The sequence below is a fragment of the Melospiza georgiana genome, chromosome 26 (genome assembly GCF_028018845.1).
Source record: "Melospiza georgiana isolate bMelGeo1 chromosome 26, bMelGeo1.pri, whole genome shotgun sequence".
In the NCBI taxonomy this organism is placed as follows: domain Eukaryota; kingdom Metazoa; phylum Chordata; class Aves; order Passeriformes; family Passerellidae; genus Melospiza; species Melospiza georgiana.
The window spans coordinates 6491453-6766543 of record NC_080455.1 but is presented as its reverse complement, the minus strand read 5'-3'; the positions used below and the strand labels follow the sequence as shown (position 1 = coordinate 6766543).

The 275091-nt window shown below is 55.6% G+C and overlaps 16 protein-coding genes and 1 non-coding gene across 21 annotated transcripts in view; 8 read left to right on the top strand and 9 right to left on the bottom strand.

Moving 5' to 3' along the window:
• The window catches only part of ATCAY (ATCAY kinesin light chain interacting caytaxin), a 16048-nt gene extending 12094 nt beyond the window's left edge, over window positions 1-3954 (top strand). For both annotated transcript variants that reach the window (XM_058040768.1, XM_058040769.1), the window contains 5 exons: window positions 392-490; window positions 714-749; window positions 875-910; window positions 1692-1727; window positions 1958-3954. In XM_058040768.1, coding sequence (XP_057896751.1) covers window positions 392-490; window positions 714-749; window positions 875-910; window positions 1692-1727; window positions 1958-1967 — 217 coding nt within the window. In that variant the 3' untranslated portion in view covers window positions 1968-3954. The remainder of the gene's footprint in view (window positions 1-391; window positions 491-713; window positions 750-874; window positions 911-1691; window positions 1728-1957) is intronic.
• A 7635-nt stretch (window positions 3955-11589) lies between these two features.
• On the top strand, window positions 11590-17816 carry NMRK2 (nicotinamide riboside kinase 2). The gene is made up of 8 exons (XM_058040881.1): window positions 11590-11740; window positions 13333-13423; window positions 14525-14573; window positions 14789-14960; window positions 15755-15826; window positions 16712-16818; window positions 17219-17304; window positions 17393-17816. The coding sequence occupies exons 1-7, from the start codon at window positions 11715-11717 to the stop codon at window positions 17302-17304; spliced, it is 603 nt and encodes a 200-aa protein (XP_057896864.1). The 5' UTR covers window positions 11590-11714; the 3' UTR covers window positions 17393-17816.
• Window positions 17817-20286: 2470 nt separating this feature from the next.
• Window positions 20287-25838, bottom strand: DAPK3 (death associated protein kinase 3). Of its 2 annotated transcripts, none has more exons than XM_058040818.1 (9): window positions 25755-25838; window positions 24762-24905; window positions 23242-23602; window positions 22513-22642; window positions 22312-22360; window positions 22183-22209; window positions 21930-22082; window positions 21476-21521; window positions 20287-21339 (listed from the first exon to the last, which is right to left on the bottom strand). In XM_058040818.1, exons 2-9 carry the CDS (start codon window positions 24821-24823, stop codon window positions 20797-20799), a joined length of 1371 nt encoding a protein of 456 aa, XP_057896801.1. In that variant the 5' UTR covers window positions 24824-24905; window positions 25755-25838; the 3' UTR covers window positions 20287-20796. The 2 variants fall into 2 exon arrangements, with proteins under 2 accessions (XP_057896801.1, XP_057896802.1); XM_058040819.1 differs by having other exon boundaries at window positions 25725-25809.
• A 172-nt stretch (window positions 25839-26010) lies between these two features.
• On the bottom strand, window positions 26011-34953 carry EEF2 (eukaryotic translation elongation factor 2). The gene is made up of 15 exons (XM_058040908.1): window positions 34851-34953; window positions 34023-34237; window positions 33174-33355; window positions 32867-33078; window positions 32019-32197; window positions 31640-31745; window positions 31278-31391; window positions 30993-31131; window positions 30188-30383; window positions 29788-30046; window positions 29466-29573; window positions 29033-29386; window positions 28220-28402; window positions 27366-27498; window positions 26011-26655 (listed from the first exon to the last, which is right to left on the bottom strand). Exons 1-15 carry the CDS (start codon window positions 34851-34853, stop codon window positions 26462-26464), a joined length of 2577 nt encoding a protein of 858 aa, XP_057896891.1. The 5' UTR covers window positions 34854-34953; the 3' UTR covers window positions 26011-26461.
• On the bottom strand, window positions 31515-31583 carry LOC131093793 (small nucleolar RNA SNORD37). The gene has a single exon (XR_009115617.1). It is a non-coding gene; the product is annotated as a small nucleolar RNA SNORD37 (small nucleolar RNA).
• Window positions 34954-37165: 2212 nt separating the features above from the next.
• PIAS4 (protein inhibitor of activated STAT 4) lies at window positions 37166-52056 on the top strand. The gene is made up of 11 exons (XM_058040937.1): window positions 37166-37230; window positions 39946-40375; window positions 43971-44055; window positions 45161-45202; window positions 45482-45572; window positions 45872-46000; window positions 46082-46187; window positions 48562-48635; window positions 49098-49258; window positions 50820-50950; window positions 51397-52056. Exons 1-11 carry the CDS (start codon window positions 37204-37206, stop codon window positions 51600-51602), a joined length of 1482 nt encoding a protein of 493 aa, XP_057896920.1. The 5' UTR covers window positions 37166-37203; the 3' UTR covers window positions 51603-52056.
• Window positions 52057-52821: 765 nt separating this feature from the next.
• LOC131093480 (nascent polypeptide-associated complex subunit alpha, muscle-specific form-like) lies at window positions 52822-54996 on the top strand. Its single transcript, XM_058040638.1, has 3 exons — window positions 52822-52828; window positions 53215-53299; window positions 53341-54996. Exons 1-3 carry the CDS (start codon window positions 52822-52824, stop codon window positions 54320-54322), a joined length of 1074 nt encoding a protein of 357 aa, XP_057896621.1. The 3' UTR covers window positions 54323-54996.
• A 9821-nt stretch (window positions 54997-64817) lies between these two features.
• On the bottom strand, window positions 64818-82064 carry ZBTB7A (zinc finger and BTB domain containing 7A). Its single transcript, XM_058041057.1, has 3 exons — window positions 82003-82064; window positions 68841-70048; window positions 64818-65297 (listed from the first exon to the last, which is right to left on the bottom strand). The coding sequence occupies exons 2-3, from the start codon at window positions 70031-70033 to the stop codon at window positions 64853-64855; spliced, it is 1638 nt and encodes a 545-aa protein (XP_057897040.1). The 5' UTR covers window positions 70034-70048; window positions 82003-82064; the 3' UTR covers window positions 64818-64852.
• Window positions 82065-85295: 3231 nt separating this feature from the next.
• On the bottom strand, window positions 85296-95931 carry MAP2K2 (mitogen-activated protein kinase kinase 2). The gene is made up of 11 exons (XM_058041069.1): window positions 95813-95931; window positions 94528-94738; window positions 92992-93138; window positions 92376-92453; window positions 91972-92023; window positions 91758-91882; window positions 89497-89710; window positions 88766-88830; window positions 88085-88146; window positions 87485-87530; window positions 85296-87158 (listed from the first exon to the last, which is right to left on the bottom strand). Exons 1-11 carry the CDS (start codon window positions 95896-95898, stop codon window positions 87048-87050), a joined length of 1197 nt encoding a protein of 398 aa, XP_057897052.1. The 5' UTR covers window positions 95899-95931; the 3' UTR covers window positions 85296-87047.
• A 92-nt stretch (window positions 95932-96023) lies between these two features.
• CREB3L3 (cAMP responsive element binding protein 3 like 3) lies at window positions 96024-101715 on the top strand. The gene is made up of 10 exons (XM_058040637.1): window positions 96024-96246; window positions 98274-98398; window positions 98498-98753; window positions 99112-99221; window positions 99453-99584; window positions 99665-99771; window positions 99884-99952; window positions 100035-100119; window positions 101170-101266; window positions 101381-101715. The coding sequence occupies exons 1-10, from the start codon at window positions 96024-96026 to the stop codon at window positions 101713-101715; spliced, it is 1539 nt and encodes a 512-aa protein (XP_057896620.1).
• An 833-nt stretch (window positions 101716-102548) lies between these two features.
• Window positions 102549-107440, bottom strand: SIRT6 (sirtuin 6). The gene is made up of 8 exons (XM_058041079.1): window positions 107363-107440; window positions 106139-106266; window positions 105701-105883; window positions 104493-104552; window positions 104270-104365; window positions 103914-103994; window positions 103708-103831; window positions 102549-102968 (listed from the first exon to the last, which is right to left on the bottom strand). Exons 1-8 carry the CDS (start codon window positions 107426-107428, stop codon window positions 102681-102683), a joined length of 1026 nt encoding a protein of 341 aa, XP_057897062.1. The 5' UTR covers window positions 107429-107440; the 3' UTR covers window positions 102549-102680.
• A 2032-nt stretch (window positions 107441-109472) lies between these two features.
• ANKRD24 (ankyrin repeat domain 24) lies at window positions 109473-115854 on the top strand. Its single transcript, XM_058041036.1, has 17 exons — window positions 109473-109605; window positions 110551-110681; window positions 110762-110850; window positions 111118-111182; window positions 111508-111565; window positions 111754-111824; window positions 112035-112141; window positions 112218-112405; window positions 112606-112634; window positions 112732-112824; window positions 112997-113101; window positions 113195-113239; window positions 113359-113457; window positions 113532-113604; window positions 113699-113820; window positions 113900-115030; window positions 115269-115854. Exons 1-17 carry the CDS (start codon window positions 109534-109536, stop codon window positions 115740-115742), a joined length of 2952 nt encoding a protein of 983 aa, XP_057897019.1. The 5' UTR covers window positions 109473-109533; the 3' UTR covers window positions 115743-115854.
• Window positions 115855-116121: 267 nt separating this feature from the next.
• Window positions 116122-118872, top strand: EBI3 (Epstein-Barr virus induced 3). The gene is made up of 7 exons (XM_058040636.1): window positions 116122-116192; window positions 116751-116881; window positions 117219-117434; window positions 117525-117642; window positions 117711-117871; window positions 118357-118520; window positions 118597-118872. Exons 1-7 carry the CDS (start codon window positions 116122-116124, stop codon window positions 118747-118749), a joined length of 1014 nt encoding a protein of 337 aa, XP_057896619.1. The 3' UTR covers window positions 118750-118872.
• Window positions 118873-143529: 24657 nt separating this feature from the next.
• FBN3 (fibrillin 3) lies at window positions 143530-212269 on the top strand. The gene is given in 65 exon segments (XM_058041021.1): window positions 143530-143684; window positions 150954-151036; window positions 151932-152030; window positions 154100-154195; window positions 157428-157523; window positions 165162-165359; window positions 166764-166889; window positions 172360-172485; window positions 175351-175503; window positions 176043-176243; window positions 176493-176636; window positions 176741-176860; window positions 177467-177592; window positions 177910-178032; window positions 178692-178967; window positions 179959-180012; window positions 181270-181395; window positions 182252-182377; window positions 183424-183543; window positions 183936-184073; window positions 184325-184375; window positions 184672-184797; window positions 185209-185436; window positions 186162-186287; window positions 186532-186660; window positions 188502-188627; window positions 189024-189149; window positions 189461-189583; window positions 189804-189929; window positions 190034-190159; window positions 190499-190621; window positions 191233-191355; window positions 192075-192200; window positions 192561-192683; window positions 192933-193055; window positions 193624-193785; window positions 194574-194642; window positions 194840-194965; window positions 195360-195485; window positions 195752-195901; window positions 196186-196257; window positions 196955-197080; window positions 197364-197455; window positions 197457-197490; window positions 198432-198557; window positions 199196-199312; window positions 199404-199532; window positions 199934-200053; window positions 200312-200437; window positions 200515-200667; window positions 200944-201009; window positions 201269-201394; window positions 201627-201746; window positions 201872-201994; window positions 202339-202470; window positions 203588-203713; window positions 204171-204377; window positions 205265-205390; window positions 206436-206558; window positions 208037-208153; window positions 209777-209905; window positions 210306-210425; window positions 210975-211206; window positions 211319-211487; window positions 211895-212269. Coding segments are annotated over 65 exon segments (8610 nt in total).
• Window positions 212270-215396: 3127 nt separating this feature from the next.
• CTXN1 (cortexin 1) lies at window positions 215397-234905 on the bottom strand. Of its 2 annotated transcripts, none has more exons than XM_058041095.1 (3): window positions 234864-234905; window positions 217305-217389; window positions 215397-216716 (listed from the first exon to the last, which is right to left on the bottom strand). In XM_058041095.1, the coding sequence occupies exon 3, from the start codon at window positions 216570-216572 to the stop codon at window positions 216318-216320; it is 255 nt and encodes an 84-aa protein (XP_057897078.1). In that variant the 5' UTR covers window positions 216573-216716; window positions 217305-217389; window positions 234864-234905; the 3' UTR covers window positions 215397-216317. The 2 variants fall into 2 exon arrangements, with proteins under 2 accessions (XP_057897078.1, XP_057897077.1); XM_058041094.1 differs by lacking the exon at window positions 234864-234905 and adding an exon at window positions 222185-222289.
• A 3538-nt stretch (window positions 234906-238443) lies between these two features.
• TIMM44 (translocase of inner mitochondrial membrane 44) lies at window positions 238444-254958 on the bottom strand. Its single transcript, XM_058041065.1, has 13 exons — window positions 254902-254958; window positions 254007-254114; window positions 253192-253362; window positions 252670-252750; window positions 252136-252285; window positions 250985-251124; window positions 250273-250358; window positions 249554-249646; window positions 248555-248679; window positions 246817-246867; window positions 245596-245685; window positions 243308-243418; window positions 238444-241061 (listed from the first exon to the last, which is right to left on the bottom strand). The coding sequence occupies exons 1-13, from the start codon at window positions 254923-254925 to the stop codon at window positions 240942-240944; spliced, it is 1350 nt and encodes a 449-aa protein (XP_057897048.1). The 5' UTR covers window positions 254926-254958; the 3' UTR covers window positions 238444-240941.
• A 728-nt stretch (window positions 254959-255686) lies between these two features.
• Window positions 255687-271565, bottom strand: HNRNPM (heterogeneous nuclear ribonucleoprotein M). 2 transcript variants are annotated; one of them, XM_058041049.1, is made up of 14 exons: window positions 271520-271565; window positions 265716-266536; window positions 265540-265633; window positions 264198-264392; window positions 263751-263904; window positions 262796-262845; window positions 262446-262506; window positions 260448-260549; window positions 259828-259872; window positions 259342-259416; window positions 258863-258961; window positions 257242-258023; window positions 256878-256929; window positions 255687-256309 (listed from the first exon to the last, which is right to left on the bottom strand). In XM_058041049.1, the coding sequence occupies exons 3-14, from the start codon at window positions 265615-265617 to the stop codon at window positions 256146-256148; spliced, it is 1857 nt and encodes a 618-aa protein (XP_057897032.1). In that variant the 5' UTR covers window positions 265618-265633; window positions 265716-266536; window positions 271520-271565; the 3' UTR covers window positions 255687-256145. The 2 variants fall into 2 exon arrangements, with proteins under 2 accessions (XP_057897032.1, XP_057897031.1); XM_058041048.1 differs by lacking the exons at window positions 260448-260549; window positions 265716-266536; window positions 271520-271565.
• Window positions 271566-275091: the final 3526 nt, after the last annotated feature.

The following is a 275091-nucleotide window of genomic DNA, read 5'->3' as shown; positions in this document are numbered from 1 at the left end:
TTCCTGATCCCCTGAACCTCTCCCTGATCTCCATCCCAAACCCTTGAACCTTTCCTGATCTCCATCCCAAACCCCTGAACCTTTCCTGATCCCCTGAACCTCTCCCTGATCTCCATCCCAAACCCTTGAACCTTTCCTGATCCCCTGAACCTCTCCCTGATCTCCATCCCAAACCCCTGAACCTTCCCCTGATCTCCATCCCACCTCAGCCCCAGCCCTTCCCTGGGTTTTAATCCCATAAATCACATTTCAAGCTCACCCTCAGCCAGCGGTGACCAGGGTGGAGCTCCCCCTTGTCCTGCACCCCTCAGACCCCCCAGTGCCACCTCCAGAGGTGTTTTTGGAGCCCCTGGGGTGGCAGTGCCTCTCTCTCCGTGTCTCTCCCTGCTAGTGTGAAGTTCATCAACAAGATCCAGTACGTGCACAGCCTGGAGGAGCTGGAGCAGCTCATCCCCATGGAGCACGTGCAGATCCCAGAGTGTGTCCTGCAGTGAGTGCCAGGGGGGCCCTGGGGCTCTGGGGGGGACAGCTGGGGGTCCTGAGCCCAAATCCATGGGTGGGGAGGGCAAACCTGCCCAGAGCCTGGGCAAAGCTGGCCCCAGCCAAGGAATGGCTCCTGACTGTGGCTCACAGCTTCTGCCCCTCAGCAAACACCAAACAATGGGGCTAAAAGGGAACAGCAGCAGCTAAAGGAGGTTTTGTCTCTGTTGCAGGTATGAAGAGGAGAGGATCAAGGCCAGGAAAGAAAGGTAAGATGGATTTGGGGAGGGATGGAGAGCGGCTCCTCTCCAGGGCTCATCCATCACCCCAGGAAGGCCCTGGGGGCTCCTCCTTCCCACTGGGGATGGATTCCCAACGGGATTTGTGTTTACAGGGCAGAGGAGAAACAAGACATGGCTGAGAGGGAAAGGTAAGGACTCTGATTTACCCTTCCCTTCCCTCTGATTTCCCCTCCTCTGATTTCCCCTTTTCTCTGATTTCTCCCCTCCTCTGATTTCCCCTTTTCTCTGATTTCCCCTTCCTCTGATTTCCCCTTTTCTCTGATTTCCCCTTTTCTCTGATTTCTCCCCTCCTCTGATTTCCCCTTTTCTCTGATTTCCCCTTTTCTCTGATTTCTTCCCTCCTCTGATTTCCCCTTCCCTTGGAGAGTCTCTGGGCATGAGAACAGCCCCCCAGCTTGGGAGCCCCCCTGGGATCCACCAGGGCATTCCCAGCGTGTCCAGGAGCTGATAAAGGCTGGAACTGTAGGGAAGGGAAATTCTGGAGGGGTTTGGAAGATAAAATCCTTCACCAGGGTAATGTGGCTCTGGTCCTGAGCAGACACAGCCTCTCTTCTTATTCCAGTTCCTGAGGGGAGCAGGGAAAGATGCCCTGGATGAGGCTGAAATATTCCTGGAGCTCAGGGCAGAGAGGGGGATTGGTTTATTTTGAGATTTATTTGAGATTTGAGATTTATTAATTTTTTATTATTATTTATTTATTAGTTATTAGTTATTATTTATTAGTTATTATTTTTATTTTCATTTTCATTTTTATTTTTAATTTTTATTTTAATTTTTGATTTTATTATTTATTATTCATTATTCATTATTTAATAATTATTATTTATTTTAGTATTTATTATTTCTTTATTTTTTATTTTTTATGGACCATGTGCTGGAGGTTTATTTATTTTTATTTTCTCTTTGCAGCATGCCTGTGCCCCCAGCAGAGGATCAGGAGACCAGGTTTGAGCTCTTGGTGTGGCTGGGTCCCATCCTGTGCCATTTGTGATCCAGGTTCCCCCAGCCTGGTGTCACTTTGTCCCCTCTGCCCACGAAATCCATGGCTGGCACCATCAGTGTCCCCAGCAACACTTTCACCCAAATTCCCTCGTTGTTTTTTGTCGGTGTGGTGGCAATAACCACATTTTTGACCTCAGTTTGAGCCTGAAAATGCCTCCTGTCCCTTTTCCCAGCATGTCCTGAGTGGCAGCAGCACCGAGCATGGAGCAGAAGGAGCAGCCTGGAGCCACCACCTCAACAAGGACCTCTGGGGACAAGAGCTTGCCACCACCTTCCCCCAAGCCCTGTAAATCCTGGAGCCTGCCTCCTCTGCCTCCAAAGTCCTTTCACCTCTTGGGAATCACTTTCCTTTTTTTTTAAAAATAGAAAAGAAAAAGAAGAACAAAAAACCAAACAAACCCCCCCAGAACACGAAGCAGGAGCAGCACTTTACAGCACAGGTTCTGGTGTGTTTAGGGAATGGTCCGTGGAGAGCATTGCACAGCGCAGATACTCACTGTGTATCCTTGGAGTAAGTCAAGAGCATCCTCCAGCCCATGAATCTCCAGCCCAGAGAGAGAATTTATTTTGGTTTCGATGATAAAACCTTCCCTTCGCTCGCTGCTGGCCAGCACGGAGCACCCCAGGCTCCTCCAGGACACCCCAAAAGCTGAGAACAACCACACAGGCAATGGCAAGAGCTTTCCCCTCCTTTCTCCAGCCAGTGTGAGTTTCTTCCAGAAGATTCCGAGTGCAGCACTGCCAGCTCCCACCGTTCCTCTGGAACTCATTGCCAGCAGGAAATCTCATGGTTTTTCCTGGTTTTTCCTGTTTTTTTCCTGATTTATCCCATCCAGGAGCATGAGGCACTCTGAAGGGATCCCACAGAACCTTCTCCTGAGGGCACACACCCCAAAGGGGTTTGGAAGGAGTTTTCCATGATAAGGAAGTTCCCCAGGCCCTGTTTTGGTCTCCACTGGACAATCACTCTCTGCTGATGCTGCTGAAGTGTTGGGAGGCTCCCTGAGGAGGGAAATGCTCCTCCAGCACATTAAATTCCTCCTAAAATTCCACATTCCAGCCTGGGATGGCCCCATGGAGGGTGCAGGACACGGGGGTGGCTGCTGGAACCCAGAGGTGCAGGTGGGACTTGGACTCTTGGGATTCGGGACTGGGACTCGTGAGGGTTCTGTGAGCAAAGGAAGGGGGAAAGAAATGAAGGAACATTTAAAATTCTTTGGAAATTCCTGATTTCAGAGGCACAGCCAGCTTGCATGGCCTCAGGCTGGGTCCCTGGAATGGCCAAGGCCAGGCTGGGACAGTGGGAGATGTCCCTGCCCGTGGCACGGTGGCACTGATGGGATTTGAGTTCCCTCCAAACCATTTTTTAGGTTTTCCTGATCCCATGATCAGCTAAAACCCCTCTCAAACTCCTGCAGATGAGGAATCCCCTTCTCATTTCTTCACTTCACCACCCCTTTCATTCTCCAGATGAAGAATTCCCTTCTCATGGTTTCAAGGAGAATCCTGGGTTTCTCCTGGAAGTGGGGATGGCTCCTCTGGACACACAAAGCTGCTTTTCTCCTCCTTTCAGTGAACAAAACCACGCTGGGTGAGCCCCTTCCTCCCCTTGGGTGCTCCAAGGAAGCACCAAAATGACTTTTCAAACCTTAATTCTCATTTGAGACGTTCTCCTCACACGCTCCAGCCAGGGATGGAAAGCAGAGCTCTGCGCCCACAGCACCAGCCCAGAGGCTGAAGATGGAAAAGAAAAATAAAATTCCACATTCCATCTGAACGAGATAATTATAAACCAATTATTGACAAAATATTCCAAGTTGGAAGGGGCTGGGATCATGGCAGGGTGGCACTGGATGGGATTTAATTTCAGCTGGGAAAAGGACAGATCCCCAATTTCCCTTCATGAGATGGAGGTGGGCACTCGTTTCCATACAAAAAAAAAAATCAATTTTTAACTTCTTGGAAGAGATTTTTGGTTTTGTTCTGTTTCAAAAAGAGCACTTTGTCATGGAGCACTCCAAGTGCTGTGCATTAGATTTTAATTTTGCACAGCTTTATAAGCATGTAAAGTTTATGTTCATGGATGGATGGATGGATGGATGGACACATGGATAAAGTTTTTATGTCTTTTAACACAGAGAAGAACCTGCCGCCCCATCAATTAGAAAAAAAAAAAAAAATACAAATTTTTGGACAAAAACAGCAAAAAAAGAAAATGTCCCTGTCCCAAAGGTGGAGTGACAAATCTCAGCTGGATGGGGAGAAATCTGCACTGCTGCTGGTGGAAATGCATTTCCAGTGGGACTTTGACCAGTCTATAAATATATAAATATGTTTAAAGGAGAAAATGAAATGAACTCATCCCTTGAGCAATACTGCTGGACTGCTCAGTGCCCCCTGTTCCTGCCTCAGAAATCAGCCCTGCAGGACCAAGATCTTCATTTCTCAGTTCCCTGGATTGCATCGAGCACTTTCTGGTCTGATTTGACTTTTCCTGAGGTTTTTCCTCCCATGGGAAGTCGCGTTTTAGCTGCAGGAAATGTTCTTTTATGCCCAAATTCACCAAGTCCCGGTGGTTTTACTCGATGTGTGTTTCATGGCCGGACCTCAATTCGCTCCACGTCAGCCTGAAAAATCCAATTTCTTCCTGTGCAGGGCAGGAATTCCCTTCCCCTCTCCTGGAGGATTTATCCTCAGCCCCAGAAACTCCAAATTTTCTGCTTTTTACACCCAGAACTGGGGCTGGCCATGAGTTTTTGTCGTGGTTCACCAGGAAGGCACAGGAACCAAAGCTGGATTCCAGGGCAGGAATTCACCCCAATCCTTCCTCTCCAGTGCTGTGCAAATGTAAATGGATATTTAGAGATTCCCTCATGGTTATTTTTCCATCTTTACTCCCCACAGAGGTGCAGAAAAAGGTTTTAAAGGTGAAAAATCCTCTTTTTTAGAGGGTTTCAAAAACCAGGAGTCAAGGAAGGGCTGTGGCAGGAAAAAGGGACAAAAAACCCCACAAAAAGCACATTTTCCTCTTTTCTATTTCCTTCTTTCCTTCCTTCCTGGCAGCCAGAAACTCAGCAGGTTTTGGTAAAGGACAATAAACCACAATCCCAGGGGTTTAATTTAATTTTTTTGTTCCTTTCCAGCCCAACCCCACCTGTACAAACGTGTGAAATGTCATTTTCTGCAGTGGTTGTAATTTAGGTGGTTTGTGCTAGCAGACTCTTCATCTGTACCCTGAGTTTTGCTTTGTATTATTCCATAAATTCTGTGGATATTCTATTAAAATGAGACTAATCCTTCAGCCACAAGATTCTGTCAAGTAGATTTTATTTAGGATTTGGCTTCATGTGGAAAATATGAGGGAAATTCGTTGTTTGGATGTTGTTCCCTTGAAGAAAGGCATTCAAAGGAAATTCTGACACTGCAAAATTCCAATTATTTTACTAAAATAACTCCTGGAGGATTCTTTCCCAAAAAGAGCCATGGAAAAAATTCCTTTCCTTGGGTTTCTCTCAACCTGCACAGGACCCTGCTCGTCTCAAGTTGTTTAATCTCACATTATTTTTATATTTATTTTTATAATCCAATTAATACCATGACTGGAAATTGAGAATTATAAACCCAAACACACAAAAATCAACCCAGAGCCACTTAAATGGAAAAATACCCAAACCCCAAGAACCCCTTTTTTATTTGTAATATTAATATTATTATATTTAATATTATTTAATATTCAACACCCAACTATTTACAGTGAGATGCCTAATTTGAGTGGGTTTAGACAAATCATTAACATAATTAATGAACTGGAAATAGGAATATACACAAATCTAATCCTCTAACAAGCATTGCTCTAGTCATGCTGTGAATTCTTTCAGGAAATGCATATTAATTGAAATTAATTTTAAATTAGGGCTACACTTGTGCTGGAAATTTGTATGAAGCAGATTTTTTGCTCTGATTTCATTTTTTCCATAAAAACCAAAATCCCATCAGGACCAATTCAATTTTTTTTTTTTTCTGTTCATCCTCTGCTTTTTTTTGTTTCATTTCTATAGAAAAGCCTTTTGGGGGTTGCGATTTTGTAGCTCAAATATTCAATTTATGGCATCAACCAGCACGTGGGGGTTTGGGGTGACCGATTTGGGGCTTTCCAGGGGCCTGAAGGGGGCTCCAGGAGAGGGATTTGGGATTTGGGATTTGGGATTTGGAATTTGGAATTTGGGATGGAGGGACAGGACACAGGGAGGGCAGGGAGAGGTGGGATTTGGGGAAGGATTTTGTCCCTGGGTGGAATTAAAAAAAAAAAAATCATAAACTTGGAATTTAAATTGGGCTCTGTGTGGAATTAAAAATAAAATAAAATAAAATAAAATAAAATAAAATAAAATAAAATAAAATAAAATAAAATAAAATAAAATAAAACATTAAAAAAAAAACAAAAACAAAAACAAACCACAGCAACGACAAAAAACACCAAAAACTTGGAATTTTAATTCGGCTGATCCCATTCCCCAAACCAGCGACACCCCAGTTATTTTCTCCCCCCAGCCCTGCCTTGTCCAAACCCCCATGTGACATCTGCCACAGGACCCGCTGGCACCAGGAATGTCACCCTGCTGCTGGCAGCTCTGCCAGGAGGAGATGCCAGCCCTCAAACCTCACTCCAACTCACTCTGCTATTCCACTGCCCTCCTTGTCCCCGTTCTGAGCTGCTTCGGGGGAAATTCTCCTCTCTTGCTGGTTCTGTTCCCCTGCTCTCCTTCCCACACCTTCAGGGAGCTCCCCAGCCTTGGAGAAGCACCCTGAGCCACCCAGAGTTCTGGAAGGAACACACAACCCCAAATTTCAACAATCCCAAGTGAAAATAATTCCCATCTCCTGCCCCTTCACCAATCCCAAGTGAAAATAATTCCCATCTCCTGCCCCTTCACCAATCCCAAGTGAAAATAATTCCCATCTCTTGCCTCTTCACCAATCCCAAGTGAAAATCATTCCCATCTCCTGCCCCTTCACCAATCCCAAGTGAAAATAATTCCCATCTCTTGCCTCCTCACCAATCCCGAGTGAAAATAATTCCCATCTCTTGCCTCCTCACCAATCCCAAGTGAAAATCATTCCCATCTCTTGCCTCTTCACCAATCCCAAGTGAAAATAATTCCCATCTCTTGCCCCTTCACCAATCCCAAGTGAAAATAATTCCCATCTCTTGCCTCTTCACCAATCCCAAGTGAAAATCATTCCCATTTCTTGCCTCCGGGCAGGAGGAACCTTGGTGTAACCTTGCTCATCCCATCAACAACGTCTCATGATTAGAGGAGGGTTAGAATTGTGAATTAAAGCTGCAGAAGGAATGAGTCACATCCTGCAGCAGAAAGGGCGCCCGGGAACTCAGCGATCCCAGGGGAACCATTCCCCCCGTGGCTCCAGGATTATTAAACTCCTTCCTGCTAAATTTAGCCGGGTTTGAACAAAGAATATTAATGTGAGCTTTCAGTAAACATTAGTATTCTAAAAATAACGCCGGGACAGGGAACATTGCCTGTCTTTGATTCAGACCCGCTGCTGAATGGCATTTGTATGAGTAAAGTGCCGGGCAGATAACGTCTCTGTGCCACAAACAAACCCCAAAAAAAGGAACTTTCAGATGACCCACGAGCAGCTCGCCAGCAAGGGGGGCTAAAAAAAGCCTTTCTGAGCATTGCCATTTGCATAACTCATATTTTTATTTTATTTTTTTTTTATGGTTTGGGTGAAGTTTGCTGCAGCTGGGCAGCGCTGAGGTGGGTTTTGCTGGGGAGGAAGGAAGGAAGGAGACAGCTGGAATGGCATCTCCAAATACAGCAGCAGCTCCCAGGCCAGGCAGGAATTTGGGAATTCCAGCTATGAGGGTGAATTCCAGCTCCCAGCGTGGCTGGGGTGTGAGCAGGAACAGGGCAGAGAGAAAAATCACCCCTGAAAACAAACTGGGGAAAGGGGAGCACCGAGGGGGATGGGAAAAAAAACTTAAAAAATGAGATTTTGTACTGAGGAAAAAGGAATTTTACACTGAGGAGTGAGTTTTATCAGTGAGGAGAAATGAGCTTTTAATTTAGGAGAAATGAGCCTTACACTGAGAAGAAGGGAGCTTTTAAATGAGGAGAAATGAGCCTTTATACTGAGGAAAAGGAGCTTTTACACCGAGGAGAAAAGAGCTTTTACAGTGAGGAAAGGGAGGTTTTAAACGAGCTTTTAAATGAGAAGAAATGAGTTTTACACTGACAGGAATGGGGTTTGAGCTCCAAACACCCCCAAGAGCCGCCACAGCCGTGTCCTTCAATCCTCCCATTCCCAGGAGAACCAGAAATGTTGAAATTCCTTGTGGAGATAGTGGGACACTGCTCTGATTCCCTGATCCCAAACAATCCACTCCTGCTGCTCCCACCCCGATTGTTTTCTGCTTCCAGAACTAAAAATCCATGTTTTCTTTAGATATACTAAAAATTCACAGTTTCTTTTCATACGCTAAAAATACATTGTTTCCTCTGATACAACTTTGGCCAAAATCTCTTTATTTTTTTCCCAAGGATGAAATCCTCACCTGTATTCCCCAGCCACAGCCCTGCAGGCAAACCCAGCTGGGACCAAATTTCAAAAACGCAAATTTCAAAAGCACAAATTTCAAAAACACAAATTTCACCCACTGGGATGGAATCTCCCAAATCTATTTGGATCAGCAGGTCTGCAGAGGGAAGGGAACTGGAGCAGAGGTGGCCGGGTCCGGTGTCCCCTCGGAACTTTGACACAATTTTGGAGCCTCTTGGTTTCCTTTTCCCTTCTCATGAGGTCAAATGCAGTAAAATCATCCCTGGAGTTGGATTTCCTGACCCAGACAACTTCCTGCTTCAGGGATGGGTGAGAAAAGCAATAAAAAATTTGAGTAGGAGCTGATTTGAGGATAATTTATCATTTTTGTACCTTTGGCAGCTGAGGGGATGATGTGGGGACACCCTGCAATGGCCAAGCAAGGCTGGAAATTCAACTTCCCTGGGTTTGTTCAAACTCAGGAATCCAAGCTCCAGATTTCTCTGGAATTATAATTTTACCATGGAATTGATGTTGAAAGTGCAAGGAACAACAAAATTATCGATTAATTTTTATTATTAAATAATACTATTGTAATATTTATATATTATATTATAATATATTAAATATATTAAATATATAATATATAATATATTATATATTGTATATTGTATATTATATATTATATATTATATGTTATATATTATATATTATATGTTATATGTTATATGTTATATGTTATATGTTATATACTATATACCATATACTATATAGTATAATGTAATATATAATATATAATACATAATATATCATATAATATTATATATAATATATATTGTATATTATAATATACAATATATAACGTAATACATTATGTGATATTATATATAATGTTATGTAATATATTTATATAATAGTATTGTTATGTAATTTTTATTTATTAATATTGTTTATTATTTATTAATATTTCCCTTCACAATAAGAACAATGGGAACACTGGAATTAAGACTGGAAAAGCTCATTTGCTGTTTTCCCATCCATAAATTCACCCTAAATTCACTATATTAAACCTGATTTCATTTCTTGCCTTCAATATCTTCCCTGTAAAACCTCCAGAATCGTGACCTCTGACAGTTAAAATTTCCCTAATTTGCAGTTCATGTTTATTCACGAGCAGCTGATTTTAGCACTTGGCCTTGGCCTGGTGGCTGAGGAGCAGAAACAGCTTTGAAGAGAAAAATAACATTTTTTATTTTTATTTCAGCTCAACGGACACAGCTGGGCTGAGATAAAGGAGGTTTGAGGCCACAAACCTTCTTCATGCCTGAAAGAGAAAATTTAAACTTAAACACAGCTCAGGAGCAGGTCTGACTAAAAGTTCATGGTGTCAAAATAATTTGAGGAAATTTATATATTTATAATTTTTTTTTCCTTCAGGAACTTCCCTTGGAATCCTGGATATTTGGATTTTACACTGTAAAAGCTGAAGACCCCAAGATAAAATGTCAAACAGGACCCCAAATACCCAAATTTGGTGTCACTGATTTTTTTACCATCCCTTTACAGCTCACTGTAGGAACCTTTAATATTTTTAACAGTGACCTTTTAATCCTGCCACACTGTGGTTTTATAACAAGGAAGAACAAGGCAAGATATTATTTTAAAATGCACATTATAAACTTCAAAAATACTGTTGGAAAGCCTGACATTGCTCCAAGAACCCCAAATAAGAAATATCTGGAATAATTCAAGTTAAAATACAGGTTCCACAAGGTGCAGAGTTAACTTACCTTAAAAAGCTTTATTTTATGTGAGTTAACTGGGGAGGAGGAGGAGGCTCTCTGGAGAGATAATAGTTTAGGAATTTGTGTCTATTTACAAAAAATAAACTGCTCCAAAAACTCCTTGTAAAGAGACATTCCAGGAAGATTCACTCCACATTCCTTTCTCTGAACAGCTGGACTGAAAAGGAAAAAAAATGTAAAAAAAATTTAAATGTATTTCCTCCTTTTATTCCAGGAGTTTAGAGAAAAATTCCTTCCCTGGGTGAGTTTGAGATAATCAGATTTTTGGGGAATTGGGGAATAAAGGAGGGGAACTGGGGAACAAAGGAGGGGAGAGAGCAAGGGAAAAATCCCAATTTAATGATTTCCTCTGTGGCTCCCCGGGACGGCGGCAGGGTGACATTTCCACCTGCCCCATGACTAATTTAGGAAAAGGAAGAGCTGGCCAAAAAGTTATTTTTGGCCACCACGGCGACGGGGCCAGCGAGGGAGAGGGACAGGTGCAGGGCCAGAGTGTGACATGGGGGTGGCACGAGCCCCCCAAAAAGGGGGACATTGCAGGGTGGGCTGAAATTCCCCCAAAATGGGACTTTGTGGGGTGTCATTCCAACAAAAATGTGATTTTTGAAGGGGTTGAAGATGCTCTTTATCCCCCCCCCCCCAAAAAAAAAAGTGGAATTAGAGGGTTGGAACAGCACAAAGTGTGGCTTGAAATGTTGGCTGGAATCCTCCTAAATTGGGGCAGTGTGGGCTTGAACACCCCAAAAAATGGGACACTGAAGGGTGGGTGGAAAAGCCCCTAAAATGTGGCACCGGGGGTGGGCTGGACCCCCCCCCAAAATGTGACATTTGGGAGTTAAAACCCTTTAAAATATGACATTGTCAGGTTGAACCCCCCCAAAATGTGACATTTGGTGGTTAAATCCCCCTAGAATGTGACACTGAGGGGTTGAAACCCTCCAAAATGTGACATTGAGGGGTTAAACCCCCCAAAATGTAATATTGAAGGGTTAAACCCCCTAAAATGTGTCATTGAGGGGTTCGACCCCACAATATGTGACATTGAGGGGTTAAATCCCCCTAAATGTGACATTGAGGGGTTGAACCCCCACAAAAAAAGCGACCTTGAGGGGTTGAACCCCCCGCAAACGTGACACTGAGGGGTTGAATGCTTCCAAAATGTGACACTGGGGGATTCAACCCCCTCAAAAAGTGACACCGAGGGGTTAAATCCCCATAAATGTGACACTGAGGGGTTAAATCCCCAAAAAATGTGACATTGAGTGTTGAACCCCCGCCAGAAAGTGACATTGAGGCTTGGCCGGCCCTGCCCCGGGCGTGACATCGCGGCTCATGACGGTCACAGGGCTCCTCCGGGGCGGGGACACGGCCCTATAAATCCGCCCCAAAAGCGCCTTTTCCTCAATGAAAGGCTCGGGCAGGCAGAGCAGAGCCAGGGGAATCAGAAGGAGCAGGGACAGCGCGGGTTTTGTTCCGCTTTAAGTTCTTTTAGCCTTCCCGATTTTATTTTTTTCCCTCCCCCTCCCTCGCCACATTCCGGCTCAAGAGGCGACTCGGCGAAATGAAATATATTATAGGTATCGGAGGGTAAGTCTCTGCTAAAATCTGGCTTATTTTATGGTTTTCCTGGTTTAATTTTTGGGGGTTATTCATCTGGGATATAGGATTTGAGATATTTGAGGATATTCGGGATATAGGATTTGAGAGATAATACAACTTTGATTAGTGTTAATTCGTGGTGCTTAAATACAGCAGGGTCTATTTAAGACTACTTTAAAGACATCCACTTTTATATATTCTTTAATTTATATCTTAATATGTACTTTTAGACGTCCTTTTATTTGATATATCCTTTTATATATTTTATAGAATTTAAAGGATGGATGCTGCTTCAACGGAGAGCAGCACATCCTTTCATACAGACTTATCTGTATACATTTTATATACTTATTTGTGTTTTATACATATTTTTATATACAATTTTTATACGTTTATATATTTTTGGAGATACTTTCATCCGCAGTTTTATATATCCTTTTATAGTTTTAACAAGAGGGATGCTGAGATGGCAAAAACACTCAAGTAAATTTAGAGGCCAGATAGACCAAGAAAATTATTTTTAAATTTTCTCTGAAAGACGAAGAGGGGGAAAATCCCGTTTCTAATAAAATGAGGTGGTGGTGTATAAAGGGCATTGATTTTAATTTTAAAAAGTAGGATTTAAGGTGTGCTCGTCCTGGGACGGGGTGAGAGTGCGGCGGGAGAGTTCCGGAAATGGAACAGTGAAGGGTAATATGGGTTATTAGAATAATATATTAATAACATGCGACCGAGGGATTTATACCGCTTCAGGTTTAAAAAAAAGGGAGGAATAGTTAAGTTATTTAGGGCTTTTATATTAAACGGTTTATGGGGCGTGTGAGGGCAGCGAGGCCGCTCTATCTTGAGCAGCGGGGCTGCGGCTTTAAGGGACCGGCCATGGGGGCCCCGTTGCCTCTGGAGCCCGGGCTGTGAGGGACTGGCCATGGCGGCACCGCACCCTCGGGAGCCTGGATTGTGAAGGACCGGCTTTGGCGGCCCCTCAGGTGTGCGGACTGTGAGGGACCAGCCATGGCGGCCCCTCACGAACCCGGGCTGTGAGGGACCGGCCATGGCGGCCCCGTGGCTGTGAGGGACCGGCCATGGCGGGCCGCGCGCGCGCGCTCCCCTCCGCGCCTCCGTTGCGCGCGCGCGGGAACCGGCGGGGCCGTTACACGCGGCCGAGCGCGCGCGCGCGCGGGGCGCTGGAAAGGGGCGGGACCGGCAGGGGCGGCCACAGCCAATCGGCAGCCGGGGAAAAGGCGGGGCTGGGATCGCAGCCAATCGGCGAGCGGCGAGGGAGGGGCGGGAAATTCAAACGGGGGGCGCGAGAGGGGATGGGGACCCTGAGGGTCAATGCCGGGGTCCCCTCAGGGGCTCCCTCAGGGTCCGTGCCCGGGTCCCCTCAGGGGCTGCCGGGCCGGGTTCGGATCCCTCAGGGTCAATTCCCGGGTCCCCTCGGGGGCTCCCGCCGCCGGGCCGGGTTCGGATCCCTCAGGGCTCGGCTCCTTCAGCGGTGTCTGCCCCGCCGCGGGTCCCCGGGGCTCCCAGACCGGTTCTAATGCCATTCTTCCGCCTCTGTCTCGCCCCGCTCCCTGCAGGGTCACCAATGGTGGCAAAACCACCTTGACCAACAGGCTCGTCAAGGCGCTGCCCAACTGCTGCGTGGTCCATCAAGATGATTTCTTCAAGGTGAGTCTCCTCTTCCTTGCAGCGTTGGTTGTACATGCAGGGCAAGTAAATTTTGACAGCTTAGGAGTCACAAGCTTTCTGGTTTTGTGGGGGGTTTTATATATATATATTTGATTTTTAAATGACTGGGCAGGTGGGGAGTTCCTGACCTTTATAAATGCCACAGGAGCCTTTAAATGTTAACAACAGATTTAAATTTAGTACTGAATTCAGGCAGAGGTTATTTACTGTGCTCTGCATGAATGATTTTCTCCATATTGGGATTTCCCACGTTATTTTATTAAATTAAGAATGAGAGTGCTAAATTATGCTTCAAGATTTAAGCACCTCTATACTGGTTTAAATATGGAACGGGGGTTTATGGGGGAGCTTTTATAGTTCTGTACCAGAACCCAATTAAAATATTGCAGAGATTAATGCAGAAGACTTTCACTGCCTTCTGCCTGGGAGTGCAGAGCGTTCCTAAACCCTGCACATTTCATGGGAATGAGGATATCCCTGGACCCCAGCACCCGTGGAAGTCCAAGGGATGCAGGGATGGACTTGGAGCACTTGTAGGTCATCCCCAAAACATGAATTGCTCCAGCCCCAGCATGGTTTGCTCAGTGTGTGCTGCACAGATTTGATCACTTAGGAGCCCTTGGGGGAGGCATTCTGTTTGATTTTCCAGAAAAATCTGTAACTTCTCTTTTGAGTGAATGCCAACACGAGGAAAGCAGCAACTGAGCAACCAAAGTACTGCCATACCCACCTGCATTTTTATTAGAGTTCAAATACCTACTCTTTAAAAAACCATACATTCTAACACTTATTTAACTGCATCAGCACTTTAAAACTCCGGTATTATTTACAAACAACACCCTGTAGTATTGCACCGATTAACATAAAAATCTTTATCCAGAGTGGTTTGAGTGAGCCAAGGGAGCTTCCCAGTTGGGGTTGGGGCAGGCTGGGGCTGTGGCTGTCCCTGCAGGCCCAGCTGGGGCTGTGGCTGGCAGTGCCAGGGGTGGTTGTGTGCCAGTGGTGCCAGGTGCCGATGGCATCGGAGGGAACGGGTCCCGCTGAGGTTGCAGCAATGTTTTATTGCTCACTATATTTCAGCCACAAGATCAAATAGAAGTCGGGGAAGACGGCTTTAAGCAGTGGGATGGTAAGAGCAGTGTTCCCTATAGGATGCAGTAATGTATATTCTTTTCCTAAGTATTCATTTTCTTTTTTTTTTTTTTTGTTATTAAAAGCTTTAACAGTAAATTTCTGTAATTGTAACTTTACCGAGCTCTATCTGCTTTATTCTTTGGGAGCCCGTGGTGTGTGATGGTGTTTGATGGTGTCCCTTTTTCCCACCCACCCCTTTCTCCTGAGCAGTGTTGGATTCCCTGGACATGGAGGCCCTGGTGAGCACAGTGCGGGCCTGGATTGAGAACCCAGTGAAGTTTGCCCGCTCGCACGGGGTGAACGTCACACCTGGCTCTAGAGAGCCAGCCTCCCAAGATATCCATATATTGGTCATTGAAGGCTTCCTGCTCTATAATTACAAGTAAGGTTTGGAGAACTCTTCGTGGTTTGCCAGGGGAGATCCTTAAATCCCTCGTGCCAGAGCTAAAACTCCTTTTCACTAATTTCCCCTTCCTGCCTTGTTCTGAATTCTCATCCCGGAGAGTTTCCTGCTGAAAAATGTAAAATTAACTCCTAAGTGTAGAAGTGAGGTGAATTTAAGTTCTGATTTAGGGCAGAGCCTTGAACTCCAGGGGAGTTTCAGAGCAGGAATTTTGCAGGTTTCCCCTCATCCCCCCAAGAGCAAGGCAATAATCCATTCCCTGCCTGGAATCTGCTGGAATTCAGGAAGAGCTCTCTGCTGTGCTGGTTTAACACTGACTGCACTGAGCTCAGCGAGAGGAGCAAGTGGGGCAGAGACAGCTCCTGGGTGTTTGTGGAGAACCATGGAATCCCAGAAGGGTTTGGAAGGGACCTTAAAGCCCATCCAGCCTGGCCTTGGGCACTTCCATGAACGTGAGCTGAGGAGTTGCCCTGTCCCAGATTTTGCTGCAAACTGATTTTGGAATGGTGTAGGAAGAGCCAGGGTTCCCAGCCTGATCCTCCACAGGATCCCCCTCAGGACCAGTGGGGGTGTTTGGGTGGGAAAAGTCCCTGCTTGGGCCATTCTGCCCTTCAGAAAGGAGCTTTCCATGGTTTTGAGTTAACAAACCCTTGGGCTGTCTTCAACAGACACAAACCCCATAGAGGCAGAGAGATTTCTGTGGTGTCTGGGCTGATCTCATGCTTTTTGCTGTCGTTAAAAGTGACATATCCACGTTCTGTCCCTGTCCCCAGACCTCTGATCGAGCTGTTTGACCTTCGCTACTACCTGGCAGTGCCCTACGACGAGTGCAAGAGGAGGAGGAGGTGAGAATATCCCAGGGGGGGCATCCAGCCCTGCCCTCCTGTCCTTCACACTGCTCTGGGTCGTGGAGGCGTGCAGGGCTGGGCTTGGAAGGACCTTGAAGGTCCTTAGAGGTCATCTCATGGAGGGGTTGGGGTTGGAAGGACCTTGAAGTCCTTAGAGGTCATCTCATGGAATCATGGAGTGTTGGGGTTGGAAGGTCCTTAAAGGTCATCTCATGGAATCATGGAGGGGTTGGAAGGTCCTTAAAGGTCATCTCATGGAATCATGGAGGGGTTGGGGTTGGAAGGACCTTAAAGGTCATCTCATGGAGGCCCTGCTATGGCAGGGACACCTCCCACCACCCCAGGCTGGCCTTGGGCACTGCCAGGGATGGACATTCACAGTTCTGGGATGTGTTGGTGCCATGAGCTGGGTTTGAGTGGAAATTGGACCAGAAGGGGAGGAAGGGAGTTTGATGTGGTCAGCCTGGGATGATGGGCTGGGCTTGGAGAGGACCTGAGATGGAGCCCAGCCATGAACCCCTCACCACTGACCACGTCCCCAGGTGCCCAAACACAGGCATGGGCACTGCAGCACTGCCTGGGCAGCCTGTGCTGATCCCTCACAGCCCTTCCCATGAGAATTTATTTTCCCAGCTGCACCCAGGCCCCTCCCTGAATGAATGAATTCCTTCTCCATGTCATTGATTGCAGTACACGGAATTACACCGTGCCCTCCCTGAATGAATGAATTCCTTCTCCATGTCATTGATTGCAGTACACGGAATTACACCGTGCCCTCCCCGAATGAATTAATTCCTTCTCCATGTCATTGATTGCAGTACACGGAATTACACCGTCCCCTCCCCAAATGAATTAATTCCTTCTCCATGTCATTGATTGCAGTACACGGAACTACACCGTGCCCGACCCCCCAGGGCTCTTCGATGGCCACGTGTGGCCCATGTACCTCAAACACAGGAAGGAGATGGAGGACTCGGGGGTGGATGTGGGTGAGTGTTCCCCAAACACAAACCCTTCACTCCTGGCACTGGGATTTAAGGATAAGTGGGTGATTTCATTGCAGGAGACTTCCACTGGGATGATGCAGGGGGATATTTTTACTGCCAAGTTGTAATCCTGGCCTACTTTGGATAAATGCTGGCAGTTTTAGAGCTAAGAACTTCTCTCCTTTGTTTTGTACCCTTAAAGACTCAGAGGGGACAGAAAACTCCAAAAGCAAAACAAGGGATTTATAATGGGTAAGGATTTCATAGGCCATTGTATTTTCAGGATGGGTCTGTTTTTCCAAGTTGTCCTTTGGGTCAATAAAATACGAAATATTTAAAAACTAATCTCCCAAAATCTTATCCTGCTGGAAAGCCCAGCCTGACTCCCCCTTTTGTCTCCCAGTTTATTTAGATGGCCTGAAGTCCAGGGATGAACTCTACAACCAAGTGTTTGAAGACATTCACAACAAGCTCCTAAATTGCTCATAGGTAACTAAACTGCAGAGGGTGGAGGATGAGGGATTGCTCAGGGAATTTCACAGTTTGGGGCTCACCCTTCTTCCCTTCACCTTTGCAGGGTTGGGAGGACCCCGAAGATCCGTGTACAGCGCTGTAAATAATACTGGGAAGTGGGAGTGGGAATTGGTGTGAACTCCTCTCCCACTGCCCTTTGGCAAGTCCCTTCTGTATATAATTGAAAACTGAGGATAACTTATTCCCACCACACGGACAGGATGGCCTGGGTGGGGTTTATTTTTTAATTATTTTATATTCTGCTGGCTTACAGAGAAGCTGGAAACGGCATTTTTATAGCAGAGCAAGTAGAGCTGTGCTGGGAAAACAAAGAGAGCTGCTGCAGACAGAAAGGCTTCGTGCAAGGCTTTGTTTGTAACATCACCAACTCAGTAAAAATCCACTTCAGTCTCCTTCTGAGGTCCTGATTTAACTCATCACTCAGCTTTGTTGCAATAAAACGGGTGTGAAGCTCACCCAGAACACAACAGCAGCCCCTTTTTCCTGGGTGTGTGGAAATCCTCAAAGCTCCTTGCACGTGTCCCTGCTTGGGTTTGGGTGCTCACATGGCCCAGCCAGGTGGGAATGGCTCAGTTTGTGAATTTAAACCATGAGGTGAACGGGGGGATTTCTGAGGGAATGAGAAATGAGAACTGTGCTTCCCTTGGAGCCATTTCAGGCATTAAAGGTAAAACAGCATCCAGATTTCAGCCTGAGAGAGGGCAGTGCCATCCCTGAAGAGAAAATGAGAACTGTGCTTCCCTTGGAGCCATTTCAGGCATTAAAGATAAAACAGCATCCAGATTTCAGCCTGAGAGAGGGCAGTGCCATCCCTGAAGAGAAATGAGAACTGTGCTTCCCTTGGAGCCATTTCAGGCATTAAAGATAAAACAGCACCCAGATTTCAGCCTCAGAGAGGGCAGTGCCACAGTGCCATCCCTGAAGAGAAAATGAGAACTGTGCTTCCCTTGGAGCCATTTCAGGCATTAAAGGTAAAACAATATCCAGATTTCAGCCTGAGAGAGGGCAGTGCCATCCCTGAACCTGTGTGGGCCCTGCCATACAAGATTTTGGGGCCTGAATTAAAAACTGCTCTGGAAAAGCAGCTGCTTTTAATTAATTAATTAATTTAATTTTAGTTAATAACCCAAAAACCCACCAAGGGGGGCTTCCAGCAGCCCGAGGGGAGCCAGATCCATCTCCTTGTGCTCGTCCCACCCCGATGGTTTCCCCGTTGTCCCAGGCAGGGATGGCATGGCATGGCCGAAAGGGATGTGGGGACACCACGCCACAGTGGTGGCACTGTCCCCAGGCAGGGACACTGCTGTGAGCTGTCACCCTGGGGATGCAGCCGGGGGGTTTCCCTCTGCCTGCTCCGCTTGGTTTAAGAGCACAGAAGCGTTTGGGGTTTGTGAGGACGTATAAGGGAAAAGCCCTCGCTCCCATCTCCTGCCAAACTCTGGGAAGCAGAAATGGGAGCCTAAAAAAGGAATTTTGGTGTCTGTGCACAGAGGGGAAACGTCACGGGGGGGGTGGCAGCTCCAGCTGCTGAGAGGGGCTGGAGCAGAACGTCCTGGGAATGTCACAGTGCTGGAACCCCCAGGGGCAGCACAGCCCGTTCCTGCAGGCCTCGGGATGGGGAGATTTGTGCCATCATGAATCACACCCCAAATTCTCCTTTTTTAGAGCTATTCTGGTGTTATTCTGTGCACCCACGTGAGTGAGATCCCCCTGCTGCTCCGGGGCTGGGGTGAACGACCGGTGACTTCCAGGAGCCTTTTGGGAGTGTGAAACCCAAAGCCTGGGCAGGAGGAGAATGCAGGAAATGTTTCTCACTATGTGCCCTTTGCCCAGCCCAGGAACAGCCGGGGCTATGGGATTTCCACACATCCTTTCACCCACTGCCCCTGCAGAGCTGGGGCTGCACCAGCCCCACAGACAGGGCCTGGGTGGGCACCCTGAGCCCCCAGGTGTCCCCTCACTCACGTGGCCAGGGCTGGTGGCCCTGCTGGACACTGGGACAGCCCGGTCACCTCCCCTGGCAGCCAAGAGCCTTGGCAGGGAACACCAGGCAGATTAAATGGTCACAGGTCCACGTGTGCCGTGCACGGGGGTGAAACCTGCACCTGCTGGGACGTCAGCAGGGACAGGGACAGGGGGCACAGCCCCCCTGGTCCCCAGGGAGCCACAAGGGACACAAAACACTGACAAACCCTAAATGGAGCAAATCCCCTGGGCCCGGAGCTGAGCTGGAGGTGAAGCCACCCTGGCCAGCCATGCACTGGCATTTGGCATTTGGCTGGTGATTCCCCAGATCAAATTCTGCTGCAGCTGGGCTCCAGGGGCCGCAGGCAGTCGGGAAGCCCGCGGTGCTCCCAGGGAAAACGTGCTCCCTGCTGTGGTAAACGGGGGAAACGTGCTCCCTGCTGTGGTAAATGGGGAACCGTGCTCCCTGCTGTGGTAAATGGGAACCGTGCTCCCTGCTCTGGTAAATGGGAACCGTGCTCCCTGCCCTGGTAAATGGGAACCGTGCTCCCTGCTGTGGTAAACGGGGAACCGTGCTCCCTGCTCTGGTAAACAGGGAAATGTGGTAAATGGGGAAATGTGCTCCCTGCTCTGGTAAACGGGGAACCGTGCTCCCTGCTGTGGTAAATGGGAACCGTGCTCCCTGCCCTGGTGTTCTCTGGAACGTCAGAACGGTTTGGGACCTTGCTCCCCCTGTCCCCAGGAGTGAGGGATCTCAGGAACACCCCACAAAGCACCCCCAGACCTCCCTCCATGCCTACAGTGAGCTCACCCACCAGCACTGGGTTTCACAAGGAATAAAAAGCATTCTTCTCCCCAAATTAAGGAATTCCCTCTGGGATAGGAGCACAGTGGGGGAGTTGTCACCACAGGGCACATCCTTATCTCCCTCCCAAGCCCTGTCCCACCACGGCAGGAGCTGAGGCAGCCACCCCACTACACAGAAACCTTTATTGTGGGAAAAGGGGGAGCCAGGGCTGGGACAGGGGCACAAGGGGTGCAGCAGCCTGGGGGGAATGTGGGGTGCAGGGGGGGCTGCGGAGCGTGAGGCCACACAGGGATCAGTCCTTGGTCCCAGCCCGTGCGTGGCTGCTGCTGCAGTGCAGAGGGGAGCTCTGCACACCAAGCCCCCACGGGACCCGGGTGACAGGGGGGGACAAACGTCCTGGGGAGTGCAGGAACAGGAGCCAGAGAGGAGCTGCACGTGGCACAGCCCCAGCACCCCGAGGAGGGGCTCCAGGGAGGCACAAACCCCCCCTTAACACCGAGCTGGGGCACTGCCCGGGGGTGAGCAGGGGCACCAGGGGTGAGCAGGGGCACCAGGAGCAGCCCCAGCCCCCAGGAGGTGAGCAGGGGCACCGGGGATGAGCAGGGGCACCAGGAGCAGCCCCAGCCCCAAGGGAGGAGCAGGGGGAGCAGCGCAGCCCCCGGGGGTGAGCAGGGTTAGCGGATGCTGCCGTCGCCCTCGCTGCTCTGCAGCTTCTCCCTCTCGATGGACCACACCAGCTCCTGCACAAACTTCATCTCCGAGGCCACCTGCTTGGCCAGGGCCTCGTAGTGGTTCTCCAGCTTGCGGTAGCGCCGCTTGAGCCCGTTGGCCGCCTGCACCACGCTCTTGGTCTCCTCCTGCGCCTGCTTCTTCAGCGCCTCCGTCTTGTGCAGCTCCTGCCGGATCTGCCGCAGGTCCTGGCTGATGCTCTCGTTCTCCTCTTTGTACCACGACTCCTTCTCCTCGTAGATGGACAGCAGCGCCTCGATGTCCTCCTGGAAGGACTTCTTGTTCCTCCCCAGCTCTCGGAGGCTCTCCTCGGCCGCAGCCACCTCCTCCATGACCTTGGAGAAGCGCTCGAAGTTGATGTAGGTGTTGTTGGGGGGCATGCTGGAGTGGGATTTGATGGTGTACTCCTTGAGGCGCGTGGTCTTCAGCCGGCGCCGCTCGGGCTTCTTGCCGCTGTCCTCGTTGCGCACGTTCCTCCTCTTGATCACCTGTGGCAGGGACAGCGGTGGCTGCAGCAGTGTCACAGGCAGTGCCACCAAACTGGTCCCCACAGGGCTGGGGGAGCAGCAGAGCCCTGGCCCCGGGGGGTCAGCACCCGAAAATGCCGATTCTTTGACTTCTCACCTTAATCCAAGGGTGCTCCAGGCTCTGGGCGATGGTCATTCGCTTCCTGCAAGCACAGCACGCTGGGATCAGGGCAGAGGCTCTGCTCCTCTCTCCCTGTTACAGCCCTGCAAAAGCAGCTTGGATCCTGTGATTGAGCCTTGCCGCACTCAGGGCCCTCCAGGCAGGGGCTGCATCCAGCCCCCAACCCCTCAAACTGCCTCCCAAGAGAAACAGGCAGAGGATGATGTGGGAACCTCCTGTTCCCACTGCTCCTTCCCAAACCCGGAGCCCTGGGGGCCCAGCTCAAACCCCCCCAAACCCCAGTGGAGCTCCTGCACCCTCGGGGTGATCCCAGAGTTCACCCCACCCTGGTGCAGGCAGGGGAGAGGGAGCTGCCTGTGCACAGCAGGGTGGGCAGGGGGGACTGTCCCCTCTCCCAGAGACACCCCCAGCTCTGCTCCCTGTCCCTCACTTGGGGTCCTTGACCAGCAGGCGGCGGATGAAGTCCTTGGCCAGCTCGCTGGTGTTGCTGAAATATTCCTCATCGAAGTCGTAGTTGACAGCAGAGATGTTGGTCAGCGTCTCCTGCTTTGTCTCCCCCAGGAATGGGGAGGCTCCGCTCAGCCTGAGGAGAGAGTGGGTTGGGAACACCCCAAAAAGGCTCCAGCCCGAGGTGGGGGGCTCATCCTGCAGCCCTGTCCCCTCCAGAGCTGCCTCATACTCACAGGATGTAGGTGATGACCCCGATGCTCCTGGAAGAGAGAGGGAGAGGAGGATGAAGTCCCACAGAGCTCTTGGCACCAGGGGTTTGGCTGCTGGAGCCATGGAAGGGGCTCAGGAGGGGAATCACTCACCACATATCAGCCTCCAGCCCCAGGGGCTCGTAGTTCACAATTTCTGGGGCTTTAGGAGGAAAGGGCAGAAAATGGATTTATTGTGGGGGAAGGAAGCCTGGCCCCATGGACACATCCTGGCAGCAGCACCAGAGTGCTGGGTGTCTCTCCAGGGTTAATCCAAAGCTTTCAGTACCCCGAGGAGCCCCCAGGAATGCTCACCTACAAACTCTGGGGTCCCAAAGATATTCTTGAACTCGTTGCCAGCCTCAATCTTGTGGGCGATCCCAAAGTCGATGAGTTTGATGCGAGGGTTTGGCACGTTCTTGTCCAGCAGCATGATGTTCTCTGGCTGTGGGGGGAGAGGAGCTGGGGCTGTCCCTACACAGCAGCCTGGGGGAGCTGCCCTGGGCTCCTCATTCCAGAGGAGAGGATGAGTGCCTCCAATTAGGAGAGATCCCAAACACTAGAGCGGAAGGATGACTGCCCCAAGCTGGGAGAGATCCCAAGCACCAGAGAGGATGTGCCTCAAATGGGGAGAGATCCCAAGCACCAAAGGAGAGGATGAGATCCCAAGCACCAGCCCCACTGCTCTGCAGGAGTGCACTGACCCTCACTGATTTCCAGACCCCACCTGGGGGCCCATCCCTGCTCCCAGTGCTGAACACAGGGTGTCTGCAGCTCCCAGAGCTCACCTGGGGCTCATGTCTGCTCCCAGTGTGGTGTCTGCAGCTCCCAGAGCCCATCTGGGGCTCATGTCTGCTCCCAGTGTGGTGTCTGCAGCTCCCAGAGCCCACCTGGGGGCCCATCCCTGCTCCCAGTGTGGTGTCTGCAGCTCCCAGAGCTCACCTGGGGCCCATCCCTGCTCCCAGTGTGGTGTCTGCAGCTCCCAGAGCCCATCTGGGGCTCATGTCTGCTCCCAGTGTGGTGTCTGCAGCTCCCAGAGCTCACCTTGAGGTCGAAGTGGGCGATGCGCTTGGAGTGCAGGTAGTGCACCCCGTCCAGGATCTGCTTGAGGAACTGCGTGGCCTCCTCCTCCGTCAGCGACTCCTTCTCGGCCAGGAAGTCGAAGAGCTCCCCGCCGGACACCAGCTCCAGGATGAGCACCACGTCGGTCTTGTTCTCGAAGATGTCGTGCAGGGTGATGATGTTGGGGTGCTGGATCTCGCGCAGGATGTCCACCTCGCGCTCGATCTCCTCGCGGCTCACGCCCCTGCGGCTGGACGACAGCCGCCGCTTCTTGATGAACTTGGCCGCGTACTCCAGCCCCGTCTTCCTCTCGCGGCACTTCCTGACGATGGCGAACTGCCCGCTGCGGGGAGAGGGAGCTCAGCACGCCCTGCCTGGGCACGGCAGGATGAGGGTTTCATCCCAGGAGTGCCATGAGGAGAGGGAGCCCAGCACGTCCTGCCTGGGCACTGCAGGATGGGCACTGCAGGATGGGCACTGCACGATGAGGGTTTCATCCCCGGAGTGCCATGAGGAGAGGGAGCTCAGCACGCCCTGCCTGGGCACTGCAGGATGAGGGTCTCATGCCAGGAGTGCCATGAGCTGGGATCTGGGGATGCCCACCCACTCCCGGAGCAAACCCCAGGCTCTGGGGTCTTGGGAGACCCCAAAGCCCTGATGGAGAAGGCAGGTGGAGGGGAAATACCTGAAATCAGAGAGACTGCACATGGACCTGAGACTCTTTTACACCTTTATACATCCCTGAATCATGGCCAGGGAGACACCTTTATACATCCCTGAATCATGGCCAGCAAGACTCCTTTACACCTTTATCCATCCCTGAATCATGGCCAGGGAAACTCCTTTATACCTTTATACATCTCTGGATTATGGCCAGGGAGACTCCTTTATCCATCCCTGAATCATGGCCAGGAAGATTCCTTTATACAGCCCAGGATCGTGGCCAGGCACCTGCACAGCCCTGGGGGACAGAGTGGGTCCAGCCATGGCCACCACATCCCTCCCCATGGCTCACAAACAACCCCAGCCACAGAGAGGCAAAAGATCCTGCAGCAACTCCTGCAAGTTCCTCTGCTTTGATAAAAACCCACTTAAGTGACCCGGAACGCTTTTGCTGCCCCGGTGCCCGCGGGGCTGGCGCGGCCGAGGCAGCGCTGGAGGATCCCGAGGCAGGCAGCTCCCCCGGCGCCGCCTCTGCATCCCGGCTGATTAAATCCCATCTGCGGGCTCTGAGTCACCCTGGATCCCTCCCACAGGCGCGGGGCCAGGCGAGGAGAGCCGGAAGCCGCCAGCCCCGGACCGGAGCTCCACCGGGAACAACGTTAATTAACGCTTTTAAAAAAACCTCCATCTGCCAGAGATGGCTGAGTGTGCACAGCCCGGCCCTGCTGCCTGCAGAGGGGCACAGGGACAGCGCGGGAAGCCAGCAGGCGGATCCAGCGGAGCCCCCGGCGGGGCTGCAGCCGTGGAGACCCCCGAGAAGGCAGCGGGACGAGCCTCACCTGCCCAGCTCCTCTCCCATCTCATAGAAATCCTCCACGCTCTCCTGGCGGAAGGTGGACATGGCTGCGGGGCCCTCGGAGCGGGAGCCGCCCCGCCGCTGCCAGCGCTGGGTGTCAGGAGCGGGAGCAGCCGGGGATCAGCACCTGTGGCGCCGGGAACAGGGGGGCTGAGTCCCGGAGATCACACTGATACCCAAGGACCAGCGCCGGGAACAGGGGGGCTGAGTCCCGGAGCTCACACCGACACCCAGCACAGGGATCCCGGGGGATGCACAGCCCCGGGCCGGGCGGCAGAACCACGGGCTCATTCCCGGGTCTCACCACACCCCAAAAAGCCCGGGGATAGAGAAGGGAAGGGGGCCACAGCCTCTCCCTGCTCCACAGGCCCCACACCCGCTGTCCACCCAATCCTCATCCCTTTCCTGGCCCATTTCCCCTCCGCTGACCCTCCCTGCCCCACAGCCCCCAGACCCACTCAGCTCCCGATCCCTGCACATCCCTTTGCAGCCCCACAGCCCCTCCCCACCCAATTCCCCAGAGCCCCTCTCGCACCCACAGCCCCCCAGTCCCTCCCCGTCCCTTCCCTTCTCCACATCCCCCCCATCCCAATCCCCGCCCCTCCTTTTCCAGTCCCACAGCCCTTCCCCACCCCAATTCCCCAGAGCCCCTCTCACACCCACATCCCCCCATCCCTCCCCATCCCAATCCCTGCCCCTCCTTTTCCATCCCCTCCCTATCCCACAGGCCCCCCAATCCCTCTCCACCCCTTTCCGACCCGCAGCCCCTCCCAGCCCCACGGCCCCCCCATTCCTCCCTTTCCTTCCCCACCCCACCCCACAGGCCTCACCACCCCCACGCACCGCTCCCCGCGCCATCCCTCGCTCCCCACGCCACGCAGCCTCCGTCCATCACCCCTCTCCCCCCCGCACGGCCCCTGCCGGTCCCACACGGCCCCTCCCGGACCCCTCATCAGCACCGGCCCCCGCTCCCAACCTGGGCCGCCGCCGCCCGCGCCGCCGCCGCCACATTCCAGCACAGCAGGCCCCGCCCCCTCCTACACCAGCCCCGCCCACCTCCGCATGAAGCCCCGCCCACATCGCAGCACCCCCATTCATCCAAGCCCCGCCCACTCCCCGCCAGAGGCCCCGCCCCGCCGCTCGCGGCCGGGTGGGCGGGGCCAAGGTGGCACCACCGCTTCACTCCCACCAGAGGGCGCCACCCTCACCCTTAAAACCCCCAAAAAATTCACTTTTCGTCACCATTTATCCAATTTTATTAATTCCAGTGGCACTAATACAGGCGGCGATGGGCACGACGGACAGTCACGCTGCAGATAAGGCATCCTCACCCCCTCTCTCTTTCCCCCCATTTTCCTTGTCCTCTTTAAGCACGCCCCCACTCCCTTCTAGGCCATTCTGCAGCAGTATTTTTTTTTTTTTTGAGTCAAATAAATACAGAATTGGGCAGATCTAGTGGAAATGTTTTAGTTACAATGGCAAAGATGAGTCATGTGCAACACAGAAACCTATAAGGCTTTTTTTTTTCTTTTTGTTTGTTTTCCTCATTTGAAGTTCTCAAAATCGCTATGAAACCCATTTAATTAACAAGATGGTGGTCACAGGCGTCTAGCCCCTGGCGGCATGGGTGATAACGCTAATTAATTAAATTTTTCCTGCTCTCCCAGAGTTCCATGAGTGTCATTAGAGTTTGTCCAGGAAGTTGTCGAGGGCAGGGATTCCTTCCTTGAGCCCTTTGCGCTTGCGGGTCTCGGCCACCACCTGGGCTGGCCGGGTGGCACTGTCGAAGGGGTCCCCGGGCAGGATCTGCCAGTGGTCAAAGACGCACTGGGGGAAGGCCTGGCCACCCGTGTTGGACCTCAGATCTGCTGTGAAACCTGTGAGGGACAAGACAAAACGTGAGGTGGGACTGGAGTGGTTGTAGTTCAATGTTGCACCCATGGATAGACCTTTCCTCCTTTCCATGGAGGAACCCTGAGCAGCTCTCAAAAGCCTCCTGAGATCCCAAACAATGGGAGGTGGGAATGGAAAAAATGCTCCAGGAAGAACTTAAGAGACCATTCCAATGCCTAAAACTGGAGAGGGACTTTGGACAAGCATATGGAAGGACAGGACACAGGGAATGGATTCCCACTGCCAGTGGGCAGGGATAGATGGGATATTGGGAAGGGATTGCTGGCTGGGAAGGGCTGGGATGAATTCCCAGAGCAGGTGTGGCTGCCCCTGGATCCCTGGAAATGTCCAAGGCCAGGGACAGTGGAAGGTGTCCCTGCCCATGGCAGGGGTGGCACTGAGGACACTCAAATGTCCCTTCCAACCTAAAATGTTCTGCACCCTTGGTCTCTTCTCCCAGGCAACAAGTGACAGGATGAGAGGGAACACCCCCAAGCTGTACCAAGGGAGGGTTGGAGATTTCCAGGTTAAGTTTTTTCCCCAGAAGGATGGTCAAGCCTGGCACGGCTGCCCAGGGCAGTGCTGGAGTCACTGTCTGTGGATGTGGCACCTGGGGACACGGCTCAGTGCTGGGTGAAGGATCTCCTGAGGCCCTGCCCAGGGCTGTCCCTCCCAGGATGGCCCCAGCACTCACCAAAGGACTCATTGACAGGCAGGTAGGCCTTGACCACGAACATGGGGGTCCCGGCCACCTGGGTCTCCTCAAACACGTGGCCACGTTTCCTGTTCAGCACTCCATAGATGCCTCCCACCACCTGCTCCGGGCACTGCAGGAGAGACCAGGGTCAGGACTGCACCCAGCTGCTGTTCCCCCTTCCCTGAGGGCTGGCAGGGGCTGGGCTGTGTTGTGATTTCAGGGTTTACCTCAGAACCTGGGTCCCTCCCCTGAAGATTCCCTCCCAGGTGTGTCAGTCCCCTCTCCTTTCCCCTCCCTGACCCCTGCCCAGCACTGTCTGTCAGTCCTGGAATTCCAGAAGGGATTGGGCAGATTTAAAGGATGCCCTCTACCCCTGGGGGGCACTGGGCCATCCAGGTGTCCTTTGTCCCTCCCCTCCTGTCCCTGGCTGGTGGCTCCCTGCCCCTCTCCCTGGGGTTCAAAGGAACAGCAACCACGGGCTCAGGGAGTTCTGCTGGAGCTGGTGCTGCATTCAGAGGCCAGAACAAAGCTCTGGATCCAAACCCTCCATCAGAACCAACTCCTTTCCTTCACCATTGCCTTAAAGCTTCTCCACAGAGGGAAACCTGAGGAGCAGACTCCATCCCACCACCACCAGAGCTCCTGCAGACCTGGACTTGTCCCCATGGGCCCAGTGCAGCACCCAGCTAGCCAAAGGTGTCTGTGGGGTGAAACACCACACACCCAGCCAGCCAAAGGTGTCTCTGGGGTCAAACACCACAGTGCCACTATTTGGTTCAGCACCAAGGGCCAGCCAAGCTGAGGCAGGTCCCACCTGTGACATTGGTGACTACCCCACCAGGGCTGCTCACCTGGATCTCCACCAGGTAGATGGGCTCCATGAGGCGGGGCTGGGCGGTCAGCACGCAGGCGTAGAGGCAGCGCCGCGCCGTGGGGATGATCTGGCCGCCGCCGCGGTGGATGGCGTCGGCGTGCAGGGTCACGTCGTGCACGTCGAAACGCACGGCGCGCATGTTCTCCTCACACAGCACCCCCTGCCAGGGCACAACGGGGGCACACGTCACCAGCCTGGGCACTGCCACGTGGGTGCTGCTGCCCTGGCTCACAGGAGCGCTGTGGAAGCAGCTCCTCGAGCAGCAAGCCCACCCAGGTGCCGCTCCATCTCCCTGCTGAGGGATGAACCTTCAAACCTACAAAGGTTGGGCTCTGGGAGGTCTTTCCCAACTTAAGGGGCACCAGCTCCCAGCCCTGTGCCATCACTGCAGCATCCTTGTGATCAGCTGAGGTTCAAGCCACAAGAGCTGTCACACATTTATGGTGCTGAAACCCAAGTATTTGGCCAAGGGAAATGGGGTGTTTTTTGGTCTCAGTAATGTCACAGAAGTTGCTGGCTCGGAATCTCCCTCAGACTGAAACTGAATGGTAAACAGGAAAATGAATTCTCCTGTTGCTGCTCCCAGTTTGTCAATTTACCCTGCAGTCCTGTCTAATCCTGAAAATAATTGCTAGATAAAGCCAAGACCCTCAGAGCATCTTTCCTCCTGAAGCCAACTGTGTAATTCACTGGTCTGTTCAGATATTACATTTTGCTCCATGAGAAGCATTACAAAAATAAGGATGTGTTGAACCCTGGATGCCACCCAGAACTAGACACCATGCCTCACCTCTTTTGTGGCCCACTGGAAGCCGGCCACCACGCTGTCCTTGATCTCGTTGAGGTACTGCACTCCCTTGGTGATGTCGGTGAGGATGTTGGGGCCGGTGCCGTCGGGCCCGAAGCACCAGATCTTCCTGGCCTCGGTGACGTCCCACTCGTACTTCTCGGCCAGGTACCGCGCCCGCTGCTTCAGCTCCTGGCGCGCCGACACCTCGCCCTTGTCGATGTCCTCGGCCAGCCCGTCGGGGAAGGGCCGCGCCTTCATGTACAGCCGGTTGTGTTTGTTGGGGGACTTGGAAAGGCACATCACGTTGGACTCCTCGCTGACCGTCTCGCGGTACGACACCACGGGATCCGATTTCTGCGGGACAGGGGGGTGTGAGGAACCACAGCTGGACAAACCCCCAACCCTGAGCCCAGCCAGCACTCAGCCTCTCTACCTTAATGGGGATGCAGGCGTGGTCCTCCTCCAGGTCCTTCAGGCAGATCTCCAGGTGCAGCTCCCCAGCGCCAGCGATGATGTGCTCCCCAGACTCCTCAATGATGCACTGGGAACAGCGGGTGAAGTTCAGAATGAGCCACAGCCACAAACACCAGCAACACCCTCTGCCTGTCTGTGTCTGACCCACAGAGCTACTTCTAGATGTTCTCCCCACCGATCTGCTGGTATCACAGCACCAAGCCGGGGACCATCACCCAACTCAACACTTCCCCAGGAGTGGAGGCAGCATCCTTAGATCCATCCCTGCACCATGCACTCACCTGCACCATGGGGTCAGACTTGGCCAGGCGCTTCAGCCCCTCCACCAGCTTGGGCAGGTCGGCCGGGTTCTTGGCCTCCACGGCCACGCGCACCACGGGGCTGACGCTGAACTTCATCACCCTCATGTTGTGGGCGTGCTCGAAGGTGGTGATGGTTCCAGTCTTCACCAGGAACTGGTCCACACCAACCAGCCCCACGATGTTTCCACAAGGCACGTCCTCGATGGGCTCCACGTAGCGGCCCATCATGAGAATGGTCCTGAAGGGAAAGGTGGGTTAGTGAGGTTGGGATGGGGAGGAGATCCCAGTGAGCCCATAACCAAGCACCTTGACAGGCCTCAGACACGAGAAGAGACCTGAGACAGCACCAGGACCCCTCAACACCCCAGCCAGGACACACCTTTGAATTGGCTTCAGGTACAGATCCTCCTTCTTGCCAGGGGTGTAGTTTGGTCCCATGATTCTGACTTTCAAGCCAGTAGAGACGAGACCAGAGAAGACACGGCCAAAAGCGTAGAAACGTCCCTTGTCAGAGGTTGGCACCATTTTGGAGATGTACATCATCAGGGGGCCTTTGGGGTCACAGTTCTTAATGCCTGGCAGGGGAGAGAGACCAGGTTAGCGCAGAGGTATTGATGGATCTGGTACCCAGCCCAAACCCCAACTCAAGACTTGCACCCACTGTCACAGCCCAAGGGCTTTTGTCTGGACAAGAGGAAATGGAGAATGGCTTCCCACTACCAGAGGGCAGGAATAGATGGGACATTGGGAAGGGATTGTTCCCTGGGAGGCACAGGGTGCCCAGGGCAGATGTAGCTGCTCCTGGATCCCTGGAAGTGCCCAAGGCCAAGCTGGATGGGGCTTGGAGCAGCCTGGGACAGTGAAAGGTGTCCCTGCCATGGCAGGAGATGGGGCTGACCTCCAAGATCTCTTCCAAACCAATCTATTCTGAGATTCCATGGAAGATCACATCACCAAGGAATGTCTTCAACAAATCCAGGCTCAGATGGACCCTCTGGCTACTCTGAGATTGCTCAGTCAGCTCAGTGCTCCAGAACTGAGCTGTGAGCCACTAAACTGTTTGATCCATGCTAGAAAAGATACAGACTCAATCCCAGACATTCCTGAGCTGTGCACATAGAGAACAAGCTGGTCACAGGCGTGCTGGAGCTGAGGCCTGGCAGCAAAGCAGCAGCTCCTCCTACCTATGGCAGCCTCATCGTCAGGGGGGCCCTCGTAGAGCAGCTCGCAGCGATACTTCTGGGCTGTGACGGGGGAAGGCAGGTGGATGGTGATCATCTGCAGCAGGGCATCTCCAGCTGGCAGCCACCGCCTCATCACGGCCTGGGCAGAGCAGCAGGACCCAGTCAGAGGGTTCCCAACAGGGTTCACCTCCTCCTCCTTCCCCACTTCCCAAGCAGGTTGATGTTGACACAGCTGGAGCAGCACAACTGCTCAGCTGCTCCCCAGAGAACTCAAACCAGCCTCACCTTCAGCAGGGGTTTGCCCTCCTTGTCCTTGTCCTCACTGTCCAGCTTGATGTCCAGTTTCTCAATCAGTTTAGCAGCCTCTTCCTTCTTGAAGTTCATGATTGCATCGAAAACCTGTGACAAGAGCAGCCATTGGAGCACTGACCCAGTCTGGAGCAGCTGCACCTGCAGAGAACTCCTGCTCCTCCTCAGCACCCAGCCTCCCCCCAGGGGACACAGCCCATGTGCCCCCAGGTGTGTCAGACAGCTGAATTTCTTCAATCAAACACGTCAGGTCAAAGTGAAGAAATTTTCCATCATCACGCACGGAATAGAAGCGCAGAGCGGGAGGTGCCGGCCAAGGAGGAACCTGAGGAACTCACCTTGAAGATGGGGTCAAGGATGAGCTGGCAGAAGGTCCTGGGCAGTTTCTTTCCATCAGGGCTGGTGGCAGATTTGCTGAATTTGCCAGTAGCAGGGTCAAAGTATCTGTGGAGAGAAGGAAATCAGACGAATGTCCATGCTCAGGTCAGCTCCAGACACACAGCTTGTCCTGCCTGCTCAGGGCAGAGCCCAGGGCTGCTGAGGAAGAGCCATTTCCTGCCTTCCCCCTCCTTCAGCCTTCCAGCACTCACCCAAATGTAATGAACTCCTGTTAAACCAGGCACAACCACACCCTGCCCCTTTACCCACCCTCTGCAGGGCCAGGCTGCAGCCATGCAGAGCTGATCTGGAATTCAATCACCACCATCCCCTCCTCACCTGTCTCCCCACAGCTTCTTCATCATGTCCTCGACTTTCTTGGCACGCTCGGCCGGGCTGAGCTGGGCATCTCCCTTGGCAGCAAACTTTGCCACGTACATCTCAGCAAACTGCTTCAGGGTGAAGGCCCAGCCGTGCAGGCCTGAGCCAAAGCCCACGGTCCCGAGCACCGGGTCAATCTGAGGGGGAACAGCAGAGCTGGGTCAGGGGGGCAGCCTCAGCCCATCCCAAAACACCCCAGTACCAAATGGGCCTCCAGGACACTGAGATTCTGGATAGTTCTGTGCCAGTGACCACTCTGAGGGCTGGGACAGGCACCATTTTAGCTTTGCACCATAGAATTGGGTTGGTTTCCCTCCACTCCCAGCAGGTGTGTGCTCAGGTTCATGTGCAGATAGAACTCCCATTCTTTCCAGGAGGAGCAGGAAGGCTTGGACACCTCCAGCTTGTCCTCAGAACCTGACACCCACAGCCCTGCTCCCTTCCCAGGAACATTAAGGTGGGAAGGCACCATTAGGACCATCCCATTCCACCCCTGCCATGAGCAGGGACACCTTCCACAACTCCAGGGTGCTCCAAGCCCCATCCAGCCTGGCCTTGGACTCTTTAGGGACTGGGCAGCCACAGCTGCTCTGGGCACCAATCCCAACCTTTATTTGCTCAGGCCTTGAACAGGAAATTTGGGAGGGGAGCCAGCAGGAGCCCCAAGCCATCCCAAGCCTGGGAGCTCAGGCACCCTCACAATCTCACAATCCCCTCCTCCACCCGGGACAGGGAACTCTCCCTGAGGGAGCTGCTCCCTCTCCCCACAGCGGCTCCATCCCATGCCCAGAGCCTCCCTCACTCACCATGATGTTGCCCATGGGGCCGCTCTCTCCCTCCCCGTAGGTGGAGATGATGACGTTGACGTTCTCCACGATGCGCTGGAAGGTCTGGTACAGCTCCTCTGGCTCCAGCTGCAGCTCCAGCAGCGCTCTGTCCATCTTGTTCATCATCAGCACGGGCTTGATCCTCTCGGCGATGGCCTGACGCAGCACGGTCTCTGTCTGCACGCACACGCCTGCCAAACACACCCGCAGTTAGCAGAGAGCTACCCCCAGCTCCAAATCCCAGCTCCAAACCCCCCAAATCCTCTCCAGCTGCACGAAACCTCACCAGAGACACAGTCCACGACCACCAGGGCACCGTCAGTGACTCGCAGAGCTGCGGTGACCTCTGAGGAGAAGTCCACGTGCCCGGGGGAGTCAATGAGGTTGATCAAGAAACCAGAACCATCCTTGCTCTGCTTGATGAAGGCCAAGTCGTTCTCAGAGAGCTCGTAGAACAGAGAAATGGCTCTGAAAGAAAGAGAAACCATTAAAATGATGATCTGTGTTGTTCTCTGAAGTTTAGAAGTGTTTTCCCCCACACAAACTGCTGCCACCACTGGAGGTGGCACCCAGTGCTCTGCTCTGGTTGACAAGGATGGAGTTGGTGACCTTGGAGATCTTTTCCAACCCCAATGCTGGACTCCAGGATTTCCTGAAGTGTATTCCAGGGAGGTCAGGGTGTGAGATAACAGGAGCACAGACTACAACCTGTCCTTCCTCAACCACAACCTCCTCCAGAATCCCCACCTCCTCCAACTCCCTGCAGTCCTCCAGCACCCATAAAGGGTTCCATTCCCAATTCATTTATTTAAGGTTTTCTTACTAATCCAAACTCCTTTCCAGCCCCAGAGTCCTCACACTCCCTGTGGCAGCACAGCCACCAGGGACATCCCCAGACATGCTCCCAAGGTCTGCACACCACATCCACGGTTCATCCAACAATCCTGGTGCTCAAGTGGGAGGATGAAGCTCCTGCTTCCCCAGCAAAGAACTGCTCAGTGACTGAGCACAAGTTTGCTCCACCATTCAAGACCCTCATGAGCAGAGATGAGCTTCGGGACTAGACCAAATTTTCTTCCACTTCCTGGAAGAGCCCAGCCCAGGGAGCAGCAGGAGCCCGAGGGAGGGCACTCACGTGGATTTGATGGTGATGCACCGCTCCTGCTCGTCCTTGCGGGTGTCGGTGAATCGGGTCTCGCCGGCCCGAGCCGAGGCGATGATCCCGGCCTTGCACACCAGGGAATCCGTCAGCGTGGACTTGCCGTGGTCCACGTGGGCGATCACGGACATGTTCCTGATGTTGGCCTTTTTGTCCATGATGGCCCGTATCTGGTCTACTGTGAAGTTCACCTTGAGGGAGGGGAGAAGGGGGACTCAGCGCGTACAAAACCAGCTTTGGCGATTCCAAGGAAGCCGAATCGCCCATAAATACCTGCCATAATCACGGTGACACCACCTCTGCCTGGCTGACAACACAACCCGCAGCAAGGGCACCGCAGCGGGGCTGCGGCACCAACCCCTCCCTGCCCCGTGTCCCTCAAGCCGCGGTGTCAGCGGGTACGGGGCACAAATCGCCCCCAAAGCCGAGCCCGGGCCGGTGCGGGTGCCGGTGACAGCCCAGACCGCAGCGTTACATAAGGCACGACCGGCACCGCAGCGCCCCGTCCCCGGCGCCGCCACCGCGCTGCCACATCAGTGCGGCCGCTCCCGAGCCCCGCGGGCCAACGGCAGCCCCGGCACCGACACCGGCGGCTCCTGTCGGCTCCGGGGGTGTCACGGCCTTCCAGACCGGCCCCCTCTCGCCGCCCCACCCTCGCCCCACAGCCGCGGCCCAGCCCGGCAGCACAGGCCGCAGCCACCACCGTGTGACCCGCGGCGGCCGCGGAACCGCCATCCCCGGCGATACGGGAAGCGCGGCAGCCGCTGATCCCGCCGGGAGCGGCGGGGGGCGGCGGGGGCTCACCATGGTGGCGGATGGCGGCGGATGCTGCGGGGCGGGGGGGTCACGGCAATGGCGGCGGCTCGGCCCTGTCTCGCTGGCGAGCGCAGAGCGGGCGGAAGAGAGCGCTGACGTCAGCCGGAGCCCTCTTATAGGGCGGCGCCGCCGAGGGGCGGGGCCTGCGCAGAGCGCGTGCGCGGCCGCGCCGCTCTATCCCGCGGACTCTATGGTCGGGAGGCTGTTCCGCCTCGCCGGCACCACGTGGGTGTCCCCGCGGCTGCACCGGGACCGCAGCGAGGCGACACCGGGGGAACAGCGACCGGCAGCGACAGCCCCGCCTCGCCCCGGCTGCAGCGGGTTGAAAGTCACGCCGGCAGCGGGAGGGGCGAAGAACCGGCCCGGGGCACCGGGGTCGGTGAGGCCGCCCTCAGAGCCGGGCACGGGGGCTCGGCACTAGCAGAAGGCGGTACGGCCGAGCCCGGTGGCAGGCAGCGGCTCTGGGCACCGGAGGGTCCGGCCCGCCCCGCCCCGGTCCCGCAGGGTGCCCGCAGTGCGCATGCTCCGGGCGGGCCGGTGCTGCAGCGCCCCCTGCGGGCGGGGAGGAGCGCGGGGGCAGCACCGGCCGGAGCTCCCGCCGGGCCCGGGGACACCGGGCTGGCACCGAGCTCAGCGCCCGGGCTCCAAACCGTCCCTGTGCGCCTTCATCCGCCTTAGAGCCGGCAGGAATGACGGGGTGAATGGTTTGGGTCGGAAGGGACACGGAGGAACAGCCAGTGCCATGGCAGGGATGTTCCACCATCCCAGGGGCCTCCAGCCTGGCCTTGGGCACTGCCAGGGATCCAGGGGCAGCCACGGCTGCTCTGGAAATTCCATCCCAGCCCTTTCCCACCCTCCCAGCCAGGAATTCCATCCCAAAATCCCATCCAGCCCTGCCCCCTGGCAGTGGGAGCCATTCCCTCTGAGCTGTCCCTCTGTCCCTCGTCTCTCTGTGTTTCTTGTTGGGTCTCTCCAGGTCCTGGAGGCCACAATGAGCTCACCCCAAAGCTGCTCCTCTCCAGGCTGGCCAATCCCAATTCTGTCTCTGGCAGCTCCCAAAGCCCCAGCACAGCCCCAGGCTGCCCGTGTGAGGCAGGGACAGGCAGGACGGCCATGGAGGGACACCCAGGATGGCTCTGGGCCCGGCTCTGCCACAGTGACAGCATGAATTCTCGGCCTTTGGGGTTTCCATAGCAATCTGGTGGGGGTTTAGCACCGACCCTGGCTTTTGCCAGCCTAGAAGGGAAAACTGGGAAACCTGATTAACATCCTGCTCTTCCTGAGAAAGTGCTAATTGCCTTTTTCTTTAATTAGTATGTGGGATCGATGGCACGGAGAGGAAAGTGCTGGAAAACCTCACCCAGTGCAGCAATTCACCCCAAACACTGGAGTTACCTTGAAATCATCCAGTCCAACTCCTGGCCCTGCACAGACACCCCAACAACCCCACCCTGTCCCAGAGCGTGTCCCAAAGGCTCCTGGAGCTCTGGCAGGGTGGGAATGTGCCCATTCCCTGGGGAGCCTGGGCAGTGCCACCACCCTCAGAGGCAGAACCTCTCCCTGAGCTCCATCCCAGACCCCTGACACAGCTCCAGCCCTTCCTGAGGTCCTGTCCCTGTCCCAGAGCAGAGACTGGAGCTGCCTATCTGGAGAAAGATGCCAAGTACAATATACATATATATAATTATTATTGTTGTTGTTGCTACTAATAATATTATTATTATTGAAAATATTTACTATTATTATAACATGGAAGGTATTGTTAATTAGCGATGGGTTAAGTTGCAGAAAGGGGCACAAACACTGACTGGGGAAGGGAGAAGGAAGGCTCAGGGGTCTCTGGGACATCGCTGCCATGGAGCAAATTTTGGCCAGGAGATCCCCCTGCTCTGCCCTCCCTTACCCGGGAACCGGGGTACCGGGACCTTTCCCCATTCCCTTCCCTGCTCACCGGGGACGGCCGCGGAGCCTCGGGCCCAGCCCACCGGGCTCTGCCCTGCCCTGGAGCACCCACCTGCCGCCATCTAGGGGGCAGCCCCCACTGCCTGCCCGCCCACCCCCTCCCGCAGTGCCCGCGGAGCCGCCTCCATCCCATCCCCGGGATGGGGCCCCCCACCTCTCCCGCCGTCGCTCCCCCGGTTTAGCGGAGCGTGGCCCCTTTAAGACTCCCGGGGGAGGCGTGGCCTGGCAGGGCGTGGTCAGATGGGCGTGGCCGGAGAGCGAGGAGCGCGCGCGCCGATTGGGCGGCGCTGGCGGCGCGGCCCCGCCCTCCCGCCGGCGCGAGGGCGTCACGTGACCCGGCGGCGGCGGCGGCCGGCGCGGTGGACGCTGGAGGCCCAAGATGGCGGCGGAGCTGGTGGAGGCGAAGGTGAGGGAAGCGGCGCCGCCGCCCCGCCCGCGGGGCCCGGCCGGCACCGGGCGGCTCCCGGCGCGGAGGGAAGGCGGGGGGCGGCGCTGCGAACCGCGGGGGCGGCGCTCCGGGGCCTCCCCCTCGCCTTTTTACCTCAGAGACTGCCCCGCCCCGGCCTCAGGGCCGCAGCCCCCGCCGGACCTCCCGGGGCCGAACCGGGCCGTGGTGCTGCCCGCCCTCCTCGGGGTTGCCCCCGCCGCGGGCCTGCCCCGCTCACCGCGGGATTGAGGAGCGCTGGTGCTGCCCCCGCGCCCCCCGGGCCGGTCCCGCTGCCCGCCCGGGGCTGAGCGCTCGGTGCGGAGCTGTCCGGGGCTCGGGGCACCGCTGGGACCGGCACTGCCGGCAGTGGAGGCGGCCGCAGGGCTCCTCTGGGATGGGTGAAGCGAATCCACGCTGGGAGTTGTGTTTCCAAGGCCGTTCGTGCCCCGGGAAGCACCGGGAGCTTTCCCGGTCCCCTCGGGATCCCGGTTCTGAGGGAGCCGGGGCAGCGGCCGGGGGCAGCCGGCGCTGAGGGCGGTTACGGAGCAACGGCAGCGGCCGGGGAGCGCTCCCGGGAAGGGTTCCCTGGAGTGTTCCCGGGCAGCGCTCCCGAGCAGCCCCTCGGCGGGGATGGGGCTGCGCGGCCGCAGCCGTCCCGGCGGGAGCGGAGTCTGGGGGGCTCTGCCCTCACCGTGCGGTCCTGGAGCGCTCCCCGGGCACCGCGGTGGCCGCAGAGGCTTTGGGGGCCCGGGGCCGTGTCCGGTGTGGGGCCCGGGAGCCGTCCCCGGTGAGCTCGGGGCCGTCCCCGGAGGGTTCTGAGAGGAGAACCAGCAGCGGTGTCGGGAATCTCCGCTCTCCATGTGCTCTCCCTGCTCGCACGGGGAACCTCGAGCCCTCGCTTTGCTTTGTCCGGGGTTTGTTGTTGTTTTGCTGCTTCAATCTCATCGTCTTTAATTCCTTCAAAATGGAAATTCTGGGCTCCAGCTCCGCTTTCCAGGCCGAGAGTCCTGGGTGAGGCTCCAGGAGCAATTCCCACAGGGAGCTCCTGTCTCCCGAGCTCCTGGGATGCCCTGGCACCTCCTGCTGCTGTGTCTTGATGAATTTATCTTTCCAAATGCACCTTTTATCCCCGAATCCCTTGGGGACAGCAAGGTTCTCTCGATTTCCTAGCACACTTTAATGATCCTGGTGGGATTTCATCAGAGTTGATGATCTTGGAGGTCTTTTCCAACCCTAATGATCCTGATTCTATTTTTGAGTTGAACAAAAGTGAGGCACAAAGTAGATTTCTCCAGGATTTCACAGGTGGTGTGTGCTGGAGCAGCACCATGAATCCAGGGCTCTGAAATTCTGACTTTCTGGCAATTAAACATCTTTTCTCTCCTCTTTAGTCATCAGTCTTTTTTTCCCCTCATCAGGGATATTTTGGGACTCATCACGACTCCCAAAGTTCTAAGTGCAGACAGTGACATAACAGCTTTTGGGGTTTCAGATTAAATGACATATGTAAGGGAAAAGGAGAAAATCAAATGGCATTTTTCTCTCTCGTCTAATTCCCACACATCCAAAAGTGGCTGTGAAATGTTTCTGGAAACAGTTGTAGATTTCTTAATTAAAAAATAATAATAAAAAAAATCTGTAGCTGGTTTATTCCAGGAAATAAGACTGTTAGATTATCTTTTCTGCTTTCTTTTAAATTACTAATTCAAGAGTTGGGTAGAGGTTGGGGAAGATCTGCTGGATCTTTGCTGCTGGATTGTTTTTGTGGGGTTTCTTCTTGAATTCCCCCACAAACAGCAAGGATGTGGAGTGAATATGTGTGGTGTTTATTTCCAGGGCAGCTTGAATTTTCCAGCCCCAGGACTTTATTTGCTGCTTCTTTGCAATGTTAAGGCTGTTTGGAGATCTGAAATGCCAGCCTGGAGCTGTGGGCTCAGGAGGAATTCCTGGGTTCTGATGGGAACTTGCCTTGTGGCCTTTGCTGACGCTCACAGGCCTGAGCTGCCTCAGAGAGGGGATTTTGGAAGCCTGAGCTGGGTTTTGCTGCTTATCAGACACTGAATTTGATAATTGCAGGGCAGCTCCTGGCTGGGATCTCAGGGAAGTGCTTGGCATTGTTCTCCTGGGAACACACTGCTCCCTTCAGCAATCTCACTGTCCTTCCCCACTCTTCAATGTGGGGTTTGTAAAGATCCTGTGGATGTAGGGAGGATCCTGGGGGGGTTTTCCCATCCACAAATCCAGGATTGGTGGCCCCAGTTCATGTCATTCTGATTTCCTCCCCGTGCCTTGCCCTGGCACCGTTTGGGATGAAGTTTTCTGTGTTTCTCTGGGAATTCTGGAGGCTCAGGCTGCTGCAGGAGTCCGTGAGCTCTTCCACAAGTGAGGCCTCTTGCTTTAGACCTTTGGGGTCGCTCCTGCTTCCAGCTGAGCTGTCCTGAGGATGCTCAGCACCTATCCAAGTGACTTTGGAGTCATTTGGTGCCTGTGCTGGTGGTTCTGCCCTTCAGTGGGTGATCTCTGTGTTCAGCCAAGAAACGGGAACCAAAACCAGGTGACAGCAGCGGGTTTGGACAGGTTTGGGGTCTTTCTTTGAGGGGAAATTTTAAATATCTTGCCTTGTAGTTATAAAGTGACAACTAAACCTTTGCCTTTTATAACTATGAGAACATCTTTTAATTTTTTATCCCCCAGAACATGGTGATGAGTTTCCGAGTCTCAGATCTTCAGATGTTGCTGGGTTTTGTTGGCAGGAGTAAAAGCGGACTAAAACACGAACTAGTGACCCGAGCTTTGCAGCTGGTCCAGTTTGACTGCAGCCCCGAGGTGTTCAAGAAGATCAAGGAGCTCTACGAGACCCGCTACAACAAGAAGGGCTCGGAGGTGGCTCCGCCGCCGCCGGCGCCGCCCCGTGCCGAGGCGCTGCCGCTGCACTCCTCGTACGAGCGCGGCGGCGCCGTGGCCCGCAGCCTGCCGGCCGCCGGCATCGACTACCCTGCCCTCTACGGCAAATACCTGAACGGACTGGGCAGGTTGCCCCCCAAAGTGGCCAAGCCCGAGGTCCGCTTGGTCAAGCTGCCCTTTTATACCACGCTGGACGAGCTGTTGAAGCCCACAGAGTTAGGTGAGTCTGGGAGGGGGTGTTGGTAAATAAGGTGTAAGTTGAATAAAGGTGATAAGTGAGGTAGAAGTTGAATAAAGTTGATAAATAACGTGTAAGTTGAATAAAGTTGATAAACGTGAGTTGATAACTAAGTTGTGTTTTTAAGGAGTTTCTGAAGTTTTGTGGCAGGAGAGGCTGATGGATGGGGTGGTGGGACCCCTCTCTCCTTCCTTCTCTCTCTCTTTGCCCCCTTTCTCTCTCTCTTTTGCCCTGCTTTCTCTCTTTTCCCCCCTTTTCTGTCTTCCCTTTTCCCCCCTTTTCTGTCTTCCCTTTTCCCCCCCTTTTCTGTCTTCCCTTTTCCCCCCCTTTCTCTCTTCTCTTTCCCCCTTCTCTCTCTCTCTTCCTCCCTCCTCTCTTCCCCCCCACTTTCCCTCCTTTCTTTTTCCCTCTTTCTCTCTCTTCTCTTTCCCCCTCTCTCTCTCCCCTCATACTCAGAATTTACAGAGAAATGTTGATCCCTGGGCTTGCCAGTGCTTAAAGGTTGATAAAGGAGGGGAGAGCAGCTTTTACAGAGAGGGAGAATGCTGGGAAAGGGGGAATGGTTTCAAACTAAAAGAGGAAAGATTCAGATGGGATATTGGGGAGCAATTCCTCCCTGTGAGGGTGGGCAGGAGAAGCTGTGGCTGCCCTGGCCGTGTCCAAGGCCAGGCTGGGACAGTGGAAGGTGTTCCTGCCTGTGGGGTGGGATGGGGATGATCCTTCAGGTCCTTCAAATCCAAATCCTGGGATTTTCCCCAGACCTGGAATGTGTTCACTTTGGAATCCCACCTTGTTTGGTTCCTGTGGACTGTGGAGCCAAATTCCACCCTAATGCTGATTTTCAGCACTAGAAATCCCTGACCTGAAGCATCCTGTGGATAAAAGAGGGTGGCAACACCTCCAACTGTATTTTTGGCCTTTATTTTGTGTGCTTGTCACAGTTATTTGTGTGTGGTGCTGTGTGTTTTGAGGGGTAACCAGTAAAACTGGAAGAGCTTTTCCCCTGGGGTGTGGAGACTGATTTTTCATTATTTAGTTTGGAGAAACAAAGAATGTTGTTAACTGATGTTAAATAGAATGTTCTGGTGGCAAATTCAGCGTGTCCAGAGAAGTTGAGTTCTGCTGAGTGTCTCATAAATTCATGTGCTAATGTCAGAATTCTCATAAATTCATGTGCTAATGTCAGAATTCTCTACCAATGATACTTGAGCTGCTCTGGCTTTGCTGAAAATATATCTGTTGTGGCTTGGGGGAAAAATAGATAAAGATTTGATTGTGCAGAAACAAAAAGATAAAGGTCTAATTAGTCAGATTTTATATAATTTCTTCTTCATTTGAAGGCGTTAATGCTGTGACAAAACAGCTGAGTGGTGACAGAGTCAAGCTCAAAGACGATAATTGTGTGGGGAATGGTTTGCTCAGTGTTAAATGTGTGTTAGTCAGCAATTCCAATATGGGATTCTGAAGGAAAACAAATTTCCAGGAGGTGGAAGCACCCAGAGGCAGAAGATGCACTCTCTGGGATTCCCAGGTTTGTTCCAGGGTGCCACTGAATGTCCCCTGATCACCAGGTTTGTTCCAGGGTGCCACTGAATGTCCCCAGATCGCCAGGTTTGGTTCCAGGGTGCCACTGAATGTCCCCAGATCGCCAGGTTTGTTCCAGGGTGCCACTGAATGTCCCCTGATCACCAGGTTTGGTTCCAGGGTGCCACTGAATGTCCCCTGATCACCAGGTTTGGTTCCAGGGAGCCACTGAATGTCCCCAGATTGCCAGGTTTGGTTCTAAAGTGCCACTGAATGTCCCCAGATCACCAGGTTTGGTTCCAGGGTGCCACTGAATGTCCCCTGGTCACCAGGTTTGTTCCAGGAAGTCACTGAATGTCCCCAGATTGCCAGGTTTGTTCCAGGGTGCCACTGAATGTCCCCAGATCGCCAGGTTTGGTTCCAGGGTGCCCCTGAATGTCCCCAGGTTTGGTTCCAGGGTGCCCCTGAATGTCCCCAGATCACCAGGTTTGTTCCAAGGTGCCACTGAATGTCCCCAGGTTTGGTTCCAGGGAGTCACTGAATGTCCCCAGATCACCAGGTTTGGTTCCAGGGTGCCACTGAGTGTCCCCTGCCCTGCTCAGAGCCCCGGGCTCATTAAAGGCAGCCTTGGCCCTGCATTGGCAGCTCCCCTGGGCCAGGCAGGCCCTGCAGGGCTCTCCCTGATTTCCCTGCTGCTGCCTGAGGTTCTGTGCAGCCAGGGAGCTTCAGCTCTCCCACCTGAGCAGGCTGCACCTCCCGTTCTGGGTTTCCATTCCAGCAGCAGTTTGGTTTTTGTATAAAGAGTGAGCTGACAAAAATGCAAAACAAACCGTGAGCGGCTTCTGAGTTTTCCTAATCAGGTTTGCTTTGTCTTTGTGTGGCTGAACAATCAGCAGGGTTCAGTTTATTGGCAGTTTCTTAATCAGAAACATTAAAATTCCTTTTTGTTGTTGTCCTTGTCAGTCATCGCTTTGCTAAAAATACCTCATGAAATGTTTTACTTTCTGCTGGTTGTTTTTGTCAGGAGATACTTGGGCGGAAACTGGAATTAAACAAAGTTCCACAAAGATATCTTAATTCTTACTTCTGAAATATATTTTTGTAGGTTCCATTTGCATTTTTAAAGCAGAAAAGGGACCAGAGGGGAAGCACCTGCAGTGACTCAAGTTGTCACCAGGTCTTCCAAGAGCTGCTGAGGTTTTATCCTTCCTTCATCTCCTCTTTTTCATACAAAAGTGCATTTTCCTCCTTCTGAACTCCTGGTGGCTTTGAGTAACCATGCAATGGAAGTGAGACAAAACAAAACACCCAATTCCTGCTAAATGATTTTTAAAAAGCTGTTTTAGCACTTCCTCTTTGTTTTCCTCTCGTGACTTTCAGCAGCTCAGCGTCTGAACTTTGCTTAGAGACACAAAACTGAAAATAAAACGTGTTTTGGTTGAAGCACAGGTTGCAACAAAAGTTTCCCAGGTCTCAAACTTCATCTTCCCCACATTAAATGCACTTGATGTTCAAATTCTCAGTGTGCAAAAGGCCCCAGTTAATGCTGGGTGAGCTGCTGTCCCACCCTCAAGGTCAGGGGGTTTGAAGTCGTGTTTTGTCACTTCCAGCTGCTTTTTGTGTTGCTTTTTTATTATCTGAGCTAATCGTTTTTGTTGCTGGAGTTGTTTTCTTTCTTTTCCAGAACCCTCCTGCTCTGGCTGGTTGGTTTTGGGCTTTTGTGTCAGGCTCAGGTCTCCTCTTGGGCTTCTTGAGGATGTGGTCACACTGTGACACCACTGATGTGCTGAGCTGATGGCTCTTGAATTATTTGAGGGGAGGAAAAATAATTTTAAAAACAGAAGAATCAGATCCAAAGCCTGTGCTGGTTGCACTGAACAGTGAGCAATAAATGGGCAAAGTCTAATCAAAGCAGAATTACCAAAAGAGGTGAAAACTGCAGTTCTGGGTTGTGGGAGAAAACAAGACTTGGAGATAAACAGAGCATAGCAATCACCTCGTGCTCAGAGCTGCTGGTCTCAGTTTGATGGACGCTCTTTTCTTCCCTCCTCAGTCCCACAGAATAATGAGAAGCTTCAGGAAAGCCCATGCATTTTTGCATTAACACCAAGACAAGTGGAGCTGATCAGAAATTCCAGGTACTCCTCACTGGCTATTAGCAGTTCCAGAAAATGCAGCTGCAGCATTCCATCATTCCTCAGTGCTCCCTGCCTGTGGAATTTTTGTTCTCTGCAAGGGAACAGGATTTGGGTGAGGACACCAGGCTGCTCCTCATGTACAGCAAAAGCTTTGGGGGCAGTGGGAGCTGCAAATTCCCCCATCCAGGTCCTTAAATTGCATTTGTGCTGCTCTAATCTCCCTTTGGAATGGTGCATTTGGGCAGGAAAATGGGGCTGAAATCATGGATGACCTAAATTCTCTGCTGAGCTGCTGGTGTGAGTGTGTGCAGCCTTTCCTGGGGCCAGGTTCAAAAGGCAGAGTGTGCAGCTCTTTGCATCTGAAAGGAACTTCCTTGGTGGGGAGGAAACATCTGGGATCAGGATTTACCCTGACCTCTGTCAGATGCAACTTTTGAGTCAGACAAAGGCTCCCCTCAGATGTGGCAGTGCAGGCACGGAGGTTTCCTCTTGGCTGACCTGCTCCCTTCATGCAGAATTCCTCCAAAAATTCAACATAAAACCTTTGACAATTGATCTTTGTCATAAAATTAAAGAGCTGGAGGAACAATATCTTGGTTATTTTGCCTCCTGGTAAAACATCCTTGTTGTGCCTTCCATTTCTTTCCTGATTGCAGTTAAAATCCTGTCAGGAACAGCCCTGATGGAGGCTGCAATATTCACAGTGGGGCCTTAATATTCAGTCCCTTGGTTTGCATGAGCAGCTTCAGCTGAATAATTAAACACAGGGAGTCTTGAACACTGTCAGGTAAACCTGACCTTAAAACCCAGTTTTTATAAATTCTCACAAATCACCAGAAGGCACCTGAACAGTTTTAAAAACCCAGAGAAAAGCTGTGAGTTGGTGCATCAGGAAAAAAAAATAATAATTACAGAACCACTGATATTTGCAAGGGGAATTGTACAATTTAAATAAAGTTCTGGGAGGTAATTTTTTGAAGTTCTATTTTAAAAAATTAGGAACAACTGAAGTTCTTGAGTCTGGCAGCTGGTTTGGGTGATTCTTTTGAGGGTAGGGATTTTTTTACACAATTAATTTGAAGTTTTCTGTTCTTTCATTTATCAGGGAGTTGCAGCCCGGCGTGAAATCGGTTCAGGTGGTGCTCAGGTAGGTCTGGGCTGGGCTCATTGAACATCAGGGGCAGAGCAAGGGAGGAGGGAGTGTTCTAAAAAGTTCCAACAAGGATTTCATGGCTCCAGAGAGAATTTCCAGTGAACTTTTTGTTCTTGGGCCTCTTAAATTCCTCTTTGGAACCTCGAGCAGAAACAGCGAAGTCCCACCTGGATGGGCTCTGCTGAGGGAGCAAGGATTGGGATGGGATTGGGACGGGGCTGTGGGAGCTGTGCAGAGTGGTGGGATATTATGGGATGTGTTGTTTCTGCCCAGAATCTGCTACACAGACACCAGTTCCCCCCAGGAGGACCAGTACCCTCCCAACATCGCCGTCAAGGTGAACCACAGCTACTGCTCCGTGCCGGTGAGGACTGGGGCACTGGGGAGGGAAATCTGGGGGAAAGCTGGGGAACGTGGAAGGAAATGGCTTTGCCATGTTATAGAAGTGCACTGCTTAGTTTAAAGCTAATTTTTTATGGATTAGCCATGTTGTTAATGAGCTGTTCTGTATAAAGGCTCAATCCTGTTTAATTGTGCTCCAGCTGTACTCAGTTCCTTCCCCCCATCCCTGAGAGCTGGGGCTGAGCGCACCTTAATGGAGCTGATGAACAGATGTACCTTGAGTAAAATAATAAATATCTGTATTTAATCTTCCTGCTCTAGGGCTACTACCCCTCAAACAAACCCGGGGTGGAACCCAAGAGGCCCTGCAGGCCCATCAACCTCACCCACCTCATGTACCTGTCAGCGGCCACCAACCGCATCACGGTCACCTGGGGCAACTACGGCAAGGTGAGAGGCCAGGGAGCGCCCAGAGCCGCCCAGGCAGCCCTGCAGAGCAGCCTCCTCATCCTCTCCTCCCTCTCTCCCCAGAGCTACTCGGTGGGGCTGTACCTGGTGCGGCAGATGACCTCAGCAGAGCTGCTGCAGAGGTTGAAAACCATCGGCATCAAGCACCCGGAGCTCTGCAAAGCGCTGGGTGAGTGGCTCAGGAGGGGCCTGTCTGCAGCCTGCTGGGGAGCAACCACCACCTTGCACACCCGTGTTCCCCTCCAGCTGTGTAAACCCCACTTTTTATCTGAACAGACTTGCTGAGCTGTGTGTGAGCCGTGGGAGGTCACCCCAAAGCCGTGGTTCTGGTGGCTCTCCCTGTAGGTGGCTGTAGGATTTGTGCCGCTGTCGGTGTCACTGGAAGGGCTTCATGCCTTCAGCTGAGTCAGTCTGGGCAGCACTGACCTCGGGATTCCCAAAGGACATTGCTGGAGCGAGGGATCCTGGTGACAATGTCCTGCTGCCCCAGGCCCTGGCACTCCTTGGGGTGGCACTGGGATGTCACCAGCAGCACTTTGATATGCCTTGAGAGCTTCAGAGAAGAGATGGTCCCCAGAGATGCTTATCCCAAACCACTCAGGTAAATCCTCCTGGTATGAGGCTCATGTAAAAATTACTGGAAATGAGGGGAAGGTACTTTTCCAAGGTGGACTCTGACTTGGAGCTCATGAGTGTGGAAGATTCCCAGTTTCTCATGTTGCTGGACAAAACCTTCTCACTGTTTCATTCTGCGTGGGAGAGCTGACCCTGTGATCCTGATGGTCTTTAAAACTGCCCAGATCCTGGAAAACTCCTCCCAAGGATAGGAAATGTCAGGGAATCCCAGCATAGTTTGGGTTGGAAAGACCTTAAAGCTCATCCAGTGCCACCCCTGCCATGGCAGGGACACTCCCACTGTGCCCAGTGCCCAGCCTGGCCTTGGGCACTGCCAGGGATCCAGGGGCTGCTCTGGGCATCTGTGCCAGGGCCTGCCCACAGGGAGGAATTTCTCCTGCACATCTTAACCCCAGTTTCCCCTCTTCAAGCCATTCCCCCTTGTGCTGTCACTACAGTTCCTAATGCAGAGCCCCTTTCCAGCATCCCTGGAGCCCCTCCAGGGACTGGAATGTTCTGGGAGGTCTCCACTCAACCTTCTCTTCTCCAGGCTGAGCTTCCTCAGCCTGCCAGCCTTGGAGGTGGATGGCAGTTCACAGGGAAGGTGATGGCTCCAGGTGTGTCCAGCCTGCAGACACCTGGATTTTGGGCAGGGATCAGCTGTATTTGGTGAATTTAAATAGAACCAAATAAGAGCAATCTCTTACTTCAGCTCCTTCGTGTTTTCGTGCTTGGAAGTTGTTTGGATATCCAGAACTGACCAATCTGAGGAGATCCTAAACTTTGCTTTTCTAGCTCTGGTCTGCTTTGCAAATAATTCCCTGTCACCGAAGCCGCCCTTTGGCTTCAGCCTCATCTCACTGCTGACTCATCTTGCTTTGCATAAAATTCTGCAGAACTTAATACAGGAACAGTGTCTGAGAACAGATTATGGCTTTGGATCCAAAATCCTGATCTGGAGATCCTAGAAAATTCTCCTTCCCAGGTCTCCCAGTAATTGATGCACAGAGAGAGCTCTTACAAAGAACTTCATAAAAAATTAAGCTTGGATGAAAAGGCTCCTAATGTGAGGAAAACAAGCCCAAATCTTGTAATCTCCTGGGAATTTCACATCTGAGAAGTCACTCTCTAATTAAAGCTGGGTGTTGCAGAGCTGCATGTAGCCTCATTGTCTGGAGACATCTTGTTATGATCTGAAAAGGTCAAAAGAAATGGTTGACTTGCTCCAAAGAAAAACGGTGATGGAAGTGTCAGAGGCAGTTGCAGACAGCAGTGGGAGCAGCAGCTCCTCCTCAGGACTTGGGGAGCAGTTCAAAGCTGGTTTTGTTGATTTTTGCACCTTGGTGTGGGACCTGCCCACGTGGGACCTGCCCATCTGCTGCTTGCTTTGATTTCCCTGCTGCTCCTCTGGGTTTTGCTTTCAGGCTGCAGCAGCAGGGGCAGGATTCCTCCTTTGCTGACATCTGATTCTTGCCAGATCTGTGCTGGGTGGCTGCTGTGCCTGGTCTTGCATGGCTGCCTCGCTCTGAGCTGTCTGCCTGGCTACCTCTGGGCCTGGTTGTGGTTCCTGTGGAACGTTCTGGAATAAGGGAGGTGCCAGTGGAGAGGGCAAGGAGTGGCAGCCCAGCAGTGCTGGGAGGAGGCTTGATAACCTGATGGCAGAAGGATGGGATGTGTTTTCCCTCTCTGTTTGCTCACTTGTGGGGGGACTTGCTCTGAGCTGGAAGTGCCAGGGAAGTGCCACATTTCCCCAAATCCTGCTGCTCAGGAGGGAATTAACCCCAGGTCCGTGTGTTCATTCCCTGCCTGACAGGGAAAGTGCTCCCCACACACACAGCCCAGGGCTGGGTGAGCTGCCCCCACCTGTGCTGCACAGTCCTGCTGAGGCTGAGTTTGGTTAAATGCTGTGTGCTCTGCTCTCCCTGCAGTGAAAGAGAAGCTACGCCTGGACCCTGACAGCGAAATCGCCACCACCGGGGTCCGAGTGTCCCTCATCTGTCCGGTGAGACCCTGCAGGCTCCTCCTGCACTTGGGGTTTGCCTTGGAAGGGAGCTTAAAACCATCCAGTGACACAGAGAGGGACACCTCCCACTGTCCCAGGCTGCTCCAGCCTGGCCTTGGGCACTGCCAGGGATCCAGGGGCAACCCCAGCTGCTCTGGGCACCCTGTGCCAGGGCTTGCCCACCCTCACAGCCAGGAATTCCTTCCCAATATTCCCTCTAGGGTGTGGGAAACCACTCCCTGTGTCCTGTCCCTCCATCCTGTGTCCCCAGTCCCTCTCCAGCTCTCCCAGTTTAATCCAGAACCAAGGAGCTCCAGCTCTGTTTTAGCCTGGTTTTGTCAAGAACCCAAACCATACTCTCAGACCAGCTTTGCAAACTCCCAGGTTAAATGTTGTTCCTCCTGAGGGGATCTGGGGTTCCTCCCAGGCGTCCTGGCTGATGCTCTGCTCTCTGCCCCACAGCTGGTGAAGATGCGCCTGTCGGTGCCGTGCCGGGCCGAGACCTGTGCACACCTGCAGTGCTTTGATGCCGTCTTCTACCTACAGATGAATGAGAAAAAGCCCACATGGATGTGCCCTGTGTGTGACAAACCTGCCCCCTACGACCAGCTCATCATTGATGGGTGAGCTTTGCCCCTCTCTGCCCTTTCCCCTTCCCCACTGGGTGCAGCGTTCAGCTCTTGGTTGAAGTTCACTTTGAAAGTGTTCAAAGTTTATTCTGCTGGTGCATCATATTCTGGTTTCAGTGTTCTGGTGTGTTAGAGCAAGTGGGAATGTGCTGGGGGGTGACAGGCTTGTGGTACAGCATTTTTGGGGTGAGTTTGGGAGCAGCTTTGTGCCCCCAAATGCTGGGAGCCTTCTGTGGACTGGGACCACTGACCAGGGCTGGTGGAACAACACACGTGGTTCTTGCATGCTGGGAAATGGTCTCCACCCTCATGGCTGTGGGATTGGCCTCCAGTGCAGGTTCCCTCAAGAGCAGGGGAGTTTAAGGTGATGTTTGGGGTGGCTGAGCTGCCCTGGCACAGGGAAGTGAGCAGACCAGTCTGTCCCAGCCTCACTGAGGGCTCCTGCAGCGTCGCTGCCTTGTGGGCCCTGGGCAGATCCAGGAGCTGTGGCTTTGCAGGCAGCCTGGAGCAGCCTCAGCACTGATAACCTGTTTGCTTTGTCCCCTGGCCTGCCCTGACAGGAAAATCCAGTTCTTGGAGATCTCTGGCAGGGGGAGATGAAGGGGAAACTGTGAGGGGTGGGACTGTGGGACCCACACGGGTCAGCCATGCCCTGCACGAGGAGCAGCAGGATGTACCTGGGGAGGGCTCAGCAGACTTTTGTTCCTGCTCAGGGCTGGTTTGATGCCAGTTCTGTTGGGTGAAATCCTTCCCAGATTCCCTGGAAGTGAGGGAGGGAAGCTGGCACTCAGTGGGTGCCGGGAGGCAGAAAAGAGCCCGAGGCTCCTGAGCAGGGTGGTTGGTCAGGTCTGGCATCCTCAGGGCCTTGTCAGCCTTTTGGGAGCTGCAGCTTGGTGGTTGCTGTGCTGGTGATGGGATTGGCTGTGGGAGCAATTCCTGCAGGAGCTGGGGAAAGCTGAAACTCTCCCACTGGGGTGCCACAAAGTTCTCCTGACCTTGGAAGTCTTTCCACTAAGAGTTCTCCTTCCTCCTGAAGGAAAGTGCTCAAGTCCAGGAGGGATTTCCAAACACAGGGAATGAAGCAAGTGCCCAGTTTCTCTGCAACCAGGGCCTCATTCCAGGTGGATTTTCATGGTGTTCCTGGTGCAGCAATGTTGTGGAGATTTGGGAAATAAAACTGGGAAGGAAGGGAAGTGCTGCTGCTTGGATTGCTGAGTTCCCAATGCCAAAGGATCTCTCACCTTTTGCTAAAGCCTTGCTGGGAATGTCCCATGGGCTGGGGCAGCAGGGCCTGCCTGGAAGCAGTGCCTGGGAAACTGGGTGAAGAGGCAAAGCTGTGTTTAATTGCAGCTAATTAAGCTGGTAGTTGATGATTTGGGTGCATGGACAGGAAGGGCTGGGATGGATTTGCACAGTCAGAACCTGCACTGGTTTTATGGGGAATAAAGTCCGTGGCTCCAAGGGCTCTCAGCAGCAGGTTCCTTTGGCTCCAGGGTCACTGCACACACCCTGCTGATTGCCAGGGCTGTGACAGCTCCTGCTGTCCCCTCTGCAGGCTCCTGTCCAAGATCCTGACAGAATGTGAAGATGCAGACGAGATTGAGTACCTGGTGGATGGCTCCTGGTGCCCCATCCGAGCCGAGAAGGAGCGGAGCTGCAGCCCCCAGTGTCCCATCCTGGTTCTAGGTGAGCAAGGCTGGAAACCCAGGGGGAAATCACACAATTCCAGCATGGCCTGGGTTGGAAGGGACCTGCAGGATCATCCAGTGCCACCCCTGCCATGGCAGGGACACCTTCCATGGTCCCAGGTTGCTCCAAGCCCTGTCCAGCCTGGCCTTGGACATTTCCAGGGATCCAGAGGCAGCCACAGCTGCTCTGTGCACTCTGTGCCAGGGCCTCAGCACCCTCACAAGGAGGAATTTCTCCCCAATATTCCCTCTGGCTGTGGAAGCCATTCCCTGTGTCCTGTCCCTCCATGCCTTGTCCCCAGTCCCTCTCCAGCTCTCCTGCAGCCCCTTTAGGCTCTGAGCTCTCCCTGGAGCCTTCCCTTGTCCAGGCTGACCAGCCAGGGGTGCTGGACCCCTCCCTGAGCTGGGCAGGGGTGGTTTCAGCTCCTCCTCCTCCTCCTCCAGGTTCCTCGGAGGTGAACGGGCTCCTGGCCACTGCCAACGGCACCGGCGAGAACGGCAAAGCCCCAGCAGATGTTGTGGATTTAACACTGGACAGCTCATCCTCGGAGGAGGACGAGGAGGAGGACGAGGAGGAGGAGGATGATGATGAGGGACCCCAGCCCAAACGACGCTGCTCTTACGAGAAAGGTTTAGTCTCTGCCTGCTGACTGCAGCCACGGCTCGGAATTCCCAACGGACAGACTTGAATACTCTGGTGCTTATTAAACTGGAGGAGGGGGAGAACGTCCTTTCCCACCTCATCTCCCTCCCTCCCTCATCTCCTGTGACTTTCCTATTCCAAATTACTCATTAAAACGAGAGAAAAAAGAAAAAAGAAAAAAAAAAAAAAACGACACAAAACAAAACAAAAAAACAAAAACCATTGAGCTGCTTCTTGGTTGGAAAACGACCCCACTCAGAGCCTGACCCTGAACTGGAGCCTGAAGTAAAGAAAGTGTCTTAAGCCAGGCAGGATCCTCCCTCACCTGGATCCCGGGATCGGGGGAGCTCCCTGCACACCTCCAGGACACCCACCCTGCATCTGCAAAGCCGTGTGCAGTTTGATCCTCTTGTTAATTAACCATTCCTTAATTAATCTAAAGGTTTTGCTGGACGTGTGAGTCCGGGGCGGGGCGGGAGGGGGGAGCGGGGAGGGCTCTGGGGGGGTTGGATGACCCAGAGAGGATAGAGGGGGGTTTGTAGGGGTGGGACTGGGGGCATGGGGTGCCAGGGGGGAGATGCCCGCTTGGCAGTGGCACTGGTCTAGCTCGGAGCTCCAGCAGCTCTGCACCTCATGTAAAGAGACACGTTTGGAATTTTAACCTAATCCCAAGGGAAGTGTAGAGGTTTGTGCAGTAGTGACTCGTTTTAGTTGAGCAGAAGCCATGGGGGGGTGGGGGGTGGGAGGGGGGGGGTCTTGAACCACAGATCTGTTGTATTTTTGAAGTGCAATAACTTTGGTGTTTTTGAAGACTGACAAGGGCTGCGCATTCCCTTTTCGTTGAGGTTGGTTCTGGAGGCGGCGGCCGTGACCTGCAGGGACAGCACCAGGCCTGGGGATGGGGACAGTGACCTGCAGGCCACCCCCAGCCCCAGACCTGGGGACAGTGACCTGCAGGGACACCCCCACTGACCTGCAGGGACAGCACCAGGCCTGGGGATGGGGACAGTGACCTGCAGGCCACCCCCAGCCCCAGACCTGGGGACAGTGACCTGCAGGGACACCCCCACTGACCTGCAGGGACAGCCCCAGGCCTGGGGATGGGGACAGTGACCTGCAGGCCACCCCCAGGCCTGGGGACGGTGGCTGTGACCTGCAGGCCACCCCCGCACCTGGGCACACCTGGCACCACGAGCAGGAGCAGGGCAGGGGGGTCCTTCCAGAAGATGCCGGGTGGGGGAATCTCAGTTTTTAGCCAACTACCTCGGTAACTCCAATTCAGGTTTCTTTGAGTCCCGAGCCCGTCGCGGGCGGTGCGAGGGCGGGGCCCGGGCGCTGCCGCCGCTCCGGCCCCTCCACTTCTCTGTCCCAGCCTTTGGCCCCGGAGCCAAAGCTCCTCCTGTGCTCTTTGGTGGCAAAACGTTGTTGCTTTTGAGTTTGCGAAGCGTCACCTTTTTGACTTTGTCTTGGAGAGTTTCTGTCCCGGCCTCTGCGCCAGCTCTGCTGTTCCCACGGGCTCCTCCCGGCTCTGGTTTGCTCTGGACCTCGCTGGCTTTTCCCCCTGGAGCTCGGGAGGGCCCTCAGGGAGCTGGGGCTGCCCTGGGCTGGGTGAGGAGCAGGGGCCGTGTCCCTGTGCTGGCCTGAGACCCCCGCGGGGCTTGGTGCTGCTGGGCACTGCCAGACCCCAAACCCTTTATCCTCCCTCCATCCTCCCCTCGGGGTACCCCAAACCCTTTATCCTCCCTTTATCTCCCCTCGGGGTACCCCAAACCCTTTATCCTCCCTTTATCTCCCCTCGGGGTACCCCAAACCCTTTATCCTCCCTCCATCCTCCCCTCGGGGTACCCCAAACCCTTTATCCTCCCTTTATCTCCCCTCGGGGTACCCCAAACCCTTTATCCTCCCTTTATCCCCCCTCAGGGTACCCCAAACCCTCCATCCTTCCTTTATCCTCCCCTCGGGGTACCCCAAACCCTTTATCCTTCCTTTATCCTCCCCTCGGGGTACCCCAAACCCTTTATCCTTCCTTTATCTCCCCTCGGGGTACCCCAAACCCTTTATCCTTCCTTTATCCCCTCTCGGGGTACCCCAAACCCTTTATCCTCCCTTTATCTCCCCTCGGGGTACCCCAAACCCTTTATCCTCCCTTTATCTCCCCTCGGGGTACCCCAAACCCTTTATCCTCCCTTTATCACCCCTCGGGGTACCCCAAACCCTTTATCCTCCCTTTATCTCCCCTCGGGGTACCCCAAACTCTTTATCCTTCCTTTATCTCCCCTCGGGGTACCCCAAACCCTTTATCCTCCCTCCATCCTCCCCTCGGGGTACCCCAAACCCTTTATCCTCCCTTTATCCTCCCCTCAGGGTACCCCAAACCCTTTATCCTTCCTTTATCTCCCCTCAGGGTACCCCAAACCCTTTATCCTTCCTTTATCCTCCCCTCGGGGTACCCCAAACCCTCCATCCTTCCTTTATCTCCCCTCGGGGTACCCCAAACCCTTTATCCTCCCTCCATCCTCCCCTCGGGGTACCCCAAACCCTCCCTTTATCCTCCCCCAGCTCTGGGTACCCCAAAGCCTCCATCCCTCACCCCAGCAGCCAGGGGGGCACAGAGAGGGGGGGTCTTGGTGCCTTTCCCAGCACTTCCCCCTCACTCCAGAGAATTCCACACGTGCCCGATCCCACCTGGAGGGAAAAGCCCCCGAGGTCCAGCCAGAGCTGCCCTAAATCCTCATTGCCCAAAAGCAAAGACCCCTCTCCACAGTGAGGAGGGGGCTCCTCTCCCAAGCCCCCATCTCCCAGAGGGGTGGGGGTCCCTGAGCCCCTGTGGGAGGGGGATTCTGCCCTCCTGCCTGGCTGGGGTTTGGCTGCAGGATGGGGAAGGGCTGGGGATCAAACCCCCCTTTCCTTTGCCCAGGCCTGGCAGGGGGACCCGGGGCAGCCCCTGCACCCTCGGCCCCAGGCTTTGCTTTCCTTCTCTTCCCTGGCTGTAAGCAATATGTTTTCAGGTTGAAACGGGGGTGGGGGTGGGAAAAGGGGGATGAAAACAACTGACAAAAACCCGGGTAGAGCTCCCAGATTAATTTTACTGTACAAAGTTCTGTGCTCGCGGCCCTGGCTGCACAGTAGCTTTAGAGTCCAGTTGTTTTCCTAATATTTTTTATTCTAATTTAATTGCTTTTAAATTTTCCAGGCCAAGCAACTGTTTGGAAACACCATGCTTGTTTTAGTGCTTTCTGTTGGAGTTGGCCAGCTCTTCCTGTACATATGTTGGTTTTTTTTTTCTTATATCCTGTTTTTTTTTTCTTCTTTGTTTTGTAAAGAGAAAAGAAAAAAAAAAAACAAAACAAACAAAAAAAAAAGAAAATTATTTTTCTTTCCCTCAGTACACATTCTTCAAATTATAGTGTTTGTTAAATAAAATGAAAGATTTACATTTAATTCTGTGTCGACTTGTTGGGATTTCTCACCCCAGGGTCTCCGGGATCTCCCTTCAGGATTCTCCAGGATCTTCTGCCAGGGCATCCCAAGGATCTCACCCAACATCCACAGGATCTTTACAGGGAAAATCTTCCCACAGGGCCTCCCCAACCTTCCTGGGGTCACTAGGAGCTCCCCAGGATCTCCTGAGCTCTCCGAGGGTCCCCAGCATCACTCCCAGCTCACCCCAAAATGAGACCTGGGGCTTTTCATGCATGGCAGGAGGGTGCTGGGGCAATCCCAGGATTTCCCTGGACATCCCAGGATCTCCCCAAATGGAGCCTGAAGGGTTCTGGTTCAACCCCCACCCTCTCCACCTTCTCCCCCGGGTTTTGGGGGGCAGCCGGACCCCCGAGCACCCCCCGGCCCCGTCCCCACGGGCACCTCCTCGGTGCCACTTTGAATTCCTCCACCTCCAGCGGATTAATCATTTTATTTATGAGGCTTAAGGGCCCAAATCCCGTTAAAGCCGGGGCTTTGCCAGATAAACAGCCCGCTTTGGGGGCAGCGCGTTTGTGAAAACACAATTAGCAAACCCTGTAATCTGCACTAATTACCGGGCCATGAGCGCCGGCACTCGCCGGCAGCACCTGCACCATGGGGGACACGGGGGACACGGCCGGGGACGCGGCAGCTGCGCCCCGGCGCCCGCCCGGAGCCTCCTTCACCATCGAGTACCTCCTGTCGGGCCGGGGCACCGGGGCCGCCCCCAGCCCGGAGCCCCCCGGGCCGAGCCCCCCGGGCGCCCCCCGCGCCCCGCCGGAGCCCGCGGACAAACCGGCCCAGTCCTACATCGCCCTCATCTCCACCGCCATCCTCTCGTCCCCCGAGAAGAAGCTGCTGCTGTCCGACATCTACCAGTGGATCATGGACAACTACCCCTACTTCAAGAACAAGGTGAGCGTTGTGGGGCCGGGAGCGTTTTCTGGGATTTTGCCCGATTTCCAGGGTTTGGGGTGAGCGGTGGGGACTGGGCTGGGGAGCTGAGCCGGCTCCGCTGGGCCCGATCCTCGGGAGATCCATCGGGGGTGCCCAGAGCTCGGCCCTGCCCAGGCCGGTGCCTCCATCGGGGCTGGCCGTGTCGGTGTCTCCATCGGCGGCGCCCAGAGCTCGGCCCTGCCCCGGCCGCTGCCTCCGGGCTCGTTCCGGAGCCTGCCGGTGTCGGCTGCCCCCGATCCTCCGGGAGAGCACCGGGGCCGCTGGCCGAGCGCGGGCCGGCTTCTACCGGGCTGAGGAGAGGCCGGGGACTCGGCCTGAGTGACCCCTGTGGGTCTGACTGAGCCCTCAGGGCCTGAGTGACCCCTCTGTGCTGCCCGACTGACCCCTGTGGGCCTGGCTGACCCTTCCAACCCTGACTGACCCCTCTGCACCCAGGAGAAGAGCTGGCGCAACAGCGTCCGCCACAACCTGTCCCTTAACGAGTGCTTCGTCAAGGCCGGCCGCAGCGACAACGGCAAAGGCCATTTCTGGGCCATCCACCCGGCCAACCTGGAGGACTTCGCCAAGGGCGACTACCACCGGCGGCGGGCCCGGCGCCGCGTCCGCAGGTCAGGGGGACCGGGGGGCTCTGGGGGCCTGAGGGGGCTCTGAGGGGCCCAGGGGGCTCCGGGGCCTGGGGGGCTCTGGGGGCTCCGGTAGGTTCTGAGGGGCCCAGGGGGCTCTGGGGGTCTGGGGGGCTCCAGGGGGTTCTGAGGGCTCTGAGGGGCCTGGGGCGCTCTGGGGGGCTCTGGGGGCTCTGAGGGGCCCAGGGCATTCAGAAGGCCCAGGGGCTCTGAGGGGCTCTGGGGGTTCTGAGGGGCCCGGGGAGCTCTGGAGACCCCAAGGAAGGGTTTGTGTCCCAGCACTGACCCCACTGTCTCCCCTGGCAGGGTGAACGTCGGCTACTTCCACCCCTACGCCCTGTACGGCCTCGGCTGCTGCTGCCCCTGCTGCCCCCCGGTGCCCCCCGGTGCCCCCCGGTGCCCCCTGCCCGAGCGGCCGCGCTGGGGCTGGGGGCGGCTGCCAGCGCTGCCCCGGGGCTCCGTGCCCGTCCTGCCCCGGGGCCCCTTCCTGTGACACCTCCGGGGACAGCTCTGCGTGTGGCACCTGCTCCAGGTGTCCCCTCCTTCCCTGGCGCCCTATGTGTGTCCCCTGTGTCACCAGGATGGCACCACATCCCCATCCCGTGTCCCCCTCATGCTGTCACCCCACAGGACACCCCAGGATGGCACCGCTGTCTCCCCACTGGGGACCCTTTGCCTTCTCTCCCTACCAGACCTTTCTCATTGAGGTAAACTGAGGCACGGCCCAAATTTGGGCTGATCCTCCCTCAAACCCCCCTGGACACCCCCAAACCGGGGGTCCCCCAATCCCCCCCCTGCACACTCAGGCACATATGGGGCTTAAACCCTGCAGCGGCTGCTCCTGCCCTAATTATTCCCGTACTAATTGTCCCTGACGCCCCTAATGAAAATCGCGGCTCCCAGGTGTTAAGTGGCATTAGGGCGTCTCGCTAAGAAAGACGACTCGGCCATAAATCCCGGGATAAAGCCCCAAAGCCCCGAACAAGGCAGATTATGACACAAATTAATCCCCTCCCCTCGGCCGTGCCCTCTGGGGGGGCCGGGCTGCTCCTGGCCCCCCCGGCCACATCAGAATTTGGGGCGTTTTGGGGCATTTTTGGGGGCATTTTTGGTGTATGGGGTCACCTGTGCACTGCCCTGTCACGGTTTGGGGCGGCCCCATGGGGTTGGGGGGCTTTGGGGAGGGTGGGGGGACACCCCAAACGTGTCCCCTGAGGCTCCTTAAACCGCGGCCATCTGTCCCCAAACGCGATTAGGGTCCCCAGACCCCCCCTCGGCCCCCCCCGAGCGGCTTAATGGGGCCGGGGGTGCTGGGGGGGCACTGGGGGGGCACCGGGCAGACTGTGAGGGTGAGACCCCCCTCCCCATTTGGTGTTATTCTGTAAGGGAGGGGGGGCTTTGTTCCATTTGGGGAAACTGAGGCACGGCCACACGTTGAGACAGAGCCCCCCCCACCCCAAACTCCTCCTCAGAGCAGCCCAAAATGGGGGGGACATCCCCCAAAAATCCACTATGCACTCCTGGAGCCCTCAAAATATGGGAAGCCCCTACCCCCAAAAAACCCTACAGTTCTGGAGCCCCCCAAAATAGGGGAAATCCTCCAAAATAACCCCCACAACCCTGGAAACCCCCAAAACAGGGGGAACTCCCCTAAAAATCCCCTATGCAGGCCTGGACATCTCCAAAATGGAGGAAATCCCCCCAAAATAGAGGAAATCTCCCAAAATCCCCCCCCATCCACAGCCCTGAACACCCCAAAACCCCAGGGAACCCCCAGCTCCTGCTCTGCTCCCCCTGCTCGGGGCTCCCCAGCCCCAAAAACAGCAAAAAAAAACCCTCAAAATCATTAAAATCCCACCCAAAAAAACCCCTCAAAATCATTAAAATCCCACCCAAAAAAACCCTCAAAATCATTAAAATCCCACCCCCAAAAAAACCCCTCAAAATCATTAAAATCCCACTCAAAAAAAACCCCTCAAAATCATTAAAATGTCACCCAAAAAAACCCTCAAAATCATTAAAATCCCACCCCCAAAAAAACCCTCAAAATCATTAAAATCCCACCCCCAAAAAACCCCCTCAAAATCATTAAAATCCCACCCCCAAAAAAACCCCTCAAAATCATTAAAATCCCACTCAAAAAAACCCCCTCAAAATCATTAAAATCCCACCCAAAAAACCCCCTCAAAATCATTAAAATCCCACCCCCAAAAAACCCCTCAAATTCATTAAAATTCCACCCAAAAAAACCCTCAAAATCATTAAAATCCCACCCCCAAAAAACCCCTCAAAATCATTAAAATTCCCCCCCAAAAATAAGGGGGACACCCCAAAAAGAGCCAGTGCCCTCCATCCTCTCCTCCCCCAAGAAATCCAGTGGGCTCCGGGTGTATTTTTAATATATAGTTTATTTCTCTCTTTTTTTTTTTTTTTATTTTATTTTAAAGCCCCCCCCCAAAGTGCAATTTTTATTATTTTAATTTTTTTTGTCGTTTTTTGTCATAGTTTTTATTTTTTTTTCCTCATCTCCCCCCACTTTATAAAGAACTATCAAAGTTACAATCTATGGAATGTCTTTTCTGTGCTTTATTTATTTTTTTTTCATATATTTCTTTATATTTATTTTTTCTCTCTCTCTTTCTCTCTTCCTTTCCTCGCTCCTTTTCCTCCCCCCCACCCACCCCCGAGAAAATCCTCACCAAAAAAAACCAAAAAAATTGGAAAAAACACATAAAAACCGCTGCAACCTTTGCGAGTGCTTGAAGATAAAGAATCTCTTTAATAGATTATATAGAAAGACGCAGAAAAAAAACAAAAAAAAAACCAAAAAAGGGAAAAAAAATGAAAATAAAATTAATATTTATAATAAAGTGGCCCCACCTCGAGCATCCTTTGGGGTCCCCGGGCCGAGCTCGGTGTCCCCCCCGTCCCTGGGGACATTTCAGCTCTTGCTGTGTATATATATATATATATAGAGATAGATATAGATAATTTTATTATATAAAACACAATTTAATGCAGCATTTTGCCCCCTCCCCGCCCCAAAATTTCCATCCTGTTTTGCTCTTTGTTTTTTGTTTCTCTTGATTGAAATTAAATTTTTGTTTTTTTTTTTTTCTTGTCGTGAATCAAAAAAAAAAACCAAACAAACAAACAAACAAAACAAATTAGAAAATTTTTAGAGAGAGAAATTCAGGGGGTTTTGTCTTGATTTATTATTAAATAGTTAAATTTGGGGGGGGGGGATTGGGGCTGGGGAGGCTCTAAAGGGTTGGGGAGCCCTAAAGGGGGGGGGATGAAGGAGAATTTTGGGGTGGGGAGGGGGAATCAGCCCTTTCCTGTGGGAAATGAGAATGGAACCCCTCCTGCCTGCTCAGTTTGGGGGGCAGGACCCCCCCAGAGCCCATTTTGGGGAAAAAACCCCAAATTTGTCCCTTCCCAGCCCAGCAGGGGGTGCAGCCCCTCCCTTGGCACCCCCAGACCCCAAAGCCAGGATTGAACCTGGGTTGAGACCCCAAAACCCAAATTACCCCCCCAAAATGGGGCTGAGGCCCCTCAAAACCCCGATTAACCCCCCAAAATGGGGCTGAGGTCCCCCAAAACCAGATTAACCCCCCAAAATGGGGCTGAATCCCCCCAAAACCAGATTAACCCCCCAAAATTGGGCTGAATCCCCCCAAAACCAGATTAACCCCCCAAAATGGGGCTGAGGCCCCCCAAAATCCAGATTAACCCCCCAAAATGGGGCTGAGGTCCCTCAAACCTGGGCTCTGCACCCCAAACATGGATTAACCCCCCAAAATTGGGTTGAGCCTGCCCAGACCTGGATTCATTTCCCAAAATGGGGCTGAATCCCCCCAAACCTGGATCAATCCCCCAAAATGGGGCTGAGTCCCATCCCAAACCTGGATGAACCCCCAAAATTGGGCTGAATCCCCCCAAACCTGGATCAATCCCCCAAAATTGGGCTGAATCCCCCCAAACCTGGATGAACCCCCAAAATTGGGCTGAATATCCCCCCAAACCTGGATTAACCCCCCTAAACCCGGGCTGACCCCCGTGGGGGAGGTGGGATGGGGGAAGGAAAGGGGGGGACACACAAATTTCTTCCTCTTTAAAATCAAAAAATCCTTTTTTTTTCCCTCCCTATTTCCCCTTGCCCCTGCTTGGCTTCGATCCGAATTTTATTATTTCCTCATTTATTATTATTATTGATAATAACTTTTATTATTATTCCTCTCTCTCCCTCTCTCTCTTTTCCCACCGTAACTCAGCACTTTCTTTGGCAACACTTTCATCCCAACCTGGATTCAAAAAGCGAAAAAAAAAAATAATAAACAACTCAAATGAAATTAAAATGAATCCGAATAAAGACAAAAATCTGGATGCTGAGCTACGGGGGGGATTTTGGGGTGGGGGTTTAAGGCAATGGGACAGGGACAATCCTGGGGGATTTGGAGCTTTTTTTTTTTTTGCTTTTTTGCTTTTTTTTATATTTATTTTTAGTGCAAAGTTCACCTTGTGCTAAAGTGTTGCCAGTGGGGGGGACAGGGGGGACACGGGGACATGGCTGGGGGAATCCTGAGTCTGCTCCTCTCTCCTCTTCCTCCTTTGTGCTCTTTTTCCTTTGCATTTTTCCTTTTTTTCCTTCTTTCTTTCCCTATTTTTCTCCCCTTGCCCTCCCTCCCCAATTTATTCCTTCTTTTCTCATTTTCCACCCCCTTTTTTCCCTTCTTTCATTCCTCATTTTTCCTTCTCCCCCCCTTTCTTTCCCTTATTTTCCCTCTTTTATTTCTCCCCTCCAATTTCCTTTTCCCCCCTTTTTTTCCTTCCTTTTTTTTATCAATCCCCCCTTTTTCTCCCCAGATTTTTTTTTTTCCTTTCCCCCACTTTTTTCCCCCCTTTTTCCCCTTTTTCTGCACACCTGGGAGCTCCCACCCCCTTCACCCCCTCCTGGTGCTGCTTCCCCCAAAATTCCTTCGGGATTGGGACGGAAAAGCAGCAGCGAGGATGGAAAAATCCCAGGGAAAAATAAAAACCCCAAAACCCAGCACAAGAGGAGCCACCACAACCCCAACGGGAACCCCCAAAGTCTCTATTTACAAATCCACACGGAATTTTCTTTGCATATTCCCAAAAATCCTCAGCCAGTGCTGCCAGAGGGTGGGGCCCACCTGGATCCCCCAATTTGGGATCCGACCCTTTCCCAATGGGATTCCCTGCCCAGATCCCAAATTCCCTGCCCAGATCCCAAATTCCCTGCCTGGATCCCAATCCCCCTATCCAAATCCCGATTTCTCTGCTCAAATCCCAATTCCCCTATCCAAATCCCAATTTCCCTGCCCAGATCCCAATTCCCCTATCCAAATCCCAATTTCCCTATGCAGATCCCAATTTCCCTGCCCAAATTCCAATTTCCCAGCTCATATCCCAGTTTCTCAATCACGATCCAAATTTCCCAGCTCAAATCCCAATTTCCCCGTCCAGATCCCAATTTCTCAATCTAGATCTCAATTTCCCAGCTCAAATCCCAATTTCCCAGCTCAAATCCCAATTTCCCTGTCCAGATCCCAATTTCTCAATCCAGATCCCAATTTCCCAGCTCAAATCCCAATTTCCCTGTCTGGATCCCAGTTTCTCAATCCAGATCCCAATTTCCCTATGCAGATCCCAGTTGCCCAGCTCAAATCCCAATTTCCCTGTCCGGATCCCAGTTTCTCAATCCAGATCCCAATTTCCCAGCTCAAATCCTAATTTCCCCATCCAGATCCCAATTTCCCAGTTTATATCCCAAATTCCCAGCCCAAATCCCAATTTCCCATCTCAAATCCCAATTTCCCTGCCTGGATCCCAATTTCCCATCTCAAATCCCAATTTCCCTGCCTGGATCCCAATTTCTCATCCCAGACCCCAATTTCCCTGCCAAATCCCAATTTCCCATCTCATTTCTCCCAATCTCCCTGCTCCAGGTGGGATTTTTCCAAACCCACAGCGATCCCAACACCTCTGCGCTGGCACTGGCTAAAAAAACATCGTAAAAATAAAATTATTTCTACAAAAAAAAAAAATTAAAAAAAAAAAACCCAAACAAACAAAAACCTCCTCAAGGCTGTGGGGAGCAGTGAGCACCACAACCCCCAGGATTCCTGCCTAAAATTCAAGCTTCCATGGATTTTTTTTAATTTAAAATTCCCAAGGGTCAGGGCATGTCACAGAACCTAATTAGCATCTTCCTCCCATCCTCCAATCTCACTTGGATTCTGCCTATATTTGTATTTTTTTCTAGGTTTTTTTTTTGTTAAATATATATATATATATACACATTTTTTTTCTTACAAAAATAAATTTAGGCTTTTTTTTAATAATATTTTTTTTCTCCGTAGAAGTCTTTTTTTTTTAAAGTTTTTTTTTGACTTGTAAACATCTTGAATCTTGCTTTTTTTTAAATTAAGATAAAGTGAGCTCAAAGTACCCGTTCCATCGCAAAGTGCTAAGACTTCTTTGTTTTCTTTTTTTTTTTTTTTTTATTATTTTTAAGCTTTTTTTTTTTGGAATTTTTTATTGCTTTTTTTTTTGCTTTTCTGCATTAAATAAACATCCATCTCTTCCCCCAGCCCCACCACTCACCCCACCCCCCAGCACACACTCCCCTCTCACTCCCTCTCCAAAATACATTCGGCCAAAACCTGCTCTTTGCTTTTTTCTTTTGAAAGTAAAAACACCAAAAAAAAAAAAAAAAAAAAAAAAAAAAAAAAAAAAAGGAAAAAAAACCCCAAAATAACCAACAAAAAAATTAAAATAAAAGGAAGAGAATCTAAAAAGTGCTTTGAAAATAAAAGGGCTTAAAATCTCTCTGGTTTTTACTCTTTTTTTTTTCTTTTTTTTTCTTTTTTAGCATTTAAAAATGTGCATTTAGAAAACAGGTGACCAACTCAAAGGTGCCTTTTCCCCCCGAGGGTCGGGACCCGCCTCTCCAGCCATAGAGCATCTCTAGATATATATTTATATATATTTTCTTTCTTTTCTTTTTGGGAATGGGGCTGGGGGGGCTGCAAGCTGCTCCCCCTCCCCAAAGGCCTCCTGCTCCTTTAGGGTCGCCCCAAAGAACCTTTTTGCCAAAGGGATTTGGAGGCGTTTTTGGGGCTGCGCTGGGGAGGGAAAAATTCCCTGGGGGAGGAGGGAGAGGGGTGGGGGAAAATAAAAATTCCCTGGGGGGGATTTGGGACCCCCCAGCCCCAAATTCTGCCGGCAGCGGGGGCTGGGCTGACTCAGGCACTTCCTGGGCACCGCGGGGTGGGGACGGCGTGGGGACATGGGGAGGGACAGGGATGGACACGGGGATGGACACGGGGAGGGACACGGGGATGGACACGGGATCCACAGCACGGCTGAGCCATCCCTGTGTCCCCACCCTGCTGTCCCATCCCGGTGTCCCCAGCCCTGCCCTGTCCCCATCTCCAGCGTCCCCAGCCCCGGGTGCCCGACACAAACCCTGCCGAACCTGCTGCCCTCTCTCTCTCTCTCTCACATGATTTTTGATTTTTTTTTTTAGGCAATTTTCCCAGCAATTTCCAGAAATTTCTCCCCACCCGGAGCCCTCGCTGCCCGACTGAGCCTCGCACTCAGGGGGGGCTGGGGACAGACCCCAAATCCTGACCCAGATCTCCTGGGAAGGAGCCCCCGGCCCCCAAATCCCAAACCCTGCCCTGCCACAGCCCTTCCAACTCCTACCACTCCTTTTTTTTTTTCTATTTTTTCCTTTTTTTTTCTTAAATAGATCTCTCTCTGAAATAAGTTTTTTTTTCTTTTCTTTTTTTTTTTTTTAAACATGTGTTTGGACACAAAATAAAGCTTTGGATTTACATGGAAGCTCTTTTCCATGCGACAGAGCCACTTTCCATCCCCACCTCGTGCTTCCCTAGCGTCCTTGCCTTTCCAAGAAAAGGTCCTTGGCTATGAGGGATCCTCGGGGGAGAGCCCCGCTTACGATGGGAAGATTGGAAAACATTAATATAATATCTCTCTTTTTTTTTTTTCTTTTTTTTGTAGCTTTTTTTTTCTTTTTTCCTTAAAAAAAAGGGAGAGAAACATCTTTTAAAGAGAAAAATCGGAGGAAAAGTACTAACTAGATTTTGTGACTTTGTTTCATCGTTTCATCGCTTGGGGTTGGTTTTATGGTTTTCTTTTCTTTTTTTTTTTTTTTTTTTTTTTTGGTTTAGGAGAGTCCTTGCTCATTACCCTCATCCGACCCTCCTGCTACATTCAATCCCGGCGCTTCGTTATTGGAATTCTCCTCAAAGTGCTGCTGCTGCTGCTGCTGCTCCTCGCTGCCCGCGGCCGCGTCCTCGGCCTCGGGGGCCGGGGCGCTCCCGTCCTCCGTGGGCGTGGGGGGCAAGGCCCCGCCGGCCTCCCTGACCCGCGGCTTGCGGCCCCTCCGCGACGGGATCCCGTTGCATCCATCTTTTTTAAGGTGCCTGTGCAGGTGGTCGGAGCGGACGAAAGTCTTGCAGCAGCTGTCGCACTGGTACGGCCGCAGCCCCGTGTGCACCCGCATGTGGTTCTTCAAGTCGTAGTTGTGGGCGAAGGCGGCGCCGCACTGCTGGCACAGGTAGGGCTTCTCCCCCGTGTGCTTCCGCATGTGCACCTTCAGCTTGTCCTGCCTGCGGGGACACGCGGCCACGTCAGGGTGGGTGGGCAGGAGGTGATGGGGGACGGGGTGGCAGTGGGAGGGGGCTGGAGTGGGGATGGGCATTGGAATGGGCAGCTCCTGGAGCGGGGATGGGCATTGGAATGGGCAGCTCCTGGTGTGGGGATGGGCATTGGAATGGGCAGCTCCTGGTGTGGGGATGGGCATTGGAATGGGCAACTCCTGGTGTGGGGACGGACATTGGAATGGGCAGCTCCTGGTGTGGGGATGGGCATTGGAATGGGCAGCTCCTGGTGTGGGGATGGGCATCAGTGCTGGGCAGCTCCTGGTGTGGGGATGGGCATTGGAATGGGCAGCTCCTGGTGTGGGGATGGACACTGGAATGGGCAGCTCCTGGTGTGGGGATGGGCATCAGTGCTGGGCAGCTCCTGGTGTGGGGATGGGCAGCAACACAGGGCTGGAACGGGGCTGGAATGGGGCTGAGCAGCTCTTGGTGTGAGGATGGACATTGGCACAGGGCTGAGCAGCTCCTGGTGTGGGGATGGGCACTGGAATGGGGCTGAGCAGCTCCTGGTATGGGGATGGGCATTGGAGATGAGCAGCTCCTGGTGTGGGGCTGAGCATCACCCAGCGCAGGGTGTGACGGTAGGGTCACACACTGTCACATATGGGGGTCACATATTGCCCAATACGGGGTCTGAGCAGGGTTATGGGTCACACAGTGCCCCATATGGGGTCTGAGCAGGGTTATGGGGTCCCAGTTTGCCCCATACGGGGTCTGAGCAGGGTTATGGGGTCCCAGTTTGCCCCATACAGGGCGTGAGCAGGGTTACGGGGTCCCAGATTGCCCCATATGGGGTGTGAGCAGGGTTAAGGGGTCACAAAGTGCCCCATATGGGGTGTGAGCAGCGTTATGGGGTCACACCCTGCCCAGCTATCCTGATCACAGCTATGGGGTCACACATGGCCCATTTGGGGCCAGGCAGGGCAGCCCCTCCTGCTCTCCCCAGCACCTCCCGACCCTTCCCAAGGGATCCACCCCATTCCTGCACGGATCACTCAGATCCCAGCCCTGAACCTTCTCCCTTTACCCACAGGATCCCAAAAACCCTAAAGCTCCAGGGAAGCATCAAAGCCCCAGGGTCGTGTTCAGCTCTGAGTGACACACAAAGTGGCTTGTGAAATTAAAATTTATCATTTTATAACCTCCCCAACTCTTTTTTTTATGGGAGCTGCTCCTCCCCCTGTGACCGCAGAGGAACCAGGAAACGCCAGGGAGCAAAAATCCCTGAGCAGGGCCGGGCTGGGTGGGGAACACCGGCAGGAGCAGCCCCGATCCTCCTGCCACACCCCAAACCCCCTCCCAGACCCCTCCCATGGAACGGGGAAGGGATTTGATTCCAGCCGTGGATGGGGAAGGAGAGCAAAGGAATAACAGGGAATAAATAATATGGAATAAATAATAGGGAATAATTAATAGGGAATAAATGGAGTTCAGGGCACAGGAACAGCGATGCCAAGGACAGCTCCCTGTCCCTGTCCAGGCTTCCCAAAGCTGCTGTGGGAAGCAGCAGGAGGATGATGTGTTTTGGCTGGAGTCTGGTGGTTTGGAAAAGCAGCTTTTTTACAGGTGCCAGGCCCTCCTGGGAGCCAGCAGGGAGCAGATCAGAGTCCCACAGAATGGGAGCAGGGTCCTGATCCTACAGAATGGGAGCAGGTTCTCATCCCACAGAATGGGAGCAGGGTCCCACAGAATGGGAGCAGATCCTAATCCCAAGGAATGGGATCAGGATGGAAAAAGGATGAGGTGGCACTGTTCTACCAACTCGCCCTCCCCACAAGTCCCTGTGCCTCTCCTCATGTCGCAGTGCCAGCCGCTGCCAGGGACCCTGTGGCACTTGCAGGTCCCGCAGTGCCCTGGATGGTGCACGGGGGGAGATGGCTGTGGGGTGGCTGTGGGGTGGCCGTGGATGGCTCTGGGGTGGCTCTGGGGTGGCTGTGGATGGCTCTGGGGTCACTGTGGGGTGGCTGTGGATGGCTATGGGGTGGCTGTGGGGTCGCTCTGGGGTCGCTGTGGGATCAGTCCCGGCCCCGGAGCAGGGAGGTGCCGCGTGGCAGGGCCGGGGGAGCGGGGAGGCAGGGCTGGCACCCTGCCCCTGCCATTATCTGCATTCCTCAGCTCTCCGACGTGGGCTGGGCGCGGCCGGGACCAGGGGAAGGGGCAGGACACGGCCTCGGCCCCTCGGGCTGCACCCCGGGGAGCTCACACGGATCCTGCTCGGGATGGAGCCCCCAAAGCACCAGGGACATGGAAGGGCCGGGGGAAGTGGCACAGTGGGAACATCTGGGCAGGCAAGGAGAGGGAAAAGGAGCAGAGAAAGGGAAAGGAAAGGGGAAAGGAGCAGAGAAAGGGAAAGGAAAGGGGAAAGGAGCAGGGAAAGGGAAAAAGAGCAGAAAAAGGGAAGGGAAAGGGAGCAGGGAAGGGAATGGAAAGGAGAGGGAGCAGGGAAAGGAAACGGAAAGGGAAGAGAGCAGGAAAAGGGAAGCGAAAGGGAAAGGGAGCAGGGAAAGGGAAAGGGAAGGCAGCAGGGAAAGGGAAAGGGAGCAGGGAAAGCAGCAGGGAAAGGGAAAGGGAAGGCAGCAGGGAAAGGGAAGGGAAGGCAGCAGGGAAAGGGAAAGGGAAGGCAGCAGGGAAAGGGAAAGGGAAGGCAGCAGGGAAAGGGAAGGGAAGGCAGCAGGGAAAGGGAAGGGAAGGCAGCAGGGAAAGGGAAAGGGACGGGAAGGCAGCAGGGAAAGGGAGCAGGGAAAGGGAAGGCAGCAGCCCCAGGCCGTCAGCCCACGCTGCCCCTCGCAGGCCCAGGCCTCTCCAGGCTGGGACCCCCGGGCCGGCCCAGCCCCGCAGAGCCGGGGAGAGGAGGCGGTGCCCGGGCACGGACTGGAGTGAACCGGAGCTGCCCAAACAATGTCCCCTTTCTTTGGTGCTCCCGTGGCCCAGGCAGGGAGCAGAGCAGCCCTGATTAGGAACGGGGCCGTGGCAAACGCCCCCGGGAGCTGCACCGGGGCTGCAGAGCTTGCTCTGCCAAGGACACGAGTGGGCTCTGACCTCCCTCCAACCCAGCCACGGACACCTCAGCCATGCCACGAGCCATGCCCAAACCGTGCCCCTGCTCCGGCCACGATGGACAGACCAAGAGCCGCAGCTCTGTGTCCCCATCATGTCGGGTTCCCATCAGAGCTCAGCAAGTCAGGACAGCAGGATGGTGGCACTGGCCATCGAGCCAGGCCCTTTGAGATAGCTCAGGTGTCACACCCCCAAAGTGCTCCCTGGAAAACTTTGGCCTCCAGCCCCAACTCGCCAGTTAGGATGGAAATGAGTTGAGCAGAGAGATAAAATCACCCTGGGCTGGCTCCTGGAGTGAGGGGAGGGCCGGGTTTGGGTGCAGACCCCAGGTCTGTGTGCAGCCCCTGGATTTGGGTGCAGCCCCCAAGTCTGGGTGCAGCCCCCAGGTTTGTGTACAACCCCAGGTTTGGGTGCAGCCCCCGTGCCCAGCCGTACCTGGTGAATCTGACGTTGCAGATGTTGCACTCGTAGGGCTTCTCCCCGGTGTGGGTGCGGATGTGGCGCGGCAGCTTCCCGGCGCCCTGGATCACCTTCTCGCAGATGGGGCACTTCTGGAATGCTTTCGCCCTGATCTTCTTCTCCACCTTCTGCGACCAGGACGGGTACACGTCGCCCTCGCTGGAACTGCCGAAATATTTCAAGTAATAATCCATGACCCCGTCCTCGTCCTTGCGGTCGTCGTCGCCGAGCTGCTGCCGCCCCACCGAGTTGATCATCTGCTGGAGCAGGGCGCTGGCGGCCAGGTCATCCACCTCCCTGGCATCGTCCTCCGTCTCCGTGCCCGTGGGGATGAAGCTGGGCGAGTCCCCGGCCTCCTGCGGGTCCAGGGGGCCCCTGGGGGTGCCCCCCTCCTCCTCGGCCGGGGTGGCCAGGCCGCGGCTGCTGTAATGTCCGTTCTGGGAAGGGGAGAACATCCCGCCGCCCACCTGCTCCTCGTCCTCGCGCTCCAGCCACATGGCCGGGTTGCTGTCGGGGTCACAGTCACTTGCCTTTGGTCTTTCGGTTGGGGTGGCTTGCGAGTAGAAGTCCAGGCCGTTGCAGTTCGCCTCCTCCTCCTCCTCTTGGCCTCGGAAGTTCAGTCTCTGAAGGTCTCTCAACTCTGGGTTGGTCCACGGAAAGCTGCCTTGGTGGCCGTTCACGGGGTTGCTCTGGAAGAACTCCAGGTACTCTTTTGCTCTGAGATGGTTCCTCTGATCAATTTGATCTACTGTATCCATCTGGTCATTTTTGGCCAGAATCTTCCTCTCCAGGAGATCCGTGCAGACATCCCTGACGGCCGGGATCTCCAGCAGCGTGGCGGCGTTGAGGATGTCGTTGACGTTGGAAGTGCTGACGGTGAGGGTCGCGGTGTAGGCGAACTCCAGCAGCGCCGACAGCGCGTCTGCACTCACAAAGTCTATCTCATACACGTTCTGCTGGTCCACCACTAACCCTGAGGTGAAGAGCTTCTTGAAGTACTGGCTGCACGCCGCCAGGACGGAGCGGTGGGTGGGGAACTCCTGGCCTTCCACCAGGATGACCACGTCGCACAGCAGCCCGTTGTTCCTCTGCTCATTCAGGCTGCTGAGGATGTCGCTGCTGTGATCCGGGAACGGGATCCCTATGGGGCCGTCCACGCCACCCGCCATCTTCCAGGCTAAAGGCTGCGGGGAGGGAGGGCAAGGCCGTGAGTCAGAGCGTGGAGACATCGGGAGAATCCCCAAATTCCTCAGGGACGCACCTGGCAGGGTGTCCCCCTGCCTCTCCCATCGTCCTGCCCGGCCTGTGCTTACCTGGCGAGGAGGAGGAGGAGGAGGAGGAGGAACAGGGGCCAGGTGCTCTCGAGTGAGAACAGCTGAATTAGCACGGATCCGGGCCAGAGCAGCAAGCCTTGGCAGGGAGCAGGCATCACCCAGCCAGGCAGCACCTGGAGCGGGCACAGCTGTGCCCAGCGAGGGGCTGTGGCACCCTGAGCCTCCCCAGTGCATCCCAGTCCTGCCCTGGGAGCATCTCCCAGCCCCATTCCTGCTGGAAGGTCCCCAGCTCCGTGATGCCAGCACTGGAACACCATTGCCATCACTGATCCCTGGAGCCCCGGCCTCCCCACGCTGCTGCTGCAGGTGTTTGACAGAGCAGAGCTGATCCCGGGAGGCTGAGGCAGCTCCTGCTCCTTCCTGGGAGCAGGAGACGGGACAGGACACTGGGATCACCAAGTGCCAGCACCAGACCCAGATCCTGGACAGGTTCCAGCAGAAGCAGCAGCTCTTCCCAATGCCAAGGGTTTGTTTGGGACAAGATAAATAAATAAAGTCACTCCTGAGACATCCACTTGACTCCAAAGGCTGGAAAAACCCAGCCTTTGCTGGGAAATGGGCACTGGGGCCTGACTGTGAGCCTGAGCAGTCCCTAATTCTCCCACAATCCCAGAAATTAAGAATAGCATTTCCCTCCTGTCCATCTCAAGCACAAATCCACACGCTCCTTGAAGCAGCGATTTGCTGGAAAATCAGTGAAACTCCCCCATCCCAAGCACTGGGATCAGCAGGAGCCAAGAAATCCACACACAAACCAGTCCAAGATTCACCCCAGCACAAGGCTGGAGTATCCAAGATCCTCATTTCCAGCTGGGGAAACTGAGGCACGGCGGGACGTGGCTGTCCCAGGCCATGGGGGGACGGATGAGTCAGGATGGACCCAGAACAGCAATAATTATTCAGGAAGCAGCTCCCAGCCCCGGGTCCCAGCACGGAGCAGGAGCCCAGGTTGCACAACTCCGGCTTCCCCCACCCACCCCCAGCCTTCTCAGTAGTTTTCCATATTTACTTATTTTTGAAACGTTTTGTTAAGCCCAGAAAATAAGTTTAACTTTGGCACCTTCCTGTTTCATACAGAGAAAAGGCAGGAGAAGGCAGGTCTGGGGCTGTGGAGAAGGGATCTGGAGCAATCCCTGCACAACCAACAGCAGGAGGACACCAGGATTGAGCTGCCAGCAGGAACGGGATGGGGTGAGGAGGAGGAGAGAGGATGAGGGGGGCTGGATGGGCAGGGCAGGCACCAGCCCTGCCACCAACACCAAGCACCAAAGCCAGGTGGCCTCCTGAGACTCCTGGGATCGACTCCAGAGCCACCTCCTGAGCTCCAGGCTTTGACCTTTAAACCCTCATTTCATGGAGTTTTGCATCAGGGAGGAAAGGGCTGTTTGGTGGCACCATTCCACATCAGACCTGGCTTCAGGGGTGACCTTGGGCAAGGTCACCCCATCCCAGCACCCCCAGGGATCCCAGGGGATCTGGAACTGGGGTTCCAGAGGATCCAGAACTGGGGGTCCAGGACAAGCTCACCCCACCCCAGAGGATCCAGAACTGGGGGTTCCAGGGAGGCTTTGCTGCCTCAGCTCCCACCAGGGCAGCTCCAGAGCCCCCCAAAACCTGACTGGAGCAGATCCCACACCCCTGCCAGCCCCAGAACCAGCACTGGAGCTTCCCCCTATCCCTCCTCTCTACAAGAGATGCTTTACAAGTTTTTTCCTCCCAAACCCAGTGAGCTGGAGCTGTGTGCAGCGTTCGGAGGGTCCTGAGGGAGCTGTGTCTGCCCCCACACACAGCCCAGCTCTGGGGAGCAGCCAGACAAGGTCCCCCCCAGCCTGGGGCCGGGATAATCATCCCCACAGTGTGGGAATGGCTGCAGGGTCATGGGACTGCCCCCGGAGCCTGCTCCAACTCGGCCGCCCCGCACACAACACGGCCTTTGTGTGCCACGGCCGCCGTGCCCGGGGCTGCTGGGGGCAAAGGGGGCGTCCTGAGCCCCCCAGGAACGGGCTCAGGGCCTGGATGCTCCAGCCACAGCCAGAGACCGAGTCCCTAAAACATCCCCCAGTTCCCTTTCCAACAGCTCCAGTGGGAAATGGAGCGTTCCAGAGGATGGGTTTGGGGTTTTGGGAAAGGTGGGTGACTCAAAAGCTGCTCCAAGCACCCCAAATCCACTGCCTGCTCACGGCACCAGGGCTCAAGGCCACGATGGAATGGGCAAAATCTACTTGGGAATGTGCTGAAGCCAGGTGACAGTGACAAAAGCTGCTGGCACAACCACAGCTCGTCCCTGCCTGGCAAGGCAAGGCCTGAATGGGCCACCAAGGGGGAGCCTCAACTCCTGACCTGCATTTCCCAGCAGCTCCATTCCCTCCCTGCCTGCCTGGGGTGCTCCAGGGCCCTGCGTGGCTCTGCACGGCTCAGAGGTGCCACGCTGCACCCCAAAAGTGGCACTGGGGGACAGGTTTGGGAATGGCCCCACTGAGAGGGAACCACTGAGGTGAAACACAGCCCGTGAGGAGGAGGAGGGGTTGGAGCAGCAGCAGAGCCCTGCAGGTGATTCAGGAACATCACTGACAGCCTGGTGGGATGCCCTGTGCAGCCCCAACCCTGCTCTGAGCCCCCTCAGAGCTTCCAAAATCCCAACACAACAGAGCTGTGGCTGTTCCAGCTCCACAGGTCAGCCTGACACACACAGGCAGGACAAATGTCATTTTTTGGGTGCTGAAAGGTAGTAAGGGACGTTCTGCACCTCCCTGAGCTGATGTTCCACACCCAGCTGATTCCCCATTGCCTTTGGACGCTGCTCCTCAACACTGAAATGGAATTCCTGAGGTTGGAAAAGCCCTGCAGGATCCCTGAGCCCCAGCTATGTGTAATCCCCACCTTGTCCCCAGCCCAGAGCCACCTCCAGGGATGGGAACTCCCAGGGCAGCCCCTGCCAATGTCCAATCACCCTTTCCATACAGAAATTGTCCCAATACCCACCCTGAACCTGCCCTGGTGTCACTCAAGGCTGTCCCCTGGGAGCAGAACCTGACCCCTCCTGGCTGTCCCCCCAGCCAGGAGCTGTGCAGAGCCACAAGGTCACTCCTGAGCCTCCCCAGCTCCCTCAGATGTTTTCCAGACTCTTCCCAGCTCCATTCCCTTCCCTGGGCTCTCTCCAGCCCCTGTGTGTCCTTCTGGCACAGCACCCCAGCTGTGACCTCAGCGCTGCCATTTCATTTCCTTTTTTTGAGCTCAATTTCTCACCTCTCTCCTCCCAGACCCCCCCGGCCCACGAGCAGCACCCAGGGCTCACTGAAACCCCTGAGCTTGTGCTTCCCTCAGCAGGATGTCACCCAATCCCTCTCCTCCAGGAGCTCTGGAATTTGACATTTACATTCAAATGAGGCGACCACATCAAGATGGGATCCCAACCAAAAGTGCTGACAAAACACCTCTTTAATTACCAGCTTTCCACAGAACCTCAGTGGTTGTTTTTCCTTTTCCCTTCACTTCTTTGCCTTAAAATTCAGAGGAAGCTGAGCAGTTTGGGAGGGCTGAGGAATAGCCAGGTGGAAGAGCTGGGTCACACCTGGGGAACAGGAACAGCCAATGCTCTCGACGTGCTCTGATCCGGAAAAGATCCCAAATCCCTCCCAAAGGCAGAGGTGCAGCACAGGTGAGAACCTGAGCAACACCTGGCACCTGCTGGGGGCAGGAAGGGAGAATCAGCATCACCCTTCCCATGCAGCACGAGGCAAAATGGCTTTGGGGAGCTCTGCAATGCACAGAGCAGCATTTCCTGGGGAGAGCTGAGCTCCGGGAGATCCCTGTGGGATGGAGAGGGACTCTGGACATGAGGATGGATCAGACTGACAGGGCAGGGTGAGATGGGATATTGGGGAGAATTGGCTGCCCCTGGATCCCTGGGAGTGCCCAAGGCCAGGCTGGAGCACCCTGGCTCACTCCAGGGTGTCCCTGCCCATGGCAGGAATATTTCAGGTCCATCCAACCCAAACCATTCTGCAACTTGGGATACTCAAGGTGCCCAAGGATCCCAAGCTGCTCTGGCACTTCTTGGAGCAAACACACACGACTGAGGCAGGGCAGCCTCAGCAGCAGCACCAGGGGAGAATTATTAAAATAATGGTGATTTACACCAAAAAGACACCCCAGGGGCTACTGATAATGGTTCTTTACATAAAAAAACCCACTCCAGGGGCTGCTGAAAATGGGCCTTTACACAAAAAACCACTCCAGGGGCTGCTGCCCGAGCCCAAACACGACCCCAGCACTCCCTCGCCACCCTGCACAAACAGGCATTTCCCCTAGAACAGCTCCCACCCCAATGTTCACATTTAGGGACAGCCCACCCCAGTGCCCCGTGCCAGCTGTGCCAGCCCGGCTGTGCCAGCCCTGTGGCCAGGGCAGCAGAGGCAGAGCTGGGCTGGGAGCAGCCCAGGACAGGCCCCAGCAGGTCCCACCCTGCCCAGGATCCACCCGAAACTGCAGCGAGCCCCGGGACACACACACAGCTGGCACGGGGAGCTGGGAACGGGCATGGGGAAGGATAAAGGGAAGAGAAGGTTCTGTCTGCTTGGGAAAAGTCACAATCCCAACCACTCCACCGAGCCACGGAAACTCTGCTGCTCCCAACAAGGAAATATGCTGTCGGTGCCTTAGGGCCAAACTACCCCAATTATTTGGACCTGGAGAACCAGCTGGGTGTTCCTGAGAGGAAGACCCTGAGCATCAACAGAACTGCACTGTGGGAAAAATCGAGATTAAAAAATCCCTCAGCCTGCTTTTCTTTTAAATAAAACTACATTTTCAATGGTGCAGTGGGAAGAAATCCTTGGTCCTGAGAAGGCAATGGAGTCATCAATGGCCAAGGGTGAATTCCAGCTTTCTTCTGTCCTGCTGGACACCCATCTGGGGTACCATGACCAAGATCATGCAGCTGTTGAAGTGAGGAGACTGGGGCAGAACCAGTGCCCTGCAAATGTCTGTGGCTGCTTTGCACAATCTGGCTCTGCTCCCCAAGCACGGGCATCCATCCCCTGCAGCCCCTCAACAGGGAAAAGCGACCACAGGTCTGGATTTGGGGTGAGCAATGAGACTGAACCACACCAGGAGGGCTCAGCTGGTTCCCAAAGAGGCTCCAGATCCCAGCCCTGACCAAACTCTGCTCCAGGGGCTCCTCAGAGGGGTTCATGGCTCTGGTCCTTCCAAAGATCAGAGCACCCCACTGCTTGTAGGTGCTCTGGATGCTGCAAGGCTGCTGCAAGAGCTCTGGAGACCTTCCAGGGGCTGAAGGGGCTCCAAGGGAGAAGGGAGGGACGTGGAAGGACAGGACAAGGGGGAATGGATTCAAACAGAGCAGGTTTAGATGGGATGTTCCCCCTTCCCCTGGCACTCCAGGCCCAGGGACGAAGCAGCCAAAGCACTGCAGGAGCAGCCAGGAGAGGAGAATCCCACATCCTGCAGCTTCTGGCAGGAGGAGCAGCTGCTCCCACTCAAGTCTGGATGGGGCCCTGGGTCTGAACATCCCAGGAACTTCAATGGAATAAAGAGCCATGAAAGCAGGAACCATGAAGGGACCACCAAGGTGGGGCTGGAGGTCTGGGATCCCTCATCAGCGACAGGGAATTGTTGGCAGTGCTGCTGTGGAGCCACCAGGAAGAAAGGGAATTGTTCCTCTTGGTTTTCCCAATCTGCCTGAACTCCAGTGGCTGTCACGTGCTGGCCCAGATGAGGCTGGACAAGCCAGGTGTGGAATTGCTCCAGAGGAAGGACAAGTGTCACCAAGAACAGGCTCATCCCAAAGGCCTGGGCAAGACTCTGCATCTCCCAGCACACCTGATGGTGCTCCCAAAGACACAGCTCCCTCCCCAGGGATTCACCTCCACAGCCCAGGGCCACATCCCACAGCTCCCAGGGATGGAACCGGGCTGGCATTTCCTTGCACAGCTCCTGGGAAGCCTCAATTCCAGCTGCTGGCCCAAGGCAGGACGTGGATCCCGATGGACGACGGGGTGGCCAAACACCCAAACACCGGTGCTGTTCCAGAGCCTCCCCAGCTGCCACCCCCGGCCCTGACAGCACCAAACTCCTCTCATGTTGCAAGGTGAGCCTGAACTGGTTCCTCCACCCAGCCCTCCTTGCCAATTTTCTCCTTTGTCATCAGAGGCCGGATTTAATCCGGCAGGAATGTGCCTTTTAGCCCAGGGAGTCTCCCACCCCAGCTCTGGGTGTGAGGGGTGTTTTGGGGTGAGCAGCTCCCCCATTCCCAGCACTGAAGTCCGTGGCACCACCTCTGTGTGCTGCGATTGTCCCCAGCAGCACCAACAGGTCCCAGAATGCCCCTGCAGGAGACAAAACAAACCCCAAACTGCTGAGAGCTACCCAAAGACCCCCAATTCCTGCTCCAAACCCACCTCTGCTCCAGCACCTCCCAGGCCTCATCAACCCTCAGGCTAAGCTGAGTCCTCCTGAGCTCAGCCCAGAGCCCAGGAAGGCTGGATACCCCGGAACTCAAGGAAAATCAGTTTTGCTGCCCAAACAAACCCTTTTCACTGAGCCCCAGTGTGCCCACACTGCTGCAGCCCTGGCCCTCCAACAGGCTCAGTCCCACCTGGCTGCTGTGGGAAAACTCCCTGGTTTGGGAGATTCTGGACAACACCAGGCCATGGCTGAGCCTGCCACAGTTCTCCAAAATACTTCACAAAGTCTCAGGAGCGTCAGGGAAAAAGGGGAAGAAGTGCACAAAGCTGAGGCTGTGTGTGCCCTGGTGCTGGCTGCAGGAGCTGCTCTGTCCCAGGAGTTCTTGTCCAACCTGGGAGCCTGCAGGCACCAGGATCCAGGCAGGAATCGGCACAACTGCTCTCCACAAGGCAGCGTGGGGCCCCTTTGCAAGGGAGCAATTGAGGACTCCAAGCTTTAACCCCCAGCACGGCCCAGCTGCTCCAGGCTGGAGCACAACCAGAGCAGGTCATGCTCGGACACCCCCTCCCCTCCACAGGCCACAGCCTGGCCCCACCCCAGCCAAAACCCTCCCAAAGTCACTCCAGCGTTTCCTTGACAAAAACCAATCCCATCCACCCCTTCAGCCCACATTTCCCCTCTCCTGCCACAGCTCTCGTGGCCTCCTGAACGGAGAGAACCATAAACACTGCTCAAACCCCAAATCCCCCGCTCCCACAGGTGCCAGACAGCATTTACCCCCTCACACGCTCCCCAGAGCTGTCCCCTGCAGGAGCCCCCAGAGCTGTCCCCTGTCCCAGGATTGTCTCCCCCACCACTCCTGACATTCCCTGCCCGCGGCTCTGGCATCAATCTAATTACCTCAAATGACACCTCACAGACCTGCTGCTCTTTTCCACACCGGGAAGGTTGAGGGGGCAAAAGAAAAGGCAAAACAAATAAAAGAATAAGGCTGGAGTTTGGTGAGAGAGCAGGGCAGGGCAGCCCCTTATGTAATTCCCAGTTTGTGGATTAACAGCCAGCTCGTCCCGCCATTCCCGGCTCGGGGCATGACGAGCAAAAGGCAATCCCTGGAGCAAGCAGGGCTCCATCAAGCACGGATCTCCCTCCTTCCTTCCTTCCTGCCCTGCCGGGGTGCACCAGGGAATGCTGATCCTGATCCCTCTCTGCCCTGCCTGTCGGGGCAGAGGCTCCGGGAGCTGCAACCTGTAGCTACAAGCCCACCTCCGGCAAACAACGGGGAAAAATCTCATTCACTCACTGGCTCCCAGCGTGCCGGTGGGAAACGAGGAGGTGCACGAAGCAGGAAGGAAATGGGAGCAGGAGTGGAGGGAAGGGCGGGGAGGAGGGAGTTAAAACCCAGCGCTGGGAGCGGGGAGCATCCTCTGCTGTGCAGAAACCAGGGACGGGGACAGGTCGGGAGAGGGGCATGGGCTCCAGGTGGGCACACGGTGGGGAACAGGAGGAAACAACCCCGAGTTCGTGCCCAGTAGGATGCCAGCGTTCCAGCAGGTGGGCACAGGGGTGAGGAACAGGAGAACGACCCCGAGTTCGTGCCCAGGAGGATGCCAGCGTTCCAGGCAGTGGGCACAGGGTGGGGAACGGGAGGACAACAACCCCGAGGGTGTCAGGATTTCATGCCCAGGAGGATGCCAGCGTTCCAGCCAGCCAGGCCAGCGCTGGCAGGCCACATTCCCGGCTCTCTGGCCGCACATTTTTCCAGGGATGGGCGATGCCAGGCTGCTGGGAAGCCGCTGCTTGCCAGGGGATCTGCAGCTCATCCCACCGCCGTGCCCTTGGCTCCCACCTGCAGCCCCGGGGCAGCTCGCAGCAGTCTCCAGTTTCTCGCACCTCGTGGCACTAAGCCGAGCCCTATAGTTCCCTTCAGCTCCCCTCAGTTCCCCGGCAGCCCGGGACACCCCTGAGCCCCACCGGGAGCCGGCCCGGCCGCGCCACCGGAGCCGGTGGGAAACTGAAACTGAGCGCAGGGAAGGCGATACGGGCACCAACAATCGGCCCCGGCCGCTCGGAGAGGATCCCAGCCCGGCCTGACCTCGTTTACTCCCGCTGACGTCCCGCACGGCTCCTCTGGGACGCTGCAGGCACAGGTACAGCGACGGACACGGCACCGGCTGGCATCAAAGGGCCTGGGGATGAACGCTTCCCCCAGCCCAGACACTGCCTGGCTTCCTCCCTTTCCCCGAGTTCTGCTCCTCAAAAGGCTTTTAATTACAGACTGGGACCGGTCTGCTCGAATTTGAGGTTAAAGCTGGTTGAGAGTGTAGTTAAAGCAACTGTTTGTTGCCTGGACTAGGAGAGATAAGGAGCAGGGTTCTAATTGTTGGCCGCGCAAGCTCGTCTTCCAAAAAACTCAGCATCCCGAGACGGGGAGAGAACCCTCGAGTGTCAGTTTAAATCAAGATTGAACCACAGTTCTCAAGCATTTATACTCTGTCTCAAACACACACCTGGGATTTTCGGGTGGGACACCTGCCTGGGACTCGACCCTGCAGCTCAAGCCCAGCACTCGATCCCAAATCAAGGTCTTGACGGGAGACAGGAGCACCCAAACCACCACAGAGCCTCGATGGCAGCATAAATTCACCCCTCATTTGCCTCCCGTGCCCACATCCAAATTCCCACGCTGGGAGAACAACTGGAATTTTTAATTCTGCTTCCAAAAGTCACCAAACACGAAGGGAGCCCGGCTGCCCTCACCGTGCCAAATTAATTCCACCCAGCTCCTCCACAGAGCAGAGCTCCTCATGAAGCCACAGCTAAAGATCTTCACCAGACCCACGGCCACGAGATGAAATACGAGTGAAAAACGATTAATAATTAAAAAAAAAAAAAAAAAAAAAAAAGGCAGAGGAAGAGTTGCAGAGCAGCAAAGTGAGGAACTACTTTCATTCACCACCACATTTATTAAGAGCTCCTGCCTTGCAAAACCCTCCCTGGAGTTACTGAAGCAATTAAGGCTTGGTGGAAAAATCCCACCATCTCACCCGTGTTTGGGTTGCGCCTCTTCACTCCCTCTTTCACCAGAACAAGCCTAAACAGGGGCCAGAATGAATATTAAACAAGAAAGGCTCCTCTCTAATAAACTCCTCAGTTTCTCTCGGTCTCTTTTATTTTTTTGTAAAGTAGTTGAAATCCAACAACTCCAGCAAAACCATCAGAATTAAAGCCAGCCCAGCTCTTCCTGCTCAGCCTCCAGAAGAGCCCACACGCTCCAATTTCCAACCAGGACGGGCAGAATCCCTGAGAAATCACACAGTTCCTTGAAAAACACCACCAGCAACCACCCCAAACACTTTTGGAAAGCGCCACGATGACCTTTTAGCTCCGCTGCTACGCCGAGCACAACTTCAACCCTCATTAGGTTGTAAATTCTTCCAGGCAGAACCTTTCTCTCCCCGTGTCCATAAACCAGTTATTATATAAGTTATGGTTTCGATAGCCAGGACAACCAACAGCCCTGGGAACACAGCTGCTCTTGAGCTGGGACGGCAGCAAACTCTCAGCACCAAGAGTCCTTGAGCCCACAGAAACTTTGGCTGCCCAAAGCCGTCCTGAGGGTCTGCAGGAGCTCAGGGAACACCGAGAGCCAGGCAGGGGCTGGGCAGTCACGTCGGCTGGGCTCGTACAACAGGAACTGTCGCTTTCGGCGGAGGAACATTGGGATTTACACGTTCTGGTGCTGCTGCCGGAGTCCCAGGGCTTTCCATGGAATAACCTCAGCTGGAAGGGACCTGCAGGGACCATCCAGCCCTGCACAGACACCCCAATAATCCCACCCTGTGCATGCCTGGGAGTGCTGTCCAAACCCTCCCGGAGCTCTGGCAGCCTCGGGGCCGGGGCCATTCCCTGGGGAATCTGTCCAGCACCCCACCATGCTCTGGGAAAAGCACCTTTTCCTCATCTCCGACCCCAGCCTGTCCTGACACAGCTTCACAAACCAACTTTCCCCACACTCCTGGAACAACACGGCCAAGGAACCCTTTCCCTGCAGTGCCCGGCTGCCAGCCCACGCTCCCGGCGATGTGTCCGTGACTCCGTCCCGTCTCCAGCCCCACCAAGCCCCGCTGCGAGGGGAACAGGGCAGGGACCTTTGCCTGTGTCACGGGGGCCTCGGCACGGCACGGCACGTTTGGGCACCTGACCGGAACCACCGTGCCCAAACCCGAGCTCCGGGTGGGGGATGACGATGAGGAGGCAGCGCCGGCTGCCCGGGCACGCGGGGAATGTTTTGGCAGCTCCCAGGGATGCTGCCCCTCACGCCGAGCCCCGGGCGCTGCGCAGTCCCGCGGGGGGAGAGGCTTATCCCGCCGGGCTCCTGCGGGCAGCAGCGCCCCAGCCCCGCGGGGGGATTATCACCGCGGCCCCCCCTGCCCGCAGCCGGCCGGGGGGAGATAAGGGACGCCCGAGGGGGGTAAAAACAACGCCGGGCGCGCAGGGCCGGAGCGGGGCGGGCAGGGCCGGGCCGGCGCCCCCCGGCCGCCAACGACCTTGGGGTGCGCGGGGACGGCGCGGCCCGACGCCCCCGCACGGGGCGGCCCCGGGGGACCCCACCCATGACCGGCCTCCCCCCCCGCCGGCCCGGGCCGCCCCCCCCCGCGGGGCCCACAGGGAGCCTTGGCCGGGCGCCACGACCCCACCCCTTCCCCCGGGCGGGCGGGCGCCGCAATGGAGGCCGGGGGGAGGCGGGGGCGGGGGGCGCGGGGGGGAGGAGGGGGGGGGCGAGGTGCCGGTGCGGCCCCGCGGGGGCGGCGGGGCGGGCGGGGGTCGCGGCGGGGCCGGGCCCGGGCGGGGGTCGCGGGCCCGGGCGGGGGGGGGCGCGCAGGCCCCGCCGCGCCCGTCCCCGGCCACCCCGCGCGGCGCCCGCCATTGGGCCGGGCGGCGGCGGGCGGGGCGGGCGCGCGGGGCGGAGGGCGCGCCCCGATTGGCCCCGCCCGCTGCCCATCAACACGCCTCCCGCTCGCCGCGAGCGCGGGGGCCGCCGGGAAGCGCAGTCCGCTCGCCCACCAGCACCTGCGGCGCGGCGCCGCCGAGGGACTACAACTCCCGGCAACCCCCGCGCCGCGCTCCCCCCCACTCCTCCCCGCTCCCAACCCTTCCCCCCCCCCCCCTCCGCGACCCCCCCAGCACGGCCCGGCCAAGTACAACGTATACGGAGGGGGGGCAACCCCCACCCCCCCCCGCAACGGACCCAACCGACCCCTCCCCACCCCCCACTGCCCCCCACCACCCCCGGGGAGGGGGGGGAGGGTCAGGCCCGAACCCCCACCCCCCCCCCCATGCGCGACCCCCCCCCAATGCGCGCCCACCCCTCAGTTCCGTACCGGGCGGGGGCCGAGCGGTCCGGGCGAGCGGAGCGGGCCGCGCCGTGCCGAGGCGGGCGGGCCGGGCCGTGCGGGCGGGCGGAGCAGGCTCTGGCCGCCCCGCGGGAGCTGCTCGCCGAGGCCCGTATGCGGCTCCTTCCTGCTCCGGCCGGGGCCGCCCCGCTCTTAAAGGGGCCGCGCGCCGCCCCCCCCGCCCGCCGCCCCCCCCGCGGGGCGCAGCCGCCTCCGGCCGGGGGGGGGCGCAGCGCGGGGGGGGCTCGGGGGGGCCGCGCGCGGGGGAGACCCCAGGGGGGACCCGCGGACCCCCCCCCCAGCGCGGGACAGCGCGAGCGGGGACACGCGTGTCGCCTCCCCCTCTGCGTGAGTGTCACACACACGGACCCCAGACCCACGCGTGTCGCACCGTGCCACCTCTCCCCCGGCAGTGTGACACACAGACCCAGACCCACGCGTGTCGCACCGTGTCACCTCCCCCCCCGGCAGTGTCATACACGTGGCCCCCTGTCCCTGACAGGGTCACACAGTGTCACCTCTTCCCCCCAGGAGTGCCACACTGACCCCAGACCCACTCGTGTCCCCACTGTGCCACCACCAAGTCCTGTCTGGGTCACCCTGGTGTCCCCCAGACCCCCTCGTGTCACCCCCCGGGGGACCTTCACCGGCCCCAACCCCGCTCGTGTCCCCACTCTGAGCCCCTTGGGGTCACCCTGCCCACCTGTCACCCCCTGGGGCCCCTCTGTGTCCCCCAAACCCACGGGCGTCACCCCACAGGTCCCTTCTGGGTCACCCTGCCCACCTGTCACCCTCTGGGGCACCTCTGTGTCCCCAAACCCACGGGTGTCACCCCACGGGTGTCACCCCTCGGGCTCTCTGGGTCACCCTTTATGCTCCACACCCCCAAAGCCACTCGTGTCACCCCTCGTGTCACCTCTCCGTGCTCCTCTGTGTCACCTCACCCACGCGTCACCCCCTCCCCGCGCCCCCAGCCCCACGCGTGTCCCCACACGTCCCCTCCCTGTCCCCCCAAACCCACTCGGGTCCCCCCACGGGCCCCTCCCCGCGTCACCCCACGCTGGTGTCGCCTCCCCACGCCCCCCGCCCCTCCACGTCCCTCCCAGGTCACCTCCCCGAGGCACCACGTGCCGCCCTCGCTGTCCCCAATGTCCCCGCAGCCCCTCCCCGCCACTCGTGTCCCCCCCCGGCCGCTGGGGGACGGGGACACGGAGCCCAAGGTCACGGTGGGCTCGGAGCCAGCCCGGCAAGGACGGGAGCGGCGCGGGGGACACGGGGACACGGGGACACGGGCGGGCCGTCCCCACCCGGGCGGGGCCCGGCCACCCCCGGCTCGGCTCCCGCAATTCCAGCGCCGTCCCGGCCGCGGGGAAGAGGGGAAATTTCGGGTGCATTTGGAATTGTTGGACGTTTGGGGTTTGGGTTCATTAAAGGAAGAGAAAGCGAGAAAAGCAAAGCTGCGATCGACGCCCCCCCTTCCCCTTCCCCCCTCGGGGGTCGCGTTCCTCGCTGGCATTTCCCCTTTTTGCCCCTTTTTCCCCTTAAATAACCCCGGCCCGGCTCCCCGCCCGCCCCTCACCCTTCCCCCGCCCCCCGGGGGGGGATTTGGGGAGGTTTTAGGGGGGTTTTGGGTCATTAACCCCATGGAGCAGCTGGGGAAACTGAGGCAGCACGGGGAAGCACGGCCGCGGGTGGGGATTGAGGGGGCCCTGAGCCCCCAAACGGAGCGGGGGGAGGTTTTGGGGTGGGGTTTGGGGTGCGGGGCTGCACCCCGAGCCCGTCCCTGCCCTGCCCCAGCAGCCCCAGCTCCCGACTGCTTTCGCTTTCCCCTGCACGCCCGGGGCACGCCCGGGAGGGGGCCCCCCAAAATATGAACCCCCAGTGTCCTCCCTGCACTGAGACCCCCCCAAAATCCGCTGGGAACCCCCCCCCCCCCATGAGGGTGTTTGGGGGGAGAGCCCCAATTCCCCCCATTGTACCCCATAAAATGAACGGGGGTTGGCAATCCCCTTTGCCAGCCTCCCAAAATATCAACCCCAGAGTGCCCCCCCTGCATCGAGACACCCCCAAAATCAGCTGTGGAACCCCCCCAAAATCAGCTGTGGAACCCCCCCAAAATCAGCTGTGGACCCCTTCCCCCCTGAGGGTGTTTGGGGGGAGAGCCCCAACTCCCCCCATTGTACCCCATAAACTGAACAGGGGTTGGGGATCCCCCCCTTTGCCACCCCCAATTCCTCCCTGCACCCCCAAAATCCCACTGTGGCACAGGGGCCGTGGTCACCCCCACCCTGGAGACCCCCCCCAAATCCCAGCTGGCACCACCAAAACCTGGCACAGCTCCCAGGGGTGCAGTGAGTCCATCCCAGGGCACCCCAGAGCCCTGGGGGGACCCCAAAACAGCAGGAAAAAACAATCCAGGACGCCCCAAAGCAGCACCACGGGAGCCTGGAGTCAGGGACCATGGCATGGGACCCCAAAAATGTCCCAAAATGAGCATGGAATTAGGGATGGCACCATGGGAACCCCAAAAAATGTCCCAAAATGAGCATGGAATTAGGGATGGCACTACAGGATCCCCAAAAAACGTCCCAGAAGGAGCCCAGAATTAGGGACGGCACCATGGGAACCCCAAAAAATGTCCCAAAATGAGCATGGAGTCTGGGACCATGGCATGGGATGCCCAAAAATGCCCCAGAAGGAGCCCGGAATTTAGGATGGCACTGTGGGATCCCCCAAAAATGTCCTAAAATGAGCATGGAATTGGGGATGGCACCATGGAACCCAAAAAATGCCCCAGAAGGAGCCTGGAATTAGAGATGGCACCGTGGGAACCCCAAAAACGTCCCAGAAGGAGCCTGGAATTAGGGATGGGATCCCAAAAAATGTCCCAGAAGGAGCCTGGAATTAGGGATGTCACCATGCTGGTGTCACCCCCTGATCCCCTGCATCATTCACAGCCCCAAACCAGCAAAATATTTTCCAATTTTGTGCCAAATTTGGGGTGGTTTTTTTCAGCTTCACCCAGCTGCTGCTCACCCCAAATATTTTTCACCCCTAAATATTTTTCACCCCCCAATTATTTCCAGCTGGATTTGGGTCCTTGGATCCCACATCCATCCCGTGCTGGGGATCATTCCGGTGCCTGCGGCTCCCACTGGAGGCAGCAGCGGCCAGCACATCCCAGGGAGAGCCAGCAGAGCTCCCAGACAGCATTCCCAGCTGGAATTCCGGCTCCTAAGGGGTTAAACCCACCCGGGGCACAACCTTGGAGAGAAACCACCTGGAAATGTAAAGTGCCGTTTATTTATTATTTCCCCCCCCCTCCCCGTCCATGATGAAAATATCGAGTTTAAAAAAAAAAAACAAAACAAAATTAATTGCACCACCAAACTGCTCCGTCCATGCTCTCCTCCTCCTCCTCCTCCTCCTCCTCCTTTTCCTCCTTTTCCTCTCCAAAACCCAGCACCAAAACTGATGGAAAATAGCCCGAAACTTGAGGAACCTTCCCATATTAAATAAGAGGCAAAATCCATCACATCGAGCACCCCACGGCTCCAGGGGGGCTTGGTTGGGCATGAGCTGAGCCAGCAAGCACAGACCCCTCAAATCTGGGGTGTTCTCCCCAAAATCGGGGTCTTCCCCCCAAAAAATTGGGGTGTCCCCCCTTTGGGGATGTGGCTGCCCCGTGGGTTGGCACCAGGCAGGGCAGTGCCTCTGTCCTGTGCTGGAAAACAGGAAAGGAAAAGGGATGAGGGGTTTGGGGGTACCCAGGCCTGGGAGTTAATTTTTGGGGGGGCTGCCATGGTGGGACCCAGGGCAGGCAGGGGGATGGCAGCTGCCAGCCTGACTGAGTGAAAAACAGCCAAAAAAAAAATACAAGGAAAACACAAAAAAATTCCCAAATCCTCACGGGGGGGCTCAGGGGTTGCTAAACCCACATGGGGGGAAGGAAAGGAATAATTCACCCCAAAATCCACGTGGTGGGAAGGGGCCTGGGGGGCTGCAGGGTCCTCGATGGGAGGGAGGGACAATCCAGGGACAACAACGTGGGCTCAGAGTGGGTTCATCCCTGGCCAGGGGGCTCTGACAGGGAATCCTGGAGCTCTGCCACGGCCACAATGGCTGAGGTCACCCCTGGGATGGGCTGGAGGCAGCTGGAGGGGGGAAATGCAGCCTGGAGGGGGGAAAATGGAGCCTGGAGGGGGGAAAATGCAGCCTGGAGGGGGGAAAATGCAGCCTGGAGGGGGGAAAATGCAGCCTGGAGGGGGGAAAATGCAGCCTGGAGGGTTCCCTGTGCCCCCAACGTGATCAGGAGAGCGACCCCAACCCTGGGCACAGCTGCTGGGAATAGCCAGGCTCTGCCTCCCCTTCTCCAGGGAAGGAAAATCCAAAATGCACCCTCTCCCCTCGCCTGGACACTGAAAAGTGGGAGCCATCCCCATTCCCATGGATCCAGCCCCTCCCCTGAACATCCAGCTCAGGACAAGCCAGGCTCCATCAGAACCGTTTAAAGCAGATTTAAACCAAGCAGCAATCCCTGTTCTGCCCCCAGCCCAGCTGTGGCCTCAGGCAGGACAGGGACACTGCTCTGGGCCACCCTAGGCAGGGTTTCTCCATTCCTGATCCCACTGATTCTCCATCCCAGAGAGAAACCAGGGATGGGGTGAAGCACCAGCCGCCCCTCATCCCGCGCCACCTCACACGCGCCATCACCTTCCTTCTTAATTCCCAAAACAACAAAACAAAAACCCAAACCAAAACAAGAATAAACCCAAAAATGAAGAAAAACCAACATAAGCAGCACCACAATTCCCAAGTGTCAGGAGCTCCAGAGCTGGAGCAGAGCCTGGAACACCCCCAGGTCCGAGGGGACCGACCCCGGTGGATGGAGCTGCCCCGGGAGGATGGAGCCGCCCCGGGAGGATGGAGCCGCCCCGGGCCGGAGCTTTGGCGCTGGGAGGGAGGAAGGAGGGCCAGCTGTGCCCTGCAGGGAGCAGAGGAAGCGGTGCCCGAGGCAGCAGTGCCAGCCGGGCTCACATGGCAGCTCGGGTGGGAGTGCTGGGCTGGTTCAGCCGCAGCGTCCGGCACAGCCAGCCCGCGAAATCCACCTCCTCCACCTCGGAGCGCTTGATGAACGTGTGGCTCTGCAAGCACAGGGGAAAACACGGTCAGGAACGGCCCAGAGGAGCAGCCCAGAGCCCAAAAAGCCGGCCCTGTGCTGTGGGATATGCACTGGAGAGGAGGAGGGGAGGATCCTGAGGCAGGGAAAGAGGATTTGGAGAAAATATTCCTCCCATCGTCACAGGGAGGAATCCCTGCCCAAGATCCCACCCAGCCCTGCACTTCCCCTGGATAAAGGGGGTCAGTCCCTCATCCTGAGCTCAGCCTGGGAATTCCCAGCCTTTGGAGCAAGAGGGATGGATGGGGCAGCAGCTGGCAGAGCTACCAGAAAAATCCTCTCCCCACTCACCATCAGCATCTTCAGATCTGCTCGTTCTGCTGGGTTCTTAATTAAGCTGAAATGAGAAGAACAAGAGACGGAAGCCAAGGTGAGATTCCACGTGGGGATCAGGCTGGAGAAGACCCAGCTTCCCCCAAAGCCCCTCAAGATGCTGGGAGAGGGATCCCTGCCAGCCCAGCTCCCAGGGAGAGCCGCAGCATCCATCTCCTCCACACTGTGGGGACAAACTGTGCCCTGCAAATGGAGACAAGGCCCTAAAGCTTGGCAGCAATCTGGGGTTTAATATCCAATCTATGCTTCACTGGGAGCTCTGGCAGCACCTTCAGGTGTCCCTGTGCCCACGGGGTGACTCAGCCCCAGGATCTGCTCCGCCACCCCCCTTGCCAGGCTCACATTTACAAGGAGCTGGGATCCTGCTCAGCAGCCCCACAAATAATAAAATGCTTTTATTGCCACCCTTCCCAAGGCAGGAGCTCCCAGCACAACGTGGGATCAGGCAGGGAGAGAGAGAGAGAGAGAGAGATCAGGCAGAACACAGAGGGTGGAGCTGCAGAGCTGTCAAGGAGCACGTCCAAGGCTCCACCTTCAGCCAGGAGATGAAATCCTCACCATTTATTTACAAACTCCTGGAAATCTTGCGTGAAGACTCCACTCGGCAGCTTGGGAGGTGGCTGTGGAGAGAAGGAAAAGGGGTTCCTGCACCACTCCTGTGTTACTGGGCCAAAAATCAGTGTCAGGGAGCTGAGCCCTACAGCCACTCTCATCCTCACTGCTTTTCCAGCCAGGAAAACCCTTCCCTGCCACTCCTGCTCATTCTGCACCCGGGGGACCCCACACTGAACCCCAGCCAAAGCTGGGAAATCACCAAGCATCCCAATCCTAAATCCAGCCTCACAAATCCCAGCTCTGGCCATGCCTAGGGCTGATGAAACAATCCCAAAATGAGAATTTTCCATCGCTGTGTTTGTGAGAGCTGGCCTTGCGAGTTGGGTATGGCCTTAAACTGAGGGAGGGAAGGTTTAGATGGGATTTTGGGAAGAAATTCCCCCCTGTAAGAGTGAGGAGGCCCTGGGATGGAATTCCCAGAGCAGCTGGGGCTGCCCCTGGATCCCTGGCAGTGCCCAAGGCCAGGCTGAAGCAGTGGGACAATGGGAGGTGTCCTTGCCATGGCAGGGGTGGCACTGGATGAGCTTTAAGGTCCTTCCAACCCAAACCATGTTGGATTCCATGAGTGACCAAACACGGAGAGCAGAACATCCCCGAGGAAGCCCTGGGGAAGCAAACACCCACCTCGTTAACGATGTAATCCAGCAGCTCAAAGATGGCCATGGCAGGCCTGGTGTCCATCCCGTGGCCTGGGGGGGTGACACGACACAAACGGTGCTGAGAGGCTGCTCAGGGCTCAGTTTGGGGTGAAAAACACAATTCTGGGGGAGCTCTGCTGGGAGAGGCTAAGGCAACTCCCAGGGAAATTGAGTCGTTAAATAGAATCAAGTTCATTCCCAGAATTTGCATTTCTTTCACCAGACCTCCAGTCCAGATTTATTTATTGGACAGCACCAGACCATCTACTCTGGCTGGCTGGCAGCACTTCCAGAGCCTTCTGCTCCCAAGGAAACGGCTCCAGCAGAGCACGCCTGGAATCCTGGAGCTGCTTGGTGCTTCTGTGAGAGCTCCCAGCAGAGCTCTCCCCAAAGAGCTGCCTGAGAAGAACCCGCCGGCAGCACAGGAGCTGTGATAACGTCCCTCACACCATCCTCTGCACGGGAGCCACATTCCAGCCGTGCCCACAGCCTTTTTGTGGGACACAGGAGGATCTCAGGAGCCCACGGGCAGAGCCCAAACCCATCCTGAGAGTCCCTCCCCGCCTCGATTCCACCAACCTGTGTCGTGCAGGAGCCAAAGTCGCCTTCCCTAGCGGCGCTCCCAGCAGAGCCTCCTGCAGGGCAGCTCCCCCAGCCCCCCCAAGCCCGCAGATCCCCCATGGAAGCGTTGCTGCCGATGCACACCACAGCCCCTACCACTGACGGGGCGTCCTGGGGGCCTGGCCCGCGGCGAGATGCTGGGGGACTCTCCCTCCGCCCCGTCCACCACAGGACGGCCAAAAATTGCTTCCAGTTCCTTGGAGTCTGGCGGGGGGATTGGGTACCTTCCGATCGACAGCTCCACCAGGGACAGCCCCATGCTCCAGATGTCCGACTGCACCGAGTAGTGCGTGCCCTGCAGGCGCTCGGGCTGCGGGAGAGAGATGGGGATGGTGGGAATGGGATAATGGGGATAGTGGGGATAGTGGGGACAATGGGAATGGGGATAATGGGGATAATGGCACTGGGAATGGGGATAATGGGGGGAATGGGAATGGGGATAATGGGGACAATGGGAATGGGATGGGGATAGTTGCACTGGGAATGGGGATAATGGGGATAATGGGAATGGGGATAATGGGGATAATGGCACTGAGAATGGGGATAATGGGGACAATGGGAATGGGATGGGGATAATGCACTGGGAATGGGGATAATGGGGATAGTGGCACTGGGAATGGGGATAATGGGGACAATGGGAATGGGGATAATGGCACTGGGAATGGGGATAATGGGGATAATGGGGATAATGGGAATGGGGATGGGGATAATGGGAATTGGGATGGGGATAATGGGGAGAGCCCTGCAGGCCCTTGGGCTGCAGGAGAGATGGGGATAATGGCACTGGGAATAGGGAAAATGGCATTGGGAATGGCAATAACAGGGATAATGGCACTGGGGATGGAGATAATGGGGACAATGGGAATGGGGATAATGGCACTGGGAATGGGGATAATGGGGACAATGGGAATGGGGATGGGGATAATGGGGAGAGCCCTGCAGGCACTTGGGCTGCAGGAGAGATGGGGATAATGGCACTGGGAATAGGGAAAATGGCATTGGGAATGGGAATAACAGGGATAATGGCACTGGGGATGGGGATAACAGCACTAGGAATGGGGATGGGGATAATGGGAAGAGCACAGGGAGGGGCTCAGGGGGAATGGGAATGGGGATAATGGCACTGGGAATGGGCGATAACCACTGGGAATGGGCGATAATGGCTCTGGGAATGGGGATAATGGCACTGGGAATGGGCGATAATGGCTCTGGGAATGGGCGATAATGGCACCCACGGCACAGGGAATGCAAGGTGACATGGAATGCTGGTCCCCAGAGCATGGGAACACCCACTGACATGGGATATGGACACCCAGGACACAGGAATGGGATAGTGACACCGAGTATAAATATCCTGTATTGGTGAAACTCAGACTCCAGTGCCTAAAGGGGCTCCAAGGGAACTGGAGAAGGACTCTGGGCAAGGGACAGGACACAGGGAATGGCTCCACACGGACAGAGGCAGGGATAGATGGGATAGATTGGGAAGGAATTCCACCCTGAGAGGGTGGGGAGGCCCTGGAAGCTGTGGCTGCCCCTGGATCCCTGGAAATGTCCAGGTTGGAGCAGCCTGGGACAGTGGAAGGTGTCCCTGCCATGACAGGAGTGGGACTGGATGGGCTTTAAGGTCCTTCCAACCCAAACCATCCTGGGATTCTGTAATATCCCAAAGGCCTCTCCATGGCAGCTCTCCAGGGAAGGGACAGTCCCAGAAGGATCATGTGCAAAGGGGATGGAAAAGAAGAACGATGTGCAGACAAAAAGGACTTGGAGCATCTTATCCACACTCCCAACTCAGCAGCATTCCCAGCTGCTTGTCTTTGGGAGTCTGGAACACCCAGCAGGAACCTATTTCTCTGTGTGCTGAAATCTAAGGGACTCTGCTTATCCATAAAAATGTATTTTCCTGCTCTCTGCTGTTCACACCCAAGAGGAACAAAAGGAGCAGAAAATCCCCTTGAGGTTATGGCCATTAAAAGAAAAAATCAGAAATAAATCAATCCATGCAAGTCATCCCCACTGGCAGCTCTGAGGCAGCCTGGAGCCAGGGCCTGGGAGCAGAGGGGACAGGATTTTTAAATAGCCCCTGACTAACTATAACTGCTCTTGAATAACCATTCCCAAAATACAGGAGCAGCTCAGACCTCAGGATCCTTCCCTGGGAGGGTGGGCAGGCCCTGGCACAGGTTCCCACAGAAGCTGGGGCTGCCCCTGGATCCCTGGAAGTGTCCAAGGCCAGGTTGGACGAGGCTTGGAACAACCTGGGACAGTGGAAAGTGTCCCTGTGAACAGGATGGGGATGGAAACAGCTGAGATGAACCCAAATAACCCCAAAAACCCAGGTGGAAGGAACTTACAGACATGTAGGACCGAGTTCCCACAAAGGAGTTGGCCATGGAGTCAATGAGCTGCCCGCTGACCCCAAAGTCACAGAGCTTGATCTCCCCTCGGGAATTCACCAGGATGTTGGAGGGTTTCACATCTGGGAACAGCGAGAGAGAGGGCAGTGTGAGGGTGGCTCTGGGGGACACCGGGCGCTGCAGGCTGCCATTTCCAGGGTCCTGCTCTCACCTCTGTGCATGATTTGGTGCTTCTCCCGCAGGTAGGCCAGGCCCCGCAGAACCTGGGGAGAACCCAAAGGCTGGATCAGAGCAGAGCTCAGGGAACAGCTCTGCCCCCAGTCCAAGGAGAGCTGCCCTGTGGTGTCCATGTCCCTCAGGGTTTGCAATTTATCCCCAATTCCATCACAGATTTTGGGTGAACCACCCCAAAAAAGCTTCTCCCAAAACTCCTCAAAGCGAAGCCAACATTATCCAGGGTAAAAGGGGTTGGGAATATTTCCCCTCTGCTCTGGCCCAGGAAAAGTGCAGTCCCCAGGACTGGGAAACAGAAAACTTCCCAGGGCAGCCCAGGAATTATTCACAATCCCTGCCCAGCAAATCCCCCCTGGAAGCCTGGGCAGCCCCAGCACTCACCGCTATACTGACTTTGCCCAGGATTTCCTCAGGAATTCTTTTGGCTTCTTTCAGCACTTGATCCAAAGAGCCACCATCCTGAAACCAAGAACGTGGGAATGACCAACACAGCAATTCCCAGCAGGAAAACAGAGCAGCTGGATGCACAGGGCAGCAGGTGCATTGAGAACACTCCTTTTTCAGCCAAAAAGAAGACCTGGTGATCTGAGCTCAGGTTTATCACTGAAAACTGATATCACTCAGGTTTATCACTGAAAACTGTTTTTTAACAGCTCTGCTTCTTGCTGTTGGACCTCTGCTTCCTTCCATCAGTGGAAATGCCAAGATGGTGCTGATTTGGAGGAGAAATGACTTAATTTTCCAACAGAAAGAACAGAATGTGTCCACTGAGCCTCTCAGCAGGCTCTGCAGAGCAGTAGGTTGGCAACATTTCCGTTTGGCCAAGCCCCAAACCTCTGCTTCCTCTTCCCAAAAGTCGCTGTCTCCCTCATTCCGAGCCCTGGCAGGAATGTGTGGCTCCCACCAGGAGCAATGGCCAGGACAAGGAGCTGCCAGTGGCACTGAGCTGGCAGGGAGAGGCACTGGGAGGGAGCAGGGAGGGCAGGGCCTCACTCACCATGTGCTCCATGCAGATGGAGATCTCCCCGTCGCTGTAGAAGGCTCCATAGAAGCCCACGATGTAGGGGGAGTTGCACTCGTGCAGCACCTGCAGCTCCCGGATGATCTGGTTCCTGATGGCTGGCTTGATTTCCAAATGGATCAGCTGCCAAGGGAGAGGAGACAGGCAAGGTGTGAGTCCTGGGAAGGAGAGGAACTGATGGGCAGCAGCCCTGAGTGCTGGGAGGAAATCACATCTTCAAGGGAGGCGCAGAATTTTTCCCATTTGCAGAGTAATATCAAGGATAAAGTGCCAGGACACAGGGAATGGCTTCCCAGGGCAGGGATGGATGGGATATTGGGAATAAACCTTGGAATGGAATTCCCAGAGAAGCTGTGGCTGCCCCTGGCAGTGCCCAGGGCCAGGCTGGACGTGGCTTGGAGCAGCCTGGGACAGTGGAAGGTGTCCCTGGCCATGGCAGGGGTGGCACTGGGTGGGACTGAAGGTGTCTCCAGCCCCATCCAGTGTGGGATCCCATGCTGGAGGCACAGGGAGAGCTCTGTGTGGGATCCCATGCTGGAGGCACAGGGAGAGCTCTGTGTGGATCCCATGTTGGAGGCACAGGGAGAGCTCTGTGTGGGATCCCATGCTGCAGGCACAGGGAGAGCTCTGTGCTGCCTCAGCCACGGAAGGCGCCGGGATTGCACCGGACACGGGTGGAAAGACGAGTCAGGAGTTTTGATCTCAGCCCCTCTGAGTCAGCAGCCAAGAGCATTTTCACAAGCTCTGGAGGTGTTGTAAGAAGGTGCTCCCAGATCAAGGAGACCACAGAAAAGAAAAAGCCCCTGTGAAGGTTCTGCACGAGAACGAGCAGCGGCTTTTGGGGCCGCACGCGGGGTCAGAGCAGAGTGGGGAGGGAAACACCCAGGGCTGGAGAAAGGAGGCCCTGCCCTGGAACTGGGTGAGCTGTGAGGCCCCTTCCAACCAAAACCACTCCAGGATTCCACGATCCCAGCAGCAGGAGGGAGGAGAGGCTCTGGAGGAGGCAGAGCAGTGGTTGTGCTGCTCCTGCCAAGCACAGCCTCTCCCAGCAGGCAGGTGAAGCAGCTCCTGATTTTCTACTCTGTGGCACCACAGTGGATGTTCCCAATGGAGCCAAGTCTGAGAGGAACCTCTGTCTGAGGAACCTCTGTCCCTGCTTGGAATGAGATAAAGGGGGCTGAGGAATGAGGGACGTGTGTGCCAAACCCATCCTTCCCACTGCCACTTCCTCAGTCATGACCTACAATCCTCAGGAGAGCCAATTCCACTCACTTTGTCCATCAGAACTGGGGGGAAAAAAAATAAACTGCTGTTTTCCAGAGCCCAGGGATCTGTCACTGGGAGTGCAGCCTCTCCAAAAGGAGACAGCTCCATCTGGGAGCAGCCAGGCCTCTGCTCCTGACCATGGTGAGGTGGTGAAGGTGCAAACGCAGAGAGAATCCAACCAAAGCCAGTCCTCCCCGGGCCATGGAGAGCTCCAGGTGCCCCCCAGCATTCCCAGCCCCTCGTTACCTTCCGTGCCATAACGAGCCCTGAGGGTTTGTGCTGCACTTTGGTGACCACGCCGCCATTGCCAGCGCCCAGCTCGCAGATCCTCTCGAAGTCATCGTCCTTCAGCTCCCCCACTTTGGCTTTCTGTGTCAGGAAAGCTTCCAGGCGCTTCTTCTGCTGCTCATCCAGCTCCAGCTCCTCCAGCTTCTTCTGCAGGTCCACCAGGTTAGCTCTGGAGAGGGGAGGAGGAGATGGGAGATGCTCAGCACCAGGGAAAGGAGGGTGCAGCTCTTAGGAAACGATGGAAAAATCATCCCCTGACATGTCCTGAGCCCCCACAATGGGATCACCTGCTCAGGGACAGCTGGAGAAATCCCTGCCCAGCACACACAGCCCCTCTGGAGAGGAGCTGGGGAGCAGTCAGGTGTTTTGGGAGAGCCAAGGAACAGGAAGAATCCTTGGGCCCTTACAGAGGCAGCAGCAGATGCTGCTCTCTGTCCCGGGGAGCCAAACTTGGCTTTGGTGTGTAACATGAGAGGGGCTTTCCGTGGGGTCCCGCAGCCCTGTTACACCCCCACCCCAAATCCTGAGCACAAAGGGGGGTCTGTGCTGCCCCAGCAGCAGCTGCCGAGCCCCCGCCGCCCGTGCCAGCTCCAGCTGCTCCGTCCCATTTGCTGCCACCCCCTGTCCCCCCTCAGCCACACTGGGACGTGTCGGGAGGGTCTCACCCATCCCTTCCACCCCTCGTACCCCCCTCCACCGCCTCTCACCCCACATCTCCCACCTGCCGAGCCCCCAGTGCTGCCCCACGTCGCCCCCAGCCCCCGGGTGCCCATCCCAGCTCCAGGCCGGATCTCCAGGCCCGTTTCCCTTCTGTACCTTAGCACGGCACCCCCCGGGCCTGAGCTGTCCCTGCGAACCGGGGGGGCCAGAACAGCCTCCCCCTGCCCATGCCATCCGCACCTGCCCTCCCAGCCCTCAGCCTTGTCCCCCGGCTCTGCCTCCCTGACCCTCAGCTGCCCCACCCCGGGCCCATCCAGCCCCCCAGGCCTGGCCCGGTCCCCCCGAGCCTGTCCCAGCTCCCCCCTCAGACCTTCCCAGGCCTCTCCAAACCCGTCCCGGCTCCTCCAGGCCTTCCCCGGCCCCCCCCACGCCCCGTGCCCGCCGTGCCCCGACCCCCCAGGGCCCGGTGCCCGCTCTGTCCCGGCCTCCCCGCTCTGCCCGGGCCCGGTGTCCCCCCCAGGCCCCGCGTCCCCCCCCAGGCCCAGCCCCCCTGCCGGGGCGGTCCCGGCCGGGCCTGACTCACTCTGCGGAGCCGTCGGGGCTGGGCCCCTCGGCGGCGCTGGGGGCGATGTTGAGGGCGGGCAGCACCGGCTTCCTCTTGGCCGGCATGGCCGGGCCGGGCCGCGCCTGCGGGGCCGGGGGGGCGCGGCCGGGCGCGGGGGCGCGCGGGGGCGGGGCCGGGGCGGGGCCAGCGCGGGCCAATCGGGGGCGGGGCCGAGCCTGGAGGCGGGGACATGGCCGGTAGCGGGGCGGGGCCACGATCGGGCCTATGGAGGCGGGACCTCCGAGAGGTGGGGGCAGAAAGCCCGGAGGGGCGGGGCCCCGTACAGGCACAGGGGGCGGGGCCTAAGTGCGCCGGGAAGAACGCGCGGCGGAGCGGAGTCTCGCGAGATCTCGCTGAGGGGGAGAAGGAGTTGGCTGCTGTGGTCGGGGTTCCACACCCGAGGGGCGCCGGCAGTGTGGGCGGAGCGTTAATTAAATAAACACTAATTAGTGACCCAGCGACGGGCAGCAGCCCCTCAGCCCCTGCCTGCTCTGCCCATCCCGTTCCATGCCCGATCCAGACCCCGGGACCCCCGAGGCTCCTGAGGAACGGCCCCGAGCGGCCCCGGGTGGCGGCACCGGGCGGGCGCCCTTTGCCCGGTCCCGGCGGGGCCATAAAGCGGGGAGCAGCCGCCGCCTGCCCGGGCAGAGGCCGTGGGGCGGCCGATAAGGGGCCGTGGCCTTGTCCCTGCGCCACGCCTGAGCCACACGGAGACTTAGTCAGCTCTGTCCCCTCTGTCCCTGTGCCCGGGGTGCCATTCACTGCGGGCACGCAGGTGCAGCTGGGCCGGTGCCCCTCAGTGCAGGGGGGTGAAGGGGACGCAGCGTGTGAACCTGAGACAGCCATGAGGGACTCACGGAATCCCAGGATGGAATTTAAACACATCCAGTGCCACCCATGTCATGGGCAGGGACACCTCCCACTGTCCCAGGCTGCTCCAGCCCAATGTCCACCCTGGCCTTGAGCACTGCCAGGGATCCAGGGGCAGCCCCAGCTGCTCTGGGCACCCTGTGCCAGGGCCTGCCCACCCTCCCATCAATTCCTTCCCAAAATCCCTCCCATCCCTGCCCTCTGTCCCTGGAAAGCCATTCCCTGTGTGCTGTTCCTCCATCCCTTGCCAACGGTCTCTCTCCAGGAGAACCACAGGGCACCAAGGTGGTTTTGAATAATCCACAAGTGGTGGAGCCCAAGCAAAGGTCCCCGGATATTGCGCTCAGCAGTCATCGAATGTGATTAACGCCGAGACGTCTGAAAAAGGGAAACTGTCCCCAAAAGTGGGTGAAGGTTCACGGACAATTATAGCACCTGGACTTCGCCCGGCAGCCCCGGCCCCTCCTGCCCCGCTTGGCAGAGGAGCACAAAAACATTTGGCTAATGAGTTACGGGTCCAGCCCCGGGGTGGCCCTGCCATCTCACTCTGACGGCCCCAATCAGGGCTGGGACATTTTGCAATCTAGGATATTATTTCTGTGCAGTTGGAGTTTAAACTTTGCCATTCGGGTCAGGGAATCATAAAGGAGGAGGAAGAGGAAGAGGGTGAAGGCCCAGCTTGTTGTCCACTGCGCTCCCTGTGCTCAGAGAGGGCTGAGAGGACAATCAATGGCATCTCCCTCAGGTATGTCCTGGCTGCCACCGCTCAATGAGATCCCATGGGGCCATCAGGGTTCTCTGAGAGGATTGAGGGTGAAGGACCACCGTGTCCACCTTGGCCAGACAAATGTCAAGTAATGACAACTGTCCCCAGCTGGCTTGGAGGACATTTGAGCCAGTTGGGTGGGTGGTGGGTTGGTTGGTTGGTTAGTTGGTTGGTTGGTCAATCAGGCAGAGAGTTGACTGGTCAGTCCATTGGTCAGTGGGCTGGTTGTTGGGGCAGTCCATCCATTGGTCATTTGGCCAACAGGTTGACCATTTGTTCTGTCTCTTGATCAGTTCATTGACTGAATGGTCAACCAGCTGATCAGTGGGTCAGCTGCTCGGGTAGTTGGGGTGTCAGTTGGCTGATTGGCCAGTTGGGTGAGTGGTCAGCTCTGAGCCCAGGGTCTCAAGCAGTGCCTGGGGTAGCAGTGAGGGACTGAGTCCCCTCCCTGGGGTGACCGGTGGCCGCAGTTCCCTCCCCTCCCCTGGCCACCCAGAATGATTAACCAGCCCTTCCAGCACAGCCACCTCCAGGAGGAGCCCCCTGGCTGGGCAGCTCTGGGTGGAAAACTGGAGGATTTGGGAACTTCAGCTGCTGGGAGGAGCAGGGGGCACTGCCATGCCTGGAGCCCCCACATCCTGTCCCACACCTGTAGGGCTTTTCCAGGTGAATCCCAACATTCCCCTGCCCCCTCCCAGCTGCCCCACGGCTCGGGGTGTCCCTGGGGCTGTGCAGCTGGTGTGGGGGTGGCTCTGGGGGGGTACCACGGGGCCTGGGCTGGGCAGTGACCCTGCCATCCCACAGCCATGGCCTCCAGCATGGGCAGCCTCGAGAGCCTGGACCTGCTGGATCTCCTCTTCGACGTCCAGGACGGGATCCTGCGCGAGGTGGAGCTGGGGACGCCGCCGGGGGCCTGGCCCCAGGACAGGGTGAGCCCCGGGCCTGGGCCCGCCCCACCTGTCCCTGCTGGGTGCCAGCCCTGGCATGTCACACCCGGTGCTCCCGGTGACGGTGCCCTGTCCCCACAGCGTGCCCCGGACAGCAATGACCTGCTGAGCTCCGTGCTGGGCTCTGGGGACTCGGTGTCAGACTCGCCCAGCTGGTCCCCGGCCACCAGTGACAGCGGGGTGTCCGAGGACCCCCCCTCTGACCAGCACGACAGCCCCCCCCGGAGCTGCGGCGGGGGTCCCCGAGAGGTCCTGTACCCCTACACTGAGCCAAGCCAGGCCCAGCCCCTCCCGGCGGGGTCGGGGGTCCTGCAGCCCGAGGTCTCCATCGACCTGGGTGAGCCACACTGGGAAAGGAGCGGGCTGGGGGCACTGGGGGCACTGGGGACACTGGGGAGGTGAGAGCAGTGGGGACTGTGAGGACATTGAGGGGGCTGGGGGAAACTGGGAAGAACTGGGAGGACTGGTGGGCTAGGGAGGAGGTAGGGACAGTGTGGAGGGATTGGGAACTGGGGTGAACTGGGCACACTGGTGGTGGGGGGCACTAGGGCAGGACCAGAGGGACAGTTTGGGCACTGGACTGGGCAGCAAGTCACCCTGCTTTAGGGGCCATGGCAGGGGAGGGTCCTGCAGTGGGGACACTGGGGACAGTGGGGACACAGCACTGTTGACAGCCCTGCTCTGCCCTCACCCAGACATGTGGCACTTCTTTCTGGAGGAGAGCCAGGACCCGCCCGTGGTCCCCCCGCCCGCATCCTGTGCCCTCACCGTCAAGGACCTGCTGCTCTCGGGCAGCTCTGACAATGTGAGTCCCTGTCCCCGTGTCCCCAGCCCTGTCCCTTCCTGCACCCTGATCATCCCCATTCCCATCCCTATCCCTCCTTGTCCTCACTTGTTCCCTTCCCTTCCTGGTCCTTGTCTGTGATCCCTGTCCCTGCCTGGCCCAAGGCACCTTCACCATGGTCCCAGCCAGGGTCCCTGGGCCAGGTGGAGGGTGACCCCCACCCAAAGGTGTCACCATTGCATGTCCCCACAGCAGCCACAGGCTCCTGGCTCCCTGCTCCGGCCCAGCCAGGGCCACTTCCAGGAGCTGGTGCTGACAGAGGATGAGAAGAAGCTGCTGTTGAAGGAGGGGGTGACCCTTCCCACGCAGCTGCCCCTCACCAAGGTGGGTTCAGGACCCCTGGGGGGGTGTGCAGGGGGGTCCCAGCCCTCCCTGGTGGCCCTGACCCCCCGTGTCTCCCCCAGTACGAGGAGCGGGTGCTGAAGAAGATCCGGAGGAAGATCCGGAACAAGCAGTCGGCCCAGGAGAGCCGCAAGAAGAAGAAGGAGTACATCGATGGGCTGGAGAGCAGGTACAGAGCCCAGCCCCTCACCTGGGCACGGTGACACCCCCAGGGTGGCACCCCGGGCACTCTGCTCCCTGCCAGCCCTGTCCCCTGACCCCTGCTGCTCTCCCTGTCCCAGGATGTTGGCGTGCACGGCTCAGAACCAGGAGCTGCAGAGGAAGGTCCTGCACCTGGAGAAGCAGAACTCGTAGGTGTTCCCAGGGTGGGATGGGGACAAGGCGGGGTGGGAAGTGTTGGCGTGGAGGCTCATGGGCTCTCCCTGTTCCCAGATCCCTCCTGGAGCAGCTGAAGAAACTCCAGGCCATGGTGGTTCAGTCGAGCAACAAGGCAGCACAGACAGGGACCTGCCTGGCGGTGCGTGGGGCCTCCAAAGCCTGGGAGATGGGCTGGGAGGGAGGGAGGGAGGGATGGATGGATGGATGGATGGATGGATGGATGGATGGATGATGGATGGATGGATGGATGGATGGATGGATGGATGGATGGATGGAAGGTGGATGGATGGATGGATGGATGGATGGATGATGGATGGATGGATGGATGGATGGATGGATGGATGATGGATGGATGGATGGATGGATGGATGGATGGATGGATGGATGGATGATGGATGGATGGATGGATGGATGGATGGATGATGGATGATGGATGGCTGGATGGATGGATGGATGGATGGATGGATGGATGGATGATGGATGGATGGATGGATGGATGGATGGATGGATGGATGGATGGATGATGGATGGCTGGATGGATGGATGGATGGATGATGGATGGATGGATGGATGGAAGGTGGATGGATGGATGGATGGATGGATGGATGATGGATGGATGGATGGATGGATGGATGGATGGATGGATGATGGATGGATGGATGGATGGATGGATGGATGGATGGATGATGGATGGATGGATGGATGGATGGATGATGGATGATGGATGGCTGGATGGATGGATGGATGGATGGATGGATGGATGGATGGATGATGGATGGATGGATGGATGGATGGATGGATGGATGGATGGATGGATGGCTGGATGGATGGATGGATGGATGGATGATGGATGGATGGATGGATGGATGGATGGATGGATGGATGGATGGATGATGGATGGATGATGGATGGATGATGGATGGATGGATGGATGGATGGATGGATGGATGGATGGATGGAAGATGGATGGATGGATGGATGGATGGATGATGGATGGATGGATGGATGGATGATGGATGGATGGATGGATGGATGGATGGATGGATGGATGGATGGATGTGCACTGGTAGGACATGAACCAGAAGGGAGGGATGGAGGAATGGATGCACTCCTGGGTCTGCCACCAGCTGTGACCCACCTCCTGGTTCCTCTCCCCTGCTGTGCTCAGTGATGTCCCCTCTGTCCCCAGGTCCTGCTGCTCTCCTTCACCCTCATTGTCTTCCCCTCCATCAGCCCCTTCGCCCCCAGCAAGGCTGAGGCAAACGGCGACTTCAGGCCCGTGCGAGGTGAGGGCTGAGCTGGGCTGTGCCGGGGTTGTCCCAGGGCTGTGCTGAGCTGAGCCAGAGCCGTGCCAGACCCTCATGGCCCTGGCCCAGGCCCTGACCCTCCGTGGGGCTCAGTTTTCTCCAGGTCCCTGCACAACGCCGCCGCCTCCCGCGTGGTTCACACCCAGCCCCAGGCTGGGGATGAGAAGCCCCCGGAGCCGCTGTGGTCGGAGCCCGTGCGCGAGACCCCCGAGACCCTGCACGAGGCGTTCCAGGACACGTCCCCAGCACTGCCGGCCAAAGGCTCCCTCCAGAACCACACGCGGCCATCGGGCACCGAGGGGCTGAGCCACCACGAGCACGGGGAGCAGGCCGAGGCCGTGCCGGGGGATGGCTCCGTGCCACACCCGGGGCTGGCATCCCTGGCGTGGTCTGAGCCCGCGGTGCTGGAGCCGGCGGAGGAGCTTTAGGCAGAGCAGGGGGCACGGGGGTGCCACGGGGTGCCAGCACCTCGTCCCCTACAGGACACACCCTCGGGGGGACCCCTCCGGGATCTGCCTCCGGATGCTGGACCTGCTTGGCTTTGCTTGGATTCTGTGAACTGGGAAGAGGAGACCGGTTCCCACTGGCCTTACTGGGAGGAGAGGGGCTGCTCCTGCCCCCCTGGCACAGTGGGAGTTGTGGAAAGGACTTGAGGTCGCTCAGGATGGGGCTGAGAAGCAGGAGGGGCCCTGCCCTGGTTGGCTGCTGATGGTGCAACTGGTTGGTTTTGTTTTGGTTTTGTTTTGGTTTTTGGTTTTAGAATTTTATTTTCATCTCTAAATATAAGATATTTTGGAAAAAATCCACCTGCTGTAATTTAAAAGAGGGTGCTCCACAAGGTTTCAAGGAGCCCTGGGCCAGGGGACCTCAAGCCCAGCTGCCATGAGGGGCCCAGAAATGTGGGGGGACAGATGGCCATGCCCAACCTGGAGCTGGGGCCAGGGCAGCCTCCCACAGCTCCCAGCCCTGAGTCCAACTGGGATCCAGCCAGCTCCAGTCCCCTTCCATGACCAAGTGACATGGAATTGGAGTCATGGAATGGTTTGGGTTGGAAGGGACCTCAAAGCCCATCCAGTGCCACCCCTGCCCTGGGCAGGGACACCTACCACTGTCCAAGGTGCTCCAAGTCCCATTCACCCTGGCCTTGGGCACTTCCAGGGATCCAGGGGCAGCCACAGCTTCTCTGGGAATCCCATTCCAGGGCCTCACCACCCTCACAGGGAAGAAATTCCCTATGCCAGGCCCTCCTCAGTCAGGCCCGTGGGTGCAGCTGCTCCACGAGCCACAATTCAAGTATGTTTAATACTGACATAAAAAAAGGGACAATATTTAAGGGTATAAAAAAAAGTCGGTAGTAGGAAAAGCAGCCCAGGTGAGACAGGGACAGTCCAGGTCAGGTGAGGAGAGGCTCCACCTTCATCTTCTTCACGGGCGTTGGCCCCGTGTCGGGGCTGGGGCACTCCTGCTTGAGGCGCTCCGGGGCCGCTGCGCTGCCGTTGTGCTGCCCCAGGGGCTCCTCCTTGAGCCGCCCCTGCAGCTGCTCCTGCTCGCCCTCGGCCAGCTCGGCGCTCTCCACCACCACCGGCCCCGTCCACTCGGGCACCTCCAGCCCCAGGTGCTTCATCAGCTTCATCATCACCTCATCCACGTAGCCATGGATGCGCAGGTCGGCCTGGCGGTCCTGGACAGAGGGACGCGGCTCAGGGGACAACAGGTCCCCACAGGGACACGGCTCAGGGGACAGACAGCTCCTTACAGGGACACGGCTCAGGGGACAACAGCTCCTCACAGGGACACAGCCATGTCCCCCGTGTGTCATTCCCAGTGGGACATGAGCTGGCCCTGGGGCTGAGCCACACCTGGGGATGGGGGACACGGGGACAGAGCAGGGACAGAGTGCAACAGGCACAAGGGAGCTCTGGTGACATCCCAGGAACTGCCAGGTCTGGGTGTTAAAGACTTTGGACAAATGGGGCACCAATATCTGAGCAGGAGCTGAGCGTGTCCTCCACAGGCTCTGTGTGTGTGGCCCTTCCATCAGGCTGTAAACCCCAAGAGGACACAGCAGGCTCCAAGCTGAGCTTTTACTCTGCTCCTAAGACTTGCCTGGATAAGGTTGGACAGGGCTTGGAGCAGCCTGGGATTGTGGAAGCTGTCCCTGCCCATGGGAGAGGGAACAGGATGAGCTTTAAGGTTCCTTCCAACCCAGCCCTTTCCATGATTCCATTATTTACCTGCCGTCTCTACGTGTTTAGCAGGAGCTGCAGGTTTAAACCCTCCAACCCAGGACTCCCAGCCTGTTTGCCTGCTAAGAGAGGCCACCTGGGAGGGGACAACGTGCAGGGACAAACTTGGGATGGGCCTGGAACAGGGAACAGGAGGGGGAAGGAGCAGTGCAGTGCTGTAGGAAGCTCACTCACGTGTTTGGTTGCCTGGAGGTTGACAATGACCAACTTCCCTCCTCTCTTCTTGGTGATCAATGGGAGGTTCCCACTGGGTTTGATCTGCAGAGAGGTCCCCAGGGTGACAGAGAGATCGGCTTTCCTGCAGGGAGGAGGAGAAATCCAGAACCAGGGCATGGAGGGGTGGGAAGGGACTGTTCCCCTCCTGAGCAGGGTGTCAGTACCTGCAGGCTTCATCTGCCAGCGTCAGGTCACGGTCAGGCAGGGAATCTTCCCAATCCAGAATAGTGTCTCGTAACTTCCCTCTGCAAAACACACACAGGGACCATGGTTTTCCCTGGAGAAGGCAGGAGAACAGGAACAGAGCTGCCCTAGCAAAGGGAACAATGACCAGAGCCTGTCCCACCCTCCCTGTCCCCACACTGAAGGGACGGAGAGCACCCAGAGAGATCCTCCTGCACCTTGGGCTGCTTCTCCCAAATCTGAGGGGCTGTGGGGTCATGCCCCCCTCCCACATCCCAGGAGGGATCCCAGGAGGGATCCCTACATCCCCCTCCCACCCCCCAGGAGGGATCCCTACCTGCAGGCCCGCAGCCCCCGGGCCTTGGTGACGCTGCAGAGGCGTCCCGTGGGCTTGAGCCCCATGCTGCCCACGACGGCGTCGCGCACGTACTGCCTGTGGGGACAGAGCTGCTCACCAGGGGCTGGAGAGCCCAGCTTGGCCTGGAATGGGATGGGAACCCCAGCCCAGCTTCCCCCTGGGATGGGGATCCCAGCCCAGCTTCCCCCCGGGGCTCACGTACTTCCCACATTTCACACACTCCTCCACAAACATGTTCCCGTGGAGCTCGGCCAACTTGTCCCTGTGGGAGAAAGGCACAGGTGAGTTGGGGAAGGGTGGGGAAGCCTGGAGGGACCCCACCTCCTCCCCAGGAACCTCAAGGGCTTCTCTGCATTCCAGCCCTGCCAGGTGCTGGGTTCATCCCCCAACAGGGACTTAGGAAGGGACAGCAGATCCTGGCCTTTTAATGTTTCCATCTGCAGCACTGATTGCAGCTCCTGATCCACTCAAATCTCTGCTCCTGGGAGCATCCAGATCTTTGCTTTTCCAGCACCCAACATTCCTGTCTGTCCCTGTGCTGTTCCAGCCCTCTGACACCTGTTTTTCCTAAAATTCCCCTGAGGCTCAGAGCAGAAGCCAGAGGAAAACACGGCCATGCTCTCCCTGCTTTCCTCAGAGCCCCACGCTTGCTGGGAACTTCCTCCAGGCTGCCTGAGACAGGACTGACTTGATTTCCCCCAGTTTGGCCCCAGTTCAGCTTGCTCAAGCCCAGGCCTCATTTGGGAGGCAGAGTTGGGCTGAACTGAACAGGAGCCAGTGGCTGCGGGCTGTGGGAGCACCATGGAATTCTGTCATCATTCCCTGCTGCTTTTCCCATGGCTGTTTAGATTAAACACACAAACACTGGGGCTGGGAGCAGGACCCAGCACTTGGGGCTTGTAGTGGCAGGAAAAGCCCTGGAGCTCTGGCTGAAGGTGTTTGTGAGAAGCACCTTCTCCAAGGACACATGGATGCTCCTCGGTCACATCCTGACTCATGGAATCACACAATGGGTTGGGTTGGAAAGGACCTGAAAAGATCAACCTCCCCCCTGCCATGGGCAGGGACGCTTCCCACTGTCCCAGGCTGCTCCAACCCCATCCCTGACTGTTCCCAGGGATCACAGAATGTCCTGACCTGGAAGGGATCCACAAGGATCACTGAATTCAAACCCTGGCCCTGCACAGGGGAATGAGATGGGCTTTAAGGTCCCTCCCAACCCAAGCCATTCTGGGATTCCATGATTCCATAATCTGTTTTTCCTGTGCACAAACAGACCCTCTGCCTCAGAACCAGAACCTCTCCCCTCTAAATTCCAGCTGGTTTATCCCCTTCCAGCCTCCGCTCCTGCTATCAGACAGGGCAGGGACTCCCTGGGAATGAAACCCTGAGTGTGGGGCTGGGAAATACCGTGGGAATCCCGAGCGCACGTGCAGGCCGTCCACGTTCTGGCTGACCAGGAATTTCAGGATGCCCACCCTCTGCAGCCCCAGCAGCGCCATGTGAGTCTTGGAGGGCCTGGCATTCTCGAAGGTGGTGTCGAATTTTGGGGAGAGCCCTTTCTCTTCCATAGTCCACACACCATTGGGGCCCCTGGGAAGAGCAGCGAGGGAGAGCTCAGGCTCCGGTGCCCCATCCTTGGGAAGAGCAGAGCTCATGGATCAGCAGGATTCTGAGGGTTGGTGCAAACAATGTGGGGATTCTGTGGCAACAGCTGGGATGTGCAAGAGGGAAAATGGTGTTTGCAGCTGGATCCAGGATGGACAGCAGGGATGGGGCAGGCCTGGGTTAAATCAGAGCCTTTCAAGAAGGAAGATGGACTCGAGGAGGTGCCACCCTCAAACCTACCTGAAGTCAGGGATGCCCGAGGCCGTGCTGATCCCTGCCCCCGTGTGGAACACCACATGGGAGGAGCTGCGGATCAGCTCTGCCAGCTCCCGCACCTTCCGCTCCAGCTCCTCCGGAGGGTCAAAAATCTGGGAAAACACAAACCAGCATGGGATGGAGAGATGGGGGCGTGGATTATATGGGAAGGAATCCTTCCCTGTGAGGGTGGGGAGGCCCTGGAATGGATTTCCCAGAGCAGCTGGGGCTGCCCCTGGATCCCTGGAATGTCCAAGGCCAGGCTGGACAGGGCCTGGGACAGTGGAAAGTGTCCCTGCCATGGCAGGGGTGGGACTGAATGATCCTTCAGGTCCCTTCAAGCCACACCATTCCAAGATTCCATGATTCTAGAGCCCCAGTAACCCACTGCTCTTCCTTATCCGTGAAGGATTTCGCCTCCCTTAGTGACAGAAACACTTAATAGCAGAGACTCCACGTTGTCTGGAGCATCTCCGTGCAGGGACAGGGCTGGGAACACCCAACACCAACAGGGACTTTGCTGCTCTGACAGCAGCCGGCCCAGGCTGGGCTCCAGGAGCGACCCGGGGCCACCCCTCGTGTGCTGAGCCCCACTGTCACCAGCAGTGCCACCAGCCCTGGAGACAGGGCAGGGCCGAGGGACAGGGGAGCCATGGAGGTGGGGACACCGGACACTGGTTTGGGCACGAGATTTAATTCCTGAGACGCTTCTCCAGCCCCATCTCCCGGGGACAGGAACGAGAACAGGACCCTGTGTGTGTCCCTGTCCCCTCTCCATCCCCTTGGATCACGACAGGCTCCTGAATGTCCCTGTGGCTGCCGCCAAACCCCGTTTTAAGCTTCCCAGGAACCGCTGGGGGACACGGACGGAGCAATGGGGGGATGCGCCGGGTGGGCTCAGGGAGGCCATGGAGGGAGACATGGAAGGGGACATGGAGGGAGCTGGGGGCGGCCTGGGGGGGACATGAGGGGGCCGAGGGAGCCGCGGCGTGTCTGGGGACAGGCAGCCACGGAAGGGGGACGGGGAGGGAGCCGCGGGATGAGCGGGGGACACACCAGGGGCCCGGTGCCTCCCGGCGCCTCCCGGCGCGGGGCCGAGGCCGCGGTTGCCATGGGAACGCGCCGGGCCGCGCAGGGCCCGCGGGAGCCCCGGGCGGGCGGAGGCTGCCCCGGGCGGGCGGGGGGTTCACCCGGCGGGGCCGCGCTCACCTCGGGGAGGCCGCACTTGCCCTTGTCCGAGTACGGCGACAGCCCGGCCGCGTAATTCACCGCCATCGGCGCGGCCGCGGCGCGGCCGGAAGAGCCGGGCGGGGCCGGGGCCGCGGGACACGCCCCGGGGCCGCCGCCGCCATCTTGGAGACGGGCAAGGCGGGGCTGCCCTCAGTGCGTCCCGACAGCGCCCCGGCAGCGCTCCGGCAGTGCCCTGAGCCCGAGAGTATCCCGACAGCTGCGTGACACTGTCCCGGCACTGCCCCGGCACTGCCCTGAGCCCGAGAGTATCCCGACACTGCCCCGACACTGCCCCGACACTGCCCCGGCACTGCCCCGACACTGCCCCGACACTGCCCCGGCGCTGCCCTCACCTTGTCCCGACAGTCCCACAACACTGCCCTCACCCCGAGCCTGGCACTGCCCCGACACTGCCCCACCCGCACTGGGTCCCGGCCCGGGGGGAAATAGCGATGGGCAAGGGGTGCCAGGGATGGACAAGAGGTGCCACCAAGGGCAAGGGGTCCCAGGGAGAGCAGGGGGTGCTGGCAAAACCAAGGAAGGAAGAAAGGAGCGACAGGAGGTGCTGGCAAGGACAGGGGTGCCAGGGCAGAGCGATGGCTAACAGGGAAGGACAGGGCGTGCTGACAAAGGCTGGGGATGTCAGGGAGGGACAGGGGTGCCAGGGACGAGCAGGGGATGCTGACAAGAACAGGAGGTGCTGGCAGAGCCAGGGGGGATGTCAGGTCAGGACAAGAGGTGCCACCAAGGGCAGAGGTGTTTGGGATGGGCGAGGTGTGCCAACCATAAGGGTCCAGCGCTGCCCAGGCACCCCCAGCACCCCGGGCCGTGTCTCTGTCCCCAAACACGGCCCGGGCCGGCCCCCCCGGCTGCCCGGGGCTGTAACCGCAGCCGCGGCCGTAACACAATCCCCGGCTCCGGTTCCGGCTGCGGCCGCCGCGCTGGGAACGCCAGGACGGGCTGGGAGCGGCGGGACCGGGATCGGGACGGGATCGGGGGCGCTGGGCTGTCCCCAGGCAGGGACAGACCCTCCTGGAGCGTGGCCATCCTCCCCCCGAGCAGGTGCCGCAGGGCTGAGGCTGAGCCACCATGAAGAGCCTGAAGGCCAGGTTCAAGAAGGCAGATGTGAGTGCCATCCCTGGGGACACGGGGACACAGCGACCTGCCCCGGCATATACATGGGGACACGGGGACACGGGGACCTGCTCCAGGATGTCCATGGGGACACGGGGACCTGCCCTGGGATGTTCACTGGGACGTGAGGACCTGGGGATTTCCCCCAGGATGCCCCCAGTGTCACAGGGACACGGGGTGGTCACTCACAGCAGGGACAGCAGCCCCATGCAGGTTGGCACTGCCACCCTGGCTGGTGGGATCGAGCCCCCAGTGCTCCCAGAGCCATCATTGGGAGTGGGCAGAGCAAAGGACAGGGAAGCGGGTGCCAGGTCCCTTCCCTGTCCCCTTCCTGGGGACAAGTGCCGCTTTGCCAGCTGCCACAGCCCGTGCAACCAGCCTGTCGATGCTCCTCAATTATTCAGCAGCAGCCTGGCACGGGGCCGCAGAGGGCAGAGGGGGACAGCGCTGTCCCCAGTGCACTGGGAGGGACACAGGTGGGGACATGGGGACACAGCTTGAAGCCCCTCACCTGGAGTCTGGGGGACCATCCTGCTCGGGGTGCTCTGTGCCTCAGTTTCCCTACACTGCCCTGAGAGGCTCCCGATGTCCTGGGACTGCCCGGACGGTGCCTGGGGAGCCGCTGCGTTTTGGGGTTCCTCTCCGGGGGGGGACATGAGGTGCAGGAAGGGGGATTCTACCCCTCCCAGGTCCCAGGTCCCCCTCCTCGGGGGCCTGCTCAGCCCTGGTTTGGGGGTGCTTTTGAGCACGAGGTGAGACAGCTGGCTCCCCGTAACCTCTCCCGCTTTAACTGGGACCGGTTTGGGCGCGGGGCCCTGCGTGGGAGCTGCTCCCCGCTCCGAGGCGGGATGCGGGGATGCAGGGATGCGCCGAGGAGGGAGGGAAGGAGGCAGGGCCGGGGGTGGAGGAGGCGGGTCCGGCTCGCAGTGCCGCAGCCCCGGCCCCCGCCCGGGCGATGCCGGAGCGCTCCGGGCCCGGGGCTGCCCGTGCTGGCCGGGCCGGGGCGCGGGGGGCGCATGGCGTCCTCCCGCCGCCTCCTGCTCAGCACCATGAAGCAGATCTGCCTTTGTGCCGCCGCCTCCTTCGCGGTACGTCCCGCTCCCCTCCCGCTCCCCTCCGGTCGCGTCCCGCGGGCTGAGCCGCGTCCCCCCCGCCCCACCTGCGCCCCCCATCCCCATCCCCATCATCCCGGGGCTCCCCCGTGTCCTGCCCATCCCGCTTTGTCCTTGCCTGACCAGGAGTGGGGGGAGCGGGCACCACCCTCCCAGTTTGCCCAGAGCCCTGGGACACTGGTTTGTTCCCTGTCCGCGGTCCCGCCGGGCCGGAGGGGCTCGGGGGGCACCCGGCGGGCACAGGCGGGTTTGGGACAGGTGCCAGCGGCTCCCGAAAGGTGACATCCATTTCCTGCCGCCGCCAGCGCAGCCAGCGCCGCTTTGTCGTCACGGGCTGCGGGGTGAACCCAGGACTTGCGGTCCCTGTCCCGGTCCTGTCCCGCTGCGGGTCGCTCCTTCGGGACAGGGAGAGCGAATCCCAACCAGCCGCGGTCCTGTTTGGGGGCACAGCGCTGTGCCCCGTTATCCCGGCAGGCTGGAGCATCCCCGGGGATCTGCTCTCACTGCCAGCTGTGCCCGCCCTGGCTTGATCCCTTCCTCCTCCGGGAGCAAAGCAGGGCTGGGAGTGGGATCAGGGGAGAATGGGGCTCCCATGGGTGCTGCCTGGGTTTAGCTGTGGGATTTCAGGGTGGCAGGGGCAAACCCCGGGGCAGCTGGGCTCAGTCCCAAATCCCACCCTGGCACTGCTAAACTGGGCTGTGTCTGTAAATCCCCTGCAGACTGGGGGGGCTGGAGGGGATTTTCATCCCAATCCCTGCTGAACTCTCCGTACCTGGGGGTGGGCTCCCAGGAGAGGGGCACAGCCACCCCTAGGGACAGGGCTGGATGGAGCACAGCAGGGCTGGGGACAAGGCCAGCCAGCCCTGGGGACAGCACTGTCCCAGGTGACACTGTCACAGCCTCCTCTGGGCCCCGTTGCAGAGCCAGGACTGGACCAAGAACGACGAGAAGCTGCTGCAGGCCGTGGACTACAACGATGCCGGGCGGGTCACGTCGCTCCTGCTCCGCAAGGGCCTGGTGCCCACCAAGCTGGACTCGGAGGGCAAATCCGCGTGAGTGCCAGGCCCTGCCCTGGGGACACGGCTGGGGACAGGGCACAGAGTCCCACAGCCCCTGCTCTCGCTCGCTGCAGGTTCCACCTGGCCGCCACACGGGGCAACGTGGACTGCCTGGAAGCGATGCTGGCCCACGGCGTGGATGCCATGACCAAGGACAGCTCGGGTGAGGGCATGGCCACCGTGTGTCCCTGCCACACAGAGCCACTGGTCATCCCCAGGTGTTGAGGCTGAGGGGACGGACGTGGTGGCCACACCTGGGGGGCTGTAAATTGTCCCAGTTTCCTAAAGGAGCTCAAGCAGTGCTTGATGAGCTCCTGGGGTTGTCCCCCTCTTCCAGCAGATCCTGCTCTGTTCCTGTCTCTCTGTCCCCAAGCTGTCCCCTCTGGCACAGCCCTGCTGGCCGTGCTCTGACCTGTTTGTCCCTTCCCAGGTTACACTGCCCTGCACTTGGCCTCCAAGCACGGGCACCCTCAGTGTGTCAGCAAACTGCTGCAGGTACAGGGAGAGGGAGGAGGGACAGAGGGAGGGAGGGAGGTGCTGTGCCAGCAGAGCGTCCTCCCTGTCCTTGAACCCCCTTCCCTCAGCAGTGCCTTGGCATGGCAGTTCCCAGCTCTGTGTGCTGCTGCCTGGCACCAGGGAGCCACAGGGGTCTGTCCCTTGTCCTTCACCACAGCGTGGAGCCACAGGGGGTTTGTCTGTCTGTCCCACGCCTTCACCACACCACAGAGTCTGTCAGTCCCCTGTCCTTCACCGTGCCACAGTCACCTGAGCAGTCTGTCCCTCTGTCCCCCTCCTCCCGTGACCCAGGCTCTCTCCCCAGGCCTCCTGCCCTGTGGATGTGGCCGATGGCAGTGGCCGGACCGCGCTGCACCTGGCGGGTGAGTGGGGACAGTGCCAGCCCTGTCCTGCTCCTGTCCCCGTGGGGGCAGTGCCAGCCCTGTCCTGCTTCTGTCCCCACGGGGGCAGTGCCAGCCCTGTCCTGCTCCTGTCCCCATGGGGGCAGTGCCAGCCCTGTCCTGCTCCTGTCCCCACGGGGGCACTGCTCAGCCTCTGTCCTTGCCCACAGCTGCCAGCGGCTGCATCTCCTGCTCCGAGATCCTCTGTGACTTCAAGGCTCCCTTGAACAGCAAGGACAAGGTGGGGTCCCTCTGCTCCTGGTCCTGCTCTGCCTGGCTGGGGCTGTCCCGAAATGCAGCACAGCTTGGGGTGCGACGTGGAAATTGGGGTGGGACGTGGGAATTGGGGTGGGGGGTAGAAATTGGGGTGAGACATGGAAACTGGGGTGATATCAGGAGCAGGCTGCCCCGTGGGGGGATCTGAAGCCCCTCTGCTCCCCGTCCTGCCCAGGAGGGCTGCACGCCGCTGATCCTGGCTGCCAAGATGAGCCACTCGGAGCTGTGCCGGTACCTGCTGCACCGCGGGGCCGCCGTCAACTGCCGGGACCTGCAGGGCAGGTGGGGCTGCGGCGCCGGGGGCCGCGCGGGCCCCGGGCATGGACTGTCCCCTCACCCGCGCTCTCCCCGCGCCCAGGACAGCGCTGATGCTGGCCTGCGAGAGCGGCAGCGTGGACACCGTGGAGGTGCTGGTCAGCGCCGGTGCCCGCGTGGGCGTGGTGGACGCCACCGGCCACGATGCTGCTCACTACGGGCTGGCCACGGGCAATGCCCTCATCCAGCACCTGCTGCAGGAGGCGGCCCAGCGCCGCTCCTGGGCCAGCGGTGAGGCTGCCGGGGCTCCCTGTCACCATCACCGGGGGTTGTCACTGGATGTGTCCCCTTTTCCTGGGTGTTTGGGGTTGTCACTGGATGTGTCCCCTTTTCCTGGGTGTTTGGGGCTGTCCCCAGCCGAGGTGCCTCAGCTCTGAGCTCTGAGCCCCTAAATCTCCCCAATTTCTCTTCCCTCCCGCTCTGCCCCACAGAAGAGGAGTCAACTGAGCAGGCGTCACAGGTGAGGGGCTGGTGGCCGTCCCTGGAGGGTCCCCTGGCTCAGGAAGGAGGGAGGGCACTGTGGGTGTGACGTCCCCTCTGCTCTGGGGTGTCCGCAGACGTCTTCGCCCAGCCAGTCATCTGTCAGGGAGAAGAGCAGCACCCCGAGGAAGAGGAAGGCCCCTCTGCCTCCCCTGGGCACCCCCAGCCAGGTGAGAAATGGGTCTCCAGGTGCTCACCTGGCCTGGCAGGTGCAGAGCAGCCCAAAACACCTCGGTGAGGGGTCCCCTCACTGGTGAGTTGGTGTCCCCTCAGGCACACAGTGGGATTTTGGGGGTTTCCTGTGCCAGGAGTTGGACTCAATGCTTTCTGTGATCCCTGCAGGAGGACAGGGACGCCTACGAGGAGATCGTGCGGCTGCGGCAGGAGAGGGCCCAGTTCCTGCAGAAGATCCGGGGCTTGGAGCAGCAGGAGAAGCAGAGACGGGAGGTACGGGCTGCAGGGTCCTGGGGACATGCAGAGGGGACAGGGGAGATGGGGACAGCTCTCATCCCTCCCTGTTCTCTCCCTGGGTCCTGCCAGCGGGCAGAGCAGGATGAGGCCTCCCTGCGCTCCATGGAGAAACAGGTGAGGCCAGGGAGGAGCATGGAGGTGGCCTCAGCTCTCCAAGGGGTCCTGGTGCTGGGAATGCCACCAGGACTCTGCCAGGAGCCAAAGGGACCCTATTTCCATGCCCTGCCCTGCAGATCCAGGAGCTGCAGGAGCGGCTGGTGGCACGGGACGGGGAGAAGGAGAAGCTGGGCAAGGAGGTGGAGGCTCTGCGGAGCCGCCTGTCCTCGATGGAGGTGGGTGTGGGCAGGACACAGCTGGCAGTGCCCAGGGCTGGGACAAGGGCGTCACCTCCACCCTGCACCCCCAGAATGAGAAGGAGAACACGAGCTACGACATTGAGACGCTGCAGGATGAGGAGGGAGACGCGCTTGAGTTCCCAGGTAGGTCTTGCCAGCCTTCCAATGACATCCTGGGGAGGTGGCACCGGGTAGGGGGGCACAGGTGGGCACAGCCCCAGGTCCCTGTGCCCTGCAGGAGCGGAGATGTTGCTCTCCAAGAAGACGCTGAGCCCCTCGGCTGAGGAGCTGCTGGCCACGCTCCGGGGGCAGGTGCAGTCCCTGACCGTGCAGAACAAGGAGCTGAGGGAGAAAATCCAGGCACGTCCCCCTCTGTCCGTCCGTCTGTCCCTCTGCTCCTTGTCCCCTGGCCCACGGTGGCCTCACGGTCTCTCGGCAGGTGCTGGAGAACTACGAGCGGGACGAGAGCAGCCCCCCTGCCCCGGGGGACACAGTGCCCGCCAGTCAGTACCAGGCCCTGCAGCGGGAGCTGGAGCGGCTGCGGGCGCAGGCCAGGGAGGGCACGGCGCGGGCCGGAGGGGACGGGCAGCGCGCGGCCTCGGAGCCCAGCCTGGGGGGACCCGCGGGGCCCCGTCCCGCCGAGGAGCCGGCCTGGGCCTGGGGCGAGTGCAAGGCGGCGCTGGGCGAGCTGGGGGTGCAGACGTCCTCCTCCTCCTCACCCTCCGGCCAGCCGGGCGCGGAGCTGGCGGAGGCGCGGGCGGCCCTGAAGCGGGCACAGACCGAGCTGGAGGAGCGGGAGCGGCGGCTGAAGGAGCTGCAGGCCCGGCTGGAGGCCGCGGAGGCCGCGGCCTCGCCGGGAGCCTCTGCGGAGGAGGCGTCGCGGGAGAAGGAAGCGCTGCTGGAGCGCTGCGGGCGCGCCGAGGCCGAGGCGGAGGCGCTGCGGCGGGAGCTGCGGGCGAGGCCGCGGGAAGCGCCCAGAGCCGCGGAGCGGCAGCAGACGGAGGCCGAGGCGCTGCTGGCAGAGCTCCGGGCCGCGCTGGCGCGCAGGGAGGCCGAGCTGGGCGCGCTGCGGGAGCGGCTGCGGGAGCACGAGGAGGAGGCCCCGGCGTGGCCGCAGCGGGCGCGGGCCGAGGGCTGGGTGCCCCGGGAGGAGCACGCCCGCGGCACGGCGGCGCTGCAGGAGCAGGCGCGGGCTCTGCGGGAGCGCCTGGCGCAGCTCGAGGCCGCGGCCAACGCCAAGGCCCGCGAGGCCGCCCGGCTGCAGGCGGAGCTGGCGGCGGCCGTGCCCAGGGCGCAGCACGAGGCGGCCGAGGCCGGGCTGCGGGCCGAGGCGGCGGCGCTGGCGCAGCGGCTGCAGGAGCTGGAGCGGCGGCATGAGAAGACGTGCGAGGAGGTGTTCCGCGTGCAGCGGCAGGCGCTGTTCATGAAGAGCGAGCGGCAGGCGGCCGAGGACAGGCTGGGCGCCGCGCATAAGCAGCTGGAGCAGGCCCAGGACGAGGCGCGGCGGCTGCGGGAGCTCCACGGCCACGCCGAGGACGCGGCACGGCTGGTCAGGGACAGGGACAGGAAGGTAGGGGACGGGAAATAATGAGGGGCCGCTCGGAGGGGAATGGTGGCCTTGCACACGTGGAGTCACTGAATTTGGGTTGGAAGGGACCTCAAAGCTCATCCCATTCCCCCCCTGCATGGGCAAGGACACCTGCACTATCCCAGGCTGTTCCAGCTTCGTCCAGCCTGGCCTCGGACGCTGCCAAGGATGGGGCAGCCACAGCTGCTCTGGGCACCCCGTAACCCCTGTGCCCCTGCAGATCACGGAGCTCTCCAAGGAGGTTTTCAGGCTGAAGGAAGCCCTGAACGCCCTCCCCGAGTCGGGGGGGCCCCCACAATCCCCACCCAACACGGCTGCGCTCCAGGCACGGATTCAGGAGCTGGAGGAGAAGCTGGAGGTGGGTCACCTGCGGGGTTCGGGGCTCCCCCGAGCCCCCAGCCCTGTGGCCAAACCCCCTCCCTGTGCTGCAGGAGACGGAGACGAGGCACAGCAAGGTGGTGACACTCTACCGGAGCCACCTGCTCTATGCTGTGCAGGTGAGCTGGGGACAGGGCTGGGGACAGCTGGGGACACTGGGGTGCCAGCCCAGGGACACGCACGGAGCCTCCCTGGTGTCCCCACTCCAACGTGCCCACCAATGTCCCCTCCACCCCAGGGCCACATGGACGAGGACGTGCAGAGACTCCTGTGCCAGATCCTGAGCATGCAGCGGCTGCAGGAGCAGGGCAGATGAGCCCCTGCCAGCACGGGTGGCACAGGGACTGGGGGACAGGTCTGTCACAGCACCCTGTGTGTCCCTTTGCTTGTCCGGGCACCCAGCCCACCCCCAGCACAGCAGCAATAAAGTTATTTATAGTCACACGAATGGGGTGGCTCCTCTCTGGGGGCACCAGGGTGGGCACGGGGGGCTGTGGGGACCTGGGGACAGCAGGGGATCGGTGCCACCATCTCCAGCCCTGCCGTCCCTTGAGGGGAGAGGTGACCGTGAAGGAAGGGGGAGGTGGGAACCGTCCTGGCCAGGGCTGGATCCCTCTCGCAGGTGCGCGGGGCGGGGGTGGCAGCGCGCTGGGAAGCGGCTCCGGCCCCACGGGAACGGCGCTTCCTGCGAGGAAATGGGCTGGGAAGCGCCGGGATCCGGCGGGGACACTGCGGGGACACTGCGGTCCCAGCTGGCCCTGCTGCGGTGAGCGTTTGGGGGCACTGGGATCCCCACGGGCAGAGCAGGGGGTGTTGGAGGTCGGGGGTGACCCCACAGCGCCGGGTTTGGGGCACCCCTAAAGGCAGGGAAAGCAGAGGATGTCCCCTCTGTGGGTGAGCCAGCCCATGGCTGTGGCGGGAGGTGACAAGGGCAGGACCTGTCCCTGCAGTGCTGGGCTGGGGGAAAGCAGGGAGCTTTCCCTTTCCCTGGGGGGCTCTGTGAGGGACAGTCCTGCCCTGGGTGGAGGTGGGGACCCACCCGAGGGACACAAACCCCTGATTCCATGTGTGGGACTGCAGGGGTGGCTGCACGTCCCCCTGGGGAGCCGTAGGAACAGCGGGAATTTTCAGCCCCTCTCTGTCCTGGCTGTAGGGTCTGAGCCCTTTGGAGCCCGTCCCTCTGCAGGGTGTGTGGCAGGGCCAGGGGGAAACTGAGGCACAGCATGTGGGGTGGCTCCAGGGTGATGTCCCTGTCCCCCTGGGGACACGTGGTGGCTGTGCTGTCCCCAGTGCTGGGGTTTGACCGTCCTGCCTGTCCCCACAGGTGCCTGGGCAGCCCCGCTGAGTCTCCTGGCATGAGGTGGCTTTGGGTCCTGGCTTTGGTGGCACCTGCCTGCACTGTCCCCTACAATGGCACGGCGGGGAGCACTGGGGATGGGGACAACGGGGACAGAGGTAGGGGGGACGGGGATGGAGGCTGGAGGATCTGGGGATACGGGACTGGGCAGACTGGGAGCACTGGGGTTGGAGATGGAGGGGATTTGGGACAGTGAGGGACAGGGGACAATGACAGGGTCTCTAGGGAGAGAAGTGTGGGGACACTGGAGGGACTGGGGACATTGGGGTACAGAAGATGGCCATGGAGGGATTGATGATGCCTGGGGGTCTGGGGACATGGGGGACCAGGGGCAGAGCTGGGGGTCTGGGGACACTGGGCATGGCACTGAGGGGCCCAGGGAGGCCAAGACCCTTCCTGATGCAGTGTCCCTGCCGTGTCCCCATGTGTCCCCAGCCCCCTGCACCCCTCAGCACGGCTCCCTGGGCACTGAGGTGCTGCTGCTGTGCCCGGGGGGTGAGGCTGAGTGGCGCCGGGGTGGCACCGTCCTGGGCACGTCCCCGGCCCCAGGGCTGGCCCTGCCCAACGCCAGCCTGGCCCACGAGGGCCACTACAGCTGCCACCACCCTGTCACCGGCGAGACCTGGGCCACCATCTGCCTGCGGCTGGGCTGTGAGTGCCCCCAGCCCTGCTGTGACCCCGCCACTGGCCGGGGGTCCCTGGGGGTGCTGGCAGTGGGGTGACCCCTGTCCCCTGTCGCAGACCCGCCGCCACCACCGGCCATCGAGTGCTGGGCCAGCAGCTACCCCCAGGCCGTCAACTGCTCCTGGGGGCTGAGCCCTGATCCCCTGCTGGACACCGACTTCGTGGCCGCCTACAGGTGAGTGGGGGTCCCCAAAGGCTCTCCCCGTGTCACCCAGCCCTTGGCAGCTGTCCCTGTGTCCCCAGGCACGGCATAGACACAGGTGAGTGCACCCTGACGGGCCCGCGGAGCTGCTCCTTCGGGGACCTGCAGGTGTTTTCCCTCACTCCCTACGAGCTCAACGTGACCGCCCGGAACCCCCTGGGAGCCGCCTCTGGAGCGCTGTCCTTCCTCCTGGAGAACATCGGTGAGTGCTGTGGGATGGGGACACCGGGGTCCCCTGCACGACCCTCCTGTCTCACCCTTTGGGGCTCTCCCTTGCTCGGGATGTGGGATCACCAGTGCCACGATTTGCTGGGGCTCAGACTGGGCCCTGTCCCCAACAATCCCGTGCTGGATCTCGCAGCCACGACATCCCCCCTTCGTCTAAAAAGGAAGGAAAGAGACTTTTTCCACGCGGTGGTGGGACAAAAGAGTTGGTTTTAATCTAAAGGAGGATTTAAATGGGATATTGGGAAAAAAATCTTGGCTGAGAGGGTGGTGAGGCCCTGGAATGGAATTCCCAGAGAAGCTGTGGCTGCCCCTGGATCCCTGGGACTGTCCAAGGCCAGGCTGGATGGGGGCTTGGAGCAACCTGGGATAGTGGAAGGTGTCCCTGGTGGGATGAGATGATCCTCAATGTCCCTTCCCACCCAAACCATCCTGGAATTCTCTCCTTCCTTGTGTCCCCAGTAAAGCCGGACCCCCCTGAGGCCCTGCGGGTCTCCCCCATCCCAGGGGAGCCCCAGAAGCTGCTGCTGGAGTGGAACCCTCCATCCTCCTGGCCATTCCCGGAGTATTTCCCGCTCCACTACCGCATCCGCTACTCCCGGGACAACGACTCCGTCCCCACCACGGTACTGCCACCCCCCTGGGTAAACTGAGGCACAGCTGTGCCTGTGCCTGGCGTGTCCCTGACCCCGCTGTCCCCAGGTGGGGCCGTACGAGCTGACATCGCACACCCTGATGGACCTGGAGCCCGGCAGCCTCCACCACATCCAGGTGGCCGCCAAGGACATCACGGATTCCGGGGAATTCAGCGCCTGGAGCCCGCCGGCCTCGGGGACACCCTGGGTAGGGCTGTGACAGCCAGGCAGGGCCGCTGTCCCCATGCCAGGCCTGCTCCCGTGTCCTGTCCCACTCCAGCAGCACGGAGCCACCAGTGCTGCCAGGAATGGGCAATAAAAGGGCTTGAGGCTCCGTCCCTAATTGGGGTGTTTGTGATGGCTGAGCTGCCCCTGGGTTAGTCCTTCACCGCCCTCAGAGCAGTCCCTTTGATGTTCCAGAACAATCCCTTTGTTTTCCTGCGTTTGACCCTTTTTTGCCCTTGGGGTCGGTCACTTCTCTGCCCCAGGGCCGTTCCCTTCGCCCTCTGCCGCACCCCGATCCTCAGAGCCCACCGGGGCGGGGCCGTCACGGACGCGGCGGGCTTGAGGGGTGGGCGGCCATGTCGGACATGGGCTGAGGGGGGAGCGCAGTGATTAACGAGGGGCTCCTGCTCCCTGCGCGGCGTCCCCCGGGCTGAGACGGCCGCGGACCGGAGCCCCGGGGCTCACAAGCCTCACACCGGAGCCCCGGAGGGTTCCAGACCTCACACCGGAGCCCCGTGGCCGTTACAGACCCCCCCCGTGCCCCCTGATGGTCCCGCCCGTCACTGCCTTCCCGCGCTCCGCCCGGGGAGGGGACGCGCCCGTGCGCATGCGCAGCGGGCCTCGCGAGTGGTGGCGCCCCCGCCTGGTCCCGGCGCGTCCTGCCTCTCGCAGCCCCTGCGCGCGGGGCCGGGAGACCCCGGGGGTCAGTCCCTGCGGGCTGGGCCGGTGGCGGGAAAGGGGGGCAGAGATGGAGGGGTTTGGGTGGGAGAGGGACCCCAAAGATCGTCCTGGGCCACCCTTGCCATGGCAGGGACACCTTCCACTGTGCACGGACACACTTCCCAAGCCCCAGTGTCCAGCCTGGGCTCGGGCACTGCCAGGGATCCAGGGGCAGCCACAGCTGCTCTGGGCACCCTGTGCCAGGGCCTGCCCACCCTCACAGGGAGGAATTCCTTCCCAGGATCCCATCTCTTGGATTTGATGGGGTATGCCATAAAATCTGAGAGATCTGCCACCTTCGAGAGAGCGCCGAGCCCTTTCCCAAGCTTTGCCAGGCTTTGTGCCCTCCAGATTTTCTTCCCTGAGCTCTCCTGGGCTCTGGAAGCACTTTGTGTCCTCTCAGGTGGTTTTGGAAAAAGGGCTGGTTCATCCCATCCTGTGAAGTTCCACCTCGCTCCAGCTGATGGCACGATTGGGAGCGTGTGGAGCCGAGGTTTTTCCCAGGCAGGCAGACAGCCTGCTGGACAAGATCCCAGTTTTCCATCTTGGGTATCCGAGACAGAGCGGCCTCACACCCGGCCGGTGCTCATTCCCACCAGGAATTAGAGCAGGGAAGAGCCTGGTTCTTATAAAATGAGAAAATAAATATGAGTCACTGGGTCAGGGATGGGACTGGAGTTATCTGCGGGATGAGCAGCTGGCGCTTGGACGCTCCAAAGGATTTCCAGCCCCAGGAATCGGCTCCCACCAGCAGGAGTTAATGGGATGTCAGTCCACGGGAGAGCTTCCTTCCATGGGACATGTGGGATGGAGGCAGCGATCCCTGCAGGCTTCCAGCTCCTCCTGTGCCTGCCTTACAGCTGTGTAACCTTCCAAACACACAGCAAAGGGAAAATCCCTGGGAAAGTGGCGGCTGCCTTCGGCCTCACGCTGGCGGTCGGCTCTGCTGTGTCCATCCCGCGGTCCCAAACCAGCTGGCCGGCACACCTGGGCTGTCCTGGGGTGATCCTGGAACCCAAACAGCCCCGGGGGTGTCTGCAGTGAAATGGGGGGTCTGGGATCGGCCCTTTGGAGCAGCTGCTGGCTCGGGAATGCGGCTTTACAAGGCAAAAATGGATTTACGTGAGGGGACAAATTTCCCCTCTTGGTTGTCTCGGTAGTTTGTGGATTTTGCTGTGTGAGCAAGAAAAAACAATAAATTATACTGCTTATTTCAGGGAGGCAGAATTGCTTAACACTTAAAACCAGGACCAATTATTTTTCCTTCCTGGCTCCATCTCATCACATCTGACCTTAGGAAGGACGTCAGCTCTCCTGCAAAATTCCCATATTTTAGGGTGACAATATTCACTAAACCCTCCCAGGGAGTGGGACTGCTTAATATTAAAAAAGATGTTGAAGCTTTTTGTTGCTTCAGATTTTCCTAAAGCCGCTGCTGCAACACCAGGTTTGCACTGTAAAATCAGTTTAAAGCAGCAGAAATTCCTCATTCTTCCTAAAACATGATGGCAGATTCCTGAGAGCTTTTCCAGGATGATTCCTGTGTCATTTATCTTTGTTTTGTCCTTCTGATTTTGGGTTGTGATTCCAAAATGGGCTTGGCAGGACAGGTTTAGTTGGTGACGGGCAGCTCTCAGATCTCACAGACATTTCTCCATCATTTATGTTCAGATTCTGGGGCTGTCTCTGTAACCAAAAGCCACCACTTTTGATTAATTTATTTCCTTATTAATTTGTATTTCCAGGACAAGACAGGAGCTCTCTGGGAACATGGGAACAGACACAGCTACACCCCAAATCCCCTTGGCCAAGGAAACCCTGGAGCAGAGTCACGAGAGCCTTTTCCAGCTGGTATCCCTGATCCCTGGGCAGCCTGGGAGGGGAGTCTCTGACAGCCCAGGAGCTTTTTTTACTCCTGTAATGTGACTTCCCTGGCTTTCCTGTGCCAGCTGTGTAAGTCAAGCCGTGATTTGGGAAGAAAGGAGCCTGCACACCCCGACTTTGATGGGTGGAGAGCTTGGCAATCCTCACTTAGACCCTTTCCAGCCCAAGGTTTTGGCCTCAGGAGAAGGAGCTGCCCCTAAAACCTTCTCTGCGTCTTCTTGCACCTTCCCAAGGGTTTAATCTGGGGCTTGTTCTACCTCAGCACTGGTAAATTCACAATTCCAGAGCTCCTGAGCGGCCCCTCCGTGCCAGGCTCTGCTGCTTCCTGGCGCTGCCCCTTCCCTCCTTGCCTTTTACAGCCCCTCCAAGTGCAGTAAAAGTGCTGATTCCCATTTAAGGGATAATGCTGGGCACTAACAAGCTCACCTCCCTTTTAAAAGCCAGGGCTGGTCTCAGGAGATCTAATTTAGGAGCACGTGGAAGGCCAGGGTGTCCTCCAGGGCTCTGTGAGGAGCTCCAGCCTGCTTGGCTGCCAGAGCCTGGGGTATTTTTATCCACACCCGAGCTGCCAGAGGCTCCTGGCCCCACCTGAGCGTGGTGCAGGACAGACCCACCCCTGCAGCAGGCCTTTGTGGCCTTTGTTCTATCCTGACAATTCCCATTCGTCCTTTGCCATGGGCTTGTGCTCCCACCTGCTTTCCCAAAGGTTTTTGGAGAGGATGGCAGAGCTCTCCAGAGCTCATCCCATGGTGTTAAACTGGCCCAGCAGAGACAAGGATGGATTCATGACAGCAGAGCAGAAATACAAATTTCTGTTGAAATACAAAGAGAAAAGGCCTCGTTCCCAGTGTGTGAGTTTGTGGATGTGGGAAGATGTTTCTCTGACACAGAGAAATAAATATTGAAGAGGGACTTTGGGCAAGGGCCTGGAGTGCCAGGACACAGAGGATGGTTTCACACTGCTAATGGATGGGATGCTGGGGTGGAATTCCTCTTTTTGAGGGTGGGCAGACCCTGGCACAGGGTGCCCATAGCAGCTGTGGCTGCCCCTGCATCCCTGGAATGTCCAAGGCCAGGCTGGACCAGGCTTGGAGTCACCTGGGGTTGGGGAAGGTGTCCCTGCCATGGCAGAGGTGGCACCAGATGGGATTTAAGGTCCCTTCCAATCCAAACCATCCTGGGATTCTTGATTCTATAAACCTGTGTTCCCAACAAGGGCAGAACCCCCCAAAGTCAGAACCCCCCAGGATGGTGACACGCAGCCCCAGGAATGCCACGGCGGTGGGAGTGACAGGAAATGAATGGGGTCCTGGGTGTCCAGAGACGAGCAGGAGACATGAAAGCAGCCAGCTTCACCCTGGTCAATATGGTCTGCTTTAAACTCTGTTTTTACTTCAGATTCGGGCTGCCAATAACTCCTTCAAACAATGATCTAATGCCTGTGTGAATGTTTGTAAAACCTCACTGCTCTGGCAGGCTGAGCTCTTGCCAAGAAGCAATCACATGTAATTAGGGAGAAGGAGCTGGAATCTCCTGGCCCTGCAGTGCAGCACATTTTCCAGTTGTGTTTGTCCCATTTGGACCATCTCACTCCTGGGGTGTGCTCCGAGCTGGGCTTGGTGGGACAGGCTCCTGTCCCCAAGGGAATCCTGGTGGGAAGCACTGCCAGGAACCTGCTGGAGAACACGAGGCACCTGTGCTGGGCAGGGTGGCAGGGTGACAAGGACAGAACCTGGCATGGGCACGGCCACAAATGGGATTTTGGGTGCTCAGTTCTCTCCACTTTTCCTGCTCTGCAGGAGATTCCTGAGGAGGGTTTTCAGGCACTCTGAGTCTTGAATGGGAGCTGGGAGAGTGGAGAAGCTCTGAGAACATGGGAACAGACATATCTCTTTTGAGGGACACCTGGAAAAACCCTTCCCTGGAGAAAGGGGGACAGCCCCAATCTGCTGTGGGATTGGAGAAGTTCAATGTTCAGAAAGCCCTGGAATAGCTGGGATTGGCAGGGATCTCTAAAGGGCTTTAGTGCAGCCCCCGTGAAATGGTTGCTGCTCACACAATGAGAAGCTCCCAGTGGGAAATCAGAGCCTGTCCAGGACAGTGGATTCCAGGAAAAGGAATGAGGAATCCTTTGCCCAGACAGAGTCTAAACCTCACTCCCCACTCTCTCACCTGGCACCTGAGGCCCCAAAGGACATTTCCAATCAAGTTGGGAGTTTTCACATGGAAAGGTTGATGAGAAAACCCTTCTTGAAATTCCTGGAACATCTTGAAATTCCCTCCACTCCCTTTTCCAATTCTTCTCCCTTTTCCAGGCTTGTTGTGTGGTTCCTGGGGTGTTGTCCTGAAACAACAGGAGGTCAGGGACACACAGGTCAGGTCCTGTGGGACAAGGAGCTGTTATTTATGGAAAGCATTTTTTCCTGAATGTGAGAGAGGAGAAGTGGATTCTGCTCTCTGTTGGAGTTTGAAATCCTTAATTCCAGCCAAGAGTCATCGCATAAACTCGTGCTGAAGAACCTGACCTAGTTGGAATAATTGGAGGTAATTGTCAGCTCTTTCCAGATGACAAAACCCTTAATCACCAGCAGATGCTCAGCCAACCTCACAGAAAAGGCTCGAAACCCGGGGTGAATGGGGAGGAATTGCTGTCCCAGGGGCACCAGCTTTCAGGAATGGGCAGGAATCTTCCTCAGGGGTTTTTCCAATACACGGGGCAGCGGTTTGTGCTCATGGGCTGGGCATCTCTGCAGAAATCTGGAATTGTGCCACGAGCACACAGCTGAGTGGCTCTGGAATATCCGGGAACAATCGGAGATGGAGCAACTCTGAAATGAGGAGCTGCAAGGCCGGGCTGCCCCATGGGTTCCTGTCCCAGATCCTTGAATCCAGACTCTCAGATCCCTGGGGTTTCCTAAAGCTTGGGATGAGCTGGATATGAGGTGCTGCACTCCCACAGAGCCGCAGGGATTGCCTTGGGTTTCACCTGGGAGTTCCCTGAAGTCAGCAAAGCCCTGGAGGGAGGAGATGGGATCTGGTGGGGCTGAGGATGCTGATGGAGAGAGGGATACCTGGCACTGCCCGGGATCTCCCAGTCCCAGCTGTGCCTCTGGGGTGTGGAGACACTGCTCAAGCAGAAATGTTCCTTCTAGAAGGGTCTGTCCCCACCACACCATTAACCTGGATTGCTAATTAGTCACGGAATAGTAGAACCGTGGAATGTCCTGAGCCGGGAGGGATCCACAAGGATCAGAGTCCTGGCCCTGCACAGACGCCCCAACAATCCCACCCTGTGCCTCAGGCATTGCCCAAACGCTCCTGGAGCTCTGGCAGCCCTGGGAATGTGACCATTCCCTGGCCAGAGCACTTGCAAATTCCAGGAACCGGGCTTTGCAGAGGTGTTTTTCCTCGTACAATGAGATGGCGAAAGCACAGGAAAACCGGGAACCCCTGGAGGTGCTCAGAGCAGGGAGCTGCCCTGGTGCCCAGGCAGAGGCTGTGACAGCTGGACTTTAATTACCCGGTGCTGTAATGAGGCTCTGGGAGGCTCTGGAGTGGCTCTCAGCACATTTGGTGTTTTACAGCCACGGCGATTCATCCCTTCCCGAACAGCCTCCTGCAGTGGGACCAATAACCAGGGATCCTGCCTGGAAACCAGCAGCTCCCCTGGGAGTGTCTGGGACAAGGCTCATTGAGGGCTCTTTGAAGTGGGCAGCAATGTGGAAACAGTGACAGCAGCACAGTTCCCATCAACCAGGGCTCTCCCACGGGGGCAGGGGCTCGGCAGCCCAAAAAGGGGGGAAAGAAATGAACCACCACACCTTTGGGAAGAGCTCGGTGTGCCCAGGATGGGTTGGGCTGTGCTCCAGTCCTGGGATGGAGCTGCTGGTCCAGGGGATGGAGCTGCTGGTCCAGGGGAGGCTGGGATGGAGTTTGAGGTTCAGGAGAGGCTGGGATGGAGCTGCTGGTCCAGGGGAGGCTGGGATGGAGTTCATGGTCCAAGGGAAGCTGGGATGGAGCTGCTGGTCCAGGGGAAGCCAGGATGGAGCTGCTGGTCCAAGGGAGGCTGGCTGGGGGCCGTGACCTCCTGTTGGAGCACTCCAGACCGACAGAACTCAGCAGCTGCATGAACTGGTTGTGGCCTCAAGCAAAGGCCATTCCTCCGCCGCTGCCTCCTGCCAGATGGTCCCAGCCCAGGCTCAGGGCCTCACGTCCCCTCTCGGCTCTGCTTTTCATGTGTCTCTCCCCAAAAAAAGGCCTGGGCCCGTGCCAGGCTCCAGCAAACCCTTCGGAGCAGTCCCCCAGCTCTGGCAGGTCACCGGTGCTGGAACCAACCCCACGTCCTGCCTCTGCAGCCCAGACATCCTCCTCGGCTCTCCCTGCCAGCTCTGGAATGAGAAATGGCTCTGCTCTTGTGTCTGCTTCCATTTGAGTCCCTCTAGGAAAGAGCTCGTGTTCTCCAGCTCCGTGCTGCTGAAATTAGCGCTGGCATCCTGCAGGATTCCAGCCTCGCCTCGCGCCTCCAGAGTGGGAAGAGCTGCCGAGACTGCGGAGACAAGCTGGATGTGAGAGCCAAGTGTCCAAAAGAACACGTTCAGGAACAACACAGTGAGCAGGAGGTGCTCCAGCACGGCGGGGAAATCGCCCTGCTGAGGATAAAACTCCCCAAAAAAAGGGGTTCTTGGGCAGCCCTTTAGGCTTAAACCATGGCAACAAGTTTGGGACAGCTGCAGGATGCTGGAGTGGGCACTGGGGTTGGAACCAGGATGATGGTTTTAGGTCACTCACAAAGCTTTCTAATTACACTTTTTTTGGGGGAAAAAAAAAAAAAAAGAAAAAAATGGTGTGTTTGATTCTGTAAGTGCTGAACATTCCACAATTGCTGTGTTTAATAAATACAGCGGGGGCTCCTAGGAGACTGAATGGGGCTGAATGAATGAAGTATGTGAGACATCTGAAACCTATTAGTTGGAGCAAACTGGTGGAGAGGCAGGAATTCTTCTCTTTTTAAAAATATTTATACATTTTCCTTTCATGTCAGGCCAACATCTTATTTGGGGTTATGTTCCAGTGGAAGGAAAGGTGTGTCGGGGGGAAATGCAGGGGGAGGGGAGGTGCACGTTTGGGTCAGGCCCAAAAGGAGCAGAAGGGCTGGGTGGCTTTAGGGCCGTATTTTCCTTTTGGAATGGGAGCCAGCACATTGATCCATCAGGGGGCTTTGCCCCAGCCTCGATGGGGATGGGTGTTTTGGGATTTGGTTCATTCTGAGGTGTTTTGGGGAGTTTGTCCCACCTGGACCCCCTCAGCTCGAGGCACCAGAACTCTCCAGCCCTCTCCAAATTAGGTTTATGGAGCCATGGGTCTGGTTTAACCTGGTTTGGATATTTAGGCTGAATTAGAACACACATCCACTGTCTTCCTCACCACATGGCCAGCTCCAGGAGATCCCACCAGTGTCCAGCAGCAGTGGGAATGAGAAGTTTTAGAAAACTGGGAATTTGCAAATGGCTCCCATTATCCTTCTAATCTCCCCAACCTGATTCAATCAGAGGATATCTCCCCACTCCATAGGAAACAGATGTTCCTCTTGCAGCAGGGACATGCAAGAGGCATCCTGAAATTTGTTTAATTTAGAGATGGGATTTTTTGGTGGTTTACAACCTTCAATGTCCGAGCTTGAATCTGGCTGAATTTGGAGTGGTGCCAGTCAGGAATTTCTGTGGAGTTTCTTTCCATCGTTAATGAAGAGAAACTCAACATCCCTGAGCTGAGAGCTCGGAAAATAACTTTGGAGTGGTTTTTGATGGCATCTCTCAGTCAGTTTAGAGGTGAAAAATCGACTGGGACATGGGATGAGGCTGGGTCTCATTTTGTGACGGAATAGTGGAACCCATTCCAAGAGTCCATGAATGGATTTAACTCCTCCTGGAGCTGCAGGGAATGAGGCACTCGGGAAACATCCTTTTCCACCCCTCTGACTGCACTTTCTCCGTGGCATCTGTTCCCCATCACTGGGAGGATCTCGGTGGATTTCAGTCTCATCAGTTTTGTCCACCTGTAACTCTTGGGTTTTCACACCTCTCCTTTTGTTTCTTTTCTTCTTTTCTGCCAGGTTCGAACAAAAGCCTGGTTTTGCTGAAGACACAGGGGGAAGTTGCTCAGAGAAGCTGTGGCTGCCCCATCCCTGCTGGACAAGGCTTGGAACAACCTGGGACAGTGGAAGGTGTCCCTGCCCATGGTAGGGGCTAGAATGGGATCATCTCCAAGGTCTCTCCAACCCAAACCATTCTGGGATTGTAAATGTCAGTGCTATTTCTAAAATATCTCCATTTTCCTCTGCCTTGGAGGTTCTCAGTGTGTGTCCATCTGTGCATGTGTGGGTGGTGGTTGCATTTCAGAATTTCCAGGACTGTTATAGCTCTTATGTTTTTTTCCAAACAACTTCCTCCAGCGTGAGTTCTCCCTCCTGACGGACCCGGACCCCACTCGGAAGAGTTCTCCACGGGCGAGGGAAGCTGGATAAAGGAGCTGCATCAAAGCCTCTCTCACTGGAGGTGGTTTAAGGATTCCTCCACAGAAGAACCACGTAACAACAGTGCAGGTTTGTTTTAGATGTTGGACGCGTTTTCCACCCTCCATGCGTTGATGGTACCAGTGACAAACTGTGGGGAAAAGCTCCTGAAGCGTGAGCCAGGAACTCCCTCCATCATCCTTTTGCTCAGGTGCACAACTGATCCCGACTTTCCCCTGATTTCTCCCAGGCTCAGCCTTGCTCAGGCACATTCTCAAGGCGTGTCCCCTCCGAGCCTCTTGGGAGCACCATTTCCACGTCTGTTTGGGCTGCCTGGACACGTCACCATCCCTGCCCCTGCCCCGGGGTGCCTCAGGCCAGGAACGGCTCCTGAGGGGAGAAGGGACCCCTGGAATGTGAGGAGGAGGAGCCCAGAGGGTGGATGGGGCAGCCCTGGCAGGGCTGAGCTGTTCCTGAATTAAACACAGGCTCTGGTTAATTAAAGCAGCTTAGGGCAGTGCTCTGGGCTGGGAGAGGAGATGGATTGGGAGCATTCCCAGGGTCCTGTCTGGGGACAGAGGGACAGTGACAGCAGATGAAGGGGGGCTTGGACCTCAGACAAGGTGGCTGCTGGGGGTGTTTAATGATTCCCTTCCTCCTGAGAGAGGCTCTGATCTCTTCCCTGTGGGAGCAGGGGCAGGACCAGGGAGTGGCTGGAGCTGTGTCAGGGGTTGGGGTGCAGGTCAGGGAATGCTTCACCCTCATGGGATGTTTGGGCAGGACTTTCCCAATGCTCCTGGCCTCCAAATTCCCCCATTTCCCCGCTGTCCTCAGTGGGGTCTCGGTGTTTGTGTGCTCAGTACCATCCCCAGAGCCTGATCCCAGCCTCGGTAGCTGGCATGGATAATTTGCATTAGAAAACTCCAAAAACTGGGATCAGCTTTGACCAGAAACACAGCATCCCTGGGCTGTGAAAAACTGCTGCAAAAACAGCAAGTTCAGGCTCCCTGGCTGCTGAGTTCTGTCTGAACACAGAGGCTGAATACCATCAGAATAGTTTGTTTTATTTCCAGCTTGCCTGAAACCAGAGATTCCTGGGAGGTTTCCAAGCCAGTCGCTGAACCCAACTGGATTTTGATTGCTCTATTGCCTGTGAACCTGAAATCTGGAGCTGCTCTGATCCCTGCAGCACTTTGGTTGTCCCAGCTCCCTCTCCCGGCATCCCAGTGACCCTTTCACAATCTCTTTGTGTCAGGCTGTGCTTTGTCTTTGTCCTGTTTCTCACATTCCCGATTTATCGTGGAATGGGTTGGGATGGAAGGATCCTGGAGGATCATCCAGTGCCACGGGCAGGGACACCTTCCACTGTCCCAGGCTGCTCCAACCTGGCCTTGGGCACTGCCAGGGATCCAGGGGCAGCCACAGCTGCTCTGGGAATTCCATCCCAGCCAGGAATTCCTTCCCAAAATCCCAACCCGTGTGAAGCCATTCCCGTGTCCTGTCCCTGAATCCCGGGTCCCCGGTCCCCCTGTGCCCGTCCTGTTGGAGGAGCAGCAGGGTTGCTGTGTTCAGGCACAGAGGGAGCAGAGCTGAGCCCCGCTCCGGCACATCCAGAGGTGGGGAAGGAGCCAAGGCCCTGGAATCCGTGCTGGGCTGGGAGCAGAGCAGAGCCTGAGCTCAGCACCGGGAACGTGACGGCTTTGGAGAGCGGCACCTCCGCGCTCCTCAGTTCCAGGAATGTTCTAGGAAGTGGGCAGGAGCCTCCGGGTGTGCTGAGAGCGGGGGCAGCCCCGTTTCCCTGCTCTTTGGTCCCTCAGGATGCTGCTGTGGCACAGCAGCCCTCGGTGTGCCGGTGGTCTTTGGGGCTTGGAGCCCCCTGCCCCTCATTTCCCCCAAGTGCTTCCTTCCCTTTACCCTCTTCCCTCCTTTTACCCCCTTCCCTCCTTTTATCCCCTTCCCTCCCTTTATCCCCTTCCCTCCCTTTACCCCCTTCCTTCCCTTTATCCCCTTCCTTCCCTTTATCCCCTTCCCTCCCTTTATCCCTTCCTTCCCCTTATCCCCTTCCTTCCCTTTACCCCCTTCCTTCCCTTTATCACCTTCCCTCCCTTTATCCCCTTCCCTCCCTTTACCCCCTTCCTTCCCTTTACCCCCTTCCTTCCCTTTATCCCTTTCCCTCCCTTTATCTCCTTCCTTCCCTTTATCCCCTTCCTTCCCTTTATCCCCTTCCTTCCCTTTATCCCCTTCCCTCTCATCCCACCAAACCTTTTCCCTGCAGCCGGCAGAAAATGGGATTTTCTGGTTAATAACAAAATAAACACAGCAGTGTCCAGCACAGAGGAGAGAGGTCAGGGGGAGAGCCAGGGCTGGGATGGACCAGGAGCACAGGGCTGAACATCCCAGAGAGCTGGGGGTGCTGCAGGACAGGGAAATCCTGAGGGAATCAGCAGAGCTGGGATGGGATCTGAGTCCTTTCCCAGCTCCTGCAGCCTGAGGATTGTTCCTTGTGGGATTTCTCTCCCTTTTCCCAGGCAGTGCTGAGCGTTTGGGGTTTGTTCCAGGGCTCTTTTTGTAGTGATGGGGAAAACATGAGCAGAGTCACTTCCCCACTCCTTGTAACAGGAATAAAACAGGATCAGCAAAAACAGCCTTTGGTGGGGGCCAGAGGTCTTGCAGAAGCTGCCTCTGTGGAATGGCAGCGAGCAGAAATCTCCAAGGATTTTCCAGGTTCCACCCTCCCTCTGGGAAGGATTCAGACCCTGGGTGTGTTGATTTTGAGCCTGATTTGATTCCTTTCCCTGGGGAATGCACACACACAAAGTGAATGGTTGGGAAAGTGGATCCAGCCCTCACTGTGAGGGAGGAACTTGTGATCCCCTCCAAAGCCCTGGCAGTCCCAAAGCCCTGGGATTGAATCTTGCTTGGATTTTCCTCCTTCCTTCCTTCACTCATTCACTTCACCAAGCAGCTGGAATCCAGCACCCGGCTGTGAGCAAGGAATGGGAGGAGGGATGCTCAGGAATCTCTAGGGTGGGACTGGATAATCCTTCAGGTCCTTCCCACCCAAACCATCCTGGCATCCTGTGATTTACGACCCAAATGTGCCTTTGTGCCCCACATCCCCTCCCTCTGCCCCGGCCAGGCAAACTCCTTCCCTGCACCCCAAATCCCTCCGGAAAAACTCAGAGAGGGAATGGAAGAATCCGAAATGAGTTAAGGAGCAAGATTAGATCAAATATTTCCGAGCATCTGGGGCCTTCTTGACCACCCCATCCCTGGCTGTCAGAGCCTGAGCATTCCCAGAAGGAGTTAAGGGAGACCTGGGCGGGAGCCAGGAGCTTTTGCCGGAAGCTTTATCTTCCCCCCAAAAAGAATCTGATGTCTGGAGCTCTGGACGAGGCATTGTCCTCATAAAACACAACAAGAACAACAAAACAAGCCCTGCTATTCCCAGCTCTGTAACAAGCCATACAATAGGGGGGGGGAAGGCAAAAAAAAAAAAAAAAAAAAAAAACCAACCCCCCCAAAAAAAAGGCCCTGGAAATGTAAGAGTTTTATTAAACTGGAACCATGTGTTTCCCATAGTCCCGTCTCCATAAGCTGTGCACATCCCGTCCATGTTTATGTTCTCCTCGGGGGTGTGAGGGGGTTTTTTCCATGCCTGGGAATGATTAGGAGGGAGCCTGGATGAACTCATGTCTCCTGTGAGCAGCACCAGGAAACCTGCACACACCGGGAGGAGAGGAGGCAGCAACCCTGCAGGAGCGGCTGAGGAGATGTGGGACACTGGGAAAGGCACAAGGGAAAGGGAAAAGGGAAATTCCAGAGTGGGAAAAGAGGAGAAAGTTATCCCAGCATGGCTCATTGTAGGAAGTGTGGATTGAGGATATTCCCTGGATATTCCTGAGGGTCTGGAGCGATGCTGCCTCACCTCAGAGAGGCCATGGGTGGTTTAAACGCCCCCCTCCTCTTCTGGGGTCTGCAGCACCCCACCAGGCACTCCTTAAAGGAGGAGATTATCCTGGAAATGAATGTGGAGCTCCCTGGAGGTGTCCCAGGAAAGAAGGGTCAGGTCTCTGGTTGGAGACATTTGGGCACAAGGAGTGGGCACAATGTCCATGGGGAGCCGAGTGGTGACGTTTGGATTCAGATTTGGGCAGGAATGCCCCGGGAAGGAGGCTCAGAGGAGGAGTCTCGGGGGAAATGGGTAATGGGATGTTTTTAGCTGGAACTGGCACTGCTGTGGTTGTTGTTTCCACGGGGGTGAGCAGCCCCAGGGAGGAGTGGGAAGGACTGGGAATCATCCCCCGTGCAGTGAGCAGGTGTGGTGGCACCTGCATGGTGACAGAGCTTCAGAGAGGGGACATTACATCATGGAGAGTGACCTCAGAGATCCCAGGGATTACGGAATTTCACCCATTTTTCCTGGTGCTGAGCCCATTCCCTCGCTCTGAGCGGTGCCTCTCCTCCTGCAGGACGCCCAGGCGTGCCCAGCACACCCAGGACTGGCCAGCCACGATTTCCTGGGCATCTGGGTGCAAATCCCAGGCTGGTTTACCTTGGAAGTGCCCTCAAAGCTGCTCCCATTCCATGGGCAGGGACTCCTTCCACAGACCAGCTGCTGGTAAAACTTCCCTCCTTATTTCTCACTTGGAATCCTTGGAGTTGGCGTCCAGCTGATGATATTTTTTCCCCCAATGATAAAGGGTTTTTTTCCTATCCCCACATTCTTCCTCTCCAGTGATATCCATGCCAGGCAATCAAGTCATGCCTCCAACCACTCCTTTAGTGATAAAGTGGCTCCCTCAGCTTTGCCAGCCCTGGGACCAGGGACTTTCTCCAGGCCTTTGATCCCTTTTGGAGCTGTTTTACTGCTTCTGGGCCTCAGCTCCTTCCCTTTGGTGGCCCTGTCCTTATCCCTGTGGAAAACCTCTCCAGTTTGGGGTCTGTAAATGTTCCCAGCAGCACCTGGACATTTTTTGCTGTGTTGTTCCAAGCCTGGCTGTGGACACTTCCAGGGATGGGGCAGCCACAGCTTCTCTGGAATTCCATCTCCAGGAGCAGGAGAAAAGGGGGTTTGCACCTCCAGGGAAGGCAGAGCTGAACTGTTCCCTCCGACCTGTGAATTTTCACAGGAAAACTGATTTTCTGCTGGCCCTGGGTTTGTTCCCTCATCACCCTGAGGTGGGAGAGGGACCCTGCAGGACAGGCTGGGGACACTGGGGGTGTCCTGGCCACGGGTGACATCGCTGAGGGGCTGACTCCAGCTCTCACACACCACCCCGAGAGGCAGAGCCAGAGGATTCCAAAGGAAAATCTCCTTCCCCAGACCTTGGAATATTAATAATGCCTGCGAGGCAACAAAATAATGATGCAACTCCCCCCGGGGGGACGTGGAGGAGCCTTTGCCAAGCAGCTCAGACACAAAGGCTCTGCTGTGTGTGCTTCCTGAGGGGAGGCTGCACACACCTCCTGGAAGGGCAGGAATTGTGGAATCCCGGACTCCCAGAGTGATTTGGGCTGCAAGGGAACCCTAAGGATCAAACCCAGCCCCTCCATCCTGGTGCAGGAGGTGACCAGTGGATGCCAGGTTTTGCTGAACACAAATTTCTTCCCGTCCCTTTTTGGGGTCTGGCTGTGTTTTCCAGAATTTCCTTTCAAATGTGTCCTGAAGGTTTTGGATTTTTCCTAGTCAGACCAGTATCCGTCCAGACCCTCGGGTTTGGGATAAACTGATAAAAACTGATAAAAACTGATGAAAACCTCTGGAAACAGGAGTCCTCCATGGCCTGCTGAGGAGAAGTGAGGCCCTGGCCCAGCTGGGGCAGGAAGGGAGTTTGGGACCTGGACATCATCCACAGGGTGATGCTTGCAGGGCAGAACAGCCGTCCTTGGGCTCATTTGGATGAAATTTGTTCCCCTTTACCTTTGAGTGGGGGCTCTGCTCCAGCATTTGGGACATCCCAGGGAGGCCACTGAGCCCAACCCCGAGTTAAATGGCCCCTAAAACCTGCAATTCTGGGGTGGTTTGTGTTCCAGGGGACCTCAAAACTCATCCCTGTGTGGGACGCCCTCACCTCTGTGTGACCACCATGGCCAGAGGGATGGAGCCCCTCTCCTGTGAGGAACAGCTGGGGGAATCAGGCTGATCCAGGCCTCAGGAACCCTGACAGGACACAGATTTTCACTGAATCACCCCCTGTCAGCAGCTCCTCTGCCTTGCTCACAGCTGTTCTCCCATCCTGCTGAAATCCCAGCAGATTTTCCGTGCAGGATCCAGCACCTCTTGTCTCTCTGTTCCCATCTTCCTCTTCCTGCCTCAGTTCCTGAGCTGTGAACCCACCTGCTTTCCAAAGGGAGGGCTCTCCACACACCAAACGAGGTGGATATTTTGGTGTTTTTTTCTCCAATATTTTCCCTTTCTTTTCCCATTTTTGCTTCACCACAGAGCCCTGCTCAGCTGAGAGACCCATGAGTAACCCTGTGGTGCCATCCTTGCCCCCTGGACCTCTCCAATCCCTGTGGATTCATCCCTTTGCTCCTCCTTGTGCCAGCTGATGCTCTGGGCATGGATTGGCACCACATTCCTGGGCATGGACGTGGCTTTTCCTCCTCTGCTGGTGCTGGGGGATAGAAAGAAGAAGGATCTTTTCCATGAGGAATGGCTCCAACCTGTGCCTTGGGAGTGCTTGGAAGGCAAATGCAGAGTTCTGCCCCATCCTCACCTTGAGGAAAATCCAGTGTGGATTCGCCATCCTGGGGTTTCTCCAAACTGAGCTGTAGGAAGGGATATCAATATTCCATCTTTCCCTGAAACTGCCCTCTTGTTTTCCCTCGAAATCAGCTCACGTGGAATTCTCACCTTCCACAGGGGGGAGAGTGCTTGTGTGGCCATTTGTCCCGGAGAAAATTCCAGCTCCTTTATCTGAAAGCTGATTATTTTTTTTTTAAGGCTCTGCCTTGGCAGATCCAGGCAGTGGGAGGCTGGAAATGCTGCCCACGGCTCCGAGCAGGAGCTCCTGGGATCTGGGGAGCCGCGCCAGGGCTCTCCATCTGCTCCGGCCCCGCTGCCAAGCCAAACTCCTGCGCTGCAGATCGCAAAAAAGGGGAGGAAAGAGCCGCGAAAAAAACCTCGGGAAAACGGGAAACTCGCAATTCGACCGAGGGCAGAGGGAGTGAGGTGGGGCCGGGGCAGACAGATGTGGTGGGGACGGTCACATCTGCCTGGGGACGTGGTGCAGAGCCCAGGAACCGGGGCTGGATGTGCCTCCGTCAAGAAAGGTGTTTTGTGCCCCTGCTTGGAATTTCACAGGAAATGGAGGGATCACCTTACTGCTGGCAGGAGAAAGAGGCAATTTTCCTTCTAAATCGGGCAGCTCCCGTGTCAAAAGTTCCACGGCGAAATCCCGCCGCGCTCGGAGCAGGGGCTTTTTATGAATAAAATCTTAATAAATGCCCAGGCCTCGATTTTTCGCAGCAGCCTGGCCTGGCTTTGATCTCCCCTTCGCTGGGCTCAGCCCCTGCCAAGGCAAAGAGGGAAAAAGTCCCTTTGCCCGGCTTTAAAGCGAAAGGGGTGTTTTTCTAAAGCTCTTGGCCGCGGAGCCGCGTGTGATACATCATCCCTCGGCCCCATCCCTGCTCTCCCGAACCCCGAGCACACACTGAAACAATTTCCCTGTGGTTTCCCTCCTTGGTGGAGTCGAATTCCTAGAAAACAAAAGGAATGCTGCAAAGGCAGGCTCGGGGGATGGAAATGTGGAAATGTGAACGCGGGGCTGGTGGCACCTCGGCCCCACGTCCCTGGATCCCTCATTCCTCCCTGGGGTGGGGGAAATTCGGAGTTCTGCAGCCCTGGGGATGGCAGGAGGCTGCGAGGATTTAGGGAATCCTGGGGATGGCAGGAGGCTGCGAGGATGTAGGGAATCCTGGGGATGGCAGGAGGCTGTCAGGATTTAGGGAATTCTGATGGATTCCCAGACATGCTGTGGCTGTTGGGATGTTTTTTGCATTTGGGATTTTTTTTTTTTTTTGATAAATTTTAAGGGATCCCTTGGGATGTTTTTTTTGCATTTGGGATTTTCTTTTTTTTGATAAATTTTAAGGGATCCCTTGGGTTATTTTTTGCATTTGGGTTTTTTTTTTTTTTTTTTTTTTTTTTTGGGTTTTTTTTTTTTTTTTGGTACATTTTAAGGGATCCTTTGGGATGGTTTTTGAATTAGGGATTTTTTTTGGGGTACATTGTAAGGGATGCCTTGGGATGTTTTTTGCATTTGGGGTAATTTTTTTTTTGGGTACATTTTAAGGGATCCCTTGGGATGTTTTTTGCATTTGGATATTTTTTTTTATACCTTTTAAGGGTTCCCTTGGGATGTTTTTTGCATTTGGATATTTTTTTTTATACCTTTTAAGGGATCCCTTGGGATGGTTTTTGTGTTTGGGATTTTTTTGGGGTACATTTTAAGGGACCACTTGGGATGGCTTTTTGCATTTGGATTTTTTTTTTTTTTTGGTACCTTTTAAGGGATCTCTTGGGATGGTTTTTGAATTAGGGATTTTTTTTTTTTTTTTGGTACATTTTAAAGGATCCCTTGGGATATTTTTTGCATTTGGGATTTTTTTGGGGTAAAATTTAAGGGATCCCTTGGGATGGTTTTTGAATTAGGGATTTTTTTGGGGGTACATTGTAAGGGATGCCTTGAGATGCTTTTTGCATTTGGGATTTTTTTTTTGGATAAATTTTAAGGGATCCCTTGGGATGTTTTTTGCATTTGGGATTTTTTTTTGGTACATTTTAAGGGACCACTTGGGATGGTTTTTGCATTTGGGATTGATTTTTTTTTTTTTGGTACATTTTAAGGGATCCTTTGGGATGGTTTTTGCATTTGGTTTGTTTTTTTTTTTTTTTTTTTGGTACGTTTTAAGGGATCCCTTGGGATGTTTTTTGCATTTAGGATTTTTGTTTGGATAAATTTTAAGGATTCCCTTGGGATGTTTTTTGCATTTGGGATATTATTTTTTTGGTGGTACATTTTAAGGGATCCTTTGGGATGGTTTTTTGAATTTGGATTTTTTTTTTTTGGTACGTTTTAAGGGATCCCTTGGGATATTTTTTGCATTTGGGATTTTTTTGGGGTAAATTTTAAGGGATCCCTTGGGATGGTTTTTGTGTTTGGGATTTTTTTTTTTGGGTACATTTTAAGGGCGTCTGGACAAGGTGCAGGAGCAGATTTGTGTGGATCATCCCAGGAGGTGCCAGGTATTCCCTGCTGCCAGGAGATGGGATAATTCCCATCCTTGGGATCACCTGGGCTCATCCTCTGAATTCCCTGGCCTGGAAAGTCCTCAGGAGCCCTCGTGCCCACACAGAACCTTTTAAAAGTGATTTTGGCAAGCAGAGGTCACTGGACTGAGCCAGAGGTGAGGCAGGAAGGTGATTATTGATAATAATCAACAATCAATCAGGCTGATTATTGATTTAATGTCAGGGACGAGGAGGAACCAGCCTGATTTGGGGCCAAAGCCCTGCTGGCTGTGTGTGGGGGGCCAGGGAAGGAGTTAATGCTGTGGAACAATTTCCCTGAGGAAAGCTCTGTCTGGGCTGGTTCCTGAGAGCCTCTCGGTGTGTGCTGCTGATCTCCAGCTCCTCCTGAAATTCCATGGGGAGGTTCTGGAAATCCCGAGCAGCGCAGGCCCAGCGTGTCCTCACCCCCTTTTAGCCCCTTCCCATGAACACAAATCCCTCTGAGCAGCGTGGGCAGCGCCCATCCCACATTCCCCGACCCTGCTCTCTGCAAGAACTGCAGCACAAGAGCCTGGATTTGCTTTTTCCTTTTTTTTTTTTTTCCCTCTGATTTTTCCTGAGATGACATCACGGTTCAGAGCTGTCGCTGCCCTGACAGCGTTGTGTCACCCTGGCAGGAGCAACACTGGGCTAATTTTAGCCCGGGCGGTTTTTAGGTGACACTTTCAATAAAGGCAGGAATGGAAAAGTTCAAGGGGCTCTCAGGCAGCTTTGCTGGGGGCTCCTGACAGGCCCTGGTGGGGCTGAACCAGCTCAGCTTTGATGCAGGAGCGAAGGGAAGAGCTGAAGGAATCAGGGCTGGCACCCAAATTCCCAGCTCTCGTCACACTTGGGAGATCAAAGGATGATCCCAGAATGATTTGGGTTGGAAGGGAGCTGAGATCTCATCTCATCCCTCCCCTTCCATGGCAGGGACACCAAATCTCATCCCATCCCTCCCTTTCCATGGCGGGGACACCTGCCCTGTGCCTCGGGCATGCCAGGGATCCAGGGCAGCCACAGCTGCTCTGGGAACTCCATCCCAGCCTCTGCCACCACCAAAGGCAGGAATTCCATCCCAGTATCCCCCCGAACCCCCTCCCTGTCCATGGAAAACCATTCCCCGCGCCCTCCATCCCCTGCACAAAGTCCCTCTCTGTGGTTCTTGTGGCTCCTGCAGCCACTGAAAATCCACAACTGGGGCACCCCAAGTTCCACTTCTGCAGATGGACAATCCCAGCTCCTGAATTCCCAGTTCCTGAATTCCCAGATCCTGAATTCCCAGATCCTGATTTCCCAGTTCCTGATATTTCAGTTCCTGGTGCCCCAGTTCCTGATTCCCCAATTCCTGATATCCCAGTTCCCAATATCTCAATTGCCAATATCCCAATTCCTGATTCCCCAATTCTTGATATCCCAATTCCCAATATCTCAATGGCCAATATCCCAATTCCCAATATCTCAATTCCTGATATCCCAATTCCTGATTCTCCAGTTCCTGATTTCCCAATTCCTGCTATCCCAATTCCCAATATCCCAATTCCTGATTTCCCAATTCCCGATTTCCCAATTCCTGATTTCCCAATTCCCAATATCCCAATTCCTGATTTCCCAATTCCCAATATCCCAATTCCCAATATCCCAATTCCTGCTATCCTTCCCTCCCAGAGAAAGTGCCACGAGTTTGCTGAGCATTAAAATGTTGAATTTAACGACTTTTAAAGCAGCTTTAAGCCCCCTCCCCTGGGCATTTCCATGATTCCAAGGACATTAATGAATGAGGATCTCATCCCATTTTTCCCACCTCCATGTGCCACCTGGAGCTCCCCAAAATGAGGAGATTGGATCTTTTTCTCTGCCCTCACTTGCATTATTTACTGCTCAAAATTCCACCTGCTTGCACAGGAGACAGGGCAAAAATTCCTGAATTCAAACTGGGAAAACTCATAAAAGCATTCTGTGTTTGTTAAATGGTTTGAATAGATAATGAATCATCTGCAAATATTTGATTTCATTAATGGTAAAGTTATAGCATGTGCTTTTTCCTTTTCCAAACAACATTTTAGAAGCTTGAATAAATACAATAATTGAAAATTAATTTAAAAGCCTTTTGAAACCGAATTTGTGTTATCTGAAATAAAATTCTGTGTTCAGGTCAAGCTAAAACATTCATCAAATCACCCCTAAACGACTCCTCCTTTCTCTTCATTTCTCACTCTGCTCAGGGCAGCAGAAAACTCAATTACTCTGCAGGTTCTGAGCATGTAATTAATAACAATAATAATTAATTACAGGCATTCTTCCACTGTGCTTCACTCATTAAGGAGTGAAACCCTTCCTGGGCAGTTTGTGACAGCCCCCTGAGCTGAGCCTGAGCTGGGTTTAATGCCTTCAGGGTCAGGAAAATGTCATTTTTGGGTCTTTTTCCCCATGGGATGTTCCAGTCCTGCCCTTCCCAGGTAAAAGCCAGGAGGATTTAAAAAGCGATGGGGGCAGGACTGGGAATGGGAATGGGAATTGGAGTGGGAATGGGAATGGGAATGGGAATGGGATGGGGATGGGAATGGGATGGGGATGGGAATGGGAATGGGAATGGGATAGGAATGGGAATGGGATGGGGATAGGAATGGGAATGGGAATGGGATGGATGGGAAGGGGAATGGGAATGAGAATGGGAATGGGAATGGGAATAGGAGTGGGGATGGGATGGGAATGGGAATAAGAGTAGGAATTGGAGTGGGAATAGGAACTGGAGTGGGAGTAGAAATGGGAATGAAATGGATGGGAATGGGAATGGGAATGGGAGTGGGATGGGAATGGGAATGGGAATAAGAATGGGAATGGGAATGGGAGTGGGAGTGGGATGGGAATGGGAATAGGAATACAAATTGGAGTGGGAATAGGAATTGGGGTGGGAATGGGAATTGCAGTGGGAATGGGAATTGCACTGGGAATGGGAATTGGAGTAGGAATGGGAATTGCACTGGGAATGGGAATTGCACTGGGAATGGGAATTGCAGTGGGAATTCTCTCCTGGCAGAGCTGCTCTCCCTGCCCAGCTCCATTAGGAATTGGAGTAGGAATGGGAATTGGAGTAGGAATGGGAATTGCACTGGGAATGGGAATTGCACTGGGAATGGGAATTGCAGTGGGAATTCTCTCCTGGCAGAGCTGCTCTCCCTGCCCAGCTCCATTAGGAATTGGAGTAGGAATGGGAATTGGAGTAGGAATGGGAATTGCAGTGGGAATGGGAATTGCACTGGGAATTCTCTCCTGGCAGAGCTGCTCTCCCTGCCCAGCTCCATTCCCAGCTCTGCCTTCCCCAGGCATCCCGCAAGGCTGCTGTTAATTAGGCTGCTGTTAATTAGGCTGCTGTTAATTAGGCCGAGCCTCTGCTGACCCCTCGGCAGCCGGAGCCGGCAGGGGCTGCCTGGGAGCAGGGCTGGGAACAAAGGAGAGCCCGGGGGTTCAGAGGGAGCGGAGGGGAAGGGCTCGGCTCTGCTGGGACGGGGGAACGGAGCCGATGGATGCAGCCGCAGCCCCCGTGCTGCTCAGGGCTGCACCAGTGCGGGGTCACCCCGGGCAATCCTCGGCTCTGCCTTTGGGCCCTGCTCGGTGCGGGAGCTCCTCTGGAGCTGGAAATCAGCCGCATTTGGGCTTTCCCCGGAGGATCCCGGGCTGGCACCCCTGGGAACGGCCGAGGGTGTGTGCAGTGGCACGGAGCAGAGAGAGGATTTGTGTGCATTTCATTCTGCTTGAAGAAAAGCCATCGGTCGTGAAGCCCACAGCAAGAGGCAGAGGGAAATTGGGGGTTTTTTTGGTTTTATTGTTTTGGTTTTTCACAGAGCCAAAGAGTGGAGTTGAACTCCCAACTGACAAAGCTCTTCCTCAGAAGGAAGACTGAACATCTGCATCATGCTTTTCTTTTTAAAATTATTTCTTTTGAGAAAATGCTTCTTAACCTCCAAGGTTTTCCTCCTCTGGAGCCGAGGCAACTTTTGGGTGTGAAAATCCTGGGCTGGCTCGCCTATTCCTTCAAAAATCAATGTTTCGGGCAAGTCACACTTCATTGTTTCACACTCAGACCAGGAAAACCAGAACAGCGCTTTCACTCCAAACTTTTCCACCACTCCCCCCGAAACTACCACTGAACCCCAATTAACCCCTGGTTGTCTTTGAAGCGAAGGCGTTGTCAGGAGCTGAAACCGGGGCTCAGAGCTCTCCTAAAGCAGAGCCCCCGGAGCCGAGCGCTCCCCCAGCCCCTCCTGGGAGGATTTTGGCTGCAGGATGCTGCGCTGAGCTACTCCCACCGCCCGGGCCCTCCCCCTGGCCCGGCTGGGGCTGCACCTTTTCTGCCCTGCCCAGGAGCGAGCCCTGCACTCCTCCTGTCCGTCTGTCCTGCCCGGGAGCGAGCCCTGCGCTCCTCCTGTCCGTCTGTCCTGCCCACACCTCCGCCGAACAAAGGAGCTCTGGGCGCATCCCCAGCACCCACAGGTATTTATTTCACCCCTTTCCGCAGCTCAGCTCGTTTCTCTTTATCTTTTCTTTTCTCTCTCCCTCTGATTATGTCTCGCGTATTTATTTTTAATTGATTTCATTTCACGCTCGCAGCCTCGCCTTGGAAATGTTTTCCTGCTTCTTTCCCCAGCCGGGTTAAAATCTGATTTTTAGGGCTCGGTTCTCTCAGTGCCTTTCTCACAAGTGGGGTTTGCTGGAGTTTCTCAGCGCTGCAGAGAACTTTTGGAGGCTTTTATTCCATTGAAGCTGCGCCTCTCTGGCGGCTGTAAATGACTTTTCCATGCCTGTGTGAGCTCTCCGGGAATGTCCCGTGTATCGATCATTTGTCAGGCTCCTCATCCCCCCGCGGGGAAATGGATGCAGCTGGAATTCCTTCGCTTTAAATCGCTGCACTGCGAAACTTTTCGTGCCTTTTTCTTTCATTATTTTTTTTTTTTTTTTTTTTTTTTTTTTTTTTTTTTTTTTTTTTTTGCCACTTTTCCCCCTCCATGTGCCCCTTTCCTGGGGAGCTGCGGGACGGGGAAGGAACACTCTGCCTTTTGTGTGGCTGGAGATAAGCGCAGAGCCAGGCTCGGGGGGCTGCAGGGAGGGCATTTCTTTGTCTCCTTTCCCCTTCCCACCCTCCCCACTGCCTGCGTTTGAAACCCTAGAGCCTGAAACATTCCTGCCCTCCAGAGCTGAGACATTCCCAGCTGGGACGCTGGGAGGGAAATTGAACTTTGAATTCATTTTAATTATTTTTCCATTATTTTTAAGGTTTGGGATTTTTTTTTTTTTTCTGGTGGGGTTTTTTTTGTTAGTTTTTTTTTTGGGTTTTTTTTGGGTTTTTTTTGTGGTTCAGCCACATTCTGTGTCCTGTCCGCGCTGATTCTCGAGGCTGGGCAGGCTGCAGTGGGAGAGCAGGGGGGACAGTCAGGGGTGGCTCGGGGGCCTCTCCTTCCCCACCCGGGGCCTCTCGCAGCTCAGATTGTTCCAGGAGGATTCCTCATCCCTGCAGCGCCGCAGTTTGGGGGCGCCGAGGTGAGGGCAGCCCCCCAGGAGCAGGAGGGTGGGGAAGGATGGGCTCCCCACGGGCAGAGCTGGGGGGTTTGGGTCGGGGTCCCCTTTGGAGCCTTTCCCTTGGGATTCCTCATCTCATTCCAGCCTTGCCACCCCTGCCTTCTCCTGAGCCCCCCGAAATCACCCACCCCATCCCTGGGGCCACCTTGGGGGGATCAATGCCGTGCCAGGGGCTGTCCCCATGCCAGGGGCTGTCCCCATGCCAGGACATGGACGGGCTGGGATCCCTTTTAGAGCCTTTCCCTTGGGATCCCTCATCTCCTGCCCCCTGATCCCAGCCTTGCCACCTCCACCTTCTCCTCATCCCCTCAAAATCACCCACCCCGTCCCTGGGGACACCCCTGGGGGGGATCAATGCCATGCCGGGGTTGTCCCCATGCCAGGACATGGATGAGCTGGCATCTCCTGGAGGTGGGATGGTGGCCCACGAGCAGCAGCTGCTCTCTCCTGACGTTCTCCTCCTGCCCTGGAGGACTTTGGCTGCTCTTTGTTTCTCCATCAGCAAAACCGGCGTGGGGCAGAGCCACAGCTCTTGGGCATCTCCCGCTTCCCAGCTCTTGGGAAAGGAAGATTTGGGGAAGGGCAGGGGTGGGACTGGCACTGGGGACCTTAAAAACGAGAGAAGCCTCCAAAAATCTCCTTTCCTTCCAGCGAGGGAGCTCCAGGACGGGTCCTTGGCGCGCGGGGGCCGCTGCCACAATCCATCCTCCTCCTCCTCCTCCTGCTGCTCCTGCTGGTGCTGCGAGGGCAGCGGGGCGGCTGCAGCCGGACAGAGCTCCCGGGGCGCTCCTGGACGCGGGGCCGGCATGGGGGACCGGGGGCTGGCCGGGCTCCTGCTGGGCTGCTGGGCCCTGCTGGCCGCGGCGCAGTACGAGGGGGACCTGCAGACGGACAGACTGACGGCCTACGAGGACAGACCCCCGAGCAGGGTGAGGAGAAGGGGCCAGGACTCGCTGCGAGGGTGAGTTGGAGCTCTTGGCTCTCGGGTGAGGCGGGTTTCGGGCGGGTGGCACAGCTGGGCTGGCAGGGTGGCCAGTTCCCTGAGCTCGGGAAGGAGGAGCTGGGTCTGGGGGGGATCCTGTGGGAGCAGTGCTGGGCACTGAGCTGCTTTTGGGGTCTCTGAGCTGCTTTTGGGGTCTCTGAGCTCCCTTTGGGGACACTGAGCTCCCTTTGGGGACACTGAGCTCCCTTTGGGGTCTCTGAGCTCCCTTTGGGGTCTCTGAGCTCCCTTTGGGGACACTGAGCTCCCTTTGGGGACACTGAGCTCCCTTTGGGGACACTGAGCTCCCTTTGGGGACACTGAGCTCCCTTTGGCATCACTGAGCTCCCTTTGGGATCTCTGAGCTCCTTTTGGTATCCCCTTTGGGGATGGAGGCATCAACTCCTGGAATTCCAGTTAATGGGGATAGAGGAATCTCCTCTTGGAATTCCAGCCTGTCCAGATAGAGGGATCTCCTCCTGGAATTCCAACCTTTGGGGGTGGAGGAATCTCCTCCTGGAATTCCAGCCTTTGGGGATGGAAGGATCTCCTGGAATTCCAGCCTTTGGGGGTGGAAGCATCTCCTCCTGGAATTCCAGCCTTTGGGGATGGAAGCATCTCCTCCTGGAATTCCAGCCTTTGGGAATGGAGGAATCTCCTCCTGGAATTCCAGCCTTTGGGGATGGAAGGATCTCCTGGAATTCCAGCCTTTGGGGATGGAGGCATCTCCTCCTGGAATTCCAGCCTTCATGGAAGCGAATCCTTGAAACAATTCTGGGAAGTTTAGTTACGGATCAATGTCTCAATGTCGGGAGGTTGGACCTGATGGTCTCAGCAGTTGTTTCCCAATTTTGTCGTTCTGGGATCTTCCCTGGCCTGGCTTTTGCTGCTTGGAGGCCTCGGGGTCCTGTGCTGCTGTGGGATTTCCCTTTGGGAGAAGCAGATCAGTCCCAATTCCATGTCTGCTTCCCTCACAGTGAATGAACCAAGGGGGAAATGTCAATAAAGGTTGGCTCAGCTGCTTAAATCTTAAATCTGGGTTTGTTCCACCCTGTGGGCACGTGGGTGACCTCGACAACTGCGTTTTGTGGAATTATCTCTCCCGCAAAGCCACCCAGCGAACGTTTAATCCCATTTATCCCTGGTGTCCATTTAGCAGCTCGGGTCACCACTGCAAATATTTGCTGTGGCTTTGCCTTCCCAGCTTTCCCTTTCAGGGAGATAAAAAAACCAGCTCCAGCCTGGGCTCGGGGCTTGCAGGGAGGAATTTGGGATTCCAGAGCTGGGATTAAAGCCCAGCTGAGCTGGAGATTCCCTGGGCACCACCCGAGGGTCCAAAATTGTGGATGTTGGGTCTGGATAGAGGAAAATGGACAAAGGTGGAGGATTTGCTGTTGGATTTGAGGGTGGAGCAGGGCAGGGCTGTTCTCCCATGGGAAAACCTTCCCAGGGCTCCTGGGCTGGTGCAGCTCTGCTTCGTTTGTCCCCTGAAAGAATTTCATTCCCCAACGCGAGTTAATCGGAGTTTTCCCTTCCCACACCTTTCATTCCAGCTCCCAAAGTCTTTTACAACGTTTCCCTGACATTCCTGGAGCATTTTATCCATGTTTTCCTTTCCAAAAACCTGGTGAGGGACGGACACATCCAAGGGCTCCGGGGACGGTCACCAACCCTGACAAAATTTGGATTTTTTCCCTTCCCTTTGGGGATTTTTCCCTTCCCTTTGGGGATTTTTCCCTTCTCTTTGGGAATTTTTCCCTTCTCTTTGGGAATTTTTCCTTCCCTGCTGGGTTGATGGTTGGGATGATCTCTGAGGTGTTCTCCAGCCCTGATTCTCCCGGGATTTATCTTTGTCTGTGCCTCCTTTTCTCCCTCCATCTCCAAATTCTGTTGTTTCCCAGACGGGACGAGAAAACAGAACCCCACCAGAAGTTCAGAGAGGAAAATGGGACTCGGGTGATTTTTTTTTTTAGGGAGTTTTTTTAATCTCTGGGAGATAAAAACACCCAAACATTGGTTCAGTTTCTCTCAAACATCACCCGCAAGTGGCACAAACCACTTCCTGTGGGTTTTGCAGAATCCCAGAGTGGTTTGGCTTGGAAGGGCCTCAGAGATGATCCAGAATCCATCAAATCCATGGGGTGGGAGGGAGGAGCTGCTCCCAGTGGCTCCAGGTGCCCAACAGAGCTGTCCCTGCTGCTGTCCCTGCTCCAGGGCCCTTGAGAGGCTTTGGGAAGAGGCTCGGGCCAAAGAGTGGGGCTGTTCCTGCTGCAATTATATTTATTTAGAGCCCACTCCCATCCCAGCCTCCTTCAGCAAAGGGAAAAGCATGAAACAAATGCAAAGCAGGGATTAAATGCAAAATAAACAAGCCTCCTATCCCAGCCCTGCTTCTCCAAATAACAATTAATAAAGGCATGGGGAGCAATAAATCCCAGCCCAGGCCCGGCTTTAATCCGGCCTTAAACCCATTAGAGGAGAGACAATTTCAAATGAGCCTCTCCTGAAGGGCCCAGCCCTGACAAATCCCGTTCTGAGGCAAGGCCTGGGATGGGATTATTGCTTTATTATTGCTTTATTATTGCTTTATTATTGCTTTATTATTGCTTTAATGAACTCTTGGGCACTTTCCAGGGGTTTGTGTGGGACAGAGGGGAGCAGGGCTGGGCTGGCACTGCCATTGCCATTGTCCAAGAAGGGGTAAAGGCCTGGCTTTAACCACAGCTCGTTAGCTCAAGCCCATTAATTACCGTTAATTACCAGCTGGGCCCTGCAAGTGAGAAGACGGATGGGGAGAGATGATGGGAGAGGAGTTTGTGGCACCAAATTAATTGTGGGGAAAAGGAAGCAGCTTCCAGCTGATTGCTGACACCTCCTCATTTCCCACTGGGGATGGACAGGGAAATGCTGGAGATGCACAACAGGAGCTCAGAGGTTCTCTAAAACCTCCCTGAGCTTGGATTTTCCATTGGTGGATGGACAGGGAAGTTCTGGAGATGAAGAACAGGAGGTCAGAAGTTCTCCAAAACCTCCCTGAACTTGGATTTTCCATTGGTGGATGGACAGGGAAGTTCTGGAGATGCAGAACAGGAGGTCAGAAGTTCTCCAAAACTTCCCTGAGCTTGGATTTTCCATTGGTGGATGGACAGGGAAGTTCTGGAGATGAAGAACAGGAGCTCAGGGGTTCTCCAAAACCTCCTTGAGCTTGGATGCAATGGAGAGGGAAATCCAGGGTTGGTATTTGGGGCCAGGGGACACAAACGGGCCTGGAGCTGACTCTGGGGTAATGCTGAAGGCCAAGGATGGAGCTCCAGCACCTCTGAGTGTCCCCAGAGAGGGGCACAGGGGGTTTCCAGCAGGATTTGCACCCCAGTCCAGCCCTGACCCCTCGGTTCCACCAGGATTTTAGGGATGAAAAGGTTTCAAAGCCACGTGGAGGTGGCGCCTGGGGACATGGTGAGCACCTCAGAGTCTTTTCCAGCCTCAACAATTCCCTGATTCTCTGAGCCAAGGTGCTCCTGAGAGCCACCAGAAGCTGAAATTTCCCAATTTTAAACTCAATCCTGGGTTTCAGGAGGCCAGAACCCCTCACTGCGGAGGTGGAAAAACCCAAATTACCAAGAAGAGCCCCAGATTTCCCCGAGGAAAGGTGCAGCTGCAGTCCTGCCCCCGTGATCCAGGCAGCTCTGGAGCACATTCCTGCTCCCAGCTCCACGTCCCAGCCTCGTCCCTTCCCCGTGCCAGGGCCGGGATACTACGAACAACACCAGCACCAACGTGAAGGCAGCGCTTGGAAACCTCTGACTCAAGGCTTTTGTTCCTCGCCTCTCCTCTGGGCCCTGATTTATGTTGTGAAATGGTTGATCTTGGCCCTCCCGGCCGTGGCTGGGCTCCTCTTGTTTTTGGCAGGGAGGATATTGGAATGGCAGAGGGATATCTGGCGGGGGAGCCAGGGGTTGTGTGGGTTTTGTCTGGAGGTTTTTAAGGGCTGCATTTGAAGTTGTGATTTATTTCGGAGTTTAAGGAGGGAGAGGGGAAAAAAAAATAATGAAATGGAAGGGTTGGTAGTGCCGCGTTCCAAATGAAAGTGTGAAGTAGTTCCTGGAAATCTGTTGGATTTTTAGTCTTTTTTTTCAAAGGGAAAGGTTCCTTGCTGGTCTGTGGGGGTTGAATTAAACGTGCACCAAGAAGGGAGATTTTCCTGCCATCACTCAGAGGAGATGTGGGAAGAACCCAATAAAGGGGGGAAAATGCTCTTATGGACAAAGCAAAGGTGTTTAACAAGATTTTAATAACAGAAAGACATAAAATAGAAAATAATCAGGATTATTGGGCTTGAACCCAGAGCAGCTGCAACCCAACCCCTGCACAGCCTTTGCACGACTTTTCCTTCTGCTTTCCTTCATCCCTTTGATGAAACCGAGTAAGAATAATTAAAAATATTAAAAATATTAATTCCACCTCCCAGAGGCGAGGCCCTGGAGCAGAATTCCCAGGGCAGCTGTGGCTGCTCCATCCCTGGAAGGGCCCAAGGTTGGGTTGGAGCACCCTGGGACAGTGGGAAATGTCCCTGCCCTGGATTTGGATGAGGTTTATTTAAGGCCCTTCCAGCCCAAACCAGTCTGGGATTTTATGATCCCGTGTTTCTACGTGCTGAGTTTGGAATATTTCTGCGCTGGCAGTGTCACACACCCAGATTTCCGCTGGAAGTTCTGAGCTTTGTGGCTTTCCCTTGTGGTGCAGACATTCAGCACCTCTCACCTCTGAACACCAGCTCTTGGAACCAAAAATAATTGGAATTGTCGGGGCTTGAACCCATTCCTGAAGCCCTCAGGAGCTGCTTTGGAGAAGCAGGGATGGGTTCCAGGTGGGAGGAATTTGCAGCACCTTGTCCCATTGAACAGGGACGGGTCTGATTTTCCCAGGAGGGAATTCTGGAATTTTTCCGCTGCAAATTCCTCATCAAACACAACCAGGCCTGGGGGAATGGGCAGAGGACTCCTCAAAGTGAGAATTCACTGAAATAAACCCCATCAGCATTTCCTGGTCAGTGCAGAGCGGGACACAAACCCACCCGGGACCCCAAAGCTTTGTTTGGGATCTGCTCTGACACAATCCCAAATCCCTCGGGGTGGAAAATGAGCTGCGTTCCCAAACCCACCCTGGCATCGCTGGCACCAGAGATCGTCCCCTGCGATGCCAGCGAGGCCAGGGGGACTCCAGAGCTGTCCCCAGCCATTGTCAGGGCCGATCCCAAGGGCGCAGCAAAAATCCGGGCGCGGAGCGAAATCCTGAATTGGGGGGGAAAAACGTCCGGATTGGAGAGAGGGGATCGTTCATTGTCCCTGGAAAACCTCAGGCTGAAGTCACCCACATCCATTCTGCCTGAGTTTCACAATGAGAAAAAGGCTGCCGGGGAGGGGGGTCAGAAATAATCCCCAAAAATAAACTTTCCCATCTCTTCCCTAAAGAAGCTTTTCCATGGAAAACAGACGCCCCTTCTTTTGGCACTGGAAATCCTCGTTAACCTGGGATTAGGTAAATTGTCACTGGTGAAGCAAAAGGTGGCTCTGGAAGGTTGGGAAAACCTGGAGCCAATGGTAATTTTTTTAAAAAAAGGTGAAAAAGTTGGGAATTGGCTGATGGGGTTCCCATCCAGCATTTCCCAGCCCAGGGCTCTGTTCCAGAGGGCTTTTTCTCTTTTTTCTCCTCTTTTTCTTCCTCTCTTTTTCCCTCTTTTTTCCTAATTTTTTTCCCTCTCCTTTTCCTCTTTTCTCCCCTCTTTTTTCTTCTTTTTTCCCTGTCTTTTTCATCTTTTTTTCCTCTTTTTCTTTTTTCCTCCTTTTTATATTTTTCCTCTCTTTTTCCTCTTTTATTAATATATTTTCCTCTTTTCCCCTCTTTTTTCCCTCCCTTTTTTTCCCCCTATTTTCCCCTCTCCTTTTCCTCTTTCTCCCTCTTTTTTCTTCTTTTTTTCCCCTCTCTTTTTCCCTCTCCTTTTCCTCCTTTTACTTTTTTTTTCCACCCCTCTTTTTCCTTTTTCCTCTTTTTCCCTCTTTTATTCATATATTTTCCTCCTTTTTCCCCGTTTTCCCTCTTTTTTGCCTCTTTTCCCCCACACTGAAATTCCCGCTGCTCCCTCCCTGTTAATCGCTAATCCCGGCGTTTGTTTAAGGAGCACAAAGGCGATGCCGAGCGTTTGTTTTCCCTCTGTCCTTCCTTCTTCGGGTCACATTCCCCTCATTTGCATAATTGTCATTAGCTAATGAGCCCTTTTAGAGGCAGGGAAGGTGAGAAGGGACAAGCCAGCCATGGAAAAAACAAAAAACGCTCCAGGGCTTTGCCAGCTCTGGGAAGAGCCCCAAGGAGGCAGAGCTGAGAGGGGAAAAAAACCTTTTGGATTTTTAATTAAATTTAAAATTTTATTTTAAAATTTAATTTAAAATTTTATTTTAAATTTATTTTAATTTTTTTTTTAATTATATCCTCATCCCTGGCAGTGTCCAAGGCCAGGTTGGGTGGGCTTGGAGCAGCCTGGGACAGTGGAAGGGTCCCTCTCCCTGGCAGGGCTGGAATTTCAGGAGTTTTCAGGTCCTTTCATCCCAAACCATTCTGTAATTCCACGATTTTAAGACATCCCTTTTATCCTGACCTTTCTGATGGAACTGAGGGATCCCAGCTCTGAGCAAGCTGCTGAGAACTCTAATTTTATCCCAAATTTGCTGAAGGTGATATTTTTTTCCCCCCTCACAAACCAGTGTTGTCCTTCTGGCGTTTTTGCCTCGGGATCTCATTCCCTTCTCCCCCTGGGTCATGGCTGGGCCATCATCAATCCCAGCCCGTCCAGAGTGGGTTCTCCCCATGGTTTATTTTGAAACTCTGCTAATTTTTAGCAGATGCTCAGCAAGGTTCACTTTGGGAGGAACAATTGGCATTTTTGGGTTTCAACCTCCATCTCCCCGCATGAAATCCTGGGGTGAAATCCCTTTGGGAAAGAGGTTGAGTCTGTCCCCTAATTAAAAATACTCCACTTTATCCATCCCATTGGATGAATCCACTTTATCCATCCCTTCTCCCTCAGTCCATGGGACTGATGCCTCATCCTCCTCCTCCTCCACTGATTTTGACCAAAACATCCCAAAATTACAAACAGGAGGGAACGGAGGGAAACGTCCCACAGGGAGCTCTTCCTGCCGAGCCTGGATTTATCCAAAAGCCACCGAAAAACCCCAAACCGTGTTTGATTTTCAGCCCGAACGTCTGCGGCTCGAGGTTCCACTCCTACTGCTGTCCTGGCTGGAAAACTCTGCCTGGAGGGAACCAGTGCATTGTCCGTGAGTATCCCCCTGTCCCTGCCTCCATTTCAGCCTCCTGATCCACCTGACCCAGGGATTTCCCTGCTCCCAGCCCTGGGCAAGGAACCCCCAACTCCTGGGAATTCCCAGCTCTGCCAGTCCCAGTTAAACCCAGTTGGTCCCAGTTACTGAATTCAGATTTTAATCCTCCCCTTGAGCGTCACTCTGTCCCCTGGCAGTGCTGTGGGGCAGGAGGCTGCTCCTGAGGAAATGATTGATGATTAATGGAATTAATAATTCCATTAATTGATGGGGACACTGCAAACCTGGTGTCACCAGAGGTGCTCCCCAGCAGGAATTTGCATTTTAAGGGGCCACGGGGAGGGTGATTGAGATAAATCTCATTTGGATTGGGAGTTGGGAGGGTGATTGAGGTAAATCTCACCTGGATTGGGAATTGGGAGGATGGTGGAGGAAAATCTCATTTGGATTGGGAGCTGGGAGGATGATGCAGATAAATCTCACCTGGATTGGGAGTTGGGAGAATGATTGAGGTAAATCTCACCTGGATTGGGAATTGGGAGGATGATTCAGATAAATCTCACCTGGATTGGGAGTTGGGAGGGGGATTGAGGTAAATCTCACCTGCATTGGGAGTTTTCCTTCCTGTCTGAGCTGGAGAATCCATGAATTGGTGATGTCCTGCATTTCTGTGGGATAAAGATGGGATGGAGTGGGATTGGATTTCATTTCATTTCATTTCCCACTCCTGCTGTGCCCACAGAGGTGCCCCAGCCCCTCCTTGGGTGATTCCTCACCCGAGGGATGAATCCAGGGCCAAAAACAGCTCTGGGAATGGCCAAGGGATGGCCCCAGGGGCAGAACCAGCTCTGGGCATTGCCAGGGTGTGATCCATGTCCTTGTGTGCCCCCAGCAATCTGCAGGAATTCCTGTGGGGACGGATTCTGCTCCCGGCCCAACATGTGCACCTGCTCCAATGGACAGCTCTCCCCCAACTGTGGCTCAGCTGGAGGTGAGGGGATTCTCCTGCCCATCCTCATTCCCTGCCCTGCCAGAGGGCAAAGGAATCCAATCCCTGCAGCCCCACCCTGACCTGGGCAGAGCCCACCCAATATTCCACCTTTCACGGATGTATTCTGTGCTTTGGGGTGCTTTCCCTGCAGAAATAAATGGGATTTTGGAGTCTTTTAAGGTCTCAGATGGAGAGGGACATCCCAAAGGTTGATTTCCCATCAGTGCCCAGCTGCAGAGATAAAAGAGACCCCTCAAAGGCTCAGTCAGGGGGTGTTTGGGAGAAGGAAATTTCTGGGATTTGCTCCAGATCCCCGGAGCCTGCAGCCCTTGGGGAGGGGAGGCTGGGTCCATGTGGGAGCAATCAGGGAGGAATTCCAGGAATGCCTGGAGCCCTGGGAGCCCTGCATCCATCTGGGCACGGCCCTGGCATTCCCGGGACAGGGGAGGCCTCCTCTGCAATCTGCAGTTTGCTGCTGGGGGGCTGGATTTCTCTGCAAAAACAGACAAATTGTGCATTCCGTGCAAAAACAGACAAATTGTGCATTCCAGAGGCAGGGAAAGCCACCCTGCCTCCTCTGGAATGACAAAGAGTGGAGTTTCCTCCTTGGTGTCCTACTCCAGAGAGTAAGGATGGTTTAGGAGTGCTCTGAAGGGTCTTTAGGTGGAGTAGTGAGTGAGTAGAGACAAAAACCCCACAGCTGATCCCTGGCAGAGCCTCTGATCCCTTCCAATAATTTGTAGGACAAATCCAATTCAATAATGGGAAAAGTTAATGAGGATGAGCTGTCACCCCTCCTTTTCCCTGTAATTCCTCCTTTTCCTGTCATTCCTCCTTTTCCTGTCATCCTCCTTTTTCTGTCATCCTCCTTTTCCTACAACTTTGGCCTCTGCCACCCTGGCAAATCCTGCCAAAGCCTTGCAATTCCTGGTTGGAAGATGTTCTTCTGCATTCCAGATGCCCAGGGGGGTCCAGCAGAGGCCAAAGTTGGCAGGAGCTTGGCCCCAGCTCTTCCCAGCCTGGAATTGGGGTTGGAGGAGCCTCCATGCCATAAATCCACTGGGAGCTGCCAGATTCCATCCCCTCCTCCCCCAGAGCTGTGGGGTTTTTGTGTGAAATCCACTTTTCATGTGATTTGTGGGGTTTTTGTGTGAAATCCACTCTTCACATGATGCGTGGTGTTTTTTGTGTGAAATCCACTTTTCACATTATTTCCTCCAACACACCTAAATCCCTCTTTGGGCTGCTTAAATCCCAAATTCCTTCACCAGGCAGTGAGGAAACAGTTAAAGCCAACACTCGGTGTCCGCAGCAAGGATAAAACTCTTCCCAATTTATTTATTGCTATTGTTTTCCTGCAGTGCCTCAGTCACATCCAGTGGGTCATAATCCTGTGGGAAAGCTGAGCTCTCACATGGAAGAATGGAGGATTCGTGCTTTTCTTTCCAAATTCCTTTAAAAAAAAAACCTCTCCCAGTAACTGGATCTTGTCAAGGAGGCCACGTTCTGTTTGCAAAAGCAGGAGAAATATCTTAAAGTTGATGATTTTCCTCCACCAAGGAAATTCCATCCCCCCAAACTCCTCAGAGGGCTTTGGGAGGGAGGAATTTGGAAGATTAGACAGCCCAAAGTGTGAAAAGGATTGAAAATGGAGCAATAATGGAAAACAGAGATAAAAAAGGGTGGGAAAATATTGGCCAAGTGTAAAATCCTGACAGAAAAGATTATGACAGGGTTGTGTCAAAAACAAGGGAATCATCCACGGCCTCGTTTGCAGGAAGGACAAAGCTGGGAAAGGTTTGGTTGGGGTGGATTCCTTAAGGAAGTAAAAGGATGGATGGCTTTGGTTTGTGGGGAAACCAAAAGGTTGGGATGGAGCTCAGGGAGTGGGCACATCCCCAACCTGCCACAGCTCCAGGAGCCTTTGGAAAACCCTCTGGGATGGGATTGTTGGGGTGTCTGGAGTCGGGAGCTGGATCCCTGACCCGGGGAGCCCCTCCCAGCCCAGGGCAGTGTCCCCTGTCCCTGAAGGGATTCCCAGGGTGACCCTGTCCCCGTCCTGTCCCCAGTGCAGAGCTGCAGCGTGCGCTGCATGAACGGGGGCAGCTGCTCCGAGGAGTCCTGCCTGTGCCAGAAGGGATTCACGGGCACCTACTGCGGGCAGCGTGAGTGTGGGGACAGGATTGGGAATGGGATTGAGATTGGGAATGGGAATGGGTCCTGAGGGATTCACGGGCACCTACTGTGGGCAGCGTGAGTGTGGGGATGGGAATGGGATGGGAATGGGATTGGGAATGGGTCCTGAGGGATTCACGGGCACCTACTGCGGGCAGCGTGAGTGTGGGATTGGGATTGGGGTGGGAATGGGAATGGATCCTGCCTGTGCCAGAAGGGATTCACGGGCACCTACTGCGGGCAGCGTGAGTGTGGGGACAGGATTGGGAATGGGATTGGGAATGGGTCCTGAGGGATTCACGGGCACCTACTGTGGGCAGCGTGAGTGTGGGAGTGTGGGAATGGGGACAGGGATGGGAATGGGATTGGGAATGGGTCTTGAGGGATTCACGGGCACCTACTGCAGGCAGCGTGAGTGTGGGATTGGGATTGGGGTGGGAATGGGATTGGGATTGGGAATGGGTCCTGCCTGTGCCAGAAGGGATTCACGGGCACCTACTGCGGGCAGCGTGAGTGTGGGGATGGGAATGGGATTGGGAATGGGTCCTGAGGGATTCACGGGCACTTACTGCGGGCAGCGTGAGTGTGGGGACAGGATTGGGGTGGGAATGGGATTGGGATTGGGAATGAGATTGGGAACAGGTCCTGCCTGTGCCAGAAGGGATTCATGGGCAGCTACTGCGGGCAGCATGAGTGTGGGAATGGGATTGGGATTGGGATTGGGAATGGGAATGGGATTGGGAACAGGTCCTGCCTGTGCCAGAAGGGATTCACGGGCACCTACTGTGGGCAGCGTGAGTGTGGTAATGGGGACAGGGATTGGGAATGGGATTGGGATTGGGATTGGGAATGGGATTGGGAATGGGTCCCGAGGGATTCATGGGCACCTACTGCGGGCAGCGTGAGTATGGGAATGGGATGGGAATGGGATTGGGATTGGGATTGGAAATGGGAATGGGTCCTGCCTGTGCCAGAAGGGATTCACGGGCACCTACTGTGGGCAGCGTGAGTGTGGGACTGGGATTGGGGTGGGGATGGGATTGGGATTGGGGATGGGATTGGGAATAGGGAAGGGCACCCAGGACACTCCAACATCAGCACCGTGTTCTCCTTCCCTCGGAATCTCAGCCCTCTCTCATGACCAGCACAGCTCTGGATCAAAATACAGATTTTAGACATCATTAATGGATGAATTGATTTCCCAGTATAATGTGTAATATATTAGTACAATGTAGATTTTTCAGTCTATTATAATATATAGATAATAGATATGGATAGTATTGTATATACTATATTATGTGTATGTAATGTATAGATAGTATAGAATATATTATAGAGATAATATATAGATATGTTATATCTTCTACTATATGACATATTCATAATATAGAATTTAATGTATAGTATATTCATAATATATCTCATATAGTATATATAATTAGATAATACTATTATATATTATATAATATATGCATAATATATTATATATAATATACACCTATACATTATATATACAGTTATACATCTCTATAATTATATATTCTCTTACTATATTATTGTTATATAATTATATTTAGTATGTTACAATTATTATTATAAAATTATATAATTTATAAATTATATATATTTATATATTATATAGATATACATTATATAATATTATATATATATTCTACCATGTAATACATTTTAAGAAGCCTTTAGTTAGCAAATAAGCACCGTATCTTAGAAAGAATCTCTCCTCAATTAGATAATTTAGAACTTCCCAAATTCCAAATCCCTGTATCCACGTGGGAGTCACTCCCACTGAGGATTTTTAAAGACAAAATCCCCAATTCTCCCCAAACTCCCCCTCAGCTCCCTCTGATCCCTCGCTGCTGAAACTTCCCCGAGAGTTCAGCCAGAGGCAGAGGCTCCAGATGGGAAATTTCATCCTGAGCAGCAAAAGCTTGGGAAAATTCTCAGGAGCAGCAGCCCAGGCCAGGCTGGGACGTGCAGCCCTCACTACGTGCAGCTCCCAGCTCCATCCTGCTCTGCTCCCCTGGCAGGACATCCCGGCAGGCTGGGGAACGCTGCAGCCCTGGCCCCATCCCAGTCCAGTCCTGCATGCCCTGGGCCCATCCCAATCCAACCCTGCATCCCCTGGCCCAATCCTGCATCCCCTGGCCCCATCCCAGTCCAGTCCTGCATCCCCTGGCCCCATCCCAATCCAGTCCTGCATCCCCTGGCCCCATCCCAATCCAGTCCTGTACCCCTGGCCCCATCCTGTACCCCTGGCCCCATCCCAATCCAGTCCTGCATCCCCCTGGCCCCATCCTGCATCCCCCTGGCCCCATCCCAATCCAGTCCTGTACCCCTGGCCCCATCCTGTACCCCTGGCCCCATCCCAATCCAACCCTGCATCCCCTGGCCCCATCCCAATCCAACCCTGCATCCCCTTGGCCCCATCCAGCCCAATCCTGCATCTCCCTGACCCCATCCCAATCCAACCCTGCACCCCTGGCCCCATCCCAATCCAGTCCTGCACCTCTGGCCCCATCCCAGCCTGGGCTCAGAGCTGGAACTGGGCACTGAGGGGGCTCCAGGCAGAGCAGGGTCCTTGGGGGGCCCTTCCTGCTCTGTAGATCCCATCAATCCATGATTCCAACCAGGAAAATTCCTTTAGCTCCAGCTGTGAGCGCAGGGCTTCAGCTCAGGGTAGCCCGACTAAGTTTAAGTCAGAAATACTTTAAGTCAGGAATATTTTAAGTAAGTCAGGAATATCTTGGGTCAGGAATATTTTAAGCCAGTGACTATTTTAGGTCAGGGAGCACCCAAGTGCTGCTCAGACCCCGGCTCCTTGCTCTGGGCACTCTGGGGTTAAATCCCTGCCCATCCATCCTCCCCTTCTCCCATTCCTCACACCTTTCCCTGTGGGCATTTCCCTGTCTCTATCCTCTCATCCCACTTCAATCCCAACCCTGAGATTCCAGAGGGCAGGAAATCCTCCCCAGTGCAAGAGGAGTGTGTGGCCTCTGCAGAAGGTTGGGGGCTCAGGCAGCAACAGGGACCAATTTTCCCAAGGGAAAAAACCCAAAAATCTCAGATTCCTCTGCGGATGCGGGAACACGGAGCTGAAACTCCAAACTCTGACGCTCCGACCACCACGGAGGTGACATCCCAGCGCCACGGAGGGGCTCTCCAGGGGCAGGAGTGATGGAATTCTCTGTTTTCCCCTCTCAGCTGTGTGTGAGAACGGCTGCCAGAACGGGGGCAGGTGCATCGGCCCCAACCGCTGCGCGTGCGTGTACGGCTTCACCGGGCCCCAGTGCGAGCGAGGTGAGCAGGGACGGGGAAAATGGGCTGGGATGGATGGGGAGGAGAGATCCCTGTAGCCAGGGCGTGGAAATTTGGGTTTATTGCAAATGGCCAAGGGCAGGGCCGTGCTGGGAGGTGCCAGCCACAGCTCGGAGCAGAAAAGAGCGGTAAAAAAGAAGTAAAGAGGATGAGGGAGTGAGGTTCCTGTTACAGTACCTTAAATCTTCTTCTGGTCATGGAACTTGGGGTTCATTGTAAAGGGCCAAGTGCAGGGCCCTGCTGGGAGCTGCCAGCCACAGCTCGGAGCAGAAAAGAGAGGTAAGGACAGAGGTAAAGAGGATGAGAGAGGGATATTCCCATTGCAATACCATAAATAATCTTCTGGTCATGGAATTTGGGGTTCATTGCAAAGGGCCAAGTGCAGGGCCCTGCTGGGAGCTGCCAGGTTCTGTGTCCCCTGCTCCAGGTGACCCTGGGCTGTTCTGGGTGATGTCCAAGCCCAAAATCCTGGGATTCTGTGAGCCCCATCCCTGGCAAAAAGAGCTCACCCACCCCAAACCCATCCAGCTCCAGATTTACTTCAGGGCTTCACTTGAATTTACTTTGCCACCGCCGTAAGGAGAAATAATTTGAATTTTAAATTGGAATAGCTCAGAGCAGGCTTGAGAGAAGAGAAGGGGAAAGATAGTGGGGAAGAGTTTCAGGGTTGGAAGGGAGCTTAAAACCATCCAGGAGCACCTTCCACTACCCCAGGCTGCTCCAGCCTGGCCTTGGACTCTTCCAGGGATGGACATCCCCAATTTTCTGGACAATTCTCCTGTTCTGCAGCAGTTACAGAGTCTTTAAACTCTCTCCTTGCCTTTTCCCAATTGCTTTAGTTATGGAAAATGAGGAGGATTTCTCTCTTCAGTGCTCTAACCTGGGAGATTCCCCCCCAAACCCCTAAACCTGAGCTCCTCCTCATTTTTTCTCCTGACATTCCCAAACCCACCCAGACGCTGGCTGGGTGTGAGCAGAGAGCTGGAAATTCCTGCAAGAAACTTCTGGAGAAGGCTGGAAAACCCAAGTGTAACGTGTGTGGAGAGAGGGGCTGAGCAAGGGGAGGCTTTGGGGCCGTTTTGTATAAAATTCTTTACATAAAGGAGCATTTTCACAAAGCCTGCGGAGATTTGGCCGAGCCAGACTTGTGCGAGAGAGACAAAACAAATCCTGCAGCTGTGTCCACACTGCTCCTCCCTGCCAAGGCAAACAGAGCCGGGCTGGGAATGGTTCCTGGGGGGGTTTGCAGCCAGGTGAGCGCCTGGGCTTGGCCCTGCAGGGGAAATCTGGGATTTGGGGAGAGGCTTCACTCTCCTGGGGGGAAAACTCCATCCCCAGGGCTGCTGAGAGCTGCAGGGTTTGTGTCATGGGGGTCCCCAGAGGAGACTCCAGCCCCTGCTGCGGCTCCGCTCCTCATTCCCAAGGGTTGAGCGATGGATTCAGAGCAGAGCCCGAAGCCCTTTGCTGACGGGGACAAAGGATAAATCTCCTCCCAAGGCCAGGGAGTGTCCTGGGCTCTGCCAGGCGTGGAATTCTCTGTGCTGATGGCTGGAGTGATGAGTGAGGAGCATAAACGCAAACAGGACACGAGAAATTCCACCTCAGCAGGAGGGAAAACTTCGTTCCCTGGAGGTGGCAGAGCCCTGGAGGAGATTCTCCCTGTCTGGGTTCTCCAAACCCTCCAGGTTCTGTGTCCCCTGCTAAAGGTGACCCTGGGCTGTGCTGGGGGATGCCCAAGCCCAGGATCCTGGGATTCTGTGAGCCCCATCCCTGCCAAAAAGAGCTCACCCACCCCAAACCCATCCAGCTCCAGATTTACTTCAGGGCTTCGCTTGAATTTACTTTGCTGTAACGAGAAATAATTTGAATTTTAAATTGGAATAGCTGAGAGCAGGCTTGAGACAAGAGAGGGATAAAGAGAGAGGTGAAGAGGATGAGAGAGTGAGGTCCCTGTTACAATACAATAAATCTTCTTCTGGTCATGGAAATTGGGGTTCATTGCAAAGGGCCAAGTGCAGGGCCCTGCTGGGAGCTGCCAGGCTCTGTGTCCCCTGCTCCAGGTGACCCTGGGCTGTTCTGGGGGATGCCCAAGCCCAGGATCCTGGGATTCTGTGAGCCCCATCCCTGCCAAAAAGAGCTCACCCACCCCAAACCCATCCAGCAGCTCCAGATTTACTTGAATTTACTTCTCCGCCGCCGCAACGAGAAATAATTTGAATTTTAAATTGGAACAAAGTGAATTTCTGAGTGCTGAGAGCGGCCCCAGTCAGAGGCTGCTTTGTGCTGGGAGCAGAACAACCCCCCTCACACCTCATGCAGGAAATTCCCCCCTCCAGAGGGAAATACCCTGGAGCAGGCACTCACAGCATCCCAGCATCATTTCCTCCCTCTCTCTGACATCTTTGGGGGGATATTTTGTGGAACCTGAGCTCCCATTACATCAGTGTGGCAGGAAAAGCTGCAGCCCACAAGGGCTGGGGCTGGTGGGGCCGGGGGCTGCTCGTGGATTTACAGCAGAATGAAGGATTTTGATGTCATGGCTCCGCTTCCACCCTCCCTCAAGCAGGAAAAAGTGACTGAGTTTGACTCATCAGGTGATGTTTGGGGCTCCAGGGATGAAGTTTTTTTCATTTGGGGTTGTTTTTCCAGCCAAAATTAAATCTTCCCTGTGGAGCCTGCCCCTGGGATCCAGGAGCTTTTCCTAGGAACTTTTCCATTGGATCCAGGGAATTTTCCTTGGGATCCAGGAGGTTTTCTCAGGAACTTTTCCCTGGGATCCAGGAGCTCTTTGGGATCCAGGAACTTTTTCCTGGGATCCAGGAGATTTTTCGTGAGATCCAGGAGATTTTTCCAGGAGATTTTCCTTGGGATCCAGGAGCTTTTCCTTGGGATCCAGGAGATTTTCTCAGGAACTTTTCCCTGGGATCCAGGAGATTTTTCCTCGGATCCGGGAGATGTTCCCAATAACTTTTTCCTGGGATCCAGGACCTTTTTCCAGGAGCTTTCCTTGGGATCCAGGAGATTTTCCTTGGGATCCAAGAGCTTCTTCCAGGAACTTTTCCCTGGAATCTGGGAGCTTTTCCCAGGAGATTTTCTGTAGGATACAGAAGCTTTTCCCATGAGCTTTTCCTTGGGATCCAGGAGATTTTCCTGGGCTCCAGGAGCTGTGGTCTCTTCAAAGGGACCCTGAGCAGTGCCAGGTTTCCACCTGAGCGCTTGGGGAGAGCCTGGAGCTCTGGAATTGCCACCCCAGCCCCTCCAGGACAATTCCTGACCCCGAGGGCTCTCCCAGGTGTTCCCAAACCCTGCTCTGATTTTTTTCCACCCATCCCTCCTGCTCTGGACCCACCAGCTCCATGTTTCCCTGTGCCCTTTGTGCCTCCCTGAAACTCTCTCGGGTTTCATCGGGCTGAGACTTCATCAGGAAACAGTAAAAGCAGGACAGGAAAGCTCAGAAAAAGTTCCCCCCTCTACAATTTCCTTTGGATGTGTTTTTCCAGCACTTGGAATGTCTGGCCTTAGAGAGTGCCCCCGCCAGCTTTTTCTTCTCTGCACCAAGTCCAAACAGTTAAAGTGGAGGAATGTGGCTGTGTTTGGGTGCAGGGAGGAAATGACGAGCTGGAGAAAGCATTCCAGGGGAAAGGAGCCCCTCGGGGGGGACCTGGGGCTGCCACGGAGGGGCTGGGGCAGCTCTGGGGCTGGAGAGACACGGCCGGGCTGGGAGACACCTGGGAACAACAGGGAGAACTGGGAAACAACAGGGATAACTGGAAAATACCTGGAGAACAAAAGGGAGAACTGCGAAACAACAGGGACAACTGGAAAATACCTGGAGAACAACAGGGAGAACTGGGAAACACCTGGGGAATGAGAGAGACAATCCATCCAGGCTGGAAAACACCTGAGAACAACAGGGACAATTGGGAAACGCCTGGGGAACAACTGGGACACCTGGAGAACAACAGGAACAATCAGAAAACACCTGGAGAACAGGAACAATTGATCCAGTCTGGAAAATGCCTGGAGGACAACAGGACAACTGGGAAACACCTGGAGAAGAACAGGGAGAACTGGGAAACACCTGGAGAACAACAGCGACAATTGGAGAACAACAGGGACAATTGATCCGGGCTGAAAAACAGCTGGAGAACAACAGGAACAATTGGAAAGCACTGGAGAAGAGCAGGAACAATCCATCCAGGCTGGGAAACACCTGGAGAACAACAGGGACAACTGGAAAACACTGGAGAAGAACAGAAGCAATTGATTCAGGCTGCAAAACACCTGGAGAACAACAGGAACAATCAATCCAGGCTGGGAAATGCCTGGAGAAAAACAGGGACGATTGGAAGACACCTGGAGAACAACAAGGACAATCAATCCAGGCTGGGAAATGCCTGGAGAACAACAGGAACAATTGGAAAACACCTGGAGAACAACAAGGACGATCCATCCAGGCTGGGAAATGCCTGGAGAAGAACAGGGACGATTGGAAGACACCAGGAGAACAACAAGGACAATCAATCCAGGCTGAAAAACACCTGGAGAAGAACAGGGACAATTGGAAAACACCTGGAGAACAACAGAAACAATTGGAAAACACTGAAGAACAACATGGACAATCAATCCAGGCTGGACAACACCTGGAGAAGTGTCTCTCCCTGATCCCAGTCCCAGTCCCTCCCGTTGGTGGCTCTGGCTCAGTCCCGGCCGTGGCCTCCTGCCCAATCCCAGGATTTGTGTCTCCATCCCCTCCCTGGGGATGCTCCACAGGCCCCTTTTGTCCTGCAGCTTTCAAGGCAAAGCCTCCATTGTTTGTTGTGAGAGGGGATTGGAGTTCTGGCAGAGGAAAAAGCTCCTCTTCCTCAGCTCTGTTTGTTTGTTTTGGAGAGGAGGAATTCCAGAGGGTGGGAGCAGAGAAAAGCTCCTCATTCCCTTCCCCTTCCCTCGTGCTGGACCTACTCCCACGATGGATTTGTGTGGCTGGGATTGTCCTTTAGGTAGCACAGAAAATCCTGGAATTCTCCCACTTTTCCCTCTCCGGGGATCCGAATTCCCACTGGAATTGACTCAGGGACACCCTCCTGGCTCCATGGATGTTGCAGGAGTGGAGGAAACTTTTTTTTATTGTGAATATTCTCAGAAGTTCCTGATCAAATCTGGATTCTCCCCGGATCCAGAATTTCTTGCAGTGGGGATTGCCATTGGGATTGCCAGGGATTCAGAGCTCCAGGAGTTCCCCAAATCCCCCCAAATTAAGGATTTCTTGCAGTGGGAATTGCCAGGGATTCAGAGCTCTGGGGGTTCCCCAAATCCCCCCAAATTCAGGATTTCTTGCAGTGGGAATTGCCAGGGATTCAGAGCTCTGAGGGTTCCCCAAATCCCCCCAAATTCAGGATTTCTTGCAGTGGGAATTACCAGGGATTCAGAGCTCTGAGGGTTCCCCAAATCCCCCCAAATTCAGGATTTCTTGCATTGGGAATTGCCATTGGGATTCAGAGCTCATGGGGTTCCCCAAATCCCCCCAAATTCAGGATTTCTTGCAGTGGGAATTGCCATTGGAACTGCCAGGGATTCAGAGCTCATGGGGTTCCCCAAATCCCCCCAAATTCAGGATTTCTTGCAGTGGGAATTGCCATTGGGATTCAGAGCTCATGGGGTTCCCCAAATCCCCCCAAATTCAGGATTTCCTGCAATCCCTTAATGGGATTTACCTGGAGCTGGGTCCCACTCTGGGCTCTGCTTTTGTGAGGCTGAGGGAACAGCAATCCCAGTTTTCCCTCAGCTTTCCCAAGGAAAAAGCCCAGCTCCTGCAGGACAGCTACCTGCAGCAGGATTCCTGGAACACAGATCCCATGCAGGGACTGGGAAAGGCTTCAGACATCTCCTAAGCGTCCCTGTTTCCTTCATAAAATTTCATCGGTGCCTCATTAAAAATTTAATCATTTGCCCATTAAAATTAGCACCAGCTGGGGCTGGGAGGCAGCCAGGGCTCTCCAGACTGAGATTTCCTTGGCTTCATTCCCTCCAGAGGAGTCATCTGCATAGGAAAAGTTATTTTGGGCAATTATGGGTTTAAAAGGGGGTGTTCTCCTCACAATCCCGCATTCATTATCCCTCTCCAGGAATTCCTGCAGTGCCTGGGGGAGATGAGGTAGGAGATGAGGTGGGAGGTGCAGGTTTGGCCACTTTTCTCTCTGTTCAGAGCATCACTTTGGGGTTTTTCATTTATTAATCTGAGGGTTTTTTTGGGGGGTCCACCCTGCACTGCGATGGGAACTTGTAAAGTTTGGGTCAAAAAAAAAAAAAAAAAAGGATCTTTACATGGTTCATGTTTCTGGTCAGATTCCCAAAAAAAGGATTTTCTGGGAGATGCCATCACCTCCACACCGATGTAACTTCCAGACAATTCCTTTTCTTTCCCTCTCAAATCCTTCTCCTCTCAACCTCAGCTTTAATTCCCAGCACAAACTGCTCCAGCACACAAACCAGAGGGAGCATTAAGCTGGAAACGAGGAATTCTTTGCTAATTGATTCTTTCCCAGACAGGAGGATTTCCTGGGTGTTTTCCATGGATTTTGGGACACGATTACCTGGAGCTCCCAGTGCTCTCACCCCCCTTCCAAAAATATTTTTATTGCTTCAAACACACCAAACCCAAACCTCTCCCTGCAGGGACATCTGGGGGTTAACCCAGGAGCAGGGATTTGAGGTCAGGGCAGTTCCTAATTACTGCTTGATTCCAGCCTGGAAATTCCCTGAGCTCTGGCTGCCTGACCAGCACCTGACTGCTCAGACACTCCACGGGGAATTTTCTGCCCTGACCAGGACGTGCTCCAAGGTTTTCTTGTTGTTGTTTTTTTTTTTTCCCCAGCCACAGATCAAACATTTCTGTGCCACCACCTCAAGGGAAAATCCCACAGGAAGGATTTTACTTCCTGCCGGATTCCTGCTGTGCCAATATCCCTCATCAAGGGTCACGGGAGCCCAGGCAGTGGCAAAGCCACATTCCTGAGGGCAGAACCCTGCAAAAAATTGGGTTAAAAATCCTTGGGGTTGAAGGGATGGGAGGATCATAATTGGGAGTGGGAAAGATGCAGTGTCTGGGGTTTAAAGCTGAAATTGCCAGGGGATGTTTGGGAGTTGAAAGTGAAGGAATTCCAGAATCCCGGACTGGTTTGGGATGGAAGGGAACATAAAACCCATGGAATTCCACTGCCAGCTCCTTCCACTATCCCAGGGTGCTCCAAGTTCCATCCCCACATTGCATTCTGCTTTGGCACAACCACAGGCACAGCAAATGCGATAAGAATATTTTTGGGAAGAATTGTGCCTTGCTTTTCTCTGTGAAGAGAAATGTGGGACTACACACTTGGCCCTGACAGGCCAAGGAACCAAAACACCAACAACCCCCACATTGCATTCTGCTTTTGCAAAAACGCAGGCACAGAAAATAAGGAAAAAATTGTTTTGCCTTTCTTTGAGGTTCAGAGGGTGCGAAGCCCAGAAATATTCTCGGGAAAGAAATGTTCTTGGTAGGAACTGTGCCTTGCTTTTCTCTGTGCGGAGCGACGCGGTGACACCAGGTGTAACCCGGGTATTCTCTCCTTCCCCGCCCAGATTACCGCACGGGGCCGTGCTTCAGCCAGGTGAACAACCAGATGTGCCAGGGCCAGCTGAGCGGCATCGTGTGCACCAAGACCATGTGCTGTGCCACCATCGGCCGCGCCTGGGGCCACCCCTGCGAGATGTGCCCGGCCCAGCCGCACCCCTGCCGGCGCGGCTTCATCCCCAACATCCGCACCGGCGCCTGCCAGGGTCAGACACGGGGCACGGGTGGGGTGGGCAGGGCTGGGAGGGGCAGGGAGTGTGAGAGGGGTGGGCACGGGGTGGGCACAGGATGGGCATGGCATGGGCAGGGCTGGGAGGGGCAGGGAGTGTGAGAGGGGTGGGCACGGGGTGGGCACAGGATGGGCATGGGGTGGGCATGGTGTGGGCAGGGCCAGGAGGGGCAGGGAATGTGAGAGGGGTGGGCACAGGATGGGCATGGGTTGGGCATGGCATGGGCAGTGATGGGAGGGGCAGGGAGTGTGAGAGGGGTGGGCACGGGGTGGGCATGGGGTGGGCAGGGCTGGGAGGGGCAGGGAGTGTGAGAGGGGTGGGCACGGGGTGGGCACAGGATGGGTACAGGGTGGGCATGGGGTGGGCAGGGCTGGGAGGGGCAGGGAATGTGAGAGGGGCGGGCACGAGGTGGGCATGGGGTGGGCAGGGCTGGGAGGGGCAGGGAATGTGAGAGGGGCGGGCACGGGGTGGGCATGGGGTGGGCAGGGCTGGGAGGGGCAGGGAGTGTGAGAGGGGTGGGCACGGGGTGGGCACAGGATGGGTACAGGGTGGGCAGGGATGGGCATGGCATGGGCAGGGCTGGGAGGGGCAGGGAGTGTGAGAGGGGTGGGCACAGGGTGGAGAGAGCAGAGTCTGGATCGGGAGATTGGAATGGAGGAAATAGAGGATGGGGAGAGCAGAGTTCAGAAATTGAGATTGGAATGGAGGAAACAGAGGATGGGGAGAGCAGAGTTCAGGGATGGAGATTGAAATGGGGGAAATAGAGGATGGGGAGAGCAGAGTCTGGAATGGGAGACTGAAACAGCCCCAAAGTGCTGAGAGCAGAGCCTGGAACAGGAGCCTAAACCAGCCCCAGAACAGAGAATGCAAAGACCATTTCAGTCCTCTGAAACAGGAGCCTAAACCCGCCCCAAAGCAGAGGGCACAGAGAGCAGAGCCCCAAAGCAGAACCCTAAACCAGAGAATACAGAGAGCAAAACCCCCAAAGCAGAGCCCCAAAGCACAGAACTCTCTGTGGAATTTCCCAAATCCCCCCTGTGTGTCAGGGAGCACCTCCATGGACCTGGAGGGTCCCCTGGGATCTCCCATTTTATCCCACACAGATCCAGGGCACACTGTGGCTCTCAGGTGAGCTCCTCCATGCCACAGGCTGCTCCTCCCAAAGAACCACAGGATGGACAAATCCTTTGGGGAAGCCTTCCCAATCCTTTGATCCTTTGAGTCTCCCTCTTGTTGAGGCAGGAATTGACTCCTGTCCATCCCCTGGTGCAGTTTAGGGGGAAATTCCCTCTGGAATGTGGTCCAGCTCCTCGAGCACAGGGAAACCCATGGATCCATGGCTGCTGTTCCTTCACACTCCTCCTCCTCTTCCTCCTGCAGATGTGGACGAGTGCCAGGCCATCCCTGGGCTCTGCCAAGGTGGGAATTGCATCAACACCGTGGGATCCTACGAGTGCAAGTGCCCTGCAGGGCACAAGCAGAGCGAGACCAGCCACAGGTGTGAAGGTAAGGGGATGCTCCTCTTCCCAAGCCCCAGGAACATTTCACTCCTGGCTTTTTCCAGAGTGGAGCTGCGACAGAGCTCCCATTCCAGGCGGGATCCCATTGCCCAGCCCTGCCAGAGGGGTTTTTGGTCTGCTGCCCACAGGCCAAGGGCAGGAAATGAGGAATGGGCTTTGCCTGATCTCCTGATCTTGCCTCAGACCAGAAGGAAACGGGTTGGTTTGTTCACAGAGGGGTTTTTGAAAGAGTATTTTAATGGGAACACAGACTGACGGCACTGGAGGGATCTGTGGAAGGTTTAGCCAGGCTCAGCTCAGCCTCCAAAACTCTGCCAGGTTCTGGGTCTGATCAAGCCTTGAAAACTCAGCAACTTTTAATTTGGAGGCTCTTCGTTAGGGCTGGGAAGATTCAATCATTGTGAAATGGGACAGCAGGCTGGTGCTGGGAGCTCAGGGAGGGCTCTGGCTGCCTCTGGAATGCCAGGAGTGGAATTGGGATGGTAGGAGGTGGCATGAGCTGATCTCCCAGGTCCTTCCAGCCCTGACCATTCCAGGATTCTGTGCCCTGGGTTCAGCCCCTCAGGAAACGTTTCCAAAGAGAGCCCAGAGGAGCTGCAGAGGTCAGTCCCTGCTGGGGGATGGACATTCCTGCATCCCCAGGAAACATCTGTGTCTGAGCATCTTCCTGGGCAGGGCGCCAGCAGACTTTCTCTAAAATCCTGACAGGATTCCTGCCGAGCTCCACATGCAGGGATTGAAAGCAGGGCAATCCAAACCAGCCCTTTTTGTGTGTCAGATGAAGGAGCAGCTCCCCGAATCCAGTGATATTCCAGGAATTCGCCTGGCCCAGGTGGGAGCAGGGGCAGCAGAAAGCTGCTCCTGCCTCTCCCCCAGCAGCTGGGGAAGCAGAGCACATCTGAAACCGGTTGAGCTGGAATCTCCTCCATCCCCAGATTAAACCAAATCCATTGTCTGGGTCTGTCCTCCAGATGTGAGGGGCCTCCCACTCCCCCCAGAGCCCGGAGGAGCAGCCCCACGTGGGCACAAACTGCCCCCAGAAAGGGACAACTCCAGCACTGCCAGGAGCTGCTGCATCCCTGCATCACCACCACGGACTGGGGGCTTCCCTCTGGGTCTGGGGTCCTGCTGGGAATGACACAAACAGCAGGGATTTGAGGTTTGAGGGCTCCTCTCCCAGCTCTGTAACCTCCACGTCCCCACAGGGCCACCAAAGGGGGAAAGGAGGATCCCAGGAAAGTGGAATCGCCTTTGGGATTCCCTAAAATGATGTGGATAGGGGAATGGAGAGGGCTCCTTTATGGACACTTTGAAGATTTGGGCCCCGAGCTCCCTGAACATCTCCGAGTTTCCTGCAGCCTTTGATCCATCAGGAATTTGGTCCAGCAGATGGAGCATCAAATTCCTGAGCTGCACATTCCTGCTGAAACTGCCAAAATCTCTGCCTTGGTCCTCACTTTGAGCCAGGGCTTGATCAAAGCACAACCAGAGCATGGATTTGTGGTCCAGGTGTGCCCCGATCCCAGCTGGGCAGGAGTTCCCTCGTTGAGTTTTGGGTTCATTTTACACCGGGGAAAGGAGGGAATTCTCTGCTTCCCTCTCATTTTCAGCTTCCCCATCCAAGCCTGGCATCCAGGGAATGTCAAACCCCGATTAAACCTCTCTGGGGGGTTTCTCCCCAGCTGCCCAGAGCTGGAGTTTGGTGCTGGAGGATTCCTGTGGGGAATCAGGGATTAACCACGTCCCCTCATTAACGGTGTCCCCTAATTAACAGTGCCATAATCTGCTGTGAACTGCTGGGGATGGAGATAACGGCGGTGCCTTCCTTATCTCCTAACCCAAACCTTATCTCCCGACACCTGGAATTGGGGAGGATAAGGACGCTTTTCCAAGGCAGATATTCCATGCTGATAACTGGAATAACTGAGCTGCGGCTGGAATATGCTCAGATCCAGCAGCAAAACCAATCCTTTGGCTCTCGGGGAAAGATCCAGGCCGGATTTGGAGCTGAAGCTCCTCCAAGTCGGGGCTTGCTCCGTTCCAGACTCATCCCTGGTGGATGGGGCACTTCCAGAGGGTGGCTCGAGTTTGTCCCATTGTCCATTGTATTCCGAGGAGCTCCGGGGGTGGTGGGAGCTTCTGGCACTGCTCCCTTGCTGGGCAGGCTGGAAAACAGGGAAATGTTGGATTTAGGGAGGGGGAGGCTCAGGCTGCTCCCTAAGAACCGCTGGAGGCGAGGTGGGCTTGGGAAGCACCCAAAATTGTGTTTGTGCCGTGCAAAAAGATGAGCAAGGAGGGCAGGAATTGCCAGGTTAGGGATGAATTAACCCATCTCACGGCTGGATTATGGTGGAAAAAAGGGAAAAAAAGCAGGATCTGTGTTGAGGTTTTCAGGGAATGAGAGGCAGGTTCGCATCCAGCCGAGTTCTCAACGCGGCGGGAGGAAAATTGTTGAGGACACAGGAAAATTCCTGGTGCAAAGTGGAGAGAGGGAACATCAAAGCTGAGCTGGGACACATCCTGCTGCTCCAGAGACCTGGAGCCATAAATCACAGGGGAAAGGGGGGGCTGGGGCACTTTTAAATGATCCTGGAAGCGGCTGGAAAAATGACACCGAACGGAGCAATTCCGTGGCGTGGAGCTAAGGGGGAATCACTGGCTGGACAAAGCTTTTCCTGCCATAATTCCAGGCTTTCTCTGCCAAGAATTTCACTTTTTAACAGCCCTTCCTGCGCTGCAGGACAAAGGCCAAGCTCTGCTATCAGTGAGGTAGTGCCAGTGCCTCCCCAGGATGCTCCCCAAAGGAGCGTGTCCTGCATCCAAAACCCATCCTGGGTGATAAGAGACAAAACAAAAACCCATTGGAGAGACACCAGGAGAGGGAGTGGAAGGCTCCAGGCAACAAGCTCAGCCAGGATTTGCCCATTTTTGGCCTCTCCAGGACATTCTGCCGGAGGGAACAAATCCTGGGATTCCAAATCTCACCTCTGTTCCTCACCCCTTCAGGTGTGAGGTGCTCCATGTGCCCCCACAGGCCAGGAGGGCCCAAAATCCTGAATTTCCTGATGCTCCTGCACCAGAGGAAGCTCCCCAGAGCTTTCCACGGGTGGATGGAACCCCACAACCACTTTCTTTCCATTTCCTCGCGGAGCCCCTCTGAAGAGCTCATTGTTTGGCTCCGTGCAGAGCTCGTTCCCCTGCGTCTGGGTGGTTTGGAGCTCCCACTTTCCCCTCTGTGCTTCCTTTCACGAGTCCCTGATCCCAAGGCTCGAGCCCTGGGGGTGTTTTCTCCGTCAAATCCTGGGGTTTTTTAGCACAAGGAAAGTTTGGGGTTCCCACAGCCCTGGGATGAGGGATGAGCTTTGCAGCTCCAGCTCTGCAGCTTTGGCTTTTCCAAGCTTTCCCAGCCTTTAAGGACGAGGCCAATTCCAACTCCAGTCCCAGCCCGGCTCCAAAATCAACGTTTGCCTTGAATCCTGCCATTGTCTGAGCAGCAGAGCTCAGGGTCCTGCTTTAATTCTGAACAGAAGGTTGGAAAAGCCGGGAAGGAGCCAGGCTGGAGCTGGCAGGATTCCCTCCCGGCTCCGGGCGTTAATGAGAAGGGCGTTAATTGTTAATGAACCCATTCCCACCGGGTCAGCGCGGCTCCAAACCACCACGGGACGCTCACAGAGGGGAAAACCGAGCAGGAAAATGGGCTGAAAGCACAACAAAGCCCAGGGATCGGGTTCCTGGAGCACAGGATGTGGAGTCCTGCAGGAATGGGCTCCGTTCCTGCTCTCAGAGCTGGGATTTTCAAGGGATTTCAGCAAAAAGAAAAAAAGAGCTGCAGATTGATGGAAGCTCTTTGGTTCCCTGGTTTTCATAGGAATGAGATTCTCTGCTGCCTTGGGGTGAGGGAGGGATGGCAGAGGCACAGCCCCAGGTCTGGGAGCCTCCCCAGTGCCACCCCAAGCTTTGGGCTGGGATTTTTTAACTTTGCCTTCCTAAAGCTCTTTATTTTGCCCAGCTCCATGCAGATTCTCCCCAGTGCCACCCCAAGTTTTGGGCTGGGATTTTCCAGCTTTGCCTTCCTAAAGCTCTTTATTTTGCAGAGCTTGGTGGGTTGGAGCCCAGGGCAGGGCTGGGGTTGGATGACAGGGCAGGGCTGGCTGATAAAATCTGATTTTGGCTGCAGGGGCCCAGGTGGGGGAGGCGTTTCTGTGTTCTCTGTTTCTGTGTTCTCTGCTGCCCTGGGAGCTCTCAGGGCTGTTCTGAGCACCAAAGAACCAGAGCAGCACTGGGGGGCTCAGGGGACCCCTAAGAGGGTGACCAGGGGCAGACTTTGAGAGTCCTAAAGAGCCAAGCAGGGATTTGTGCTCCCCTCTTGACTGGGATAGAATCAGAGAATGGAATTGTGGAATATCCTGGGATTTGTGTTCCCCTGGAATAGAATCAGGGAATGGAATTGTGGAATGTCCTGGGATTTGTGCTCTCCTCTTGACTGGGATAGAATCAGAGAATGGAATTGTGGAATGTCCTGGGATTTGTGCTCCCCTGGAATAGAATCAGGGAATGGAATTGTGGAATGTCCTGGGATTTGTGTTCCCCTCTTGACTGGGATAGAATCAGAGAATGGAATTGTGGAATATCCTGGGATTTGTGCTCCCCTCTTGACTGGGATAGAATCAGAGAATGGAATTGTGGAATGTCCTGGGATTTGTGCTCCCCTCTTGACTGGGATAGAATCAGGGAATGGAATTGTGGAATGTCCTGGGATTTGTGTTCCCCTCTTGAATGGGATAGAATCAGAGAATGGAATTGTGGAATGTCCTGGGATTTGTGTTCCCCTGGAATAGAATCAGAGAATGGAATTGTGGAATGTCCTGGGATTTGTGTTCCCCTGGAATAGAATGAGGGAGTGGAATTGTGGAATGTCCTGGGCTGGGAGGGGCTCAAGGGGGGCTGCAAATCCAACCCATCACCAAGGGCTGGGCATGCAGACCATGACCAAGGTGACCCGGGGGACCAGGACTCCATCCCTGCCTGGCAGCCCTTTCCAATGTCCAGTCCCTGTTTCTGGGAATAATTTATTCCCTTCTGTCCATCCTAACCATCCCCTGGGAGAGGCTGTAAAGAGAAGCAGAAACTCCACAAATGGGAGAGTTTTGGAGACCCTTCACGGCCCAACCCAACTCCCAGCCTTTCTGGATTTGGATGGGGTTTGGGGACAAGGACTCCATCACTCCCTGGCAGCCCTTTCCAGTCTCCAGTCCCTGTTTCTCAGAGGAATTTTCCCCTGGTGTCCATCCCAAACTTCCCCTTGGGGAGGCTGCGGAGAGAAGCAGAGACTCCACGAATGGCAGAGTTTTGCAGACCCCCATCACCCCCTGACCGCCCCAAACCCCACCTGCGTGGCTTTGGGTGGGGAAGGGCACATTTTCCACGCTGCCCGTGGTGTTTTCTGTGCCTTGCAGACGTGGATGAGTGCGGGGCCATCGCGGGCGTGTGCGACGGAGGCGAGTGCACCAACACGGCGGGCAGCTACGTGTGCTCCTGCCCCCGAGGCTTCATCACCAGCCCCGACGGCTCCCGCTGCCTCGGTGAGGGGGAAAACGAGGGATTTGGGGCGGCATTTGGGCCGGGAATGCCCGCACAGGGCTTTGGGATGGTGCTGGTGGGGAATGTTCCTTGTTCTCCGTCCCGAGCCTGGCTGGGATCGCTTGGTCCTCGTTCCTCTCCAGGATTTGGGGTGTGGAGGGGTCTCGGTGGTGGAATGGGGTGGGAAGGGTGTGAGGAGGAGGAGGAGGAGGGCCGGGAGGAAGGTGTGGGGCTGGGAATGTGGGTGCAGTGAGGAAGTGATCGGGAGGAATGTCTTCAAAAAATCCAAAATTCAAAAAATTCGCTCCAACCTCCAGATAGCCTGCAGCGAATTGTTTGGATTTTTAACAGATCAAAACTCCCTTTCCTGTAGATATCTGATGGCCCATTGGTACCAAACCCCAGTTCATGGGATAGGGGAGCAGCTCTGTGGTTACTCGCACTCAGCAAATAAATCCCAGTTTTTTGGGTTTTTTTTGCCCTGGTCTGAAATTCCATTTGCCTTCAGGAAGATGAGAATGAGGAGATTTGGGAAGAGGAATTCCTCCAGCACAGGCAGGGATTGGTGGTGCAGGCACAGCTTTCTGTGGAAATGAATTCAGCAAAAAAAAAAAGAAAAAAATCAGCTCCAAATTCTTTTCTAGCCACGGATCCTGGAGCAGAATTAAATGTTTTAGTTCCAGGAGGGAAAAAAAAAATGTTGTGAAGTGTGAGTAAAAAGTAAAGCCCAAGTGCTCTTGTTTGGGAAACTGATAGATTTTAATGGGAATGGAATTTTTCCCTGCTGTTTCCCAGCCCTGCCATGAGCCCAGAGGGGTGTGACAGCTCTGGGATGAGTCATGGGGACATTCCCCACTTTCCTTGAAACCAAGAGCTTCGAGAAACGAAAATAAATAAAATTCGGAAGCCCAGATTTAAAAATAGTGCGGAGCTGATGGAGCTGCAGTGGGCTCTGACTGCACCTGGGCTGGCTCTGGGTGCTGCAGCTCCTTTTTGGGACAGGCTGGGTTTGTTCTGGCACTCCTGCTGGGCTGGGGCTGCCCTGGCACCCAAACCGTGCCAGCTCTGTCCCAGGAGGGTTTTGTGTGGGGAGTTTGGGGTTCCAGGTTCCCATCCCGTGAAATAACGCCAGGGAAGTGGAAATGGATAAATAATGAGCAATGTGGGCACTTAAAGCATCAGGAGAGGGGACATTGCCACACCCTAGAGGTGACAATGTGAAGGTATTGAGGGGCACCAGCAGGATGAGCAGGACCCCCTTCCCCCTGCCCTGCCAGACCCCAGACCCAGCCTGGAATCATTCCTGTCCCCTCAGGATGAGCAGGACCCCCTTCCCTTCCCCTCTGCCCTGCCAGACCCCAGACCCAGCCTGGAATCATTCCTGTCCCCTCAGGATGAGCAGGACTCCCTTCCCCCGGCCCTGCCAGACCCCAGACCCAGCCTGGAATCATTCCTGTCCCCTCAGCATGAGCAGGACCCCCTTCCCTTCCCCTCCTGCCCTTCCATCCTGGCTGGACCCGGTCACCCCCAGGGCTCAATCCCCACCTCTGAGCTCTCCCTAATCCCAGCAGGAATTTCCCCTCCCCTCTCTCCCGCAGCATTTTCTGCTTTTCTGGGGTTTTGTGCAGGCTGGTCCCAAACACCCCCAGGGCTTCTCCTCCCCTTCCTGAGGATTAGGGGCTGATCCAGCTTTGCTTCCAAATCCCCCTCTCCAGGTCTGGCTTTGTGTCTGCTGGTGTTTTTGGTGGGTAAAGTTTCCTGAAAGGAGCAGTTCCCCCTGAACCCAGCTCTGGGGAAGGAGCTGCTGGTTTGAACTGGGGTCACTGTGCCCTGGGGGTCCCCGAGCTGTGCTGGGAGCAGAATGCACCCCCAGCCCCAGATCAAACAGCCCCGGGCCATTAATCCCAATTACACTCCCGGGAAGTGGCAGCCACACCCCGGGAGACTTTCCCCCTCATTAACCCACTTGAGAGGAGGCAAGGTGGGAGAGCAGGAGGGGAAGATTCCAGGTTTTCCTGCAGGGCTCGGTGCCAGGTGGATGGAGCCTGCTGGATGTGAGAGACCCTCAGCGCCTTGGCCAGGAGCCACAAAATCCCCCCAGAAGGGGCAGGGTTGGGGTCAGGGGGGCCAGGCTGAGACAGGGGATGGCAGGGAGAGATTCCATGGGGATGGGCCCTCAGGAGCTGCCTGAGAGCGTGGTGGTGCCACATTGTGACTGTGTGTCTTCTTCCTTTCCTTGTCCTTGTCCTTGTCCTTGTCCTTGTCCTTGTCCTTGTCCTTGTCCTTGTCCCTGTCTCCATCCCCATCCTTGTCCCTCTCCCTTGTCCCTTTCCCTCTCCCTGTCCTTGTCCCTGTTCCTGTCCTTCTCCCTTTCTTTCTCCTTGTCCCTGTCCCCATCCCTGTCCTGTCCCTTTCCCCATCCCTCTCCCTGTCCCTTTCCCTCTCCCTGTCCTTCTCCCTGTCCTTTTCCCTTTCTTTCTCCCTGTCCCCACTCCTGTCCCTGTCCTTGTCCTCATCCCTGTCCCTCTCCCTGTCTCTCTCCCTCTCCTCATTCCTGTCCCCATCCCTGTCCCTCTCCCTGTCTTTGTCCCTGTTCCTGTCCTATTCCCTTTCTTTCTCCCCATCCCTGTCCCCATCCCTGTCCCTATCCTCATCCCTCTCCGTCTCTCTCCTTCTCCCTGTCCCCATCCCTGTTCTCATCCCTGTCCTTGTCCTTGTCCCCATCCCTATCCCTGTTCCTGTCCCTCTCCCCTTTTCCCATCCCTCTCCCTTTCCCCGTCCCTATCCCTGTCCCTCTTCCCATTCCTCTTCCTCTCCCCACGCTGTCCCCACGCTGTCCCCGCTCTGTCCCCGCTCTGTCCCCTCAGACCAGCGCCTGGGCACGTGTTTCTCGGCGCTGCTGGGCGGTCGCTGTGCCGGGGACGTTCCGGGCCAGGCCAGCAGGATGCAGTGCTGCTGCGACTCGGGGCGCTGCTGGGCCATCGGCCAGACCCCCGAGGTGTGCCCCGTGCGGGGCTCGGGTGAGTCACCCCAAAACCCGGCACCCCAAACCCGGCACCCCAAACCCGGCACCCCAAAACTCTGTACCCCAAACCCGGCACCCCAAAACTCTGTACCCCAAACCCGGCATGCCAAAACCACCACCTCAAGCCCTGCACCCCAAAACCAGCGCTCCAAAACCCTGCCTGTTGGAAAATGAGGCTGGAAAAGCTTCCCAGGTGCCACCAAACCCTGTCCCCAAGGTGCACCAGCTATTTGGAGGCACCAGCACCGGGTCCATTCCCCTCCCCTCTCAGCAAAGCAAACTGTGCATCCCCTCCTTCAGCCCCAGCTCTGAGCAGGGCAGAGCTTCTCCATGCCCATCCTTCCCTGCCTGGAGGGACCACTCGGTGCCAGGTGTCCCAAAAATCCTCTGCCAGACCCCCTGGCCCCACCATGGGCTGAGGGGTGTTCACTCCCTCCTCATCCTTCTGCCCCATTCCTACATTTCCTACCCCCATTCCCACCAGGACCCACCCTTTGCTGCCGGCACTGCAGCCAAAGCCCTCTTTTGTTTCAGACGAGTACCGCAGGCTGTGCATCGAGGGGCTCCCGGTCATGCCAGGCTTCCCCGGCATGAACTTCCCAGGAATTCCCTCATTCGTGCCCAACGGGGTCGGGCCGGGACTCAACGGGCCCGGGGGCATCGGCCCCAACGGGGCCAACGGGCAGGGCGGGATCCCGGGGCTGCCCGGGATGAGCCAGGGGAGCTCCAGCATCGGTAATTCCGCCTTTGTCCCGCCTTTGTCCCGGTTTGTCCCAGCCCCAAGGAGCTGCCACCCCATCCTGAGACCTGGGGACATCCCAGGGCTCCATAACCCTTCCCAGTGCTTCCCATAAGGGGTCCCCAACCCTTCCTGTATCCCCCAGGAACTGCCACCCCATCCTGAGTCCTGGGGACATCCCGGGGCTCCCCAACCCTTCCCAGTGCTTCCCCTAAGGGCTCCCCAACCCTCTGTGCACCCCCCAGGAACAGCCACCCTGAACCAGACCATCGACATCTGCAAACACTTCACCAACCTGTGCCTGAACGGGCGCTGCATCCCCACGCCGTCCAGCTACCGCTGCGAGTGCAACATGGGCTACAAGCAGGACGTCCGCGGGGAGTGCATCGGTGAGAGGGGCTGCCCCACAGCTCCCAGGGCTCCTCCAGGCTGCTCTCGCTGCTCCTGGCCTCTGCTGGGCCTCAGGGTCCCTCACACCTGGGGTTTTTTGCAGACGTGGATGAGTGCTCGAGCAGCCCCTGCGTCCACGGTGACTGCGTCAACACGCCGGGCTCCTACCACTGCAAGTGCCACGAGGGCTTCCAGAGTACCCCCACCAAGCAGGCCTGCATTGGTAAGGGCTGTGCCCCCTTTTTTTGGGGGGTGGCAGAGGGGTCAGCAGAGCCCCCGGCACCAAAAAGGGGTGGTAGGGTGAAATGCAGAAAGGGGACCCCAGCAGGGCTGGGTGTGAGATGGGATCTCTCCAGAAGTTTCCTCTGGCTTTCCCTAAAATTTTCTGGTGGCAATCAAGGGAGCTGCAGAGTCCTCCCCAAGAACAGAATTCTGTTGGGAGAGTTTCATTTGACAAAAGTGGGGGTTCTGGGCCACGTTGGTGTGGATGCAGCATTTCCAGCGAGGCTGTTCTGCCAAGAGGCTGCTGCAGGTGAGGGACTGCCAAAAAAGAGGGATGGGAAGGGACTGTTCCACATGGGAACAACGAGAAAAGGCAGATTCCCATGGCAGTGCCCAAGCACTGAAATGTTCATTTTCTCCCTCCATTGCAAAGTGGCTTCCAAAGCCTCCCCCACTGCCCGGAGAGGCGAAAAGATTCCGATTTCCCAAGTGGGATTTTTGAGCATGAATTCCCGTGTCCGAGGGCACTGAGAGTTTCTCACAGGGGACGTTGAGCTGGGGCCGCTCCTGTCTCTCCGTGCTGCCACTTTTGGTGCTTTCCCTGCAGACATTGACGAGTGCATCATGAATGGGGTGATGTGCAGGAACGGGCGCTGCGTCAACACCGACGGCAGCTTCCAGTGCATCTGCAACGCCGGCTTTGAGATCACCCCCGACGGCAAGAACTGCGTGGGTGAGGCTCCCCTGCCTCCAGCAGCCCAGGGCTGGGCTGGGACCACCTCTTCCCTGGGCTGTTAATGTGGCCTGTGCCCAGGAGAGGGCTGGGGAGGTGTTTCTGTGAGGGGGTTTGGGGTGCAGGGATCAGCAGGACAGCTCTGACCAGGAAAGGTGACCCTGGGCTTGCAGCTGATGCTCTTGGAGGTTCCCCAAGCATCTCCCTGTCTGCTTTGAGGCCCAGCACCCACAGTTTGGCCATGGGATGGGGCACAGGGCGGGTTTGGGCCACAGGAGGGTCTTGCTGCAGCTCTGGGGTGCTGTGTGTGCCCCCAGACCACGACGAGTGTGCCACCACCAACATGTGCCTCAACGGGATGTGCATCAACGAGGACGGGAGCTTCAAGTGCATCTGCAAACCCGGCTTTGTCCTGGCTCCCAACGGGCGCTACTGCGTGGGTGAGTGAGCCCCGGGTGGGCTCTTCCCAGCCCCAGCCCCTGCCCACATTCCTCAGGGCACCTGTGAGCTCCTCAGGGCAAGGGGAGATGAGAAATCCAATGGTGTGGCCAGGCAGCTCCTACTGTGCTGCCAGAAATCGGCCCTTTGTGGCAGAATTGACAAAAAGGGGAAAGGTTCTCATGTTCTGAGCCCTTGTCTGTGTGTCCTGATCCCCTCTCTGTGTGTCCCGAGCCTCTCTCTGCATGTTCTAACTGCTGTCCATGTGTCCTGATGCCCTGGCCATGTGTCCTGAGCTTCTCTCTGTGTGACCTGACCACTGTCCTGTGTTCTGAGCCTCTCTCTGCATGTCCTGAGCTTCGGTCCACATGTTCTGCCCCTGTTCATGTGTCCCAGCCCTCTCTCTGTGTGTCCCAGCCCTCTCCTCATATCCCAGCCCTCTCTCCATGTGTCCCAGTCCCCTTTCCTCATGTCCCAGCCTTCTCTCTGTGTGTCCCAATCCTCTCTCCTCATGTTCCAACCCTCTCTCCCTGTCTCCTAGCCCTCTCTCTGTGTCCCAGTCCCCCTTCCTCATGTCCCACCCCTCTCTCCCTGTCCCCCACCCCTCTCCCCGTGTCCCTCCCCCCCCGATCTCACCCCTCTCCCGCCCTGCCCTGCCCAGACATCGACGAGTGCGAGACGCCGGGGATCTGCATGAACGGCTGGTGCATCAACACTGAGGGCTCGTTCCGCTGCGAGTGCCTGGGGGGCCTGGCCATCGGCGTGGACGGCCGCGTCTGCGTGGACACCCACATGCGCAGCACCTGCTACGGGGGCATCAAGAAGGGCACCTGCGCCCGCCCCTTCCCCGGCGCCGTCACCAAGTCCGAGTGCTGCTGCGCCAACCCCGACCACGGCTTCGGGGAGCCCTGCCAGCCCTGCCCGGCCAAGAACTCGGGTGAGGCCACGCCGGGCTGGGCCGTGGCATTGGTTGGGACATCATCCGTAATCTGCAATCCGTAATCCACAATCTATAATCCATAATAATCAATAATCCATATCCACAATCAATATCAATAATCCATAATACATCCATATCCATAATCCATATACATGATCTATAATATATCCATAATCAATATCCATAATTCATATCCATAATCAACAATGATAACCCATGATCAATATCCATAATCCATAATTATATCTATAATCCATAATCAATATCCATATTCCATATCAATAATCAATAATTAATAATCAATAATTGATAATAGATAATCGATAATCAATATCCATAATGCATACTATATCCATATCCATAGTGAATATCCATAATCCGTAATGAATATCCATAATCCATATCAATAATCCACAATATATCCATATCCATAGTGAATATCCATAATCCATAATGAACATCCATAATCTATCTGTAATCCATAATATATCCATATCCATATCCATATCCATATCCGTATCCATAATGAATATCCATAATCCAGATCCATAATCAATATCCATAATCCATAATATATCCATATCCATATCCATAATGAATATCCATAATCCATAATCATATCCATAATCCATAATTTATGGATAAATTATAAACGGGGTGGAAGTTGGAAGTGGGAGCATCGGCATTAAATGCACAAGGTCACAGCAGCGAGGCTGGGAGAGCTCAGGGCAGCTTGGACAGCGCCCCCAGGCACGGGTGGGATTGTTGGGGTGCCTGGGCTGGTCCAGGGGTTGGGCTGGATGATCCTTGGGGTCCCTCCCAATTCACCTCACACCTGTGACTGTGTTGTATGAGCATAAACAGGCCTAGAACTGCCCCTGTGACAAACACAGGATTAAACCTCGGTGTGTTGAAGCCCTCAGCTCCGTTAAGCTCCCTGAGGGGAATATCCTGCCAGGCTGATGGCTCTGTTGTGCTCTGTCCCCAGCGGAATTCCAGGCTCTCTGCAGCAGTGGCATCGGGATCACGGCTGATGGCAGAGGTGGGTGCAGAATTCCAGAGGGATGTGATGTGCAGGATTCCTCAGGAGCATGCAGGATTCCTCAGGAGCATGCAGGATTCCTCAGGAGCATGCAAGATTCCCCAGGGGCATGCAGGATTCCTCAGGAGCATGCAGGATTCCCCAGGGGCATGCAGGATTCCTCAGGGGCATGCAGGATTCCACATGCACATCCCACAGCACCCTCAGCTGCTTTTCCTGTGGGAGCTGTGCCAGGAGGTCTTGGGCTCCCATCCCTGCTGAGACGGGAATGAGCAGTGGGACCCTCCTGGTTGTTTCCCTCCTCTGCTCTCCAGCTGCTCCTTGGGGTGTCCCAGGCAGAGGGAGGTGACAAACTGTGCTGCCAAGGGGCGGCTTTGAGTTCCAAGAGGTGCCAGTGCCAGCCCTGGGCAGTGCTTGGATCAGCAAGGAGAGCACAGAGCAGCCAGGCAGCCCTGCCAAGCCTTCCAGAGGGAAGGAGCCAGAGGCAAAGCCCTGGTGGCTCCTTGGGCTCCCATCCAGGGCTCCTTGTCCTGGCCAGAGGCAGTCCCATGGCCATGGTGAGACTCCTTCTAGCAAGGCCACGCTCTGGTCATTCCACCCCTGCCTGGAGCCAGGGCTGCACTCAGAGCTCTCCAGGCTGGGTTTCCCTCGATGGAACTGAGCTCCAAGAGTGTGGGGATAAAGGCCAGCAGTGCCTGGGCAGCCGTGGCCATCTGGCACTGCGGGGACACTGTGGTGCCAGCACAGACTGCCTGGGCTGGGCCAGGCTGGGGCTTGCCAGGCTGAAATCTCTGCCCTGGCACCAGGGCTTGGCTCCAAAAGAGCAGAGGAAGGGATGCTGCTGCAGGGAAGGGGCAGTGCCCACCTGGCTGCCACCCTTCTGGGTCACTCAGTGCTGAACCCAGGGATAATTCAATTCCTGAGCTTGGAACTGGGATAAAGAACACTCTGGGATGTCACACTGGGACCTGAGAGCCCTTGACATTAAACTGGGCTTATCCCAGCCCCTTACCCAGCTGTCTCCTCCTGAGCTCAGAGCCCCAGGCTGGCTCAGGACAGGGAGAAGCTGTGGCTGCCCCATCCTTGGACTGTTCCAAGCCTGGAATGGTAGAATTGGAACAAGATGGGCTTTGAGGTCCCTCCCAACCCAAACTACTCTGAGACTCCATGGTTCCTGCGGCGAAGAGCCAGGGGATGGAAGGTTTCTGTCTTTGCCTTTGCTGGGCTCCAGCCCACGCGCCTCTTTTTGCCTTTCAGACATCAACGAGTGCGCCCTGAACCCCGACATCTGCCCCAACGGGATGTGTGAGAACCTGCGGGGCAGCTACCGCTGCATCTGCAACCTGGGCTACGAGTCCGACCCCACGGGCAAGAACTGCGTGGGTGAGTCAGGGCTGGGGTTCAGGGGGTGCCAGGCACCTCCAGGAGATGCTGCAGCACCTGGTGCCCTCCAGTACCGTCCAAATTCCCCCCAGCAGCTGGGCTGGGGGGAGAATGGGAAGGGTGGAAGCTGGGGAGCTCATGGGTTGGGATAAGGATTTCAGTGGGGAAAGGAAAACAAGGAATTCGTGCCCTGCTCCCCGTGGGCTGGGGTTCAGCAGCTCTGATTTCTGCTCTGGGAACAGGGACAGGAGCCAGGAAATGGCTGGAGCTGTGCCAGGGAGGTGGAAGATGGACAGCAGAGAAATGTTCTGGAATTTGGGGTGGAGATCAGGGAAAGGTTCAGGGGTTTGGGATGGAGATCAGGGAAAGGTTCAGGGATTTCAGATGGAGATCAGGGAAAGGTTCAGGGGGTTTGGGATGGAGATCAGGAAAGGTTCAGGGGTTTGGGATGGAGATCAGGGAAAGGTTCAGGGATTTCAGGTGGAGATCAGGGAAAGGTTCAGGGGTTTGGGATGGAGATCAGGGAAAGGTTCAGGGGTTTGGGATGGAGATCAGGAAAGGTTCAGGGGGTTTGGGATGGAGATCAGGGAGAGATTCTGGGATTTGGGAGGGAGATCAGGGGAAGGTTCTTCCCCCTGAGGGTGGTGGGCACTGAATTCCCCAGGGAATGGTCCCTTCCCAGCCCTGCCAGAGCTGCAGGAGCCCCTGGACACCTTGGGACAGGCTGGGATTGTTGGGGAGCCTCTGCAGAGGCTGAGGTTGGATCAATGATCCCGTGGGTCCCTCCCGTGACTGCGTGGGGGAAATTAACCCTTCCCAGCCCAAAGCAGCTGACGGGTGCCACATCTGTCCCCAGATGTGGACGAGTGCAGCGTCAACCGGCTGCTGTGTGACAACGGGCTGTGCAGGAACACCCCTGGCAGCTACACCTGCACCTGCCCCAAGGGCTTCGTGTTCCGCACCGAGACCGACACCTGCGAAGGTAACGGGGCCGGGCAGCCCCAGCACCTGCAGAAACACAGCCTGAGCTCCTGCCTGGGGCTGCAAACCCCTGCTTCCCTTCCCTTTGCGCTGCTCTGCACTGCAGCAGCTGCACCTTTGGGGTTCAGGGGGGTTTACCTCATTTTTAGGGGTTTTTTTCCTGTGGTTTTAAGTGATATTTCACACTGGGTTCAAAGCAGAATGGGCACCTGACCCCAAAACATCTGAGCCTGGAAACCAGAGCAATTTCCTCCAGGGCCACAGAGTTTGAGCTTGAGGCCTGACCAAAATTGCAAGGTTAGGGGAATTTGATTGAAAGGCTGTGATTTGGAGGAGGAAAAAATGGTTTCCTGTGCGCAGAGGCCTCAAATATTTGAGAACTGGCACTTTGCACACAAGTGCTCCAACCACCCTCAATCCCAATACTTTTTGTAAATCTTGTATTTTTTTTAATATTGTTATTAGAGCTCTCTATATTACATGTTTCTAGCTATAATTTATATATTTATATGGAATTTTTATATAATTTATAATTCATTATTTATGTAGTATTTCTTACATTCTACGCTATATTATTATACAGTATATTATATATATTATATATATATATTATATATAATATAGGATAGAATATATAATATACAATATATAAATATAATTTCGATTATATAATATATATAACATACCATACATTATAAATATTTATGATATACTATATATATGATATTGGTATATTATATAATATACCAGCATTATATATTATATAATATATTTTTATGTTCTACATCATTATTATATCGCAACATATTTATATATTACACACTTGATACATTTATATTTTTATATGTATTTATATTTTATATATAAATATATATTTTAACATATTTTAAATTATATTATTGTATTTAAAACAATGTAAAAAAACAATTTAAACCCACAATTTTTCACTCCCTGTGCTCTCACCTCCTCCAGTTTTTGTCCCCCCAGGGCCGTGTCCCTGTCACTCCCCTCTGTGACTTTTGTCCCCTTGTCCCTTTGTCCCCTCAGACATCAACGAGTGCACATCCAACCCGTGTGTGAACGGGCTGTGCAGGAACAATGCCGGCTCCTTCGCCTGCGAGTGCTCCCCGGGCAGCAAACTGGACCCCAGTGGCACCATCTGTGTGGGTGAGCAGGGCCAGCTCCTGCCAGCCCGGGTGGCACTGCCAGCGTCACCCTGCGCCATCACCTGGCCTGGCACAGGGACAGGGATGGATGGGATGCTGGGGGGGAATTGCTGTCTGGGAGGGTGTTGGGAGCCTGGGATGGAATTCCCAGAGCAGCTGTGGGTCCTTGGCAGTGTCCAAGGCCAGGCTGGAGCACCTTGGCACCAGGGATGGTGTCCCCATGGCAGGGGTGGCACTGGAAGGGTTTCAGCGCTCTGGGTTGTGGGAACAACCACATCCTCAGGGATCAGTGACTCCCTGGGAGGGACAGCTCCTCCCAGCTGCCTCTCAGGGCTGCCAGCCCCGGGTCTGGGGGCACGGGGCAGCCCCTGAGCCCCCGGTGTGTCCCTGCAGACAGCATGAAGGGCACCTGCTGGCTCAACATCCAGGACGGGCGCTGCGAGGTCAACATCAACGGGGCCACGCTGAAATCCGAGTGCTGTGCCACCCTGGGGGCAGCCTGGGGCAGCCCCTGCGAGCGCTGCGAGATCGGTGAGGCTCTGCCAGGCCCGGGCATTGCCGGGAAATGCGGGAGTGGGGATGGAGAGCAGGGACAGGGAGAAATGCCCACAGGGTGCTCGGGCACCGCCAGCGCTCTCAGGGACACGGTGGGGTTGGTGGGGGGCTGTGGAGGGTCGGGAGCTGGGCTGGGTGGTCCTGTGGGTCCCTCCCAGCTCTGGGTGCTCCGTGGTTCTGTGGGAAAGCTGGAAGGGTTTCCCTGCTGACATCCCTGTCCCTTGCAGACACCGCCTGTCCCCGGGGCTACGCCCGCATGAAGGGCGTCACCTGTGAAGGTAAAGTGCTGCAGGGAGGGAAAACTGCTCTTCGTGGGAATGTGGTCACTGTTCTCCTGCCTCTCTGAGTCCTTGGGGGGATCTCCACTCTCTGCCCTGTGTCTGTCTGTGTGTCTGTCCGTCTGTCTGTGCCCAGATCTTGGCTCTGTTTCTGCCCGGTTTCCATGGCTAAGTTGCCATTTGGATCCCGGCGGGCAGCTCTGGGCTCCTCCCAGCCCCTCCAGGAGCCCCTTGAGCCCCCCCTGGCCGTGTCCCCGTGCCGTGCCCCGCCATCCCTGACCCGTGCCACCCCACAGATGTGAACGAGTGCGAGGTGTTCCCGGGCGTGTGCCCCAACGGGCGCTGCGTGAACTCGGCCGGCTCCTTCCGCTGCGAGTGCCCCGAGGGGCTGACCCTGGATGGCACTGCCAGGACCTGTGTGGGTAAGGACGCCTCCTCTGCCCTCCCACTTGCCACCTCCCCACCAGCACCAGCTCCAGCAGAACTCCCTGAGCCCGTGGTTGCTGCTCCTTTGAACCCCGAGGGGAGAGGGGAGGGAAGGGGTAGGAGCCACCAGGCAGGGACAGGAGGGGAGGGACAAAGGGACAAAGGACACCTGGATGGCCCAATGCCCCCCAGGGGGTAGAGAGCATCCTTTGAATCTGCTAACTGAATTCTGGAATTCCAGGATTCACAGACAGTGCTGGGCAGGGGTCAGAGAGGGGAAGTGAGAGGCGGCTGACACAGCTGGGAGGGAATGATCATGGGAGGGACTGGGTTTCTGCGACATCACAACGCGTCAGACAAGCCCACGGTGGGCAGCAGACCCACGCGTGTGCGCGCTGTGTCCCCAGACGTGCGCGTGGAGCAGTGCTACATGCGCTGGGACGAGGACGAGTGCACGGAGCCGCTGCCCGGCAAGTTCCGCATGGACATGTGCTGCTGCTCCGTGGGCTCGGCCTGGGGCTCCGACTGCGAGGAGTGTCCCCGCGCGGGCTCTGCCGAGTTCAAGGCGCTGTGTCCCCGCGGGCCCGGCTTCGCCAACCGCGGCGACGTGCTCTCAGGGCGGCCCTTCTACAAAGGTGGGTGCTGGAGCCACGGGTGTCACAGTGGGGATGCGCCTCGGACTGCCTGGCCCTTGGTGCTGGACCAAATAGTGGCACTGTGGTGTTTCACCCCACGGACGCTTTTGGCTGGTTGGGTGCTGCAGCTGGGCGTGTGGAGATAAGTCCAGGTTTGCAGGAGCTCTGGTGGTGGTGGGATGGAGTCTGCTCCTCAGGGTTCCCTCTGTGGAGAAGCTTTAAGGCAATGGTGAAGGAAAGGAGTCGGTTCTGATGGAGGGTTTGGATGCAGAGCTTTGTTCTGGCCTCTGAATGCAGCACCAGCTCCAGCAGAACTCCCTGAGCCCGTGGTTGCTGCTCCTTTGAACCCCGGGGAGAGGGGCAGGGAAGGGGCAGGGAATCACCAAGCAGGGACAGGAGGGAAGGGACAAAGGGACAAAGGACACCTGGATGGCCCAGTGCCCCCCAGGGGTAGAGGGCATCCTTTGAATCTGCCCAATCCCTTCTGGAATGCCAGGACTGACAGACAGTGCTGGGCAGGGGTCAGGGAGGGGAAAGGAGAGGGGACTGACACACCTGGGAGGGAATCTTCAGGGGAGGGACCCAGGTTCTGAGGTAAACCCTGAAATCACACTGCAGCAGGTGAGGAAGGGCAGTCAGGGCTGGCGCGTGAGCTGAGGAGGTTCTCAGCTGCAGCGAGGGGGTTCATGGCGAGCCCCCCTGGCTGGATGTCTCTGGTCCCCCAGATGTGAACGAGTGCAAGGTGTTCTCCGGGCTCTGCACCCACGGCACCTGCAGGAACACCATCGGCAGCTTCAGGTGCATCTGCGGCAACGGCTTCGCTCTGGACGCTGAGGAGAGGAACTGCACAGGTGAGGGACCCCCAACCCCTAACACAGTTTCTCACGATTCTTTCAACAATAATTATACCCAATCACATCTAACAATTATATCATTTGTCACATACTGACAACACTGGTGCAGCTTCACACGATCCAGCAAACACAAGGCCTAACACTTCCCAGGGCATACCTTTAACATTTTCCCTACTAAGCCTGGCTTTCTTTCCAACTCCCCGAATTTCCTATGATTTTAAAACCTCCTCCTGTCCCCCAGACATCGACGAGTGCCGCATCTCCCCCGACCTGTGCGGCCACGGCTCGTGCGTCAACACGCCGGGCAGCTTCGAGTGCGAGTGCTTCGAGGGCTACGAGAGCGGCTTCATGATGATGAAGAACTGCATGGGTGAGCAAGGCTGAGCCCCTGAGGGCACCTCCTGGGACAGGGCAGGGCCCTGAGGAAAGGCAGGGCACAGCCAGAGGAGCCCAGCTCCCCAAACACTGCATGGATCAGTTCCCATTTCCATGAGGAGCTCTGGGACACCCTGTGCCCCCTTCCACCTCTGGGACATCCTTTGCCCCCTTCCACCCCTTCATTTATAGGGGCTCTGGGACACCCTGTGCCCCCTTCCACCTCTGGGACACCCTGTGTCCCCTTCCACCCTCTCAGTTATAGGGGCTCCCTTCACCTGCCCTTTTTAATCTCCCTTCATCCTCACACACAGTTCCTTACAGCTCCCCCAGTCTGCCCAAGGCTTGTTTTTATTCTGTCAGAGTCTCATCTGTTTTCAATTGAATAATTTCTCGTTCGGAGCTTAAAAAATCCCATCAGTGACCTCAGTACCTCAGTTTGTCTCCAACAGCTCAGCCAGACTCCTGCTGTCCTCTAATTCCTGGCATTCCACGTTCCTGTCCTCTGTCCAGCCAGACTCACTTGTCTCACTGACCTGCTCTTAATATTCTGCTTTGGCTTGGACTTTCAAACCACTTCAAGCCATGATTCAACACCATTTATTTATTTTTCGTGTTTTCTTCTCTCTGCTCTTTAAAATAAATCACTGTCCCTGGCAGGGGCTTTGTCTTTTCCGTACAATTTGTAGCGTGGGTTTCCACAGCTCCCACTGATCACCCTCCTCCTCCTGCTCCATTTCTGGGACCCTGGGAATGTCACAGTCCTCACCCATGACCTGCTGCCTTCTTGCAGTAGTCTGATTTCTAATCTTTATAGAAGGATATAAATTTCATTGTTCTTTTTTTTTTTTTTTTAATTTAATGCTCGCTCTTACTTGTCCAATTCCACTTTATCCTTTTTTTCTGGGTGACAGGGAGCTGAGTCATCTCACCCCAAAGGGGGTGGTGACATTTTGTCATTGCCTGTGGTCAAGGATTAACTTCTTCCCACCTGTGTTTGGCCAAAGAATTTGGCTTCAGCCTCCTGAGGGAGGAATTCTGTGCAGCCTGGGGCAGGGGACAGCACCAGCAGTGAAAATGCAGCCTGGGATTCACCAGGAAAAGGCGCCCACTGATCTGGGGGTGTTTGGTAGGGACCTGTCACCCCCATTTTCAGGCGTATCCCAGCCCTCTTTACCTGAAAATCTCATCAGTGTTTTTGCCAAGTCAGGGAAAATAACCCATTCTTAACTTCGGTGCTGGAGAAGGAAAATAAACGTGAGAGGAAAATGAGTTTTTAGAAATTTATCCAACCTCAGTTCCTTTCTCTGCTGTCTCTGAGGGGCTCTTGGGTTCTGAGGTTGAGGCACAAGGGTGGGATTTCCCAACATTCAAACTAACCAGGAGACCACTGGAGCCAAGCCCAGCTTTCCCTGCCCTGTTACCTGTGTGATATTCCTTGTTCTGAGATCCAAACCCTGCATTCCCCTCCCTGTTACCTGTGTGCTATTCCCTGTTCTGGGAGTCAAGCCCAGCTTTCCCTGCCCTGTTAACCCTGTGATATTCCCTGTTCTGGGAGTCAAGCCCAGCTTTCCCTGCCCTGTTAACCCCATGCTATTCCCTGTTCTGGGATCAAGCCCAGCTTTTCCAAGCCCAGCTTTCCCTGCCCTGTTAATCCTGTGATATTCCCCGCTCTGAGATCCAAGCTTTCCCTGCCCTGTTAACCCCGTGCTATTCCCTGTTCTGGGATCCAAGCCCAGCTTTCCCTGCCCTGTTAACCCTGTGATATTCCCCGTTCTGGGGTGCTCCCCCAGTGGAGGAGCCTCTGGAAGGGACCAATCCCATTTTCCCACGCAGACATCAACGAGTGCGAGCGGGACCCGCTGCTGTGCCGGGGCGGGATCTGCATGAACACCGACGGCAGCTTCGAGTGCATCTGCCCCCCTGGGCACGAGCTGACAGCCGAGGGCAACACCTGCATTGGTGAGGGCTCAGCAGGGAAACCCCACAGGCAGAGCTCCTGCGGGGCTGTGCGTGTCTCCTTCCCATCCCGTGCATCCCATCCCCGGAGGTGACCAAGAGTTTGGAGCAGCCTGGGCTGGGGGAAGGTGTCCCTGCCCATGTCCCTGCCCATGGACGATCCTTAAGGTCCCTCCCACCCAAATCCTTCTGTGCTTCCATGATAAGTGGGTCCAGCTCATCCCAGAGGGGCTCATTCCAAGGCCAAGAGCTCATCCAGACCAAGCTCATTCCCAGCGTTTTGTTGCATTGGTGTTGTTCATTTTGCTGCTCCCTTTGACCAGTGGGAAAAAATTCAGTTTGGGCACCAGCTGATGGCCTGAGCAGGGCTGGCTGCTCCAAGTGCTCTTGTCCCCTCAGACATCAACGAGTGCTCCCTCAGTGACAACCTCTGTCGCAACGGGCGCTGCGTCAACGTCATCGGCACCTACCAGTGCTCCTGCGACTCTGGATTCCAGGCCACGCCAGACAGGCAGGGCTGTGTGGGTGAGTGCTCCTCCAAAGGGTCCTTCAAGCACCTTGGGGTGAGCCCAGAACCTTCCTGGGCTTGTGGCTGTTGTGTTCAGAGGGTAAAGCAAACAGGGAATGTCGCGGATGGGCAACAGCCAAATCTGTGCTGCTGGCACAGGGCTCTGAGGGCACTGCCAGGGGCTGGGCAGAAGGAATGAGGGGTTCTCTTGTGGCTGGGGGAGATTTGTGTCCTCTTCTGCCACCCAAACTGCTGCCTGGGCCCTTGTCTGTGCAGGGCTGGGTCCCTGTGGGTCCCTGCCAGCTCAGGGTGCTGTGGTTGTCCCCAGACATCGACGAGTGCACCATCACCAATGGGGGCTGTGACACCCACTGCTCCAACTCCGAGGGCAGCTACGAGTGCAGCTGCAGCGAAGGCTACGCCCTGATGCCAGACAAGAGGTCCTGTGCAGGTCAGTGCCCACCTTGGCTCTTGCAGGTGCTGCCCCAGGGACCTCTCTGTCCCCCACAGCTGGCTCCAGGATTAGGGGTCTCATTTTTAAGTCCCTTCCAGAGATGGATGATTTTGCTTTGCACTGCCACACCCAGCCGCTCACAATTTGGGGTTTCCTCCTTCCCCCCCGGTGCTCCAGCTTTCCCTGTGTTCACCTTGGCATGGTCTCCTCTCTGCAGATATTGATGAGTGTGAGGACAACCCCGAGATCTGTGACGGGGGGCAGTGCACCAACATCCCCGGCGAGTACCGCTGCCTCTGCTTCGACGGCTTCATGGCATCCCTGGACATGAAGACCTGCATTGGTGAGGCCCTGGCTGTGCCCTGGGCGTGCCCCACCTCTGCCTCCTGTGCCCAGAGCCACACTGGGGGATCCTCGGGGTGTCCCATGGGTGCCTTTGTCCCGCAGATGTGAACGAGTGCGACCTCAACCCCAACATCTGCCTGCACGGCGAGTGTGAGAACACCAAGGGCTCCTTCATCTGCCACTGCCAGCTGGGCTACTTCGTCAAGAAGGGAACCACGGGGTGCACAGGTGGGAGCTCAGCACGCCTGGAGCTGGGGCTGCCAGTGAGGAAAACTGGGAAACCGCCCTGGAGGCAGCCCCAGCCCGGGGTGCTGTGTGGGGCATGCTGTGGGATGTGCTGGGCAGGCACACAGTGCCAGGACACACCTGTTCCCAGGTGCTGGCCAAGCCAGGAGCCTGCCCTTCCTCCTGTACATTTGCCAGGGCTGAGCTCCTCAGCTCCAGCACCCAAGCCCAGGCAGCCTCTCCCCCAAATCCCCGGGAGCTGTGGGAGTGGGATCAGCCCAGCTCAGCCCTGCTGTTCTGGGGGAGCCGAGCTGGGCCAGCCCTGGTGTCCTTCCTCTGCAGACATCGACGAGTGTGAGATTGGAGCCCACAACTGTGACATGCACGCCTCCTGCATCAACGTCCCCGGCAGCTTCAAGTGCAAGTGTCGCTCGGGCTGGCTCGGCGACGGGCTCAAGTGCAACGGTGAGTGCTCGCCAGGGCAGGGCCAGCCCTCTCCAGGGGCTCTGGGGAGCCTGGGCTGAGATGGAGGGGTTCAACCTGGAGAAAAGGAGGCTCAGAGGGGACCTGCACAGCTCCCTGACAGGAGGGGACAGCTGAGGGGTCAGGCTGTGCTCACAGGGGACAACAGGACAAGAGGGAACGGCCTCAGGCTGGGCCAGAGGGGGTTTAGGTAGGATATTGGGAAAATGTCTTCGTGGAAGTGTGCAGCCCTGGCACAGTCTCCATCCCTGGAGGGATTTAAAGCCATGAAGATGTTGGTGACATGGTCAGGGGGTCAGCAGTGTCCTGGTGATGCCCATAGAGGCTCTCAGGGAATGTGCTGAAGCCTCCAGACAGTCTCCTGGGCCATTTGTGTGCCCCTGTAGCTGCTCAGGCTCAGGGCAAAGCCACGGAAATGCCAGGCTGGACAGGGCTTGGTGGAAGGTGTCCCTGGGGGTGGAACTGGATGATCCTTAAGGTCCTTCCCACTCAAACCACTCCGTGCTTCCATGAGCGAGTCCAGCCCATCCAGGAGCCCAAGCTCATTCCAGATTAGCCAGGCCAGGCACTGACAGGCTGTTATCCATGCCCAGACCTGGATGAGTGTGCAACTGAGGAGCACAAGTGCAACCTGAACGCCAACTGTGTGAACACGCCCGGCTCGTACCGCTGCGCCTGCCGCGACGGCTTCAACGGCGACGGCTTCTCCTGCTCAGGTGAGCCTTGGGCTGGCTCACAACAGGGCTGGGACAGACCCCAGCCCCTGCCCGGCTTTGAACAGACAGATTCTGTCTGCTGAGGAAGGTGGAGCCTCCCCTGAAATGGAAAATGTAAACCCCTTCCCTCTGAATTATTGTAATTTTGAAATTAAGGGGCTCGCTCTCAGGGAAAGATGTGGGAATAGGAATAACAGTTCTGCACTAGGAAAATGCAGTGGGAAAACGCTGCTCTGGCATCCCAAAACCTCAGACTATATCCAGGAAGGAATGCTTGGCTCCTCCCCCTGGGTGGAGCATCTCCCAATGGGATGATGGGATTTTATCAGCCATGCAGTGGCACTCAATGGCTCATTAACAGAAGATGATTAATAATTGATGGCCCATTAACAGAAGATCGCTCCTGGAGGGAGGATTGGTTGTGGAAGAAATAAAGAAAACTGCCCAATGAGCAGAAGATAACTGCCCCGCCTCTGACAAATATGGGAATAGAATACACACATTATCTTCCAATCCAGGACAGCCCCTCTGAAGCACCAGCCTGGCTGGGTGGTGCCCAGAGCACAGCCTGGTCCGAGCCACAGGGCTCCAGCCCTGCCTCACAGGTGTCAGGGGAGGCTCAGGGCCATGAGCTGCAGCCTCCCAGCCGTGGGTGGGCACCCTCCTGGGCTCCCCGGGCTGGCAGAGGGCAGCCCCCAGCCCCGTGTCCCTCCCTGCAGACGTGGATGAGTGTGCAGACAACGTGAACCTGTGTGAGAACGGGCAGTGCCTCAACGCCCCCGGCGGGTACCGCTGCGAGTGCGAGATGGGCTTCAACCCCACCGAGGACAGCAAGGCCTGCCAGGGTGAGTGCCCGGGCCCTGAGCCCCTCCTGGGCCTCTCTGGCCTCTGCTGGCACCTCCTGCTCCATGAGCCAGCCCCCAGCACCTGCTGGTGCCAGGCTCCTGAGGTGCCAGCTGTGCCACTGGTGTGCCCAGCCTTGGACTGAGCCTGGATTCCTGAAAATGGAAAACCAGGAGAAAAGGGGTGAGGGGAGAGAGGGGGAGAGGGTTGGGGGGGCCCAGCTCCCCCAGGAGATTGTCTCACATGTCACCAGGACCATCCTGGGGTGGCTTGGTCACAGCTGGGCAGGAGGTGGGAGCAGGAGCAGCCTGTCCTGGCCCTCAGGCTGCCCCAGCCTGTCCCCAGCTGTCCCTGTTTTGCAGACATTGATGAATGCACCTTCCAGAACATCTGTGTCTTTGGCACCTGCCAGAACCTGCCCGGGATGTTCCGCTGTGCCTGCGACGATGGATATGAGCTGGACAGGAGTGGGGGCAACTGCACAGGTCAGGGCTCTGGGCTCTGCTGGGCCCATCCGTGGCAGCCTGAAAGCAGCCCATGGTCCCTGTGGTGTCCTTGCTGCTGGGGTGGCCAGGGGGCACAGCTGAGTGTGGCTGTGCTCCTCCTCTGGGCAGGGAGCTGAGGGTGGCACAGGGCAAGGTTGGGGATACACCTGGGCACACAGCTGGGGCTGGGCTGGGCTTTCCTGGCAGCGCTCACCTCCATCTTCAGTGTCCATCTGTCCGTCCTTTCAGACATCAACGAGTGTGCAGACCCTGTGAACTGCATCAACGGGCTCTGTGTCAACACCCCGGGCAGCTACCTGTGCAACTGCCCCCAGGACTTCGAGCTGAACCCCACGGGGGTGGGCTGTGTGGGTGAGTGGGACCCCACCCAGACCCACCTGGGGGTCCTTCTTGGTGCTCCTGTGTGGCTGGAGCTGGACACAGCGAGGGTGGCTGTCCCTCTGTGCCTGTTCCTTGCCTGGCTGTCCCCCATGCATTTAACCCTGCAGCAGCAGCAGAACCCGTGACCCGCTGAGTGTGTCCCACCTGGTGTCACTCTCACTGCACTCTTGTTGCTCCAGGGCAGCTCTGGAGCTGTTTTATTCCCTGCCAGTGCCCAAGGCCGGGTTGGACAGGGCTTGGAGCAGCCTGGCACAGTGGAAGGTGTCCCCACCCATGGACAGGATGGTCCTTCAGGTCCCTTCAGCCCAAACCATTTGGGGTTCCATGATCCCACACAGCTCCCAGCACAGGGCCCCAGTAACCCCCAATTTTCCCTTATCCCTGGAAGATTTCCCATTCCTTTGCAGGGCGTGGAGCGGGGTCACCTTTAAGGTCCCCTCCATCCCAAACCATTCCACAATTCCACCATCCCATCCCTCCTGCACCCCCAAGCTCTCCAGGAGAGGTTTCTCTGGCTCAGAGCCCCGTGTCTGTGCAGATACCCGCGTTGGGAATTGCTTCCTGGACACGCAGGACCGAGGGGACGGGGGCATCTCCTGCAGCGCCGAGATCGGCGTGGGGGTCACCAGGGCCTCCTGCTGCTGCTCCCTGGGCCGTGCCTGGGGCAACCCCTGCGAGCTCTGCCCTCCAGCCAACACCAGTGAGTGGGGAACGGCTCGGGATGGGCACGGGGGGGAAGGAGGGAGAGGGGCAGGGTCGCTCCCAGATGGATCCTCAGCCCAATCTGGAGGTGCTGAGTTTGGGGTTTGCTGCTCCACCCGGGGCAGGGTCACTCCCCATGGATCCTCAGCCCAAACTGGAGATGCTGAGTTTGGGATGGACACGGGGAGAAGGAGGGAAGAGGGGCAGGGTCGCTCCCAGATGGATCCTCAGCCCAATCTGGAGGTGCTGAGTTTGGGATGGGCACAGGGGGAAGGAGGGAAGAGGGGCAGGGTCACTCCCCATGGATCCTCAGCCCAATCTGGAGGTGCTGAGTTTGGGATTTGCTGCTCCATCTGGGGCAGGGTCGCTCCCTGGTGGATCCTCAGCCCAATCTGGAGGTGCTGAGTTTGGGGTTTGCTGCTCCACCCGGGGCAGGGTTGCTCCCTGGTGGATCCTCAGCCCAATCTGGAGGTGCTGAGTTTGGGATTTGCTGCTCCACCCGGGGCAGGGCAGAGGTGAAGTGAAGGGGGGGAGGCCAGGCTGTTGTGTTTGGGGGTCCAGGTTGGGATCTTTCATTCCCAGTGGGCTGGGGAGGGAATGTGGGATCCCCCCTGGAAGGGAGGGCAGGCTGTGGGGTGGCTCAGCAGGCGATGGGGACGGAGCTGCTCCATCCCAGCCCTTCCACAGCCCCATGGCTGTTCCTGCTGGGCCTCTCCTGGCTCTCCCCACCCTCCTGCTTCAGGGGAGCCCCTCAGCCCCCTCAGCTCCCCCTGCCTTTCTCCACAGCCGAGTACAAGACCTTGTGCCCTGGGGGAGAAGGGTTCCGGCCCAACCCCATCACTGTCATCCTGGAGGGTGAGTTACCCCCGTTCCCATGGCCCTTCCTGAGGGATGGGGTGCTGGGGGACCCCAGGGCTGTGGGGACACTCTGTGCCATGGCACTGAGGGCCCACTGACCCCCAACTGATGGACACAAAGCGTGGTGGGCTGAGCTCTCTGCAGCTGGGGGGTGGCACAGGCACTGAAAATGTCCCACTGCTGTCCCTTCTCAGACATTGACGAGTGCCAGGAGCTGCCAGGGCTGTGCCAGGGTGGGAATTGTGTCAACACCTTCGGCAGCTTCCAGTGCGAGTGTCCCCTGGGCTACTACCTCAACGAGGACACCCGGATCTGCGAGGGTACCGGGGCTGGGGACAGGGGTGGCACCTGCTCCAGGGGCTGGGGACAGGGGTAGCATCTCCTCCAGGGGCTGGGGACACAGGGGTGGCATCTCCTCCAGGGGCTGGGGACAGGGGTGGCATCTCCTCCAGAGGCTGGGGACAGGGGTGGCATCTCCTCCAGGGGCTGGGGACACAGGGCACACTGTGTGTGTGCCAAGGTGATGACCACGTGTGCCAGCTGCCCCGGGAATGGTTGGGAGCATCCCTTCCCCTTTCCAGATTCCCTCATCACCAACCTGCCCCCAGCCTGCTCCCTGTGCCAAACCCACCCATCCCTCGTGCCAAGCCTACCCCCACCCCACCTGTGCCCTTCTCTGCCCGTGCCCAGTGCTCTGCCTCCTTCCTCCCGCAGATATTGATGAGTGCTCTGCCCACATCGGGATCTGTGGCCCTGGCACCTGCTACAACACCCTGGGCAACTACACCTGCGTGTGCCCACCTGAGTACATGCAGGTCAACGGGGGAAACAACTGCATGGGTACGGCTCTGGGTGCTCTGCATTCCTGGGGAGGGCTCAAATCCCTGGGGAACGCTCCGGATCTCTGGGGAGGGGGCTGGCACTGCCATCCCAGAGGGGATGGAGCAGAAGTGCTGGAAACAGGAGCTGGGATTCAGAGATGGATATGGCGCTCGGTGCTCTGCTCTGAGTGATGGCTTGGGCTCCATTTGGAGGCCTTTCCTGCCATTCCTGGGGCTGGCAGTGCCACTCCCAGGGCTCTCCCAAGCCTGGCACTGCCCTTGCAGACATGAGGAAGAGCGTTTGCTACCGCAACTACAACGACACCTGCGAGAACGAGCTGTCCTTCAACATGACCAAGAAGATGTGCTGCTGCTCCTACAACATTGGCAAGGCCTGGAACAAACCCTGCGAGCCCTGTCCCACCCCTGCCAGCGGTAAGTGTCCCCACAGGGTCCCCGTGCCACCCCTAAGTGCCCTCACAGTGTCCCTGTGCCACCCCTGCCCACCATAAGCCTTCCCATGTGATCCCTGTCCCACCAATTTTCCCATTTTCCCATGAAATTTGGGGCGTGGGCACCAACAAGTGAATGGGGAGGAAGGAGAGCGTTCTGGGGGTGACTCCCAGCACAGTGGGGAGCCCCTGGTGCCTCTCAGAGCCCAATTCCAGCACTCCTGGCCCTCCCCGGGCACTGCCATGAGCTCGGTGTTCCCTTTCCAGCCGAGTACCAGATCCTGTGTGGGAACCAAGCCCCTGGATTCATCATTGACATCCACACTGGGAAGCCCATTGGTGAGTGAATCCTGCATCCCATGGGGCCAGGGCTGCCCCTGTCATCCCATGGGAGCTTCTTTCTTAGGGAATGGAAGGTTGGGGCAAGGAGAAGAGGCTTGGCAGTGCCAGGGACTGAAGAGGTGGAGATGAGTTAATCTTCTTTCCTGGGAAGGAAGTGCAACAGAAGGAGATGGTGGGACCCCAGAGCCATCCCAATATTCCAGTGACCCCCTGGGCTCCCCATTTCCATCCCCAGCGCTGAGCTGTTACTGCAGGGACACACTCAGGGCAAGCAGGGGCCGTGTCCTGGGTGGAGCCTTCCCAAAATGCTGATGCTGTGGAGCATTCCCAGGATGCAGGGTTGGCATGCTGATGCTGTGGAGCATTCCTGGGATGCAGGGATGGGATGATGATGGTGTGGAGCATTCCTGGGATGCCAGGGTGGGGATGCTGATGCTGTGGAGCATTCCTGGGATGCCAGGGTTGGGATGCTGATGCTGTGGAGCATTCCTGGGATTCAGAGGGTGGGATGCTGATGCTGTGGAGCATTCCTGGGATGCAGGGATGGGATGCTGATGCTGTGGAGCATTCCTGGGATTCAGAGGGTGGGATGCTGATGCTGTGGAGCATTCCTGGAATGCCAGGGTTGGGATGCTGATGCTGTGGAGCATTCCTGGGATTCAGAGGGTGGGATGCTGATGTTGCACTGGTGCAGATATCGATGAGTGCAGCGAGATCCCGGCCATCTGCACCAACGGCGTCTGCATCAACCAGATCGGGAGCTTCCGCTGCGAGTGCCCCATCGGCTTCAGCTACAACAACATCCTGCTCATCTGCGAAGGTACCTCGGGAATTCCGGGCAGTCCCAGCTCCTCCTGGCTTGGGACACTGCCGCAGGGCTGTGGCAGCTCCACGGGGGGATTTTTGGGGTATCCTGTTCCACGGAGGGGATTTTTGGGATGGCCCGCCCAGCACTGGGAGTTGCACGCCCCAATCCCCGTGGTCCTTTACCGAGCTGTTCCCACTGGGATCGGTGATCCCAGCCCCGCTCAACCGTTCCCGGGATCCCCCTGCACTGATCCTGGTGCCAGCCCAGAGTGTCCCCGTGCCCTCTGTCCCCGCAGACATCGACGAGTGCAGCAGCGGGGAGACGCTGTGCCAGCGGCACGCCGAGTGCGTCAACATCCCCGGCAGCTTCCGCTGCGAGTGCGCCACGGGGGTACCGGCTGTCCCCGGGGGGAGCCTGCGTGGGTAAGGACACAGCTGGGCAGCACACCTGGGGCACACCTGGGCACACCTGGGAAACACCTGGGACACACCTGGGTACATCTGGGGCACACCTGGGACACACCTGGGTACATCTGGGAAACACCTGGGTGAAACACCTGGGCATAAGCACCTGGGAAACACCTGGGACACACCTGGGTACATCTGGGGCACACCTGGGTGAAACACCTGGGCATACCTGGGAAACACCTGGGACACACCTGAGCTCACCTGGGACACACCTGGGTACATCTGGGGCACACCTGGGAAACACCTGGGATACACCTGGGACACACCTGGGTACATCTGGGGCACACCTGGGCGAAACACCTGGGCATACCTGGGACACACCTGGGACACACCTGGGATGCACACCTGGGACACACCTGGGACACACCTGGGAAATACCTGGGCACATCTGGGAAACACACCTGGGACACACCTGGTCATAAGTGAGCCGCTCACATCTGAGAAACACACCTGAGACACACCTGGTCATACCTGGGACACGCCTGGGAAACACACCTGAGTGTACCTGGACACACCTGGGATGCACCTTGTCATATGTGAGCCACTTACATCTGAAAAACATACCTGGAACACACCTGGTCTACACTTGGTCATACCTGATCACAGCTGGGACACACTTGGGCACACCTGATCATACCTGGGACACTCACACCTGAGAAACACGCTGGAACACACCTGGTCATACCTGGAGACACTTGGGAAACACACCTGGGACACACCTGGACACACATGATCACACCCTGAACACACACCTGATCACACCCTCCTTTTTTGGGATGACAGCACACAAATCTCATTGTCCGTCAAGTCACCTGTCCAGAGCCATGGGCGGGGCTCTGCTCTCCCCACCTGTCCCCTCCCTGCCCCTCACCTGCACCCCCTGGGCCCCGTTCCAGGTCGCAACGAGTGCCAGGAGATCCCCAACGTGTGCAGCCACGGCGACTGCGTGGACACCGAGGGCAGCTACGTCTGCATCTGCCACAACGGCTTCAAGGCCACCGGGGAGCAGACCATGTGCATGGGTCAGTGTCACATCCTTGGGTCAGTGTCACCCACCCTGGGTCAGTGTCACATCCCCCGGGTCAGTGTCACATCCCCCAGTCAGTGTCACCCACCCTGGGTCAGTGTCACATCCCCCGGGTCAGTGTCACATTCCCTGGGTCAGTATCACCCACCCTGGGTCAGTGTCACAAACCCCAGGTCAGTATCGCATCCCCCGGTCAGTGTCACATCCTTGGGTCAGTGTCACCCACCTGGGTCAGTGTCACATCCCCCGGTCAGTGTCACCCACCCTGAGTCAGTGTCACATCCCCCAGTCAGTGTCACCCACCCTGGGTCAGTATCACCCACCCTGGGTCAGTGTCACATCCCCCAGGTCAGTGTCACATCCCCCAGTCAGTGTCACATCCTTGGGTCAGTGTCACATTCCCTGGGCCAGTGTCACTCCACTGGTCAGTGCCACCCCAGGGGGACACAAGTCCCTGACACTCCAGGGTTCTGCCAGGGACAGCTGAGTGTCCTGCCCTGCAGCCTGTCCCCAGGCTGTCCCTGTGCTCTGCAGCTTGTCCCCAGGCTGTCCCCGGGCCCTCCCCAGCCTGTGCCTGTCCCCAGGCTGTCCCTGCAGCCCCCTGGCCTCTCAGGTGTGTCCCTGTCCCCGCAGACATCGACGAGTGTGACCGCCAGCCCTGCGGCAACGGGACCTGCAAGAACACCGTGGGCTCCTACAACTGCCTGTGCTTCCCTGGCTTCGAGCTCACCCACAACAACGACTGCATGGGTGAGTGCCCAGCCCTGGGGACACCCCCGGGGCCGGCCCTGCTGGCTGGCACCCGCGGGTGACGCCTGGCACTGTCGCTGTGGCTCTGCAGACGTGGACGAGTGCTCGTCGCTGGTGGGGCAGGTGTGCAGGAACGGGCAGTGCATCAACAGCGTGGGCTCCTTCCAGTGCCTGTGCCAGGAGGGCTACGACCGCACCCCCGACGGCAAGAACTGTGTGGGTGAGTGTCCACCCCAGTGTCCACTCCATGGCCAGGGTCCTCTGGCCTGCCTGGTGCTGTCCATGTGGTCCCCAAGCTGCTCCCAGCAGTCCCATTCTCCAGAAGCACCCACAAAGTCCCCTGGAAGCAAAGCCTGCTCATTGAGATGCCCATGGGGAGCTGGGCTGGCCCCTCCCTGCCTCCATCTCCCTCCAGGCCTGTCCCTCCCTGTGCTGGGACCTGCAGGCAGTGGGAGGAACATCCTGTCCACGCCCCAGAGTCCTACCAGGAATACCCTGAGAACCATCCTGGAAATATCTCCCCCATTCCACATCACCTTTGGGGCAAGGCGGGGCCTGGTGCACCCTGAGGTGCTCAGAGCAGAGCCCAGACCCCACCCCTGGCTGTTTTCCCCTCTCCAGACATCAACGAGTGCGTGAGCCTGCCCGGGACCTGCTCCCCTGGCACCTGCCAGAACCTGGAGGGCTCCTTCCGCTGCATCTGCCCCCCTGGCTACGAGGTGCAGAACGACAACTGCATTGGTAAGGCCTGCCCTGTGCCCCCATCGCAGCCCCTGCACACCCCATCTGTCCTTCCTGAGGGGGTCAGGGCACCCCAGGCGGGTCAGCACCCCCAAATCCCTGCAGGGAGCCAGGCAAGCCCAGCCCTGGTGGCACAGGAGGCTTTGGGGCGTTGCTGTGCCCATTTCCCCTGCAGGAGGGCTGTGGGGTGGGGCAGGGGTGGTGCTCACCCGCCTCACCTCCTCCAATGGCCCCTGACTGTGTCCCTGCTGCTCCCAGACATCAACGAGTGCGAGGAGGAGCCCAACATCTGCCTCTTTGGGACGTGCACCAACACCCCCGGCAGCTTCCAGTGCGTGTGCCCGCCCGGCTTCGTGCTGTCCGACAACGGCCGCCGCTGCTTCGGTCAGTGCCCGATCCCTGGGGTTCCCGCAGGATCCCCGGAATCTCCCTGACCTTGGCACGTCCCCATCCTCCCCCAGACACCCGCCAGAGCTTCTGCTTCACTCGCTTCGACAACGGGAAGTGCTCGGTGCCCAAGGCCTTCAACACCACCAAGGCTCGGTGCTGCTGCAGCAAAATGCCCGGGGAGGGCTGGGGAGACCCCTGCGAGCTGTGCCCGCAGGAGGGCAACGGTAGGGAGGGGACGGGGACACGGGGGAGCAGGGATGGGTGTGTCCTCATGGGTGTGTCCTCATGGGTGTGTCCTCAGGGGAGAGAAATGGGTGTGTCCCTATGGAGGGATGGGTGTGTCCCCATAGGAACAGTGGCTGTGTCCCCACGGGAGAGTCCTTGGTGTGTCCCCACTTCCAGAAGCCTCCAAAGCCCGTTTCAGCTGCTGGGAGCAGAATCCCATCAGCACATCCCGCGTTTCTTTGTCTTTTCATTCCCCCTTTTCCTTTCTCTCCCAGTTGCCTTCCAGGAGCTGTGTCCCTATGGCCACGGGGCCATCCCAGGCCCAGGTGACACCCGGGAAGGTGAGGCTGTGTGGAGGGACGAGCAGAACTTTGGGCTGGGGGTTGTTGCCTGCAATTGATGAGTCCTGGGCTGCTGGAGAGCAGGGTGGGATCTTGGGGGTACACACCGGACTGGGCACCCCAAATCCCCCAAACTGCTCACCAGGGCTTCATCCTTCAGCTCTGCAGAGGAAATGAGACTCCCTGAGCATCCCCTGGCAGTGCTGAGGGGACAGGGCAGTTTTGTGGCCGTGTGAAGCTGCAAATTTTCCATTTCCAGATGTGAACGAGTGCTCGGAGAACCTGGGGGTGTGCATCAACGGCGCCTGCATCAACACCGACGGCTCCTTCCGCTGCGAGTGCCCCTTCGGCTACAACCTGGACTACACCGGGGTCAACTGCGTGGGTGAGGCTCTGGGGGGTCTGTGGGGGTGCCCCGCTCCCTCCTGCTCCCTCCTGCTCCATCCCCATCACTCCAGAGGGGATGGATCCGTATGTGCGCGTGGAGAGAGGGAATCGCTGCTCCCTCACCCCTTCCCTTCCATCCCTGCTCTGCTGGGACACTTGGAGTGCTCTGCCTGCAAGAGCCCATCCTCCTCCTCCTCCTCCTCCTCCTCCTCACGTTCTGTGCTCCCCAGACACGGATGAGTGCTCCATTGGCAATCCCTGTGGGAATGGCACCTGCACCAACGTGGTGGGAGGCTTCGAGTGCGCCTGCGACGAGGGCTTTGAGCCGGGGCCCATGATGACCTGTGAAGGTAATGACCTTCAGGAGGCTTTGGTGGAGCCAAGCTCTGGTGTGGGATGGATTCCCAGGAAGGTGGATGTGCCCTGGGGAGCTCCTGAGGGCACCCAGGTGAGTTCTGTCCTCTCCTCCGTGCAGACATCAACGAGTGCTCCCTGAACCCCCTGCTCTGCGCCTTCCGCTGCATCAACACCTTCGGCTCCTACGAGTGCACCTGCCCCTCTGGCTACGCCCTGCGGGAGGACAGGAGGATGTGCAGAGGTAAAACCCCTTCTGCAGCCCCCAGGGCACGGCCCAAAGTGCCCCCTGCACCTGGCCAGGTGGGAATTCTGAGCTGGCTTTTCTCACCATCACCCACCTCGATGTCCTGTCCTGGGAGGGTGGGCAGGTTTCCCAGAAAAGCTGCCCCTGGATCCTTGGAAGTGTCCAAGGCTTGGAGCAGTCTGGGACAGTGGAAGGTGTCCCTGCCATGGCACTGGATGAGTGTCAAAGTCCCAACTCATTCCATGACACTTTTTAACCTGAGTGCCAGCCAGGCTGGCTGAGGCTGAAGGGATGGATGGGGCAGTGCAGGCTGGCAGGGGCTCTGATGGGTCTCGTTGCAGATCTGGACGAGTGTGCAGAGGGGCTGCACGACTGTGAGTCCCGGGGGATGCTCTGCAAGAACCTCATTGGCACCTTCATGTGCATCTGCCCTCCTGGCATGCAGCGCAGGCCTGACGGCGAGGGCTGCACAGGTACCAGGGGCATTCCTGGGGCATTCCTGGGGCACTCCTGGGGCACAGACAGCAATGTTCCTCTCTGAGGGATCATCCACAGACTTGTGCTTTACATCCTTCTTTGCTTTACATCCTTCTGTGCTTTACATCCTTTTCTGTTTTACATCCTTGAGCTCCTCCCTGGGCTTTCCCACATGTCACAACTCTCTGAGTGTCCCAATAGGGCACACAAAACCTTTGTCCATCCCTGGAGCCGCCCTGGGCCAGGTGTCCTTGCCTTTGAGTAGTTCTGAGTGTTCCAAGCTGCTTTTGGGATGGGGAGGAATGAACAGCCCAGAGCTGCACGGGACAGAGACAGCTCCAATCCAGTCCAGTCCAGTCCAATCCAGTCCAACCCAATCTAGTCCAACCCAATCCAGTCCAACCCAATCTAGTCCAACCCAACCCAATCCAGTCCAACCCAGCCCAACCCAATCCAGTCCAACCCAATCTAGTCCAACCCAACCCAATCTAGTCCAACCCAACCCAATCCAGTCCAACCCAGCCCAACCCAATCCAGTCCAACCCAATCCAGTCCAACCCAATCCAGTCCAACCCAACCCAATCCAGTCCAACCCAACCCAATCAAGTCCAACCCAGCCCAACCCAATCCAGTCCAACCCAACGCAATCAAGTCCAACCCAATCCAATCCAGTCCAGTCCAACCCAATCCAACCAACCCAACTCAACCCAATCCAGTCCAACCCAATCCAATTCAACCCAACCCAGTCCAACCCAATCTAGTCCAACCCAACCCAATCCAGTCCAGTCCAACCCAATCCAACCCAACCCAACTCAACCCAACCCCAGTCCAACCCAATCCAATCCAACCCAACCCAACCCAATCCAACCCCAGCAGCAGCTGGAGCATGGCCAAGCCAGGGAAGCTGAGTTCTGGCCACCCTGCCCTGGAAGAGCTCTGGGATGGGTGGATGTTTTCCCCATGGAGGAACCCCAGGTTGAGGTTCCTCCCAGCTGCCCAAAGACGCGGAAGGGACCCTCAGGGGCACAGTGAGGTCTCTCCACGGGCAGTGGGGAGCCGGGCAGGTCTGTGCCTGCCCTCAGCAGGGCTCTGAGTGTGTGCTCCTCCCTGCAGATGAGAACGAGTGCCGCAGCAAGCCGGGGATCTGCCCCAACGGGCGCTGCGTGAACACGGCCGGCAGTTACCGCTGCGACTGCAACGAGGGCTTCGAAGTCAGCGCCTCGGGCACCGAGTGCATCGGTAATGCCCTGCTGGGCTGCTGCAGCGCCCCCCGGCAGCACAGGCAGATTTTTGGGGGTTTGGAGGGGCTCAGAGAGCGGGAAGGGACTGGGGACAGGGATACAGGGGATGCATTCCTGCTGGCAGGTGGGATACTGGGCAGGAGTTGTTCCCTGGAGGGTGGGGAGGGCCTGGCACAGCTGTGGCTGCCCCTGGAACTGTTCAAGGCCAGGTTGGATGGGGTTTGGGACACCCTGGGACAGAGGGAGGTGTCCCTGCCCATGGCAAGGGTGGCACCGGGGGGGTTTAAGGTCTCTCCAACCCAAACCTCTCTGGGATTCTTTGCTCCTGAGCAGGAAAGCTGTTGGAGCATCCCCTTTATCCAAACTCCCCCAGGCTCCCCGGCACCACCTGGGTTCCCCCTGGTCCTGGCACTGCCCCAGAGCCTGAATTTGTGTCTCCCCCTTTCTGTGCCCAGACACCCGGCAGGGCTTCTGCTTCACGGAGGTGCTGCAGACCATGTGCCAGATGTCCTCCACCAACCGCAACCTGGTCACCAAGTCCGAGTGCTGCTGCAACAGCGGGCGCAGCTGGGGCCCCCAGTGCGAGCTCTGCCCCCTGCCTGGCACTGCCCACTACAAGAAGATGTGTCCCCACGGCCCTGGCTACTCCACGGATGGCAGAGGTCAGTGGGGCACTGGGGTGTTTGCTGGGTCCCCAGGATGGAGGAGGAAATGATGGATCTGACTCCATGTTCTTAGAAGGATATGATATGATATGATATGATATGATATGATTAATATAATATAATATAATATAATATAATATAATATAATATAATATAATATAATGTAACTTTAATAACAATATGCAATATTAATTATATTAATATTGATATATTATTATATTAATATTATATTAATATATAATATAATAATGTATTATATAGTATTATATATTATAACATATATTAATATATTAATATTTATATTAATGTATTAATATTAATATTATTAATATAATATAGGTTTAGTAATATACAATATATATGTTATATTATATTATATTATATTATATTATATTATATTATATTATATTATATTATATTATATTATATTATATTATATTATATTATATTATATTATATTATATTATATTATATTTATAATATTATAGTATAGTATAGTATAGTATAGTATAGTATAGTATAGTATACCATAGTATATTTATCATAGTATAGTATAGTATAGGATAGTATAGTATAGTATAATATAGTATATTAATTAACAGAGTCCTTCACTCAGCCTCCATCCCTGCTCTGGGGACAAACCCCACGCACCTCCAGGGAATGCGCAGAAGATTTCTGCTTTGTGACAGCTCAGCCACAAATCCAGTTCACCTTCCCAGCTCCCACTCCAGCAGGGGGATGTTTATTGCCACTTGTGAGCTGCCAAAATAACCCCCAGACACTTGAGCTGCGTGAATTATCTGATAACGAACACCAGATAAGCTTTTTGTGGGGAGTGAGCTGCGCTGGCACTGACAGCTCCTCCTGTCCCCCTCTCTTCGCAGACATCGACGAGTGCAAGGTGCTGCCCAACCTGTGCAGGAACGGGCAGTGCATCAACAGCATCGGCTCCTTCCGCTGCCACTGCCGCCTGGGCTACACCCCGGACATCACGGGCACTGCCTGCCAGGGTGAGCCGGGCACCGGGCACAGCCACACCAGCCCCGGGTGATACAACCCAGATATTGGGCTTATCTCAGAGTGATGCAGGCCATTCCGGGTACCTCAGTCCCTCTTGGAGACAGAGTGCCCAAATACCCAGTCAGCTGGCTACCCTTGGCAAGCTCAGTGATTTCAGCTCTTTAGTGATTTCAGCTCTCTTGGGATTTCAGCTCTTTGCTGGCTTGCTAGGGCGCCTTTGGCTGGGGCAGAAGCAGATGGGGAGAGAGGAGAAGGAGAGGTCCTGGTGGTTCCACAGCGATGGTTTATTGAGGGATCTGTGAAGGGTTCCAGTGACAGCTCCTCTTCTGTGAGATGGGCTAAAACAGCCCCTTTTATAGGGTATAGGGGGATCCAAGCTTTCCCAATAGTAAGGGGTTAGGGAAAAGTGGCCTGTGGGGTTACAGAGATAACCTATGGGTCGAGACAGAAGACAGGAGCTTATTTTGCTGTCTCATCATAACTCAGCAGTTCCTGCTGTTAAATCTCAATCCTCCATGGAGTCTGCTACACCTGGGCTGCCCTTCCTGGTCCTTAACCCCACCGGGGACCCACCCTCCCCTCGACTCTCCAGAGCTGAGGGTCTGGATCTCTGTCCTGTTCACTTCCAAGTCTTTCTTTAACTCCTTAAAAATGAGTTCATTCTTCCCCGAGCCCAGGACTGGGATCTGAGCTGAAATCTGGGAGCTGCCAGCCCCTTCCAGGCAGCACAGCTGGTTCCAGGCAGGCTGAGCGCCCTGCTGGGATCCAGATGTTGGCATAAACATCTGGAATCATAGCGCTCTCTCCCTGCAGGATTTGTCACAGATTTGTTGTGCTGGCTCGAACTGAGCTGCTCCCCCAAAGCCCTCAGCTGCTTCCTGGAGAGTGACAATGGGGTGTTTGTCCAGGAATGCCACAATCCATGGGGATATCTCAGCCCTGAGCACAAAACCTTCTGTTCAGGAGCCCCTGAGTGGGCTGGGAGGGGTGGAGGGGACCCTGCCCAAGCTGATGTGTTGTGTCCCTGGAGTGCAGATCTGGACGAGTGTAACCAGTCCCCGAAGCCCTGCAACTTCATCTGCAAGAACACCGAGGGCAGCTACCAGTGCTCCTGCCCCCGGGGCTACGTCCTGCAGGAGGATGGCAAGATCTGCAAAGGTACAGGAGCAGGGAGCTGGGAGACGGGGGACAGGGCAGCCAGATGTGGAAAAAACATCGGCAGGAAGATGTGGGGAGAGGTGCCACGCGTGAGGGTTTGACCCTTCCGCGCTCCAGGTGTGGCTCATCAGGGGGAAAATGCTCTTGGCTCTGCCCTGGAGATTGCACAGCACATCCTGAGCTCCAGGGAGCTCAGAGGGATGTCCCCAGCACGTGGCATTGTCACCAGCCGGGCTGGGGCTGTGCCCACCCCACAGTCTGGGAGAACCTGTGACCTGCAGGAGAGGCAGGGGAACACCCCTGCATCTTGCTGATGGGTCTGTGTGGGGTGGGGAAATAACGGGGAAATTGGGGGAAATTAATCAGGAAAATTCTGGAGAAATGATGGGGGAAAATGGGAAAAATAATTGGGAGCAATGGGGGGAAATAATTGGGGAAAAATGGGGGGAAATAATTGGGAAAAATGGGAGGAAATAAGTGGGGAAAATGGGGGGAAATAATTGGGAAAATGTGAGGAAATAAGTGGGGAAAATGGGGGGAAATAATTGGGGAAATGGGGGGAAATAATTGGGAAAATGTGAGGAAATAAGTGGGGAAAATGGGGGGAAATAATTGGGGAAATGGGGAAAAATAATTGGGAAAAATGGGGGGAAATAATTGGGAAAAATGGGAGGAAATAAGTGGGGAAAATGGGGGGAAATAATTGGGAAAAATGGGGGGAAATAAGTGGGGAAAATGGGGGGAAATAATTGGGAAAAAATGGGGGGAAATAAGTGGGGAAAATGGGGGAAAATAATTGGGAAAAATGGGAGGAAATAAGTGGGAAAATTGGGGGAAAATAATTGGGGAAAATGGGGGGAAATAATTGGAAAAAATGTGAGGAAATAAGTGGGGAAAATGGGGGGAAATAATTGGGGAAATGGGGAAAAATAATTGGGAAAAAATGGGGGGGAAATAATTGGGAAAATAGGGGGAAATAATTGGGAAAAAATGGGGGGAAATAACAGGGAAAAATGGGGGTAAAATAATTAGGAAAAATGTGGGGAAATAATTGGGAAAATTGGGGGAAAATAACTGGAAACAACAGGGGGAAATAATTGGGGAAAATGGGGGGAAATAATTGGGGAAAAATGGGGGGAAATAACTGGGGAAATGATGGAAAATGAATGGGGAAAACTGGGGGAAATAATTGGGAAAAATGGGGGAAAATAATAGGGAAAATTGTGGAAAATAATGGGGGAAAAATCGGGGGGAAATGGGAAAAATAATGGGGAAATTGGGAGAAAATAATAATGGGCAAAACTGGGGGAAATCCTTGGGGAAAAACAAGGAAAATAATGGGTATGAGGTGGGGACAGGTTTGTCCTTCCCCTGGGAGAACTTCAGGGGAGCTGGGGCTGCTGCTGTGCATCCAGAGGGACACTGAGGTGTCACAGCCTCAGCGGGGACAAACTGAGACCCTCTCCTTGTCCCCCCAGACCTGGATGAGTGCTCCACCAAGCAGCACAACTGCCAGTTCCTCTGTGTCAACGTCATCGGCAGCTTCAACTGCAAGTGCCCCCCTGGCTTCACCCAGCACCACTCGTCCTGCATTGGTGAGTGCAAAATTCAATTCCTGAGGGCACAGTTCCTGAGGGAGTGCCCAATTCCTGGGTGCCCAATTCCTGCCCTGCACTGGTGAGTGCCCAATTCAATTCCTGAGTGCCCAGTTCAATTCCTGAGTGTCCAATTCCTGAGTGAATGCACAATTCCTGAGTGCCCAATTCCTGGGTGCACAATTCCTGAGTGCCCAATTCCTGCCCTGCATTGGTGAGTGCCCAGTTCAATTCCTGAGTGCCCAGTTCAATTCCTGAGTGCCCAATTCCTGGGTGCCCAATTCCTGAGTGCCCAGTTCAATTCCTGAGTGTCCAATTCCTGAGTGAATGCACAATTCCTGAGTGCCCAATTCCTGGGTGCACAATTCCTGAGTGCCCAATTCCTGCCCTGCATTGGTGAGTGCCCAGTTCAATTCCTGAGTGCCCAGTTCAGTTCCTGAGTGCCCAATTCCTGCCCTGCATTGGTGAGTGCAAAATTCAAATTCCTGAGTGCCCAGTTCCTGAGTGCCCAATTCCTGGGTGCCCAATTCCTGCCCTGCATTGGTGAGTGCCCAATTCAATTCCTGAGTGCCCAGTTCAATTCCTGAGTGCCCAATTCCTGAGTGCCCAATTCCTGCCCTGCATTGGTGAGTGCCCAATTCAATTCCTGAGTGCCCAGTTCAATTCCTGAGTGCCCAATTCCTGAGTGCCCAATTCCTGCCCTGCATTGGTGAGTGCCCAATTCCTGAGTGAGTGCCCAATTCCTGAGGGCACAGTTCCTGAGTGGCCAATTCCTGCCCTGCATTGGTGAGTGCCCAATTCAATTCCTGAGTGCCCAATTCCTGAGTGCCCAGTTCAATTCCTGAGTGCCCAATTCCTGAGTGCCCAGTTCAATTCCTGAGTGCCCAATTCCTGCCCTGCACTGGTGAGTGCCCAGTTCCTCAGTGCCCAGTTCCTCAGTGCACAATTAATTCCTGCTCTACCCGTTCCCACCGAGCTGCTCTGGCTCAGCAGAGAACGTGAGAGAATTCCCAGCCCCCAAACTCCCCAAACTGAGCCCTGTCCCTCTGTATCACCCTGCCAGTGGCTGCATTGCCCCTCTGCTGCTCTGCCTCTCCATCTGAGGTGGCCACAGGGCCAGGGGTGGACATCCAGGTGGCCAGGGGTGGGTTTCCAGGTGGGTTTCCAGAGGGATTTTCAGGTGGATTTCCAGGTGGCCAGTGATGGATTTTCAGGTCACCAGGGATGAACTTTCAGATGGTGAGGGATGGATTTCCAGGGGTGGATTTCTAGGTGGTCAGGGGTGGATTTCCAGGTGGATTTCCAGGTGGTCAGGGATGGATTTCCAGGTCACCAGGGATGGATTTCCAGGTGGCCAGAGATGGATTTCCAGGTGGATTTCCAGATGGAATTCCGGGTGGATTTCCAGGTCACCAGGGATGGATTTCCAGGTGGCCAGGGATGGATTTCTAGGTGGATTTCCAGGTGGATTTCCAGGTGGCCTGGGATGGATTTCCAGGTGGATTTCCAGGTGGCCTGGGATGGATTTCCAGGTGGATTTCCAGGTGGATTTCCAGGTGGATTTCCAGGTGGATTTCCAGGTGGATTTCGTGGCCACAAAGCCCTGCTGGTGGTGTTTTGCAGACAACAACGAGTGCACAGCCCAGCCCTCGCTGTGTGGAGCCAAGGGGCAGTGCCTGAACACCCCGGGCAGCTACAACTGCGAGTGCCAGAAGGGATTTTCCCTGGACAGCTCCGGGGTCAACTGTGAAGGTGGGGCTGGGCCCCCAGGGAGCTCCCGTGGGGAGGAACTCTGAGGTTCCCTGAGGAGCCTCGGTGCTGATGGGAACTTCAGGAGTGTTTGGACCATGCTCTCAGGGATGGGGTGGGGTTGCTGGGGAGTCTGGGCAGGCCTAGGGGTTGGACTGGGGGATCCCTGGGGAAGGGAATGGTGCCACATTCCAGCAGGAGAGATCTCAGAGCAGAGCTGGGGACAGCTCAGGCCACAGCTGGGATCAGGGACCATCCCAGCAGGGCTGTGTGGGAGCTGGGGGTGTCACTGCAGGGCCAGAATGGGGCACAGGAGCAGCCTGGAGGGTGCCAGGCGGGTCCCTGAGCCCCCCCCAGGCTCAGGGGACAGTGTGTGAGGTCCCTGTGTGTCCCTTGGGTGCAGACGTGGACGAGTGTGACGGGAACCACCGGTGCCAGCACGGCTGCCAGAACGTGCTGGGCGGGTACCGCTGCGGCTGCCCCCAGGGCTACGTGCAGCACTACCAGTGGAACCAGTGCGTGGGTGAGTGGGGGCACTGGGGAGGGCTGCCACGCCTGGGGAGGGGTGCCACACCTGGTGGAGGTGTCCCATACCTGTGGGGTGCATTCTGTACCTGTGGGATGCATCCTAAGGAGTGTATCCTGTACCTGGGGGAAGCGTCCCATACCTGGGGAAGGTGTCCCATACCTGTGGGGTGCGTTCTGTGGGGTGTGTCATGTACCTGTGGGAGGGATCCCATACCTGTGGGGTGTGTCCTGTACCTGTGGGAGGGATCCCATACCCGTGGGGTGTGTCCTGTACCTGTAGGATGCACCCCACACTTGTAGGGTGTATCCTGTACCCATGGGATGTATTCTGTACCCATGGGGTGTATCCTGTACCCATAGGAGTCACCCTTTACCTGTGGGGTGTATCCTGTACCCATGGGAGTTACCTTGTACCCCTGGGATGCACCATGTCCCCGTGGGATGCACCCTGCACCCATGGGCTGCACCCTGCACCCATGGGTGACACCCCACGGCTCTGTGACTCCCCGACTCCCCCATTTTCCCCCTCCGTGTCTCCCTGCAGATGAGAACGAGTGCTCCAGCCCCTCTGCCTGCGGCTCTGCCTCCTGCTACAACACCCTGGGCAGCTTCAAGTGCGTCTGTCCCTCGGGCTTCGACTTCGACCAGGCCTTCGGGGGCTGCCAGGACGTGGACGAGTGCTCGGCCGGGGGCAGCCCCTGCAGCTACGGCTGCTCCAACACGGACGGGGGGTACCTGTGCGGCTGCCCCGGGGGGTACTTCAGAGCAGGACAGGGGTAAGGCACGTCCACGCGTGGCCCTCTGGGCGTTTCCCTCCCACACGGGGAACCCGGGAGTGCTGAACGTTCCCGTTGGGTTCATGGATTCCCTCTGCTCTCCTGCCACCAGCCACTGCATTTCTGGCTTGGGGTTTGGGAAGGGCCCCTACCTGCCTGCGCCCCAGGAGGAGGATGAGGACAACCTGCTGTCCCCCGAGACGTGCTACGAGTGCAAGATCAACGGGTACCCCAAGAGGGGCCGGCAGCGGCGCAGCGTCAACGGCACGGAGAGGCACCAGGTGAGGAAGCCAGGGCATCTGGAGGGGCTGGAGCAAGGCAGGGGCTGGATCCCTTCAGGAACAGGGCCTGGAGTGGATCCCGTTACCCCAGGGACTCCTCTGTCTTGTTTCTGGGCACAAACCCGTGCTGTTGGTGTGTTAATTTTGCTGCTCCCAGCAGGATCACGAGGTGAACCTGGCCAGCACGGTTCTCCCTTTATTCAAAGAGAGTCAGGACTCCTCTGTCTTGTTTTTGGGCACAAACCCGTGCTGTTGGTGTGTTAATTTTGCTATTCCCAGCAGGATCACGCCACTGTGAACCTGGCCAGCACGGTTCTCCCTTTATTCAAAGAGAGTCGGGACTCCTCTGTCTTGTTTTTGGGCACAAACCCGTGCTGTTGGTGTGTTAATTTTGCTGCTCCCAGCAGGATCACGAGGTGAACCTGGCCAGCATGGACGTGGAGGCGCCGCTGTCCATGGCGCTGAACCTGTCGGAGCTGGCGCACAAGGAGCACATCCTGGAGCTTCTTCCGGCCCTGGAGCCGCTGGAGAACCGCGTGCGCTACGCCATCGCCCAGGGCAACGAGGAGGGGCTGTTCCGCATCCACCACAGGGACGGGCTCAGCTTCCTGCACCTGGGCCGCAAGAAAATCCTGCCGGGCACCTACGTGCTGGAGATCGTCAGCGTGGGCCTGCCCCGCCGGCGGGAACTGCACAAACTCGAGGCCGACAACCACCTCGACTACTTGGCGGGGGAGCTGGGCCAGGCACTGAGGATGAAGCTGCAGCTCCAGCTCTACTAAAGCCACCAGAGACCCCCCCACAGTCCCACCCGACAGCGCAGCCCTGCCCCTCGCCACCCACCCCGGCAACAACGACGGGATCCTCTCCTGCCACCGCCGCCGCCACCGCTGGGACAGCATGGGGATGTCCCTGTGGGATCAGCCACCACAGGAACTGTCCTTGTGGGATCAGCCACCACCAGGACCTGTCCTTGTAGGATCAGCCTCCACAGGAACTGTCCTTATAGGATCAGCCACCACCAGGACAGCCATGGGAACTGTCCTTGTAGGATCAGCCACCACCAGGACCTGTCCTTGTAGGATCAGCCACCACCAGGACAGACATGGGAACTGTCCTTGTGGGATCAGCCACCACCAGGACAGACATGGGAACTGTCCTTGTGGGATCAGCCACCACCAGGACCTGTCCTTGTAGGATCAGCCTCCACAGGAACTGTCCTTGTAGGATCAGCCTCCACAGGAACTGTCCCTGTAGGATCAGCCACCACCAGGACAGCCATGGGGATGTCCTACTAGGATCAGCCATGGGAAACGTCCCTGTGGGATCAGCCACCACAGGAACTGTCCTTGTAGGACCAGCCGCCACCAGGACCTGTCCTTGTAGGATCAGCCACCACCAGGACAGCCATGGGAACTGTCCTTGTAGGATCAGCCACCACCAGGACCTGTCCTTGTGGGATCAGCCACCACCAGGACGTGTCCTTGTAGGATCAGCCTCCACAGGAACTGTCCTTGTAGGATCAGCCACCACCAGGACGTGTCCTTGTAGGATCAGCCACCACAGGAACTGTCCCTGTAGGACCAGCCACCACCAGGACATCCATGGAGAATGTCCTGCTAGGGTCAGCCATGGGAAATGTCCCTGTGGGATCAGCACCTGCTGGGACAGCCATGGAGGATGTCCTGCTAGGATCAGCCACCACCAGGACAGCCATGGGAAACGTCCCTGTGGGATCAGCCATGGGAAACGTCCCTGTGGGATCAGCCACCACCAGGACATCCATGGGGAATGTCCCTGTGGGATCAGCCATGGGGAATGTCCCTATGGAATCAGCACCTCTGGGGATGCTCTGCTCTGGGGACCAAGCCCGAGCCACAGCTCACAAAGCTCCCAAAAGCCAAAGAGTCCAAACTCCTGAGCAGGGCCTCCCCTCCCTCTGCTCCCACCTCTCCCCCTTATCCAGGACACTCCCAGCTGAGGATCTGCTCATTCCCGGGATAAAGGTGCTCATTCCTGGGATAAAGGTGCTGATTCCCAAGACAGAAGGTGCTGACTCCTGTAATTAGGGTGCTCATTCCCGTGATAAATGGTGCTGATTCCCAGGATAAAAGAGGCTCCTTCCCGGGATAAAAGAGGCTCATTCCCACGATAAAAGGTGCTCATTCCCGGGATAAAAGGTGCTCATTCCCGGGATAAAGGTGCTCATTCCCAGGAGCTGCCTCATCCCCAGTCCAAGGTGCTCACAGCTCCTGGGTGCTGGTTCCTGGCCAGCGTTCTGCACTGCGTCCATCCATCCATCCACCCTCCCATATTTATGGAAAACCACCAAAGCAATGCTGGCTCGGTGCTGTCAGGAGTGCATTTTCCTGTAGCTTTACGTTTTTTTGGAGGGGTGGGAATTTCTCTGGGGCGGGGGATGTGTGTGTTTACTGTATCGGGGCTCCAGGCAAACTTGAAAACTCTTCAAAGCAGCTCCAGACTCTGGATTTTACAAGAGTCCCAGAGCTTGTGACAGGATGGGTGGCCTGATGTTTGGGATTGTTTTTTTTGGTTTTTTTTTTTTTTTTTTTTAATTATTATTTTTGGTTTGTTTTTTTTCCAACAGGTGCTTTTTTTAAAAAAAAAGAAAGAAAAAAAGAAAAACCAAAATCCAAAAAGTATTAATAATAATAATAATAAATTAGCAGAGCTGGGTTTGTGTGCGTGTGTTGAGCCAAAGTCTCAAAGCTCAAGGTTTCCTCTCCTCCTCTTTGGTGTGGTGTTTTGGTTCGTTTTTTTTGGTTTTTTTTTTTTTTTTTTAATTTGTTTTATATTGACATTTCTTGCTGGTTGGTTTTTTCGGGGGGAAGTGTTGAAACCCCAAACCTGTGCCCCTTGTCCCGCACAGAGAGGTGGCTCTTTGTGGAATTCCTTTTTTGTATCAGAAGCAACGGCAACAATAAAATTATTTTGGGTTAATTGGAGCTGTGTCTTTGTGTGGGCACAGATTGGGATCTCCCAGCCTGGAGCTTTCTTTGGAGATGGAATTGGGGTTGTCCAGCCTGGAGAAAGCTCTGGGGAAGAGCTCAGAGCCTAAAGGGGCTCCAGGAGAGGGGCTGGCGACAAGGACGGAGGGACAGGACACAGGGAACTGCCTCAAACTGGACCAAACTGGGGAATTTGGGTGGGTATTGGGAAGGAATTCCTGGCTGGGAGGGAACGGGATGGAATTCCCGGAGCGGCTGTGGATCCCCGGCAGTGCCAAGGCCAGGCTGGAGCAGTGGGAGGTGTCCCTGCCTTGGCGCGGGTGGCACCGGGTGGCTCGGCCGGGGTCGGGCCGATGTGGTCCAGCCCAGACGCTCCTTCCAGGCCGATATTCCCGGTTTTTGGAAGCTCTTCCCGGTGCCAGCAGAGGGCGGGCGGGACTGCGGCACCCGGGGCCGGCAGGGAGCGGGGACAGCACCGGAGAGAGGGGACACAACCGGGCAGTAGGGACAGAACCGGACAGAGGGAACAGAACCGGACAGAGGGGACAGCACCGGAGAGAGGGGACAGACCCGGGCAGAGGGGACAGACCCGGAGAGAGGGAACAGAACCGGACAGTGGGGACAGCACCGGAGAGAGGGGACAGCACCGGAGAGAGGGGACAGACCCGGGCAGGGGCAAACAGGGGCTCGGACAGCCGCAGAATGTCCTGGAACAGCTCCGTGCGTGAGCGGGGATTCGTGCCGGACCGTGCTGGGACAGGAGGTGGCCGGGCTGGGTCCCCATGCCCTGGGGACAGAGTGACCTGGTGGCCACTCCTGCAGCATCCACGATGACCCCTCGCTCTTCCTCCTCCTTTTCCTCCTCCTCCTCCTGCCCCCAGGGTTTTGGGGGGTCCCGTTCCCCTCCCGGCACGCAGCACAGAGCGGAGCAGGAGCCGGCTGGGGTCGGCACGGTGCTGCTTTATTTCCAAATCCCTTCATTTCCAAATCCCTTCATTTCCATGGAGGGGGGCGAGGTTCTCCCTCCCCCCCGGCCCAAATTCCTTGGCAGGACCCTCCCGCTGCCCACCACGGCCCTTGGCAGCCCCTGGGCCACTTGCAGAGCCCCGGAGAGCCCGGGGAGGGCCGGACACCCCGGCAGGGATGGCCCAGGAGCCTCTCCCGGGTGTTTTGGGGAGCCCTGACCCGTCCTGGTGTCCCCAGGCTCCGTTGTCACCAGCTGGGCACGGACAGGGCTGGAGCCCAAGGGGGGCTGCACAGGGGGGGTCTCCAGCCTCCCCTCGCTTTTGGGGGGCTCGGGAGTGGCACAGAGGAGGAACAAAGCCAGCACTGGGCGCCGGTGCCGAGAAACCCCTGACGGACACGGCTCAGCTACAGGACACACGGACACGCACTGGACCACGGGGGCACTGCCGGGGGGCACTCACGGGGGGCAGCGGGGGTCAAAGCTCGGGCCTGGCACCGGGCAGAGCCCAGCCCAGCCCAGGGGCCCCGCGGGCCGAGGGCAGGTCCCGCCATGCCCCGTCCGCGGTGCCCGGGGGCACGGGGGGCACCGGGGTCCCCGTCCAGCCCCCCTGTCCCACCCGCAGCGTCCCACGGGCTGCCGAGAGAAATGAAAAGTGCTTAGAAAAGAGAGAAACGCCTAGAAAACCTCCCTGGGGCCGGACCCCCTGCTCGCCCCTCCCCAGCCCGGAGCATCCCTGCAGAGGGAGGGAGGGAAGGATGGATGGATGGATGGATGGATGGATGGATGGATGGATGGATGGATGGATGATGGATGGATGGATGGATGGATGGATGGATGGATGGATGGATGGATGGATGGAGGGCCAGCGGGGCTGGAGCTCGGCCCGGGCTCCCCTCACACCAGGGCGTAGTCGAACTGGCCCCGCTCCAAGCCCTCCTTGTGGTCCGTCCAGGAGGAGGCGGGCATGCGGCTGTAGGGGTCCAGCAGGATGCGGAAGCAGCGCACCATCAGCATCACCAGGAACACCAGGAGGAAGATGACGAAGGCAAAGACAGTTTTCTGCTCGGCATCCATGCCCGCGGCGCCGGCGGGGTGCTCCACCAGGGACGGGGAGAGCAGTTCATAATCCATGGTGGATGCATCATTCATGGCAGAGGCCGGGGGCTCCAGGGCACGGCGGGTTCGGGTGCCCCGGGGCGACCAACTTCAGCTTCTCGTGTGCCCAGGCACCTGGAAAAGCGCCTATTCCATGGGGAAACCCTCGGGATCGGCTCCTGGGAGAGCCCAGAGCTCCTGGAGGGAAAAACAGAGCTGGTGAGGGAGCAGGGAATGGGTACGGGCATGGAGAGATGGGGAGGGAGGGAGAATTGGCCACGAGGAAAGCAGAGACGGTGAAGGAGGAGGAATTGGCCACGAGGAAAGCAGAGACGGTGAGGGAGGAGGAATTGGCCACGAGGAAAGCAGAGATGGTGAGGGAGGAGGAATTGAGTGTGGGGGAAGCAGGGATGGTGAGGGAGGAGGGATTGGATGTGGAAAAACAGATGGTGGAGGAGAAGGAATGGGATGTGGGGAAAGCAGGGATGGCTGGGGAGGAGGAACCAGCCACGGGATGCAGCAACAGGATCAGGAGGTGCTCGGGGAGTTCTGGATTTCCTGGCAAGCCACTGGTGAGGGCACAAGGCACGGGTGGGCAGCTCCAGGCACTGGTGCAGGGGCTGCTCCTCTGGCCATGAATGCCCAACAATCCCTGGAGAGGCCCAGGCTGGTGTTGGAAGCCCAAATCCCAGGGGATCCCCACCAGAAAGGACACAGGGGCTGCTCAGGGAGGCCTGGACCCAACAAGGAGAGGGGGAGCTGATTGCCGAGGAACGGGGCACCCACCTGGCTGCAGCTGCGTGGGGACAGGAGCAGGGCCAGGCTGTGCCCACAGGGCCCCGTCACCGCGCTGGGCTCCGGCTCTCCAGGGCTTTGGGACAGAGAGAACAGGGACAGGGTTACAAACAGGGGCTGTGGCCACTGCAGGGAGCGCAGCAGCACATCCCGGGACACCTCTGGAATTCCCAGCACCGGGGGAGCTCACACAGGAGAAATCCACACCAAAGTCCCCGGAATATCCACACCAATATCCATGGAATATCCACACCAAAGTCCCCGGAATATCCACACCGATGTCCCTGCAATATCCACACCAATATCCATGGAATATCCACACCGATGTCCCCGGAATATCCACACCAATATCCATGGAATATCCACACCGATGTCCCCGGAATATCCACACCAATATCCATGGAATATCCACACCGATGTCCCCGGAATATCCACACCAATATCCATGGAATATCCACACCAAAGTCCCCGTAATATCCACACCAATATCCATGGAATATCCACCCCAATGTCCCTGCAATATCCACACCAATATCCATGAAATATCCACAGCAATATCCACACCGATGTCCCTGCAATATCCACGCCAATATCCATGAAATATCCACAGCAATATCCACACCAATGTCCCTGCAATATCCACACCAATATCCATGGAATATCCACAACAAAGTCCCTGGAATATCCACATCAACCTCCCTAGAATATCCACATCAATACCCATGGAATATCCACATCAATGCCACTGCAATATCCACACCAAAGTCCCTGGAACATCCACATCAATATTCCTGGCATATCCACATCAATATTCCTGCAATATCCACACCAGCATTCCTGGGAGAACATCCATGACAACCTCCCCGGGAAAACATCCACGTCATCCTCTCTGGGAGAACATTGACACCACCCCCTCAGGAGAACATCCACACCATCCCCCTGCAACATCCTCACCAAAGTCTCTGGAGCATCCACATCAATATCCCTGGAATATCCACATCAATATCCCTGCAACATCCTCACCATCCCCCCTGCAACATCCACACCATCATCCCTTCAACATCCACACCACCCGCCCTGGGATATTCACACCATCAGCCCTGGAATATCCACACCAAAGTCTCTGGAATATCCACATCAATATCCCTGAAATATCCACACCATCGGCCCTGGAATATCCACCCCAATATCCCCTTGCAGCATCCTGGAGCCTGAATTCAGGCTCCAGGAAAAAAAACCCCAAAATCTCCCTGGGAGAGCTCAGGAACATCCCCTGCCCCCCCTGGCAGCGATATCCAATATCCAAAATCCAATATTCAATATCCCATATCCAATATCCAGCACCCAATATTTAATATCCAGTATCCAATATTTAATACCCAATATTCAATATCCAACATCCAATATCCAATATTTAATACCCAATATCTAATATTTAATGTCCAATATCCATGGGGAAGGGCAAGGCAGAGCAATCCCAAGGCCACCACTGACCCTGTCCCCAGGTGCCACATCCACAAGACTTTAAATCCCCCCAGAAATGGGGATTCTACCCCTTTCCATGGAGGAATTCCCCCAGTATCCTAAACCAAGCCTAAACCTCTCTCCGTGCTTCCCATGGATATATTTGGTTTAAAAATTCCCCTTGGTGGTGCTCAGGACAGCAATAAATCCTGGATCTGGAGATGCCCAATGGCTCAGGTCCCAAATCCAGGGAGGATCAGGCACAGTCAGGACAAAAGAGAAAAATTCCTGCTAATTGCTAACCCTGGTATTATTTATATATTATTAATATATCAATATTAATGTGTTTGTTTATATTTAATATCTTTATTTTATTTTCTATATATATTTATATATTACTAATACAAAATATATTATTTCTGCAATGTATATATTATTTATATTTAATATTATTTATCCTGAAAATAAAGGATTTATTCCCTTTTGGGATTTGTTGCCTTTTCATCAGTGGGGGCTCCCAGAGCAGCTGTGGCTGGAGCACCCTGGGGTGGTGAAATTGGGTGAAATTGGGTGGAAATGGGTGGAATTGGATGAGCTTTGAGCCCTCCAGCTCACCCCACCCCTGACTCTGTGCTCTGGATTTCCTGGGAATTTGGAGCAGAGCCCCATCCCTTGCTCAGGCCCCTCCGAGGAGCTGCTGTTATTTCAGGAACGGTTGATGGAGTTTTATTAAGATTTTATTCCTGTTCCCTTAGTAACTCAAAAGACACAGGCGAGGAAATTGCTTAATAGGGACAGAGCTCACAAAGGAACAGGATCACTGTCAACAATTCCAGGAGGCTGCGCCCAGGTTTTTTTCTGGGAACGAGGCACGAATTAAATGTTAATTTGGGAACGGGGAATATCTAATGAGATGCTTATTGCGAACAAAGGAGGGAGTCAGCGCGGAGCCAGGCAGGATCTGGGTGTGATCCAGGTGGGATGGAGGGCACCATATCCAGGTTTGGCTGGAAGGACCTTGAAGCCCATCCAGGGCCAGCCCTGGCACCTTCCAGTGCCCAAAGCTGCTCCAAACCCCGGCCTGGGGCACCTCCAGGGATGGGAATTCCATCCCACCCCTCCCCGCCCTCATCCGAACCAATTCCTGCCTCATTCCACCCTGAATCTCCCCTCTTTTCTCTTAAAACCATTACCCCAAATCTCCCCTTTTCCAGTAAAACCATTACCCCAAATCTCCCCTCTTTTCCCTTAAAGCCACAACCCCAAATCTCCCCTTTTCCCTTAAAATCATTACCCCGAATCTTCCCTCTTTTGCCTTAAAACCATTACCCCGAATCTGCCCCTATTTTCACTTAAAACCATTACCCCAAATCTCCCCTCTTCCTTTAAACCACTTCCCCATCCTCATCTTGCTCTTTTCCCTTAAAAGCATTCCCATCCCAAATCTCCCCTTTTCCCTTAAAACCACCACCCCAAATCTCCCCTCTTTTCCCTTAAAACCATTACCCCAAATCTCCCCTCTTTTCCAGTAAAACCATTACCCTAAATCTTCCCTCTTTTCACTTAAAACCACCACCCCAAATCTCCCTCTTTCCCTTAAAACCACCACCCCAAATCTCCCCTTTTCCCTTAAACCACTTCCCCACCCTCATCTGCTCATGGGAGAAGCACTGGGAAATCTCCCTGGAATGTTTTTTTCTGCGATTTTTGGTGCCTGAACTCCTCAAAGATGGGGAAAGGCTTCAGTGTCAGGGCCATGGGGGTCCCTCCCTCCTTCCCTTCACCTCCTCAGCAGCGGGTCCTGGTGTCTGTCCCAGCCGTGTCCAGCAGGACAGACGGACAGAGGCGGCTCCGTGCCCCTCTCTGGACACGCTGCTGCCCGCCCTGGAGCAGCTGCAATCCCTGCATTGCCTTTTTCAGTAAATGCAGCTGCTGGGACGGGGCCTGGCAGCCTCTGGAGCTCATCCAGGGGCTGTGCCAGGGAATCCTGAACTCCCAGCAGGATCCGAGCCCTGGGCATGGAGCTGGCCCCGGCCAAAGCGGGGTGTGAGGCTCCTGCAGGGCACAGGGCTGTTCTCCCGTTTTACAGGGCTGGGAGAATCCTGATTTTCCTGCGTCCCCTTGCTGTGAATCCCAAAGCTGTGTTACCCCTGCCATCTGCTCCTGCCCCAGCTCAGGGCTGCTCCTCTGCCCTGTGCCAGGCCCAGCAGGAGTAAAGGTGCTCCCCATGGCAGGAATCCCATCCACTGGGATCCACTGGGGTCCACTGGGACCCACTGGGACCCACTGGGGTCCACTGAGATCCATTGGGATCCACTGAGATCCACTGGGACCCACTGAGACCCACTGGGATCCACTGGGGTCCACTGGGACCCACTGAGATCCACTGGGGTCCACTGAGACCCACTGGGACCCACTGGGGTCCACCTCCCCTTCCCAGCCTCCCCGTTATTCCCTGCTAGGGTCAGACCCTTCTCCCCACCCTGTCCATGCCCAGGGATGCTGAGCCCCCCCTGCACCTCCAGCCTGGCTGTTCCCGACTCTCCAGCAGATCCATCCCAGCCCGGAGGAGGAGGGAAAGCCAGAACCAGGCAGTGCCAGCCCTTCCCGAGCATCCAGAAGCGTTCAGGGACTCCCTCCCATCCCATCCCCTCTCCATGCCATGGACAAAGGGACGCAGGAGGGTCTGGACTGTGCCCAGGGAGGATCCCGAGCCTCGTCAGGATCCCTCGGATGTCTGGTGTGCCCTCACATGCCAAACCTGCTCCCAGGACCTCTCCAGCCCTGCTGGAGCATCCTGTGGATGACGGGAGGGCTCCAGCCCCTCTCCCAGGCTGGAATCCTGCCCGGACCCAGCAGCGTGGGGCAGATGGAGCCTGGATCCAGGGAGATCCCATGGATCAGCCCCACGGAGTGTCTGGGATGTCCCATGGGGGAGGCTCAGCCCAGCCCCAGCCACGCAGGGACGGATTTGCCCAAATCCCAACCTCTGAAACCCCCGACCCAGCCAAGCACCCTCCTCCCAAACCGATCCAACCCCATGAAAGGCTGTTCCCACCCCAAATCCCAACCTCTGAGACCCCCAACCCAGCCAAGCACCCTCCTCCCAAACCGATCCAACCCCATGAAAGGCTGTTCCCACCCCAAATCCCAACCCCTGAGACCCCCAACCCATCCAAGCACCCTTCACCCAAACCAAACCCCATGAAAAGCTGTTCCACCCCAAATCCCAACCCCTGAGGCCCCCAACCCAGCCAAGGACCCTTCACCCAAACCCACCCAACCCCAGGAAAAGCTGTTCCCACCCCAAACCCGGCTCCCTGCCCTCTCCCCCCACCCTCCTGGGGCATTTCCCGGCTCGCCCCGGCCGGGCAGGGCTGGGGGTCCCGGTGCCCCCGGCTCGGTACCTGGCGGCTGCCCCGGGCTCCCGCATCCATCCCCGGCCGTGCCCGGCCCCGGAGCGGCGGCGCTCGCTGCCGCCCGGGCGGGCTCGGGTTCCTATGGCGATGCGGAGCCCATTAGAATAAAAGGTGGAGCGCAGCGATCGGAGCCGGGCAAGTTTCCTCAGGCGCCTGCCCGGGAGAGCCAGACCGTGGGAGTGCTCGGGCTGCGGGGCTGAGCTGCGCCCCCGCCCCGGCTCCGCATCCCCGCCATCCCAAAATCCTCCCTGTGATCCCCAAAAATTCACTGTGATCCCCAAAAAATTCCCTGCGATCCCGAAAACCTCCCTGCGATCCCCAAAAATTCACTGTGATCCCCAAAACCTCCCTGTGATCCCCAAAAATTCCCTGTGATCCCCAAAAAATTCCCTGCGATCCCCAAAAATTCCCTGTGATCTCACGGGGAGCGCCTGCATCCCAAAAGCCTCCCTGTGATCCCCAAAAATTCCCTGTGATCCCGAAAACCTCCCTGCGATCCCCAAAAATTCCCTGTGATCACACGGGGAGCACCTGCATCCCAAAAAATCTGTTCTGATCCCTGGGAAGCTCCTGCACCCAAAAATCCTGCTCTGATCCCCTGGAAAGCACCTGAATCCCAAAAAACCCCCCGTGATCCCACAGGAAGCTCCTGCATCCCTAAAAATCTTCTGGGATACCCGAGAAGCTCCTGCATCCCCCAAAAAACCCCTCTGATCCCACAGGAAGCTCCTGCATCCCAAAATTCCTGCTCTGATCCCATGGGGAGCTCCTGCATCCCAAAATTCCTGCTCTGATCCCCGGGAAGCTCCTGCACCCCTGTGCCCCCGGGATCCAGGACTGTCCCCAGCGTGTCCAGGGATGCTCCAGGATTCCCAGGCTGGCACTGCCCGCTCTGTTCACGGCACTCATGCCAGGATCAGCCTCAGGGACACGCTGGGGTCACACCTGGGCACATTCCCCCTCCCCGGGATCCGCAGGGGTGCAGCTTTTTGGGATGGAAATTGCTGCAGCTCCGCTGTCCCCTTCCCACAGGGAGAATTCCATGGGAATGGCTGGAGTTGAGTTTTCCTGCTCTGCCAGGCTCGGTTCTGATGGAGTTTGGGCTCCTGGGAGGTGCCCACGGGGAGTTTTCCACACTCCAGCAGCGCAGGGAACGCTTGGTGCCCGGGGCACAGGGCAGCTCAGCAGGGGCAAATTAAAATTGCTCTGCTCGTATGGATGGACAGTTCCTGAAGGTCTCCTCCCCACCTGCTCCTGGAAGAGCCACAGGGGCCTGGTGAGGCTGCCCTGGCCGTTCCCAGAGTTCCTCTGGAGAAATCCATCCTCTGTCCCTGTCCCCAAAGTCAAAACGTGGGCAAGGTGCTCAGAGATTCCCTCTCCATCCATCCATGCATGCATCCATGAATCCATCATCCGTCCATCCGTCCATCCATCCATCCATCCATCCATCCATGGATCCATCATCCATCCATCCATCCATCCATCCATCCATCCATGGATCCATCATCCATCCATCCATCCATCCATCCATCCATCCATCCATCCATCCATCCATCATCCATCCATCCATCCATCCATCCATCCATGGATCCATCATCCATCCATCCATCCATCCATCCATCCATCCATCCCTCCATCCATCCATCCATCATCCATCCATCATCCATCCATCCATCCATACATCCATCATCCATCCATCCCTCCATCCATCCATCCATCATCCATCCATCCATCATCCATCATCCATCCATCCATCCATCATCCATCCATCCATCCATCCATCCATCCATCATCCATGGATCCACCATCCATCCATCATCCATCCATCCATCCATCATCCATCCATCCATCCATCATCCATCCATCCATCCATCCATCCATCCATCCATCCATCATCCATCCATCCATCCATCCATCCATCCATCCATCCATCCATCATCCATCCATCCATCCATCCATCATCCATCCATCCATCATCCATCCATCCACCCATCATCCATCCATCCATTATCCATCCATCCATCCATCCATCCATCCATCCATCCATCCATCATCCATCCATCCATCCATTATCCATCCATCCATCCATCCATCCATCCATCCATCCATCCATCCATCCATCCATCATCCATCCATCCATCATCCATCATCCATCCATCCATCATCCATCCATCCATCCATCCATCATCCATCCATCATCCATCCATCCCTCATCCATCCATCATACCATCCATCATCCATCCATCCATCATCCATCCATCCATCATCCATCCATCCATCCATCCATCCATCCATCCATCCATCCATCCATCCATCCATCCATCATCCATCCATCCAAGGTGAGGCTGGACAGGGCTTGGAGCACCCTGGGACAGGGATGGGACTGGAAGACCTTTGAGATCCCTCCCAGCTGAAGCCATTCTGGGATTTGTGGCTTTAATTCCAGTTTAATTTCAAGACTTTCATCCCAAAATTCCTCTGCCTCTCCCAAAGTCCTTGACAAAGAGCCCCTGGCTGTGGGAATTGCTGTGTGGAGCTTCCCCCTCTGCCCTCTCTCCTTGGAAGGCTCTCAGAGCTGGAAGGGATCCTCGTGCTGAGGAATTGTTCATCCTACAGCACAAAAAGCTGGATGGTCTCAGGGGGGAGCTGGGGACAGAGGTGCCCCGAGGCACAGGGAATCAGGAATATTCAGAAATCCTGGCACTCAGGAATATTCAGACATTCTGGCACTCAGGAATATCAACCCCAGCCCTGCCTCAGAGCCAGCTTTGGAGCTGCAGCCTCAGGGGGATCTGGGCTTTGGGGGATGCTGAAGAAACTCCAGGAAGGAACAGGTTCCTGCTGGGCAATGAAATGAGGTTCAGCCTTTGCCTTGTCCCACGCTCAGCCCTGCATTTTGGGGAGAGGAAAATCCCAGTGTTCCTCTAATCTGAGCTCCCCCATGAAATGCCAGAAGCCTCCAGCAGGATCTGAGCCCTTTTTAGTGCTGACAAAGGGATCTGTGGAACCTGCAGTGGCTGCTCTGGGTACAGCCCTGTGGCACCGAGTGACTGTTCCTGCTTGGAGGACAATCCCACACTTGGCTGCTCCAGTTCCAGGTGAAAAAAAAAACCCCAAAAAAAAAAAAACATTGCCCGTGGCTGGGGGAAAACCATTTGTGCTTCCTGCAGCTCCCAGCCATGGCAGGCTGGATTTCACTGCCAATGGAAATGAAAGAAAATCACCATTTGTGCTTCCTGCAGCTCCCAGCCATGGCAGGCTGGATTTCACTGCCAATGGAAATGAAAGAAAATCACCTTGGGCTTATTGGGAGCCTGGGTGGCTGCAGGAGGAGAAATTTCCCCATGGAAAGGGTGGACAGGCTGGATTCCCATTCCTGCAGGGGTTGAAATCAGTGGGGATGTGACACTTGGGGACAGGGGTGGCCTTGGCAGGGCTGGGGATGGTTGGGCTCCACGGCCATGGAGGTTTTATCCAATTCCAGAATTATTCTGGGTGACACCAAAGCCCTCCCAAAACTCCCCTCCTGGGCAGCACTGAGGGGGCCCAAAGCCCCTTCCCGAGGGCTGAGACCTCATTCCCAACACTCCTGGTGACTCTGAGGGATTGTCCTGTCCTGTCCTGTCCTGTCCTGTCCTGTCCTCTCCAGGCTCCCCTGCTCAAGCAGAGAATTCCAGAGAATTCGCTGCCCCTTGCCGAGCCAAGCCCAGCCCTGCAGAGCCCTGCGGGACAGGTGAGGGATGTGTCACACCTGAGCTGCTCCCTGCACAGAGCCCCAGGACAGGTGAGGGATGTGTCACACCCGAGCTGCTCCCTGCACAGAGCCCCAGGACAGGTGAGGGATGTGTCACACCCGAGCTGCTCCCTGCACAGAACCCCAGGACAGGTGAGGGACGTGTCACACCCGAGCTGCTCCCTGCACACAACCCCAGCCCTGCAGCTCCCCTGAACCACTGAGGAGAGGCCACGAGGGTGATCCTGCTCCTTTGGATGCTCCAAAGGGAAAAAGAGAAATTTCTGGAGCAGGAATTTCCAGGCAGGGAACCGCAATTCCTGAGACAGGAACTGGGGGCTGCAGCCAGGGCAATCCACGGCTGTGGACAATCCCAACCAAATTCCTACACTTTTCCATCAAAACCAGATTTTCCTGGTTAACTTAGAGAGGTTTGTGACACCGAAAATGGAACGAGAGGGGACAGGGAGCTCTGGGGACACCAACAGGCTCCAGGTCCCTGCAGCCACCCCAGGAGAGGCTCCAGAGCCCCCAAATTCCCTGATTCCTCTTTCCTGGCCATGCACCAACAACAGGAAACTCCCAATCCCTGTCCCCTCCACCAACAACAGGGAACTCCCATCCCTGTCCCCTCCTGCTCTGCTCCTGCCACCCCAGCCCCAGGGAGGAGCATCCCAGCCTCCCAAAATGGATTTTGATGCCAACCCAGGTGACCCAGAGGCCACAGATTTTGTTGTCACTCCCAGTGGGACGCATCAATAACTCCACAACTCCTCGGAGAATCTCTGGATAACCAGGAGCATCCCCCCATGGGATCCTTTCCTCCTGAAAGAAATTTGTCACCATCCATAAATTGCCCGGAGATTTATTCCTGCCAGCCCTAAAACTGCACACAAAGTAATGGGATTTGTCCAAAGCCTTTAACAGGCTGTTCCCCTTGATTTAAAGGCTGTTGAAGTGTCTTTATTTTCTTAGCACATTATTAATTCACATTCTGGCTCCGAGGTGCCTCCAGAGCTGGTGATTTGGGAATCAGAGCAGGAAAGGGCAGCTGGAAGGGCTTAGGCAGCAAAAACCCAGCCCAGGGTAACTCCAGGCTGGGAATAAGCAAAGGTTATCCGTGCCTGGAGCTGTGCATGGAACACGCTCAGCTCTGCACAAAAATGAAATTATTCCCTGTCCCAAACCTGGGAATCGCAATCCCAGTCTGAGGATGGGGCAGCGCTCCCTGAGGCTCTGGGAAGCGTCAGCTCCAGCCCTGAGAGGGGCTCCCAGCTCCCCCAGGGCCCTGCACAGTGCAGGGGATGTTTCCATCGGGGCTGGGGTCTCTGAGCCCCAGGGGGAGGAAATTCAGGGTTTTGTCAACGCAGCAAATGTGGGGACACTGAAAACTCCGGGATCTGTCCCTGGGGATCGAAACCTGGGCAAGGCTCCTGGAGTGCCCTAAAAGCCACTCCCAGCTCATCCCTGTACAAGCTCCTGATCCATCCCAGTGCCACTCCCAGCCCAGTGCCATTCCCATCCCATCCCATCCCATCCCATCCCATCCCAGTGCCATTCTCAGCCCATCCCATCCCATCCCATCCCACCCATCCCATCCCATCCCATCCCATCCCATCCCATCCCATCCCATCCCATCCCATCCCATCCCATCCCACCCCATCCCATCCCATCCCCCGGCCCTTCACCCTGACAATCCTTTTTCCACGAAGGAATTTTCCCAATATCCAATTTAAACCTCCCCTGGCACAGCTTCCCCCTTGTCCTGCTGCTCCCCGGGAGCAGATCCCGATTTGCTCCTGTCGGGAATTGTGGATTATTTATAAACGCAGCCCCACATTTCCTTATTCCAAAGGCCCAAACCCAGCCCCAAAAGCGCCTGGACATTCCCAGATCCTCCCAAACCCACCCATGCAAGGCCATGGGCAGTGGGAGAGCCTGGAATGGGATCAAACCCAGGAGTTTTCTCATTTTGTGTTAATTCGCATTTTTCCTGCTTTTTATGAGCCATTGAAAGGGGATGGGGCAGCACGAGGCTCCCCCCAGCACCAACCCAGGGATAAATTCACAGGAATTCAGCCTGGAAAGCAGGGAGGGCGTTTCTGCTGTGTGCAAACAACCCCAGAAATGCTGAGTAATTCCTGGAGCACGGGAAGCAATCATTACTTTTAATTACCAATTAAATGACTCGGTAATTTCTTGCATTCAAGCAGCAATGGAACTGCAAACAATGCCAGGCAAATCGGGTCTTTAGCATTTAATTACCGGGCTCTGCCATGAATTATTGAGCAAATGGGCAAAGACTCAGCTCCCAAGAACTCCGGCTCTGCAATTAAAGGATTTTTAATCACTCCTGGGTCGGAGGCGCTGTTTGGAGCCGCCCTCCACGTGCAGCAACACCCGGAGCAGCATCCGAGGCTCTGTGAGAAAACCCCTGAAAACCAGCAAATCCACATCTAAACATCTAATGCCAAGTGCTCCGTGATTTATTTATTTATTTCCTTCCTTCCTTCCTTCCTTCCTTCCTTCCTTCCTTCCTTCCTTCCTTCCTTCCTTCCTTCCTTCCTTCCTTCCTTCCTTCCTTCCTTCCTTCCTTCCTTCCTTCCTTCCTTCCTTCCTTCCTTCCTTCCTTCCTTCCTTCCTCCCTTCCTTCCCTTCCTTCCCTTCCTTCCCTTCCTTCCCTTCCTTCCTTCCTTCCTTCCTTCCTTCCTTCCTTCCTTCCTTCCTTCCTTCCTTCCTTCCTTCCTTCCTTCCTTCCTTCCTTCCTTCCTTCCTTCCTTCCTTCCTTCCTTCCTTCCTTCCTTCCTTCCTTCCTTCCTTCCTTCCTTCCTTCCTTCCTTCCTTCCTTCCTTCCTTCCTTCCTTCCTTCCTTCCTTCCTTCCTTCCTTCCTTCCTTCCTTCCTTCCTTCCTTCCTTCCTTCCTTCCTTCCTTCCTTCCTTCCTTCCTTCCTTCCTTCCTTCCTTCCTTCCTTCCTTCCTTCCTTCCTTCCTTCCTTCCTTCCTTCCTCCTCCTCTCCCTTTTCCTCCTCCCTCCCTCCTCCTCCTCCCCGCAGTGCCAGAGCCTCTCAGTCACCGAGATGAGCTGATAAAAATGCTGATAAAAATGCAGATCGATGGCAGGGCCAGGGCTCAGCTCCGGGAAATCGATGATGCCGTTCCCATGCTGAGAACTCCCCGGGATTTTATCCAGGCTCAGGGGCTGCAGGGGGATCCCATTCCTGCCCCCCCTCAGGGAAGGCCCTGATCAAACCTGGCCACAGTTGCCAGAATTTGGGGCAAACCGGGCAGGGGAAGGAGCTGGGAGCTGCTGGTGGATCCGAGGGGCTGCCCTGAGCTGCTTGAGACCCCACATGCACACTGTGCTCCAGGGGTGTGCTGTGGGATGGAGGGGGTTGGGGAAGGCAGGGATGGCCACAGACCCAAAAAATGCCCACAAAAACCCCGAAATATTCACAAAATCACCAAAAATCTCCATCAAAACCAGGGGGATCCAGCAGGGTCTAGATTCCAGCAGGGTCCAGATCCCAGCAGGGTCCTGGATCTCAGCAGGGTCCAGATCCCAGCAGGGTCCAGATCCCAGCAGGGTCCTGGATCCCAGCAGGGTCCAGATCCCAGCAAGGTCCTGGATCTCAGCAGGGTCCAGGTCCCAGCAGGTCCCCCTGGCCCGTCCCCATCTCTCACCTCCTCCATGGCTTCCCCAGGGGTGTCTGGTCTGGGTTTTGGTGAGTGACACAAACGGGACAGAGGCAGAGCAGGGGGGAAGGAGCATCCCCAGCAGCCCAAATCCTCTCATCCCACTGCTGGCACCCTTCCCCGTCCTGCTCCCTCTGTGCCAGGCAGGGACAGACAGAGGGACAGCTCTGTCCATCCACAGCTGGGACCCCCATCCTGCCCAGGGTGTCCCCCCCTGCTCTGGGCTGCAGCTCCGTGGCTCCATCCCTGTTCCAGCATCCCAGGCTGCTCCCGCCTGTGCCAGGACACTCTGTGCCAGGCCGGTGCCAAGCTCTCTCCATCACCGCCTGCCTGGCGTCCCTGCCATGCCCAGGCATTCCTGGAAGAACCTTGGCAGCCGGGCTGGGCTGGGCTGGGATGCTGCTCCAGGGCTGCGTCTGCCCCGAGCCTGGCGGGACACCAGGTCCCCTGGGGACAAGGCTCCCTCCCTGCTGCTCCCGGGGAATGTTCCTGATGGCCCTGCCCTGCACAGCCCTGCACAATCCCAGGGAATGTTCCTGATGGCCCTGCCCTGCACAGCCCTGCACCATCCCAGGGAATGTTCCTGATGGCCCTGCCCTGCACAGCCCTGCACAATCCCAGGGAATGTTCCTGATGGCCCTGCCCTGCACAATCCCAGGGAATGCTCCTGATGGCCCTGCCCTGCACAGCCCTGCACAATCCCAGGGAATGTTCCTGATGGCCCTGCCCTGCACAGCCCTGCACAATCCCAGGGAATGTTCCTGATGGCCCTGCCCTGCACAGCCCTGCACAATCCCAGGGAATGTTCCTGATGGCCCTGCCCTGCACAGCCCTGCACAATCCGTGGGTTTACTCCATCTCCTGCCCCTGGCAGCAGCTCTGGTTCCAGCCCCTGGAGGAGCTTTGGGTGCATCCCTGACCTGGAGAGGAGAGGATCCCAAGGATGGAGCAGCTGAGGATTCCATGGATGGAGCAGCTGAGGATGCCAAGGATGGAGCAGCTGAGGATCCCAAGGATGGAGCAGCTCCGTGGGATCCAGCAGGGAGCAGGAGACAGAGCATCCCCAGCTCTGCCCTGAGCCCATCCCCATCCCTCTGGAACACTCCCAGCAGCCCAGGAGGGATCCAGGGAGTGCCCAGCTCCATCCAGGGAGTGCCCAGCTCCATCCAGGGAATGCCCAGCTCCATCCAGGGAATTCCCAGCTCCATCCAGGGAGTGCCCAGCTCCATCCAGGGAATGCCCAGGGATCCAGGGAGTGCCCAGCTCCATCCAGGGAATGCCCAGCTCCATCCAGGGAATGCCCAGCTCCATCCAGGGAGTGCCCAGCTCCATCCAGGGAATGCCCAGGGATCCAGGGAGTGCCCAGCTCCATCCAGGGAGTGCCCAGGGATCCAGGGAATGCCCAGCTCCATCCAGGGAGTGCCCAGCTCCATCCAGGGAGTGCCCAGCTCCATCCAGGGAATGCCCAGGGATCCAGGGAATGCCCAGCTCCATCCAGGGAATACCCAGGGATCCAGGGAATGCCCAGCTCCATCCAGGAGTGCCCAGCTCCATCCAGGGAGTGCCCAGCTCCACCCAGGAGCTCCCTCATCCCTCAGTCCTTGGAAGCCTCAGCAGTGCTGGGGACTCGTGGCCCAGCCCCAGCAGCTGCTGAGATCTGGATCCCAGTGCGGGATGCTCCAGGCAGGGATGAAGGAATGAAAGGAGAGCGTTACAAAACAGCCCTTGGAGCAGGGAGGGGATCTGGACGGGAATTTGGCCGGCACCGCTCGCCCTCCCAGGCCTTAATCCCTTCGTTAGCACAGCCCGGCACAATTAAAGACAAACCCGCAGCCCTGCAATGCAGAGGGGCTGCGGGAGATCCCGGGGATTCAGGGATCCAGGGGCTGGAATCTCCGGCCTGAGGAGCCCTGAGGAGCCCAGGCAGCTCCATGGGGCCGATCCAGGGATTCCCCAGCTGAATTCCCAAACCCTGGGCCAGCCCCAGGGCAGTGGGAACACGGGGACAGCCAGGCCGGGACGGCAAAGCCACCTCTGCTCACGTGGGGACACCCCAAAGGAGCTGTGGCATCATGGAATGGGCTCAGGGACACCTCCCACTGCCCCAGGCTGCTCCAAACCCCACCAGCCCGGCCTGTGGAGCCATTCCAGGCTGGAAGAGCAACCAGGAGCTCCTGCTTGGCCTCCGGAGCCATTCCAGGCTGGAAGAGCACCCAGCAGCTCCTGCCCTGCCTCTCAGGACTCTGCTCCTCTCCATGACCCCAAAGCTGTGGCTCTCCTGTGGGCTCAGGGGTCTCCTCTGCTCCAAACCATCCCCATGGACCAGGGAATCCCAGCAGAAGCTTCCAAAGAAAGGTTTGGATTCCAAAAATCCCCCCTGGACGAGGTTCTGCCTGGCTGGTTGGGATGTGGAGACCTGGTGGGCACCAAGCCCTGCCAGGCCAGGGAGGGAAAGCCCCACAAGGGCTTGGGGGGTGTTAAAGATGTTAAAATCCACGGATTCAGCTGTGCTGCCCAATGCTGGGAGCTTCCAGCTCTGCACCTCAGGCACATCCCAGCTGCACAGAGCATCCTGCCCTGCCCACAGCACAGGATCCTGTGGAATGGTCTCGGGATCCCGGGTGGTTTCCAGACAGAGCCAAGCCCAGGCACGGCTGGAATGGGGATGGGGATGGAATGGGGATGGGGATGGGATGGGAATGGGAATGGAATGGGGATGGGGATGGGGATGGGGATGGGGATGGGGATGGGGATGGGGATGGAATGGGGATGGGGATGCAATGGGGATGGGGATGGGATGGGAATGGGGATGCAATGGGGATGGGGATGGGATGGGAATGGGGATGGGGATGGGGATGGGATGGGAATGGGGATGGGGATGGGATGGGGATGGGATGGGGATGGAATGGGGATGGAATGGGAATGGAATGGGGATGGGGATGGGGATGGAATGGGGATGGGGATGGGATGGGAATGGGGATAGGAATGGGAATGGGGATGGGATGGGGATGGGGATGGGATGGGGATGGAATGGGGATGGGAATGGGAATGGGGATGGGAATGGGGATGGGGATGGGATGGGGATGGGGATGGGGATGGGAATGGGGATGGAATGGGAATGGAATGGGGATGGGGATGGAATGGGGATGGGGATGGGGATAGGCTGGTCCTGTCCCACCAGCCAGGCACCACTGGGATCCACAATCCCAGACCCACTCCAGGTCCCTCTTCTGGGTCCCCACAGCTCTCCCCTGCAGGTTCCAGCTGGGAACAGCCCCCAGCTCCCCTTTAATCCCAGTTTTCCATCCCTGCCCCTCGCCCTGGAGCGCTCCCATCCCGCAATCCCCTCTCCATCCCTGGTCACTCCTTTAATCCCGGGTTTATTGCCCCGCCCCGGGCTGCAGCTCGGCCTCACGGCCCCGGGGTCCCTCAGGGAGCTCCGATCCATCAATTTGGTTTTGTGGGGAGCCCTCGGAGGCGGCTCCAGCCGGGCAGCGCTTCCCGCCGGGATCAGCCGCTGCCACAGCTCGGCTCGGGATTTACCAACGCTCGGCACCTCCAGAGAGCTCGGCCCGAGGTGTCACCGCTGCTGTCACCGCTGCTGTCACCGTGGCGGGCGCCGGGGGAGGCGCGGAGCTCACGAACCGCGGCCGCCGCTCCCAGCTCGGCTTTTCCGGCATCCACCCACGGCCCTGCTGCTGCTCCAGCCCCGGCCCGGCCTGCCCGGGCTGCCCGCGGCCCGCGGAGCCCCGCGGAGCCCCGGGAACGCTGCCCCGGCCCCCGAGCACCGAGCAGATGCCGCCGGCAGCGGGAGGAGCCGCGGGGGCAGCGGGAGCGCCCGGCCGGGGCCCGCGGCAACAGGTGCGGGGAGGTTCGGGGACAGCAGGCGCTGCTGATGGCCCTGGAGCCGGCCCAGGGCACGGAGCCAGGGAATTGTTTACCTTGGAAAAGCCCCCGAGATCACCGAGCCCATTCGAGGCCACCACAGACCCCCGTCCCCAAGTGTCACATCCGCAGGGATGGGGATGCCCCCGGTGCCACCGTGCCAGGGCTCGAGCAGCTTTTCTGTGCAGAAATGCCCCCAGTCTCCAGCCTAAACGCTGCCTGGCACAGCCCGAGGCCCTGTCCTCCTCCTTTCCGGGGGGATTCAGCCCGGGGGTTCCACCCGTGCGGTTTTCAGGGCTGATCCCACCTCCCTCCCTTCCCCTGCCGGCACAGGGACCGCGGGGACAGACCCCGAACGGATCCCAGGGCTGCTCAGGGAAAACCAGAGCCTCACCCAAGGACCTGGGCACTGCCGGCAGCGCTGCCACAGCAACCGGGCACATCCTGCTGCCACCCCTCGCTCGGCCAGCAGAGCCATCCCCGCTCCTGTCCCGCGCTCAGCCCAGCCCGGGCACCGCCGGAGCCGCCGGAGCATCGCCCCGTCCCTGCCGGGCTCCGGGACACCGAGCTGGGAGCGGGCAGAGCCCCGGGAGCGGCACAAGGAGGGGCCGGCGGCGGGGTCCGGGCAGCCCCAAAGCGCCTCAATCGGCCCTGCTGGAGCTCCAGCCCGTGTCCGACACGGGGCTCTGCACCAAACGCTGCCCCGGCCAGCCCAGAGCTCCCCAATGCCCGGTGCCGCTCCCGGGGCTCCTCCCGAGGGGCTGAGAGCGGAACGGCCCCGGTTCCTCCGGGGCTCAGCCCTTTGTGCCGGGGCTCTGCGGGATCCCCCTGGTTCCAGCACGGACACAGCGGCTCCGCTTCATCCCAAAGTTTCCCCAAGCCGCCCTCCCCCGTCTCCCAGAGCCCCCAAACCCCCTCAGTCCTCGGGGGCTTCGGCAGCCGCCCCTTGGCTCCCCCACAGCCGAACCCCAAAATCAGCGGCTTTGCAGCAGCTGCGGGAATTCCTTGTTTTCCACTTCTTCTTCCCCAACACGCCCATCCCAGATTTTATCTAACGGCGATATTCATTCCAAAATTCCCATTTTTTTTCCCGCTCCCCCGCCCACCCCAGGCTGTCACAGACCCCCGACCCGGGGACACCGCAGCTCTCGGGACCCCCTCATCCCCGCAAGGAGCCCACCCGGGCACCGGGAGCGGCACCGGGAGCGGCACCGGGAGCGGCACCGGGAGCGGATCCCCGCGCATCCCGCACCGCCCCTGCGGAGCCGCGGCCGGGCGGTGCCCGGTGCAGCCCCGCGGCTCCACCACCAAACTTTGCCGGTTCCCCCCGGTTCCCCCCGGTCCCTCCGCGCTCACCTGCGCTCCGGGCGGCGGGCGGGGGCCGCGCCCGCCCCGCCGCTCCCCGCGCCCATCCGGACCGGCCCCGCCGCCGCCGCACGGCGCAGCCTGCCCGGCCCGGGAGCGGAGCGGAGCCGCCGCCGGCGCTTGCGGGGCCGGCGTTTGAATTGCTCCGAGCCGCCCTGATTGGGCTGCGGAACGCGGGGGGAGCTGCGATCGGGGGGGCGGAGTGAGGACACGGGGTGGGGAGGGATGCGGAGGGCGGGGAGGGATGCGGGGGATGCGAGGAGGATGCGGGAGATGGAGGATGCGGGGGTGTGGTACCGGCGTGGGGGGGAGGCGGCGGCTGCCAGGAGGCGGGAGGGGGTGCGGGGGATGGGATAACACGGGGGGATGCGGAAAGGTGCGCGGGGTGTGGGGCCGGGGGGGTGCGGGGGGAGGTTTGGGGGACGTGGTCAGCCGGGGATGCAGGTGGAGTGGGGGGATGCGGGGATGTGACACCTTGGAGGGATTTCAGGGATGTGACACCTTGGAGGGATTTCAGGGATGTGGTTCCTGGAGTATTTAGAGATGTGGTCCTTGGGGGAATTTTAAGGATGTGGTTCCTGGGGGGATTTTAGGGATGTGGTACCTTGGGGGGATTTAGGGATGTGGTCCTTGGAGGGATTTTAAGGATGTGGTTCCTTGGAGGGATGTCAGGGATGTGGTCTTTGGGGGATTTTAGGGATGTGGTAACCTGGGGGGATTTTAGAGATGTGGTTCCTTGGAGGGATTTCAGGGATGTGGTTCCTGGGGGGATTTAGGGATGTGGTTCCTTGGAGGGATTTCAGGGATGCAGGGATGTTGTTCCTGGGGGGATTTCGGGATGCGATACCCTGGGGGGGTTTCAGGGATGTGGTACCTTGGGGGAATTTTAAGGATGTTGTTCCTGGGGGGATTTCGGGATGCAATACCCTGGGGGGGTTTCAGGGATGTCCCTGGGGGTGCAGGGGCTGTGCTGTGTGGGGGCAATGCCAAGGAGCGTGCTGGGCACGCCCGGGGAGGTGACAGCAGCGGGCCCTGGCAGCAGGGCCAGGGGGCTGCAGTGGGTGTGGTCCTGCAGGAGGACCCTGGGGATGCAGGGAGGAGCAGAGTCACGGGGATGCTGTGAAAATGCGGGATTGGGGGGTCAAGGTGGCTGCAGGGGCATCCATGGGAGTGGGGGACAGGAGGGCCATGGGGGAGGCAGGAAACCCTGGAGCAGCCCCGTGCTGGGACAGGCAGGAGGGATCCAGGCCCCACGGGTTTTTTTTTGGCCAAGATCCCTTCGAAATGCCAGCTTGGAATCCCAGGATTGCTGCCGCCTGTGCCCATCCCGTCCTGCCGAGGATCCCGGCGATGCTCCCATGGCCAGCACGGGCTGGCAGCGGGGACAGGACCGAGGCGATGGAGCTGCTGCCCCTCTCCAGCCTGGAGCTCCCGGCACCCTCAGAGCATCCCTGCAGCCCAGCCCATCCCTGCAGCTGCACCATTCCCGGCTGGATCCGTCCCTCTGGAGCGCTGCCTTCCACACCCGCGGGGCAGGGCAGGGGCTGGCTCTGTTTTCCCTCCATCCCTTGTCCCCAGTCCCTCTCCAGCTCTCCTGGAGCCCCTTCAGGCCCTGCGAGGGGCTCTGAGCTCTCCCTAGACCCCTCCTTTGCCCGGCTCTCCCAGCCCCATCCCACATGGAATCCTTTGGGCTGGAGATGGGGAAGTGCCCGCTGGGGTGGCACAGACCTTGGGAGCAGCTGGCAGCAAGGCTGAGCTCTGCCAGGGCTCCCACCTGGCATTCCACAGAAAATTCCGCCATTCCTTAAAATTACCAGCCCTTGCTGTGGGCACAGCAGAGTCACACGGACCCGAGGAGGATGGCAGAGGAGGAGAAAAAAATTTAAAAAATTATAAAAAAAGGGGAAAAAACGCCTGGAAAAGTGTTTCTGTGCACGGCTTCGGGGTCTCCATGGCTACGGGAGATCGTGGCAGACGTTCCCGGGGAACTCGGACGTGCCGGTGCCAATGGAGACCGCGGGGCTCATCCCCGCCAGGGCAGGTCCCACTCACAGCCCGGGATCCAAACCAGCGCCAGGAGGGGCGAGGGAGCGATGGAGGGAGCCGGGGGGGCAGAGCGCGGCACCTTCCCAAAGAAATCTGAGCCTGTGCTCCCGGGAAAAATGAGACTGTATTCCCGGCAAAACGGAGCCTGTATTCCCGGGAAATCTGAGGCTGTGTTCCTGGGGAAACTGAGGCTGCGATCCCGGGAATGTGGAGCCTGTGTTCCCGGGAATGCCGAGCCTGTATTCCCGGGAAAAATGAGACTGTATTCCCGGGAAATCTGAGCCTGTGATCCCGGGAATGTGGAGCCTGTGTTCCCGGGAAAAATGAGACTGTATTCCCGGGAATGCCGAGCCTGTGTTCCCCGTAAATCTGAGGCTGTGATCCCGGGAAAACTGACCCTCAGTTCAAAGGGAAAGCCGAACCTCTCTCAGTTTCCCAGGGAATGCTGAACCTCAATCCCAGTTAATGCTGAGCATCTCTCAATTCCCAGGGAGTGCTGAACCTCAATCCCAGGGAATTCTGAGCCTCTCTGTTAATGCTGAGCCTCTCTCAATCTCGGGAATGCTGAGCCTCTCTCAGTCCCAGTTAATTCTGAGCCTCTCTCAGTTTCCCAGTTAATGCTGAGACTCTCTCAATTCCCAGGGAATGCTGAACCTCAATCCCAGTTAATTCTGAGCCTCTCCCAGTTAATGCTGAGCCTCTCTCAGCTCTCAGGCAATGCTGATCCTCTCTCAGTTTCCCAGTTAATGCTGAGCCTCTCTCAATCTCAGGAATTCTGAGCCTCTCTCAATCCTAGGGAATGCTGAGCCTCAGTTCCCAGGGAATTCTGAGCCTCTCTGTTAATGCTGAGCCTCTCTCAATCTCGGGAATGCTGAGCCTCCCTCAATCCCAGTTAATGCTGAGCCTCCCTCAATCCTAGGGAATTCTGAGCCTCTCCCAGTTAATGCTGAGCCTCCCTCAATCTCAGGAATGCTGAGCCTCTCCCAGTTAATGCTGAGCCTCTCCCAGTTAGTGCCGAGCCTCCCTCGATCCCAGGGAAGCTCCGGGCAGCACCCACAGGCCCCGCTGCCATCAGACCCTCCCTGGGTGCTTGGATCCCTCCTTTCCCAGAGCAAACCTCGCTGGCAGAGAGGACCCATCCATGGCAATCACGGCGGATTTTCAGGGTATTTTAAGAAAACGGTTTCGTGAAGTTTCTGCTGCCTTTGCCTTTAGAAAGGGAGGTATTTTTGGAAGTTTCTCCCTTCCCGTTTCAAAATCTATGTAAATCCTGTCAGATAGTCCCAGTTCCCAATTAGCAGCACTGCAGCAGCCAAGGGAAAACGAATTAAAGCTGTTTTAAAAAGCACCTCAGCTGAAAACATCCCAGGGAAAGGCGAGATGGAGTCCCACCCCTTCCCACCATCCCCATCCAACACCTGGACACCCCCAGGGATGGGGCAGAACCTTTGCAAGTGGAATTTCCTCCCCGTGCTCCGTGGGGAGAAGCGTTCTCCAAGCCTTTGCCTTAATTGAGCTTTATTTATTTCTTTTCATTGGCAGCAACAGTCAGAGGCAGAAGGATCCCTCAGTAACTCATCCCTGACAAAGCCCCCGCTCCTTCCAGCAGCTCCAGGGAGAGCTCACCGCTCTTGGAGCTGATCTGAGACAGGAGAAAAATCATTTTGGAATCATTCACCACAAAAAAATAAAACAAACCCAAACCATCTCCGAGGCTCTGGCAGAGGAGGCAGCACAGGAGGCTGCTGCTCCATGGATCTGTCCCAGATGAAAAACACCTCATTCAAAAAATCCTCCCCCCTCTAATGAATTGTTCCTAAACGAGCTTGGTGCTCGGGGCTTGGCTCAGAGCTGTCGTTTGGCACGGAGGCTTTGTGTGCTAAAGGCTGGAAAGAGGAGCCCCGGTGCCAGAAAGGCCCAGGGAGGACAATTCCACCTGGCAGCAGGGGCTGCGTCCCTCAAAAAATGCATTGCAGGGAGGAGAAAGGGAGCAAAGAGCACTGAGGGATCACTGGGCACACCCTCATCATCCCACCCCATCAGATCCAGCACAGAACTGGGGAAAAGCCCCAAAAAGCCTCGGGGTGACACTGAGGGATGGCCCAGGGGCAGCTGTGGGATCAGAGAATGTGGAACGGGTTGGGATCATCTCATTCCAGCCCTGTGGAACCCCCAGCAGTGCCCAGGGCCGGGCTGGAGCTCTGGAGCAGCCTGGGGATGTGGGGGCTCAGAGCCCTCCATGGTGGGATGGGAACGGCCCACGGGGTGTCAGAGGCAGCAGGAGCAGCTCTGAGTCACCATGCCAGCATCCCCATCCCCATGGCAACCCTGCAGCATCCCTGGCGTGGAGCCAGGGCAGGGCTGGCAGTGCCCCGGATCCATGGAGCCCCCCAGAGCCCCCCAGGCCTTGGCACCAGGGCTGGAAAAGCCCCCAGGGCCACCAGCACCAAGCCAGCACTGCCCTGTGCCCAAGTGCCAGCACTGCCCTGTGCCCAAGTGCCAGCACTGGCCCTGTGCCCAAGTGCCACCACTGCCCTGTGCCCAAGTGCCACATCCCCAAGGATTTTAAATCCCTGCAGGGCTGGGGGCTCCAGCTGTGCCCAGGGTTTACAACCCTTTCCATGAAGGAATTTTCTCAATGTCCAACCCAAACCCCCCCTGGCACAGCTTGGGGCTGTTCCCCCTTGTCCTGGTGTCCCCTGGGAGCAGAGCCTGCTGTCCCCTGGCTGTCCCCTCTGTGCAGGTCCCCTCTGAGCCTCCCTTTCTCCAGGCTGAGCCCCTTCCCAGCTCCCTCAGCCTTTCCTGGGGGCCAAACCTTCCCCTGGACTTGCTCCATCCCAGCCTGGAGCGTTCCCTGGGCTGGCTGTGACCCAAATGGCACCCCCAGCCTGCCCTGGGGGTGACACCAACGGGGAATGTGGCATCCCCACGGCCTGGGGGTGCTCCAAGGGCTGGGGCAGCCTCTGCTGCCGGGGCTGTCCCATCCCAGGGACGTTCAAAGCTGCAGACATTCACAGAAGAGGAACTGGAATTATTCTCTTTAATCACTCTGGCAGGGCAGAGCTGGCCTGCCTCACCCTCAGCACCACAGCAATTCTTGGATTTCCTCTCCAAACCTTCTCCCAAGCTCCCTTTCCATGGGCAGGGGGTTCCTCAGCTCCCAAACCCCACAAGTTCTGCTCCCTCTCAGCCATTCCCCCTGCAAGAAGCTCAAGGTGAGGGCCCCAAAATGCTGCCACTGGAATCTGAATTTGGGGATTTTTTTTTCCATGATTTGGGATTTTCAATCCCATTTTTTAGATTGGGATTTCACCCCAGCAAACTGGGGAATTTCTGCTCCTGGATCTGGGCTCTGTGCAGGGATGAGGAGCAGACAAGGCCAGGGAGGTGAACCAGGAGCACAGTGAGACAGGACGGGACAGAAAAATCAGGATGGGACATGAAAATTCAGCGTTCCCAAAGCAGTCCCACTCCTCAGACACACCCCCTGCCCTTCCCCTCCTGTCCCACACCCTCCCCACCACCCCAAGGGATGCAGCCGTGGCTCTTTGTGACCAGAACCAACAACATTCCCCCTTCCAAGCTGTGGATGACCAGATCTCCCCCCTGGATATTCAGCTATCAGCCCCACCCCACCACCAACCTGAGGATCCAACACCTCCATGTGCAAAGTCCTTGGTTGTATTTGGTTTGGGAAAGTGCAAGACACGGCAGGGAGGCGAGGCTGGAGCCTGGCCAGGACATTGGCAGCCAGGAGCCCCTCCAAGGCCCTTCCAGGGATCTCCAAGGGTGCCAGCAGGTGGGAATGACAGCTCTGGGGGTCCCCAGCTGCCCGGGAGCCTCTGAGGCACGAGGATGAAGCAGCAGCTGCTCGTCCCAGGTGTCCCCGAGCAGGGATTCCCATTCCTCGGGGACTGGGATGATCAGGAGCTCAAATCCCAAATCCCCCAGCTCCCCGTGGGGGTTCCAGGCTGGAGCAGCTTGCAGAGGGTGGGAAGGGCCCAGCCCTGAGCCCAGCCCTGCTCAGAGCACCTGCTCCGTGCTGGAGGAGGAAATGTCCAGCAGCCTCCAGGCCATGTAGGGGTTCAGCTCGTCCTGGTCCCGGCACAGCGCCCACACGTAGAGCATCCTCAGCACCTTGTCCTGGGGAGACAGAGAGGAGAGGGCTGATCTGAGGGGCAGGGCCAGGCTGCCAGCAGGGCACCTGACAGCTCCTTCCAGCCCCAGAACTCAAAATGAATTCAAATCCTTCCAGCTCCTTCCAGCTGCAAAACTCAAATCCTTCCAGCCCCAAAACTCACATCCTTCCAGCCCCAAAACTCACATCCTTCCAGCCCCAAAACTCCAATCCTTCCAGCCCCAAAACTCCAATCCTTCCAGCCCCAAAACTCACATCCTTCCAGCCCCAAAACTCACATCCTTCCAGCCCCAAAACTCCAATCCTTCCAGCCCCAAAACTCCAATCCTTCCAGCCCCAAAACTCACATCCTTCCAACCCCAAAACTCACATCCTTCCAGCCCCAAAACTCAAATCCTTTCAGCCCCAAAACTCACATCCTTCCAGCCCCAAAACTCACATCCTTCCAACCCCAAAACTCAAATCCTTTCAGCCCCAAAACTCACATCCTTCCAACCCCAAAACTCAAATCCTTTCAGCCCCCAAACTCAAATCCTTCCAGCCCCCAAACTCACATCCTTCCAGCCCCAAAACTCAACTCAAATCCTTCCACCCTTCAAAACTCAAACCCTCCCAGCTCCTTCCAGCCCCAAAACTCCAATCCTTCCATCTCCTTCCAACCCCAAAGCTCAAACTCAAATCCTCCCAGCTCCTTCCAGCCCCAAAACTCACATCGATCCATCTCCTTCCAGCTCCAGAACTCAACTCAACTCAAATATTTCCAGCTCCTTCCAACCCCAAAACTCAATTTAAATCTTTCCAGCTCCTTCCACCCCCAAAATTTAAATTCCAACCCTCCCAGCTCCTTCCACCCCCAAACTCAGGGGATTTGAGGCTCCCCTCTCCCCAAACCTCCCTGTGTTCAATATTCCAGCAGCTCCACCCAAGCCCAGGCTCCTGATTAAAGCTGAGCTTTGGGCTGCACTGGAGAATTTCAATTCCTCTCCCTGATTTATTGCAGCCCTGGAGGGATCTGACAGCAAACAGACTTTGATATCCTGTTCAATAATTATCCCATCAATATTTATCTCCCAGGAATGCAGGAGTTTAATGCAGGGAATCTCTGGATCAGCTGTTTCTGCCCTGCTTGTGAATCAGCCCAGATGGGCCCCAGCATTCAAATGAATCCCATTTTTCCAGCCTAGACCAAAGGCCAGGGCTGCAAAAGCCAATATTTGTTAAATGCCCGTATTAATTACAAGGAAAATGAGCTGCCTGGAGAGAGAAATATAATAACAGTAATAATATATAATATAATATAATATAATATAATATAATATAATATAATATAATATAATATAATATAATATAATATAATATAATATAATATAATATAATATAATATAATATAATATAATATAATATAATATAATATAATATAATATAATATATACATAGTATAAAATATATATTATATTTTTATATATTCATCAATAAAATTAAAATTTCTATTATATACAATATAATAGAATATAACACAATATAATATAAATAATAGATAATAGATAATGATTACATATTATATTCATTATATATTAAGAATAACTATTTTATTTTATTTTATTTTATTTTATTTTATTTTATTTTATTTTATTTTATTTTATTTTATTTTATTTTATTTTATTTTATTTTATTTTATTTTATTTTATTTTTTATTTTTCCTCCTGGAGAGAGAAACATTTATTCAGGGAATTCCACGGGCCAGGCTGAGCCTGGAACCAGGAGGGAAGAGCCCCAGGGGCAGCCCAGGGTCCCCCAGAGGTGCCAGGGATTTGTCTCCCAGCTCATTCCCTGCTCCCCAAAAACCCCACACAGCTCCAGGCAAGGGTGGGAGTTCCCTGGGAGATTTTCATGGAATTAAATCCCTGCATTCTTGGTGGGAGTGTGGGGAGCTAAAAATGTGGATTTGGGGTTTTTTTGATGCAGTGACTCAGCCCTGCTCTCACCCTGCTTGCCAGAGGGCTCTGCCCAGCCAGGGAAAGGAAAAGGGGAGGGAACCCCAGCAGGGCCAGGGGGGAATGGGATGGAGCTGGAATGCACTGGGAGACCCCAAATGTGGCCAGATCCCAAATGTGACCCAGACCCCAAACCTGTCTCAGATCCCTAACGTGTCCCTGACCCCAAACATGTCTCAGATCCCTAACGTGTCTCCAACCCCAAATAAATCCCAAACCCCAAACCTGTCCCAGGCCCCAGACGTGTCCCCACTCACCGGGTCCCCTTCCACCACCTCCCCCAGGTGGTTCTTGATCACCATCACCACCTGGGCCTGGAAGGTGATGATCAGCACGGGCCCCTGCTCCATCATCTTCCCCATGGCCAGCTGTAGGGACAGAACCCGATGGACATCAGCCCATAAACCCTATGGACATCAGCCATGAACCCCATGGACATCAGCCCATAAACCCTATGGACATCAGCCATTAATCCCATGGACATCACTACATGAACCCCATGGACATCAGCCCACAACCCCATGGACATGAACCCCATGGACATCACCCATTAATCCCATGGACATCACGCCATGGACACCACCCCGTAACCCCATGGAGATCACTTCATGAACCCCATGGACATCACCCCATGAACCCCATGGACATCAGCCCATGAACCCAAACCCTATGGACATCAGCCCACAAACCCATGGACATCAGCCCATGGACATCACCCCATAGACCTCATGGACATCACACCATGGACATCAGCCCACAACCCCCATGGACATCACTCCATAAACCCATGGACATCATCCTACAACCCCATGGACATCACCCCATAACCCCCATGGACATCACTCCATAACCCCATGGACATCGCCCCATGGACATCACTCCATAAACCCCATGGACATCACCCCATAATCCCACAGAGATCACCCCATAAACCCATGGACATCACCCCAGGGACATCACCCCAAAACCCCATGGACATCACCCCATAAACTCCATGGACATCACCCCATAAACCCCATGGATATTACCCCATGAACCCCACAGACAACACCCCATAACCCCACAGACATCACCCCATAACCCCCATGGACATAACCCCATAACACCACGGACATCATCCCATAACCCCCATGGACATCACCCCATGGACATCACCCCACAACTTGTTGGACACCACCCCATAACCCGATGGACATCACCCCATGGACACCACCCCACAACCCCATAGAGATCACCCCACAACCCCATGGACACCTCCCCATGGACATCACCCCACTCCTGCAGGCCCATGGAAGATCTCCCACACCCCCATTTCCCCCCTGGCTGCTCAACCACACCAATTCCATCATTCTGATAGGATGGAAAAGCTGTTTCCCCCCCCAAAAAAAATCCCAAGTAAAACCTTGGGAACCCAAAGCTTTCCCCAAACTGTTGTGGGTTTTTTCATTATTTCCCCAAGTCCATAAATCTGGGAAATGGGAACGAGCTTTGCACCGTTAGCTCCAATTAGAAAGCAAATTCAAAGACACCCTGCTCTCCAAAAAAAACGGAATTTTCTGAAGGAAATGTTTGGAACCAGAACATCCTGAGCTGGAAGGGACCCACAAGGATCAAACAGAGCTTTTCTCCTTTTTTAAATCCGTTTTTGCCAGGAAGTTGTTCTGAACCAGACAAAAACTGTACCAGAAACACTTCAAGGTGGGAACTTTTGTTTGCCAGGATTTTTTCCCCTCTATTCCCAGGCTGTTCCATGAAATATTTAAACACTTATATTCACTGGAATGCAAGAGGAGTGAAAATTCAGCTTTTTTCTTTTTAAATTCTCTTTCTGCCCATTGTGGGCAATCTCTTTGCATCCCCTTTTTTTGGGATGCTGCTCTTCAGCACAGGAATTCCTGCCTGTGCTGCCCCAAAAGGAGCCACAGGCACTGAGGATTTTCCTCTTTTGAAATGTTCCCAAACATTCTGTTTTATCCCTAATAAAGGAATCAGCAGCAGGACAGGGCTGGGCTGTGTCACAAAGGAATAAATTTATTTTTAGGGCGATTTTCCTGTTCCCTGAGGGAATCTCAACAGCTCTGCCACGTTCCCATGCCTGATCCCAGGGAATGAGCTCCCTGATCCCAACCCACACCTGGAGCTCAATCCATCCAAAAAAACCCCAATTTTCCACCCAAGCCTAACTCAATTTGCAAGATATTTTAGATATCTTGGATATCTGAGATTTTCCCTTCCAGCACTGGGATTTCTCTTCCAGCAATGGGATTTCCCTTCCAGCAATGGGATTTCTCTTCCAGCAATGGGATTTCCTTTCCAGCACTGGGATTTCCCTTCCAGCAATGGGGTTTCCCTTCCAACACTGGGATTTCCCTTCTGGGAGCAGAAATCCCAAACCCCAGAGCTCAAACCCAGCATTCAGAGCAAAGAAGGTTGGACTGGATGATCCTGGAGGGGTTTTTCCCAATCCCCCTGATCCTAAAAAGCCCCTCCTGATCCCCTGAGTTGGATTTTTGCCCCCAAAAGAAGAGTTTTACAGGGAACTCACGTCGATGTTGTCAATGTCCAGGATCCTGGAGTGGAACTGGAGCCCCAGGGCCTTGGCCTGCTGGATGGGATGGGCCAGCTGGCTGTAGGTCTAAAGGGATGAACAAACTGGGGTTGGGAATTGTTTGGGATTGTTCTGTCACCATCAAAGAATAAAAAAAAAAAAAGGAATTTTTGCTTGGAGAGAAAAAAAAAAAAAAAAACCTCATGAGAAAAATTCACTTTTTTTTTGTAAATGTGGTGAAGGAAGGGATTAAAGAACTGCAGGACATGCTCTGGGATTCACAAAAATCTCATTTTTACTGGGAAGAATGTGAGGACCTGAGAGCAGCTGAGAGCTGAGGGACTCACAACTGGACTGAACAGCAGGAACAGGGAATATAAAGGAAAAACTGGGAAAATAAAGGAAAAGCAGGGGGAAAGCAGGGGGAAACAGTGGAAAAACAGGGGGAAAAGCAGGGGAAAAAGCAGGGAAAAAACTGGGGAAAAAACTGGGGAAAAAACTGGGGAAACCTGGGAAAAAATAGGGGAAACCTGGGGAAAAAAAAGGGAAAAACTGGGAAAAAACAGGGGAAAACTGGGAAAAACAGGGGGAAAACTGGGAAAAAACAGGGGAAAAGCAGGGGAAATGAGGGAGTTCAGTGACCAGAATCACCATCTCAGCACCCGTGGGATCCATTAAGAGGTTTTATCCCCCAGGTTCTCAGGAATAAGATTCCCATTTCCTCCCCTGGCTTATCTGACTGATTACTCTGGACTTTGGAGCTTCATTTGCAATTCCAGCTGCCTTGGGAATGTTTGATTTTGGATTTTGGCTTCACAAAGTGCAGGGAAGCTGCTGCTTCCCTCCAGAGCAATCCAAGGTGTCATTCCCAAGGTTGCTGGAAGCAGGGAAGATTCTTTGCTTTCAGACTGGATTACTGTTATATTAAAAAAAAAAAAAAAAAAAAAAAGCTGATCAGGATTTATTAAATTGAAAAAAAAAAATGGCTCTTTCAGCCCTCTGGTGGTGGGGAACAGCACTTGGAGAAAATCAGTTCTTGGATTAATTTCGGAATTGGAAGAGCAGAATTATTTTGGATTTTACAGCACAATAATTTTGGAGGAATGAAGTTACTCCCTGAATTCCAAGCCCTCAAAAGAATAAAAGAATCTCATTTTCAAGGGAGAATCCCAAGTTTTGGGGAGGTTTTTGGGGAGGTTTTTGGGGAGCTTCACTCACGGCCTCATAGCACCAGTCCTTGAGGATGTCGAGCTCCCCCGAGATCAGAGCCTGAGGAGGAAATCAGAGGGAACATTTTAAAGAAAGAAACATTTTTAAAGCTCCTCCTATATCAAAGGAAATCAAACAGAACATTTTAAAGCTCCTCCTATATCAAAGTGGGACCAATCAGCCCTTCCAGCCTTAAATCCCACGTTTTGTGGGACTCTGGGGGGAAATTGGAGCTGCAAAAGGGGAACAGCAAAAAGGATTTCTATAAAAACACAGGAGCTGAGGCCAAGGGACATAAACCTTGGGATAATTAAACTCTCTTAAAGCTTCCAGCTGAACCTTCCCATTAAATCCTCCTGTTCAAGCTGCCAGGGAGCCAGCAGAGCTCCCAGTGCTCACAAATCCTGGGATCAAACGGGAGCAGAGCTGCAATTTCCCACACTGCAAAACCCTGGGCACAGAAGGAACAGAACAATCCCACGTTTGGCTTCTTAAATCCCAGTTTTTTCCAGGCTCTCTTGAGTCCCTCTGAACAATTCCTGCTCTATTCCAAATCCCAAATTCAGAACAATTCCTGCTCCATTTCAAATCCCAAATTCAGAACAATTCCTGCTCTGTTCCAAATCCCAAATTCCCTCTGTCTTTCCTGATCCACATCCATTTACAGTCACATCTCCCATCACTATGAGTCCCTAAAAACCTCAAATTCCAGACATTTCTATGACCACTGAGCCATTGGTCAGAACCTGCTGCTCTTCCCAAATCCAGATCAAAAAACCCAGGAGCAAATCCCAAATTCCTTCCCTTATCCCTCTGCTATCACCATTTGCTTACCCACTTCCATCTGATCCCACCTCATTTGCTGTTTTCCAGGCCAGAAAATAATTTTTTATATATTTTATATATCTATATAATTTGTATTTATGTTTAAATATAAATATATAAAATATGTGTATGTATAATATATATTTTATAACATATATATTTATTTTATATATTTATAATAGAATGTATATATAGCCCCATATAGATATCTATAAATAATTTATATTTATATTTAAACATATAAATAATATATATTTATAATATATTTAATAGTATATGTTTCTATATTTATAATATAATTTTTACATATATTTGTCATATTCATATACTTATTATCCCATGGTTTCAACCTACCTTTATATATATATTTAGATATTTACAATAGGAATTATCTATATACTTATAATATTTATGTATTTATTTATACATTTATTATCCCATGGTTTCAACCTACCTTTATATATATTTTTATATATTTATAATATAAATTATCTATATACTTATAATATTTATGTATTGATTTACACATTTATTATCCCATGGTTTCAACCTACTTTTATATATATATATATATATATATATATATATATATATATATATATATATATACACATACACTTATATATACTTATTATCCCATGGTTTCAACCTATCTTTATATATATTTTTATATATTTATAATATAAATTATCTATATATTTATAATATTTATGTATTTATTTATACATTTATTATCCCATGGTTTCAACCTAAGTGTGGGATGTGATTCCTTTCCCAAGGTCTGTGCAAAGACCTTTCCTGTGCAAAGCTGGAGAAGCAAATCCTGACCCAACTTTTGATTTTAGCAGTGCAAAGTAAAAACAAAAACCCATTTTCCATGGGGTAATGAGGGGGAAATGAAGGGGCAGCAGCTGCTGAGCACCTCCAGCACGTTGGGGATGATGTCCCGCTCACACTGCTTCAGGAAGCGATCCTTGTCAAACGAGGGATCCACCCTGAGGATCTCTGTCAGCACCTCGGACATCTCGGTCTTGGAGAACAATCCCCCTGCAAAAACAGCCCAGTGGGTGCTGGCACTGCCACCAGCACAGGGACACAGGGACAGAGCTCTGGGACAGACAGACAGAGGGGGGAAAAACCACCAGGACACAGGGACAGAGCTCTGGGACAGACAAAGGGGGGAAAAACAGCTGGACACAGGGACAGAGCTCTGGGACAGACAGACAGAGGGGGGAAAAGCCACCAGGACACAGGGACAGAGCTCTGGGACAGACAGAGGGGGGGAAAAACAGCTGGACACAGGGACAGACAGGGAGGAAAAGCCACCAGGGAACAGGGACAGACAGGGAGGAAAAGCCACCAGGACACAGGGACAGAGCTCTGGGACAGACAGAGGGAGGAAAAAACAGCTGGACACAGGGACAGAGCTCTAGGACAGACAGAGAGAGGGGGAAAAAGCCACCAGGACACAGGGACAGAGCTCTGGGACAGACAGAGGGGGGAAAAACAGCTGGACACAGGGACAGACAGGGAGGAAAAGCCACCAGGACACAGGGACAGACAGGAGGAAAAGCCACCAGGACACAAGGACACAGCTCTGGGGACAGAGGGGGGAAAAGCCACCAGGGAACAGGGACAGACAGGGAGGAAAAAACACCAGGACACAGGGACAGACAGGAGGAAAAGCCACCAGGACACAGGGACAGACAGGAGGAAAAGCCACCCTGGGAACGACTCCAGCCTTGAAGCTGAACGTGAGGTTGATCCCAAGGATTGTCCTCCCATCCCTCACCCACACAGTGACCCTGGAAGTGCTGCAGAGCTCTGGGACGTGCCCAGGGCTGGCAGCCCCAGCTGCAGGAGCAGCTTAGACTGATTCCCTGTCCCCACGAGCCCCTCAAGGCTGTCCCTGTCCCTGTACCTATGAGGTCGGTGACGCGGTCGGTGACGGCGCGCGACGCTCGGATGAAGGCGTTGTCGCTCTCGTCGTACTTCATCTTCATCTCAAAGAACCCTGCAGGGAACAGAGAGCTCAGAGCCCTCCCAGCAGGGCCCAGCCTCTCCTCCACCCCTTTGTCCAGCACCAGACATCACCTGGGAGTTGGTTTTCTCCCTATTTTTCTCTCCATTTTATTCCCCATTTTCCTCCCCATTTTCCTGCAATGTTCTGATCTCTCACAGCAACTCCTTCTCTGCTAACACCCAGATTGAACCCCTCTGGGAATGCTATTTATCCAATGGAATGAGCAGATCCAGGATCAGGCTCACTTTGAGCAGTGCTGTTTCCATCCCTGGAGGTGGCACTGGCGGTGACAAGGTGGGGATCAGGGACAGGTTGGACTCAAAGGTCCTGGAGGGCTTTTCCAACCTAAATTCTGGGATTATTTTCAGGGCATTTGCACCAAAAACAGCCTCAGATGATATCAAAGGTCAGCTTCACATGACAGAAAGATCCCAAGATTTTAAAATTTTTTTTTTACAACCTTTCATTAATTTGGAAGTTGTGTGAACCTCCCTCGATTTTTCAGGATTTTCCTTGTTTCAGGCTCCAAGCCCACAGAGAAAAGTGGGAATTTGGGATTTGCTGGGGCTGGAGGCCCAGATGGGAGCAGGGCTGGGAAGGGAATGGGCTCAACTCACTGTTGAAAACCACATTGTTGTCCTTGAAATCTTTCCACTGCTGGTACCACTTGGAGTCTTTATGCAGCACCATGCCCATGGCTTCCCTAGAGAGGGCAGAAAACAGGGATAAAATGTGGATATTTGGGAAAAATTAGCTTGTAACAAACACAGACAACGCCCTGAGGAATATCCCTGCAGCAGTTGGCATCACTGAGGCTGAGACAGCACAGAAATGATGAGCTCAATTACAAGATAAATGATGGCCCCATCAATTATACAATAAATTGCAGCCCCATAAATGATAGCCCCATAAATGATCCATCAGATAAATGAAACACCAGGCAAATAAAAACCCAGATAAATAAAACATTAGATAAACAAAACTCCAGATAAATAAAGCAGCAGACAAATAAAACTCAGCTCAGAGGAGCAAAGCAGCCCAGAAAAAAGGAGCTCAGCTTTAGTCCTGCCAGCATCACCCAGCTGCAAGTTAAAACTGAACACAGAACAATGCCCAGCTCAGGATTTCACCTCAGAACATCAAATTTCACCTTTAGAATTTGAAATTTCCAGTTTTACCACAGGAAGATCCAGGACCATTCACTGCTAGGAACCTGCTGGAGACCCAGCTGCTCCCCACAGCTCCTGGATTTTAATCCCTGACCCGTTTTTTCACCTTTCCCATCAAATTACACACAGAAACATCCCCCCCAGAGGACCCCTCACGCACTCATTGGCTTCAAACACTCGCTGCTCTTTGATCCTCTCTCCGGAATATTCCGTGCGCTTCCGCAGCCGCTCCGGGCGCCTGTAGGGACCAGTCTGCCCCAAAACACTCTCATCTATTTCCTTCTTCACAGTTTCCACTCCCTGCAAGGGAAACAGCCCCGTTAGGATGGGTTTATTGCTCTCCCAGCTCAAAATCCCCATCCTGTGATGCTTTGGGACCTGGGTGGGGCAGGGGTGGGGCAGCCACAGCCTGGCAATAAAACACTGGGTATTTTCTGTGTTTCCTGCAAAAAGAGGGATTTGAGAAAGCTAAAATTCCTCTGGAGAGGGACATTTTGCAACCCTGCATGCAGGGAGCTCAGCCCTGCCAGAGGAGGTGTGATTTCAGACCTGCAGGATTTCAGATCTGCAGAATTTCAGATTTCAGATCTGCGGGATTTCAGATTTCAGACCTGCAGGATTTCAGACCTGCAGGATTTCACATTTCAGACCTGCAGAATTTCAGATTTGCAGGATTTCAGATTTCAGACCTGCAGGATTCCAGATCTGCAGGATTTCAAATTTCAGACCTGCAGGATTTCAGATTTCACCCCTGCAGGATTCCAGATCTGCAGGATTTCAAATTTCAGACCTGCAGGATTTCAGATTTCACCCCTGCAGGATTTCAGATTTCAGACCTGCAGGATTTCAGATTTCAGACCTGCAGGATTTCAGATTTCACCCCTGCAGGATTTCAGATTCCAGCCCTGCAGAATTTCAGATTTCACCCCTGCAGGATTTCAGATTCCACCCTTGCAGGATTTCAGATTCCAGCCCTGCAGAATTTCAGATTCCAGCCCTGCAGAATTTCAGATTTCACCCCTGCACAATTTCAGATTCCACCCTTGCAGGATTTCAGATTCCACCCCTGCAGGATTTCAGATTTCACCCATGTAGAATTTCAGATTTCAGGCCTGCAGGATTTCCCACCTGCAGGATTTCAGATTCTACACCTGCACAATTTCAGATTCCACCCTTGCAGGATTTCAGATCCCAGCCCTGCAGGATTTCAGATTTCAGGCCTGCAGGATTTCAGATTTCACCCCAAACCTCCCCAGAAAGTCTCTCCTGAGGTTCTGGGTGCCCTGGGAGCCCAGGGAGCAGCAGCAGTACCTGGGAGATGGCTTTGAAGGCTGCAGTCCTGCCCAGCTTCTCCCCTCCCCTGGTCACAGACTCTGCAGATTGCTTGGCTGTTTTGGCAGCTTCCTCCACCCCCTCCTTGATCTTCCTGCCCAGGTCGCTCTTGCTGACCTCGTCCAAACTCTGGAAAGGAAAAGGGAAAAGGGAGAAGGGAAAAGTCATTGCAGCTCCAGACCTTGGCCCCAGCCCCTCTCCAACCCCTGGAAAGGCTCTGAGCTCTCCCTGAGCACTCCCAGCCTGGCTCCAGCCCTGAGGGCTCCTCTGGATTCTCTCCATCCTTATTTTGTGCTCCCAAGGCTGCAGGTGGGGTGTCCCTCTTCTCCATCTCCCCAAATCCCAGAGGAATCCCTGTCTGGGTCTCCTCTGATCACACCCAATCCATTATTTTGTGAATGCCTCTGGTTTTAAAAGCTCCAGGAGCAGCAGCACCTGCCCCAAGCAATGACAATTCCAGCCCCCTCAAAAGCCCAACTTGAGCAGAGCTGCCCTGAGGAAAAATCCTTTTACCTCTTTAACCGTCCCTGTTATTTCTTCAAGTTTCTTTTTAATCACTTCTGAGGTCTTCACTGTTTCAGATTCAATGGTTTTCTGGGGGAAGAGAACATTAATCAAGAGACAGAAACTACTCAAACCCAGCTTGGATGGAGCACAATCCATTAAGGCTGGAATTGAGGGCAGAAAAAGGAACATTTCAGGAGTTCATGGCGTGAGTCAGCAGCAGCTTTGCAAATGATGATGTTCAGAGCTCTCTGAACAATGAAAAGGAAACATTTGATGCTCAATTTAATGCCTCATTATCTGATCTGCTCAGAAATGCAGCCAAGTGTCTGCTGGAAAGGACTTTCCACTAGAATAAAAAACCCCAAAACATTCCAACAAATAAACATTCTGAGGCATCCATCTAGCACTGAGTGCTCCCAGCCAGGCAGAACAGCTCAGCTGTGGATTTAATGCTCACTCAGAGCAGTAAAAGCTCAAAAATCCAGGGAACAACCCAAGGAACAAACCAGGGAAACCCCAAACACTCACATATTTCCTCCTGGCTTCCCGCAGAGCATCCGACTCCTCCAGCTTTTTTGCTTCATCGCGGAATTTTTTGATGCTTTCCTTCATCTCTTTGTTTTTGGCTAACTCCTGTTTGATGTTCTCCACAAAACCTGAGATGAATCCCTTCCTTCCTCCCGAGGAGTAGCATCTGGACTGGAGAAAACCATCCCATGTTGGAGAATCCCATGGAATTAGAGCAGACAGGACCGAAAAATCACAAGTTTTGGGCTTGAGGATCACTGGATCACTTTTAGAATGTGTGGAAACATGGAGATGCCTGGAAAAGCAGCAGCTGATCCTTCAAAAGAGCCACATGGCCAATGGATTTCATGGAATCTCAGCATGGATTGGATTGAAAGGATCTTAAATCCCACCCAGCCACGGGCAGGGACACCTCCCACTACCCCAGGGGGCTCCACGCCCTGTCCAACCTCAGCTGCCCCAAAAATTCCTTGGGTTCCATTTAAAAAGTGGGAACTCCCAGCCTGGAACTGGACCCAAAAATTCTCTTAGTTCCATTTAAAAAGTGGAGATTCCCAGCCTGGAACTGGACCCAAAAATTCCCTTAGTTCCATTTAAAAAGTGGAGATTCCCAGCCTGGAACTGGACCCAAAAATTCCCTTAGTTCCATTTAAAAAGTGGAGATTCCCAGCCTGGAACTGGTCCCCAAAAATTCCTTGAGTTCCATTTTAAAAATGGAAATTCCCAGCTTGGAACTGGCAGAGCCACATCAGGCTGAGGACTCTGCTGGGAACACACCCTGGGGTGCAAATGGAATAAATTCAGGGGGGACCAACCTGGGGGGTGCCCAGGGCAGGGCTGCTGATCCTGACCAGGGCGCTCCTGGGGAAGGCAGGGATGGGATAACGCCGGGAGAGCAGCCAGGGCCCGCTGAGGAGACATTTCTGCAAGGAAAACAGCACAGGGGGAGCTCAGGGCAGCACCCAGGGCTCCCAGCACCCAGGCACAAATCCACCTGGAGGTGAAACGTGAGAAGCACTGAGGGGTTTTTATGGGAAAACTCCTCCAAAACCAACTTTTCCCAGCTCTGGAGGGTCCCAGAACAACCCCAGGATGGTTCTGCTGCCCTTGCCGAGGTCAAACCCGCAGATCCAGCTCTGGAAGGGGTCAGGGCTGAGCTCAGGGCACAACCACGGAAATCCCATAAAAATCTGAGCTGGCTCCCGAGCAGCACCGGGGGCGGGAGCGGCGGAACGGGACAGCGATCCCGAGCAGAGGCACGAACGGAGCGGAGACCCCGAGGCTCCGGGCACACCGGGCTCATCCCGGCCAGTGAGCTCCGGGGGCAGCTCACGGTAAAACCGCCCCCATGGAGCCCCGGTAACAGCTCCGGGCTCGGGAACCCCGGGAGAGGCCCCGGGAGCAGCTCCGGGCTCGGGAACCGCGGGATCCCGGAATGGTTGGGCTGCAGGAGCCTCGACCCCTCCAATCTCGGGGTCACGGAGCCGCTGGAGGCTCCGTCCCGCCGGGCCTGGCGGGAGCACCGAGCGCGGAACCGGAGCCCCGCCGGCCCGGGTGTCCGCACCGGCGGCCGCCAGCACCGGGGCCCGGCGGGCGGGGAGGGATCGGCGGCTCCGGGCCGGCCCCGCCGCGCCGCTCGCTGTGCCCGCCGGGCCGGGCAGGCCCCGGGGTCCCGTCGCGCCCGCTCCGGGCCGGTGCCCCCGCGCTCACCCGGCACCCTCCGGCCGCCGCCATCGCCCCGCGCGCCCCGTGACCTCCGCGCGCCGCCGCCGCGCCGTGACGTCACTGCCGCGCGCCGCCCGCGCCACGTGGCCGCGAACGGCGGGACCGGGAGGGGGGACCGGGGCTGCTCCGGAGCCACCGGGGCTGTCCCGTACCCTCCCCGGCCCCACCGGGGCTGACCCCGATCCTCCCCCGGCTCTACCGGGGCTGCTCCGGACCCACCGGGGCTGCTCCGGACCCACCGGGGGCTGTCCCGTATCCTCCCCGGCCCCACCGGGGCTGACCCCGATCCTTCCCCGGCCCCACCGGGGCTGTCCCGTATCCTCCCCGGCCCCATTCGAGGTTGTCCCGACCGTCCCCTGCCCCACCGGGACCCCCACACCCGATCCATTTGTGTTCAAAGCGTTTCCTGCAGCAAAAGGGGAATTCTCCCCCGCCCTTGCAGCTGCAGCAGGTGTTTGCCCCTTACCTGCCTCTGCTCCAGGAGAGAATAAAGAGGTTTTTAACCCCATTTTCAGTTCAAACCTTTCCACTGGCACCGACACCACGCAGAGGAGATTATTTTTAAACCAACATTGCCACTAGAGAAAATCTTTGAGCTGGGACAGCCCGTGGATTAGGTGGGATAGAGAAGAGGGAAGATCCTGCACCCTTGGGTACATCTTAAAGAGATTCTGTCAGAAGTCAAGAGGAACACTGAATTTTTTCTGACAAACTGGAGTTTACCTAGCTGAGCTGGCAGGGATTTTAAGCAGAGTAAAGGATGCTGCGACTGAAATACTGAACTGGCATTTATTATCAAAGTCAGACTGTTTACATCTGTCAGGTCAACGAAATGCCACAACTACAAAAAAAGATTGTGCACATGGCAGTTCCAATGCAAAAAACCAGTAAAACGGGGCTCCCTCGGTTAAAAAAAGGACTTAAAATTACTCCAGAAAGCAACCGGGTCAGGCTGAACAGCTTTACATCCAGTCAGAGAGAAGGAGGAGGCGCGGGGCAGAGCTGCAGCCCTGCAGAGGTGCAGAGCAGAGGTTGCAGCCCTGCAGAGGTGCAGGGCAGCCCTGTAGAGGTGTGGTGCTGCAGCGGTGCAGGGCGGAGGCGCGGGCCCTGCAGCGGTGCAGCCCTGCAGAGGTACAGCACAGCCCTGCAGCGGTGCAGCCCTGCAGCATTGCAGCACGGCCCTGCAGCGGTGCAGCCCTGCAGCGGTGCAGCACAGCCCTGCACGGCGCCTAGGCGTTGCGGTCGATCCGCACGTCGATCTCGCGGCCGCGCAGCTGCAGCCCGTTCATCATGCGGCACGCGCGCTCCGCCACCTCGGGCGACTCGAAGCGCACCACGCCGCAGCCCTTGGACTTGCCGTTCTCCATCTTGATGTCAGCATAGAGCACGTGGCCTGCGGGCACAGCACGGTCAGGCACTCCCCACCCAGCCCCTGCTCCCCACCCCAGGGACTGCTCCCAACCCTGGCTTTGCCACCCTCCATCCAATCCCAATTCCCCACCCCAAGGACTGCTCCCAACCCTGGCTTTGCCATCCTCCATCCACTCTCCATCCAATCCCAATTCCCTGCCCCAAGGACTGCTCCCAACCCTGGCTTTGCCACCCTCCATCCAATCCCAATTCCCCACCCCAAGGACTGCTCCCAACCCTGGCTTTGCCATCCTCCATCCACTCTCCATCCAATCCCAATTCCCCACCCCAAGGACTGCTCCCAACCCTGGCTTTGCCATCCTCCATCCACTCTCCATCCAATCCCGATTCCCTACCCCAAGGACTGCTCCCCACCTCGGCTTTGCCACTCTCCATCCAATCCCAATTCTCCACCTCCCCACCTCGGCTTTGGCACTCTCCATCCAGTCCCCAATTCCCTGCCCCAAGGACTGCTCCCCACCCTAGCCCTGGCACTCAGAGCTCTGGGAGGTTATTCATGTTAATTCCTCACAGTGAGGAAAATAACTCACCACATTCATTGAATTTATCTTTCAGCATTTTCCATGTAAAATCAAAAGGCAGCTGTGGGAAGAGAGGAATAAACCATTACTGAGGCTCTGCTGAATGACCTGCAGGCACCCCCATCTCCCCAAAACCAGAATCTATCCCAGGACAGCCACTGCTGTAAAACCATGAGCAGCCAGGAGCTCTCCTGGTAAGGAAATGGCTCCAGCTGTCCCCAAAGAGTGGCAGCGTCCAGTATCAGACACTGGGACTGGAAACTGAGCATGGATGAGATCAACACGTCAGTGACAATGGGTGGGAAGGGAGGGGTGGGAAAGGCCAGGAGCGGGAGAAGGGGGCAGCACAAAAATGAGAAGAAGGGGCACTCACATTTCTCACAAATATCTGACAGGCTTTCCGGGCCACGCCGGGCGCAGGGCCTCCGGCTCCTCCCAGGGACCCTGCAAAATTCCCTGCGAAGTTGCCCCGCTCCATGTCCATGGGCCGCTCGAAGTTGCCGCCCATGGGCAGCCCCATGCGCTCCATGCCCGCCCCCATGCCCTGCCCCATGGGCGGCCCCATCCTCTCCATGTTGGCGGCCCCGATGCGCTCCAGGCCCATCCTGTCCATGGGGGCGGCTCCCATCCTCTCTATCCCGATCCTGTCCATGGGCGGGCCCCCGATGCGCTCCAGCCCCGCGGGCATCCTCTCTATCACCTGCCCCATGCCCGCGCCCATGCCGGCGGGCACCATGCGCTCCAGGCCGATGCCCATCCTATCCATGCCCGCCCCCATGCGCTCCACGCCCGAGCCCATCCTGTCCATGGCGCCGCCCACGCGCTCGATGGCGGCGCCCATGCGCTCGATGCCGAAGCCGATGCCGGAGCCCATGCGCTCCATGCCCGGCCCCATGCGCTCCATGCCTGGCCCCATGCGCTCCAGGTTGGGCGCCAGGTGGTCGATGCCCAGCGGGGCCATGCGCTCCATGCCCGAGCCCATGCGCTCCACGTTGGAGCCCATGCGGTCCAGCACCAGCCCCATCCTGTCTATGTCCGAGCCCACCCGCTCCATGCCGTGCCCCATCCCCGCCGGGAGCCGCTCGATGCCCGAGCCCATGCGCTCGATGCCAGGCGCCATCCTCTCGATGCCGGGGATGCTGGCGTTGCCACCACCTGCAACACAGCACAGACAGCGTCAGCAGGGTGGGCGTGCAGAGTCCTGAGGGCTGCTCGCTCTGCTGGGATCAATTCCCAGTGCTCAGAGCTCCCCCAGGCCAGGGCTCTGCGTCTGCAGGGTGAGGGAAACCCAGAGGGACAGGTCAGACCCCCCTGCAGAGCTGCCCCAGCCCTGGGACCCCAAATAAGGATGTGGAGGTGCTGGGAGAGAGTCCAGAGGAGACTCTGGAGCTGCCCCAGCCCTGGGACGCCAAAATAAGGACGTGGAGGTGCTGGGAGAGAGTCCAGAGGAGACCCCGGAGCTGCTCCCAGGGCTGGAGCCCCTCTGGAGCTCTGGGAGAGCTGGGGGTGCTCACCTGGAGCAGGGAAAGGCTCCAGGGAGAGCTCAGAGCCTGAAGGTGCTCCAGGAGAGCTGGAGAGGGACTGGGGACAAGGGATGGAGGGACAGGACACAGGGAATTGTTCCCTTGATTCTGAAATGTTGTGATTTGGTCGTTAAACCAAATTAAATCTGGAAGTTGATGGAGGAGCTCTGCCCGCTCAGAAATGTTTGGGTTCAGCTTTGCTCCTGAAATTCTGCACTTTCATTACTGAGATTGCCCAATATTTCCAGGGAACATGCTTGGAAGTTAAAAGCGACACAGGCAGCAGGAGAAACAGGATTTTGTTTTCACTGACAAAAATGAACAACTTCCCAACAGTATTTAAAAGCCAGACAGCAAATTCCTACAGCTAATCTAAAATCTGCTTTTTTTATCTGTAACACCCCCATAATTTTTGTGAGCAGTTCAGGGATGAAAATCAGGCAGGAAATGGATTTCACACACTGCACTCACCTATTCCCCTCTCCAGGGGCTCTCCAAAACTCCGGGACATTCCCATCTCATTTCTTCCAAACTCCCTCTCAAATCCCCCTCCCATGGCTCGATCCATCTCTGCAAAGAGGAAGTGGAGAAGTTTGCAGGGGGTTTTATGACTCCTGAGAGAACATTTTATCACAGGAATCATCCTGAAGATTCAGAGCACAGGAAGGTTTTTGTGATTTTCTCCTGATCATTCTGTCATGGCTTCAGGAGCCCAAAGCCCCAAGGAAAAGCAGGATTTACCCCAAACAGATGGGAGAGAGCCAGAATATTTCTGAAATAGCCCCACAAGGTTCCATCAATAAATCACTGGGTTTGTGCAGCTCAGAAACCACGAGGAACTTAGGGATACAACTAGAAAAGCCCCAAGTTTTTCCCATAAAACTGAGAAGAGGATTTGGCAAGAGGGATCTGCCAGAGAAGGCAGCAGGACACACCGAGCCAGTGCCTACCGCTCATCCTGCCCATGTTCATCCCGGCGGGGAAGCGGCCGATGTTCTCCATGCCACCAAAGGGACCTTCCATTCCTGAAAAACACATTTGGGCTTCTTCAGCAGGGCATTCCACACTGCACAGCCAGCAGCTGCTGCCACACAGCATTCCCACACAGCTCCCTAGCACCAGTTCCCAAAAAGGGTCAGGATTTGGGCACGGTGTTATAAAAACCATGGAAACACAGAGGGGTTGGGATATTGGGGATGCAGTTCCAACCCCCAGGGATGGCACTTTCAGATCTCCCGAGCCAAGGAAGCACAGGCCATGTTTTATGGGATGTACCCACCCTCCCCACACACCTGCAGCAGTTGGAATGCCCAAAAAGGACCCAATTCTTGCCAAACTGGTGATGATTCCCCACACACCAATTCCTGCCACACACACAGAGCTCAGTCTGCAGGACTTGCACAAAGCTATGAACAGATCAAGAACCAACAGCTTACCTCCCATTTTATTCATTCCAAAGCCCATGCCTTCCATTCCCATTCCTCAAAATAAAAGAGAAAGCTTTATATAGCAAGTGTCACCCAAAAAATTCCAGCCAAAGGCTGCAGAACTCAAACCACACAACACATCCGTGGCTTGGGCTGAAGAGCTTACATGGGGTAAGTCTGAGGAGATTTCAACATTCCTGCTCAGAAAATCAAGCAGCAAAGGGGAAAAACCCACTGGCATTTCGACATGGAAAGCTGAGTGTGTGCTACTTTTTAGGTGGCTCTTTGAAACTTGTGCTATTTCAAGAGATCCTCACCAAAGATTTGCAAGCCCACTAGAGGTGTTAAAAGTGAGAGATGGTTTGGAGTTTCATGGATCTTTGCAGTGTCTGCTGCTCATGCTCAAGAGTCAGAAAATGAGAGCTGTGTCTTGACCACAGTGAAAAAAAAAAATAAAAATGGAGCAGTTGGTTAAATTCAAGTTTCCATTATCAAGCTGAACAAAAAAACTCACTTGGCTTTAACATTCCTAAGAAGCTACCAACTTTTTGGGGAGGCAAACAAAGCTATCTACCTTCTACACAGCTTAAAGCTCTCATGAAACAAAAGCATAGGAGTAATCTTCTTACCTCCAGGTCTCATGTTGCCCATTCCCATGCCTTTGTTTATATGATTTGCATCAATAGGTTGACCTCCAGGTCCTAATCCCATGCCAATACCACCAAGACCATCTGAAGAAAATATTCAGATATCAAAAAAGCCTTCTGTCCATAGTTTGACAAAACAGCAAGTTTTATTTCTTAAGTAATTGACTTTCATTCTCCAAAAAAAGCTTGCTGTGTCCCCCCTGTGGGGTGTGTACTGAAAGCAGGGAAGTGTGGAATAACTCAAGAGTAGATGTGTCTTGAAATAGGCTAAAAACTATCTCCAATTATTTGGTTTTATATTTAAATTTCCATCTTACTGCTGAGAAAACTTGGTTTGGAGCTGACTCCTGAAAAATAACTGGCTAGAACACTGCTTCATATGGGCAAAGCCCTCGTGTGAGGAGGGTGGAGTGGGCAACTGGGGAGAAGATCCCCTAAAGCTGGGCACAGTTCTCACCTCCAGCCCTGCCAGGGGAGAACTGAGGCACCCATGGATCACTGACAGCCACCGATGGAATTGGAGCACACAGCCAGCCTCTCTCTGAGCAAACACAACAGGCGTGGAGCCCAATCTGCCTCAAGGATTCCCCAGCCCAAAGAAAGAAGGAAAAGCCCTTTTTTGTTTCTCCTGAAGCAGGAAGAAAGCTCTCTGCTTGGCACAAACAGCAGCTCATGGCATCCTCTGCCTGCAGGATTCCCTCGTTTCCAGCTCGGCACTGAACACAGGAGTGTTGAATCTTGTTTTAAAACAGCACAAGGTCCCCCTTCCCCGCCCCAGCAAAGGCCAAAATCCAGGCTTCCAGAGGGATTTAGGGACTTTTACACCAAGGTCATGGAACTGGAACCCAGTGAGTTTGTTCTGGAGAGAGGAACATCCTTACAGTGACACTGCTGCTGAGGAGGGCCTTGACAGGCACTGAGAGCTGAACTAGGGAGGGACTAATTAATGATCATTAATAATGGGCAATTTAGCAGCACACCACAGGCCTGGTTCCCAGGAAGAAAACAGCATCTGTGTGAATTCAGAGAATCCCAGAATGCCAGACTGGTTTGGGTTGGAAGGGACCTTAAAGCTCATCCACTCCCAGCCCCTGCCCTTGCACAGCCCAGGCTGCTCAGGCCAGTTCAAATTCCACCAACAGCCCCAATTTAGCTGTGTTTGAACCAACTCAGCCTCCAGCTCTTCCAGTCCCAACTCTTCTCTTCAGCATTCCAGTATCTCATCCCAGCATGGCCAAGGTTGGGAGGGGCCTCAGCTCAGCCCAGATCACATCCACAGCTTTGGGTACTGCCAGGGATGGAGACTCCTCAGGAGCTCTGAGCAACCCAGTCACCCTCCCAGGAATGTCTCCTTACATCCACGTGGAGCCTGTGGATTTCCACTGCTGCTTTAGACTTGATCTTTTAGTTCATTCAAATTCCAAGTTGGAAGGAGCAGCTTGGGGCAGCCAATTATTCTGAATTTTCATCTCCTGGGTTTTGCTCGATGCTTTCTGCATCCTGCACCTCCAAGAAGAGCCTGGTTCCCCTCTTCTTTCCATATTTAATACATTGATAAGATCTCCTTTGGAAATGTGAAGGCCTGGAAAGCTCTCAAGTCCTGAATTCAGCCCTTCCAATTTAAGGGAGAACATTCCATTCCCAGAGCACCATCCCACAGAAGGAGGTGCTGATTCACTGCATTTCCATTAAATCCCACTATTAATGGAAGGCTCTGGGATCCTGGAATTGCAATGGAGAGCTCTGGAAGCCTTGAGAAGGTGAATGTTTTAAGACAAGCTTCTGGCCATGAGCTGAAAGAAGTATCCAAAAAATCACTGAGCAGCTCTTCTTCACTATTCCCCTTTCTGAAATGATTCAGGAATTTGGATCCCAGTTTTCCAGTGTGAACCAGAGTTTTACTGGGGCTGGGACTGGCTCCCAGGTGCTGAACAGCCAAATAAAAAGCAGAAGATGTTGAATCATGCAGGGGACACTTACGAGGGAGTTGTTGGGGTCGCTCTGGAGGGAAGAAATCTCCCTTGGGGAAGGCTCGTTCATCCTAAAAGGAATTCAACACGTTAAAGCTGGCAAGGAAATCAGGAAATTATTTCCTGGTTCTTTAAACTTGGAATTAAAATACAGGAATTTCAGTTAAAGCAGTCTTGACTGTAGTTTTGATTTGTCTTTTAGCAAAATAATCTGAATTAACATTCCCAGATTACATCAATTCAGCAGGCAACGGGCAAATCACACATTTCCCCCTCTGGATTTTGATCTATCCTGGGAACCACAAATTCCCCCCAGATGAGGAGGGCATTGCCAGTCAGTGGGAATGGGGGTGTCCTCACCATTTTGACGTGCATGGGTCTGTCAAAGAGCAGCTGCCCATTGAACATGGCTGGGGGTTGTTAAGGATCATTGTTCAAGCACTGAGGGCTCTGACAGGGAGCACAAAAAACCCTCAGAAAATCTCCTCTCCTCAGTTATCAGTCACAGATTATCCCAAATGCTTCTGCCTTCTCCAAAACTAAAAAGCCTTGAAATCCAAATATACTGAACACCCCAAAAAAAAAAGGCTTTTCGAAATTTAAAAGAATGATAAAAGCGCATTTCTGGGTAAGATTAAGTTCACAAAGAGATATAAAATGTAACTCTAAGTCAGCCCAAGTGTTTAAGTGTTTTCTCAGTCACTTTATCCATTGAAAACAGGGAAAAGCTCCACAGCAACACCACATTCTGAAGTGTGCCATGCCAGCAAACCCTCTGCCCAAGTCTGGCTCACACAAGGTTTAGTGGGTGCAGTGCAGAAGGGAATTAACACTTCAAACAGAAACTTTGGGAAAGGACAGAGGGATTATTTTCTTCCTATCCACACGATAACCAGGAGCTGAGAGAGTCATATCTGGAATTTTATTGCTGTTTGGTTTCTAGGTGGCAAATCATTGCTTGGCCAGTGAAAGGGAACAGGAAAACACCAGCTCTGTGTGCCTTGGCACAGGGACCTTCCCCCTTTCCAGACAATTGCATTTTAATGCTAATTACAACCTAGAGACAGAAACTCATCTGGGATAGAAGCACATTTATCCACGTAGGAAAGAGAATTTCCTTTGGTAAAGATCCTGAGCAAACTGCAACAATTCCTTCAAGAAGGAAAAACGAAAGAGAGACAAAATTCCATTTTCCATCCACTACCACCTGACCTTCCCTGCCACGGCAACATCCTCCTCTGGAATCCAGCTTCCCCTCTCCCTTGGTGTGTTCCCTGGGTTCCCTGCCCCACTGCCAGGTTGCTGCCAAGGATACAGATGGCCTGCACGGCCTCGATGGCCTGCTCGAAGGTGACGGTGCCGATGCCGCGGCTCTTGCCGTCCTTGTCCTCCAGGATGTCGGCCCGCACCACCACCCCGGCCATGCTGAACACCTCCTTCAGCTTCTTCCAGCCCACCTTGTAGTCCAGCTGGAAAACAGGGCAGCGTTGGAAATGCAAGAGAGAAAACAGCTTTAGTGGGCTCCTGTCCTTGCCTGGTATTGGCACTGAAGCTGTCAGAGAGCTGAGATAAAATTCAATTAAAGTACACAGGTTTGTTCAAAAATGCCAATTAACAGACACTGTGGTACACCTTAACTGAGAACCTCCTTTGCAGAGAGAACCAACAGGACACAGAGGAGCTTTTCCTGGCATTGCCAAGGCTTTTCCTGCCTCAGTTTGCCCCAGCTGAGGGGCTCCCATGCGGGATTTGCAGCACTCACGTTGGCCACGAAGACGGTGCTGCCGAGGCGGCCGGCCTGCAGGGCGTGGATGATCTCGTTGGGGATGTTGGGGTTGTTCAGGATGCTGGGGGGGATGTTGATCATGCCAGGGCCACCAGGGCCGGGCCCGATGCCCATCCCTCCTGCTGCCATCACCTTCTGCATGGCCCTCCTGGCGTGCTCCCCGTCGGGGTCCTGGGGACACAAACACACACTCAGATCAGGTCCCCCATCCATCAGTCAGTGCCACGGCTCCAACAGGCACAGACAGTTTCCCTTTACCCCAGGATATCTGCTCCCCAAGCAATCCCAGCCACAGACAGTTTCCCTTTATCCCAGGATATCTGCTCCCCAAGCAATCCCAGCCAACTGCCTCCCTTTCATTGGCAATTTATTTTATTTACACCCAGCACCTTTTTATCAATTAAATGATACAGACATATTTTATGAAAAATCCTTTCATTAGGATCTTTTCTCCTGAGAAGCTGGGAAGTTTCAGCTGTTTTGCTGCTTTGGAATGTGATTTGGAGAATTGTTTGTCCAGCATGTGAAATTGTTTTTACTTGATGACCAATGACAGCGACCTGTGTCAAGGCTGTGAGCAGTCACAAGATTTTATTATTATTCCATTCCTTTCTGTTCCTTGCTAGCCTTCTGATGAAATCCTTTTATTCTTTTAATATATCATTTTATTTTAATATAATATAAAATAATAAATCAGCCTTCTGAAACATGGAGTCAAGATTGGCATCTCTTCCCTTGTCAGGGTTGCCTGCAAATTCAGCACCTTTATTATTGGTACCCTTTATTATTTGAGTTATTCCTCCCCAGGCATTTTCCTGGTTCTCAAGGTGTTTATTCATCATTAATACCAAGAGCAAACCTCTGTTACACTGTTCCAAACCCTGATAAACCCCCAGTGGCACTGGAGAGGGTCTGGAATGAACTTCCAGGCCTGGCTGTCAGTAGCAAAGCCACTAAAATGGAAACACATCTTTGAGGTATTCCTGGAAAAAGCTGATTCTATGGAATTGGTGGTGGAATCCATTCATTCTGATGCAGATCCAAAGGGAAGTTTGTAAAGAACAAACATGAGGGTTTCTGTGTCAGATCATTAACAAAGGAACTGCAGTTAAAGCCAAACTCCTGCTTTGTTGCCACATCAAATTTAGTCTTGATAATCACAGTTCAGCAGTGGTTAAAACGATTAGAAAAAGGCTGACTGGGGTTTTTTATCCTATTAAAGTCCTGCTTTCTGTCCATTATCCTCTGAGTCAGCCCTAAACCCTTAACAAGAACTCCCCCTTCCCTGCACCCCTGCCAGAACAGATCCCCTCCTTACTTCTTTCACTTTCAGGGGTCTCCCACCAAGACTGTGCTTGTTCAGAACTTCAGCAGCCTTCTTCATGCTCTCCTCCATCTTGAACTCAACCACCCTGTGGGGACACAGCACAGCTCAGGAGGTTTTGTTTGGAGAAGCCTCCTTGGGTTTCTGGTAAAAATTCAGAGTGAACTTACGCGCATCCCTGGCGAGGTGATTCCCCAGGGCAGTCACAGGCAGGAGGGAAGAGAGAAGAAATAAAGTCAGTGAAAGCCCAAATCACACAAAACTATTTTATTATTAAAGCCAAATCACATCAGTTAAGCCCTAGCAGCGACAATAAATGTAACCTTACACAGGCAAGCCTCCAATAGTGGAATTCCATAACTTCTTATGCCTTAACAGGATTAACCTGGGGTCTCTGAGCTGGTAACAAACACTAAATCCCGACTCTCCGAGAAATGCCACACGCTTCCTGTGACCTGCTCTTCCCTGGCATACAGCAAAACCCTCCACACTCTCACCCTACATCCATATCCTTCAGGACACTTAGGAGTGCTCCTGTTGTCCTCCCTGATCCTGGGCTCAAGGCCCATGAAGGCACTGAACGTTTACATTTAGGAATTTCAATTTCCCTCTCTCTCCTGGCCCAGGAGCGGAGCTTGCAGCACCTGCTGTCGCACCCTGGCCCTTCCAAACTCAGCCAACCTCTCGAGTGACTTTTCCAAAGCACAGGAATATTGCAGAGCCCTGTCCTGCCTGCTGGGCTCCAGGGTCACACGGCCAACGCCAACGGCACGCGGGGAACAGCTCCTGCCTGCAGAGCCCACCCCACCTCCTCCCATCCCACGGCACTCCTGGCCTAGAGCCACTGCACATCCACACTCTGAGCCTCCCTGGCCTCCTGTCCAGCACACAGAAACATTTCAGGTAGAAAATCCACAAAGAAACTCTCAAACACTTACCCTTGACTTTCCTTCAGCGTCCATTAAGAGCTCCACGTATGTTACCTCACCAACTACAAATCAGATTCCAGACGACACAGATACCAAGGGAGAAAAGCCAAGAAAACAATGGGAATTTAGAACAATCAACAACCGTGTATGGAGCCTCTGCCTTATAAGAAAGCCCAGAAACACTCCATGTTCTCTAGACCACAAAACTGGACAATTACAGGTATGCAGTAAAGGCTTCAAGCACTTCAATATGTTCTTGGTTTTCCTCCACCTCAGAAGACAAATTTCCACAGTTCCCTGGATCTTTAGTGCCCACTCGTTACCTGAGGCAATCCAAACCCATGGGAAAGGTTGCAGGAACAAATTTCCTTCGCTTCCCACAGGATGCAGTCCTGGATCCATAATCCAGAATTTCACATGACTTGTTTTTGACAAGGATTTAAAAACAAAAAAGGAGTCACACTGAACCAACAGATCAAGAGATCACTGCCTGCTATTTATTTTAACAGGTTTTTAATCCACAATAAATTCTATTTTAGCATTAAAATCTGCCATGTTTGCTCTCAAGACAAAACTGTCAACAGCAAAAGGCAATTTATAAAAAATTCCACCTTTCCTCACCAGATTGGGATTGCCTCTCTAGGACCAAATAACCCTGGCAGGGACCTCCAGAATGCACCTACCCAAATGGCTGCTGCCTTTGAAGGGACTGGCATACAGAAGAATGGAATAAACACTTTTCTAAAAATATTTTTCATTTCTGGTTTTAGAAGTCCTAGGGTTTAAATTTAAACCAGGAGGACTCCAAGCTGCATTATCTGGACGGTGGAATGTTTTATTTGTGGGAAACCACGAGCCAGCTGAGTAAGAATAGCTGAACTGGGGTTTCACAGGACTTTGCCAGGCACACAGGGAGGTTCTCAGCCTGACCTCCCCAGGCCCAGCAATTTACAGGACACTGTGGAGAACTGACAGCCTGGAAGGGCTCTCCTGAAGCTGGAAAAAACCAGGAATGCTCAACAAACCCACTGATTTGTAATCTCCATTTTGTATTTTAAACAATAATTTAGCAGTAGTAGCATTCCATTCAGAGAACAGCTCTGATCCACTCCTGCTTTTGGGAGGACAATGTTTGAGGCTGGAGAAGGCTGGCAAGTCCCTCTGAAAGGGACTGCAGTGTCCATTACCAGCCACAGCTCCAGCAGCTGCATCCACGCTGGGATCAGCCTGAGGAGGAATTGCAGCTGTAATCCCTCTGAGCTCCCACAGCACCCTGGGGCTGTTCCCCAGGAGCCCTGGGGGCTCAGCAGTGCCCTGAGGTTCTGTTGCCACCCAGCTCAGCAGCAGCAGCCACAGCCCAGCCTCACCTGGGCAGGATTCAGCTCTTCCCAGTGAGCTCCACTCCAAATCCTCTCTGAGCCACAGGTTTGGCACTGCCCAGAGTGAGGGCTCTCCTCTCCTCTCCCACCTGCAGCTCCTCACCAACAGCTCCCAAGGAGTCTGCCAAGCTTGAGGATATCCAGTACAATTGGACATCTGCTCTTGTAACCAGTCCCTGACTCTGAAGCACAAGATCTCCAGGAATCCCTTGGAAAGTTGAGTCTGTGCCAATTTTGCTGAGAACTTCCTGCTGGAGCCTTAGAGATCCATGAAAATCCAAATGTCCAGCCTGAAGTGGCTGCTTTGCTCTGAAGGACACCTGAACTTCCTCAAGAGCCCAATTTCAGAACAGCAGGAGGGGGCAATGACACCCCCACTGCCACAGCTCTGAGCCAAGACAGAGCCCACAGCCACTGCCATGAAAATGCTCTAATTTCACCTTAAAATGTGTGAGAGGAGCCAACCCAACCCCTCTGCCAGGAGAACCTTGTCTGCAGCTGGCAAACGAAACATTTTTTAAGAAGCCAGGCCGGGTCACATTTTATTTGGGGTTTTGGGGTGTTTTTGTAGATCCCAAAGCACAGGATGGCATGGAAAATTACCAGGAGCAGATATCCATGTGCTGGACCAGGATAAATGCCCAGGAACCCTGGCAGGATTCCCTTGTGCCAGAGAACAGCTGCATTCTGACAGGGAACATCCCAGAGAAATTTCATCCAAGCACAAACACTGTCACTTCAGGAGCTTCCCAAGGGAGGAAACTTCCCAAAGACACTGGCTCCAGTCACTGCAGGTTCCATGAAGGAACATCTTCCCCATGGTGTCTTCAAGACTTCATGTAGGGGAGACTGATTGATGGATTTATTTAAATCTCACACTTAAAGTTTGGAAATGCAGCTTTTCCCAAACCAAGGAGCAGAATTTACTGCAATAAGCAGAAATCCTAAGTGAAGGAAGCTTCAGTGCTATTTATCACAGGCATTATTTTTAATCTGCTTTAAAACTTTGCATCACTTCCCAAAGTTTATCAGTACAGAAAATGCCAGTGTTCACGCTGGGCTGCTCCAGCAGAATTCCAGTACCCTGCAGGGCCTGGCCAGGAATCTCAGGTCGGGATTCACAGGGGGATCTGAGGCCCTCAAGACACATCTGGGAACTCCCCAGAACCAGCTCAGACAGAAATAACAACTTTATCTTGGGGGCAATTGGATTTGAACAGTTTGTGACAAACCAAAGAGCTCTGAGAGGTGTGAAAGGTTCAAAGGGAAGTGGGAGCAAGCACAGAACTGGGACAGGGGAAATGCTTCAAATCAGTTATTCCTTGGCCTCCAGGGCCAAAAGTAAATACTAAATATGGAAGGTAAACTCCAAATTGGCTGGATGTCTCCTCATCTTGTGAAGAACCAGTGATCCAATAGGATCAGAAAGCTTCACATTTGCAGTGTGAGGCAAAGCAGAGCTGGCCACAGCTCTCCCTCAATCACAGGTAAAAGCTTGGGACAGACAACCCCTGAAAACTTACAGGGGGGAGAAGAGGAGCAAGATTTACATATGCAAAGCTTTGGCTGAAAAGGGAGAAGGAAAACCTTCCCAAAGCAGAGACAGCAGTCAGCAGTTCTGTCACAGATGGGGAAGGGAAACTTCCCTTTTGCAAGAGAAGCCCCAGACAAGGTGATTTAGGCTCTTGAAGAGCTCGGGCAGCAGAGGGAGTGAAAAGCTCCCTGCAGCCAGGGAAGGGCTGAGATTGCTTGGAAAGATGGTGAAAGCCCAAGGGAAACAGAGCAACTGATCAGAGACCAGCAAACAGAAGGGGGAACAGGCCAAGGGCAGAACAGCACATCCCTTCCCCATCCCTCCCTCCCTGGCTCCCCAGAACCCCACACTGGGACCAAATCCTGGGGACTGTGCACTAAGGTAACACCTCGTGTCTGCCAGCTAAACCTGGGAGTGCCAAGCAAGAACATCTCTTCATTGCATTACCAACATCCCCACTGCATACCTGTAATTGAGTTTCTCCAACCAATCCACTGGGACGCCCGAGCCACGGCGTGGGGAGAGCCAGAGGTGGCACCTGGACAGCCTGGCCACCCCCAGGCTGCAGGGACAGCCCCGAGATGAGCTCCTGCTGCCACAGAGCCCTGCAGAGCCCTCACACACCCAGGGTTTCCCCTTGGGCACAGAACTCCACCTGCTCCCAGAGCCTGGGACGTTTGGCCTGGCGTTCTTACGCTTCCAAAGCAAGAATTCCAAGGGGTCGGAGTTCCTGGGGCCTGGAACGGCTCTGCCTCGGGCCAAGGACTGAGCACAGCTTGAGAGAAGTCCAGAACAGCTCCGGGGCAAATCCAAACTGTTGGATTCACCAGCAGTGCCAAACCCCAGGAATGACCCCAGATTTAGCAGGACAAGCCCTGCAGCCAAAAGGAAAAGGCTCCAAGGTTCCCTCAGGAGCTCCTGCTGGAATGAGCAGCTGAACAGCCTGGCAGGAAACAATCCCAGCCCGGCCTCTGCCATCCACGGGAACTGGAGAGAAACCACAGCCACTGGGAACAGGATCCCACACAGCTCAGAGAGTTGGACACCTCCACACCCGAACACCGACGGCTCTGGGGCAGCCACGGGGCACTGAGGGCTCCATCCACCATCAGGGTCTGCTCCAGCAGCCCTCGAGGCTGGCACTGCTGCCGTGGCACAAACCCACTGCAGCCCCTCAAACAGCCCCTCATGAGGGAAGCTCCCAGTCCCCATGGCTGTTCCAGACTCTGTTCCCTTCTGCCACCGAAGACAAACCATTGAGACCCTCTGGAACTTTGTTTTCCCCTTCTTCAGGCCACACCTCAAACACCTGAGCTGTCAGTCCTTGCCCAGCTCCAGCACAATGACCACTGCCCACTACCCTGGCTGAGGCTCTGCATCCAGAAGTGCCCACAGGAAATGTTGTGCTGTTACTCTGAACTTGGTTTTTAGACATTTTAAGGCTGGACACTCCACTGCACTTCCAAAGTGACTTGAAAACTAGAAAGCTGGGCACCAGCCTGAAGAAATAACACCACTTTAGACTTGTCACTACCTGAGTACTCAGCTCAATCTCTTCATCTTCCTCAAGAGATGAAGGTGTTCAGGTCAGCAAAGGCAGCTCCCATCCACATGGAATTAAAGGGAATTGTGGAAGGGGGAACACCACAAACCTGATTTCCAAAGCCCTGATTCTGCTGCAGCACATGCCAAAGCACCAACCTGATTGTGCAGGTCACCCTTCCACACATTGAACTGCAAGCCATGGCAGAATGGCTCTGGGAGCCAGCCCAGACCCCTGTGAGTCTGGGGACACCGCTGGATATCCACACACCAGAGCAGCACGTAACCCTGAATGCCCAGAAACATTGACATGCTTCAGAAAGTTCTGCTGCACTAAAACCTGCTGAAATCCTGGGGCTGGATCCCTAAGAAAACACTGCTAATGCTGGGATGAGGCTCTATCAGCTGCATGCCACAGGAACCATCCCTGGAAGGCTGCCGGGGACGAGGTTGTGCAACACCCAGGAGGCTTCGGGAAGAGCTTTCCCAAATTCTCTGGCCAAGTGCACCCAGAGGTGAGTGCTGAGCTGCAGAGAGAGCCAGGCACGGGCTGGAGCACACACAGCCTCTCCACCTGAGCTGCACTTTACCTTTCTCTTTGACCAGGTCCTTCAGGGACTGCCACTTGACGTCGAAGGGGATGTTGGTGATGAAGGCCCGGTAGCGCTTGGCGGGGTTGGTGTAGGGCTCGAAGCGATTCCCTCCCCTCTTCATCCCCTTCTCCTTCTTCTTCTCATTGGGGGCCGGGCGCTCGCCTTCGCTGCAGGGAGAGAGCCTGTGAGCTCTGGGGATGGGGCAGGGCCAGAGCAGAACCAGGGAACAAAACCAGAGGGACAAAACCAGAGAGCCCTGTGAGCTCTGGGGATTGAGCAGGGACAGAACAGAACCAGAGGAACAAAACCAGAGAGCCCTGTGAGCTCTGGGGATGGGGCAGGGCCAGAATTCCCAGAGGGACAAAACCAGAGAGCCTGTGAGCTCTGGGGATGGGGCAGGGCCAGAACAGAACCAGGGGACAGAGCCAGGGGACAAAACCAGAGAGCCTGTGAGCTCTGGGGATGGGGCAGGGCCAGAACAGAACCAGGGGACAGAACCAGGGGACAAAACCAGAGGGACAAACCCAGAGACCCCTGTGAGCTCTGGGGATGGGGCAGGGCCAGAGCAGAACCAGGGGGACAAAACCAGAGAGCCCTGTGAGCTCTGGGGATGGGGCAGGGCCAGAACAGAACCAGGGGACAGAACCAGAGGGACAAAACCAGAGGGACAAAACCAGAGGGACAAAACCAGAGGGACAAAACCAGAGGGCCCTGTGAGCTCTGGGGATGGGGCAGGGCCAGAACAGAACCAGGGGACAGAACCAGAGGGACAAAACCAGAGAGCCTGTGAGCTCTGGGGATGGAGCAGGGACAGAATCCCCAGAGGGACAAAACCAGAGAGCCCTGTGAGCTGCTGGGGATTGAGCAGGGCCAGAACAAAACCAGGGCTGCAGCACTCAACCCCTGAGCAGTTTGGGTGGGAAAAAACACAGAGGGAACAAAACCAGAGCAGTCTGGGTGGGAAAGGACAGGTAGGGAACAAAACCAGAGCTGCAGCACAGAACCCTGAGCAGTTTGGGTGGGAAAGGACACAGAACAAAACCAGAGCTGCAGCACAGAACCCTGAGCAGTTTGGGTGGGAAAGGACACAGAACAAAACCAGGGCTGCAGCACTGAACCCCTGAGCAGTCTGGTGGAAAGGGACCTCAGCACAGCCCATCTTGAAAGGAAAAAAACCAAGCCAAGTGAAGAAAAAGCTTCAGACTCGGTCTTATATAATTCTCTTCACTAATCCAATTAATCTCCTTGCTCACTCAGTGCAGCTGGAGAAGATGCACCAACGCATCTTGAGGTGGAACTCAGAACACAACAGGTAAAAAAGCTGAATTTTGTACAAGCTCTCTGTCCTGAGATTTTCCCAACCCAGCACCTGTGCAGCCCTGCAAATTCCAGGTCAGAAATCCCAGGAAATCCCTTCAGAACCATTCCAACACAACAGCCTGCAGGGAAAAAGGAAATTAAGAATGTAGAAACCTCTGAAGGTTTCTTTTGATAATATTTCTGTTCTGCTTCCATCACTCAGCAGCCAAAGCTTCTCCAAGCACAGGGATGGGAATTTTCCAGTCTTTCTCTCACTAAACTTTTTAAAAGCTTCTTAATTAATGAAACAATTAAAACTCCAAAATTAGACTTGAAATAGGACAATCCATTTCTGTTTGGTTGATGAAATAACAGAAAATGCAGCTGTGTTAAAAGCTGCACTCAGATTTTAGTTGTTATTTCTTAAACTGGATTTCCCCAAGGCCACAGGAGTGTTGGTGTTATCCCTGTGGAAATGTGGAGCTGGACACTCCACACAGAACTGCACCTGCAGACACAAACAAATTCCCTGGAGGCATCCCAAATGGAACAGGGTCAGGAAAACCAAAATCACAGCAGAGATATCTTTATTTATACTTCCAGGAGTTAACTGGCTGCTCATGCAGACAAACTGCTGACTGCACACTCCCAGGAGTGGTGGGAACAGAATCCAGGGTGGGAAACCCTTCCCTGTCCCTGGGGTGTCTCTGCCCCTGCCCGGCTCAAGCTGCAGTCAGTGAAATCCTGTCTGACACTGTTTTATTGCCCAAAGCACAGTCTGACTGCTCTCCAATGGAAAAAAAAAATGAATATGGATCTTTTTCCCCTAAAGCGACACGTGGAAAGCTGTTCCTGCTCCCGGGAAACACAAATGCAAGCTCGAGTCTGCAGCAGGAATCACAGCACACCAGGTTCAACCTGATCCTTATCACCCCGCCATGAAACCGAGCGCAAAAACGCCCTGAGGGAGAGAAGAACTTTCTATTCAGTGCATTTGGCACCAAAACCGGCTTTGCCAACTGTGGAATTTCCATCGAGCACCAACACGAGGAAGTGAGAAGCAGCAGAGGCTTTTTGTGCCCTTCATCCCCACGTTCACAGAGCCGGAACTGCAGCGGGGCCGATTCTGGTTTGAATTTCTGTAACGTTTTACCGAGGGATTGTGCAACCCCTCCCCGGCACCACCTTAAAATCTCACCCTCGAGGTGTTTGCGCTCCTAAATCCCCTCACGCGTAAATTACCTCCAAAAAGGGGCAAAAAAGCGAACAGCAGGATCAGGAGGGTGCTGAGAGCAACGGAGTTCTCACAACTTTCTGAGAGCACAGAAAGTAATGAACTTAAACATGCCCAAACTCCGCCAGAACTCAGCAGCAGCTTTTCCTGAGGGGATCGCAGGAGACGGAGGGGATCCCACAGGACTGGGGTGACCCCAGGGCTCGCTGCCCGCCGGGACCGGGCCCAGAGCGCCGCGGGAGACCCGGAGGCGCCTCCGGGAAGGCCCCGCCCGGGATCCCAAGGCGTGCCCGGAGGGAGCAGCGGCCGCAGCGCCAGGAGCGGCCCCGCACCGGTACGGACCTCCCCGGGACCCCTCGCCGGCCCCGGTCCGCCCCGCCGCTCTCAGGCCGGGCCCAGGAGCGCGGAGGCCGCACGCGGCCCCTCGGCCCCACCGGCAGCGCGGCCCCTCACGGCCCTCCTACCTCTTGGGGGGCGGCCCCCCCGCGCCGGCCGCCCCGTTGGGCGCTGGCGGAGCCGCCGCCGCCGCCGCGGCCGCCGCCGGGGGCGGCTCCATTTTCCCGGGGGCGTTTTGCGAGGCCGCGGCCGCCGCCATTTCCCAGCGCGTCCTTTGTGTGGGGAGCGCGGGGCACGACGGGACGGCGGCGCAGGCCGGGCCGCCAGGGGGCGCCGCTCCGCGCATGCGCGCGAGGGGGAACGGGCTGTGCGCGGGGCGGCGGAAACCGGAGCGTGAGGCGCTGCGCATGCGCGCTGAGGCGGCACCGCCGGCGGTAATGGCGGATCTGCGCGGGCGCGGTGTGGCAGTGCCGTGCAGGAGGCGCGGGCAGCACCGGCGAGTGAGGATCTGACAGTGCGCAGGGCTGCAGCCACGCGATGCGGGCGGGGCAGCCGGCAGCGGCACCTGGGACTGCCCGCGCTGGGCGGTGCGCTGTACGGAATGGCGGCAACGGCAACGCCGCATGCGCAGTGCGGAGGTGCCGTACAGCATGGCTGCCATGGCTGCGCATGCTCAGTGGAGTGAGCGAATAAACGGCTG

What these genes read in the sequence shown, in the direction of transcription:
- EEF2 (XM_058040908.1), bottom strand. An exon ending in TGCATCACCATCAAATCCAC is followed by an intron (nt 33,356 to 34,022) that starts GTGAGTGCCCTC and finishes TCTTTCTTTCAG; the next exon opens with AGCCATTTCTCTGTTCTACG. An exon ending in ACGCCTGCATCCCCATTAAG is followed by an intron (nt 29,387 to 29,465) that starts GTAGAGAGGCTG and finishes CCTGTCCCGCAG; the next exon opens with AAATCGGATCCCGTGGTGTC.
- HNRNPM (XM_058041049.1), bottom strand. Translation starts at nt 265,617, where the DNA reads ATGGAGGAGAGCATGAAGAAGGCTGCTGAAGTTCTGAACAAGCACAGT. An exon ending in GGGCAACATGAGACCTGGAG is followed by an intron (nt 259,873 to 260,447) that starts GTAAGAAGATTA and finishes TTTTATTTTGAG; the next exon opens with GAATGGGAATGGAAGGCATG. An exon ending in GAACATGGGCAGGATGAGCG is followed by an intron (nt 258,962 to 259,341) that starts GTAGGCACTGGC and finishes TCCTCTTTGCAG; the next exon opens with AGATGGATCGAGCCATGGGA.
- LOC131093480 (XM_058040638.1), top strand. An exon ending in CCAAACCCTTTATCCTCCCT is followed by an intron (nt 53,300 to 53,340) that starts CCATCCTCCCCT and finishes TTTATCCTCCCT; the next exon opens with TTATCTCCCCTCGGGGTACC.
- CREB3L3 (XM_058040637.1), top strand. Translation starts at nt 96,024, where the DNA reads ATGGCCGGTAGCGGGGCGGGGCCACGATCGGGCCTATGGAGGCGGGAC. An exon ending in CGCAGCTGCCCCTCACCAAG is followed by an intron (nt 99,585 to 99,664) that starts GTGGGTTCAGGA and finishes TGTCTCCCCCAG; the next exon opens with TACGAGGAGCGGGTGCTGAA. An exon ending in CGACTTCAGGCCCGTGCGAG is followed by an intron (nt 101,267 to 101,380) that starts GTGAGGGCTGAG and finishes CGTGGGGCTCAG; the next exon opens with TTTTCTCCAGGTCCCTGCAC.
- EBI3 (XM_058040636.1), top strand. Translation starts at nt 116,122, where the DNA reads ATGGGCTGGGAAGCGCCGGGATCCGGCGGGGACACTGCGGGGACACTG. An exon ending in TCCCAGCTGGCCCTGCTGCG is followed by an intron (nt 116,193 to 116,750) that starts GTGAGCGTTTGG and finishes CTGTCCCCACAG; the next exon opens with GTGCCTGGGCAGCCCCGCTG. An exon ending in GACTTCGTGGCCGCCTACAG is followed by an intron (nt 117,643 to 117,710) that starts GTGAGTGGGGGT and finishes CTGTGTCCCCAG; the next exon opens with GCACGGCATAGACACAGGTG.
- PIAS4 (XM_058040937.1), top strand. Translation starts at nt 37,204, where the DNA reads ATGGCGGCGGAGCTGGTGGAGGCGAAG. An exon ending in GAGCTGATCAGAAATTCCAG is followed by an intron (nt 44,056 to 45,160) that starts GTACTCCTCACT and finishes TTCATTTATCAG; the next exon opens with GGAGTTGCAGCCCGGCGTGA. An exon ending in GAGTGTCCCTCATCTGTCCG is followed by an intron (nt 48,636 to 49,097) that starts GTGAGACCCTGC and finishes TCTGCCCCACAG; the next exon opens with CTGGTGAAGATGCGCCTGTC.
- TIMM44 (XM_058041065.1), bottom strand. Translation starts at nt 254,925, where the DNA reads ATGGCGGCGGCCGGAGGGTGCCGG. An exon ending in CAACAATGTGGTTTTCAACA is followed by an intron (nt 249,647 to 250,272) that starts GTGAGTTGAGCC and finishes TGTTCCCTGCAG; the next exon opens with GGTTCTTTGAGATGAAGATG. An exon ending in AGGTGGTGGAAGGGGACCCG is followed by an intron (nt 241,062 to 243,307) that starts GTGAGTGGGGAC and finishes CTGTCTCCCCAG; the next exon opens with GACAAGGTGCTGAGGATGCT.
- CTXN1 (XM_058041095.1), bottom strand. Translation starts at nt 216,572, where the DNA reads ATGAATGATGCATCCACCATGGATTATGAACTGCTCTCCCCGTCCCTG.
- SIRT6 (XM_058041079.1), bottom strand. Translation starts at nt 107,428, where the DNA reads ATGGCGGTGAATTACGCGGCCGGGCTGTCGCCGTACTCGGACAAGGGC. An exon ending in GAGTGTGTGAAATGTGGGAA is followed by an intron (nt 104,366 to 104,492) that starts GTACGTGAGCCC and finishes CTGTCCCCACAG; the next exon opens with GCAGTACGTGCGCGACGCCG. An exon ending in CTGGCAGATGAAGCCTGCAG is followed by an intron (nt 103,832 to 103,913) that starts GTACTGACACCC and finishes TCCTCCCTGCAG; the next exon opens with GAAAGCCGATCTCTCTGTCA.
- ANKRD24 (XM_058041036.1), top strand. Translation starts at nt 109,534, where the DNA reads ATGGCGTCCTCCCGCCGCCTCCTGCTCAGCACCATGAAGCAGATCTGC. An exon ending in CCTTGAACAGCAAGGACAAG is followed by an intron (nt 111,825 to 112,034) that starts GTGGGGTCCCTC and finishes CGTCCTGCCCAG; the next exon opens with GAGGGCTGCACGCCGCTGAT. An exon ending in CAACTGAGCAGGCGTCACAG is followed by an intron (nt 112,635 to 112,731) that starts GTGAGGGGCTGG and finishes GGGTGTCCGCAG; the next exon opens with ACGTCTTCGCCCAGCCAGTC.
- ZBTB7A (XM_058041057.1), bottom strand. Translation starts at nt 70,033, where the DNA reads ATGGCGGGTGGCGTGGACGGCCCCATAGGGATCCCGTTCCCGGATCAC. An exon ending in TGCAACGTCAGATTCACCAG is followed by an intron (nt 65,298 to 68,840) that starts GTACGGCTGGGC and finishes GTGTCCCCGCAG; the next exon opens with GCAGGACAAGCTGAAGGTGC.
- MAP2K2 (XM_058041069.1), bottom strand. Translation starts at nt 95,898, where the DNA reads ATGCCGGCCAAGAGGAAGCCGGTGCTGCCCGCCCTCAACATCGCCCCC. An exon ending in AGCCCCGACGGCTCCGCAGA is followed by an intron (nt 94,739 to 95,812) that starts GTGAGTCAGGCC and finishes TCCCCTCTCCAG; the next exon opens with AGCTAACCTGGTGGACCTGC. An exon ending in GGCTCGTTATGGCACGGAAG is followed by an intron (nt 93,139 to 94,527) that starts GTAACGAGGGGC and finishes CTCCCTTGGCAG; the next exon opens with CTGATCCATTTGGAAATCAA.
- DAPK3 (XM_058040818.1), bottom strand. Translation starts at nt 24,823, where the DNA reads ATGTCCACCTTCCGCCAGGAGAGCGTGGAGGATTTCTATGAGATGGGA. An exon ending in GGGCTGGAGGCTGATATGTG is followed by an intron (nt 22,210 to 22,311) that starts GTGAGTGATTCC and finishes TCTCTCTTCCAG; the next exon opens with GAGCATCGGGGTCATCACCT. An exon ending in TGGAGCACCCTTGGATTAAG is followed by an intron (nt 21,340 to 21,475) that starts GTGAGAAGTCAA and finishes TCCCTGCCACAG; the next exon opens with GTGATCAAGAGGAGGAACGT.
- NMRK2 (XM_058040881.1), top strand. Translation starts at nt 11,715, where the DNA reads ATGAAATATATTATAGGTATCGGAGG. An exon ending in TATATTATAGGTATCGGAGG is followed by an intron (nt 11,741 to 13,332) that starts GTAAGTCTCTGC and finishes CGCTCCCTGCAG; the next exon opens with GGTCACCAATGGTGGCAAAA. An exon ending in ATCAAGATGATTTCTTCAAG is followed by an intron (nt 13,424 to 14,524) that starts GTGAGTCTCCTC and finishes ACTATATTTCAG; the next exon opens with CCACAAGATCAAATAGAAGT.